This window comes from Meles meles, chromosome 15, assembly GCF_922984935.1.
Source record: "Meles meles chromosome 15, mMelMel3.1 paternal haplotype, whole genome shotgun sequence".
Taxonomy (NCBI): domain Eukaryota; kingdom Metazoa; phylum Chordata; class Mammalia; order Carnivora; family Mustelidae; genus Meles; species Meles meles.
The window spans coordinates 34317948-34550375 of NC_060080.1; the positions used below are offsets into that span (position 1 = coordinate 34317948).

A 232428-nucleotide genomic window follows, 5' to 3' on the forward strand; every position below is an offset into this window, starting at 1 on the left:
TCCCACTGCCTGCCATTCCCCCTGCTTGTGCTCTCTCTCTCTGACAAATAAATAAATAAAATTTGGGGGGGAAAAAAGCATTTTGAAACTTGTCCCACCCCATAAACCATTTCGACATTTAGGGGAAGGTAACGATGCACAGAGTCAAGATTCTACGTTTAAAGAGAATATTTTAAGCTTGTATTATTTGATATAGCTATACATAGCCTTTGCAATAATTGAACTCTTGGAAAATGGTGTATATTTTACATTTACCTGAATTAAATTGCACTTAAGGGGCTCAAGGTGAGTCTAGGGGGAGTTCTGTACTGAAGATAATCTAAAGATAAATCCTTCAAGAATCTAAATAACTACCAGTAATTGGTAATTATATAGTACATTTGGATTTTTATGTGTGTTTGATGGTAATGTACAGTTATGTTTTCATTTTGAGTGATTAATGTTCAATCTTCCACTTTATTATGGCATTATTAAATGGTTTGTCAGATCTAATTTGATAAATGTAAAACATAAAAATTAATACTGGTTACTTTAAAATAGCGGGATATTTGTTGTTGAATAATGTATTCAGATTGACTTGTTTTCAGAGTTCTTCTATGTTTGTCCAATTTAGCAAATATTTATTGACCAGCTTCTCTGTAATATACATTGAGTATACAATGGTTTAAGCAAAAACAGGCACCATATAAGCCCACTTATAATAATAACAGCCGCTAATACTTACTGAGTATTTAGAACATAATGGGCCCTGTTCTAAGGGGTTTACATTTACTATCTCATTGCATCCTCTGAGTAACTCTCAGAAGTAGAAATGGTATCACCTTCATTTTACAGAGGAAAAAACTGAGGCACAGAGACAGTGTTACAAGCCACTAAGTGGTAGCACTGGGATTTGAATCTAAGCTGTATGATCTGAGAGCCTGCAGTCTTAACCACTGGGATGTACTACCTCTTCCACATTCTAAAAGATCTCCCTGTGTATACAATACAATGGACGAGGCACTTATTGAATATTATTCAAGAAAATAAAAAATTAGAACTCTGATAAGAGCTATGAAGAGAAGTATGGCAGGAACTATTTGGCTAGTTGTCACTGAAATGTTTCTCTTTTCCTTCTGGTTACAAAGTTTGGCTGTACTTCCTAGCCTCCCCTGCAGTTGAGCGCAGTCTTGTAACTAAAATGTGGCCCATGGATTATGGATGAAAGTGATGGGTACACTTCCATGTCTGAAACGTAACAGCTTCCTAATTGATCCTCTGTGTTCTCCCATTACTACCCCTATTTGCTAGCTGGAAAGAGTGGAGTTCAAGATAGAAGCTTGGATCCTTGAATGACTTCATGGAGCAGAGTCTCCTGGTGATCTGCACTGGATACTGATAGAAGTGAAAACATTTTATTATGTTAAACTAATTGAAATTTGGGGACTGTTTGTGATAGCGTCTAGCTTATCTTGACTAACACTGAAAAAGAAACCTTTAAGTCGAATGCTGCTCTAAGGAAAAAAAGAACTAAAACATGTAATCTTGAATTCATAGTAGGTTAGAGATGGTGTGAAAACAAGTATTGGAGGTTGAATTACTCCAGAGACTTGCCATGGCATGGCAAAAGATTTGCTACAACTGTTGCTTAGGCAACCTGGAAGGTAGTACACTACGTGCCTAGTAAGCCCATCACTCTAGAGGAAGTTTTTGAAAAGAGAGTAATAATATGTGTTGGCTACTATTTGCTAACCTTAGTAAAGCATTGCAGGAAAGAGAAAAACTCAAGCAAGAATTGACTGCTTTGGAAATAGAGATAAAAGAGAATTAGAGAAGTCTAGAAATTTGGAAGCTAAAAGATTAGAAAGCTGACTACTTCTAGATAGGAAAAAAATATTAAATACCTTTGAGTAATGAAGATCCATTTAGATCCAGACTACAATGATCTAAGAGTGTGGTCTTCTCATCCAAATCCAATGGCTTGAATTAGTCCCCTATTAAATTCAGGGAGAGAGAGGAAATGGAGAAGGAAAGCAAAGACAAAAATCATGCATAAGAATTCTGTGTAGGAAAGAAGTATGGGTGTGGTTATTTGGCACATATTGCTGACTCGAACCAAATGGATCAGAAACCTACCAAGTTTTTGAGGGAATCATGTTCTCAAAGAAATTCTTTGATTATTTGAGTTGGAAATAACCTTTGATCTCATATTTGTATCAGTAAGGAGTGAGCTGAACAGGCTATAAGGAAGGTATATTTCTCAACAAGCTCTCATAGACTAGCAAAGTCAGGGGCCATGGAGTACAACGGACGAGGAAATTCCTTGGAAGAAAGATTAAGATGTAAGCAAAGAACTTTCCTTGCCTTTCATAATGCTTATTCCAGCATTTTGGTTATAGAAACATTGTGTTTATCCTAGGATTCCAGAATTGCTGTGGAGGAATAATTGCTATATTACTCCTGCTAGTTGTCTTTTTTCTGCACCAGCATTTATTTCATTTTTCCTGTCTTTGCCCTTTATATATATATATATATATATATATATATAATCATATATATATATATTTGTTTCTTTAAAGATAATTTATTGTTAAATGAAGAGGTCACAAAGGAAAATGGAATGGGACAGATGTCAAAGATAAATTTAAAAAAATAGTTTTTGTCAAGCACTGTTCTGGATTTCCTAAGGTTAGAAACAAGGGGCATCTGGGTGGCTCAGATGGTTAAGCAACCTAAGGTTAGAAACAGGAAAAGAGTCAAATGAAAAGGTAATTATTCTTTTCAAAAGGTCTGACTTTGAAAAGGAAACAACTTTTCTCTGAAAATACAAATCATCCTTCTTACATGAAAGCTATAATTTAAGAGACTGAGAAAAAAGACTTTTTAATTCATAAGTAAACTGTATCTCTCAGATATGCTTAAGAATGGTTGATTTTAAGGAATTTTAAAAATCATTGCTTCCACCTCGTAAACTCACACACAAGCCCACCAAGATCAATGTCATTTGATCCACCCTGATCCATATATCCATCCACCATGATCCATATATTAAAAAATCATATATATATGTATATGTATACATATACATATATATATGATTTTTGATGGTCCTCACTACTCAGGATGAACATGGGTTACTTAAGAAAAAAAAAAAGTAACTGAGGGATACCTAGGAGGTTCAGTGGGTTAAGCATTCAACTCTTGATTTTGGGTCAGATCTTGTCGTCGTGGGATCGAGCCACGTGTCAGGCTCCAAGCTGGGCATGGAGCCTGCTTAAGATTCTCTCTCTGTCCCTCTCCCCTCCACTTGAGCATGCTCTCTTCCTCTCTTTCTTTTTAAAAAAAAAGTAACTGAAACAGAAGCAGATAAATCATGAAGTTAATGAAACTTCCTAGAGTTTCTTCCAAGGCTCTTCTAGAGCCTCTTCCAAGACTAGAAAACTGTTATCTTTCCACTATAATCTCTCCTTTGTCACATTTTCCCTTATGTGAGGTGGTGGTGGGGTGGCTTTGGATATTTTAGGTATCTAGCTAACAGAAAGTTGAGTTGGGGATACATTTAATTTCAGGCTTAATGAGATACTTAGGAGTTACAGTCACATTTAATGAAATTATTGCTGGCTGTCTTTGTTTACTAATAGATTCCAGGAAAATTCCTATGGGCCACTGCACTGACTCACCCAGCATCCTATCATGGAAGTGGTAGGACTACGGCTCATAATATACTATGAACATATGGGTAGCACTGAAAAATTGTGTGGTCTTATGGTAGAAATAAAGTTTGAAACATAAAAAGCCAGAATCTAGACTAGGAAAAATTCTTCTAATCATTATACATATGATACATATTTGGTTGTCAATGATGTCAAACAAAATAGAAGTTCTATCAGGAATATACTCAATAATTCAGTATGCATAATTTAAAATTCACCATACTTTTTTTCTTTTTTTAAAAATGGGAATCACGTGAAATAGAATTAATCAGAATTACTGCAGCAGCACTACAAATAGCTGTACTAATATGTGCAAAGTGGCTTTTTTATGCACTCCAATTATATTCCACTAATAAAGACAAATTTGATCAAATGCTAAGGAAAAATGAAGTTGTCTTTTTATCCTCTCTATTAAAAAGTTATTTAAAAACCACTGTCATGGGGCACCTGGTTGGCTCAGGCGGTTGGGCAACTGCCTTTGCCTCAGGTCATGATCCCAGAGTCCTGGGTTCGAGTTCTACATCAGGTTCCCTGCTCAGTGGGGAGCCTGCCTCTTCCTCACCCCCCTGCTTGTGCTCTCTCTCTCTCTCTCAAATAAATAAAATATTTTTAAAAAATAACAAAAATTAAAACCACTCTCATATTCATAACACTGACCTCATAGACTTGATGTAACATTAGAATGGGGTTAGGCATAAAACACCTGGATATAAAAACCTGTCAAATAGCAGGATCCCAGTAAAAGATTATCTATTGAGAAAAAAAGAATCACTGTCATATGAAGAAATAATCAAAGAGTATGCAGCCAAGAAATTTAGTATAAAAAGTATTGGAGTTATGTTGGGCAGTTAATTGAATGTTGTATTTCTTGATTTTGTAACATTTGCAGTATTTGCAGTTTTCTTTCTTTAAAATGTGTCATCTGGGGGAGGCTGGGTGGCTCAGTGGGTTAAAGCCTCTGCCTTCAGCTCGGGTCACGATTCCAGGGTCCTGGGATGGCACCCCACATTGGGCTCTCTGCTCAGCGGTGAGCCTGCTTCCCCTTCTCTCTCTCTCTGCCTGCCACTCTGCCTACTTGTGATCTCTGTTTGTCAAATAAGTGAATAAAATCTTTAACCAAAAAAATGTGTAATCTGCTGTGATTTCTTTTCTGCATCTAAATAAATACTCCATTTAACCTAATCTTTAGAAGATTTCCACAAATAGAAAAATTTCAGGCCCCACAAAGTGTGGATCCTTCTCTGAATTTAAAAAAATGTATATACATGTATGTACATACATATATATATATATGTATCGTAGTATATCAATGGAAGTTCTTACTCTTTTAATTGGCCTAAGGCAGAGAGTGCTGTATGCAGACACAGAAGAGCAGCTGTCAGAATTAAGGCCTTCTCAAACATTAAGTGGCTAGACTTAGCAGAAACTTACAGATATAAAAATGCCCGTAGTAGGGGAAACTTGGGGTAAATAATTTAAGTTTGAAACAGGAGGAAACTCTGGACACCATTTAGTCTGTAACCTCAATTTATCTTGGCTGCCTTACAGCTTGTCTCCACATGGTATGCTATTCAGAAGACACACAGGTCTGATATCCAAAAAAGATATGAAAAGTAATTTAGATTTTTAGGGGAGATTTCTAAAGAGGCACGGGGGTGGGGGGAGAAGTTTACTGCAAGACAGCAACGAAATGTTTTACAATCCTTTTCACTATGTAATTCTAAGTCCCTCTCATTATGAAAGTTGCTAACCTCCTATTTCTCTTCCTTCTCCAGTCTATTCCTTTCTCCTGCAACTTGTCTAGAATGACTCTAATTCTTCCATAACTCAGCTCTTAATTATTGTATACATCAATTTAGTCCACAAGCACCTTACAGTTCTCCTCTTTATTACTCTGATTCATACAACCAAGTCCCAAGAAGAACTTTGGAAATCACTGGACGCCCTTTAGAAGGAGGGAGAATAGGGTTAAGTGGGCGAGGGAGGAGGACGATGAAGTTAGTGTTGATATGTAATGCTTTGGTTACAAGTCCCGTCCTTCCATCTGCAAGTGGGTAAAGTTGAGTCCCAAGTTAAGTTTAGTGACTTGACGCTCATCTCCGTAGTCACATGGAGTTGGACTGAGAACTCAGGCTTACTTCATTAAAACTTTGTTATAGTTCACTAATAGGCAATCTAATTATATGCCCTATAAGAGACTGCTTTACATTTCTGGTGGAAAGAACACCAGGGGAAGTAAAGAAGCCTGACTTCTAACTCTGCTTATACCAGGCTCCATGACCTTGGGCAGGTCAGGTCCTTTCTAAGGTTGTGTTCTCCGTGAAGAGGAGGCAAGATGAACTCCGGGGTCTTGCCCAGCACTAACATTCCTTGCTTCCAGTCTGTTTTGAGTTCTAAGGCTATGGCAGTGGTGGCCTTTAGTTAGGAAGACTCATCCCCATATATCTCCTACGAGGATAGAGGGAGGCCCAGGAAAAAGGGAGTCCTCCTCTCACTTGGTTGACTCTGTGTCCTTGTAGGACACAGTGGGTGACCATCTTCTGTCGGGGGGGGGCGGGGTAGGTTCTGGACTTGGGTTCCAATGGGTCTCCCCAGGGTCCCTAGGGGCTATGAGAGAGAATCCCTCGACGCTCCTAAGAATCTCAGGTCAGACGCCAACCCTTATCACGACCCGTTCTTTACCAGCTTCAAAAACCAAACCCCCAGGCCCTCGGCCGAACTACTGCGCAAGCGCAGCCACTAGTCCGTCTCGAGGCCGCCGGATTCCGAAGCCCAAGCAAGGTGAGAGGGAAGGGTCGACAAGCCCCCGCCTCCATGTTGTCACGTGGGAGGCGGAGTCGGAAGCTCGACGCCGTGCGCAGGGGCGGAGCTACCGCTGCGCGCGGGCGCGGGGGCGGGGCGCGGCGCGGCGTTAGCGGCTGATGCCTGGGAGGGAGGCCGGGCAGGCGGCGGAGCGGCGCGGCTCTCTACCTGACGGGGAAGTGACCCGGGCGGCTGCGGCTGACTGACCCGGGGCAGACGGACGGTCGGATCACAGAGGCGGGGGCTAGGAACCGAGCTGGGCGACTTAGAGAGCGAGCGGGTCAGGCTCAGCGTCGGCCACTCTGTCGGTCCGCTGAATGAAGTGCCCGCCCCGCTGAGCCCGGAGCCCGGCGCTTTCCCCGCAAGATGGACGGTTTCGCCGGCAGCCTCGGTGAGTACGGCTGGGGAGCCCTCCGTATTCCCCGCGGGGTGGGAGCCTTGTTCTCTCCACATACAGCCCAGGCCCTGCTCTCCACCCTGCCCCTGGGGATGGTAGTAGTTCCACTGCACATGTTCCCCTCGAGGCTGCCGCCCCTCTGCTGGCTCCAGTGGATTCAGGGCCCCTCCCCCCATGCCCAGTCCTCCTCGGCAAGACCCTCCCTTCCTCCCAGCGTCCCCTTCAGTGCAGGGCCCTCCTTCCCGCAGAGTGGAAACCCCCTCTCTCATAGAGGTCCCCCACTAGCTGGTACATCCCTTTCCATACACTCACGGCTTCCCCCACAGACCTACCTTTACTGTTGGGGTACCCGTTTCTGAAACCTTGACCCCTTCAGGGCACAACATTCCTCCCCCTTTCCACATACTGAGCTCTCTTTCAGAGTGGAGGCACCCCTTACCCACGCAGAGGGTCCCTTTATAGGGTAGGAACCCCCACTCCCTCTTCAGAAAGAGGGCACCCCCCCCCCGTCTTCACTTTAAATTTGGAGAATTCTTTTAAGTGTATCTCAACGTGTCTGACAACTTCCCTTCTCTCAACATTTTGCGGTGGTGGAGAGAACTAGAAAGACCGAAGCATCATTTGCTTAATACAGGAAAAGAAGAGGTGTATCTGTGTTGGGGGACCCTCTTTAGAAGAAGAGCGAAAGCAGAAGTATTCTCTGGCTCTTCGAGCATGCTGGGGAGAAGTAATTCTGCCCAGTGGATCCATAGGAAAGGGGGCCTCTGTCAGGGAAAGAAAGGATTCTCCATTTTTGGAGTATGTTGTCTTTGTGGAATGGAAGAGGTTATTAAGTAGGCTTCAGTATCCTTTTCAGTGTTCCTTTTCAGCAGCATAAAGGTAGTGTATTTTGTAACTGGCGAAGGGAATCAGAACTAGAGGCTGGTACTCAGCGCCCTATAATCTGTGTCTGGAATTACTATTCTTTGAGGCTATTGGAATCTGGTTACTCTAAAGGTTGAGCTCAACTGTTATGATAGTGAGAGAAACAGTTTCTGCTGTGGCTGATTCTGCAGTTATGTGATACCTGTTGCTGGATTTGTATTTTCAGTAATTTACATGGAGGTAGTTGGTATTCAGACACTTTTCTTGGTAATAAATCCCTGGTTGAGTAATGTTCATGGATCAGTGCATGATCGGGCCATAGGCCACCCATTATTCAGCCATATTGGGATTAGGTGAATTTTTTAAAATCTGAAGTCAAAAAGTTAGTTGAAGAGCAATGGACCCACTGTAGGTATTAAATAGTAAAAACTATAGTTTTGTTTCTGACCCTCTGTGGGAAGAAAAGAAAAACACACATTAGAGTGCTTTGAGAGTGGAAATCCTAAAATAGGAGACAACTGAGTGTTACTCTCTCCTCCCAAGGGCACCTGTTGTCCATTATCTAACCTTTGATGTCTTCTAATTCCTTACATAGGTTGTTTCATTCTTGGCTTCTTTTAAAGAAGCATCAGTTTTTCACTGCTTTTCTTTTTTCTTTTTCTTTCTTTTTCTTCTTCTTGCCTCATGCCTGTATTTATTTGCTAATCACAGTGGACTGAAAGACTTGGCCTATATGTTTCCACAAAGAGGTGATCATATATTAGGGCAGAAACTGAGTATACTGGGAGACACAGGACTGAGATACTACATTGTTGGCTCCTCAGCATTTAGGAATGGTGGGAGCACTACTCAAAGTAGAAATCAGCTTTTCTTTCCTGTTGATTCCACGGACTTCTGGAAGGCTTACCAAGTCTTCATTTTCTGTAAGTGTTTTGAGGGAATCTTTATTACCAACTGGTGGAACGTTAGTTTATTTTGAAATAGTAGATATACCTTATTAAATGACTTTGTCCCTTTTTATTCAATTCACGAGGCTGCTGAATAGCGATTGAAAGATGAAGATGAATTGCTGAGGGGGCTCCACTTTTCATAAAGAGTGTATAGCTGACCCTAACATTAGGGTTTTTTGTTTGTTTGTTTGTATTCATTTGATGGCATCCTTGAGTGGGTAAGACTTCCTTTAGATAAGGTAGGTGTTCATCAGCTCAAGGGAGATGTCTGTCTCTAAAGAGAGGAACCTGTGTCAGCAGAGAGGGAAAGAAATGGTTCCTGGTAGTATTTCTGGAGCTGCTCCTGATGAAGACAGTTTTCAGCAGGAGCTCTGTGCTTTCTCTTTCTGTCCCCCTTGTAAGAGTAAAACTAGGCCCCATCTTAATCGAAACCTCTAAGGGGCGGGGGAGGGGAAACGCTGGTATATTTTACTGGTAGTCTTTAAACAGTTTTACTTAGCTCTTGCCAGATTGCTTATTTCTGTTCCCTGCAGTTCATTAGAGTTAGAGTTACACTGATCTTTATTTTGTCATAAGAGAGCTATGAATGTAAAGGCAAGCACTTGTATTCTAGAAGGTGTTTAAAAAACTTTTTAACTAAACAAAGAATTTAAAATATGTGAAGTTCATCTGGGGTCACAAGTATTGAAAGCATTTATTTATTCTCAAGGAAGTATACATGTGTATCTCCTTTTGTATACCAGGTGGGTTCTTGAAAAAAAAATGTGAGGAAACTTAATTTATATAAGCAGAAAAGTTAAGTGCTTTATAAACAGAATGATTCTAGAGATGCTGATTAAGGGAATTTTATGCTGGGTCATTTTGTAAACTGGAAAACTTAAAATTCTAACTGTATCCTTGATTACTGAGTGTTGGATAAGGAAAACACTATGCATTTTATAAGATGTCTAAATTAAAGTTTCGTGTATTGGCTTTTGAAATCATTGAGAGCAATGTTAGGTGATTGGTTATGTTCTGTGGCCACATTGAAATTATATACCTGTCGTATTACTTTTGTATTACATAAAAACATCTAAAGGATGCTTTTAATCTCTGCTGCTGATTAATTTTAGGCAGGTTGGCTGGCAGGTGCTTGTACTGTGGAATTTCCCTTAGGCATAGTATCTTTTAGTTCACAGATTATGGTAATTTAAAAAGGCAGCGCTTTGGAAACAATTTTTTTAAAAAAATTTGTGGGGGAGTACCCTAAACAGCCTGCCTTCAGATCGCTACACACACACACACACTTCATCCTTAGTCTTTTTACCATCTCTTTTTCATGATAAAGGTTTTAACTTTGAGACATTTGTCTTGAAATTAGCCTAGAGGTTACTCAGTGCTTATACTTTAAAGAAAGCCTACAGTTAACAATATCAGTGTTAACTTCTGCTCCAAAGTTTATTTAAAAAACAAAACTCGAAAGTTTTTAAATAAAATTTGTAATGAATGAATTGTAGGGTTAGTATCCATAAGAAACCTAACATTTTGGTTCAGGGTATATGAACAAACAAAATGGAAGTGGTGTACTTCCATTTAGGAAATATTTTAAGAAAATAATATTTTTTAAAAGATTTATTTTAAAGGGTGGGGGTAGGGGAAGAGGGAGAAGATTTTTCAGGTTCACTTCCTGCAGAGTCCTGTACTGGTCAGGGATGTTGAGCTTGATTCCACAACCCATGAGATCCTGACTGGAGGTGAATGAAACCAAGAGTTGGACACCTAACCAACTGAGCTACCAGGCGTTCCAAGAAAACAGTCTTTTTTTTTTTTTTTTTTAAAGATTTTTCTTATTTGACAGAGAGACACAGTGAATGGGGGGGGGGACATCAGCAGGGGGTGGGAGAGGGGGAGAAGCAGGCTTCCCACCGAGCAGGGAGCCAGATCCAGGTCTCCATCCCAGGACTGTGGGATCATGACCTGAGCGAAGGCAGATGCTTAAGGACTGAGCCACCAATCCTCCCTGAGAACACTTTTTTTTTTTTTTAAGATTTTATTTACTTATTTGACAGAGATCACAAGTAGACAGAGAAGCAGGCAGAGTGAGATGGAGAAGCAGGCTTCCCGCTGAGCAGAGAGCCCGATGCAGGACTCGATCCCAGGACCCTGAGATCATGAGCAAGCCAAAGGCAGAGGCTTTTAACCCACTGAGTCACCCAGGCACCCTGAGAAACAGTCTTTTTAACATCCCAATATCAGAACTATGATTTCTTATCTCATACTCTTTTCTTCTTTCTTTCTTTAAGATTTATTCATTTGAGAGAGACAGAAAAAGCACAGAGGCTGACTCCCAGCTGAGCAGGGAGCCCTATGCGGGACTCATTCCCAGGACCCTGGGATTGTGACCTGAGCCAAAGGCAGATGCTCAACCATCTAAGCCACCCAGGCGCCCCACTCATACACTTTCTTAAAGAAACAATGCAGTATATATTTTTTAAGTATTAATCTAGTCTTAAGCATTCTTTATTCACATAAAAATGTTTCTCATACAGTAATATTTAGGGAATTTTTTCTTTTAGTTTATTAGTTGTCTCTTTGAAGGGCTTAAGATAGGCTTCAGTTATACAACCAGACATGAGCAGTAATTCTTATGTGGTTACTACAACATCTATGACATGAGTTAGAGTATTTTTTTAGCATGTATATGGGTTAGTACCTATTTTGTGACCAGTACTGTGCTTAGTTGTTCTTAAGGGAAGGACAGATATAAGACATGCTTCTTGTCCTTTCGGAATTTACTATCTGGTTTTAAATAGATATCCAGAGATGTTTAAGCATAAATGAAGTACAAGAAATGGGACTAGCGGAGAGAAACACCATTTAGAATGCTGTGCTATGTATAAAGCATGTAACTTCTGAGAGGGAACACTTGGAGATTGCTAAATTTACCTCTGAAGAGCCTGGCTTTTTAAAACAATGAAATAATTTACTTGGCAAACTTATGTTTAAGTAACATGTGGGAAAAGTACTTTCTTAACTTTATGCATATGAGTCCATTTCTATAACATGTGAAACTTCAATATTCATAAGAAATTTGGGAAAAAATTTTTGATTTTGAAATAGATTCTAAGACTTTTAATAAGTTTGTAATCTATTTCTTCAACTTACCTCAGTGTGGGAGATTCCAGGTGTATAGTATATTTCTGTGTCTGTGTGTGATCTCTTGTCCTGTAGTTTTAGCTCCCTCTAAGGCCTTAACTTGCATGCTTTATCTCATTTAATCTTTACACTAATCTTGGGAGAGAAGGAATTATTCTTCTATAGATGAACAACATCAGGTTCAGAGAGTTTGATTTTTTTTTTTAAGACTTAAGACTTTCTGAATCCAGAGTTTTCTTTCTGCTTTCTTCTTTTTTTGGTGGGATTTGTTAGATTTGTAGCCAGTGAAAAACAATACAAAAGAAGAAAGAATACAAAAGAAGAAAGAAGGAAAAATGATCTTTTCTGTAGCTCATCTGTATGCATGTTAACATGTTGATATATTTTTTAGTCTTTTTCTATGCCTAATTTTTTACATAGTTAAAATCATACTATAGTTAAAACGTTGTATTCTAGTCATTGTTTTGGATGCCAACCTTTTTTTTCCCATTTGAACTCAGATTTTTGTGATGGTGTTCAGTGTTCTTTTCTGTACCTACTACTGACTCTTCATGATCCATTCATACATCTAATGTATCTGAATCTGAACTGTTCTCTAAATCAGCTGTTTTTCCTTATTTTCCACTGTCTGTTTCATCCAGCCTTGAAACATCGGAACCATGTTTGATTCCTTCACGTTTTTGCCTATCACTTTAGCATCTCTTCTGGGACTTTTCAGTTGTTGTCACCTTTCTCGCCCCTTAATTTCCTTTTCTGCCATTATAGTTCAAATACTTATTATTTCATTTTTGGTTTATTGCATACCCTAAGGAATTTTCACCTAATTTATTTTATATGGGGGCGGGGTGGCCTTCAGGTTAATATTTCTAAAGTGGCACTTTGAGTATGCCATTCCCTCTTTCAGCTTCATTGCCTTGACTGAATTCAAACACCTTAGCCTTGTTTTCAGGGTCTCCATTATCTTCTTCTACAGTCTTTACAAGTTCTGGCCAAAATGACCTGTTTTCTTGTCCCCCAGGTGTTGTTGGCGCTTTCTCATCCTTGTACTATTCTTAGTACCCTTTAAGGCCCAACTCAAATATTGTTGCCTTTCTAAACACCCTTCCTTATTTGTTCCCTTTCATTCCCAGCCCAAAGTATTGAACTTTTAACCTAGGGCACTTAGGACAGAATCGTTCTTCTTATAAGGTAGAAATAATTATGACAGGTCTTAAAAATATTGCTAGTCTTATTTCTCCCGCCAAATTGTAAACTCATTGAAGGCTGACACTCGAATGTGTCTTTAAAATCTCACAGCACAACATTGGAGATTTTATGGTCCAGTAAAATTTGGGGACAAAAATAGGGGACGAGTATATAATCAACAACTTATAACCTTCTCTTTCACCATTGTTTCATAAAAGAAAGAGCTTTGAAGATAAATAATACTGTACACAATCTGTGAAGAGTCCTTTAAAAAATCACTCATTATGTTCTTATTTTTCTCATTTTACCTGGAATGAGTGAAAACTTTGTCCCAGACTTTGTTGGGAATGTGGTAAAGAATTCCATGCCAGGTTCTAGGGTAGTGTTTTTCAAATGTCGGCCTTATGCATGACTTATTATTATGAAGTTAGAAATTATTTGGGGTCAAGATCAACATAAAAAGGAAAAGAAGGATTATGAAGTTTCAGTGCTTCACATGATACTGCTTCGAGAAACTTTTAATTTCAGTTCCATATGTTTGCCTTAGGTTGCAGTGTAAAATTTATTTCTTACTGTGGGTTACAGTCAGGTGAAATACACAATTTTAGTGGCTGATCCCAATCAGGGATTTAGAGTCTAGGTCGGAAGGTTGACATCCACAGAAAAAGTGGATGAACAGTCAGAAGTAGTTAAATTGTGTGCTCTGTTTTTGAAGGATCTGAATATAATTATTAGAATATAGTTAATAGCAGTAAAAATATATTGATAGTTTTAGAATCAGTATAATTTAGGCGAACTCAATATGTAAGAAATATAGTTTCATAAAACTGGTAGGGTAGGGTATATTTTTTACTTTGTGAAAGAATTCACCATGTTGTGTTGGTTTTTTTTGGTTTGTTTGTTTTTGCTTTTTAGCTTTCCTGATGAAGCTGTCTGTGTCTTAACTGGTTCTTCACCTCATTAGCTATTTGAAATCTATCCAGTCTTTAAGGCATGGCTCAGTACATTTGTTTTTTCTGGAAGCTCTGCCTGATTATTCTAGTCTTATACTTAAACCATTGTATAGTGGTGCTCCTAAAGTAAAGGAGGCCGAGTGCTTGCACCTGAGGGATCTGGGAGTATAGCCAAAAGTTGGAGTCTGTTTAACTTGAAAATTCATATGATTATTTTGCAACCATTCTAGTAAGGAATGGTCCAGATAGGAATCATTGATAGATACTGAATCTAGGGATATTTTGATGAGGAACAGGTTTGTTACCATAGTCTTAAATATCTCCCCCTATATTGCTCTTCAGTTTCAAAGAGGGGGAAAAAAAGAAAGAAAGAAGCAAAGAAAGAAAGAAAAGTAACCTCATAAAGTGATGAAATCAGACAACACCTTGAGTATATGATCAAAATAAATAGCACTAGTGGACATTGTGTGCCTCTGAATGTAATGCCCTGAGAAGAACACATCATTTGTGTAGTACTCCAGCTAGGAATGGGTAACCTGAATCTAATAATGAGGTAACATTGACTTGGGGAACATCCTATTTTTTAAAATGGTGGGAAGACTATCTTTTTTTAAAAAATAAATGTTAATGTTATAAAGACACAGGCTGTGGAATATTCCAGGTTAGGGGAGAATAGAGAGACATGACAACTACTTGATGTGATTCTAGACTGGATCTTATATTAGAAAGGAAAATGCTATAGAGGGTAGCATTGGATTATTTGGCAAAATTAGAATATGGATGTAGATTAGATAAAAGTGTTGCATCAGTGTTAAATTTACCGAAGATGATAACTATCCTTAGGTTATGTGAGGGAATATTTTTCTTAGGAGAAACACACTGAAGTTTTTAGGGATAAAGGGCCATGGTATATATAAGTTACTCTCAAATGGTTCAGAAAAAATGTTGTAATATGTACGTGTACATACATATTTGTATGCATATGTACTTAGCCGTGTATATGTATATACATATAGGGAGGAGGGATATACATACAGGAGGGAGGCTGCTCATGGGCAAGTAAAGCAAATGAGTAAATTGTTAACAATAGGTGAATTTGGTAAAAGCTGTATGGGTATTTTTTGTACTATTCTTGTTGTTACAGCTTTCTGTAAGTTTGAGATTATTTTTAAAAAATCATGAACTTTGCATTAAACTCCATAATGTAGCTTTTTAAAAGTATAGAAATGGCTCCTCTCTCTGACGATTTCAGGCAAACTCATGGATAAAACTGTGGCTGTAAGAATATGTTCCATGTATACCATGTGGTTTCTTTTTTATCCCTAGGTCTCAGTTTGAGAAACATGCCTCTGAGCTTGAGCCAGCTGTGGTTCAGATTTAGCCGACAGACATGTTTTGTTTGGCCCTTCTGAGTGTTTTAAAAATTGGGAAATTTCGCATAAAAATCTGGATCTCTGGAATGATCTTTCCCCGGTGGGCTTGCATTCCAGATGATCTGTATACTCACTAGGTGTTGTGTGAGATAAGCAGTCTCAGTCCTTACCTTATACCTACCTTGTTTCAGGTATTTACTTTGCCTGACCTCTGTAGGCATATGTTTGCAGCCTTTATCTAGCCCAAGAGGTGGTGGTGGGGTGTCTGTGTTCTTTGTACTTGTACTATTTGATTTGAGAATTAAGTTGTTGAACTGATTCCCTGTCACCTTTTTTTTTTTTTTTTAAGATTTTATTTATTTATTTGACAGAGAGAGAGAGAGAGATCACAAGTAGGCAGAGCGGCAGGCAGAGAGAGAGAGGGAAGCAGGCTCCCCGCCGAGCAGAGAGCCCGATGCTGGGGCTGGATCCTGGGACCCCAAGATCATGACCTGAGCTGAAGGCAGAGGCCCAACCCACTGAGCGACCCAGGCGCCCCTCCCTGTCACCTTCTAATGTTGTAGTGTCTATGTCTGATATACACACTGTATGATCTCCAACATACGATCTCCAACATAACCATACTATAACCAAGAAAATGAGGAAATTAATATTGATACCTTATTGCCCACTGAGATTTTGTTAATTGTCTTAATAATGTCTTTTATAGAAAAAAGATCCAGCTCAGAATCAAGTGTTGGATTTAGTTGTCATGTCTCTTTAGTCTCCTTCAGTCTGGACTAGTTCCCTAGTCTTTCTTTGGGTTTTATGACTTTGATACAAGATTATAGGCCAGTTGTTTTGTAGAATGTCCCTGAATTTGATGTTTCCTCCTGATTCAGTTCATGTATCCTTAGCACAAATGCCACAGAGGTAAAGTGTGTTTTGTCTCGTTGCATCCCGTTCTGTGGTGCATAACTTTGATTTGTCCCATTACTAGTGATGTCCACTTTGATCATTTTTTCCGTTAGTTGCTTTGAAACTTTGTAAATATTTTGATCCTCATCAGACTTTCAGTTTATTGATTTATTTATATCTTTATGAACTCAAGTATCCTCTATTTTTTTCAGTGGGCTGTTATCCATTACTAATTTTGATGCTCAAATTGGCCCCATTTTGGCTAGAGGATGCCCATCCATGCTAGCTTCTGCATTCTTTTGATATATTCCCATCATTCTTTGAGGACTTTCTTGCTTTTTGATACAGTGAAATGATTTGGACATACAGTTCAGCCCATAATACATGAGTATGTATTTTATATAATTTTAAGTAGGGTTCAGATGAGAGTTTGAATTAAGTCATTTTAAGTTAACACTTTTTAATGATTCTTTACTAGTTTATAACTGCATAATACTTTATCTTACACTTAAAAATGGTGTTAAACCAGGGACTAGATCATTAATGTAAATTAGTTTGAAGACATTTTTTCAGTGGGAGGTCATTCAAGGTTATATTTGTTACTGTTCTTTTCTGTGTTTAAACAATCAGCAGTTATCTTAGGGTAAGGTACTGTTAGGTGCTGTGTGTGTTAGGGTGGTTGGGTAAAAGAAAATATATTTAAGCAGCAAAATCAACCATGTTTTTTTCCACTTTAAAAATTATGCTCATCTTTCCTTCTTAGCAAGTATAAATATAAACTTTAATGCATTGTATTCCATTATTTGGACATCTGGTTTCCTTAAGCTGTGTATATAGAACATAATTTAACTTATTCTTGATGACCGATGGTGTTTATTATGAGTGTTGGACACGGTTCTTTGCTATAACACAGTGATGCCTTCAAAAGCTTTTTGTGTAGGGCTGTTTGCTCCATACACTAAATGGCTACGTAATTATAACTGTCTTCCTTGCTGTTGCTTGTCACCTAGTGTCAGTGTGCTTTACCCTTTCCTTTCTCTCTATTTTATCATTTACAAAATCTCACCCATAACATTAGAGTTTATATCTCTTGAAAGATAAGGACTCTTCTTTCAGTATTAGACCTTAAATTTGTCCATAATTTCTTTTTTTTCAAATTTATATTTTTTTGTCCATAATTTCTTTTTTTTTCAAACTTAATTTTTTTTTTTTTTAAAGATTTATTTATTTGAGAGAGAGACAGACAGCACAAGCACGGGGGTGGGGGGGGTGAGGGAGGGAGAGGGAGAAGCAGACTCCCTGCTGAGCTGGGAGCCTAACCTGGGGCTCAGTCCCAGGACCAGAGATTATGACCTGAGCCAAAGGGAGATGTTTAACCATCTGAGCAACCCAGGCGCCCCTGTCTGTAATTTCTTTCTTTCTTTCTTTTTTTTTTTTTAGTTTTTTTTTTTTTTAAGATTTTATTTATTTATTTGACAGAGAGATGACAAGTAGAGAGGCAGGGAGAGAGAGATGGGGAAGCAATATGGGGCTCCATTCCAGGACCCTGGGATCATCTGAGCCAAAGGCAGAGGCTTTAACCCGCTGAATCACCCAGCACCCCCGTAATTTCTTAATATCAGATATTCAGTCAGATATCTTGATTGTCTTGTAAGTGTCACTTTACAGTGGTTTGTTTAAATCAGGATTTAATCAAGATCCAAACATTGCATTTAGTTGCTGTGTCTATTCTAAGTTTTTTGATATGTATATTTCCCTTCCCTTTTCTTTTTGCAGTTTGTTGAAGAAACCAGAGCTTTTGTTCTGTAGAGTTTAATACAAGTGCTAATTGTATCATTTGGTGTTTTTAAAACACGTTTGTCTTTTGTATATGCTTTAAATCAGAAGTTTTGGATTTTGTATATTTTATGTATTTCATAAGTAATGTTGCCATTACTTTTTTTATGCTCATATTTTCCTGTCATCAATCTGTGGAAGCATCTTCAGATTGACTTCTGAGTCCTGATTCTAGTGGTCTTTGCTGGCTTCCTTGCTTTCTGATGGACTTAAAAAAAATTTTTTTTAAACATTTCCTGTTGCAGTTTCCGCAGTCAGCTATTTCTCTAAACCTCATTCCTTGGGGCACGAAATGGTACTCTAAGCTCTAGACGGACCCTTTGTTACAGGATTGGTTACTGTTTCTAGTCTAGCCTTTCTTTTGATTTCCAATTTTAAATCTGTTGTGGTCTGGGAAGCCAGATGACAAAGCTGGTTTGATTTACAAGTAAGGATTGGTTTTACTTTCATAAAAAGAGAAATCCAGAGATCAAGGCCTATACCTATCTAAATTGTATGGTGTAGCATCTACAGGGACAGGATCATACCTAATAAATATCGTTAATGTTAGTGATACGTGAGTAACCGGATACCAGATGTGCCTCAGAGGGAAGATAATAGATTTCTGAATGAGGACCTTAATAAGATGTGTGAGCTTTTTAGTTCCCAAACTTGATGAGATATATATGTTTTAAATTATAGACTGCTGATACTCCTAGTATTTTCTTTTGTTAAGATTATCTTTTGGTTTTTTGGTTTAAGATAAATCTCTCTACTAGTGAGATGTTAGTATATTATGGAATCAAATTATGCTTATTTTTCATATTCCGTAAGAATGCACTTTTTCCTTAATTTTTTTTTCAGATTTTATTTATTTAACACAGAGCGAGAGAAGGAGTATAAGCGGGGGAAGTGGCAGAGGAGAGGGAGAAGCAGGCTTCCTGCTGAGCAGGCAGCTGGATGTGGGGCTTGATCCCAGGAACCTGGTATCATGAACTGAGCCCAAGGCAGTTGGGTAGTGACTGAGCCACCCAGGCACCCCACTTTTTCCTTTTTAAATTTTTTTCAGAGAATGCGCTTTTTCTGCCTTTCCAAAATTGATGACAACCTAAAGTTGAGATGACTTCCTGTTTTAAAACAAAACTAATTAGTGTTGACATCTTACATTTTTTCCTTAAACCGTCTTTTGCTCTTGCACCCTGGTCTTGAGATGACTACCTTATACTAATCTTTAAGTGACAGTAGAATGCTGTTGTTTAAGTGCCACGTCCGAGCAAATGAAAAAATTTGTTTGCAGTTTTGTTTGAGCCATTTGTTCCAGAAAAGTCTCGTAACTGAATCCTGTTGATGAGTGAGTAGGAGGTGTTTTTTTGTTGTTTTTTGTTTTTTTTTAAACTTTGAAGGATATCCTGTTTTCAGTTTAGTTGAGGCATAGCCTTTGATTTTTCTTTGACTGCTTTGAGTACCTCTTGGCATTCGTTTTGTTTCTTTAGTCTCCCCAATTATAATTAGTGTGGGTATGTTTTTGGCATGAACAATTTCTGAAATTTTATGATCTAGTGTTGTGGATTACTTGAGATAAATTATTGGGAAACAAAGTTTGGGGTAAAGGGAGATGATTGGGAAAGTAATTAGCATTTGATTTCTTGAAATTCTTATTTGTGATGAAATTTAATGATTATATGCACATTGAAACACACACTGTGAAACTCCTTATTTTGATTCATTAGTATATACTATAGTGGCTAAGGGTATGGGTTAGTGTTTCATACATATAGACCACTTATTTTTTGTTTGTTTCCTGGTTACAAACACGTTCACTAAGTTTATAGATTTTGATTAGCTTCTTTGGATCACGCTTCAGCTGAGTGTATTGGAAAATTGGTGAATGAGACATTGAAATCCCTGCTCTCATGAAGCTTTTAATTCTATGGGGGATTCAGACCATATTTATTCAGGAAATATTTATTGAATGCTTGGTATGTGCTCAGCACTCTTCCAGCTATAAACAGAGCCCTTATGGAGCTTATAATATAATGTAGGCTTTTAAAATACAGAGTAATAAGAATTGTGATTAAGTATGGGAAGCTTTGGAAACATGGAGGGCTGTCTTAAGCCTCCACCATCCAGCCTTTTTTGGGTTTTTTGTTTTTCTGTTTTGTTTTTCCAGGTGTGTGTCTTTGTTCAGGGTATAAGCAGAAAAATAGAGGTCAGGACACAGTGGCCCTCCCAGCTCTTGGAAACCACTTACAGGAATGATATTTGTTCCCTGCTCCCCCCATATTCCTGAGAAAATGACAGACTAGTAATAGAGATAACTTTGGTTGCAGTTTTCAACATATACTGCTGTTTTCAGCTCTGCTCTCCCAGTGTCATCCTAATTTAAGACAGTTGAATTCTATGACTTGTGCATGCCCTCTCTGTCACCTGTGTAAGCAGTAGTTTTCTAAGATACTTGCTTTTTCCGTATCTTTGCTGGAATGTGAGTCCTGTGATTAAGTCTATAATCTTCTGTATACTTGCTTTTAGGAAATAGTCTTTGATGGACATTTTCAAGAAATTTGGTTCATGTGAATAACTTTTTGAAAGGGGTAGCAAGGCAAAGGCACTAACATTTATTCAGCTGTGATTTCAGAAACAATGTCAGACACATTACATAAACTGTTAACTTTCTAAAGGACCCAAACACCTTAATTTCAGCTTTTAAAAATGTCCTCAAAAAGATAACCTCAAGTGTAACTCTTCAGTAGATTGAATTAAACGGAACCTGTTATTAAAACCTTTACTTGAGGATGATGATTATAGTAATATCTGTGACAGTTTTTGGTGACTGAAATTAATTACAGCTCCCAAAATGAAAATCTAATAAATCAGCAAATATTTTTTCAGCAGTGCCTACATGCCTGGAATTGTTTTCATACTGGGAATATGTCAGTGAACAAAAGAAACAAAAATCACTACTCTGTTGAAGCCTGTGTTATGGTGAGGGGAGATAGATGATAAACAGATTTCATTATTCACAGTAGGATATCAATGACTCCTGTATAAGCATTGATGTCTGCATTGTCAATTATTTTATTTTTTAAAGATTTTATTTATTTATTTGACAGAGATGACAAGCAGGCAGAGAGAGAAAGGGGGAAGCAGGCCCCCCCCCGAGCAGAGAGCCCGATGTGGGGCTCGATCCCAGGACCCCAAGATCATGACCCAAGCCGAAGGCAGAGGCTTAACCCACTGAGCCACCCAGGCGCCCCTGCATTGTCAGTTATAAGCACACTATCCTTTCTTCATAGAATAGATGGTGATCTGACTTGTGTGGGGTTTAGTTGTGCCACATAAGCTTAGAGAAAAGTAATCTTGGGGATGCAAAACAGATTGGTAAAATATTGACAACTGTGCTAATGCTACTTTCTTATCCTACATCTTAGTCACTGCGTCTGATTTTATGATAGGATTTTGGAATATATATACTTTCTTAGATGTTCATTCTCAGATTCTTAATTTATATTTTTGTTTCATCATTCATATTTAAGGTTTTATTGGTTTTTTGTTTTTTTTGTTTTTTTTAGTATTTGAACATGTATTCCTTGCAGTTTTAATATTTTTTTCTTGTGGAAGAATTTGATTGTATTTATGTAAAATTTCTTTTTTTTACCAGGTTAATTACTATACATTTATCTGTTTATCAGCCTAGATTAAGGACTCCTGTTCAATTACTAAGGAGAATTCCCAGGATGCAGCGGAGATCTCCAAACAGCTGTTTGTGGGTGGAGGTGATGGTGGAGGCAAACAGTGGGTTGTGTGATCAGCATGAGGTCATGTCTTTCACCTTGTGGCCCTCTTTCTTTCCGGACTTTAATACCTATTTTGGTACTTAGAGCATTTTGAGCTATTTGCTGTGCTCTGAACAGTTGTTTGATAGTAGCACCTATAAGATGATATTAGATGTTTTTTGGGTGAAACTCACAAAGGTATGACTCTGTCATGGCAACAACAAAGAAATTTTTCAGTAGTTTGAAAACCACTGATGTGGTTTTAAGTGTTCTGACCCACTTTAGGCAATTGTTTTAATGTCTAGAAATGAATGTTTTAGCTTTTGATCTTTTCCTACTCTTATTTAACTTCCATATGGCCACCAGATTAATTTCTGAATATATCAACATTTTGTATTTCCCAGCTCAGAACTTTTTATCATTTCCAATTTCTAGAGATAAACTAATATGGCTTGATATCCAGCCTTCCCCCCCCACCCCCATCTGGCTCCAACTTTTGGGGGATCTTCTGTGGATCCTTTCAGTGTCCCTTTTTTTGCTGTAGGATATTGACAGACTTACCATATACCCTAAGGAAAATGAGGGAATTTGAAAACGAACAGATAGATAAAGATACATTCCTGTGAGTTGTATGAGAAAGCGTCTTTAGGCACTTGAGAGTAAGGTTTTAAAAATCGTTTTCTTCCCCTGCTTATTAATAGGTTTCTACCTCTCCTACCTCTCCTCACTGACATTTTGTGTAGCCTTGGATAGCCAGTCTGCTGTTTCGTCAAGACTTTATTGGACTCCTTCAAAACTGAGTGTACTCTGTTCCTTTGGGAAATTATATGACATTTTTGTTACCAGATAAAATACATTTTTTTAAAGTAATCTCTACTTCAAACTCAAAACCTTGACATCAAGAGTTGCATGCCCTACGGACTGAGCCAACCAAGTGACTGTAAAATACACTCGATAGCAAATTCTCACAGTCATTTGTTTTAAAGCATCACAGCATACCTCATTATCATATCTTGATTTTAGTGAAAAAGAATAGTAGTTTTGTCAGGTTTGTTTTTTGTTGTTTTTTTTTTTTAAAGAGATAGAGCAAGCTGGGAGAAGAGGCAGAAGGGGAAAGAGAGAGGGGGGGAACTTCAGTCAGGCCCCACGCCCAGCGCAGAGGCTGATGGAGGCTTGATCTCATGACCCTGAGATCATGACCTGAGCCAAAATCAAGAGTCAGATGCTTAACTGTCATTCTGGTGGCTCAAGATTTGTTTTTTTTTAAATCGGCTTTATTGAACTATGCTTTATCTATAATAAAATATGCTAATTTTAAGTGTACAGTAGGCCTTGAAATTTTTATGTCGTTGGGTATCCATTGCAACAGTCAAGATATAGAACATTTCCATCACCCCAGAAAGTTTTCTCAGACCTCTTTGCAGTAGTACTTTCTACCCCCAGTTACTGGCAACCACTGATCTACTTTCTATCACTGTATTATCTTTTCTAGAATTTCATACATCTGTAACCTTACAATCTGTGGTCTTTGTGCTTTTCACTTAGCAAAATGCTTTTGAGATTCTTCCATGTTGTGTGTTTAAGTAATTTGTTCCTTTTCATTGCCAAGTAACACTTTATTGTATGAATGTATCACCAATTAGTCTATCCATTCACCAGATGATGGGCATTTCATTTTTTACCAGTTTTGGGCTATTACGAATAAAGTTGCTATGAACATTTGAGTATGTATCTCCCCATTGCCCCTGCAACCACAAATCTCCTTTCCATTAATCTGCTTTATGGATTTCCATATATGGTTCTCATTTTTTAAAAATTGGGTTGTCTTTGCAGGTATTTTTGTCCAGACTGTGGCAAAACTTGTATCTACTTAACAGTGTCTTTTGAAGAGTGAAAGGTTTTTATTTGGCGAAATCCAACTTATTATCAGTTTATTTTCATGAAGTTCAATTTATCATTTTTTTCTTTCTTATAATATATGTGCTTTTTTTGGCGGGGGGGGGGGGTCCTATTCCTAAGAAAGTTTTGTTTAATCCAGGGCCACAAAGATTCTAAAAGAAAACTTTATTTCCTCTACTCATGACACTTCTGACACCAGATGTATGGGTTCTCCATACCAGGCAATTCTGACATTAATTGCCTGGCATTAGTGCAGATCCTACAGGTTAAGGGTTTAGTCCCACAAGATTGCCTCCCATGTCAGATTCCGGTTGCAAGTTTGGGCATCAAGTACTTTTGACCAGTTATAATGGATGATTCCCATGGGTCCCCTCCTCGGGTTTAGCAGTTTGCTAGAATGATGTACAGAACTCATGAAAACACTTTACTTAGACCATTATTTTATTTTTTTTATAAAGATACAACTCGGAAATATTTAAATGGAAGAGATGCACCAGACAAGGTATGTGGGAAGAGGTGTGGAGCTTCCCTGCCGTCTCTGGGAGTGTCACCTCCCAACAATTTGATGTACTCATCAACGTGGAAGCTCTTTGAACCCCATCATTTAGAGTTCTTATATAGAACATTTGAATACAATTTAGGTTCATTACATAGGCACGATTGATTAAATCATTGACCAGTGGTGACAGGTCAACCTCCAGGCCTTCTCCCCTCCCCAGAGGTATAGAGGGAGGGGCTGAAAGTTCAGCTCTCTAATCACCTTGTTGATTCCTCTGATAATCAGTCCCCGTTCTCCAAAGTTACCCCATTAGCATAAACTCTGGTATGGCTGAAAAGTTCTCTTTTCACCCCTACCACTTAGAAAATTCTAAGAGTTTTAGGAGTTCTGTGCTAGAAACTGGAGGCAGAAATCAAACAATTTTTTTAAAAGATTTTTATATATTTATATATTTTTATATATTTAAAAAATATATATAATTTAAAATATATAAAAATATATATAAATATAAATAAATATTTATTTATTATTTATATATTATAAATATATATATTTATTTATTTGACAGAGACACAGCAGGGGGAGTGGGAGAGGGAGAAGCAGGCTTTCCACCAAGCAGAGAGCCAGATGCAGGTTTTGATCCCAGAACCTGGGATCTGGGATCTGATCATGACCTGAGTGAAGGCAGATGCTTAACAGCTAAGCCACCAAGGCTCCCCATAAATAAATATTTCTTAGTCACAGTTTCTTTCCTGTTATTTTCTTCTTTAAGTTTATTGTTTTAGCTTTTATTTTTAAGTCTGTGATCCCTCGAGAATTAATTTTTACGAATAGAATGAGGTGAGATTTGTACATTGATACTTCTTTGTTCTGGCACTGTTTATTGAAAAGATTTACCTTTGTTGGGGCACCTGGGTGGCTCAGTGGGTTAAAGCTTCTGCCTTCGGCTCAGGTCATGATCCCAGGGTCCTGGGATCGAGCCCCACATCGAGCTCTCTGCTCAGCAGGGAGTCTGCTTCCTCCTCTCTCTCTCTCTCTGCCTGCCTCTCTGCCTACTTGTGACATCACTCTCCGTCAAATAAATAAATAAAATCTTTTAAAAAAAAAGAAAAGATTTACCTTTGTTGATTGATTTGCCTTGGTGCACTTTTGCTGAAAAGCAATAGACCACTTGGTGTTGCTCTCTTCTGGACTCTGTTTTGTTCCATAGATTGCTATGTTTATCATTATTACACACTGTCTTGATTACTCTAACTGTATAGCAAATATTTCAGTAAAATTCTCGTCTACATTTGAAAAACAGTGCAGAGGAAATTAAAGCTTTGTAGACAGAAAATGATATGTTTCAATGATTGTATTTTAGTTAATATTTTATATTTCTATTTTAGAGTTTATTTTTTAAAATTACTTTCAAGAATATGATCTTTTTTTAAAAACTTTCTCTTTAAAGATTTTTTTTGGGGGGGTGACATTACAAGTAGGCAGAGAGGCAGGCAGAGAGAAAGAGGAGGAAGCAGGCTCCCTGCTGTGCAGAGAGCCCAATGCCATGCGGGGCTCCATCCCAGGACCCTGTAATCATGACCTGAGCTGAAGGCAGAGGCTTTAACCCATTGAGCTACCCAGGCACCCCAAGAATATGATCTCTGGATTCACTAACAATCTTAGGAGTTAGAGTAGGCATTAATATCTTTATTTTTATAAATGAGGAAGCTGTAAGATTTAAGAAGGTTAGTTTGAGATCATACAGTTGGTGTGGTGAAGCAAGTTTTATGCCTTCAAACATCCAGTATACCACAGTACTTCCATTTGCTCCTATTCTCTTATGTTGAGTATTAGAGAATGCGTGCTTTATGAAAAATTCAGTCAGTAAATTTCATTTAATTATAGAGGTATAAGAGAACAGTTAGTCCATTTTCTTGGTCACCAAAACCACAAGACACATTAAAAAATCAAAATTAGGCTTCAGGGGCACCTGGGTGGCTCAGTTGGTTAAGTGTTTGCCTTCAGCTCAGGTCATTATCCCTGGGTCCGGGGATTGAGCCCTGCTTCGGGCTCCCCACTCATTTCTCCCTCTGTATCTCCCCTTGCTTGTACTCTTTCTCTCTCTCTGTGTGTCAAATAAATAAATAAAATCTATTTTTAAAAATTGGGCTTTATTTTTTTCTGTGGTGTGTCTTTTTTTTTATATATATATATTTTTTAAAGGTTTTATTTATTTACTTGACAGACAGAGATCAGAAGTAGGCAGAGAGGCAGGCAGAGAGAGAGGAGGAAGCAGGCTTCCTGCCGAGCAGAGAGCCCGATGTGGGGCTCGATCCCAGGACCCTGGGATCATGACCTGAGCCGAAGGCAGAGGCTTTAACCCACTGAGCCACCCGGGCGCCCCTGTGGTGTGTCTTATAAATGGAATCAGTATTTGTGTTTCTTTTCTTTTTTTTTTTTTCTTATTTATTTATTCGACAGGGAGTGTGTGCATGAGCCAGGGGAGAGGCAGAGAGAGAGGGAGAAGCAGACTCCTCACTGAGCAGGGAGCCCAACATGGGGCTCGAACGGGGAATCTATGATCATGACCTAAGCCGAAGGCAGATGCTTAACCAACTGAAACATCTAGGCACCCCAAAATTCATAGTTTCATTTTAAATTTAGAAATACAGGAAAGGGGGCATCTGGGTGGCTCAGTGGGTTAAGCCTCTGCCTTCAGCTCAGGTCATGATCATAGGGTCCTGGGATGGAGCCCCATGTTGGGCTTTCTGCTTAGCGGGGAGTCTGCTCCCCGCCCCCCCCCCCCCCCCGCCTGCCTCTCTGCCTAATTGTGATCTCTCTTTCTCTGTCAAATAAGTAAATAAAATCTTAAAAAAGAAATACAGGAAAGAAGCAACAGGATTTGTTAAATGAAAGCTGAAAGATTCCTCTTAAAAGAACTCTTCCTGTTAGGAAATGAGTAAGTCACAGGAGTGAAAGATACAGCATAGGGAATATTATCCTAAATAAGTAAGTCAATAAATGGGGTGGGGGGAGAGTAAGAAAGAACTGCTTGGAGAATTGAGATAATCTTGCCAAAATGAGAACAAGAATAGTAAAACTTAAATTTTAGATTGTTTGGGTATGTGTGAGTTACCTATATTTTCTTCTATTGTCTAACTTTATTACCTTAAGTCTCTTCCTTCTAGACCCCTACAACCTCAGATCTTAGGGGATCCTTGAGGGAGTACTGGTGAAAGATGTTGACAACTGGGGTTTGGGTAGTAGTGGTGAAAGAAGTGGTAGCATTTGGAATGTATTTTGAAGAGCCAATGGGTCTGCTGATGGATGGGTGGTAAAGGATGAAGAGAAGGAATGAATCATGGCTAACTAACTCCTAGTTTGTTAGTGTTGGTGATCTATTTGGTGGTGGTGTTTACTTGGTGTGGGAAAATTGGATAAATAAATTGGGAAATAAATACAGATTTAAATAATTGGGATGGCTGTACAACAGAGGAAGGGAAATCAGAAGCTATTACAGCCTGTTTTCAAGTTTTGTTTTGTTTTTAAATTTAAAGTTTTGTTTTCATAGAAAGTATTATCACATCTTAGACTGGAAAGATAAAGACAAGGTGAAATTACTTAAGATCCTACCTTCTTAACACAATCTTTTGAAGTGTTTTGGTATGTATGTTTACTGTGTTGGGTAGGAGTTGGCAAACTTTCTGTAAAAGCAACTATTTCACTCTGTTGTAGCATGAAAGCAGCCATGGATGATATAACAAATGGGTGTATTCCTGTTCCAGTAAATGGACACTGCACTGAAACTTGAATTTCATTCATTCACATACTGCAGAATATGCTGTTCTTGATGTTTTCCCCCCAAACATTAAAAAACCTAAAAAACCATTCTTAGCTCACAGGTCGTACAAAAAACAGACTGGACTTGGCTGTCCAGCCATCATCTGCTAACCCCTAAACTTACGCATTTGTTTTGTGATTGCAGTCATATGTTGTGTTGAATTTTATTACCTACTTTTTCTACTTAATATATGTATAAATGTGCACAATTTGAGTTTTATTTAGGGACGCTTGGGTGGCTCAGTTGGTTGAGCATCTGCCTTGGGCTCAGGTTCTGATCCTACGGTCCTCGCTTTGAGACCCACATCGGGCCCTCTGCTCAGCAGAGAGCTTGATTCTTCCTCTCCCTCTGCCTGCTGCTCCCCTGCTTGTGCTCTCTCTCTCCCTCTTTCGCTCTGTCAAATAAATAAAATCTTTTATTGTTTTATTTAAACTTAAAGCTAAAATGATTATATTTGTTGAATCTCTGAATAAATCCTGGTAAACCAAGAGTTTACAAAGTGGCTTTCTTTACATTTATTTCTTTTTTTCTTTCTTTTTTTTTTTTTTAAAGATTTTATTTATTTATTTGACAGACAGAGATCACAGGTAGGCAGAGAGAGAGGAGGAAGCAGGCTCTCTGCTGAGCAGAGAGCCCGATGCGGGGCTCGATCCCAGGACCCTGAGATCATGACCCGAGCGGAAGGCAGAGGCTTTAACCCACTGAGCCACCAAGGCGCCCCATACTTATTATTTATAGTAACTGTATCCATAATTGAGGGCAGACACATGTAATCATTGGAATTTTCTCTTCCATTCTTTTATACATGCAGGCTTTGTTCTTTGAAATAAGCCTTTTTCATAAGCAAGGGTCATCCCTGTAGTTCTGGAACCACATTCTCAAAGTTTCTTTACCTTAGCACTAGTTTGAAAAATCCAAAGAAAAGACTTTGGTCCTGCTCACATCCAGTTTTTAATCCCACAACTACTCATTGGGTGTAGGAAGGGCAAGGCCATCATGTAGGAAGGTAACAGTTTTCAGTTGAAATCACTGTTTAGAATAATATGAGGGGAATTGAGCAGTTTCTCAAATGAGGGGAAAGTGTGGAACACACATGGCCACTTGGGGGAGTTATGAGTTGGACAAGCAATGCCAAATGGAATCTACAATCGTTTAATTTATGGATTTACTGTTAGATCTTTTCATTTACCTATTTGTATCACATTCACTTCTCTTTTCCTTCACTCTAGTTTTCGTTGCCACTTGTTTGTTTTATCACCATCTCAAATTGAATTTTGAAAGTCCCAACTGAGTGTCTCTTTTCCAAGAGTCTAGGCCTTATACCTCAGTGGAAATTACTCTGTTGTCTTAAGAAATCTGTGATTGACTTCTGACCACTTCCAATACTTCTAATACTAATAACGCTTTTAAGGCAAAGATCTTGGTCCTCTCTTTTCACTTTTATAACAACATGAAGGGTAGGATGAGAAATAAGGAAACCTCATATATTAAAATATAAGTGTATTTTGCTGGAGTAATGGGCTTCTACAAGAATTCAAAAGCCTAGAAAACGGTTGCTGTTGTCTCAGTGTTTTCAAAATAGTTGGTTCCACTATTGTTTTCAGTTTTCTTCAGTCATTATCTGAAGACCCCGAGATTCTTTTTTTTTTTTTTAGATTTTATTTATTTATTTGACAGAGAAGAGGGAAAGAAAGAGACCACATGTAGGCAGAGCAACAGGCAGAGAGAGGGGGAGAAGTAGGCTCCCCGCCAAGCAGAGAGCCCGATGCGGGGCTTGATCCCAGGACCCTGAGATCATGACCTGAGCCAAAGGCAGAGGCTCAACCCACCAAGCCACCCAGGCGCTTTGACCCTGAGATTCTTGGTACGTGTGTAAAAAAAACATTCAGGATTTTGCTAATCTAGAGAAGTGAGAGATGAAACACAATGGTAGTAAAATTGCTTTGCAGGCTTCAAGACTGTGGAGAGCATAGCTAGGAAGCTGGGAGGATTGACATGTTTGCCTCTTTGGCTTCATTATCTAAATTTTAGTCTTCATCATGAGCTACATCGCAGCATGCTTCATAGTAAATACCACGTAATGTGTACCTAATTTACTAAAGAAAAAACTAATAAAATGTTTCGGGATGAAGAATAAAAAGAGGAAAAGTATTTGAGTTATGTCTGTTGTGTAATTGTTTAGACTGAGAGTAGAAAGATTTCTTAGGAAAGAAATTGCTCTTGCAACTTATTTCTTAGGCCCAAACGTAATCTACTGCTATCATAAGCACGAAAATGATTTAATTTCTCAAGTTCTTTCATCTCTGAGATTTCTTAAAGGGTCATTGTGGATATACTTTGTTTTCATTTTTTTCACTTTTGTTATTTGTTAAGAGCCATTATATGCATTGTTCTTTTTAATGTGTTTAATGTGTTGATCTTTATTGTCAAATTTTTGTAGAATTTCCCTATTACCATTTTCAAGGCAATTCATGTGCTCATTTTAAATCATATTTATAATGCTTTATTTTTATATCCTATATAAATGCACTCACAGAGATGGTTATCATAAACTTTTCGAATGTGAATGGTTTATTTGAAACTGGAATATCCTACACTCTATGAAGAAAATCAAGTCCTTTGAAATGAGATTAGACAAAAATATATGTGTATATTTTTCACCTCACATTTTTTCAATTGGATTATTTATATTTTTATTGTTTGTTGAACTTAAGTGCAATGAATATAAATCCTTTGTAAGCTGTATATGCCCTTAATATTTTCCTTCAGGTTGCAGCTTGCCCAGTTGTTTTCTTAAGGATGTCTTTTGGTCAGTAGGAATTTTTAAAATTTTGTTGAAGTCTAATTTATCTTTTGTTTCCTGTGGCTGGTGCTTTTACTTTTACATTGTTTTAGATTGATTTCTGTATTGGGTATGAGACAAGGATTACAGTTCCTATTTTTCCTTACAAACAATAACAAACAGCACTGTTGGTTTAAGACTTTGCTTTACTTCCCAATTAAGTTTTGAGTATTACATAAAAAAATAATTAGTTCTCCAAGTATTTACATGGTTAGGTAGCTCGTTGGTTATTGAAACTGTGCTTCTGAGGTCAGACTTCTAGGTTTAGTCCTTTAGGATCCAGCTACTTAGCCTTGTTTTATGGCTGCCCTAATTTAGCCCGGTTTTCCTAACCTGCATTAGCTGTTTGGTAGATTTGTATTGTTCTGAAGTAAGAAGGTAGAGGATAACTCCATTGTGTTACTCTCTAAAATATTAGAGCATGTGCCCTACATGATAATTTACCGATTTAATTTTGTGAAAGACATACATTATTACATTTTTAAAAGGATACAGTGTTCGTAGTAATATAGTGCCTAACACATCATGCTCAGTTTTTATGACTTACTAAAATAAACAGAAATACATAAATTGTAGTAAACATTAGGAAATAATTTTCGAGAATTTTGTGGAAAGTGAGCAATGTGGATACGACACTATAAAGCCCATTTGTTAGTTTTGTGGGTAAATGATGAGAATTATAAAAATTTAAGACAGGAAGATTCTAAATGTAGTTCTACATATGTTTGTGTCAATACATAGTCATATTGCATGGACCCAGTCATTGTCTTACATTTCTGAGATACTAGCATTGAACATGAATTATCTTTCAAGAGGCTGAATTTGCATTATATTACTCTGGTAGGATTTGTGCCAGCCTTTGGTTAATCATTATCTTGTTGATTATGTTTGGTTCAAGATGATTCATTTTTCAAAGAGTTTTATTGCAACATTATACATTTACTACAGGAAGCCTGGACGGAAATGGAGCATTAGGTCATTGGAGATTTTTTTCCCTCCAATCTTTATTGCACCAAGTGTTATTAAAGTTAATTATTTTTCAGTAACTGAATTCCCTGTAGAACCTAGTATTCCATTAACCAAACTTTATAGGAGCAGTTACTCCTTTTTCATGGCAGACAAGTGTATCTTTGAAGATTGTTTAACTCTTGGTGATATTTCATGCCATATGTTGACTACATTTAGATGGAGTATTTTCATTAAGTTGAATATAGTAATTGAGAATTTCAGAATCAGAGATTTGATACTGAACCTTCTGCTCTTCCCCCCGGCTCATACTCTTTCTCTCTCAAATAAATAAAAATCGTTTTTTTAAAAAAAAGAGTAAATTATATCTTTTTAACTTACTAGAAAAATTACCAATGGTGAAGGCAACCCAAAATAGATAAACATAGGCAATAAAATCTCTAGTCCTCTTTTGCCAGCAGGTGATAACAGTTCTCTTTGCGAAGATACATTTAAGATCTCAATTTAACCAAATAATGTTTTTTAAAAAGTGAAAAGTCAGGGCATCTGGGTGGCTCAGTCAGGTAGGCATCCAACTCTTGATTTTGGCTCAGGTCATGATCTCAGTTTTGTGAGATTGAACCCTGCATCGGGCTCTGTGCTGGGCATGGAGCCTGTTGGGATTCTCTCTCCTTCAGCCCTCCCCTACTCTAAAAAATTTAAAAAAGAAATAAAATGAAAAAAACAAAAACAAAACCCAACCAGTAGACTTTAGAAAGGAAGGTGAGTAGTGTAAACTCAACATAAATTGTAGATCTTTTCAATAAATTAGTAATTTTAAATCTCTTAGATAGATACTTTTTGGGGGCCGCCTGGGTGGGTCAGTCGGTTAAGCATCTGCCTTTGGCTCAGGTCATGATCTCCAGGTCCTGGGATCGAGCCCCAAGTCTAGCTCCCTGCTCAGCGGGGAGACTGCTTCTCCCTCTCCCTCTCCCACTGCTCGTTCTCTCTCTCTCTCTCTCTCTCTCTCAATAAATAAAATCTTTATAAAAAAAATACCTGGGGGGTGCCTGGGTGGCTTGGTGGGTTAAGCCTCTGCCTTCTGCCCACGGCATGGTCTCAGGGTCCTGGAATCGAGCCCTGGGTCCTGGAATCGAGCCCTGCGTCAGGCTCTCTGCTCAGTGGAGCCTGCTTCCCCCTCTCTCTCTGCCTACCTCTCTGCGTACTTGTGATCTCTCTGTCTGTCAAATAAACAAATAAATCTTTAAAAAAATACCTGGGAAATATATTTCAGTAGTGAATATTTCATCTTAAAAAACAAAGATTTGAAAGTAATCATTTACTGACACTTCAGAAGAAACCAGTGAACATAGAATAATGACTAAATGTGAGTTAAGCCCGATTACGTGTATCATTAGCTCTTGACAGAGATTACAGTTCTGGAAATAATTCAAGATGTGCCTATCCCCCCCCCCTCCCCCCGCCCAAGCTAGGATTTGTAAAATGGAATTAAAGGAATAATATATGTGCTTATAATCTGACTATATGTAGTTATAATAGGATAGTGGTTAAGACTCTGGGCTCTAGAGAGAGTCATAGTGCCTGAGTGTAATTCCTGGCTCCCACAATTAATAGTTTCTGTCCTTGGACAGATTATTTAATGTTCTGTGCCTCATTTGTAAAATGAGGATAGAACTTACATCTAGTTCATAGGGTTGTTGTGAGGACTAAATTAGGTTATTAGTGACTTTAGTGGAACTATGGAGATCAGTTTTCTGCGGGACAGGTGGTGAGTAGAAAATGAAAATGTCAAAACAGCAACTGTAGCTTATTCCTACCAGAGTTTTCTTTAGGGAGGTAGAGGGGGATCTGACATAAAATTGAGCATGAATTTTTTGAATTGATAGAAATGTGAATGCATATATGCTCAGAACAAGTGAAACAGTGGGTAGGTGAGATGTGAGACGAGTAGGACATGTATAATGGACACAAGAACGACATAGCACTGAGAAAGGATGAGTACTTAACCAAAGAAACAACGGTTTCATGGAGTTTGGAGAAAAGGAGGCAAGGATGCCAGTTTTGAGAGGGGTAGTCTACCTGAAGTCTGCTCTTTCCTTTTTGAAAGACGAGGTGAGGACACATTCTGAAAGTATGAGAAGTGGTGGAGTTGGAAACTGGAAGAGAATTCTGAAGATTTGAAATAGCTGCTGCGGCTAATGGAAGTGGGAGTTTACTTGGGAAATGGACTCAGATGAGTTTGATGACTTGAGGATTTTGTGGTGGCCTCTGTGGTGTATATCCCCTCCATGCCTACTCTCTCTGCAGTATGCTGGTATTGGGAAGATAAAACTTTAGAGAGAGGGAGAAATGGTGTGAAAGGAACCAGGGACCAAAAATTGAAGGTAATGTAGTGAGGGGATGTATTTTGGGTGCCTGGGCTGGATGGGGAAAGAACTGAAGCCAAGACAAGGCTTATAATTAGGGAGAAGATGGAGGAGCACAATGCCAAAGTTTCCATGAGGCTAGTGAGAAAAGTATGATGGGAAAAAAAGTGAAAGAGCTGAAGGATAAGAACTGGTGGTTGTAGGTCAAAGTAATGAATTTTATTTCAGATGCATAACTGTTCTGGTTGATAAGGGCTAGAGAGGTCACACAGGTGGATTATTTGAGTGAATATTGGAGATAAAGACCATTGTAGTTGGATATCTTCTCTTTAAGGAGGAGAGCAGCTTTAGGATGTTCAGATGGATCTGAAAGTCAGACTGATGATGACCAAAATGGCAAGGAAGATAGTAAAACAGGCATTAAAATTCTGTATAAATTGGGGAGTGACTGGGAAGTTGGTTGATGATGATAATGAAGGTTAGGTAGAGCCTAATTACAAGTAAAAGAGAAAGGTTGTAACAGGAGACTTCTGGAGTACTCATATGTGTGCCATGATAAGAAGAAGATAAATTTCTGGTATCTTCTAGTCTGTTGTATGAGAGTTATAGAGAAAGATGCGTGGAGTGAAGTCCTGTTAAGGGCACTGGGGAAGTTTATAAAAGAAGCAGCATCACAAAGGACGTGGTGAAAAGCATTGGAAAGGAGGGTAACCTTTCAGGGGAGAGGATGGGTGGGACAGAGAAGGAACCAAGCTTATGGAAATCTAAGGTCTGTCATTTACTAGTCACATGGTGAATATGTTAGGGAAACAAAAGTTATCTAAGTGTATTTGTGGAAGCATGGAAGGAGACTGTTTTCTATGAGATAATGATAACAAATTACATGGAATGTCATTTGTGTCAGTCTAAAAAACAACTTTGACAGGGTGTCATTTCTTTTTTTTTTTTTTTTAAGATTTTATTTATTTATTTGACAGAGATCACAAGTAGGCAGGGAGGCAGGCAGAGAGCGGAGGAAGCAGGCTTCCCACGGAGCGGAGAGCCCGATGCGGGGCTTGATCCCAGGACTCTGGGATCATGACCTGAGCCGAAGGCAGAGGCTCCAACCCACTGAGACACCCAGGCGCCCCAGACAGGGTGTCATTTCTTAATGGGATGAAAAATGGCTGGGTAAATAAAGTTACTAATATTTAAAATAGAAATATAGTACTGTGTAGAGATGAATAAGGAGTTTTTGAAGGTCATTACTTATGGCCTTTGCTCTACACTTAGCTAGAAATAGTAATCTTTTGTGAATTCACTGTAAATGCTTATGTAGATAAATGTTAATTTGTGGCTGTCAAATTTAATTTCTTCATTCAAATATGTATTTTATTTATATTTTATTTATATGAGCGCAAGCGAGCGCAACCGAGCGCAAGCTTGGCAGGGGCAGAGGAAGAGGAAGAAGACTCCTTGCTCACCACAGGGCTTGATCCAAGGATCTGAGGTCATGACTTGAGCCTAAGGCAGATGCTTAACCTACTAGCCCCCCAGGCACCCCTCAAATATGTATTCTTATTCTTATTTACTGGTCATCAGGATCAAAACAAAAAATTTTTTTGTTTGAGTTTTCTCAGTTGAAAAGATAGTTTCAGAAATTTTGGCTCTATTTAGACTCATATTTTCTTTGTAGAGACAATAATCCTCAAATTCAGCAGGTTGGCTCTAAATATCATAACATTTCTAAATCCATACCTGAAGGATTGTTTTAAATCTTCTTTGGCATTTTTAGTGTTTTTGCAGACACTCATATAATAATATTGGCATACCTTTTGTTGAATCTTTGTTGGAGAAAATAGCATATAAGGCAAAGGACTGAAATTTTCAGTGCTTTGCAGGAAGTATAGAGGAAGCAGGCAGGAAATGATGGCCCACCCACAAACTACCACTGCATCCTTTAGTCCAGGTCTTTGTCACCTCCCCTATTCTCCATGGATTGCCTGCTGTGTTCTTCTAGGGATGGCCCAGATGAATGAAGTGAATTGCGTCCTCTAATTGTTGACTGTAATAGCAACATAGCAGTGGTATAGTATAAGTTGTCAAGTTTGGAAGACCACAGTCTTTAGAGTTACGACTTGTTTAAAATTTGAAGTCCATGTAAATTTCCTTTTAAGTGAAGGATACCTGTATTCTAATTTCCATCATTAGAGTTGAATTTCTGAAGATTTTTATGATCTATGCTAATTCAGGTCGTTTTTCTTGGCTACGTGCTAGCTAGGAATTTTAACTGAAGGCATTTCCATCAAAATGTAGAGATTTGGGGCACCTGGGTGGCTCAGTTGGTTGCACATCTGACTTTTGATTTCGGGTCTTTAGTCTTGGGGTTGTCAGTTCAAGCCCTACATTGGGCTCCATGCTGGGCATGGAGCCTACTTAAAAAAGTGTGGTGATTTAGTTAAATGAAAACGTAATTCTAGTAACTTAACATTTATTGAGCACAAGTCTGTATCAGGTTCTGTTCCCAGTCTTTACATGTATTGACTCATTTAATTCTCACAATAAGCTTTATGAAAGAGTATCATTGTCCCATTTTATAGATGAGGAAACTAAGGCTTAGGTTGAATAACGTGCTCAAGGCCACATAGCTAGGCTCAGTGTATGTCCATTTGGTTTATGAAGTTGAATTTGTGACTATTAAACCTTTAAGAACTTAAAATTAAGTTATAAGTATAACTCTTTCCATAAATATCACTTAAAAGGAAATTTATTTTTTTCTTCATAGTCCAGTAGACATAATTTTTCTTTGATAGTCCTTTTGTTTACCATAGGATCCGAAATGAAAACATTTCGAATCTGTATTATATACATTACAGTTTTTCTGAACTTGAATAAATTCGGTTTGTCATCATTAAGCAAACCAAATGTCTTAACATAGCCGTAACTAAAGTGAATATAACACGGTTCACTTGAACATTATGTAGATTTTATTTGTAGTATAAGGAATGGTATAATTTCCTATAGAAATGATTGTATGTATTATGTAGCCATAAAGTCTGGAATCACAGATTAATATTGTAAATCATTTTAATCTGTATTTTTTTCCAGAGTTTATAGCTACCCTGTGTTTTATAAAGGCCTTTTCTACATGTTTTTGTGTGACTTTTATTTCCTGGAGCTAAAGAAGGAAAAAATCAGAAAAGGAATAGGTGCTATACTTTTGTGCTGTGTATATGTACATGATAAGAAGAAGGCCTGGACCCCAGCAGTTTGATAGGGAGAGATTCCTTTGCAACTCTATGATAATGAGAATAATAAAAATATAATAACATCAGGGCACCTGGGTGACTCAGTCATTAAGCATCTGCATTTGGCTCAGGTCATGATCCCAGGATTCTGGGATCGAGCCCTGCGCCAGGCTCCCTGCTCAGCAGGGATCCTGCTTCTCCTTCTCCCTTTGCCTCTGCTTGTGTTCGCTCACTAGCGGTCTCTGTCAATAAATAAATAAAATGTTTAAAAAAATATGAAATAACATCACCTAATATTTAGTGCTTACTACTTACTAGGTGTAGTGCTGATAAACACTTTGCATGTGTTTATCCTTTTTAATCCTTGCAACAGTCTTATGAGGTAGATACTATTATTGTCTGTCTTTTAAAAATTTGGAAGTTGGAGTTTTAGAGCCATTTAATCACTAGACAAGAGTGTTACTAGAGGCGTAAACAGGTTTTGAATCTAGGTTGGGCAAATTTCACTGCCTAAGGCTTTAATCTCTTGTCTGCTGTGCTGTGTGGCAGGTATTAGCAAACTTTTTCTGTAAGTAGCTAGATAGTAAATATTTTAGGCTTTGTGGGACACATGGTCTCTGGCAGAATTACTCAACTCTGCTGATTTTATAAAGCAGCCACACAGTACCTAGAAGACTGGGTAGAGTTGTGTTCTGATAAAACTTTATTTATGGACACAGTTTTATATAATTTTTGTGGGTCCTTAAGAACTCTTCTTTGAATTTGTTTTTCAGCTATTTAAAATTATAAAAAATAATTCTTAGTTTGCTGCCCTACAAAAACAGGTGATTGGATTGGATTCAGCTTCTGGGCAGTAGTTTGCTACCCCTGCTGAATGGCTTGCTGTAATTGTTCTTTTCCCCACCAAGGATAACAGAAACAGGGAATTCTTCTAATGATTCTTCACAGTAAATTAGTATTGTTAGGTACGATTACAAGTTAGCAGTGAATCTAGGTAAATGTTTTTTTGAGCAGATATTCATGAAATGCCAAGATTATGAGAGTCTTTAATATTATAATTCTTCCCATTACCACACTATATGCTTTTAGAAATCATAAATATTCAAACAGAATGCTATTTCCTTCTGTAATCATGAAAAAAAAATCCCTTTGATTCTAGGCCTTTCTTTCTGTGTATTAGGTGCTGAGGTAATTTGATTCTCTGCCGGAGGTGTTGGAAATATAATGAAGGGTTCTCAAAAAAGGTGATTCATGTAGCATTTACAAAATTGGCATCTTAGATTGCAATTTGTCATTTATAAACTTGACCTTGTAGAATGAGTTTAGTGTAAGTTTGGCTTATGTGTAACAAAAAATACTTCCAGATGTGATCACTGATATATGATTCTGAATTAGAACGCTTAATGAAAACTTTTAGTGTTGACAAATCAACACTAACAAAATAAAGATCTATTTCACACAGTGAAGCTTACCAGCAAATGTTTACATTTTAATATTTTGTGAAGAGAAGAGATATACTAAAACTATAATAATTTGTTTGACCAATACCTATTATAGGTGTAAATGATGTTGAATTAAACAGTCCTTTATAGGGACCATATGGTTGGTGCTGAGTCTGCATCCCCAGCTTGTCTAACCCCAAATAAACATTTAATAAATGTTTGGCATTAAATTCTGTGGGGGGGGGGGGCGCCTGGGTGGCTCAGTGGGTTAAAGCCTCTGCCTTCAGCTCAGGTCATGATCCCAGGGTCCCCAGGATCCCAGGATCCCAGGTCCAGAGCCCCGCATCAGGCTCTCTGCTCAGTGGGGAGCCTGCTTCCTCCTCTCTGTCTCTCTGCCTGCCTCTCTGCCTACTTGTGATCTGTCTTGTCAAGTGAATAAATAAAATCTTTAAAAATAGGTAAATAAATAAAATAAATAATTAATTAATTCTGTGTGGTTTGCCCTGAATCAGCAGGCATTTCAAATGCAGGAAGCAAAAGATCTGTTAGCACAAAAGGGAAGGTTCTTTTTAGGAATTGTCAATTTTAGTGAATCAGTCAGATTCTAGACAGAAATGTAGAAATTATTTGTATTAATAATATGTCAGAATCATTTAGTGGTTGGCTATTGCCTGTAGTATGAAATCTGATTTTCTTTAGGGTAGGATTCAAAGCTCTCCATAATTTGGCCCCAGCCTTCCTTTCTGGCCCTGATTTTCATTCTCCATTGTTAATAGACTGTATAATCAATCTCTATTACTCATTCATTTATTTACAAATATTCTACTTTGGAATGTTCTTCTTTCTCTTTTCTGTCTAGCCAAGGCTTTACTTAGACTTCAGGACCTGAATCTAATGTCTTTTCTTTCAGTGGGACCATGCTTGTCCATCCTGATCTTTTGTCTCTTTAAATTCCTAGCACTTTTTTGCCTGTTGCTCTTTTGGTAGCTATTCTTGTCCTTCTTTATGACATTTTTTTAATAAAAAAAGTATTTGCTTTTGTCACGTCAGCTAAATGGAAAATTCCTTCAGAATAGAGACCATATCTTGTACTTGGTTTTGATATGTCTTAGAATGTGGGATAAAAGTAAAAACTTCATGAATTCTGTGTTTGTGCATATGTAATTTTCTAAAATGCATTACTTCTCCTTTCTTTTTCCCTTTAACTTTTATTTTGCAACAATTTCAAATATATAGAAAAGAACTCCTGAATATTCTTCGCTCTCATGGTTGTTAACGTTATGGCATGTATGCTCTTTTGTTCTTTCTCTACATAGATATTTTTCCTGCTGAACCATTTGAAAAGAATTTGCAAATACATCCCTAAGTACCTCATTGTGCATTTCCTAAAAATAAGGGCATTCACTTACACACCTATAGTATAGCGATCAAAATTGGGAAATAAACATTACAGTATTATATTTAAATCTGTAGACATTATTAAAATTTCACCAGTTTGTCCCATATAGCATTTTTTTCCTGTTCCAATCCAAGATCATGCACTGCATTTAAGTTTTGTTTGTTTTTTTTTTTAAGATTTTATTTATTCATTTGAGAGACAGAAACAGAGATGGGGGGGCAGGGAGAGAGGGAGAGCACAAGCCAGGGGAAAAGCAGAAGGAAAGGAGCAGCAGATCCTCACTGAGCAGGGAGCCCGACATGGGGCTCAGTCCCAGGACCTGGAGATCATGAGCTGAGCCAAAGGCAGATGCTTAACCATCTGAGCCAGCCAGGTGCCCCTAAATTTTTGTTTCTTTAGTCTTCTTGCTTTCCTTAATCTTGAACTGAACCATTCCTGAATCCTCTTGGTTTTTTTTTCTTCCTTTTATGGCATTAACATTTTTGAGGATTTATTTTTTAGGATGTCTGTCAACATGGCTTTGTCTGATTCTTCATCATGATTAGATTTAGGAAATGTATTTTTGGCGCATATACTGAGTGATTTGTCCTTAGAGTGCATGATATAAGAGGCACATGGTAGGTGTTCGTTCTATTATTTGTCATGGTTTCTCTGATCATTTGTGTAAAGTGGTTCTTTTTCTTAACAGAGCCTAAGGGCTTGCCGATGGTGGAGCTGTTTAGTATAAGAAACAGTTGAGGGTATTACCTGCGTTAACTAGAGGGATATCAACTTCTGTTTAATTTGGCAAATAATAAAATTTGAATCCTCACAGTGAATTGTAATAGTCGCTGGTGAGTTTGAATAGAACAGTGATCAAGACAGGCCTGGGCATTTATCCAAACACATACTAACAATTACTCTAAAGTTATAATAATCAAAAAAGTGTGGTGTTGGCAGTTGAATAAACACAGAAATATTTTTTAAAAGAACAGACTCAAATATATAAAGTATTTGGCTTATGATGAAGGTTACATTTCGAATTAATGGGAAAAGGATGGATTAGTTAATTATGTTTGGGAAAAATAGAACCATTATTTATCACATTTAGTTGCAGAAACCCAGGATCTTTTCTAGCTAGTTTGAGCAGAAAGAATTTATTACATGGTACTAAATGACAGAATCACTAAGATGATTTGAGGGGAAAAAAGAACTGTAGGCTGTACTCCCAGGAATTAAAAAAAAGAAAAAAGAAAAGACAGGCCTAGGTTCAAATTCCAAAGCTACCATTTATTGGTTGTGTAATCTTTGGCTTAACCTCTCTTTGGTTAATTTATACATCTGTAATATGCAGATAATTTAAATACCTTTTTTGTACGTCAAAAACAGTTGCATATTGGCAGTTTCATATGGTTTTATATAATTCTAAATTTGTGAAGATTAAATAAGACTACATGTAGCACTGAATAAATGTTCATACACATTAGCTATACATTTATTGCTATTTTTCAGTATGGTTATATAAAAATAATGTAAACATGTCAGCATGATTATTGATCACATTCTAAAAAGAAATAACTATTTTTGAGTTGGGATATATAACACTTCCTGAGAATATCACATATAATATACATGTTTTGTGAAAGTTTTATATGAGTAATATTCACACATAACCAACACTTTAAAAATATATGTACGAAATATATGTATAAACATACAACCTCAAAATATATAATAATATAAAAATATCAGGTATAACTAATTTTCACATAAGTAATTTTTAAAATACAATATCTTAAGGGTGACTGAAATGTATTAGGGTTGTTTGCTTCTGCACGGAAAGATCTTGGACCCTATGCTCTTTGCCTTTTTGTTCTTTTTAAAAGTAGTTGTTTTCTTATTGGTCAGTTTTTGTTTACTGTAGCTTCACCTGAATCACTTTTTAATTTATTGCTTTCCATTTCCTCTGAATTGGAAAAACATTACTTTGGTTTGTACACAGTTCTAATCAAGGGCTGGAGGAACCTTCCTGAAATGAAGTGATTTTTGAATTTAGTACTTTATAGTTTAAGTTTTGACTATTACAGGTTCTTTTTTGGTCATTTTCTAGTTACTGACTCAGTTCTGATTGGTTGAAGTTGAAAAATATATAAATGAGTTCTCTCAGTTTGACACAGTATATAAAACAAAGTGTAAATTCACCTTTGCTTTCCTGATGACTTGCTCATTTTCTAATTATTCTGTGTTTTAGACAATCATATATTATCTTGTTTGCAGGAAGCTTGTCGCTAACTTAAATGTTGCAATACTGATTTGTAATGGAGAGTCCTTTGGAAATGAGTATTGACAACTTCTGAAGTCAGATAGTAGTATGCAAGAGCCTGGTTCATCTCTTCAGTGGACAGATAAAAATTAATTTGCTTATCACTTTGGTTTTTGATCCATGTTTGTATTTATTCCATTATTCTTCCCACTCACCTTGGGGGGGAGATCTTATTTTATCTTCTGAATAGAAAGTTTATGATTTAAGAAGGGGCGCCTGGGTGGCTCAGTGGGTTAAGCCGCTGCCTTCGGCTCAGGTCATGATCTCAGGGTCCTGGGATCGAGTCCCACATTGGGCTCTCTGCTCGGCAGGGAGCCTGCTTCCCTTTCTCTCTCTCTCTGCCTGCCTCTCTGCCTACTTGTGATCTCTCTCTCTCTCGCTGTCAAATAAATAAATAAAATCTTAAAAAAAAAAAAAAAAAAAAAAAAAAAAAATTTAATTTAAGAATATAAAGTTAGGGGCACCTGGGTGGCTCAGTGGATTAAGCCGCTGCCTTCTGCTCGGGTCATGATCTCAGGGTCCTGGGATCGAGCCCCGCATCGGGCTCTCTGCTCAGCAGGGAGCCTGCTTCCCTCTCTCTCTCTGCCTACTTGTGATCTCGCTCTCTGTCAAATAAAATCTTTAAAACAAACAAACAAAACAAAACAAAAAAGAATATAAGGTTAGTAAATGACAGAGTGGAGATTCAGATTTTGAGGCAAACATTCATTTTCATACTTGTTTTGAAGCGTAAGTAGTTTTGTCTCACATCATTTGGAACCAAGGGTTTTTTGAGGTACTGATTTCTAGAATAAAAGAACGAAGATTTCTATTTAAGATTTTGTATTTGGATTGTTAAATGTTCTTTTTACAATATATTTGTTTGGGAAGCCTATTCCCCCGCCCCTTTTTATTATAAAGCTAAAACAGATAACAAACACACACACACACAAATATATAGCTTAGTAAATTATTATGAAGTGGGCGCCCCTGTAATCTCAATCCAGAACAAGAAATAGAACTTTGTTAGCCACTCCAGAAGCTCCTGCATAATGCCTGTCCCAGTCATAGTTTCATCCCTCCAAAATGATCCATCCTGACTTAGTAGTAGAGTAGTTCTTCTTTATCTTCAGGGGATAGGTTCCAAGACTCCCAGTGGATGCCTGAAAGCACGAATAGTACCAAACCATATATATGCTATGTTTTTTTCTTGTATACATATACCTATGATATGTGACTAATAGGCCGGTAGCATGTATACAGCCTGGATATGCTGGTTGAAGGAATGATCCTCATTCCTGGCTGGTCCAGGTGGGGCAGTCTGAGATTTCATCAGGCTACTCAGAATGGCACATAATCTAAAACTTACGAATTGTTTATTTCTGGAATTTTCCATTTAATATTTCAGATCGTGGTTGACTGCAGTAACTGAAACTGCAGAAAGCAAAACTGTGGATAAGAGGGAAACTACTGTAATCACTTCCTTTTTTTTTCCCCTATGGTTTTATCCCCTAGGTGTCTGTTCCCAGTCACTAGAGTTTAATCTTACTTCTTTTTCTTAATTACTTAAAATACTTCTTTATTATGATATGATTGTAAAAAGAGAAACTACAGTAATAAAATATCACTAATATGATATTAAAAGCAGTTATTTGGAAATTCAAGGCTCTCCATAGTGAAAAACATGAAGCAATTTTAGGCACTTACACTCACCTTTTATGTGGCTTTTTTCTTTTACACAAATACTGTAAAGCAGAATAGTACTTTAACTTTCCTTCAACACCCATCTCTCTTTTTTTTTTTTTTTAAGATTTTATTTATTTATTTGACACAGAGAGAGTGAGAGAACACAACAGGGGAAGCATCAGGCAGTGGAAAAGGAAGAGGGAGAAGCAGGCTTGCAGAGCAGGGAGCCTGATGTGGGGCTTGATCCCAGGACCATGCGATCATGACCTGAGCCAAAGGCAGACGCTTAATGACTAAGCCACCCAGGCACCCCACCCATCTTTTTTCCCAAAAGAATGTGTTATATTCCTTTTTGTGATGATTGACATTTGTACAGGGCTATATAATTCATAAAGCAGTTATTCATGATCTCATTAAATCCTCACAACACTCTTGTGATGTAGGTATATTCTTTCCATTTTAGGCGTGATGTAATGAATTGATTGGACCTTGTGAAAGTCTTGTGAGTCTTTTCCAAAATGTTTCTTTATAAGTGTTTGTTTTCTAAACTTCAGTCATTTGAGTACTACTGTCATGATTTTTCCCATTCTCCTACTATTTTATTTAATAATTTAGAATGACCTTTTTTACTAATAGGCTATTAGAACAGTTTTTAATTTACAGAAAATTGAGTAGTACAAGAGTTCCCACATTTCCTCTTCACTCCCCCAGAGCTCTTCCCATTATTAACATATTAGTATGATACACTTCTTATAATTAACAATCAATATTGGTATATTATTACTAACTGAAGTCCATAGTTTATCAGATTTCTTTAGTTTTTATCTAATGTCCTTTTTCTGTTCCAGGATCCTACTCAGTTATCATGTCTACTTAGGCTTTTCTTGGCTCTAACAGTTTCTCAGTTTTTCCTTGTTTTTGATGACCTTGACAGTTTTGAAGAGTAGTTGTTAGGTATGTCATAGGATGTCCCTATTTGGAATTTGTCCCATGATTAGACTGAGGTTATGGATTGGGAGAGGAAGACCACAAAGATAAAGTAATGTTTTTATAACATCATATGTAGTTACATATACATATATATTGGGTGCATATTATGTATATAGTAGTAACATGATAACTTGATACATTATAACTTGATATTGACCCCAATCACCTGGCTGAAGTAATACTTCTCAGACTTCTCTGCTGTGAAATTATTCCTCTCCACCCTTCCGTACTGTTTCTTTGGAAGGAAGTCATTATGCACACTTAAGGCATGGGGAGTTGTGCTCTACCTCTTTGAAGGCAGTGTGTCTGCATAATTTACTTGGAATTCTTCACAGGAGAGTTATCTGTCCCCCACCCCATTACTTAATATATTCAGTCATTTATATCAGTGTGGATTTGTGGGTATTTATCTCATAATTTGGGTTACAATACAATACTACTTAATTTTGTTGCTTAGATTGTTCCACCTTTGGCCATTGGGAGCTCTTTCAGTTGGCTTCTGTGTGCTTTTGACATAGCCCCATCACTTTTTTTGAGAACTTCTTTACTTTCTAGCACTTTTAAGATGATCTAGTTTTTAGACAAGTTTATTTTAAAACAAGATTTTATATCACTCAGTAGATAGAAAGTCATGTTAAGGAAAATTCTTAGGTTTATCTTAAAACTGAGGTATGTTTAAATATTGGGACAGTGTTAGGTATTAAAAACTGAGACTTTCTCCTTCAGGTAATTAAAAGGAGGCCATGTAAGCTTCTGTCTTTCATAACCTCATGTACTTCATACATTAGAGCATGCTGCTTTTTTCATAACTACAGTATAACTGTTTTTTAGTATCCACTTCAACATTTATTGGGATGTCTATAATGTGCTTGGTATACCTACCATAGTACATACCGAGGGAGATTGAAAAGTATGAAATATTGTCTATCATGAAGAGGCTTACAGTCATATTTGGTCAACAGTCTATAAGAACATGAAAAAAGTCATTAATATACCACTGGATATTAAGTACTGCCATGATGGAGGTAAGGCTTATGAGAGTTAAGGAAGGAAAAGGTTCAGTGTTCAATAAAAGAAAGAGCTTCTTAGAGGTGAGAGCTGTAGTGGGGTCCTAAAGGTGGGTGAAGTCGTTTCAGACCACGAAGTGAACTGAGTCAGCATTACCTGCAGAACAGTGAGGAAGTTGGCTTTGGTGGAGTCTTGCATCAATATTAACTGGAATAGTTTGAAAGTATCAGAACCAATGGATAAATGTCCTTTGACTTTTGTAATAAAGTTTCCAGTCCCTTCTTTATATATGACTTGCATAAAGGTGTTTTAATTTTGACAGGTCTAGCAAATAAGGGGTGCCTGGGTGGCTCAGTTGGTTAAGCGTCTGCCTTTGGCTCTGAGGTCATGATCCCAGGGTCCTGAGATTGAACCCTGCATCTCAGCATTGGGCTCCCTGCTCAGCAGGGAGCCTGCTTCTCCCGCAATACCACCCCCACCCTGCCCGCTTGTGCTCTCTCTCGCTATCTCTCTCTCGAATAAATAAAATCTTTTTTTAAAAATGTGCAAATAAAACTGTTATTAGGGGTATTTCCAAATGTATAACCATTCCGAGAAGGTTATATACTTTCTCGTTGGAACAATGAAATTTTAGTTACTAATAGATGCTTCAATTTAGTTAATTTAACTTACTATCTCCCTGTTCTCTTGAAACTTGCCTTGCTGCCTTTACTGGAAGAAAAGAATAGTTTGATCATTTTATTTGCATGAAAAAATTCTAGAAGCATTTTAAAAGAAAAGATGGATAAGGATGATTGATAATTTAATACTGTCTAAATTTTTAGTTTTATGACAGATGTGAGAATTGAACTTTTAATTCATATTTTACAATTAGTACTTATCCTTTTCTTTTTTTTTTTTAATTTTATTTATTTATTTAACAGAGAGAGAGATCACAAGTAGGCAGAGAGAAAGGCAGAGGGAGAGAGGGAAGAAGGCTCCCCGCTGAGCAGAGAGCCCGATGTGGGGCTCAATCCCAGAACCCTGAGATCATGACCTGAGCCAAAGGCAGAGGCTTAACCCACTAAGCCACCCAGGCGCCCCACCTTTTCTTAAAACTACTATAAAATTAAGGGTATTGATGACTTGTTTAGATACACCAACTTAAGGTTCTCTCACACAATTATAAGCTGAATATGTAGGATTTTTAATATTCTATGAACATTTATCAAGCACCTATTTTGTGTATAGTCACAGACTTTGGTGAGTTTTTGTTTGTTTTTAGTTTTGGTTTTTTAATTTTTTTAGAAGATTTTATTTATTTATTTGACATAGAGATCACAAGTAGGCAGAGAGACAGAGAGAGAGAGAGAGAGGAGGAAGCAGGCACCCTGCTGAGCAGAGAGCCCGATGCGGGGCTCAATCCCAGGACCCTGAGATCATGACCTGAGCTGAAGGCAGAGGCTTTAACCCACTGAGCCACCCAGGCGCCCTTGGTTTTGGTTTTTTTTTTTTGCCTGTATCAAGTATCGCGTTAAGTGGTAGGTAACACACAGAAGTTTGTGATCCCTGAATCTTTTCCCAATGAGTCAGTGAAAACCAAACTGTAGAGGCTTGTAACATTTTCTCTTCTTAGATTGAGTTCCTTCTCTATTACCTCTTTATTAAAACAGCAACTTGGGTGGGAGTCACAGATCATTAACAGAATGTCAAACAGTAGATTCGGTATAAACTAAATAGCAAAAATTATATCTAACACATTTACTCTTCTATAAATGTTGCCCAATGTGTAAAAAAAAATAATGGTTTAAGAAATGGTCTGCTATTTATTACTTAGTTTTTAATATATGCTGGATTTGTATATTTGAATAGCTAGGCAGAGATACTCCTATTTAGCCTTTTCCTTTATCTTTTTATTCTTGTTTGCTAAGCCTAGAGTTTAGATTGGGGAGGGGGGGGTGGTGCGGAGAGAGAGAGAATCCCAAGTAGGCTCCAGGCTCAGCAGCCCAGAGCCTGACGAGGGACTCAGTCTCAGGACCCTGAGATCATGACCTGAACTGAAGCCAAGAGTTAGATGCTTAACTGACTGGTACCCCTAGAGTTCTTTTTTATTTTCAGTTCATTGTGAATGGATCAGTTTATAAAAATGAAGGATTTGTACTAAATAGTTACTGTTCAAGATTCCTCATTAATTCTGTTTTTTAAAAAATAGCCAAAATTTAGTGGCTTAAAACAACAATCATGTTGTTCTGTCTTGCCATTACTGTGGGTCAGAAATTTGGGCAGAGCTTTAATAAGGCAGTTCTTCTCCATAATGTCACTTGGTGATATTCAACTAGAAGGTCAGACAGTTTTATTTACGTGTCTGGATGACTGACAGGCTGGGCTTAGCTGGGACTGTCAAAGTAAGCACGTATATGTGGCCTCTCCAGCATGCTGGTTTAGAGTGGTTAAACTTCTAAAATGGCAGCTCAGTAATTCTAAAGAAAGAAACCAGAGTCTTAGAATCTGCAAGACTTATTAATATCTAGTCTTGAAAGTTCTGCAACCTTTGTTTTTTAAAAGCAAGGCATGGAGCCAGACCAGATTCAAAGGAGAGAGCTACTCCAGGGCATGAATACTGCAGGGGATGGCATGGGGATGGGGTGGGCGCGCGCGTGCGGGGCGCAACTTTGGAGAATAGCCACACTACAGGATCGAAAAATCTATAACGTCACACAGTATATATAAAATTTAATTTTTTAAACAATAGTATTAAAATCATATAATTTAAGCTGATTTTTCATAAAACTCAGCTACTGTAATATTTTTATTTCCTTATAAAGCTTCCACAGTACTCTGCAATTTATCTTTTCCTCAAGAATTTTGTTTACCTCAGATAGTTTTTCTGTTTTATTAAGAAAAAGGTTTACTCTACAGAAAAGATGAAAGAACAGTGAACACCTATGTATCCATCACTTAGATTCTATAATTAACGTTTTCCTATAGTTAGGTTATCCCATCTTTATTTATCAATATGTCTTATTTTCTGATGAGTTCAAAAGTAAGTTGCAGGGACTCCTGGGTGGCTCTGTCAGTTAAGCATCTGCCTTCAGCTCAAGTCATGATCGCAGGACCCTGGGATCAAGCCCCCACATTGGGGCTCCCTGCTTAGCAGGGAATCTACTTCTCCTTCTTCCTTTGCCCCTCCCCCCTGCTCATGCTCACTCACTCTTTCTCAAATTAATTAATTAAAATCTTTTTTAAAAACTAAGTTGCAGGGGCGCCTGGGTGGCTCGGTGGGTTAAGGCCTCTGCCTTTAGCTCGGGTCGTGGTCTCAGGGTCCTGGGGTCGAGCCCCGCATCAGGCTCTCTGCTCAGCATGGAGCCTGCTTCCCTTCCTCTCTCTCTGCCTGCCTCTCTGCTTGTGGTCTCTGTCAAGTAAATGAATAAAATCTTTAAAAAAAAAAAAAAACTAAGTTGCAGATAATCAGATGCAGATTTAAATTATTTCTCCTTCTGATCCTTTCACATTGGAAGATAATCAGAAAATATAAAGAATGTCTATTACTGTATCTTCTCTCTGCAAACTTAACCTGTTGGGAACTTTCAACCCGTTTTTCACATATCCAGCCAAACTTTGGCTATAGTCTAAGATCTTCAGAGGAAAAAAGAAATCTTTTTTGTTTTTTAAATTATAAAGATTTTTTTTTAATTTATTTATTTGACATACAGAGATCACAGGTAGGCAGAGAAGCAGGCAGAGAGAGAGGGGGAAGAAGGCTCCCTGCCGAGCAGAGAACCCGATGTGGGGATCGATCCTGGACCCTGGGACCATGACCTGAGCCGAAGGCAGAGGCCTTAACCCACTGAGCCACCCAGGCGCTCCCCCCTTTTTTTTTAAATTATAAAAACAATCGTCCACAATTCCAGCAAAAGTGTAACTATTAATATGTTTCCTGTTCTTTTTCCATTTCATGTATTTTTATACTTGCTAGTATACATAGTTTGCCAAGATTTTAAAAAATGTGAAGTATTTAGATTATAATAATTAACAATTAATTGGTTTGTTTTCGGACCACTGTTTTTAGCCATGCCGTATTGGACAATTAAGTTGTTTTCCAACTAAGGAAAGCTATTGAACCCAGTGACATGTTATTACTTATGCCTGAAATTGGCCATATGTAAAGTTTATCCCATCCCTCTAATACAACCTTAAGAGTTGAAATTGATGAAACTGAAGAGAAGTTGGAAGGAATAAAAAATTGACGTTAGTTCTGCATCAGGAATAGATAGATAGAGAAAAAACTATAGTTTCAACTTTGATGAAACATTTTTGTCATGTAAATTTTCATTTTTACCACCAGCATTCTGATAGGTATTCTGTGACTTGGGTTGAGTAAATTTCTTATTTATGGTTTCCCTGCAATTTTAAGCATATTATAAACTTTTGATATCAAGTACAAGGACTAGATATGTATATTTACTCTGAATTGTATTCCTGTTTGTTGTGGAACTCCTGTGGAACTCTAAGAAGTAATAGGCAGTACATTACCACTTGCTAATACAATGTATACTTATGTATGTGGTATTTTTAAATTTTTCTCCTAGCTTGAGCATAATTAGCTAATTAGAGAAGGCTAGTTCAAACAAATTGAATTCTGTAATTGAAGGGATACAGTCTTACAGAAGATAGTTTTTTGAGTCCTCCTACAGTGATACAAGATTCTTCTGAACCTATCAAGGCAGTTGAGTGTCTTGTTTTTTTAGATTTTTTAGAGAAAGCAGTTCTTGATTGTCAAGATTCATTCTTCCTAGAATTAACCTTTTCTCTCTCTCTCTCTCTCTCTATATATATATATAAACAAACTTATGTAACTTACATTCTTCATTTAATACATTGAGTATATTTCATCTTGTTTGGCCCTCTGTGGGAGCAGATGGTTACTATTTTTCATGTAGTAACTTTAGATACTTGAAAGCTAACATTTGTCTTTTAGGCTTCACTGTGCTTGAATTAAGTTATTTACATAATACAGACCTAAATAGAGCTTTCTGCTCATGAAAAAAAAAGCTCTCTGGAGAGTCTTAAAATATACTTCTGTATGTTTGGTCATGTTTGTGTGTGCATATATGCATTGTCTTAATTAGCAGTTAGGTATTGCTTGATCTACATTGTTGGGAATATATACCCAAGTATCAGATCTGTCAACAAATATTATGGCCAAATGAAATGAGAAAAATGGTCTGCGTTTGATTTGAATTTTGAATATGTAGATTTACTTTGGGAAAGACATGGGGAATTTGATCTGGGGTCTGTTTATCCCATTTTTTGGAAAATTTCTAGAATGTTAGGTTGATCGTGGGATTACTTTATGGGTCTTAGATCTGAAGTGATCCAGATTATACCATCTTCTACATAGTGGGCTTCAGGACATCCCGTGTATTCTATACTTGAGATTACTACTTGTATCTGTCATTTATGTGGATCCTTCTCATAAATGGTTGAAGAGAATGGGTCTGAAGAGAATAGAAGGCTGGAGGAAAGGAGAATTATATTTGTCCCATCATATTTACTTTGGTGTCAGCCTTTCATACTTGGTTCCTATCCAAACAGCACAGTAAAATTCCATACTAGAAGTGCATGGGTGGTTCTTTAAATTTGGGGGATGCTTTATTTGACAGTAAGAATATTCGAGTTTTGGATTTCAGTTTACAGAATGGTAATGATTTCTCCTTTCTCTTTTCAAAGTCAATGAAAACTTTTAGTAGAGATATAATACAGTTGGGTAATGTTTGTTATATGTATTCCTAAAAATTTAACTGAGACATATTTGCCTAGTTTATCAGTGACATTTAAACAATGATGGCTCTTGGTAGTGAGGAACTTACAATGAAATTAGAAGGGTGAATTCTGAAGCCAAGAAGTTTAGTTGTAGATCTTGAATTGATTAATTGTAGTAGAAACCCCATCTGTTGAAGTGCCCCTTTTCATAAGAAAATAGATGAAAACCTTTTGGGGCACCTGGGTGGTCATTAAGCATCTGCCTTCAGCTTAGGTCATGATCCCAGGGTCCTGGGATTGAGCCTGCCCCGCACTGGGCTCCCTGCTCAGTGGGAAGCCTGCTTCTCCCGCTCCCACTCCCCCTTCTTGTGCTCCCTCTCTCGCTGTGTCTCTTTCTGTCAAATAAGTAAATTAAAAAAAAAAAAAAGATGAAAATCTTTTGAAAAGGCCTTCTTTAAAAATCTCCAAGTTCTGCAAACCTTTAACCTGCTTTAGCTTTTATATTTTATTTTACTTGTAACTTTTCACAAATTAAAAAAATGATAGATGGCATTTAACATGTAGTTTTTTAAAAAATCATATGTATGTTTATGTGTTTGGCGTTTTGTTTTGCTTTGATACAGGTGCATTTGAAACTTCTTTGTGGCCAGGGGGAGCTGCTTCAAAATTTCTATATAAGAAGGTCTTAAAAATGACAATTTGTGTGTGGTTTGGGGGTGGGTGAGGGATGTTCTGAAGCTATGTTTTGAAGCTGTTTTTCAGTGATCACAGTATTTTACCTTATGCGGTATATTATAGATCATTCATAGCAGCAAAATTGTCTAAAAATATTATTAATATATGCATTTGTCACACAGGATTGAAAAAAATCTGTTGTCCATATCAAATATATATAGTTAATTGAAAAAAAGTTGCTCTTTGGGTATCTTGAATAAAGAGGCTGATTGAGATAAGGAATGGGAGGATATAGCCATCCATTAGCTCTGCCACTGGCAGAAATATATTTTACCCCTTTACTTATGTTGCCACTGCCTTATTTAGGCTACCATTACGTCTGATCTGCACAGGTCTAACCTCTTACCTATTTCTTAGCTTCTGGTCTGATCTTTCAATGATTTTCTTTGCCTTAAGTACATCCCTCCATTTAGCCACCAGGGTATGAGCTACTTAAATTGCACATTTGATCTGGCCATTTCCCTGCTGCCCTCCAAGGGGACTTCAGAGTGCAGTGTATAAGATGATTTATTGGTGGTGCAGTGCATGAAAAAATACTAGAATTTTTGTATTTACTTTTTAAATGAAATAAAGGAAAGAAATTATGTCTTACCAATATTGAATAAAATGATTAAAATGTTCCCTCAGTCTGTCAGTCATTTATCACCTAAGGTGGATTGGGAGTTCCCACTCCAGAGGAATTTATAGTGGGGCCTCTTTCATTCATTCTGCATGTGTTGCATTATATTACCATTTACCTGTACCCTATTAAGTGTGCTTGCTTATTATATTATCTGATTCTCACAAAAAAAGTTATGTTGATAAACAAAGGAGAAGAGAAAATGGCACAGCAAATCTTTTATTTTTGGTTCAAGCTCAAACATTACAGGTTTAAAATTAGTGATCCAATCAGATCTGATAAATCATCTCCCCAAAGTCAAAATTATTTAGAAGACTTGTTTGAAATGTTTGAATCTTTCTCTAATAAAAATATATGTATTATGCTTTAAAATATTAACTAAAAATCTTTAGTTACCAAAACCAAAACCAGTTTGTCAAGTCTTAATATTCACCACTCTAGACCTGCCTAAAATTCAAATATTAATAAGCATCTTGGTGATTAAATCCCACTGGGAAAATGAGGCAATATATGGGAATGTGTGAAAGTAATAAAAAGTTATAACCACAAGATTAAAATACTTGTTTCACTTGGAAGCCATAAGTATGCTATTTTCAGTTATTTTCCAGCACACAGACACACAACAGACTAGTGAAATTATGAAGCAATTGCTGTTATTAGGAAGATATCTAAGGTATTTATTTTTATACATACTTTTCAAATTTCTATTTTTTACATAGGATTTGTAATGTTCATAACATAAGTACAACTGTGTGTGTGTGTGTGTGTGTGTGTATATATATATATATATATATATATATATATAGGCATGAGCTCTACATTTAAAAACCTTTTATGGGCACCTAGGTGATGTACTTGGTTGAGCATCTGACTCTTGGTTCCTGCTTGAGCAGTGATCTTAGGTCATGAGAACAAGCGCCCCATCAGGCTTTGCGTTCATCACAGAGTCTGATTGTCCCTCTCCCTCCCCCATGCTTGTTCTTGTTATCTCTCTCGCAAAAATAAACTAAATACAATCTTAAATTTAAAAACAAATCTTTCTTTAAGTCATTTTATTGCCATATAACCCATGTAATCATAATCCAGGTCACGAAAGAAAACATACCCAACACCCTAGAAGAGCCACTTTCCTATGCTCCCAATTATTCCCCTTCTCACATCTCCAAAAATAACTGCTATCTTGATTTTTGACAATATTGTATAGTACATGTACTATATGTACATGTACTATATGTACTATATAGTACATGTATTGTATAGTACATGTATGTACATGTTTTTGTACTGTATATAAGTAGAATCATAAAGCATATATTCTTTTGTGTCTGGTTTCTTTTGCTCAGTATTGAGATTCACCCATGTTGTATGTAGCGTAGTTGATTCAGTGTCATTGCTTGTTATATAAATATGCCACAATTTATTTCTTCTGATATTGATGGATTTGGTTTGTTTCCACTGTCTGACTGTTACAACTGCTCTGATTCCTATACATATCTTTTGGTACATGTCTGTACATATTTCTGTTGAGTGTAATCTTAAGATTGGAATTGCTGAGTTGTAGGGAATGTGTTTATCCCACTTTAATAAATAATGCCAGATAGTTTTCCATAATGGCTATATAGTATACAGTTCACAAGCAGTTCTAAGGGTTCATGTTGTTCCACATCTTTGCCAACATTAAATATTGTTAGTCTTTTTAATTTAAGCGATCCAATATGTAGTTGTATTTATTGTGTTTTCAAATTGCATTTTCTTGATTACGAATAAGATTGAGCACCTTTTCATATATTGGCCAATTGAGTATCCTCTTTTGTAGAAAGTTCCTTTTCAGATCTTTTACTCATTTTTGTATGGGACTGTCTTTTCCTAATTGATTTATAAGTATTCTTTGTATATTCAGGATATGAATTCTTTTATCCATGATGTTCCAACTACTTTCTCCTACTCTGGCTTACCTTTTCACTCTTAATGGTATCTTTTTATGAGTACACATTCTCAGTTGTAAGGTTGGTCCCACTATTAATCTTTTCCTTTATGAGTAGTGATTTCTGTATTTTAAGTATCTTCTGAAAGCTTTATTATTTTGTCTTTCACATTTACATCTGTAGTCCACCTGGAATTAATTTTTGTATATACTGTGAGGAAAGGGTCAAGTTTCATTTTCCACCCTATATGGAGATCCACTTGACTCAGCGTTATTTACTGGCATGAGTCTTGTTTCCCTGGATCTCTTAAGGACTGCCTTTGGTCTGTATATGAGTGTGTTTATTTTTTGGATTCTCTTTTCAGTTCCATGGTTCTTAATTGTCTATTTTTGTCTTAATTACTATAGTTTCATAGTAAGTCTCTTGATATGTAGTAGGGCAAGTATGCTTACCTTTTTCCTCTTGGTCAAAAGGGTTTTACTTATCCTTGACTTTTTGTTTTTCTGTATAAGTTAGAGTAAATGTACAACATTTCATGCAGTGAACACATGTATGCATACTCACACACAAAGTGTTGGAATTTTTTCCATATTGCATTCAGTTAGGGTGAAAGTGGTTTATTTTCATTGAGTCTTCAATCTGTGAACACAGTGTATTTACCTAATTATTTAGGTCCTTAATTTTTCCCAACAACATTTGCTAGTTTTACGTGCAGACATTTTGAACATTGTTTTGTCATTTTTATTACTGGTGTGTGTACATATATATATATGTAATTTAGTGCTCTTATTATGATCTTTAAAAGTCATTTTTTTTTCCCTTTTTTGTTGCTGGGGTATAGTAATATAGTTGATTTTGTGTGTTGGTCTATATCCATCAACCTAGTGCTCTCTATTCTAATCAGCTGTCTACATATTGGGATTTTTACATACATAATCATATTGTCTGTGAATTATAGTTTTATTTCTTTTTAATCTATTTATCTTGTCTTACTGAACTGAGCAGGATTGCAGTATGAAATAAAAGTTGTGAGAATAGACATCCTTGTTTATTTTGTTCCGTATCTGAAAAGGAAAGCTTTCGGTATTTCAACATTGAATATGATGGGGTAGTTTTTAAATTTTTGGTATATGCCTGTTGCACTTACTATGGCTATATAATCCATTAAAAATTTAATGGCATAAAGCAACCATTTATTATAGTCATAGTTCTGTGGATTAGGAATTTAGATAGGTCACACCATTGGAAGACTTGTCTCTGCTCTGTGTTGTCTGAAGCCTTGACTGCAAGATGCAAAGGCATAGGGAAGGAACCATCTGAAGGCTCATTTACCCATATGTCTGATTGTTGATGCTGGTTCTTTGCAGGGAGCCTCCTTTCCTGTCTATCTGAATCCTTCCAGGTGGTCTACCATATGGGCTAGTGTGAGCTGCTTCACAGCATGGTAGCTGGTTTCTCCTAAAGCAAGCATTCCCAAGGCAGAGAAAGCCAGGTAGAAGCTGTATCCTTTTTACAGCCTCATCTCAGAAGTCATAAAAGCATTTCTTTTGCCATATTTGGGTTGGAGTAGTCATAGACCCCACCCAGATACAAGAGAAGGGAATGCAGACTCTTCTTTTGGGTGAAAGGAGTATCTGTCAGTCATTGTAAGAACAACATATCTATGTTAATGTTTGTGTGTGTCTAGTTAGCAAGAGTGAGAGACGCAGAAAATATGATCTGCTACAGTGCCTTTTTAAATCGGATTAAGAATGTTCCCTTCTATTTAGTGTTTTTGTTTTGATGGGTATTAAATTTCATGAAATGCTTTCTCTCTGCTGAACTGAATGATTTTACTTTCTCTTAAGTGATACATTTCTTTGATTTCAATAAATTCAGCTTGGTTGTGATTTATCTTTCTCATATGTTAATGCTTTTGGTTTGCTTTTTTTTTGCATTTTTTAAAATTTTGCATTATTTTTTATTTTTGCGTTATTTTTTATTTTTGCATTATTTTTGCATTAACCTACTGTATACCATATGGTAGAAGCTTGGAAAATAATCTTTTTTTCTGTGTCTCAGTTCCTTATCCAATAATATCAAATCCTTTGAATACAACATGTTGCTGATTTATTAAAAAATATTCCTTATTGTGGAAATAGGAAAGGTTTTCTGAAAATGTAAACGTAACTGTCCTTGCCTAGAACTCTGACTAGTCCCTTACTTTCTCTCTGAAGTATGTTTCTATTCTTTATTGTAGATATGTATCATATCTATCAGCTTGAGAACCTTCACTATAGATAAGCAAAGATCTTGAATCAAAAAGTACCATGAGGGACGTCTGGGTGACTCAGTCGGTTAAGCTGCTGCCTTCCGCTCAGGTCATGATCCCAGGATCCTGGGATCAAGTCCTGCATCAGGCTCCTTGTCCAGCAAGGAGCCTGCTTCTCTCTCTGCCTCTGCCTGCCACTCTGCCTACTTGTGCGCTCTCACGCTCTCTGACAAATAAGTAATCTTAAAAAAAAAAAAAATCTCACACAAAAAGAAGTACCATGAAATGCTGGATTCTCCCGATTTGGCAGTAAATAAAAATTTAAAGTTATCTTCCTTATTTTCTCCTTCTTAATCTCTTTCTCTAACCATTGAGAAATAGAGTCATAAAATTAATGCACCACTGATTATGGAGAAGACTGTCTCTGCCTCATTAATAAAAATTACTTTGTCAGTAAAACTTTCCTATCCTTTATGAAGATATACCTTAATATTTAATAACTCTTGCTGGATTATTCTTTCAGGTAGTTTATTAATGTACACTTACCTTCAAAATACATACAAGTTCTGATGTCAACATTTGGTATTGCCAGAATTTATAGTTTTTGTTTATTTAAGGGATATGAAATCATAGCTTGTGATTTTAATTTGTATTTTCTTTAAAAGCATATTTATTTTGAGAGAGAGCATGTACACGTGAGTGAGGCTGGGGCAGAGGGGCAAGGGCAGAGGGAGAGAGAATTCCAAGCAGCATGGAGCCACGCAGGGCTCTATCTCACAATCCCAAGAGATCATGATCTGAGTCAAATCAAGAATTGGACATTTAACCAACTGAGTCACCCAGGTGCCCCTTAACTTGTATTTTTTTTTTTTAAGATTTTTATTTATTTATTTGACAGAGAGAGAGAGATCACAAGTAGGCAGAGAGGCAGGCAGGGGGTTGGGGTGGGGGGGAAGCAGGTTCCCTGCTGAGCAGAGAGCCCGACTCGGGCCTCAATCCCAGGACCCTGGGATCCTGACCTGAGCCAAAGGCAGAGGCTTAACCCACAGAGCCACCCAGGCGCCCTTAACTTGTATTTTTAATTGCTAGTAACGTTGATCCATCCTCCCTCATTCCCTAGAAACAGAAGCTTGCCTATTCATCATCTTTACATTTTTCAGGTCGACATCTTTTCTTATTGATATTTATATATTTCTTGTGTGTGTTGCAATATCTTTTTCCAAGTTGTGCCTTTAAAAATTTTTCCTTTTTGAAGTGAGAAGAACTAAATTGAATTTGTGTCCTTGGGATTTAACATAGTGCCTGACAAAGTAGTCAATCATTCAGTAAAAAGTGGAATGAATAAATATTTTGCAGCAAGCTAAAAATTTGGTGTTTTTAAAGTAATGATGCTACCTACTTTTAAAAATAGACTAAAAGTATCATATACTTAGAGTGTATTTAAATTTTAATATGTAGTTTACAATCATATCATTTGGGTTAATTTTATTATTTAGAAGTTATATTTTTGCCTAATGGTTTATAGGTTTATATAGCTGTCCAGTTGCATTGCTTTAGAAAAATTCTCATCGGTATTTTTTTTAAATCGCTTGTTCCGCAGACCAAACTTTCATTTTCTCCCCTCCCATTAAAAATTGACTGACTTCCTTTTTTGGGATCCCACTATTTTCTGTATAAATCTATCAGGGCAAGTGTTATATTATACTTTATTGTATTTGTTTACATTTCTTGCTCCCCCATTCTTCCATGCTTTTTAGGTTTGGAGACCATCTTATCAAATGCCAAAACGAATAGCATATAATTAGAAGTTCACTAAATGTTAGAAGTGATTATCAAATAAATTATATATATATATATTTTTTTAAGATTTTATTTATTTGACACAGAAAGAGAGAGATCACAAGTAGGCAGAGAGGCAGGCAGAGAGAGGGGGAGCAGGCTCCCCACTCAGCAGAGAGCCCGATGTGGGGCTCGATCCCAGGATCCTGAGATCACGACCTGAGCTGAAGGCAGAGACCCAACCCACTGAGCCACCCAGGCGCCCCTAAATAATATATATCTTTGTGTTGTTTTGAACATTTTCTGCTAATTATAACTTAGTCTTTTTAACTTTGTGTTGATGAAATGGAACTGGGTGAATTAGTAATTAGTGAAATAATGTAGCATCTCTTTTATTGACTTTTCAGAGACTTTCAAGTAAATCTTTACTACTTAGGTACCTGACCCTGCAAATCTTACTGATCATTAAGAATTTAGGCAATACAGTACTCACTTCGGCAGCACATATAATACTAAAATTGGAACAATACAGAAAAGATTAGCATGGCCCCTCTGCAAGGATGACATGCAAATTCGTGAAGCATTCCATAAAAAAAGAAAGGGAGAGAGAGAGAGAAAGAAAGAAAGAATTTGGGCAGTGTAGGTGTGGGTTTACCAGGCCTTTATTTTAGAATATTACTAATGATTTTAGTAATAGCTGACATTTATAAGACTCACTATTTTGCTATCATTTTTAAATGCTTTTTAATGATTTAGCTAATTAAATTCTGTATGGTTTTCTATGTTAGGTGCTCTTAGCCTCATTTTAAAGATGAAGGAACTGAGGTGTGGAGAAGTTAAGAAATTTGACCAGAGTTATACAGTTAGTAAATGGTGAAGCCAGTGTTTGAATCCAGGTAGTCTAAATCCAGTACTCTCTCTCTCTCTCTCTCTCTCTCTCTATATATATATATATATATTTTTTTTTTTTTTTTAAAGATTTTAATTTATTTGAGAGAGCACAAGCTGGGGTGGGAGTCAAAGGGAGAGGGAGAAACAGATTCCCTGCTGAGCGTGGAGCCCAATGAGGGTTTTGGTCCCAGGACCCTGAACTGAGATCATGAACTGAAATCATGACCTGAGCCACCCAGGCACCGCCAGCCCTATATTCTTAACCATTATTTGCATATTAAATAAGTTTTTAGTTACATATGAACTTCATATTCCAAGAACAATATTGTTAATGAAGATTTAGATGGAGAATTTTTTAAAAATATTTTATTTATTTATTTGACAGAGAGAGAGAGAGTGATCACAAGTAGGCAGAGGCAGGCATAGACAGAGGGGGAACCAGGCTCCCCACTGAGCAGAGAGCCCGATTCAGGGCTCAATCCCAGGACCCTGAGATCATGACCTGAGCTGAAGGCAGAGGCTTAACCACACTGAGCCACCCAGGCGCCCCAGATGGAGAATATTTTTCTATAAAGCAAGACAGATATAATATTTTCTACCAAGGGCTGATGATTTATCAGGAAGTGTAGGTGGCAGGGGGAAGAGGGAGAAAGAAAATGTGAATGAGTGAGTTTAGAACTAAATACACAAAGAAAGCATTGAGTTAGTCTAAGTATTCAGGGAGGGAAATCAAGTAGGTTTTGTTTTGTTTTATGAGAGATATAGACATTTTATCTTATTTACTCATAAAAGGAAAATTCTGGTGAAATAAGGTTGTCTGGAGTCCTGGGTTGAGGCCTTGCAGTGCAAAAATATCTAACCTCTTGATTGGGGTAAATCTCTAAAATTGTGAGAGCAGTAACAAAAATATAGTTTGTTTGGGGCATATTGTGACAAAGAGGGGAAGAAAGGCAGGGAGAGAGAGCGAGACAGAATCTCCAAAGTCAGCTACAAAAGAGGGAAAGGGGTAGTCAGAGAAAGAAGAAACCAAAAGAAGAAATATTTAGGGTAGTGAGAGGTAACCCGTCTTTTCTCTCATTTCTATCATTTTCAGTCATTGACCAAGATTGTTTCTTTCAGATCCTCTTCCCAGCCCCATGAACCTTTTCAGGTGGGGGTTCTGTTCTTCTAAAGCATCCACAATACTCTGCATGTCACTAAGGTAAAAGAGGTTTCTTTCTCACCCCTTGTTTTATCCTGTCTTCGCTGCTGATTCTACATTGTGTCAACGATAAATCAACTAGTATTTGGAGGTTTACCACTGCTTGTGGTGCTTTACAGGTGTAGAGGGAAATAAAAAAGAAATAGCTTCCCCCATAGAGGACTTTGTAGTCTAGTTAGGAATATAGAATGTAACTTTATTAAAAGATAACAATATCCTATGCTATGATGTATCAGATAGTATAAACTTTCCATACTCAGCTCTACAGCCCTTTAACCAGCTCTTTCCAGCAAGTGACCTTTTCTACTTTATTAGATTAAAACTGTAGGTATAGAGCAAACATCTGTGCCTGCTTTCATCTTCTTCCCTTCCTTCTTAGATAAAACAGTGGTCCCTTTTTAAGGCTCATTCTTTGGGCTGTATTTTCTTTTTCTTTTTTAAGGTTTTAAGGGGGTACCTGGGTGGCTCAGTGGGTTACCCACAGCCAAAGGCAGACACTAAACGACTGAGCCATCCAGGACCTTCCAAAATAAAGTAAGTAATCTCTACATCCCATGTGGGCTTGAACTTACAACCCTGAGATCAAGAGCCATGTGCTCTTCTGACTGAGCCAGCCAGGCGCCTCTGGGTTGTATTTTATATTTTAGTCCTTCACATCTTCTCTAACACTAGAGTTTTGCTGTGTGCCCTTTCATATTAGTACAGATCACTCTGTTGTTGATTCCTTCTCTAAATCTCAAAAATACACTGCCTTAATACCTTTAACAAAACCCCATCATTGGTCTTGCACAACACAGTCCCCATCTCTCATCGATTTATTCCTCCCTTTCATCTTTAACCAGAATTTGTTAAAAGCTTTACCTCCTAGTCACAGTTCAGTGCATCAGTCTTCCTTCTGTCTCATCACTCCACTGAAACTTCTCTGCTTAAAAGTCCCCTGATAATTACCAAATCCAGTGGATTATTTTCAGTCTTTGTCTTTTGATGTTTTTGCAGTCTTTGACATTATGTCCCTTTCTGTATCTGTGAATGTCTTCCCTTTTTAAAATTCTTTAAAAATTTAAATTCAGCTAATTAACATATAATGCATTATTGGTTTCTGAGGTAGAGGTCAGTAATTCATTAATCGTATATAATACCCAGTGCTCATTACATCATGCGCCATCCTTAATGTCTATTCCCCAGTTATCCAATCCCTCCAACCCCCTCCCCTCTAGCAACCCTCAGTTTGTTTCCTGTAATTGAGCATCTCTTAAGGTTTTGTCTTCCTCTCTGATTTCATCTTGTTTTATTTTTTCCTCTTTCCCTATGATCCTCTGCTTTGTTTCTTAAATTCCACATATGAGTGAGATCATATGATAATTGTCTTTCTCTGATTGGCTTATTTCGCTTAGCATAATACCCTCTAAGTTCATCTGCGTCTTTGCCAATGGCAAGATTTCCTTTTTTGATGGCTGAGTAGTATTCCACTGCATATGTATTACCACATCTTTATCCATTCATCTGTCGGTGAACATCTAGGCTCTTTCCAGTTTGGCTATTGTGGACATTGTTGCTATAAACATTCAGATCACTACTGCTTTGGGGTAAAAACCCAGTAGTGCAGTTGCTGGCTTATAGAATAGCTCTATTTTCAACTTTATGAGGAACCTCCATACTGGTTTTCCAGAGTGGCTGCACCAGCTTGCATTCCCACCAGCAGTGTAAGAGGGTTCCCCTTTCTCTGCATCCTCGCCAACATCTGTCAGTTCCTGATTTGTTAATTTTAGCCATTCTGACTGGTGTGAGATGGTATCTCGTTGTAGTTTTGATTTGTATTTCCCTGATTCCAAGTGATGTTGAGCATTTTTTCTTGTGTCTCTGGGCCATTTTTATGTCATCTTTGGAGAAATATCTGTTCTTGGATGACCACCTTCCTGACAGTTTTTATCCTGTATTCTCTGCAGGTTCCTTTTTTTCTGGTTGCACTTAAAATACCTTGGTCCTATTTTCTTATCACTCCAGATCTCAATCCTTACAACTCTAGCTAGCAATTATATTCTAATATAGTTCCCAAATGTATACCTCATAGTTTAGGCCTTTTTTTTTTTTTTTTAAATAAGATTTATTTATTTTAGAAAGAAAGCAAGGGTGAGCAGGGCGAGGGGCAAGGGGGGAGAGAGAGAATCCTCAGACTCCCCACTGAGTGCGGCACCCATGCAGTGCTTGATCCCAGGACCCTGAGATTACAACCTAAGCCGAAATCAGGGGTCGGTTGCTTAACAGACTGAGCCACCCAAGAACCCCTTGAGACCTCTATCTTAAGACCAGGACCTAGTTACACTTTTGTTACAGCGACCTCAAACTCAGACCCTGAAGTCAAACCTCCAAAACCTACTTATCATTCTACTTGCTCATTCCCCATCTTGTTGCTTTTTCTTTAATCCCTGTCTCATGGTTACCTTAAACATTCACTCTTTTGTCCAATTAGAACCATAGGGATCATCCTATTTTTATTTATTTTTTTAAAGATTTTATTTATTTATTTGATAGACAGAGATCACAAGTAGGCAGAGAGAGAGGAGGAAGCAGGCTCCCCACAGAGCAGAGAGTTCAATGTGGGGCTCAAGCCCAGGACCTTGGGATCATGACCCAAGTCGAAGGCAGAGGCTTTAACCCACTGAGCCACCCAGGTCCCTCTTTATTTTATTTTTAAAAAGATTTTTATTTATTTATTTGAGAGAGAGTGTGTGAGCCAGGTGAGGGGCAGAGAGAGAATCCCAAGCAGATTCTGTGCTGAGCCTGGAGTCAAACAGGAAAAGATACTTGACTGTAATAGTAAAGAGAGAAGATGATTCTTGAGCATAGAAACTAAATTGAGATTAGAAACTATTTTTCTGGCCACCAGTGAGATTTTGATTTGAGAAGAAAGGAATGCCCAAGATGTATAATCCACAAATTAGTAGTGATCTGCAAGTGGGAGGTGGTAAAAAGAAGCCCCATACACTGTGATGTATAAGAGGAGCCTTTTGGTTTTGTATTAGAAAGCACTTGGTTACAGAACTTCGTACAGCTCCTCTAATCTTAGGAGACTGTGAACTATCTTTTAATTGTACAACATGTATTGTAAAGAAGAGTAGTTGACAACTCGGTTATAAAACTGAAGTCTTAGGTTTGGAGATTGAAGAAAAATGTAACATATATTCTGCCTCAGAGCCTCTCAGGGGTCATTGCAAGAATTTGAACTCCTTTCTAGTTTGTGCCAGGCCTACCGCATTTCTTTTGTATCATTATATTTCTCTTGTATCATTATATTTCTCATTCTATCTGCTTTTATTCTACCGATGTGATCTGTCCTAAATGTCCTTTGCTTCCCACACATTGCACACTCCCTGGCCTACTTGACTCCTGTTAATCTTTCGCGCTGCTCCGATATTTTGATGAATCTGTACCAGTTATTATTTGAAAGAGAAGTACTTTCCCAAGCCTCACTTGAGGAAACACTCCTTTGATGGCTCCCACTTTTTTCCATAAAGACTTTTTGAAAACGTTAAATCTGGATTATTTTGCTTTGTTTTTCCATCTCTTATAAGCTTTTCTGTTTATCCTTGACTCAGTCTTTGTAGTACAGTTCATAATGTTCAATTTGGTTTAGGCTTTATCCATTTCACAGTATTTTTTTGGAGTCTGTGTTTATACCAGTCATGTTGTTTCTGTTTTACTTTGGGTTGATTTAAATTTCCTTTTCTCAATTATAAATATGTAGCTTAAAACCAACAAATTGAAGAGATAAACCTCCAGTAGCTTACCTTTTTGACACTTACCTCCATGAATTTGTTCTTTGATTAGCTTTAGAAGTAATTATCAAAAGAATAAATACATACTACATTCATTAACTTTCAGTTGGTTTTGCATGATTTTGTAAGACAGAGTAAAGATATTTATAATTTGAATTCCTTTGCACATTTACATTATTCTAAGCCTGAGCAGTTTAAAATTGGAGTATCCAACCAGTTGATTATTATAGGTTACTTTTTAGTGCAGTTCTATTATTTTGCAGTAATTTGGAAAATTAGTGAACTATGAAAAATATTTTCATTGTTAATTCATCTTAGTTAAGTGAAATGGTTATAATGAATCAGCCATGTTTTAACACTAAAGTTTCATTGAGAAGTGAAAATTCTTTTAATTTCTTTACAGTTCAAGTGGATTTTTTTTTTTTTTCCAAAACAAAAAGGAAAAAGGAAATGTGACTTGCCACTTTGCACACACATTGTTTATTTTATTTCCTAGTAGAGAAATATTCACTTTGGGGGCTTTAACTCTGGTATTTATAGAAACTCTTAGTGTGTTTTATTTCAGAAGGCAAAAACTGAGTTTTGTATTTAAACACTTGTACCTTATCCTTAATTAAAGGAAGATAAGAAAAATAGTTATCTGAGAACAATGAAACAATTGTAGTGAATATTCATGTCGTGTATTAATTCTGGAGTTTAACCACTCCCAAAGCAGCCCAAGTTTTTTGTTTGTATCTTCACCCCCTTTTGGCTGCATGCTCTCTTCTTCACTGTCTTTATCTCACTTTATAAAGAAGTAGAAAACTTTTCTCTACTTTGGAGAGCAAAGGGGCAGAAGAGCTATCTTAAGAAGTTTTTATTTGTGCCAACATAGACATGCTTTGTGTTGGGCCATCTGGACCAGGAGGATTTCCTCAGAATGTAAAGTATGTTGTGAGATTTAGAGAGCTGGGATTTGCTCTGGACCTGTCTGGGAAGGCAGCAGGAAACGTAGACAGAACTGGTTTATATTGCTTGTAACATAGCGGGCAAGAATGGAAGACAGCTTGCCTGGTCTCACTTCAGTGTATGTTTCCTCCACACTTAGGAACTTCTGCACTGGTAACGTATCTTTCCTTTCCTGGGAATTCAGACCCGTCTTATAGATTTTACTCATGACAAAAGAAGTATGAGGATTTAGGAGTGACTATAGATCAGTTCTCTTTTTTCCTGCCTCCTCTCTTTAAGTATATGTGTTAATAGTGGCATAAATATTTGCCTGCATACCTTCATAAGGTATTTAAGACTGAACCCACTGTATAAACAAATATAATCCTATTGTGAGGGCAGAGTAGGCTTTGCTCAACTTGTTCTTTCCCTGCCTCCCCCCGCCCCCGGAAAGGATGGCCATTATATTATTCTTGAGGGAAAAAAAATAAAACAGCAGCTTTTAATGGAAAATAATCCAAAAATGCCTTTCTAAAATAATAGCAAATCATAAATTGTGTAATTAAGCTTGATGTTTGCTTCTATGAGTCTAACCAAAAGATTTCATCAGAAGCAGAATTATCTGTTTTTAATTCTTTGTGTTAAATTAAGTAAAAGTTTGGAGGGAGGAGCCATTTTAATTGTGAATGAATCCTGGTGATACAGTGAAGTAAAGCCCTTCCTTGGGACCAGCTACCATGCTTAGAGTACTGCAGCAAAAATGTTTTTTATTTTTTTACTTAACACTGTTTCTCTTTTAATTTATGCTAATAGATGACTTTTTAGTAAGACTGTATTACAATGAAAAAAACACAGTTTTAAAAATGCAAAATAAGTCAACAGCATTATTTGTGTTATTTCATTGAAGGCAAAATCTTATTTTCATACAATATTGTTAACTGGAAGTAATATTGTCATTTACTAACAAAATAAATTAGCCAAGCTTTTAATAGTTGAAATGTCTTATTAAAACTTGTTGGCGAGAAAAGTGTGGTTTTTGGAAGTAGATTGTGATAAATAGCAAACTTTGTTTCCTGCATAAATGTATCTTCCTAATGGCCACTGTGTTTTTCTGAATATATTCTTTGGTTTATTTCCACCGTAGTGCATGACTTCTTGACTGTAGTCCTTAAATGTTTCTGTCTTTATACAATAATATTTGAAGACAACCAATTCTAATTGAGAACAAAACAAAAAAAATCATTTAAGTTGTTTAAATCCCTTCTGATACAAATTTACTAATGTAGCATGTCATTTGTAATTGTGTGTTGTGTTTTGAAGAAATGATGTTTAAAGACCAGGTCTTTCAAATATATTATATCAATTTTTGTCTTTTATTAGCATGAGAATATTCTTTTTGAACATCACTATATTCACACTTTTATAAAAATGCTTTCATTCACTGCATAAAAATCTACAAATTAACCAAATTCACATTGAAAATTTACAAAATTAGCTTTGCTTTTTTTTAACTGATAAAATAATTTAAATTCTATTTACACAGAATTTTGTGTATATCTGCAGAAAATTTATCTAAAAGAGTATAAGGTAGCAAAAATCCTCATAAATCCTGCTTCTCAGTGTAGTCCGTAGTCTCTTACCTGTATGTACATGTATACCTATGGATATACAGCTCTACACAGAATATACTATAATTGTTTGCCTTGTAATTTTTTTCTCTTCACAGTATGCTGTCACTCTTAGTAAACTTGTTTATGGTTACAAATATACATCATTCTTTTTAAGAGCTATGTGGTATACCATAGTGCAACCATTTATTTAAACAAAGTTGCCTATTGGTAGTCCTTTAAGCTAGTGCCAAATAATTTTTTAATTTAATGACAGTGCATGGTATTGTTACTGTTTTCTGATGTTTCTTCATTCTTACTAGCTCCTGTAATCTAATCTGCATTATCTTCCTACCCAATAAGGCCTGCCAATGTCTTAACATAAATGCTTTAGCAAAGGAGATCAGAGTTTTGTTCTTTGGAGAGTATTGTGTATTGAAAAGTATACTTTTCTGAAATGGGTTATTTTTTCCCCCAAAGATTTATAAGTAGCAGCTAAGGGTCCTACCATTAGCTCTCAAAGCTATCATAAAAACCATCTGATTTTAGTTGTTTTTAACACATAAGACCTCATTTTTTCAGAAGTACATACCTACTTTTTATCTGTTTCAGAGTTTAATTTGCAAAGATTGATTTCATTGTTTTCTAGAAAGAAAATGAAGCGAGGAACCTATGATATCCTTATCCCCAGAGTTCTTTTCAGAAGAGAAAAACAAAACAAAACAAAAGAAGAGAAAAACCACTTGACTCCCCCTACCCCCGCCAAAGTGTAACACAATATATGTTTTAATTGTTTTTATGACACAGATGTTATGTTATCTGTGGATTCCTCCTTGTACTATCCCTTGCCCTATATCATCAGAAGTAACTGTTGTCATAAATTTTTTTTACTCTATTGCTTTATAATTTTATTCTAAATGATATAATACTTACTTTTTGTCTGACTTGCTTTTGATGCTTACCAGTATATTCCTGAGATTCATACATGATGTTGCACGTGGCCATAGTTTACCACTCTAATATGCTGTCGAATGTTTGTATCACAGTTTATTTACCCATTTTGATGAACATTTAGGTTTTTCCCAGTTTGTTGATTATTTGAACTATACCGTTGTAAACATTCTTTTTTTTTTTTTTTTAAGATTTTATTTATTTATTTGAGCGAGAGAGAGAGCACATGCAAGCAGAGGGACAAGCAGACTCCCTGTGGAGCAGGGAGCCCGATGCGGGGGCTTGATCCCAGGACGGTGAGATCATGACCTGAACCGAAGGCAGATGCTTAACTGGCTATTCCATGCAGGCGCCCCTCGTTGTAAACATTCTTGAACATGTGTCTTGGTGTATGAGTGCAAGAGCAAAGATTGGAAATACCTGGCTGACAGCCTCTTTTGTAAATAAAGTTTTATTGGAACATAGCCATACCCAGTCATTTACATATTCATCTATAGCTGTTTTTGTATTTCAAAGGCAGATCTGAGTAGTTCCTGCAGAGGCTGTATGTTCTGCAAAGCCTAAAATGTTTACTGTCTAGCTCTATAGAAAACATTTGCTAGCCCTGCTGAAGGGTAGGATATATACATCGAGGAGTGGAATTGCTGGGTCATAAGATGAGTGCATCTTTAGTTTTATCAGGTGATTCCGTAGTTGGGTTTTCCCCTCAAAGTCATTGAAACAGTGTACCTACCTCCTGCCATAATGTATGAGTTCACATTACTCCGTGTCCTTGGGAACACTTGATATTGTCATGTTTTCAATGTTTTGTCAGTTTGGTGAGTATAGAACAGTATTTAATATGGTTTTAATTTTCTAAAATAAATAATGAGGTGATTGAGCCTCATTTCGTATGTTAATTGGCCATTTGTTCCTTTTCCTTTGAGATGCTTAGTCAGGGTCTTTACTGTAGGATTTTATGTCAAGGTTTTTCTGTAGGATTATATGTCTTATCAATTTTTAGGAATTATTCAGGATACTAATCTTTTACCAATTATAGATGTTAAAACTATCTTTTTCCAGTTTTTAAATTGCTTTTTCTCTTTATTGTGTCTTTTAGTAAACATATGTACTGAATTCTAATGTATATAAATATCAGTCTTTACTTTTATGGTAATCCTTTCTATGTCTCATTTAGGATCCTCCCTTCTACTTCCATGATATGAAGATATTCTCTCTCTGGAGGTTTTATAATTTTGCCTTGAATTCTTTAATCTACTTGGATTTGATTTTTGTGTATGGTGAAGATAGAGACTTCAAAATATGCTTAATTTTAGTGAATTTGTAAATTTTAGTTTAACTTGGGAAGTTGAGCAATTATTTCTTCACATTTTTTTTCAGCTAGAACCCTGTTTTCACTTTTCCTCTGGGGCTCCAATGACACTAATATTAGACCTGAGGCTGCCTTGTGTTTTTCTCTCTTGTTTAGATTGTATAAAACATACATAATGTGTATGTATGTAATATACGTATCTAGTAAAACATTTTTTTCAATAATAGAAGTCCTAATTTCATAGGTTATTTTTTCTCTCTCTCTTTTATTTTAAAGATTTTATTTATTTGACAGACTGAGATCACAGTAGGCAGAGATCCCTGCTGAGCAGAGAGCCTGATGCGGGGCTCCATCCCAGGACCCTGGGGTCATGACCTGAGCCGAAGGCAGAGAGGCTTTAGCCCACTGAGCCACCCAGGCACCCCTTTCTCTTTTTATAAACAGTTCAAAAAGCTTGATGATCCAAGAGTCCATAATGTAGGAAATTAGATTGGGAAGGAGTGTTGTTATAGACAGGCATACTTAATCCTGACTGCAAAGAGGGAAGCAGAAAAGGTAGCAAGAAAGACTAGAAATTTGAAAATGTAGTACTTTCAATTATTTAATTAGAAATATGGTAGTCTCTAGGGCATCATTCTATCACAGTGCTTGCAGCACAAAATAATTAATATTCTCAAGGAAGATTGAGTCATCTAGAAGTGGCTAAATTATGACTGTATGCCCTTGTTAGGAAAGCAAGAAAGTATTTTATTTTAGAAAGATTTACACAAAATCATTGACACTGAAAAGGTGCTAGAATTTATAGGCATGTCTTATTCTGATGTGATGCTGCATTGCCAACTTTTGGATATTTAGAATAAAATATACTTACCTCTGGAAAGGTAATATATTTAACAACTCAGAAGCCAAATTAACTAATTCATTATAGTAAAAGCATAATGAACAGTTGTCATTGTAGTTCTAAATTATAATAGGCAATATTGAAGTTTACTTAGTTATGTATAACTTTGGTTGCAGCTCTAATAAAAGAGACTTAATTATGCCGGTAAATAGAGTAAACTCATGGACCTTCTTTTTCTCTCGATTCACCTCCCTCAACCCCTGACCCCACAGTGAGTTTAACAACCCTTGAGAGTTCATTTGTAGTTCATATTTTAGCTTTCAAGGCTAGAAACTGTTTTGAGAAGAAGCAAAGACATGAGAGACTACTGTGATACAAGGAAAAAGAGCTGATATGCTTGGATTAGGAAAAGGGAGTGTAAAAAGCTCCCACAGGGGTCCCTAGGTGGCTCAGTCAATTAAGCATACTATTCTGGAGTTCGCCTCAGGTCATGATCTCAGGGTTGTGAGATCAGCTCCCTTCGGGGCGTGGCGCCTGCTTAAGATTCTCTCCCCCTTCTTCTGTCCTTCCCTCCTCTTCATCTTTTCTCCCCTCCCCCCCTTTTTCTCTCCAAGAAAAAGAAAAGGCCAAAGGCTCCCAGAAAGTAGATATATATTCTGTTTACTGAACAGATACATATTCTGAACAAGAGTGTAATGCATTAGAGATTGGGAGAGAAAAAAAACAGTTTTCAAAGTAGAACAGTGATAGATTCTATAGTCATCTGAGGGAGGAACTCTAAACCCAGTTTGCTGTGTGACCAAGAAAAACTCACTTGATTACCCAGAGTCCTAGTTTATTTATCTATAAAATGGCAGGAGTTGTTAAGTTAGTCTTTTGTTAAGTTGTTAAGTTGTTAAGATAGTCTTTTCTAGCCTTAGTAATCAATGAATGCAAATTTAAGTTAATTGCCTTATATTCTAGTTTGTTGTGTTTTTTTTTTTTTTTTTTAATAAAATTGGAACACTGTATCTGGAGGAAACTTGGTTTAAGAAATCAAGCTTCAAAAGCAATGCATTTTAACTTAAGATTAAGTAACATATAAGACAAACCATAAATGACTCTTAATCTCACAAAACAAACTGGGGGTTGCTGGGGGGAGGTGGGATTGGGAGAGGGGGAGGGGGCTATGGACATTAGGGAGGGTATGTGCTATCGTGAGTGCTGTGAAGTGTGTAAACCTGGCGATTCACAGACCTGTACCCCTGGGGATAAAAATACATTATATGTTTATTAAAAAAAAAAAATTTGGAAGGGGAGGCAAACCATAAGAGACTATGAACTCTGGAAAACAACCTGAGGGTTTTGAAGGGTCAGGGGTGGGAGGTTGGGGGAACAGGTGGTGGGTAATGGGGAGGGCACGTTTTGCATGGAGCACTGGGTGTTGTGCAAAAACAATGAATACTGTTACGCTGAAAAAATAAATAAAATGGGGAAAAAAAAAGATTAAGTAACATATAATATATTTTTATGGTGAATTTCAGATAATATGGAAATACATGAAAAGCAAAAATTACTTTTTACTCCTATCTTTCTAATCTCACTTTCTTAGAAACAATGCAATCACCGGTTTGATGTATACCCTCCTAGACTTTTTTTCTGTATGTACAGTATTTACATATTTAAATAGCTTACGGGGTTTTTTTTTTTAAGAAGTATGTTGGTGCATATATGTATTTTAATACATTATTCAGTATGTATTGTTTTGCAATTTGGTTACTTAAATTGTCTTGTAGAGCTCTCAATTTTTAGTTTATATACCTACATCATTGTTTTTAACTTTCTACGATGTGAATGTATCATAGCTTACTAACCACATCCATAGACTTTAAGTCATTTCCAGTTTTGTGGCAGTAGTAAACAGTGTAGTAAAGAACATCACTATACAAGATAGAAACTTATTGAACCTTCATTATATGGCACTACTGTGTATTATCTTATCTAACCACCTCAAGACTAAGATAAATACTAATTAGCATGAAGAAATTACACATGAGGAAACCAGTCACAGAGCTGGCAAGTAGCAAACAGATTTACTGAAGCCGTTTAACAGCAGAGTTCTTGCATTATTCTTCCATAGCTTTTGTTGGATTCCCAAAGAGATTCTTGCTCCTGAAAAGGTGAAGAGCCAAGATTTTAAATAGGAAGGGGTTATAGAATTTTGGGTTATAAGGAACTGTGGGGATCAACTGCTGTGTTCCTTTGGTCTCCACTGCTGCTGACCTGTAATAGATCATCAGAGGGGGAAGTTGAGAGTGCAAGAAGGAGCATCGTGATAATGTTTATGCTAATATAGTGGACACACTTGTCTTGGACAAACTGAGACACACAGACACCTTAATCCTATCCTAGGCCACCATTACCTTTCACATGGGTTACTACAATAGCCTCCTGCCTGGTCTTATATTTACTCTTACTCTTTTCCGGCCCATTCTCACACAGAAACGAAAATTACTTTTTCAAAACAAAAACCTGATTATGTCACTCAGTAGTTTAAACTCCTTTAGTACTTTGTGGGGAAAAAAAGTTTTTTGGTACTGCTGTGATTATTAAAGAATGCAGCATGAACTAGAGTAAAGGGCACTTAAATTTTAAGTCAAGAGTCCTCTGTTTGAGTCTCAGGTATCAATGCTGATTTGGTGACCTTGGGCAAGAAGCTATTTAACTTCTCAAGCTATTTCCTCAAATATAAAATATAGATAGTGTGAGGAGGGGGATATGGTAATAAGTATGAAAGGTACAGTATAAATGCAGGACATTGTTAATAGTTAACCTTGTATTTGTTTTGCCCTTTGAAAAATTGTCCTTGTGTCTTATCATAGTATCTAGCAGGTCATGGTAGGATTTTTATAAGCTGAACCACCTTTCATGTAACTATCCAAGTTTCACGTAATAAAAACCTCAGTCATTGGAGCACCTGGGTGGCTTAGTTGGTTAAGCATGTGGCTCTTGGTTTCAGCTCAGGTCATTATCTCTGGGTCACGAGACTGAGCTTGGCATTAGGCTCCACACTCAGCAGGGAGTCTCCCTCCCCTCTCCTTCTGCCCTCTCCACCTTTCCCCTGCTTGTGCTTGCTCTCTCTCTCTGAAATAAATAAACCTTCTGAAAAAATTTAAAAAGTAAAAAATAGGCTTAGGAAAGTGAAGTGACTTGACCAAAGTAAAAACAGTTACCATACAAGTAGTAAAATGCAGGGCTATAACCGTGGCATTATAGTCTGATAATCTTTCCACCAGGCTCTGTTACCTTCCCAAAGTAATTAAGAAGATCATGTGTTTATAAAAATCACATATATTATCTGTGATTGTAATTTTATTTTTTTAAGATTTTACTTATTTGAGATACAGCGAGCGAGAGAGAGAGCACACGCAAGGTGGAGGGGCAAAGTGAAAGGGAGAAGCAGAATCCCCGCCAAGCAGAGAGCCTAATGTGGGGCTTGGTCCCATTATCCCAAGATCATGATCCCAGCAGAAGGCAGACTTCCATGTGACTAAGCCACTCAGCTCCCTTTTGACTGTAATTTAAATATATAACTCATCCTTCAAAATTGAGAATAGTGTAGAATGGCATGCCCATATAATTTACTGACTTCATCAGGACTTTTGGGTTATTAGAAATGGTTTGCAAAAAGGTTTTGTAATTAGCTAGGAGGAATATTATTAGAGCATCTCTGAGAATTGAAGGTCCAGGACTTCAGAGATTAGAACTGGATCTCAGGGCAGTCAGAACTCTATCACTAATGGCTCTAGGTCTTTGTCCTTATAGTCAGCAAACCAGGAAGAGAGGTGGGCCACAATTTCCTTTTTGGGAAACTTGGGAGGATTCCATTTGACCTACCTAATATCTCACAACCACTCCTGTAGGTAGTTATTAGATTAAACCATATGAAATTGCTGATAGTCATATTTTTTACCAACTAAAGCCATTTTGTATGGTTCAACCTATTAATAGTGTAGAGTGGTAGAGGGGATAATGAGGCATCACGGATGGCCCTAATGGGACTTAAGAAAATGGTGGAGTTCCACAAAAAGAGAAGAGCTGCTGTTCTTCCCACTAGAAGAAGGAAAATATGAAAGCATTCTGGGCAGACAAAAATAATAGTGACATAAGAATGCCTGGGTGGCTCGGTTGGTTAAGTGTCTGACTCTTGGTTTTGGCTCAGGTCATGAGCTCAGGGTCATGAGATTGAGCTCCGTGTCAGGTTCTACACTCAGCGTAGAGTCAGCTTGGGATTCTTCCTCTCCCTTTGCCCCCCCCCATCCCTGCGCCCTTCCCTATACTCTCCCCCTCCCCAAATAAGTAAGTCTTAAAAAAGTAATAATAGTGACATAATGCAACACAACTTACAAAGAGTGTGGCTCATGTAGACTTTAGCTGGGCCACTATGGAAACGAAAAAGACCTCAAATATTAAAATTTCTAAAGTTCAAAATGGAATTTTTCTTACTTAAGCAACGGAGAGTTTGACAGAACTGTCTTTTATATAGAAAATGCACCCAAAGCTCTCAAATTAAACTTTTTTTTTTAAGGAATTTATCAAGTAAGCAACTTCATTATAATGTACAAATTTACTGGAAACTTTAACAGAAGTGTTAAAACTTCCAGCAGCAATTTTGCATTTGTCTACTTCTTTTAAATTGTAACTTTTGTACTCTTCTGTTGTATCTTAACATTTATTGGATGTCAGATGTGTCCTAGGCACCTACATCATAACCTGTTTAAAGATGAAGAAATTGAAGTTCAGAGAAGTAAAATAATTTGCCTAAGATTATACAACTAGTTGTTAAAGTCTAAATTGAAGATAATTTTTTCCATATCAATACATCTCAAAGATTGTCATGAAACAACTCTAAAGGCAGAAGAGAGTATATATGTATGCCTGAGAGAGTTGTAGGCATATATTATCTTAAATGTGAATATTGTTTACTGATCCATAATAAATGGTGATAGCTTTGTTTTTTAAATGCTGAAGGGTTTTTTTTTTCTTTTAATTCTTTTTTTTTTTTTTTTTTTTTTTTTAAAGATTTTATTTTATTTATTTGACAGTGAGAGAGAGAGATCACAAGTAGGCAGAGAGGCAGGCAGAGAGAGAGGAGGAAGCAGGCTCCCTGCAGAGCAGAGAGCCCGACGTGGGGCTCGATCCCAGGACCCTGAGATCATGACCTGAGCCGAAGGCAGCGGCTTAATCCACTGAGCCACCCAGGCGCCCCTCCTTTTAATTCTAAGTTAAATTGTCTTTTTAAGAAGATAGATAGCACATTATCTCAATATGAGAATGGCACACTGTGTCTTATTGTGTGAATGCCTGATCCAGTTTATGTCACTCTGGTCCAGACCATTCTTATGTAAGAATCTGAATTCCCCTTTGAATTTTCTTGCTTGTAGTGAATTAGCCTACAATTGAAATTTTTATATTTTTAGGTTCTGACTGACCCAACAGTGTATTCTAAAGTTAGATAGCTTTGGAAGTGGTTTGTAATTGCTGTGTTGTAGCTAAACTTTATTTAGTCTTTTTGTTGTTGTTACATACCTAAGGCAACTAAATATTAGCTGGGTACTCTACAGAAACAATTTTTTTTTCTCCGCAAGAGGTTGGCACATTAGTGGTAAGAAAGAATAGCAAGAATATATAGCAGTATTTTGTGGCACTTTGGGAGTACAGTAATAAAGACTGAAATAAAGAGTGTTTTCTGATCATTGATGCTGAAGGTGAGTGGTTCTCAATCTGATACATAAAGCAAAACTGAAGTGATTTGTACTCCTTTTTTATTTTCATAGAGAAGTAGGATAATGATGTGGTGATTAACAAGGATGTTTTGGCTGGGTGCTTGGGTGGTTCAGTTGGTTGAGCGTCTCACTCTTGGGTTCAACCCAAGTCATGTCCTTATGGGTCATGAGATCCAGCCCCGATTCGGGCTCCATGTTCAGCAAGGAGTTTGCTTGAAGATTCTCTCCCTTTGCGCTCCTCACCCCCGCTTGCTGGCGCATGCTTGCTTTCAAATAAATCTTAAAAAAATAAATAAATAAAAAGTGCTTTATATAGTTTACTGTCTTACAAGTTTCCAGAAGTCTCCAAAGTGATACATTTAGAGAATGTTTTGATGAAAAAACCAGTTAAGGTGATAGTATAATAATAGGGAAAATTTGATCATGGGGAATATTTTCATAATTTTAATTTTGTGTCAGATATATTAACTTTTACTATTTTTAATTCATTCAAATAGCTATGAAAATATTTGCAGAAGTTAATCTGTGTAAAAATGGTGGGTTCCCCCCCGATATTTATCTTTGATAAGAGTCATGTAAATAGATCTTATCTGTTGTTAAATTCTTTCTTAAACAGTTCATTCTAAAAAATCCATATTTTCTTCATTTTATAGATGATAGTATTTCTGCTGCAAGTACATCTGATGTTCAGGATCGCCTCTCAGCTCTTGAGTTACGAGTTCAGCAACAAGAAGATGAAATCACTGTGCTAAAGGCAGCTTTGGCTGATGTATTGAGGCGTCTTGCAATCTCTGAAGATCATGTAGCCTCAGTGAAAAAATCAGTTCCAAGTAAAGGTAATTGTTAAAGTAGGAAGAATCTTGCTTTTTGCAGCGCCTTCTTTGCAGTAATATATAAAACTTGTATATTTTATCAGTGACATTGAAATTGGGAGTATAAACTATATTTCTCTTTTGGATTAACTGACTGTGGTTTTTTGTTTCCTTTTTTTAATTCCTAAGAAATTCTGAAAGTTTACTATTTATTATTTTAAATGGAAGTTTTTTGGTAACACCACTGATTGTACTTGAAGGCTTTCATAGTATTTGTGTGAATTTAGTATATTCCAATAAGATAACAGATTTACTGAGGGCAGGAACTGAATCTTCTTTTTGTATCTCCCATAGTAATTAGCATTGTGTCTTGAATATAGCATGTACTTTTTGAGTCAGTCAGAAATTATAAAAATCATCCTAATTTAAATAGCCTTATTCCAGGCCTTAAGTAGTCATTAGTGAGCAGAATCCTGAAGAACTTAAGCTCTGAGACTCATTACCGATGCCAATACAGTGTTAATTTTAACTTAAAGATATTGAGGGTTTTCGCAGGTTGACAGACGGTCACTAGGATGCTGTTACTCTGAGTTTGGAGCAGATAATCCTGTGGTCTTTCCCTTCCTCCAACCACCTAGAAAGAATTTAAAATTCTTTCATGTTACTCAAGCAGTTGTTTCTATTATTTCATATGTCTTCCTGATTTTTTTTTCATAGAGTGGGTGGACATAGGCATAATTATTCCCTATTTTGGCAGTGGGAAGACTGAGGCTATTTATGAAATCTGTTTCTGAATGTGAGTTTGCGGTATATATGGTGTGGAGATAGACACATATAAATAGCTGAATTGCAGGTCTAGTGTTCACGCTAATCTTGGCTAGCAGTAAGAATTTGGGAATATTTAGCTTGTGAATAATAGTTTAAGCCATAGAAAGAGGATATAAAATGGAAAAAGGTTCCCGATTATTGTGTTGGAAGCGCTAGTATTTCAGCAAAGAAAGAGTGATTCATGTTGCCAGATGCTACAGAGAGGTTGAATAAAACAAAGACTGAGAGTTGACCATTGGATTTGACAGTTGCAAGATTACTAGAAACATCCACAAGCAATTGCAATGGAATAATATTATTGCAAATCAAATTACAGTATTTTGAGAAGCAGCAGTTGAGAATTGTGGTACTGGGAGTAGCAACTGTAGCCACACTTTCAAAAAATTTGCCTGGGAGGGGAAGATGGTAGTAGCTAGAGGAAGTTGCTAAATTGGAAGTCAGCTTTAATTTTATTTATTTATTTTTTTTAAGATGTTATAGACTCAAGTACAAAGATATGCTGAGGACAGAAAGGCAGAAAAGATTTTAGTGGGGGTGTGAGTAGGGGGTAGTAATTAATTGATGAGGCTAGTTTCCTGAGAGTTTGAGTAAGTATCCTAGAGCAGGTGAGAAACTACTGGCCTTGGAAGACTACTTCTGATATAGACAGGAAAGAGATAAAACTGAATGGGGCTACTAAATATTCACAGTTGTTAGGGCTGGAACTTTCATTCCCTATCAGTCTTCCTCAGGAGAAAGTAATGCTCTTCAGGAAGGTAAAATTGTTCCTGGGTGGTCAGAAGGATGAGTTGGAATGATGAGAGAATGGAAGACCACAGACATTAAGAAAAAGATGCTGAGTCACCTTGAATGCATTGAGGTGGTTCATTCTGCCTGGCTTTGTGGTTCCCTTTTCTTTTTTTTAACTTATTTTTAATTTTTACTATTGAAGTATATCATTGATATATAATGTTATTAGTTTCAGGTGTACATTATCAACAGTATCACGATTCAACAATTCTGGTTGGTTGTTTTTTTAAGATTTTATTTCTTTATTTGAGAGAAAGAGCACAAGCAGGGGGAGCGGCAGGCAGAGGGAAGGCAGGGTCCCTACTCAGCAGGGAGCCCAGTGTGGGACTCCATCCCAGAACCCTGGGATCATGACCTGAGCCTGAAGGCAGATGCTTAACACCCAGGAGTCCCTCAACAATTTTGTTTCTACTCAGTGCTCACCGTGATAAGTGTTGTCACTGTCACCATACATTATAACATTAGTGACTATATTCCCTGTGCTGTACTTTAAGTAAATGAATGGATAAAGAGGATGTGGTATACATACACAGCATGATTCCCTTTCTTAGATCTCCCACCCTCAAAGACACTAGGCCTAGGTAGTTAACAGTGAAGAGTTAGTAAAAGGGGATAGACTTATACAATCTGAAGAGAAACTAGGGGCACCTCTGTGGCTCAGTCGTTGAGTGTCTGCCTTTGGCTCAGGTCGTGATCTCAGCGTCCTGGGATCAAACCGCATCACGCTGCCTGCTTGGTGGGAAGCCTACTTCTCCCTCTCCCACTCCCCCTGCTTGTGTTCTCTCTCTCGCTGTGTGTCTGTCAAATAAATGAATAAAATCTTAAAAAAAAAAGAATAGTGTAGAGTTAGAGAGGTGGCTGGATTGATCTTCTCCATTAGTGGTTATTAAGATAAATGTGTCAGTGACGAGGGATGATAAGTTTGACAAAAGACTTAATAGAAACCACTTGGGCTGATAATGTTACATTGCAGTCTTTAAATTTTTTTGAGAACCGGCTTTGAGGACTGCCAAGATCAAGCCAGGCAAAACTTTATTTGGTTATAAATTGATTTTAATAAAGGATTCTGGAGTTGTTAGAGTAGAATGGGGAGCCAGATCAGTTAATTATGTGGGCTTTACAGGGAAGGTAAACTTGGAGTAGAGAAAGAACATGCTTACAATCTATAACTGATGTTATGTACCCTTAGCTTCTGATTCTGAAAGAAAAATTCTGAAAGAAAAAAAATGATGCGGTATTTGGTTGTTATCCACAATATTTTTGAAAGATTATTTTAATAGTTCATATTAGTTTTAAAAATTTAAGAATTTATTATGCTTAACAGCATGTTATAATTTTATGTTGAGAAAAATTTAAAGATTTTTGTCTGTTTGTTTTTTTTTTTAATTTACCAAGGTATTTCTGTAAAAAAATATTTATAGAGAAATTTAAAGACTGCTTTTAAAAAAATTTGGTAGGCTGGGGCTCCCGGGTGGCTCAGTCAGTTAAGCATCTGTCTTCAGGCACAGGTCATGATCCCAGGGTCCTGATACTGAGCCCCACATCAGGCTCCCTGCTCCTCTGCCTGTCGCTCCCCCCTGCTTGTACTCTCCCTGCCAAATAAATAAATAAAATCTTAAATAAATAATTTGGAGGGCGATGGTAGTTTGTATATACACCCATTACTTATCACTTGCCTATTTCAGTGTCATAAAATACAAATACAGTTAAATATCTGTAATTCCTATTCTCCAGGAACATACTTTTTGTATGTTACTCTTTCTGGTGTTTTGTTTTTTTTTTTCAGTTGTCCTTAGTCATAGTTCTTTGTCTCTGAAGTGAATTTGGGATCAGTTTTATTTAAGGCTCTTTAGTCAAGATTTACCCAGTTCTGGTGTTACAGAGCCACCTGTAGCTGCTACATTGGAATTCTTTTCCACCATACTACCAACTCTTAATTCTTTTAAATTATTAATTAGATACAGGGCTTCTTTCCATTGATTCTACTTCATAAGTTTACTATGACAGCTGTTCTTAAAATGTGCCAATATGGTTATATTCTGAAATGGGGTCCATTAGTGATTATTCTTTAAGTTACTTCATTACTTTAGGCACAGACTTTGAAAAGCTATCTATAAAATAGATTAATGGGAAAGTTGATTATACAATAATTTGGGGAAATATTATTTTAGAGATGAGCATAATTCATTGTGAAAAATTAATGCTCTAGTACCCTTTAGTGGAGAAATTTGCCTGACCAGTTATATTTTCTGAGATTGATATTTAGATATCAAGAGAAATACATTTATTTAATATATTATTTATTTAAATTTATATATTTATATATATTTAATATATATATTTAAATTTATATAAATTTTAAATATATTAAATATAATAAATATATTTAAAGTTTTCTAATTTATTAGAAATCCTATACAGCTTTATTTTAGAGTTTAAATATAGTACACAGTAGAAATAATTGGAAAAATTATTAGGTGATTCTTCATTATTGACATTTTATATATAACCTAATAGATCAACTGTCAGGTTTTTTTGTTTGTTTGTTTTTTTGTTTTTATTTTTTATTTTTTTACTTTAGAGAGCAGAGTGAGGAACAGAGGGAGAGGGAGAAGCTCAGACTCTGTGCCGAGCATAGAGGCTGACATGGGGCTCGAAACCACAACCCTGGGATCGTGGCCTGATCAAGAGTCCGAGGGTTAACTAAGTGACCCACCAAGGTGCCCCAGTCAACTGTCAGTTTTGATATTAAACAGGGTTAATATATTAATGATACAGACATTTGGAATAAACGTTTTAAGCAAAGTATTTTCCAGTGAAGTTTTTTTTTTAATAGAATACTTTTTTAAAAATGAAATTATTTTGCGGGTATTTTGTATTTTTTTCTTTATTGAAAAGGTAATTTCCAATACTGTGGAAAATTTTATGTGAGTTTTTTTGTGAAATTAGAATTTATCATACTCACTTTCATGTAAAATACTGACAGGACAATAATCACTATCATCTTCTTAAGATAGCTACATTTTCTAGAGGATTTTTCTTTAGGAGTAAGGCTAAACCCCCATGGATAATTTTAAGTTTGGGATCTTCTTACAAAACTGTGGTTAAAAGCACAGGTTAACTTCCTTATTGATGAAGTCAACTAATTTTGCAGATGGTAGTGATATGGACAGAGGGCATGGTTTGGTTTTAGATGTGACTAAAACTAAATGTTAATAGTGTTTATGCTTATGGCTTAATGACATTCTGCTGTGTTCCTTCATAGTAGTATTGCCATTCAGTAAATGCCAAAATCAGAAATACACCTAACCAGTCATGCAGTATTTTTAGTTCTCTTCTTTTAGTTCATCCTCTCCCATGTGCCAGCAGTATTAAAGCTAAACCCTATTTTTTCTTGAGTATATTATGCTAGATGCTTATCTGAGGTAGAAAGTTTTCCTAACAGTTTTTAGGTAGCCAGTCATTTAATTTTCTCATATACCTTCTTTTCTGTGGAGAATTTTTTCCTTTTGACGGCATGTGTTCATAATATATGCAGCAGTTGCCACTGAGTTCCTGCCAAAAGAAAAAAAAAATTACCTGTACTTTGGAACAAACGGGAAGGCCCAGGGAACACTTAGGCAGTATTAACTGCCAGGAAGACAAATTATGTCACAGCTGGTGCCTGGGAAACCCATTAACTCTTGGGGTGACCAAATGAATGTAATTTGAGAATACAGTGACATTATGTGAAGACAAGCTGTTAGTACACAATGGTATACAAGCAAAGGAATCAAATTTATCTGAAGGTGGGCATCAGTCATCTTAAACCAGGAAACTGTTGGTAAGCCAAAAGTATCAAGCATTGCAAATGCCACTTGAGAAATGAGAGAACCCTGAGGCAAAATTGAAATGTGGAGGATGTCAGTTTTCTAAAAGAAAACAATCCTAATTATATAGAATCTGGGATAGCAGATAGGCACTAGTTCGTATCATTGCCTCTTACTTCAAATAACATTTGGGAGAAGACAAGGTTGTCATAAGTTTGCTATAAATGCTGTTGACAAGTAAATTACACTAATCAGGTTGGAAGGTGTGAATTTCCCTTATAGGCCCTTGGGCTAAAATGACTGGTAATTGTATAAGGAGATGGGAGAGTGTTTTATCATTTGACAACAGATCAGACTTCTGAGATGTTCCTCCTGGGCTCAAACTCATAACCCTGAGCTCAAGATCAGAGCTGAGATCAAGAGTCAGACGCTTAACCGACTGAGCCACCCAGGAGTCCCCAGCTCAAAACATACTTTTAAAAAATTAGTGGTCATTAGGAGTTAAAAAGACTAAAGTGCACCTTCCTGTGAGACAAAAGGAAAGGAGCTTGAGTATGAGGAGAGTGGAAGAGGTCTGCAGTTGGAGCTATGGGCATGTGATAGAGAATCTGAGATAAATAAAAGATTTTGAGTGTCAGATAGAGTTCTTCCTCCATGGATCACCTTTACGCTTCTCCTGATCAAAAAATTTCCTTTATTTATAAAGCTCAAACTAGTTCCTGAAAATATTTCCATTTTTTGTCTCTTCTTGGAATTAGTTAAAAAGTTTTTTGTGTGTCTGTTTTGGTATGTATATTTGATGTTTCTCCTAGATTGTAAACTCTTTGAAGGCAGAACAGTTTCTTACTAACATAGCTACTATTGGGATAACTCAGTAAGTACTTGTTAAATTGAATGTGGGAAGTATGAAATTTTGGAGGCGCCTGGGTGGCTCCGATGTTTAAGCGTATGCCTTCCACTAAGGTCATGATCGCAGAGTCCTGGGATCGAGTCCTGGAATCAAGCCCCACGTCTGGCTCTGCTCAGCAGGGAGTCTGCTTCTCCCTCTGCTTCTTCCCCTTCTCTACTTGTGCTTTCCCTCTCAAGTAAAATTTTAAAAAAAGAAGAAAGCTTTAGAAGTAGGAAATGGTGGTTTAAAAAGAAAAAAACCGCTTTAGAGAGAGTTACTAGGATACTAGGATAGATGTAGGAACAAGAGGATCTTATGGTTGAGGGTAGCCAGGATCTGAGATTTTGAGATTTTATATATTTATTTGCAGGGAGGGGACCAGAGGTGGACGGAGAGGAGCAGGAAAGAATTCCAAGCAGACTCCATGCTGAACATGGAGCCCTGTGTGGGGCTCAGTCTCATGACCCTGAAATCATGAGCTGAGCCAAAACTAAGAGTCAGATACTTAACCACCTGAGCCACCCAGGTGCCCTTAGATTGTGAGATTTTGAATATGTAGTAGTTTCTAGTGATAACTTTACTGTGTGAGTCGAGAGTATAGTAAAGTTCAGAAGTATTTAGGAATTGTCAGGCTAAGTTATCAGAAAGCTCAAATTTTCATTTCACTGCCTACTTCGATAGAACGCCGAACATGTTAATAATCTCTCTAATTTCTTCAGCAGTAAAATTGGGGTGATAATAGTAAATCCCTGCTAGGATTATGCTTAAAATCAAAAGATATACTACTTGTAAAGTACCTATGACAATGCCTAGCACCTAGCAACCTTTTGGTTACTAATATTACTCCATACCATTTACTGTATTGTCAGTGTCTGTTTCCTGTCAGTACACAGCACTGTTTTAAGTGCTGGAGATTAAAGAAATAAAAAACACTACCTTGCTCCCAAAGGACCTCAGGTAAACTGAGATGACAGGTCAGTGTTACAAAATTACAAGTAATTGGTATTAAAAAGGTAAATTTAGGGTGCTGTGGGAGTACCTAGAATAAATACTTAAACTGGGTTTGAAAATTCCTTGCAGGAGATTACATCAGCACTCACCTACGTTCATGATTTTCACAGCCACTTACTTATTAGTGCCATTTCCCAAATTGTTCCCAGATCTGGACTTCAGCACTTCAAAATTATCTATCTACTTACTAGATTTCTCTGCTTGTGTGTATATCCTTCAGAATTCATAAATGTAAAATGTCCTCAAACTGAATTCCTTATTCTTTAAAGTCTTAAACATTTCTTAAAACGGATTCCTCCTCTGCGTTCATACTACCAGGCTCTTATTTCAGGTTCCCATCATCTTATGCTTGGACCACTGCCCTGAAATCTGCTCTTCACATAGCCACTGGAGGGTTTTCTCTAAAATGTAAATTGAACTAACTCCTTTTTTAAGCTCAAAACCTTTTAGTGGTCTCTATTCTCTTTAGATAGTCTCCATGATCTGACTGCTGCTTACCTCTGCCATCTGAACTCTGCTCCCTCTTGTTCTACATCCTCACCATACAAAGAGCTTTTTGTCTGCCTCCTCCCTTCCATGCACATACACACCCCACTTAGCTATTACATTCTTTCTGTTTCTTTACACATACTAGAATAAGATCCAAGTATCTTACCACCTACGTTTTACCTGGCTTAACAGTTTGTTGTGCATTTCTTTTAGGAAATCTTTCTTGAGCTCTCTGTTCTTAATCATCTTTACGGAGTTATGTGTCTTTGTACTTCTATGATATTCTGTTCATATCACTGTTACTGTACTTACCACATATTTACATTGCCAGTATGATTCTCTTGCAAGATTTTGAATGCCTGATGCCGGTAACTGCCTTTTACTCTTTTGTAAAATACTTTGTTTCATCAGGGAGTCAACTTGGATATTCTCTCTCCCTCCGCCCCTCCCCGTTTGAGCACTCTCACTCTTTTTCTCTCTTTCAAATAAATAAATTTAGGGGTCGGGGGCAGATCTAAGCAGGAGAAGAAGATCCAGCAAGTGAGAGTGAGAAAAAGTGGTCAGAGAGCTAAGGAGAAATTCAGGCAAAGGCAGTGTCCTAGTAACTAAGGACGTTGTCCTTGACTGAGTGATCAGCAGTATTTGATGCTGAAGGAACATTGAGCAAGATTAGCACTGGAAAGTAGCCATTGAATTTAGTGACAAAGAACTAAGGTCACCATCTTGGCAAGAAAAATGTCTGTGAAATGGTTAGATGATAGCCAGATTGCAGAAGGTTGAGGTGCGTTCCTACCAGAAATACACAAGGGTTCCAGTTTCTTCACATCCTTTTCAACATTTGCATTTTTGGGGTTTTTGGCTTTGATGTAATAGCAATAATATAATAGGCCTACAGCTGTGGTACCATACCCAATGGGTGTGATTGATCTCCTTTTTGAAATGAGGTTTGGGACATTGAAAGGGCATAGAAAGTGGATTGCAGACTGTATGTTTGTTTGTTTTTATGTAGTGGTTAATGGGGTTTTTTGGATGTGTAACAAAAAGTAAAAAAAAAAAAAAAATTGTATTTCAAAACCAGTTGATATAGCAAAAGCGGTGCCCAAAGGAAAATCTGTAGCTGTAAATGCCTGTGCTGAAACAGATCTCAAATCAGTAACCTGACTTTAAAGAAATAGAAAAAGAAAAGTACTAAACCCAATGCCATGCTAGCAAGAGGGAAAGAAAAATAGAGATTATAGAAAAATGAAGTAGAAAACAGATAAACAATAGAGCCAATGTAACCAAATGTTGGTTTTTTAAAAGATGAACAAACGTGACAAGCCTTTAGGTAGAATGAAAAAGAAGGTTTAAATGCTAAAATCAGAAATGAATGTGGGGACCTTTCAGGAATAAAAGGATTGTAAGAGAGCATTGTGAACAATTTCTGTCACATTGTCTTATTGAAAAATGAGCAAAGGACTTGAATGGATAATTCTCTAAAGGAAATATACGAATGGCCAACAAACTCAGTGAGATTCTCATTAGGGAAATGCAAATCGAAACTGCAGTGAAATGGCACTTAACATTATTAACTGAGCATTTTATTATATTAAGTTTAGCTATAATTTTTTAAAAAATGCAGGCAACCTGGAAGTCTCAGTCAAGTAAGCATCTGACTTTTGATTATGACTCAAGTCATGATCTCAAGATGGTAAGATAGAGCCCCATTGCAGGCTACACATTCAGTGGGGCATGTGCTTGAGATTCTTTCCCTCTTCTTTTCCCTCTGCTCTCTCTCCCAAGATAAATCTTTTTTTATAAAATGAAAATAGCAAGTGTTGGCAAGGATGTGGTGAAATAAGAATCTGTTAGACATTGCTGGTGGGATTATAAATGGTATAGCTGCTGTGTTAATGGTTCCTCATTAATACATAAAATAACCATGTGACCCAGTGGTTCTATTCCTTAGTTCTATAACCAATAGAATTGAAAACAGACGTTCGAATGAAAACTTGTAAGCAAATGTTTATGGTAGCACAATTCACGTTAGCCTAAAGATTGAAACAATCCAGGTGTCCCTTAATAGATAAGTGGATAAACAAGATGTGGTATATTCATACAATGGAATATTACTCAGCCATAAAAAGTAATAAAGTACTCATACACATACTGCCACATGGATAAACCTCGAAAACATTGTGCCAAGTAAAATAAGCCAGACACAGAAGAGCACATATTGTATGATTCCATGTGTATGAAGTATTCAGAATAGGCAGATATATAGAGGTAATGCAAATTAATGGTTGACATGGACTGGGGGGAAGAAGGAGAGAATGGGGAGTGCCTGTTCATTGCGTAGAGGGTGTCTGGGGTAATCAGAATGTTCTGCAATCCAATATGGTTTCACAACATTGTGACTATACTAAATGCCACTGAACTGTGTACCTTTTTTTTTTTTTTAATTTATTTCACACACAGAGAGAGATCACAAGTAGGCAGAGAGGCAGGCAGAGAGAGAGGAGGAAGCAGGCTTCCTGCTGAGCAGAGAGCCCAATGCGGGGCTCAATCCCAGGACCCTGGGATCATGACCTGAGCTGAAGGCAGAGGCTTTAACCCACTGAGCCACCCCGGCGCCCCAGAACTGTGTACCTTTTTAAATGCTTAAAATGGTCAACTTTGTTATAAGTATTTTACCACAATTAAAAAAAAAAAAGCTGTCAATACAACAAGGAGTCACCTGTTTGGCAGACTAGCAGTAAATCTGATGACCGGTGATATTAGCATAATTTGGAAGTTATTGTACATTCTTATAAATAAAAATTTTCCTGGGAAATTTAAGAAGTAAATACAGTAGGTATCTCCATCTTCCTTTCTTCTGAGTTACTTGGTCAGAGGTTAGGTCTAGGAATCTCTATATTAAGGAAACATTATAGGTGATCGTAATACAAGTTGGCCCCCAGCAGCTTGTTCTTGTCAAAAATGCAGTGTTACACCATCATATATGGTACAGTCTAGGGTGCCAAATATTTTAGGCTTCATACAGAAAAGTTTTTTACTCTTTGTGCTTTTATTGTGAGAAGCAAGGAAACAAAGGTGAGATGGCCAAATTAGATTTTGTGTGTATGTGAGAAAACAGTCTAGAAGTTCAAAACTGTTCTCTATTCTCAAAATTTTTTTTTTATTTTAAAGATTTTATTTATTTATTTATTTATTTGACAGCGAGCGAGAGAGGGAGAGATCACAAGCAGGCAGAGAGGCAGGCAGAGAGAAAGAGAGAGGGAAGCAGTCTCCCTGCCGAGCAGAGAGCAGAGAGCCCAATGTGGGACTCGATCCCAGGACCCTGAGATCATGACCTGAGCCGAAGGCAGCGGTTTAACCCACTGAGCCACCCAGGCGCCTCTCTATTCTCAAATTTTTAAGTGAATTTGCCTTTAGTAGATAAAGGTTGTTTTATCTTGTAACTTTGAATTTTCCTAACCACACCAGCATACCTATCACATATTTATTCCAGTGCTTCTACAATGTAAATTAAGAAGGCAGAGGTTGCTTTATTTATGTATGCTTTATTTATGTGAAATAATTATCAGATTTAACATTTGTGGTTCTCAAATTTCTAAATAATTTGATTTCAGTAGAACTGAAATTTCTGAAAATCAGTGATGTAGAAATTTGAGATTTACTTTGCATCATGTGCTGCTATGTTTATGTTGCATTTATGTTTATGTTGCATCATAAAGCTGCTGTGTTTAGAGGGCAAACCATTTCACTAGAGAGTAAGTCCAGCTGCAGTGTAGTAATTTAGCATGGCCTTTTTATAGGTCTGTTTTGATGAGATTAAGTTTAGAGACCTTAATATTGAATGCTGCATACCAGAGGGAGCACTTTGCTTACTTAGTTCTAAGGCTAATGGACTTAATTTTTTAAACTTCCAATTTTTGAGGAGTACTTTAAAGTTTGATATAAAATTTTTTTCTTAACCATTTTTAGGCCCTCCAGGCCTTCGAGAAGCTATTTCTATGTCCTGTATAACCAACGGGAGTGGTGCAAGCAGAAAGCCAAGCCACACCAGCTCTGTTGCAATTGCAAGAAAAGAAACTCTTTCATCTGCTGCTAAAAGGTATCCATTTATAAGGGAAAGAAAAGCTAACTTAAAATTGTCTGGAAGTGATAATTCATTCTACTTTTGAAAAACAAATGAAATAGAGCTGTATGGAATTAAAGTGAGCATGTCCTTTGAATTCTTTAACTATGAATGTAGACACCCAGCCTATTCTTGGTTTACATTCATGTATTTATCAAGTTGTGTGAAGAAACTTTGCATTCTTATTAAATGTATTTTTGTTTCCTGGTTTGGTTTTGTTTTGATAAACATTTGTTGATGAGATATGCGTCACTGTATTTAATTATATAAGCAAATTTTCTGTAGCAGGCAGTGCATTTGTGATACAGCAATTTTTAAAGGAGAAATAGAATCTTTGGTATCTAAGTAGGAGGCTCAACACTATTATAACTTTTATTCCTTAACCATGACTATAAAATTACAGCATAATTCAAAATATTATAATACTGTGTGGTGTGTTAGGGGATGGTAGATAGGCAGGCAGTAGAAATACTGCAGGAAAAAAGTTTCAGTAAACTACAGATTTACATTCTATATGTTCTTTTCATCAATAAGTTAATCTGTTGTTTCAGTAAAATTGCTTACAGAATTTTTCCACTTTTATGTAATTCCTAGCAAATTATCCCATATAGAATTTGGAGAGACCATAAGAGATCAGCTACATAATCTTACAACTGTTTTCTTCAAAGAGTAACTGAGGAAATACCTCAGTTAAATGAAATAATATTTAAAATATACTGATAGAAAGTGGTTGCCTTAATTAATGTCAGTGACTAAATTATTCATCAGTGTGGATTTAATAGTTGTTAACCAAACATTGGCTATAGGAATGGTAAGGAAACAACAAGATCTTTAGGCATTTTATTTTATTTTTATTATTATTTTTAAGATCTTTTCTTTTTAAGTGATTTCTACACCCACCATGGGGCTCAAACTTACAACCTTGAGACCAAGGCTCCACGACTGAACTAGCCAGGCGCCCTGATCCTTAGGCCTTTTAAAGACCTTGTCCAAACTATGCCAAAATGTATTGCATAAGCTTCCCTTTTAGGAGAAAAGGACAAATTATAAGAAAACAAATGCATTGTGGAAATCTTTTAATAAACTCCTCATATTTAATAATACTTTGCGTTCAGCCCATTTTCTTATGTAACTGTAGTTCTCTACATTTATCAGTTTATGTATAGTAGTAACTCAGTAATCTTAAGACCAGCTGGCTTTTTACTTTATGATGCAGAGGCTCTGTACTTTGCTTTTAACCCCTACGAGGAAAATCTCTTAGGTTGTACCAGGCCCACATAAGACTGGTGGCCTGTGCATTCAGGATAGTTTGAAGACCAACAAGAAAGAATTTCTAACTCTGTTTTAAACTTCAAAGTTAGTTTGATATTTTTGAAGTAGAACTACATTTCTCAGCACATACTTTGAAAAACTGAATAATAAATAGGCAGTTGGGGGCTAGTCTGAATTCAAGGTATCAGAACTGAACCAGACTAAATGTCATTTTAAAAACTATATTTTAGGGGCGCCTGGTGACTCAGTAGGTTAAGCGTCTGACTTGGTTTCAGCTCAGGTCATGATCTTATGGGATAAGGGATGGAGCCCCTTGTTGGGGACTCTCCTGAGCTCAGCGGGGAATCTGCTTGAGCTTCTCTCTTTCTGCCCCTCTCTGCCCCCCACCATGTACATGTGTGCACTCTCTCTCTCAATTTAAAAATTATATTTTAGTATTTTTAACTTTTACTATGTGATTGTATTTACTATGTATATTTGTTTAAAATGTTCTTAAACATACTTCCTTGTAGATTATGCACCTTATAGTCAAATTATAAAATGTCCTTTGGTTAAGAACTATAGACAGTTGATAGTTTTCTGCCTTTTCAACCATGGAATTCAGATCTTGATTCCATCTGGTTTATAATATTGTCAAAAATGTGCAATATAAGGACTCTTATCCAGTGATTGGGAATGGCAAGGGCTTCGTAAATTAAGAGTCAGAAGTGCAGAATCACAAGAATTTGTACGTAAATATCTTGACTATTTTAACTCCAAATATATTCACATAGATTTGTCAATTTTTTAATGAAAGGCCGAGATTCCCACCCTCTTTCTGATTGTGTGTCTGATACGATTCCTTGTTGACTATCTTGCATAAATACAGCCATCAAATATTTTTTATAATGGTTACTTTCAATTTTAAGACTGAGTAAGAAATTTAAAACTCTGGCAGAGCAAGAGTTTTTAGAACCCATTTCTTTCTCTTACTTTTTTCCCCTTAACTTTGCATAATTGTCTCACTTACATAAAATTTAATGGCATTTTTTTTTTAGTAATTCTATTTTATGGCGTCTTCCAGAGCATTCAACTTAGTTTTCATGGAAATTACAGTTCTCTTTTCTACACGTATTTTGTAAATTTTCTTTGTACTTAATTAATTTATGTAATTAAAATAATCAGTGCAATGGCATAAACAGGTTCTGAATTGGTGGGAGGATACCTACAATTCCTGGTAAATTTAAAACTCAACTGGCCAGAGGAGAAATACACAGAAGAAATGGGAACCAGAATAATCTACTAAACATAGGGTTTTGTATGTCTTGCTTATAATACAGTATGTTTTACAGAGGTAATGGGAAGTGTCACTGATGCTCTGATTTGGGTAAGTTGAAGTCAGTTAAGAGAGCTGCTGTTGTTCCCCAAAATATGCCAAGATGGCAAAATGCATTGGGCCATTTTGGTCCCAAAACAGTCTTCATAGGATATATTGCCATAAAATTCTTATAAATTCTTTACTGAAGATTTTAATAGCTTCCAGAATTTTTAAAGAAATAGTTTCATCATTAAATGAAAGCAATGTAAATTATATTAGTTGTATGATTTAGTATTTTGAATTCCATCGTTTGAAATATCTTTTTTTTTGTTTAAATATGTGTTGTTCCATGTTATACTTTATTTTACAGTGGTACAGAAAAAAAGAAAGAAAAACCACAAGGACAGAGAGAAAAAAAAGAGGAATCTCATTCTAATGATCAAAGTCCACAAATTCGAGCATCACCTTCTCCCCAGCCCTCTTCACAGCCTCTCCAAATACACAGACAAACTCAAGAAAGCAAGAATTCTGCTCCCACCAAAAGGTTTTAACTGTCCCTGAGTACAGAGCTAGGGAATGGTTGTAATGATACCTAAATTCTGTGACTTGAGAAAAGCTGTCTATCCATGGATTCCAAGAGAAAAGCCTAGTGGCTTCCCCCTCACCACCACTTCTTTGTTGCTAAAATCTGTATTTTAGCACTTTGGAAAAGAAAGATTTAAGGTCAAAATTTCTCAGTTAAAACTGGAAAAAAGAAAACCTCAGTTACAAACAGTGAATGGAAAGCCATTATTAATAACCTACTTTAATATCAAACAACATTTTTATAATAAAATTACAAAATTTAAGGTATGCATAAATTTATAACCATGGACAGAAAATTGCCATTTGTAATTATCCTCATCATATTTTGGCATCATTACAACCTTGAACTTTTAAGGGCCCTTCACAAATGGCTCTTCATTGTGACTGCATCACAGTTTCAGTTTTGGGTTTTGGGAGGATAAGTTCTTGCTTAAGTAGAGAAATAAATCCATTTCACCGGTCTTTCCTATGCTAAAGGCTTGCTTGAGGGCTTCTCTCTGTGTCTGTAATAATTAATATTTTAAAGCTATGAGAGGGGGAGAAGGGAGAAACATTCTAACATTGTGTGTGAACCTAAATTAGGGATCTAAACCTGCATGCTGGGAGTTCAGTGCTACACCTGTCTTGTAATCAGATATTTAGACCAACTGAAAATGAAATTTGCCTGCTATAGAAATGCTGACTCAGGCTTTATGATTAGGTATAGATATATTTTATTCATCATACTTCTGCTTGGAAATCTCAGGAAAGTTTAAACCATTCCCCCAGAACTAACTAGGATTTTAGTAAAATGACAGCCATTCCTCAAAAATTTATAATATATTTTTATTTGCTCAATTTAATATTCTGCCTCAAATCCCTAATAGAAATTTGGGAAAACAAACATTCTCCATTTGATTGATGCATGGTTAACTTCTAAAAAATGATTTGTCTGTGTGTCTCACGCAGATTCTTATGCTGTCTGAATGGTTTGTAATTTTTTTTGCCTGGTCTCATGTTGAGTTTTTCTTGGATATAATTTATTAATGTTATGTAACTTTGGATTGTGTGTGGTTAAAGGTGGCTTTTTAATAATCAATCTCTTTAAGATTCTGATTTGACTTGGTATCTTCTTTGTCCCAGATCTTTTTTTTCAGCTTCTTAAGGTCTCCTGGAAATGCGCTTGCCATTCTAAATTGCTCTTTGGATATACTTTTGCAAGAAGTATTGGAGACTGGATGAGTGGTAGGATAGTTAGCAATGCAGCTGAAAAATCATTTAGTAGTCAATAATTTCATTTATACATATATAGAATCATTGTTGATAATACAACCCTCTTGTGTTAAGTCATGTTTATTTCTGATCATGGGGAGAAATTATCTTTAAAGGATGTCACAAGAGTTTTACCTTTAATCCCACATTTTACTTTGTGTCATTTGTACCATATATAATCTAATTACACGAGAATATAAAAGATGAAAATAGCAGCTTTGTAATAACTCTGAAAAAGTACAGGTTTTTTCACAATCTCACAGTTTCACAAATTATGAGAAGTATTTTACTCTAGGATTTAAGCATCTGTGTTTTTTTCTATCAACAAAAAGTACAGATTTATTTTTTAATCAAATAATATTTCTTCTAGTGAATCTTCTGAATAATAGTGAACATTATAAACAGATTTGGTCATTGCCTTAACTCCTTCACTCATCCAGGCAGAGCCTTTCAACTAATCCTTCCTTCTCTTTTCTGGATTAGCTTTAAGGAAATGTTTTGCTGTTTTATGTTGTGTTTAAGCTGTCAGTTACATGTCATTGCTACTCATAGAATCTTTCTCTAAGAAATTAATATGTTTCTTCCAGCATAAAACGACCACCGACAGCTGAAAAGTCACATAATTCATGGGAAAATTCAGATGAGAGTCGTAATAAATTATTGAGAGCAGTTTCAACATCAAAATTAATATCAAAAGTCATAAAAAATACAGACAAGTAGGTATTACACTTTCTTAGTTATATCTGAAAATTAATATTTCTGTGACTGTCATGCTTGCATGGATAATTATATGCCTGCTTTGGATCATTTTTTAAAATCTATATTATAATTTATATTTTTTTTGTTCTAAGTCTCCTTTTTCTTTTAAGTGTCCCAAAAAAAAGAAAGAAAGCTATCTTCCTGTTAATGTTCCCCACTCAAACAATAAATCTCTATATTCCCCTAAGATTTCAGTGATTTTTTTTTTGTAAGTTCTTTCTCTGCTTTCACTATTCAGGTATCTTACGGAATATTCATTGTTTTCTAAAACAGTATATGTTGGGGGGCGTCTGGGTGACTCTGTCAGCTAAACGTCTGTCTTCAGCTCAGGTCATGATCCCAGGTCTCCAGGATCAAGCCCTGCATCGGGCTCCCTACTCAATTGGGAGTGTGTTTCTTCCTCTCCCTCTGCCCTTCCTCCCCACTCATGCTCTGTCGCTTTCTCGATAAATAAAATTTTTTAAAAAAAGATGTATATATCAAGAGCTGAGACCAGTGACAAACTTAAAAATACCGATGTCTGAATTTCACTTCTAAAGATTTATCTTGGGTGTGGCCTAGACATTGAAGCTTTTACAATTTCTTGAGGTGATTCTTAATGATAAGCAAGATAAAATTATAACATAAATATCTTTGAATTTTTTTTGTAGGCATAAAGATGTCATCATCAACCAAGGTATTTTTTTATAATCTTTTTCTACACCAGTTAAATTTTTGCTAATTTTTAAGCATATTGTCTTGTTTTATTCACTGTACTTTATTAGCTCATAATAATCAAAGAGAAGTTCATTTATTATAGTCATTTAAGAAAATGCCCAGTTTTTATTGTAAGATTTGTCATTTTTGTCTCAACCAGCAAAAATGTCAACCCGTGAAAAAAACAACCAAGGTAAGAATAAGCTACACAGTTGGTCGCCTTCTAAGTTAATTTCTTACTGGATCTCTTATTTGGCTTTTCATTATTTATACTATCTGACTTCCTTTTAATATAAGAAATAGGATAATTTGGACTACTGAATCCAACTATTTTTCTAAAAATCCATTTTATTTCTGTGAGCTCTGAAGTTTCATGGTCAGCAGTAGAGATAAATATGTCTTTATGAAGAGGTATAAAATAGTAAAGAGAATTTCCCCCTTTTTAAAAAACAATAAAAGTTGCACTGAGAAAAGCCATTTAAAAGATTGATAAATTTTAACTTAATTTCCTGTCTTGCCAACTTCATTGCAAATAATCACTCATTTCTTGAAACTAAGACTGAATATATAATGAGTCTAGCAAACCCATTTCCTCTTGAATTTTTCTTTTATATTAATTGTAATTTCTGGCCACTTGCTGTTGTTGGCTTGTTCTGACCAAAAAAGGAGAACAAACTTTATATAAATGTGTACTTAATTTAATTGCAAAGTAGGTAAGTTCTATTTCATCAGTTTTACATTCTCCTTAGATTGCCTGCAAATTTAATTGAAGCATGCTGTTCTAAATGAAAGCATGTCCTTTCTGTGCATGCTTTTTATAGCTCATTTCTATGTGTCATAGTTATCTTTATTTTCTGGGTTATTAGATACAGTGTGGTTAAAATTTTTGTTAGAGATTAACTTGATTGCTATGGATTTTTACTTTTTTAAATTCTAATAAGAAAAATATTTGTAATCTTTGGATCATTTGTTTTTACATAGGAATTCTAAATGAAGTTAATTTTTGCTGTCATTCTTCTATAGTTATGTCATACCGTCTCCCTTTTTTTATAGTTAAGCATATAGCTTACATAATGGTTGAAAGGGAAAATGAAATTTTATTTATAAAGACAATTATTAGATATCAAAACATTTTTTAAAAATAGAGGTAACGATAAATAGTGGAAAAAGCTGTGGATAGAGAGTCTCTGTCTAGAATTTGGTCCTGACTTTTCTGCATAATAGCCTTGGGGCCTAGGCAAAATGATAGTGTCTCTGAGATAGTTTTCTAATCTGAGAATAGTACGTGTAAAGCTTAGTTCACATGACTGCTGAAGAATGAAGTAATGTATATGAAAGCACTTTAGGGTGCCTGGGTGGCTCAGTCAGTTAAGTGTCTGCCTTCAACTCAGGTCATAATCCCACACTTTGGGCTCTATGCTAAGTGGGGAGACTGCTTCTCTCTCTCCCTCTGCCCCTCCCCCTCCACTCATGCTCACTTTCTTTCAAATAAATAAATAAATAATTTTTTTAAGATTTTATTTATTTATTTGAGAGAGAGCATAGGTGTGAGGAGGGGCAGAAGGAGAGGGAGAAGCAGTCTCCCCTCTGAGCAGAGATCCTGACTTGGACCTCAATTGCAGGACCCAGGGATCATGATCCTAGCCAAAGGCAGATGCTTAAACAACTGAGCCACCCAAGTACTCCATAAATAAAATCTTTTTTTTTTTTTTTAAGAAAAGCACTTTAAAAATAGGAAACACTGTAAAACTATAAAATGGTGCTATTATTATTATTATTATTATATAATTTGAGCTAAAGCTCAAATTTTGTAAGATCCTTGTACAGCTGCCTGCCACTTTCTCATGTTGTGGTATGTTCTTTGGAAGGAAAAAGGAACATAAGATTAGTAGATAGTAAGTGAGTGTTTTGTATTGGTGACAGTTTTCAAAGTCATTTAGGTAAGCAGACAAAATATTTAAGAGGGAAGGATTTTGCTACAGAAGCATCACTAAAGCAGGGTTTTAGCCAGTATCTAGGAGGAAGGATTGAATGAAAAGCTGGAAAAGGTTATAGGAAAATAAATACTGTTAAAAGAATTTTAACTCAAAAAGGTTGTCCCACATGTTAGAATTTAATAATATCAAGTGTTGTTTGCATGAAGCCTTATTTTTGGAATAAGAGTCCATTATTTTTCCAGTTTAACCTGCTATATTCTGTCTGGATATAGACTCTGTCACTAGATTGTACGCTCATAGAAAACTTTTTTGTGTTTCAGCTTGTGAGGTAGTTGAGGCCTGGTAGATGGATTCTAGATGGTTTAAGAGATGAGATAGGTAGAGTATGGGAGGTAAGGAACAATGAGATCTATCTATGAAGAGTAATGGGGAATGGGGAACATTTGAGGTGGAGGAGATGTGTGGAAAAGAGTAAGAATTTTGGATTTCAGCTTCTATAAGACTTAATCTACTTGTAGAGAAGTGTAGCACACAACGTAGTATCAGTGTTTAAACATGTATTTTGGAGTCCGGAGACCAGTTCCACCATTTACTTAGCTGTGTAACCTCGAGCAGGTTATTTTACCATAAGTCTTCGTTTTCTTATTATTGAGACAATCATAAATCCTCATAGAGTTAATATAAAAGTTAAAGATAAAATATAGTACCTGGGGGCCACCTGGGTGGGTCAGTGGATTAAAGCCTCTGCCTTCAGCTCAGATCATGATCCCAGGGTCCTGGGATCGAGCCCCACCATCTGGCTGTGCACTCAGCAGGGAGCCTGCTTCCTCTTCTCTCTCTGCCTGCTTCTCTGCCTACTTGTGATCTCTCTCTGTCAAATAAATAAATAAAATCTTTTTTAAAAATGTAGTACCTGGGACATAGTACCAAATAAAATTTAATTATTGATATATGTGAATCTGACAGTAAAATTTTGCACTCAGATGTGTGGATTAAGATGAAAAGATAACCGTTAAGTAGATTATCTTTATTTAATATAAATTGTAGATATATTTTTAAAGTTTGTATTCATTTTGCATGGCATATTTTACACCACATTTTCTTATAGTTATTAATCCAAAATACCATTTTTGGACAATCTTTTAAAAATATGATTTATTAATTTCTTTAGCTCTTTTTTGACAATGACCAGTATGACTTGCTCCAAGCCATCTGCTTTGATTTGGGAAGAAGACTATTTACATTTGGTACATTTAGGTGAGTGGTAGCAGAAAAAGCTTGACCTGAAGGACCTGTATCCTTCAGCCACAGCAGAGTACAAGAAGAGCTATAAAACTGCGTATTTTGATCAGTACTTAGGTAGAAGGAGAGAACTGTAGTTGAAAGCAAGAGGAGGTGGAGTGGAATGGGATGTACACAGGACAGTCTGAGGCTAGGTGCGGAAGGAAGGACAGCTTATATCACCAAAAAGAGACTCTTACTGAGTTCAGTCTTTACCTACACTCAGATACTGAAACATGAATCTCATTTCATCACTTTTCACCCTAGTTCTGTTGGATTCTTCTCCAACTGTAAGAAAGACTTAGCACATCAGGTTAAACTGTGAATAAGTTTTCTTATAGGGTTATTCATTATTAGATGTAGTATTTAGGATCTAATATAGTACTATTCATTTGATAAGTTACTGATAAAGTTTTTTGAGCTAACTTTGGGGACTATAAGCACCTTTTGTAAAATTATCTATTGTGGAAAATAGGTAACTATCTGACACATTTTATAATAAAATTAGTATACAGTCTATAAACTCATCCTTATGGTAATCAAGTAGATTACATCTTTTTAATATGAAAAATAAGTGTCATATGTCCTCCTTTCTAGAGGAGAACCTGAATGTCTTCAAATTATTGCATGTTACTGGGTTTTTTCCAAACTTAAATAATCTTAAATCCTTTTTCTCTGGTAGCATCTTGTAGCATTGTTTAGAATTAGTACATAGTTAATTAGTCTGGTCATGTTGAGAGCCTGAATAACTCAGACCCCCACTGGAAAGAAATATGCTTAATTGAGGAAAAATCATTAATCCTCAAATAGCTCTCTTAGTTCCTTTCACAGTGTTGCCTCACAGCTCTAATCTTAGATGCATTCATGCTTAACTACTAGATCAATGCAAGAACTATAGGTGTGTTTAGATGAGAGAGCAGTTATTATAATATCTTAAAGAATTGAGAAGTGTCTCATGCTAGCTATCTAAAAATGACTGTAGGTGAAAAATACTTTAAAAGTCACTAAAAGTCATTTTGAAATATATGCTATGTAAAACACAGAAGTAATTTGGTGTAGCCAAAACATTGTTAAAATAATCTGAAAATACTAAACTCGTTTACAAAATTGGAGAAAGGGGGAAAAAAACCTGACTAATCTTATTATTTTGACAGCCATTATTGTTCTGATACGCTTATTGTTCTTTATCAGATACACATTTTGAACATTCACTCTTTTAACAAATATTTATTGAGTGCTTATTTTGTCAGGCCCTGCTCTTAAGCACTTGGGGATAAGCACTTGACAGTCTCTGCACTCTGTGGAACTTATATTCTACATAATAATAAAAAAATAATATTTAATGTGTCAGGAGGTAATACATATTAAGAAATAATGAGAAGAGTAGAGAATTGCTATTTTACATAGAGTGGTTAGGGAAGACATTTCTGATAAAATGACATTGAACCACCTGCAGGACATGAGTGAAATATATGGATATCTGGAGAAAAGAACTTCATAAGCAGAGAAAACTGAAAGTACACAAGCCCTGAGGTGAGAGCTTTCTTGCTGTGTTAAGGGACAGCAAAGAGGTCATTGATTATAGTGTACATACAATTTTCTATTTGTTAATCATTACATTTATTAAATACAGATTTATTCTAAGTAACAGAAGCTTCATTAGGCACCTCACTTGGGAAGGGGAAGTAAAGTGTTATGGCAGAGTCCAAGAATAAGATGTTGAGACATAGTTAGGGGTGAAATGACCTGCCCATACAAAGTTTAAAGAATCAGAATCCTCAATAACTGAAATTATGAGCATGAGTTAGGAATTTGCCAAAGGAAATTATGGGGAAAAAAATGAAGTATTGTTCATCTGGGAATAAAGTTTTCCCTATGACTCTGAGACCTTGGACCTCAGTTTCCTCACATACATAAGGCTTAGACTAGATGTCACTAAGAGTCTCTCTTAATAACTTTTTAAAGCCCTTTCTTGCAGCAAATAGAAAATGGAAGACAGCTCCCCATAGCTTAACTAACTTGCTTTTAATTTATGTCTTTTGTTCATGCCATGTATTGTTTTCTGTCCTGTTGGCTGCAGGCATGTTTTGTCCTAAAACCTGATCACACCTCTGTAAACTGAGCATTGTATCTGAAAGAACAGCTAAAATTTGTCTATAAGAGGATAAAGGATAGCAGTGATCTAATGACACTGTCTCTGTTGTGTTACCTACTGGGAGGGAGTATAGACCTGCTAAGATGGTATGCAGTTTGAAACAAACTAAAAAAGCCAAAAGCCCTTAACTGAGCTACAGATAGAATTTATCCCTGTTGTTACTAAGATGGTATCCAAAACTTTGCAGTTCCCGAATTTAGGAAGAAGTATGCTAGCTTTAAGTCTGTTCTAGTGTGAATGGGCAGAAAAGGCAGGAAACCGGGTATTATACTTCCAAAAAATATACTCACTTCAGAAATTTAGATATTGAATCATTTTAAATGTGCAACATAAACATTACTTGTATCCCTAGGAGTCTGGGCTTTGTCCATGTATTCTCTGTATTTTAAAACAAAACTGATAGGGTTTCTCTTTGGGAAATGTCCTTTTGGTTTTTGGTTTTTGGTTTTTGTTTGTTTTTGTTTTTTGTAAGTCCTATGAAGCAGAGATTCTTATTTCTTGATGTTTGATGTTGTTGTTAGCAGTCTTCTAGATTAAAATATGTTTAAAGGCTATCCCATTATTATTATTATTTTAATGTAAACAATCCCAACTTTTAAGAATATGTGTTCCTGGGGCACCTGGGTGGCTCAGTGGGTTAAGCCTCTGCTTTCAGCTCAGGTCATGATCTCAGGGTCCTCCGATTGAGCCTCACATGGGGCTCTCTGCTCAGCAGGGGGCCTGCTTTTCCCTCTCTCTCGCCTACCTCTCTGCCTACTTGTGATCTCTGTCAAGTAAATAAAGAAAATCTTAAAAAAAAAAAAAAAATGAGTTCCTGGCATCCTCTTTTTCTTATTTTCAGTTAAAAAAGAAGTCCAACCTGTCCCCTTTGGACATGGAGAATATGACATTTCATAACAGAACATCCTTATCTTGTGCATATTTATTTTATTCTGGTTAAAGACTTCATCCATACTGTATTTTCACAAGCCACAGGCACAAGCTTTTTTAAAAATCTAAACTGGAAAAATGCAATTATCCAGAAAAATCTCCATTCCTCAAGCTTGTCAGTTAAATCCACTCTGTCCAGAAATGGCAGGCAATTAGACTCCATATGTGTTTCTTACTCTGTCATTTGTTACCGTTTTCCTGAAGCACTTAGAAAAGAATTCTGAAACTTGTGATTAGGCTTAGCAGAAAAGAGGTACAGTTGGTCAGTGATATATACTATGGCTGCAGAAAGAACCATAGCAAATCACATGCCATGTTCCTAAACTGTGCAATTGGTTTTCCAAGGAACAGTTTTACCAAAAATATTCTGTTGATTATTTACTTTAATAAAGCTTTTAATTTTTAAAAGACTGAAATATTTTAATATTTCTAAAAATATGTACAAATAATATAGCAAGCACATGTGTACTAAAGACCAGGATTTATTTAATCTTTACATTTTGCTTTAACTCAGGTTGTTTTTAAATAAAACATAGGGCACCTGGGTGGTGCAGTTGGTTAAGTGTCCAACTTGTAGTTTTGACTCTTAGTTTGGGCTCAAGTCATGTTCTCAGGATCCTGAGATTGAGCCCTGCATCGGACTCCACAGCTCCACACCAAGTCTGCTCGGGATTCTCTTTCTCCCTCTGCCCCTCCCCCTTGTGCTTATTCTCTCTCTCAGATAAATCTTTAATTAATTAATAAAACATTAAAAGTAAAGGTGAAGCCTCTATTTAATTAGAATTTCATATATAGGTTTTTATTGCTCCCTTGTGACCTGCTGGTTCTCTTTCTATTACAGTTAATTGAAAAAGAGAGGTGCCTGGTGGCTCAGTCGGTCCATCTTGATTTCAGCTCCAGTCATGACACCATCCCTGTTTCTGGCACTTAGCTCAGCATAGAGTCTGTCCCTCTTCCTCTGCTCCTCCCCTCACATGCTCTCACGCGCACTCTCTTGTCTTTCTCTCTGAAATAAATAAAATCTTTTAAAGAAGTGAAAAAGAAAAAGAGCTGGAGGCAGGGCATCTGGGTGGCTCAGATGATTGAACTTTGGACTCTTGGTTCGGCTTACCCCCTGATCTCATGGGTCATGAGGTCTAGCCCCCTCTCCCCCACCTTAGGCCCCATCTTGGCCTCCATGCTCAGTGAGAAGTCTGTTTGAAGAATTGCTCCCTTTGCCCCTCCCACCACTTGTGCTCCTGCTCTCCCTCTCTAAAATAAATAACTCTTGGGGCACCTGGGTGACTCAGTGGGTTGGGGCCTCTGCTTTCCACTCAGGTCATGATCCCAGGGTCCTGGGAGTGAGCCCCGCATCGGGCTCTCTGCTCAGCAGGAAGCCTGCTTCCTTCTCTCTCTCTCTCTCTCTCTCTCTCTCTGCCTGCCTCTTTATTTTTAAAAAATTAAATCTGACTTGATATATTCAGATAAAATTTTTTTTAAAACTTTAGTGCTTAAAATAACTTTTCCTGGGAATATAAGTGAGTCATTTGAGACAATTTTTAAAATACAACCATAACAGCCGTATTTTACGTAATTCAGAAAAGTTTTCAGCAATATTACAACAAGTCTTTTGGAAGTTATATGTGTCTCATTGTTGGGCTAGACTTCTTTCCCACCTTTTCCCAAAGAAAGCCTTTTTTAGGATGAGTAAAAATAATCCAAAATGCTTAAGCAAATACCCATATCTGATTATCTTGAAGTGATTTGATGGCAGAGTTGTAAACAAAATAACAAAGAGAAATTTGATTAAATGAGATTTAGATTCAGGAAAGTAACTTCAGGTGGGCTTTTTACTGTCATTAGTGTAAGCGTTGATTAGCAGTTACCTAAGACTTGGTTATGTCTCTGTTGTAAGCTCCTAAGGGGCTAGGTTTACTTCATGTATACCTTGTTTGTGTACCCTCACCCCCACACCCCCAGCCCTGCCCTTATGTAATTAAGAATTCAGTAAAATTTACCAGCCAGTAGAAGTCTTCCTATAGAATAAAGAAAATTAAGGTAGCATTTACTATTCGGTCATATTTTTCAGACCTGGGTTCTTGTCCTAGCAAGTAAATCTACGTACTATTTGGCAAGCACTCCACCTAAGAATTTTTTAATCTGCAAAATAGGGTTAGATTATATCCTTCTAAATTCGCACCCCCTTTTTTATTTGGGGATCTACATTTTATCTATTTTTATAGCTAGACCCTTGGAAAGGGGTGAAATTTAGACTTTATTGTACAAATCAAGTTACTTATTCAAAGTCCAAAGATTCTTACAGATTACATTGTTTCATTGGATTTTGAAATATTAAATTATTATTACAATATAATTGGATCATTAGGACTTGAAATCTTTTGAGAATTTCTTTTTATGAAAAGATTTTAGCCTACCTAAAATGCTCTTTGTCACTTTGTACTACAAAATTATAGTCAGTATTTCTAACCTTTTGTTTCATCACCTGTTCTTGGGCTCCATGGTTTTAGAGAATGGAACTGGTAAAAGCTCAAATTAAAGTAAGATTCTCCAATTTCCGGTTTGATGGAACTAGATAGCATCACACTCCACTACATTATTGTTACATATAAAATTTAAATTCCAATTTTCAGCAAGTGGCGGGGGGGCTCTTTAGTTGTAAAGATTATAAAATACAAATAAAAGTAGATATCTAAAGTGGAAACTTTTGGGGAGAAAGATGTGTTAAAATGTAAGGATTCTAGAAGTTTAGAAGGTTTTCTATAGGCAGTACCTATTATACAAATTAGTCATAATCCAAAACCCTAAAGCTCTGCTGTTGCCTTTGAAAGCCTTTAGGTTGTTTGTTTGTTTACTCTCCAAAAGGGAGAAAGCTGTGGGGAAAAAAGCACTAGAGGAACTGATCTTAGAGCAGAGTATGCCGGGTACTAACTTCTTTCTCCAGTTTACCTTTCTTTGGGATACCTGGCTGTCTAAGTTGGTAGAGCATGTAGCTCTTGATCTTGGGGTCCTGAGTTCAAGGCCCGTGTTGGGGATAGAGTTTACTTATTTTTTTTTTTTAAGATTTTATTTATTTATTTGACAGCGAGATCACAAGTAGGCAGGCGGGGGTGGGGTGGGGAGCAGGCTTCCCGCTGAGCAGAGAGCCTGACGCGGGGCTCAATCCCAGGACCCTGAGATCATGACCTGAGCTGAAGGCAGAGGCCTAACCCACTGAGCCACCCAGGCGCCCCTAGAGTTTACTTAAATAAGTAACTTTAGTAACTAGTTATTTATATCTATTGGAATAATTTCTGCAATAGTGCTTTTCTCAGAGCACCTTAGACAACTGTCCCAAAAAGTTGGGATTAAGGAATATGAATGTCATTTTGCAGTTTAGAGCACTTTGCAGGATAGGGCAGCCTAGGGGAGATGCTAAAGTAGAAGATTGAATTAACAAGAGTAGACCAAAGGAGAAGTAACAGCAGTGAGAAGGACAAAGGAAGGAAAGTATTAACATGAAGTGTTCCAAATTTCTGCCTAGGGACATCGGGGTGGCTCAGCCTGTTAAGCATCTGACTCTTGTGGTTCAGGTCCTGAGCTCAGTCATGAGCTCGGTGGGTGGTGGGATCAAGCCCTGCTTCGGGCTCCGTGCTCAGTGTGGAGTCTGCTTGAGCTTTTCTCTCCCTCGCCCTCTGCTCCTCCTGCTTGCACAAGCTCCCCTCTCTCTCTCAAAAAAAAAGGGGGGGATCTGGGTGGCTCGTGGGCTAAAGCCTCTGCCTTTGGCTCAGGTCATGATCTCAGGGTCCTGGGATCGAGCCCCACATCGGGCTCTCTGCTCAGCAGAGGCCTGCTCCCCCGCCGCCTCTGTCTGCCTCTCTGCCTACCTGTGATCTCTGTCAAACAAATAAATCTTAAAAAAGAAAAAAAGAAAAAAATTAAATATTTCTGCCTAGCATTCACTCTTCCCAAAGTTAATAGAACAGAAATATCTTCTTTGCCTTTTGTACTCTCTGATTTTCTACTCTTAGGGTACAAAGCACAAGCTTCTGTTTGGATTATAAGTAAGCTGTATTGTCTAGTAATTGGACTTTTGAGGACCTTAGTAGTGTCTGAATAGTACTATCCAATAGAAATATAATATATAATACATATGTCATTTAAATGTTCTAGTAGCCACATTTTTTTTTTAAAGATTTTATTTATTTATTTGACAGAGATCACAAGTAGGCAGAGAGGCAGGCAGAGAGAGAGGGAGAAGCAGGCTCCCCACTGAGCAGAGAGCCCAATGCGGGGCTCGATCCCAGGATCCTGGGATCATGACCTGAGCCAAAGGCAGAGGCTTTAACCCACTGAGCCACCCAGGTGCCCCTAGTAGCCACATTTTAAAAAGTAAAAAGACACAGGTAAGAGTAAGCTTAATATATTTAGCCCAGTATATCCAGAATATCATTTTAGTGTGTGATCAGTACAAAAAAGTCATTGACGTATTTTCCTTTTTTTTCATACTAAGACTTAAAAATCTGTATTGTACAATTATAGCATATCTCAATTCAGACTAGCCACATTCTAAGTGTTCAGAACCAGTGGCTATTGTTTTGAATGCTGCAGATCTAAAACATAGTTTTAGAATAAAAATGTTTCACAAGTTCTAAATCATAAACAGAATTTTGGAACGCAGTCTAAAAACTCAGTTGACCTCTCTGAGCCTTGGTTTCCCCTTCTCTAAAAGTAGAGGGTTGGACTAGGTGAACTCAAATTTCTATGAGTTCCAACATTATATGTGTCTAGAGAAACAAACTAATAGTATTTTGGTATTGATTGTAGTATTTTTATCAATACCCTCTCACAGAATTTCTTCTTTTATAATTAAGCTGTCATTGATCAGATTTATTTAGGGGCACTTGGGTGACTCAGTTGATTAAGTGTTCAAACTCTTGATTTTGGCCCAGGTCATGATCTCAGGGTTATAACCATGCTGGGCATGGAGCCTGCTTGAGATTCTCCTTCTCTTTCCACCCCTCCTCCCTCCCTCCCTCTCTTAAAAAAAATTTTTTTTTATTGGCATAAACTTGTAAGTGGTAAAGCTGGAGTTCAAACCAAGGTCTGACTTGATCACAAATCTTGTATTCTCTCCATTATACTGTATAGCCTCCCACTCAGTCCAAGGAATTTTTACAGTGCCAAGTAAGAAATAAAATGTTGAGATTAATTACATTTCACTAAAAAGCAGCTTCATTATTGAATAATGAAAAGCTCTATGCTGTGTTTACTAATTATCATGGTAGTTTAGTAATTTCTTTTCCTCTGCTTGTTGTTCTGGAACACCAGAAGAATATAACTGATCTCATAATCTTCCTTGGTCCTATGGCCAATCCCTTCTAGACTTTCGTGGTACTGTAGTTTTACAGTGAGAAAGGCTAGAAGGTAGCATTGGGGTAAAACAGGTAAATGGACTGTAAAATCCTTTATAAGGTCAAGAAGTCTGACAGTCTCAAGAACAAGTTTGCAGTGAGAATCTATACTCAACAGTGGTTGAGGAGAAAAGAGACTCTTCTTTGACTGTATTTTACCTGATTCCCAAGGTAAAAACTGTATTCTTTATTAAAAACAAAACACAACAGTTCACAGACTGCGGTATGCAGGCCAAAGGTATGTTTTCACATGGTATTTCCTCCTTTTTTCCCCACAGGGATTAAATATTTAAGAATCGGGAGATATAACAATAAACTATAGATTTCCCATTTCTCTTAAAAAAAAAAAAAAGGGAATATCTAGCAACACTAGGCCCACATATTTCATGGACTTAAAGTAGCTACTGCCTCCCTGATGAGCATGGGGTGTGCTAGTGGTCCCAGAGTCCCAGTCAGTCATCCTGTATTCTTTTACTGCTCTCATTTGCATTTTCTGTGTGGGCCAGTAGGTAAGTCAATTTGTGACCCCTGTTTTATTTTTATTTTTTTTTAAAGATTTTATTTATTTATTTGTCAGAGAGCGAGAGCAAGCACGTGCAGACAGAGTGGCAGGCAGAGACAGGGAGAGAAACAGGCTCCCTGCCAAGCAAGGAGCCCAATGTGGGACTCAATTCCAGGACTCTGGGATCATGACCTGAGCCGAAGGCAGCCGCTTAACCAACTGAGCCACCCAGGTGTCCCGTGACCCCTGTTTTAAAGTGTACATGATGGGAGCATCTGGATGGCTCAGTCAGTGAAGCACCTGCCTTAGGCTCTGATCATATAGGGTCCCCTGCTGAGTGGGAAGCCTGCTTCTCCCTCTCCCTTCCCCTTTCTCCTACCCCCCAACCATGTGCTCTCCTTCTCTCTCTGCTCTTTCTCTCTCTCAAGTAAAATCTTTTTTAAAAAGTGTACATGATAGAATGAGAATTCTAGCTTATATGCCTATACATACTATTCTGTGGTCGGTCAATTTAAAGATTATGAAGAGGTATTATAGTGTGTTAAATCACATATGGTAAGCAGTTGCTAGACAAGGTTCAGAATGGTACAAATCATTCTCAAAGGGAAGGGAATAAATACTTGTTGAGGACCTCATATGAGCCCTTATAGTGTGATGTCTTATTTAGTGAATCATAATTGCAGGTGGTAAATAGTTAGTATCATTTTGTGTATTAGGAAAACTAGGCCAGAGTCACACAGCTAGTCATTAGTAAAGTTGGAATTTATATCTTGATCAGTCTTTTCCCAAAGCTCATGGTCTTTCCACTATAATGGATTGCCTCCCTCAATCTCAGGAATTATTCATGGTTCCTAGATTATGTATTTGGCCTTCAACATATGTACTGCCAGCTTCCAGGCAGAGAAAACATTTTCATCCTGACATGCTTTGCCATTTTTATATTAGAAAAGTTGACAAGCACTAGGTGGTTTCTTTAAAAAGCACTAGATAGTTGCTTTTACTTAGTTGCTTGTGCTGCTAAGGGTAAAGAATAATTGACAGAGGAAGCAATATGTATTCTGAGCTGTCTATTAGCAAAGGAGGACTTTTGTTTTCTTTGATGATGCTGTTCCTAAATCCATCCCTTTGCCTGGACATCTAATCTCATCTAAGTGGTAGAAACATCTGCTAATAGTTTTATTTTTTTCAATCCAGAAAACATTTATGACACATGCCTTTGATCAAAGATCCTGCGGGAAATTCCAAAGGATAGGATATCTGCCTCTAAGAATTTATATAATACATTTTTTAAGATTTTATTATCAAGTAGTCTCTATACCAGTGTGGGGCTCAAATTTACAACCCCAAGATTGAGAGTCACATGTTCTACTGATTAAGCCAGCCAAGGACCCCAAGAATTTATATTCTTTAAAAAAAAAAAGAAAGAAAGAATGAGGGAAATTATATAACAAACTGATAATGATAAGAAAGTAAACTATACAAAAAAAGGACAAGAAGATGCCAATAAAGATGACTGCAGAAAAGAAATAGTTGCAGTTGGTGATTATTTAGTTCTCATCAAGTCCAGCAATGCTAAATATCATCAGGAAGCAGAGCCCACTCTTAGGTTCAGAAGTAATAAAGACCTGCATCATGTGGTGTGAAAACTGTGGCGTGGGAGGTCTTAGCCTGTTCTTAGATCTAACCATGAGGCCAAACACAAGTGAGTAATAATAATAAAAATAACTTGAACTTCTCACCCATAATAAGCACAAACACTTGTAGACATTCATCAAGTAATTCTTCCATGGTTCTCATTATATAAACTATTGAATTATTATATATTCTTATTCTTGGTAGCTTAGGTCATTATTAGAGGCCTTAGAGTTTTATCAGCCTATGGTTGATGACCACATTTTCAGTCTCTTTCTGCTGTTTTTTCATATCCTGCCAAACAAGTTCATAATTGCTGGACACTTACTATCATTTTGTACTCAGGTCCCTTACTTTCTCCTTCCTGGTTATTTCACCATCACTGTCACCATCTACTAAACTTAGCTATATGTTGGTCGTTGGGATGCTGGGATGGAGGATGGGTGCTGTTTTTTGGTTTTTGTTTTCAAGAAACAGTCTCTTCTCTTCAGGGAAGTTTTGTTTCGTTTTATAAAAGGTACACAATAAATACTGATTTTAGACTTTAACATCTTTAGTTTTAGATTGTTGCAGATCTTATAAACAACTATTGCTTTATGTAAATCAGAGCTATCGTGGAACCTATACTGCTAATTAAAAAAATATTTCCTAGCACTCTTTAAAACTGTTAGTGTATTGTAATTGAATTAAATTGTTTAGACCTGGGGCACCTGGATGGTTCAGTCAGTTAAGCATCTGCCTTTGGCTCAGGTCATGATCCCTGCTTGGCGGGAAGCCTGCTTCTCTGTCTTCCCCTACCCCTGCTTGTGTTTCCTTTCTCACTGTGTCTCTGTCAAATAAATAAATAAAATATTTTAAAAAATAGTTTAGACCCAACCCCGATTGTTGGCACAGTTGTGAAGTGAGGGAAGTTGGTCTTCTTTCCCTTCTAGCTGTACTCAGTATATGTGGCAGAGCTCTTGTTCTCTCTCCACATCCTGACTTATGATGCTGTATGACTCCTTTCCTCATGGTGTAGTCTCAGGCCATGTTTTTTATATGTCTCATTAAACATCAGTAGGTTGGTGCGCTTGGGTGGCTCAGTCGGTTAAGCATTTGCCTTCAGCTCAGTTCATGATCCTGATGTTCCAGGATCAAGTCCTGCACTGGGCTCTCTGCTCAGCAGGGAACATACTTCTCTCTCTGCCCCTCCCTGCACTCGTGCTTGCTTGTGTGCTTGTTTGCGCTCGCTCGCTCTCTCTCTCAAAAATAAAATCTTTTTTAAAAAATCAGTAGATTGATGAAGTAATGTGGTAGACATGATTGTTGTCTGCCCTGATAATCTGTTTCTTATATTCAACTGTTAGGAAAACTTTCATTGTGATTTTTTTTTCCATTTTTCTACCTCAGCTTTCCTGGCCTTCTTGTTTAGTTTAGTTTAGTTTAATTGTGAAAATAGTTATTCTCATTTAAGGAAATGATCAGTAGTTTTTCCTGCAATGTTTAGACAAGGTCTTTATATAAAAATAATTATATAAAAATAATTAGACAAGGTCTTTCTAAGAAAAATTATATAAAAATAGAACTATGAACTAGCTTTTTTTTTGTCTTGTTCTTACTATATCACCATAGTAATCCACTTTTCTATGATTATTCAGAAAATTGACTTAACTTTTGTCTTGTGTTTCAACAGAAGGAGAATATGTTAAAATGTTTATGCGAGGTCGGCCAATTACAATGTTCATTCCTTCTGATGTTGAAAACTATGATGACATCAGAACAGAACTGCCTCCTGAGAAGCTGAAACTGGAGTGGGTGTATCCTTCTCTACTGTGACAGCAACTTTGTTTGCTTTGTCTTTAGTTTTAAGAAAAATTCATTTACCTAACCTCTATCAAAATTACCTTTATACAAAAAAATAATAAATGTAATAATATCACAACCACTTGGGAAAGTAAGATGTTACTTCTCATCTTTCACATATTATATGTATTTTGCTCTTAGCAATTTAAAACCACCCAAATTCATATCTTTGGATAGGGCAAGCGGTATTGTATGAACATCGTGGCAGCTACTTGTAGTGTGGTAGAGAAGGCATTGGACTGGAATGGGAAGACTAGTGTTTGAGTCTCAGCTCTGCCACCCCCGATGAACCTTCCCTTATAAAAAGAGGTTAATAACTCCTACTTTACCGAGCTGTTGTAAGAATTAAATAAGGAGGGCGCCTGGGTGGCTCAGTGGATTAAGCCGCTGCCTTCAGCTCAGGTCATGATCTCAGGGTCCTGGGATCGAGGCCCGCATCGGGCTCTCTGCTCCGCAGGGAGCCTGCTTCCTCCTCTCTCTCTGCCTGCCTCTCTGCCTACTTGTGATCTCTCTCTCTGTCAAATAAATAAATAAAATTAAAAAAAAAAAAAAAGAATTAAATAAGGAAACATCAGTTAAGCATTTTATAACTTGTGAAATAATGTAAATTATTTTATTAAGAGCTCAAATTAATATGATTGATTCTAATTCTGGAATTAACTTCTCAGCCAGACTTTGTAAAAAATGACTATATAAAAGAGCTCCCTTAATTTCACTTAGAAATTTTTCTCTTAGAATCTTTGAGAAACTCCATGAAGCAGAATGGAGCAAGTAGTTTCAACTCTGTTTTCTGCCTCCATTCTCCTCTACACTCTTTTCCCTACCCTTTCATTCATTCCCTCATTTCTGTAGAAATTAGCTTGGGAAAACTCACCAATCCTATAATTCTGTACAACTTTTAAATAAACACTCTGCCTGCCAAACTGTGCCTGGCTGTCTTACTCATTATTTAGGTCAAGCACAAATGTCATTTTCTCAGTGCTTCTTTTGATCCCTCTCCTCACTTTCTCTCCATTTAAATTAGGTGTTCCTTCTATGCTTTCTTCTGGGATACTGTTTCTTTTCTTTCCACAATTTCTAATGATATATTTGGTCTTTGTTTTTGTCATCTTTGAGAGAGCATAATTTTCAGGGACACGGGCCTCTGTTTTGTTCAGAACTGTATATTCAGCCTGTGCCTGCCACATGTTAGGAACTCAATATGTATTTGTCTGGGGAATGAGGAAACTAAGATTTATGCACGTTAAAAACTCGGAATTGCACCTTGGATAGTGGCAGGACTTGAGTTTCCTAGCTCTGATGCATTCCTGTTTTCTTTATACCTTTCTCATGCCCCTCGGTATCCATGAAAAGCTTGTTAGTTTATGCCTTAAAAATTGTGTTTATTAAAAACCTTGACTTTTGTGTTTAAGATACGGTTATCGAGGAAAGGACTGTCGCGCTAATGTTTACCTTCTTCCTACCGGAGAAATAGTGTATTTCATAGCATCAGTAGTAGTACTGTTTAATTATGAGGAGAGAACTCAGCGACACTACCTGGGTCACACAGACTGTGTGAAATGGTTGGTATCATTGAACACTTGTCTTTTTTTTCTTTGTCATTTTTGCATTTCTTTTTAATTTGGGTTTTTTCAGAAATGGTTTCTTGTGGAGAGCTCAGATGTTAAGACATCTAAAGGCATTCTGTACGATATATTTGAAAAAGTGGCATTTTAATATGGGGAAGTTGTAGTGGAACTTTTAAAGCACTTTTGTTTCTTACGATAATTTAAATTGATACTCTTCTGGAAAGTAATGAGCAATACACACTAAGATCAAAAAATTTACATTCTCAATGAGCTTACCCCCTTGGTTTCAAGATGTATAGAGTCTAGATATAGACAGGAAGACATCTTTTTAAAAATTTTGCTAGTCTCGTGTTTATCATGAAAAATGTGGGCATGTATGCTGCACTATTTTCAGTTTGTTCTTAAGAGTTTCTTGCTCCATATTTGACTTACAAGAGTTCAGCATTAAGAACTCTCAATTTTAAAAGTTTGGAGGTACTATGTTTACTGTGTTCCTTCATAGAAAAGTAGAAATGATAGAAGAACTATTCAGTCAATAATAATGCATAAGGATACAGCAAACGGGGAAAATGCTGTCGTGGTAATAGGTTACATTTGTACTGTGCAGTACCGCATCTTCACTACGATAAAACCATCTGACTGCAGCACGTGTGCAAGATTAGAAAGGAACTTGAACAGATGAAGACAGTTTAAGTTATCCTGCCACAGATGTGAATTTACTGTTCCGTTAATTTGTCTGTTTTAGTTGACCAAAGGAAGAAAAAGTATGGTCAAAACTTAGGTGGTTGATTTGCTAAAGAAAATCAGATAAGTCACGATGAGAATTTTTTAATGATTAAAAACTGAAAAATGTTTGACAGATGTTGTTACTAAGGCATATTTCAGCTGTTTCACATTTCCCATGTTTAAAATCGTTGTTAATAATGCTGTTTTAGCCTTGCTGTACATCCTGACAAAATTAGGATCGCAACTGGACAGATAGCTGGAGTGGATAAAGATGGAAGGGTGAGTGGCATAGTGTTCTGCATGCTGTAATGTAATTCCATTAGAATGGAATTGATTGTAATTTTAACCATGGCTTGCTTATTTCATTCTTTTAAATGCTACTAAGGGATCTCTAGTATAAGAGGGAAAAAATAGGAGAATGTAAGAACATCCCAAAAAACAAAAGAGAATCATACTACTTAAATATTTCTCTAAAAGGAAATAGTCTCCCTAAGGACACTATTTGCTTGTAAAATTGGGAGGACTCAGAAGCTTCTAATTTTTTTTTTTTAACTTAGCTTAATTTATCAGTGTTTGCCAGAAGATAGTAAAATTTCACTACATTGATGGACTTGATTTTATATGTGACTGGAACTGATAACATTTTAAAAATTTCAGTTCCTACTCAATATTATTAAGTTGGTTTACGTAATAAATCCCTTACTTGTAAGGATCAACAGAGAGTATTATCAATGACTGATTAACATGTGTCTGACTGTACCCATCACATTCTCTGGCTTGAGTTTATTTAAAGAAAAGGAGTTGGAATGATTATATTGGATGAGTCTAAGGCCCCTTCTGGTTTCAAATTCTATTTAAGAACTGTTTGTTTAGCAATTTATTGGACACTGGTTAGGAAAAAAAAGTATTATTTTCCAGGAATTAAGGTAATGTTAAAAACAGAGTATCCAGAGCAAATTTGCCTGGGTTAGAATTCTAACTCTGCCTTTTAATAACTGTATAACTTTGGGGGCCCCTGGGTGGCTCAGTGGGTTAAAGCCTCTGCTTTCAGCTCAGGTCATGATCCCAGGGTCCTGGGATCGAGCCCCACATCGGGCTCTCTGCTCAGCGGGGAGCCTGCTTCCCTTCCTCTCTCTCTGCCTGCCTCTCTGCCTACTTATGATCTCTGTCAAATAAATAAATAAAATCTTAAAAAAAAAAACAACTGTATAACTTTGGCAAGTTATTCAAATCTCTTTATCTCCATTTCCTAATCTGTGTTAAATCGTGATTACTATAGTACGTAGTTCATGGGACTGTGAGGATTAAATGAATTAATACATGTACTTAGAATAGTATACGGCATAGTAAATACTAAACCATTTTCTGCCACTATTATTATCACTGTTGTTATTTTCTTGTGTTCATAGTATGAGAAAAAAATACCTCCTCAAGATTCTTTGGGGTCATGTCTCATATAGTAGCTGGTTTATATTAGATGTGTATCCATCCCTACTGCTTCTTAGAGATGGCAGACAGTTCTGTTTGGTAGCAGTATTTATTTGCACCCACTGAATACCAGAGAGTCTTGCTATCTTGTGTTTTTCCCCTTGTCTTTGCAGCCTCTGCAACCCCATGTCAGAGTGTGGGATTCAGTTAGTTTATCCACACTGCAAATTATTGGACTTGGGACCTTTGAGCGGGGAGTAGGATGCCTGGATTTTTCAAAAGCAGTAAGTAACAATTTTTAAAGAAGTAAGCAAACAGTGCAAAGAAGCAGAAAAGAAAAGAAGTTCAGTATGTGTGTGTGTTCACAGAAAGTGCTAACTCTGAATTGTTAGCTGTTGCTCAGCAATGGCCAGCATTTTAACCTAGGTACTAACGTATTTGGTTTAAATGGGATACAGGTTAAATGGGATATAGGTTGTTATACCTAATGATACTTTTGTTCTGAAATAGGATTCCTGTAGTAACAGGAAATGGTTAGAGGAATATATACATAGCATGGTATAATTGAAATAAGCAGTAGGATGTACTTTTGCTTCAGCTTGAATCATGAAAATATATTTTATTTAGAAAATTCAGACATGAAAGTTGGCTAATTCCACACAAATACTGGCTTTTCTTGAGGTCGTGTTGGAGCAAATGAAATAATCAGACCTTTGTGGGGCCATGATCCTGGAGTCCGAGGATCAAGTCCCACATTGGGCTCCCTGCTCGGTCGGGAATCTGTGTTTCTCACTCTAACTTTCCCCCCTCCCATGCTCTCTCTCATTCTCTTTCAAATAAATAAATAAAATCTTTTTAAAAAATCAGACCTTTTGGGGCACCTGGGTGGCTCAGTAGGTTAAGCCGCTGCCTTCAGCTCAGGTCATGATCTCGGGATCCTGGGATCGAGTCCCGCATCAGGCTCTCTGCTCAGTAGAGCAGGGAGCCTGCTTCCCTCTCTCTCTCTCTCTGCCTGCCTCTCTATCTATTTGTGATCTCTCTGTCAAATAAATAAATAAAATCTTTAAAAAAGATTTCTACTCAATAAAATCGTGAATTATCTTGGTTCTGAATTGATGACAACTTGAGTTTAAAATTCAGTATCTAGCAGTCCTATCTAAACCTTGAGGCTTTATCCTGAGGGGAAAATAAAAGAGGGATATTACCCATTGAAACTTTCTATTTATTCTTGAATTATATACAATTGTTATAGAGTATACAGGAGATCTACACTTTAGGATCCATTATTTTAAGTTTCAAATACAGACACCCCTTCAGATTTTATTGGCCCTCACTCATACTTTAGGATATATGTATGTATTCATATTACCTCTTCAGTTCCTAGCTTTTAGCAGGTTTATTATGGATTCTGGGATTTTTGTGGGACATGGAAGCAGAAGGGACATTTTTAGAACAGAAAGATAAATTTGGGTGGACATAGGAACTTCGCTAGCTTTGAGGGTACTGAAGGTCCAGAGGTCCTATGAAACAAGAATTGTGGGAAAGGTGATAAATGGACTGAAGGACTTTTACTACCTTTTTTACCCCTAAATTTCTGTAGCAGGAACTGTTGTCATCTTGTTGATACCATTATTACAGTGTTAAGACTATCTTGGATTGTCTCATACTCTTAACTTTTCCTAGTTTAGGTAATTGTTCTAATACAGGCTAAAAGAAAGATAAAAAGAGAGCAGGCTCTGTCCTTCATCATTACCTCTTACTTTTCTCCACAGTATTTCTTTCTCCCATATATGTCATTAGGCATATATTGCAAATGCTACTGGAAAACATAGTTTTTTAATATCTGTGGGTTGTTTTTTTTTTTACTTAAACTGGGAGACTTAAATTATGTGGATGAAAATGGTTTCAGAAAGATAGAAAAGAGAGACGCCTGAATGGCTCAGTCGGTTAAGTGTTTGACTCTTGATTCAGCTCAGGTCATAATCTCAGGTGTTGGGCTCCACATCTGAGTGGTGAATCTGCTTGAGATTGTCTCGTCCATTTCCCTTGGCCCCTCCCTATCCATGTTCTCTCTCTCAAATAAATAAATAAATCTTTAAAAAAAACTTTTTAAAGAATAATAAAAAAATAATTTGTTTTATTTCATTTATTCATGTTAATGTAAGTCAGATATATGATGGAAAACTAAATTGCTATCTCTGAATAACAGAAGTAACTAGATCGCAAGTAGAAACTAACCTGGGGGAAAAAATTAAAAGTAGAAAATATTTTTTAAGGAGTCTTCATTATATTTCTGAAAAAAATACAGTCAGGAAAGAGTATAATCATTTTCTTTGTGTGTGTGTTTAAGGAGCTGTGTGTTTAAGGATTTTGGATTATATAATGTTAGCTGTTTTAATAAAATGATATTTCTTCTTAGAAAGTCAAACTTAACTGAAAATTTTAAATGCCTTTATTTGGCTTTTCTTTAGGATTCAGGTGTTCATTTATGTGTTATCGATGACTCCAATGAGCATATGCTTACTGTATGGGATTGGCAGAAAAAATCAAAAGGAGCAGAAATAAAGGTAAATCAAAAGAAGTTTTAATTATTATTTTTTTAGAATACATTATTTGTTTTGCAGATCCTTGGAAGTATATTGCATATCCTTAAGCTGTAAAAGCATACCAACTGGCCATATCCATTAGATTTATTGATTGCCATCATTCTAATGATACTAAGAATACCATTCTTAATCTATTTTTTAAACAACACCTATTTATGTTCTGTATTTCTGTGATAGTATCTATAAATCCTGAGGTCAGTTCTTAAACTATTCTCAAGATAAAATAGTCAAGTACCTTCAACCAAATTCCAATGATATTTCAGGCACATTGTGCTACTGAAATGCCAAAGTAGATGGTTATCTCATCTCAGAATTAACTCTGAATACTCAACCTGGTTTCCTTAACAAAATTTGTTACTTCATTCAGTCTTTAAAGTTTTAAAACCCTAAGGAGAAAATTCATCCTAGGAATATGACCCACGTAACTAAAAAGCATATGTAACAGTAAGTTCTTTTGGTCTTAATTACATGTATGGGATTATTACATAAAATGCTACAGCATATATAATTGTTGTAGAATAGGATTGATCCCTTTGTGTGGATCAGTCTATAACTAGTAAGAGAAGAATATAAGCTTAACATTGCAGTTATGTTCATATGGGTGGAAATGGCCTCCCTCTCACAGGCTTTCAGAGGGATTCAGAGTGACAGGATGACTATAAAAAGCCCATGACATATTTGCTGTACTCTTAAATAACATCACATTCCTCTTTAGTTGTGCACTCTCTCTCTCTCTTAACAGTTTTGTTTGGTATAAGCTTCAGGCTTTCAGCTTGTTGGTCAAAGAGATTCTTTTAAATAGTGTAAGTTAATCTTTTGAAAGAAATGGTAGATGGATTGTACTTGAAAAGAATATGACATGTCATGAAACCTCAAACCTTGAAAAATACAAATGAGGATGTAGATTGTCTTTCAGCCATAAAAGTAATTTAACATTGAAACATGGGGATGTTATACTGAAGTGAAATGGGTGTAATCCTTTGTAGTAAAGGCTACCAAATGAAGTCTTGTGGTTTTCCTCCTGCTGGTCACTCGTTGATCTCCTTTCCAGGACCTTAAATGTTGGTATTCTTCAGAGTTATATCCCATGTCCTCCATTGGTATCATGTATGCTCTTATGGCCTTAATTACTGTCATGCTGTGTCCCATATCAATTAACTCTAACCCAGATCTCTGTCACACACTTAAACCTATATTTCTTGTTGCCTGCTAGGCATCTTTATTTGAATGTCCTATCCTGTAAATCAGAATCAACATTTCCCATTCTGCACTAGTCATCTTCCTTAGCCCTCAGCCTGTTTTCACCTCCCACCACACTTCACCTACTTGTGAAAGCTAGAAATTCTTTTCCCCTTGCTTGTCACACCAAAGTTCCTTGTATCCCAGATGTCTGTATTAGAGCTCTTTCCAGTTCAAGTGACTGCAAAACAACTTAAAGATGAAGAGAATTTATTGATTCATAGTTAAGGAGAAAAAAACACATCTAGAAAAGGTCAGAGGGGAATTTTGTCTCAGGAATGACTTGATTCAGGGACTGCATCACTGATTCTCTTCTCTCCTCCTTTTCCTTTGTGATGACCTTACTCTCTTCCACTGTAGATGAGCTCTATTTTTGCTTAAGTCACAGAAATTTGGAGAGTTGGTACATACATAGTTAATTTTTATATAAGTTTAAAATTCAGCAAGGCAACTTCGAGACCTTATTGACAGGAGTTAAAGAAGACGTATTACATGAAGGAATATACAATAATCATGGATAGAAGAAAATATAAGGATATTACTTCTCTGCATATTATTCTATACTTTCAACATAGTCAGAATCCCAGCATGATTTTCACGAAAGTTGACAAGCTGAGTATGTGTGGAAATATGAAGCGATAAGAGTAAACAAAAATAACAAGTTTGATGTGTGAAATAACTAGAACTCTAATACACTGTTGTATGTTGAACACAGAATTCAGCACAGCCATTTTTGGAAAATGGCATTACCTTTTAAAGTTGAACATATACACGTGTATAACCTCTACCCTCCTATTCTGCTCTGCATAAACCCGACAGAAGTATATCCATGTGTTGACCAAAAGACAGCTAATCAAAAATAATGGTAGCCCCACAAAAGGAAGTTACCCAAATGCCAATCAGTAGGAGAATGGATAAATCAATAATGGGATCTTTACATACAAAGGAATACAGTACAGCAATGAGAATGAACAAATTACAATATATGCACCAATATGAACTGAATCTCACAAATGTAGATCAAATGGGGTCAGATACAAAGGAGTACATTCTGTATGATTCTATTTAAATAAAACAAAGTAATCTATGCTGCTGTAAATCAGGATCTTATTTACTTGGGCAGACATAGGGGATAGTGTCTAGAAAAGGTATCTAAGTTGTTAGGTATCTCGTATGTTAGAAATTGTTCTTTTTCTTGTTCTAGATGCTGTACAGAAGTGTGTTCAGTTTGTGAAAATTTTCAAGCTATGTACTTAGGATTTGAGTACTTTTCTGTACATATAATATAAATTGATAAAATTAATGTAATTGATAAAATTGATAAAAATTAATGTAAAATATCCTGGGGTCAGAGTAAATTTTAAGGATGATGTTAATAACAAAACAAAAATTAGTCATCTCTAGAAGAGATTAATTCACTGACATGAAGTTCTTAAAGTTAAAAATGGACATTAAGGGGGCACCTGGGTAGCTCAGTTGGATAAGTATCCAACTCCTGGTTTTGGCTCAGGTGATGATCTCATGTGTCATCATGGGTCTCATGGGTCACAGGATGGAGCCCTGTATTGGAGTCTGCTTGAAGGGTTGTCCACCTGCCCCTTCTCCCACCTTTGTGTGTACTCATGTGCTTTGTCTCTCTAAAATAAATCTGGGGTGTCTGGGTGGCTCAACTGGCCTTAACGCTCAGGTCATGATCCTGGAGTGCCAGGATCGAGTCCCGAATAAGGCAGCCTGCTCAGCAGGGAGTCTGCTTCTCCCTCTGACCTGCCCCCTTCTCATGTTCTCTCTCCCTCTCTCATTCTCTCAAATAAATAAAATATTTTTAAAAAATAATAAATCTTTCTTAAAAATGGATATTAATATTTACCCTGCAAGTAAGCAACAGCTAACAATAAATAGCTATACAAGCATGTATATTTTACCTGTTAAGTTTGAATAGGTGCTTTTGCCATAAAACATTTGATAATTCAGTAATTTCAGTGAAAAAATTGTATTTGTAATTCCTTTATGGCTCTCATGCCTGTTTACTTCTACTGTCTCGTTCTTGTTCTTTTAAACTTAACTCCTATCCTTTCTAGGTTTTTTTGAGGAAAGAGCATAAAACTTCGTAGTTTTTTGTTTCTTCATTACTCTATAGGTATCATTAGTGACCATTCTGCATCTACTTTTTAAGCCCTCAGCTTGATGATGAATCTCTAAATCAGTAATATTTTCTTGGTCAATAGTAATAGTACCAAGAAAGAGAAGACTTTTTTTTTCCCCGTCAAAATGACAGTCTGTCTTTATTATAGAATGTACATGGCTCTTGTATTTGCTAGTTTTAGTGTACTTTTACCTGAATGTATAAAAAATTAAAAGAATCTTAAACTAATTCATATGCCTTTTTAGTGCAGTTATTATATATAAATAACATAAAAGATGATACAGTAGTATGAGGACATCAAATTCAAATCGTTCAAAAAATCTATTAAAATTTTTCAGGAAAGTTGGTCTTCGAAGAAAAGGTGTTTTCTCAAAATGTTTCCCAGTCTTTGGTTGTCAGTATCTGTAATTGGTATTTGATAGAGATAAATATATACATTCATCTAAAGCTTTATTTCTCTATCCACAGACAACAAATGAAGTTGTTTTGGCTGTGGAGTTCCATCCAACAGATGCAAATACCATAATAACCTGTGGTAAATCTCATATCTTTTTCTGGACCTGGAGTGGCAATTCACTAACAAGAAAACAGGGAATTTTTGGGGTAAGGATCAGAATGTTGCAAGTTCATTTTAAAACTTTGATTTTTTTTTAATTGTTGAGTAAACAAACATTATGCCAAAGGAAAACTGAATATTCTCGTTGTTTCATTGTAGAAATATGAAAAGCCAAAATTTGTGCAGTGTTTAGCATTCTTGGGGAATGGAGATGTTCTTACTGGCGACTCAGGTGGAGTCATACTTATATGGAGCAAAACTACTGTAGAACCCACCCCCGGGAAAGGGCCTAAAGGTATAGTATTCTCACATCAAAGTCCTCACTCTAAATGCACATGTCTTGCTGTTGCCAGCTGGCGCTTACTCCTCCCAATGCCTTTTGTTTTTAAGGTTTTTCATGATGATCTATTTTTAAAAATTAAATTCTTTACAGTTATTCACTGAACATATATAACCTACATTTGACTATACCCGGACTTTCCTTTTAGGAGGTTAATACAAAGTAGAGATGATATAGATATATGTTAAATTAAGCAGTATAAAGATGAGAAGAGAAATCATCCTGATCATTAGTGTTTTGTGAAACCATCACAGAAGAAATGATATTTAAGCTACACCATAATGAATGTACAGGACTTAAAAAAGATATGGAACCTTGATCCCAGTTTAGGGAAACGGTGCAAGTGAAGGCAGAAGGGTGGATATGAATGTGAGGCATCCAGGATATGAATCAGTTTGTAAAAGTTAACAGAGACAAGAGCTAGCCAATTTGAAGGAAATTCTATTTTATTTTACTTTATTTATTTATTTTATTTTATCTCTAAGATTTTATTTATTTTACAGAGAGCACAAGCAGGGCAAGCATGAGAGGGAGAAGCAGGCTCCCCAGTGAGTAAGGAGCCCAATGTGGGGTTTGATCCCAGGACCCTGGCATCATGACTTGAGCCAAAGGTAGCCTCTTAACTGACTGAGCCACCCAGGTACCACAGAAAATGTGTTTTAAAAAGTTGTAGTGTTTTGTAATTCCTACTGTCAGTTTAATATATACTAAGTAATGGATAATTTAAGTAGGGATTAAGATACAGATTTTTTTTAGTTGTACACAAGAATCCTTAAAACTGGTTGTTGAGCTTACCACAGAACAAGGGTTAAGAGGCCAGGGGTCCTTTATCCCCTAGTTAGATAATCAAAAAAGACCCTCCAAGGATTACAGAAGTGAAATTTAAAAAGAAAAAAGTTAACTCCCTCCCTGAAGAAGGGAGGAGAGAGTTTCCAGGATTATCAGTGTTGTAGAGAAGTCAAGAATAAAAACCAAGAATCAACCATTAGTAATTTGCAACATCAGTAGAACAATAAAGCCCCAAAACACCTAAGTATAGAGCAGCCAGTCTCAAAATGGAGAATTTTGAGAATCCAAGATGAAAATGGAATGGGAAATAGAGAGTTACTAGTGTCAGTAGTCTCTTTAAAGTTGCCTACAACCTGAAAGTAAAATGGGAATTGCCGGTAAAGAAGAGGAGGCTAAAAAGAGAGATGAGAATACCTGGATTGGGCATATGAGGAAGAATTGTCCTTGAAGAAGAGCAAGAGCCTCCATCTTATTCTGAGACCAGAGCCTTAGGAGCTGAGATATCTTACGTGGGTAAATGGGGAGTAGGGGCAGGGTCTTGCAGGATGACATTGATTTCTGTTAAAGACTTGAAGTTTTGGGGGCGCCTGGGTGGGTCAGTGGGTTAAAGGCTCTGCCTTCGGCTCGGATCGTGATCCCAGAGTCCTAGGATCGAGCCCCGCATAGGGCTCTCTGCTCAGCGGGGAGCCTGCTTCCCTTCCTCTCTCTCTCTGCCTGCCTCTCTGCCTACTTGTGATCTCTGTCTGTCAAATAAGTAAATAAAATCTTTAAAAAAAAAAAAAAAAAGACTTGTTTTTATTTTTAATGTATTGAAGAATAGTAATGTAATAAAACATCACATATCAGACTGTTACTTTAGAGTTCTACTTGTTGGAATTGGGATCCTCCTGAAACTTTTGTCTTATCTGTGGATATTGGACTTATAATAAATGAATAATAAAACCAAAACCTTATAAACTTAGAGGTATTATTTTCTAAATAATTAGAGATTAAAACTATCCTTACTGATTCTCAAGCCTGTTTCCAAAGATCTTAACAGCTGATGATTAGTAGTTATTTATAGTATAGTAAAAAAGAATGATAATCCTAATTGCTACATTTGTGGCACATTTCCTACCTTTCTCACCTTTCTCCTCTCCTTTTCCCAACATAGCAACAGACTAGAGGGTTCAGTCTCCCTTGGGCTGGGTCTGAGAGTTTCTGTGAGGGCAATGTGTATGTCCACGGTATAAAAATGGGAGAGAGGAGGGAAAAAGAATAAACTCATAGTTTGGTCCCCTTTTTCTTTTCCTTACTATAGCCCATCTTCCCAGTCCTTGTAGTGGGCCTTGGCATTTCTTTATCTTTACCTCAAATTGATTGTCCTCAGAAATATACTTTTTTTTTTTTTTTTAAAGAATTTATTTGAGAGAAAGAGTGCTTATGAGAGACCACAAGCAGGGAGAGCTGCAGAAGGGCAGGGAGAGGGAGAAGCAGGCTCCCTTCTGAGCAGGGAGGCCAGTGCAGGGGCTCCATCCCAGGACCCTGGGATCATGACCTCAGCCAAAGGCACATGCTTAACCAACTGAGCCATCCAGGTGCTACAGTACGTATATATATTTTTAAGTCCCATTTGCACCCAAACGCACAATCCACTTTGCCCTTTTCTTTCTTTCTTGTTTTTGGGGTTTTTTTTTAAGATTTTTTATTTATTTATTTGACACAGAGAGACATATCACAAGTAGGCAGAGAGGCAGGCGGTGGGGAGGGGGGGAAGTAGGCTCCCCGCTGAGCAGAAAGCCTGATGCGGGGCTCAATCCCAGGACCCTAAGATCATGACCTCAGCCAAAGGCACATGCTTAACCCACTGAGCCACCCAGGTGCCCCCACTTTGCCCTTTCCAATGGTAGATGAAAAACTTAGAGAAACGGCACTGAAAATAGCCTTTTTTTAACCCAGTTTTTCTTTACTGTTTAAGAAAAATAAAGCTGAAAGAATATCTAGAGTACCATGCTTCCTTCAAAGTAGAAGGTTATGAGAGAAGAATTAGAGACCTTGTTCTAAAGTCAGTAGGCTGGTTACAGAAAGGGATTCTTTATTAGCAGCAACAGGTTGTAGCAGCAGAAAGAATACTAGCTAAACCAATCAGACTCTTGAGAATCCACAAGAAAAGTGGTGGAGGTTGACAGGGAACCAATGTACTGTTCCTGAGACATTCTCCCTGGGGAGTGGCAGAGCAGCACATACATCCTGGTTTCTCTAATTCATCCACCTCACCTTAAACACACTGAAACAACTTCCCTTTGTCTCCCTGGAGTCTCTGCATCAGACCGTGGAAATCACCACAAATAACTTGTGAATAAGGGAATCCTTGTTTTTCTGCTGAGAAAGAAAGCCGTAATTTACATGTCTGTCTTCCCTGATAGACTTTCCCCGGGACTAACACAGTATCTGGCATTTGGTACTAGCTATTTGAAGATTATTTGTTAAACATTTTGTTAAGGGAATGACTTTAATCTTAACTTTGGGTGTTAGTGTAGGAATAAAAGTTGAGTGGTCCTGATGAAAACACTGTTTTCACGAAAATGTGGAATTTGTATCCTTGTAGATTTCTTACAATTGTGCAGATTTTTATACTGTATTTTGGGGATATATTCTACAGCAGTGTTTTCTATATCCATTCAGCTGAATTCCCAAGTTTGGTGGGTGAATTGGATAGAAGTTAATTCTTAAGTTGTATTACCAATGATCCTGATCTCAATCCCTGGCCATGCATTCTTTAGCTTTTTTTGTCTTGTTTAGGTTCAAAATTTGTAAGAAGGATGGCAGTGGATTGAGGATTCTTCTTTTTTTTTTTTAACATTTTATTTATTTATTTATTTATTTATTTATTTGATAGAGATTATAAGTAGTCAGAGAGGCAGGCAGAGAGAGAGGAGGAAGCAGGCTCCCCGCTGAGCAGAGAGCCTGATGTGGGGCTCAATCCCAGGACCCTGAGACCATGACCTGAGCTGAAGACAGAGGCTTAACCCACTCAGCCACCCAGGCGCCCCTGGATTAAGGATTCTTTTCTTTCTTTTTTTTTTTTTTTTAATTTGACAGATCACAAGTAGGCAGAGAGGCAGGCAAAGAGAGAGAGGGGAGGAAGCAGGCTCCCTGCTGAGCAGAGAACTGGATGTGGGACTCAATCCCAGGACCCCGAGATCATGACCTGAGCTGAAGGCAGAGGCTTAACCCACTGAGCAACCTAGGCGCCCTGGATTGAGGATTCTTAAGAAAAAAGAACAGTGATACCATCAACTACCTTTCCCACTTCTTCTCTATTTTCTTTTTCCTGGGCTCATTTGCTCAGTATTAGAAATACGAGGAACAGCGTTGTCTACCAAAACAGTGACTTAAATTGTTGACATGTTATCCTCCAACACTAAGCAGAATTGGGGTGTAAATGTACCCTTCATTATCCTTAATGCATGTTGAGATGGGAGGCAGGGAGAGGTTTTTATTTAATTTTTTTGTCTAAAAAACTTGTGGCTTTGCCTTTGTGCCAAGAAAATCTACATGTGAACATACAGGAAATAGGAAATCTAATCTTCGTGAACTGCTGAGTACATGATATGGACTGTGTTGTACTCTGCTATGATCCTGTTATGGGCAAACTTCCTAAGAATTTTGTTTCTTTCGGTACATTTGAGTGTTTCCGTTGTATAAGTATGGCTAGGGGAAGGGTTTGATGGTGCAGTGAAATAAATGTATAAGTTTAGATCAGAACACTCAAAGTTTCCATTTTTAAATTCTTGCCCAAAATTTCAATAGATTGACCTGTTTTGCATATTCCCTAATGTGTATTTCTGCATCCGTGGCTGGAAGCCTTTTCAACCAAAAATACAGTGATAAAATGTCTGATAAAGGGACATTTTTAGATGGCAAAAGTATTATTTCATAAGTGATTCATAAAGAATACAACATATTGATTTGATATATGTATATTTGCCAAATGATTACCACAAATTCTTAGGATTTACTCTCAGGATCTTTCAATATACAGTGTAGTATTGTTAATTACAGTTACTGTGTTGTACATTATTACATCCCCAGAACTTGTTTATCTTATAACTGGATATTTCTACCTTTTGACCATTGTCACCTATTTCCCCCACCACCACCTCTGACAACCACCAGTCTGTTCTGTTTGTTAGTTCATTTTTTTTAGATTTTACTTGTAAGATTATATGGCATTTGTTTTTCTGTGTCTGACTTATTTCACTTAGGATAATACCCTCAAGGTTCATCCATGTTGTTACAAATGACAGGATTTCCTTCTTTTTTTATTCCATTGTTTATATGTGTGTATTATCACATTTTCTTTATCAGTTCATCTGCCAGTCAACACTTAGGTTGTTCCAGCATTTTCTGTTTATCCTGTGAGTACAAGGTACTTGTTTCCTACCTATATGAGAAAGTTCAGATTTTTCTTTTATGAAATAATTCATAAGTTTTAAGTGGGGGGATTAGAAGTTGAGAATATTACAAGATCATTAAATTTCCATTATTCTTTTTTTTTTTTTTTAAGATTTTATTTATTTATTTGACAGAGAGAGATCACAAGTAGGCAGAGAGGCAGGCAGAGAGAGTGAGAGGGAAGCAGGCTCCCTTCAGAGCAGAGAGCCAGACGTGGGACTCGATCCCAGGACCCTGAGATCATGACCTGAGCCGAAGGCAGCAGCTTAAACCACTGAGCCACCCAGGCGCCCCTCCATTATTCTTAACTCTGCCAAATTCCTTTAAGGAACTAAGAAACACCATTTTAAATTCAAGGATAATTGTTTTTCTTGGTAGGTATTTCAAACATGACTTAAATTGGAATGTCAGAAATACAGGCTCATGAGAAAGAAATCTTTGACTGATGATTTGTTTTGTTGGTAAATACTATCTAAAGGAACTTTGTTTAAATTTGAACATGTTTAAATTTGAAACACAGACATTTTATCTCAATAGTAGGTCCTCAGGAAATAAAAGTCATAGGGTAGGAGGTTTGAGAGTGGAAATGTCATGCAGCTGATACTACTTAGATATTTTTATTCTTTTTTTTTTTTTTTTTTAAACATTTATTTGACAGAGACAGATCACAAGTAGATAGAGAGGCAGGCAGAGAGAGAGAGAGAGAGAGGGAAGCAGGCTCCCTGCTGAGCAGAGAGCCCCATGTGGGACTCGATCCCAGGACCCCGAGATCATGACCTGAGCCGAAGGCAGCGGCTTAACCCACTGAGCCACCCAGGCGCCCGATATTTTTATTCTTGATGGAGCATTTGTTTCTCAGGTTTATTTTCTGCTTTCTAACATTCCATCATTCTAGGAAGATCTTAAGTGTTTAATGAGGTTGTCTTATCTGGAATATGGAAGACTGAATTTAAAACAAAAAAACTATTGCACTTTTCTGCTTTTGTCTTATGGAGATCTATGAAAGTCCACATTTCTGCTTTTTGTAATTTCTTGGTACCATGGTACTTTCAGACTCTCTTGTTGACTATGCATTAGAAAGTAAGCCCTTTGCTCCCCCGACCCGGCCAGCAATACTCTTTAAAAAGTTCATACCTCAGGGTGTCTGGGTGACTCCGTTGGTTAAGCATCCAACTCTTGATCTCAGCTTAGGTCTTCATCTCAGGGTCATGAGTTCGAGCCCTACACTGGGCTCCACTCTGGGAGTGGAGCCTACCTAAGAGAAAAAAATTCACATCTCATATCTTTTCTCTCTTGATTGATAATTGGCTGGCTGTAGTACTGGACAGAGTTGTGGTATTCAGTGTTTAAAGTATTTTTAGGTGATAAATGTTGTACATGAGCTGAGGCTGTTGATGTGAATAGCAAGTTTGTTGGAGTTCTGCTCCCAGCTCTGCACATTCAAGCAAGATCTACTCCAAATCAGGCAAGCCCTTTCTTTTCTCTCTACTGAATATACCCATCCCTTAAATATCTGTAGCACTAGCTCCCTCACACTGAGTAATTTTTAGAGTCTGCTGTAGTATTCTTTTTTCAAGGATACCAGAGCCCTACAAATTTCAGTTAATTTTTAAAATATAATGGTAGCTCAAATAAATAAGTAAAAGTGAACAGTCCCAGTGACAGCTTTATTGAGATGCAGTTCACAGACCAAAAATTCACCCTTTTAAAATATACAATAAAGTGATTTTTTAGTACATTCACAGAGTTACATACCTATCACCACTGCCTAATTTTTAAACATTTTATCACCCCCAAAATAAACCCTGGGCCCCTTAGCAATTTCCCGTTTCTCCCTCCCTTCAGCCTCTAGCAACCGTTTGTCTACTTTTGATCTCTGTGGATTTGCCTACTTTGGACATTTCGTGTAAACTGAATCATATAATATATGGTCCTTTATGACTGGCTTCTTTTATTGGAACCTTAGTGTTTTCAAGGTTCATCCATGTTGTGGCATGTATCAGTATCTCAATTCCTTTTTATGGCTAAATAATACTACATATTATGAACATACTGTATTTTGTTTATCCATTCTTCCATTGATGAACAATTTAGAAAGTGAATAGTTTTTCTTTTTTTCAGTTTTATTGAGATAAAACTGGCATATAATTTTTGTATACACTTAAGGTTTATAACATAATAATTTGATTTGATATATGTTTATATTGCAAAATGATGACCACAGTAAGTTTTGTTTATATCCATCACCTCATATAGTTACAGATATTTTTTTCCAAAGATTTTATTTATTTATTTGACAGAGATCACAAGTAGGCAGGAGGCAGGCTGCGAGAGAGGGAACCAGGCTCTCCGCTGAACAGAGAGCCTGATGTGGGGCTCGATCCCAGGACGCTGAGATCATGACCTGAGCCAAAGGCAGAGGCTTAACCCACTGAGCCACTCAGGAGCCCCCAGACTTTTCTTTTGATGAGAACTTTTAAGACCTACTCTCTTAGCAGCTTAATTTTCAGATATATAATACAGAATTGTTAACTGTAGTCACCATGCTCTGCATTAAATTCCAAGAACTTACTTATCTAATAACTAGAAGTCTGTACCTTTTAACCCCCTTCACCCATTTCTCTCAGTGAGTAAATTTTAAACCTATAATTTTTTTTTTATTATTATTCCAAGTGATTTAAGATCTACTTATTTACTTACTTTGGCCATTTTTTTTTTAAAGATTTATTTATTTATTTGACAACGAGAGAGGGAACACAGCAGGGGGAGAGGGAGAAGCAGGCTTCCCTGCCAAGCAAGGAGACCAATGGAGGGCTCAATCCCAGGACTCTGGGATCGTGACCTGAGCTGAAGGCTGATGCTTAGCGACTGAGCCACCCAGGCACCCCACTTTGGCCATATTTAAACAAGGTGCTACCTTCCCATTTTTACCTAGTAACTGATTCTGCAAGGTGTCTTCCAAAGAGCTTTTACTCTTGCTCTTCTAGCCTCACTAGCCAGATAAAGAGGTTCATTGAGGTAAGGTATCATGAATACCAAAGAAGGAGTTCTCAGGAAATGAAGTGGTTATAGTTTTAGTACTAAAATCTTACCTCGTCCTTAAGAAAGAGGGTCTGATGGGTGCCTGGCTGCCTCTGTCAGAGCATGAAACACCTGATCTCGGGGTCATGCATCTAAGCCCATGTTGGATGTGGAGCCTACTAAATAAATAATATAATATAAAGGAAAAAAGAGTATCTGATTACATATAAAATATACACACATATATACATACATAGCTGACCCTTGAACAAGATGGGTTCGGATTGCATGTGTCCACTCATATGCAGATTTTTTACAGTATTGTAAATGTATTTTTTTTTAAAGATTTTATGTATTTGAGAGAGAAAAAGCACAAGGGCAGGGGATGGGGGGGAGTGGCAGAAGGAGGAGAGGTGAACTCCCCGCTAAGCAGGGAGCCTATTGTGGGGCTCGACCCCAGGACCAAGACTGAAGCTTAGCCAACTGAGCTATCTGGGTGCCCCTCTTATAATTTTAATAGTATTTTCTCTAGGGATGCCTGGGTGGCTCAGTCCATTGAGGAACTGCGTTTGGCTCAGATCATGATCTTGGGAGTCCTGGAATCGAGTCCCACATCAGGGCTCCTTAGTTAGCACAGAGTCTGCTTCTCCTTCTGCCTGCTGCTCTTCCTGCTTGTGCTTTCTCTCTCTCTCTGTGACAAGTAAATAAATAGAATCTCTAAAAAATAATAATATTTTATCCTCTAGCTTTATTGGAAGAATATATATTTAATACATACAGCATACAAAATATGTTAATCAACTATTGTTATTATCAGTAAGGCTTCCTGTCAATAGTAGGCTATTAGTAGTTAAGTTTAGGGGGAGTCAAAAGCTATACACAGGTTTTTGACTGCACAAGGGGTTGGTACACCTAACCCCTGTATTGTTCAGTGGTCAGTTGTGCGTGTGTGTGTGTATGCACGCGTGTGCGTGTGCATGTGTATGTGTTTTGTTTCTTAATGTCTACATGGACTTTACTTAAAATATATTTTTATGGACCTGCCTTGTCCCTCCCTGGGTAAAGTGCTATGGACATAGAAGAAACCTGGGCTGTCATTCAGCCATCACATTGGTTCAGCCGGACCAGTTTTTAATACTTCTCTAGTTGTTCAAAAGCCACTGCTCTAGGCTACTAGTGCCCATTTCCACCCCAGTACCTTTCCCAGTCCTCCATTTCTTAGCAAGTAAAGAGGGCAGTCATTGGCAGAGCATAGGGCCTCTACATGAACAATGTTTTTTTTTTTTTTTTAATATTTTATTTATTTATTTGCCAGAGAGAGATAGAGCACAAGCAGGGGGAGAAGCAGGGAGCCTGACTAGGGGATCAATCCCAGGACCCTGGGATGACCTGAGCCGAAGGCAGATGCTTAACTGACTGAGCCATCCAGGTGTCCCAGCAGTGGTTATTAAATGTTAAATATTATGGCTGTTACCTCAGTAGGAAATGAAAACTTTTGGGGAAGCTTCAGGGAACATCGAAGACTTGTGTCCTCAGCTCTAAAATAGAAGAGTAATACCTACCCTACCGACCATGTAGGATGATTATAAGGGATAGTAAGTTCTGAAGCTAATGTATCCTCTGTTGTCTGTGGAATTACATCTTTTTGTAAGAATTATCTTGAAATGTTTTCAGAGTAACTAAATATTGACATAAATGCAAAAGGAGGAACTTGTGATTCTTCAGTCTGTAGTTAAAGTTTTCTTCCAAAAAGACACTAAAGTGATGGAAAATATCACTAGTGTTTTTATTTTTTCTCTCATCTTATTAGGTGTTTATCAGATCAGCAAACAAATCAAAGCTCATGATGGCAGTGTGTTTACACTTTGTCAGATGAGAAATGGGATGTTATTAACTGGAGGTGGGAAAGACAGAAAAATAATTCTGTGGGATCATGATCTGAATTCTGAAAGAGAAATAGAGGTAAGGATGAAAATGAAACATAAAAATTTTAAAATATTAAGTTTTCTAAGTGCTTGTCTTCGTCCCATAATAACTTAACACACTTTCCTGGGAAACTGGTGCACACTTTCTTTTTTCTCAAAATTTTTTTGAATTTTTTAATAAACAGATAATGTATTATTAGCCCCAGGGGTATAGGTCTGTGAATCGCCAGGTTTACACACTGCACAGCACTCACCATAGCACACGCCCTCCCCAATGTCCATAACCCCACCACCCTCTCCCTACTCCTCTCCCCCCACCACCCTCAGTTTGTTTTGTGAGATAAGAGTCTCTTATGGTTTGTCTCCCTCCCGATCCCATCTTGTTTCATTTATTCTTTTCCTAACTGGTGCACATTTTTATCATTTCATTCTCTCATAAAAAGAAAAAGAAAGGAAAAAGGACCATTTTATTAAACAAAATAATTGGAAAGAGTAAATATACATATATATGTTATATATATTGGGCAGACTAAGTAGTTTTTGTTTATTTCTGAGACTATCTTTTACTTATCCAAAAATATAATCATGCAGACTTAAAATTCAGCAAACATTCATCAGATACAGTATCCACCTCTAAGGTATAAAAATAACCAGTTTGATTTTAAAACTTGAAAATAATCTTTTAAACAGTGGGCTTAATGATAATCACTCTCTGTGTATATGTCTGCTTCATATCCTGCACCAAGTGTATGCACAACACCTGACAAGTATTCTGCACTCAGGGGAAGTTTGCTGCTTGCATTGAGTTCTCTGGAAGTGAAGTGGTTAATAATAGCATTCTAAAGGTCTTTGATTCTCAAAGCAAGGGCAAATTTCACAGAGTTTAGTATTGCTTCTTTTTTTTTTTTTTTTTTTTGGTTTGGTGACTTAAATTTTGAAATTATGCTGTTTTCAACACATAATGTGTTTTCCAGACAAAATCTTTTCTTTAAAAAGAGGGTCCCAATAGTATACTGCTCCTGGGTTTTATTTCCAAGAAGACAGACAAGAAGTTGAAAGAGTCACTTTATCACAACCTTAGGTTCATAATGAAAATTCCACTTCCTTTACTATTTCTTTTTTTCATAGATAACTTTTATATCCTTTGTAATCAAAAGATGCACCATCTGTTCATCCCTTTTGCCATTTCTAACATCAGTTTGGATTGCCTTTGGAATTTAATTATTTGTGCTTTGAGAAGTCACTTTGGGTCCTCCTTCATAAAGAAGAATTGCATTATTTCAGAGTCATTGCTTGGGCTTATTAGCTTATTAATACACTATTCACTGAGAGTATACCGTGTAGTGCATTAAATGAGATTGATCTCCCAAGGAGTCCTATGAAAGATAGTTATAACGCTTTGCAATATATTGCCTTTTAGTTAACAAATCTCCCTTGTGTTATTCTTACATTTTTATCCTTACAACAATCAAGAATAGGTAGGGTATATATAATTATTTCCCCATATTATAGATAAATTTGTCTTCAGCTATATGATGTAACCCAAATAACAACCAGTAAATAAAACCAGACCACATTTTTATGTGGTCTAATAGAACTTTTTCCCCTACACCTAACTGAACTCTTGAAATCATATAAAATATAAATTAAATTGACTAAAGCAAAGAATGTTGATAATGCACTATAACTTCTGTGTAATAAAATGTAATTGAGTAAATAAACTTCCTGGTATAATATTACCATGTGACTTTCAGATTTAGAGTTCTGTCATTTATTATCCCATAGTTGCTTACAGCTATAAATGCAGCCTTTAGGTAGTAATTAATACATGTTGTTATGTGTAGGGTGACTTTATAAATTTATTTTTTAGGTTCCTGATCATTATGGAACAATCAGAGCTGTAGCGGAAGGAAAGGCAGATCAATTTTTGGTAGGCACATCACGAAATTTCATTTTGCGGGGAACATTTAATGATGGCTTCCAAATAGAAGTACAGGTAAGATGTATGATTTTAACCATTAACTGAATATTTTTTATGATGCCCTCTGTTTCTTATAACAATGGGTCTGTTTCATTTTCAGGGTCATACAGATGAACTTTGGGGTCTTGCCACACATCCCTTCAAAGATTTGCTCTTGACATGTGCTCAGGACAGACAGGTGTGCATGTGGAACTCAGTGGAACACAGGCTAGAATGGACCAGGCTTGTAGATGTGAGTAAAGCAAAATGTGATCATAATCTCCCCACGAAAACTCCCTAAACTGGCAGCTGGGAGCAGCAAAGGAAAAAGGACTCAGCATTGGTTAAAACCAAGTGTGTAGTTTAGTAAAGGGGATGAGGTAAGGGGAGAATGTTTAGTCACAAAGTGTACATGTATCCGCTTTAAAGAAGCAAATTAGGGCAAAAGCTCAATTTTTCTGTTTCAGTAGGAAAAAAAAAAGATTTGACATATTTGTGGAGGATTAATTGTTACAGAAATATTTGGGCCTCTGGTGGTGTTGCAGTTGGATTCAGTAAGCGCTGCTCACTAACAGACTCTACTATCTTCTTTTGGAGTTGATCTCTTACTGTATTTTCTCCCTACCCAACCCAGACATCAGCCTTTTCTAGCCCAAAGGTGTATACACGTTCTTTGCAGACTAAAGAACTGTATACATGTTTGTTGTTATTATCCTTATTGTTCCACTGCCTAGCCACAAGCTGGCTGTCCTTTTCCCTCGCCACTTTGCCAACATACCCCTTCCTGCTCTGAAATTCTTTTTCCTCTCATATCAATGTGGTATTTTTCATTGGCTACAAGAAAGTTGATCGGAATTCCATGTTTATATGAAACCAATTATTTTCAAATGTTTTTGCCACTATTCCCATAGATCTAGGGAGACTTTCACATGTACTCCCCAACAGCTGTCTGTCTCTCTTCTAGGAACCAGGACACTGTGCAGATTTTCATCCAAGTGGCACAGTGGTGGCCATAGGAACGCACTCAGGCAGGTAGGGTCTTGAAGGGAAATGTGAGCTGAGTAATCTGAAGTGGTGGGATGTTTAATCTATTCAAGAATGTTCTCAGTCTGATCTAGAGGACTAATCTTTTTAAGTGGCACACGAATATGCTTGTTGCTCTCATCTGTTATGTAGCCTCATTCATTTGTTCAGTAATTATTTCTTGAGCACCTGCCATTTGTTAGACCCTACTGTGGGCATTCAGGCTACATCAGCGTGCAGAACAAAAATCCCTGCCCTTGGGGAGCCCACATTTTTAGTGTGTGGGTGGAAACAGGATAACAAATAAATATTATAACTAAGTTAGAAAATGTTTAAAGCCATGAGGGTGGTGGGGATGGGACACTGAGCCAGAGGGTTTGGGAGGGGGTGCAGTTGCAGAAGATAAGAGTGGTTAGGATAGGCTTCATTCAAAAGGTGATAGTTCGGCCAACTTGACCCTCCTTTGTAGAATTTTCTATGGTGTCAGAAAGTTTCTCTCCTCCTTTTCTTTTAGGGAAGGGAACTGAAACTGAAATAACCCAGTCGAGCTTTTATAAATCATTTGTTCTTTAGCTTTTGTCATCCTGTCTTTTTTTTTTAATGTTACACAGATAGGTTATAAAGGTGTATTTCCTGAAATTGTCACTAATTACTTGTCTTTACAGACCTTATACAGTACCTTTCTAAGGTTATTAAGTAACACATATTTATTATCTATGTATTTTTAATAGAGTTCTTTTTATTGCCTCTTCTAGGAAGTAGGCTTCATCCATAAATAATTTATTAAAGAGGCAGAAGGAAAATATGAAGTAAATTTCCAAAAGTTAAACCTGTAGAAAATGTGGAATGCTGATTTCTGATGTGAAACTATTGTGAACACAATAGAAACGCTTTTGTTTATATGACAGATATTTCAAATCAGTTCATTTAAATCTAAATTTAGTCATTAGGAGTTTTTTAATAGCAAGTATTTCCTTTTGGTTGTTGGATACAAGTGAACTCCTCTAGAAAATCGAAACACTCAAATTCCTTCTATATAGCACTACAAAATCTAGAATCATGAAGGGATGCCTGGGGTCTCAGTCAGTTAAGCATCCGACTCTTGATCTCAGCTCAGCTCTTGATCTCAGGGTTGAGTTCCAGCCCTGTGTTGGACTCCACATTGGGTGTGGAGCATACTTTTTTAAAAAAATGATGAAAAAACAGGTCTCTAGTGATAAACTTTGAAACATGGATGCTATTTGGTTGAATCTGAAAGAACTGAATTTTAGAATTAGACTGCTAGGGAGGGAGAGTAATTGGTGAAAACTTGCAAATATTGACAGTGTTACTATCTCAGATTTCTCCAAAATGCATGTTGTTATTAGATTATTACTTCAACTTGGTGTATGTCAGGTCACTTTGTAGGATTTGAAGGGAGCTATTTTCTATTTTACAAAAAAGTGTTAAGCACATTAAAAGCAACCTGAACTAAAGTATTAAACTTGTTTCCAGAAAGCCACAAGTGAGTTCACTTTAGTCTGTTTTGGGTAGATGAACAAATACCACAAATACTGAGGTCAAGACTAATTATTTTTATTTCTTTCTTTATATATATATTTATAAATATGTATTTATTATATATTTTTATTTATATATCTTATTATTTATTTTTATGTATTTCTTTAAACTTTCACAAGAGTGCAACAAAATATTCATTGGTCTCTCCATTGCACAGACAGAAAACCAAGACCCATAGAGCTTACCACTTGTGATCGAGCTAGGATTTGAACTCAGGTTCTATATGGGTCCAAAGCTGATCACTTTCCACTACTCCATTAATAGTCTTTGACATGTGCTTGTGGTGTTGGTAGCATTACTTAGAAATATTGTAAGGAAAGTTTACCTTTGAAGGTTAAATCACTGCTGACATACTTTAGAAACATTTACTGTATATACAAAGGAATTAAACACTGAATAGAGTGCAAGGGCTAGAGGGATTTGAATCATTAAGACACACCACTTCATTCAATGAAGCTGGAGTGTGTGTGTGTGTGTGTTTGCTTGCTCATGCAAACACGTGTGCACAATACATACAGAGCCTTAATTTTTAAGGAGAAACTAGCCTGATTTAAATTTAGTGAAGTTACTTTCTAAAATTTATGTAGCTGCAAAATCATAATGAACAAACTTAGAATGAAATGTCACTCACTCAGTTAACATGACTTAAAGCCAGTCGTTTCCTCTTGGAGTTGTGAGTAGGAAACACCTTATAAGTGAGAGTGATGTGATAACTAAATAAAAGGTGATGGACATTATTTAGAACCTGGGGGAGGGGAGGTGTAGTTATCCATGTTCATTCTATCCATTACTCCTGTCTTTGGTTTCGCATCTGGTTAGATTCTATTGATTCTTGGAGAACTTTCTCATTTATTTTTATTTTTTACATGGGTTTGTGAATACCTGGCTTGTAGTGTCTGAAACTGAAAATTCCTCAGTGTAGCCATTCAGATATATTATCATTGACGCCTCATTGTAAAAAAAAGTCACACTTAGGACAAGGAAATTTTTTTTTTTAAGTATAGTGCAACACATGTCCAAATTGTGCATGATCCAGAAAAGGTGACTAGCAAAATGCTTAAGGATCTTTTCATGTCCAAATCTAGAAATGTATTTCTTGGAATCAAGAAGTAAGCACAAGTATAAATTATCACAGTGATAAATAAAATTGTCATTTAAAATAATGTATTACTACTATAATTTCTAAGGGAAAAAAACATACAGCCCTAAGTGGATGTAGTTCTTTCTTAACATGCTAATCCTCACATAATAAAGGATTCTTTTTAACAGCTTTATTGAGATATATACCAGAAATTACTCATTTAAAGTATACAATTAAGTAGTTTTTAGTAAGTTCACAAGCTTTATCACAAGCTAATTTCAGAATATTTTCATTAACACACACAAAAAACTCTCTACGCATTGGTAGTCACTCTTCATTACCCTCACCCATTTTCCCAAACCCTGGGCAACTGGTCTTTCTGTTTCTGTAGATTTGCCTATTCTAGAAATTTCATATAAATAGACTCTTATAATAAGTAATCTTCTGTGACTAACTTCTTTGGCCTAACATTCATATACAAGTTTTTGCGTGGACATGTTTTCAACTCTTCTTGAGCATATACCAAGGAAAAGACTTGCTGATCTCTGGATAATCAAATTGTTTTCCACAATAGCTACATTTTACAATTCCACAGCAAAGTATAAGGGATCCAACTCCCTCACATGCTCACCAACTCTTGTCATTGTCTGTATTTTGAGTAAAGCCATCCTAGTGGGTGTGAAATGCTTTTTCATTGTGGTTTTGACTTGCATTTCTTTGATGGTGAATGATGTTATCTTTTTATGTACTTATTGGCCACTTGGATAGCCTTTTTAGGAAATGTCTGTTCTATCCTGTGCCCATCTTTGAACTGGTTTGTCTTTTTATTGTTGAGTTGTAAGGATTCTTCATGGATTCTGGATGTCGTACCTTATCAGATATGATTTGCACAGTATCACAACCTTGATTATTGTAGCTTTGTGGTAAATTTTGAAATTGGGAAATGTGAGTCCTCCAAACTCCAACTTTGCTCTTTTTGAGGTTGTTTTGAATATCCGGGATCCTTTGAATTTCCACATGAGTTTAAAGATTAATTTTGGCAGTTTCTACGAAGAAGCCAGCTGGCATTTTGATAGGGATTTTTTTTTTTTTTAAGTTAAATCAATTTGGGGAATGTCAGTATCTTAACGGTATTAAGTCTTTCAATTTATGAACAGGAAATGTTTTTTCCGTTTATTTACATCTTCAGTTTCTTTCAAAAATGTTTCTAGTTTTTACATTTTTATTTAAGTTCCAGTTAGTTAACATACAGTGTAATAATTGTTTCAGGCTTATAGTTCAGTGATTCAGCACTTCCGTACAACACCCAGCACTCAATACAAGTGTACTCCGTAATTAATCCCCCATCTACCTCCCCCTTGTAAAGCAGTTTGTTCTCTAGAGTTTATTGGTTTGACCCCTCTCTCTTTTTTCCCTTTGTTCATTTGTTTTGCCTTTTATTTTTAAAGATTTATTTATTTACTTGAGAGAGAGAGAGAGAGAGAGAGAGTGGCATGCACTCACATGCACGAACCAGGGGAGGAGCAAAGGAAAGGGAGAATCCCAGGCTACCTCCCCACGTGGGACTGATCCCGCAACCCCAAAATCATAACCTCAGTGGAGATCAAGAGTCAGAATTTTATTTTTTAAAGATTTTACTTATTTATTTATTTATTTGAGAGAGAGACTATGAGATGCAGGAGGGTCAGAGAGAGAAGCAGACTTTCCACTGAGCAGGGAGCCAGACGTGGGACTTGATCATGGGACTTGATCATGGGACTGTGGGATCATGCCCTGCGATGAAGGCAGTCTCTTAACCGACTGAGCCACCCAAGAGCCCTGCTGTTTTGTTTCTTTCTTTTTTTTTTTTTTTAAAGATTTTATTTATTTATTTGACAGAGAGAGAGATCACAAGTAGGCAGAGAGAGAGGAGGAAGCAGGCTCCCTGCGGAGCAGAGAACCCGATGCGGGGCTCGATCCCAGGATCCTGAAATCTTGACCTGAGCCGAAGGCAGCGGCTTAATCCACTGAGCCACCCAGGCGCCCCTGTTTTGTTTCTTAAATTGACATGTGACTGGGCGCCTGGGTGGCTCAGTGGGTTAAAGCCTCTGCCTTCGGCTCAGGTCATGATCCTGGGATCAAGCCCTGCATCAGGCTCTGTGCTCGGCGGGGGAGCCTGCTTCCCCTTCTCTGTCTGCCTGCCTCTCTGCCTACTTGTGATCTCTGTCTGTCAAATAAATAAATAAAATCTTTAAAAAAAATAAATTGAGGGGCGCCTGGGTGGCTCAGTGGGTTAAAGCCTCTGCCTTCGGCTCAGGTCATGATCTCAGGGTCCTGGGATCGAGCCCCACATCTGGCTTTCTGCTCCTCCTCTCTCTGTCTGCCTCCCTGCCTACCTGTGATCTGTCTCTCTCTCTGTCAAATAAATAAATAAAATCTTTTTTTTTAAATAAATAAATTGACATGTGAGTTAAATCATATGGTATTTATCTTACCTGATTGATATATTTCACCTAGCATAATACTCCCTAGCTCCACCCATGTTGTTGAAAAACGAGATTTCCGTCTTTTTTATGGCTAAGTAATATTTCTCTGTGTGTATCGTATCTTCTTTACCCATCATTCATCAATCAGTGGACACTTGGGCTGTTTCCATAATTTGGCTATTGTAGATAATGCTGCTGTAAACATTGGAGTGCATGTGTCCTTTTGACTTAGTATTTTTGTATTCTTTGGATAAATACCTAGTAGTGAAATTGCTGGATCATAGGATAGTTCTTACTAAATTTTTGAGGAATCTCCATACCGTTTCCCAGAGTGTCTGTCCCAGTTTGCAGTCCCAGTAACAGTTTAAAGAATTTCCCTTTCTCCATACTTTACCACCTGTTCTTACACTGTTGATTTTAGCCATCTGACAGGTATAAAGTGATAATTCATTATGGTTTTACTTTGTATTTCCCCAATGATCTGTGATGTTGAGCATCTTTTCATGCATCTGTTGACCATATATAATGTCAGTCTTTGGAAAAATTTATACCCATTTTTTAAGTGGATTATTCATTTTTTTTTATCAGATATGTCATTTGCAGGTATCTTCTCCATTTCAAAGGCTGTCTTTTAGTTTTGTTGATTGTTTCCTTTGCTGTGCAGAAGCTTTTTATTTTTATGAAGTCCCACTAGTTTATTTTTGCTTTTGTTTCTCTTGGCCTCAGGAGACACATCTAGAAAGAAATTGCTATGGCTTATGTCAGAGGTTACTGCCCGTGTTCTCTAGGATTTTTATGATTTCAGGTCTAATATTTCGGTCTTCAACCCATTTTGAATTAATTTTTGTGTTTGGAGTAAGAAAGTGGTCCAGTTTCTTTCTTCTGCATGCAGCTGTCCAGGTTTCTCACCATTTGTTGAAGAGACTTACCCATTGGATAGCCTTTCCTGCTTTGTCAAGGATTAAGTGACCATTGTGTTGTAGGTTCATTTCTGAGTTTTCTGTTCTATCCCATTAATCTGTATGTCTGATTTTGTGCCAGTACCATACCGTTTTGATCACTACTACTTTGTAATTTAATTTGAAGTCGGGAATTGTGACGCCTCCAGCTTTCCTTTTCAAGCTGTTTTTTACTTTTTAAAAAGGATACAAATTTTCACATCTGTTAAATTTGTACCTAAGTATTTCATTCTCCTGATACCATTTTAAATGAAATTGAGAAAACAGTTTCATTTTCAGAATATTTATTGTTGGTGTATATAAATAGAACTGCTGCTCCTCTGATCTTGTATCCTGCAACTTTGCTAATCTCATTTCTCCTAATAGTTTTTTAGTGGACTCCTTAGGATTTTCTGTAGGCAGGAAGACTGTGTAATCTACAAATTGTTTTCTTTCCAATCGGAATGATTTTTTTTTCTTGTCTAAGTAGAAGAACACCCAGTACAGTAGTTAATAGTGGCAAGAGTGGTCATCCTTATCTTGTTTTCTATCTTAGAAGGAAAGCCTTTCACTACTAAGTATAATGTTATTTGTAGGTTTTTCATAGATGCTGCTTATGTTGAAGAATTTTCCTTCTGAGTTTGTTCAGAATTTTTAATCTTGAAAGGGTTTTAGATTTTGTCAAATCCAATCCTTTTTTGGTCTATTGAGACAACATGTTTTGTCCTTTATTAATACAGAATAGTGTGTTGTTTTTAAGATGTTAACCTTGTGTTCTTGAGGTAAATCCTACTTGGTCGTGGTATATATGTTTTATATGTTGCCAAATTCAGTTTGTTCATATTTTGTTGAAGATTTTTGCACCCCTGGGCCTCCAGTGGCTCAGTCGTTGTCTGCCTTCGGCTCAGGTCAGGATCCTGGGATCGAGCCCCACATCGGGCTCCCTGCTCTTCAGGAAGCCTACTTCTCCCTCTCCCACTCCCCCTGCTTGTGTTCCCTCTCTCTCTGTGTCTCTGTCAAATAAATAATAAAAATAAAATCCTTTAAAAAATGATTTTTGCATCTATATTCATAAAGGATATTGGTCTGTAATTTTCATATGATGCCTTTGCCTGGTGTTGGAATCAGGTAATAAGCATATAAATGGATAAAAGTTAATATGTACTAGTATTGTTAATCATTAGTTACCAAAATCTTAGATCTAACAAACCAGTAACTGTAAACCATTTAATTAATAAATTACACTTAGGCACCATACCTCACATGTGATTTTCAAATATAACATTCTCTTTTTTTTTAATTGAAATACAATTAACATACAGTATTATCAGTTTTTTATGTGTACAACACAATGATTCAGTAATTCTGTATATTACTTGGTGCTCATCAAGAAAACTGTACTCTTCATCCTCTTTATCCTTTTCACCCCACCCCTCTGGAAACCACCAGTCCTCTGTATTTAAGAGTCTGTTTGTTTGTGGTTTTTTTTCTTTGTTTTTTAAATTCTCCATGAGTGAACTCATGGTATTTGTCTTTCTCTGATTGACTTATTTCACTTAGCATTATGTCCTCTAGGTCCATCCATGTTGTTGCAAATAGCAAGATCTCATTCTTTTTTATGGCAGATTAATATTCCATTGTATATTTACCACATCATCTTGTTTTTTAAAATTTGGGCTTCTTGGTGGGATTTGAAGTTTTTCATAAAGAATATGTGTAAACCTGAACTGCTATGAATTTGAAAATTTATAATCTCTGAATTGTTAAAAATACATTCTGCTTGATTTTTCCAAAACCCCAATTGATCATCCTTCCCCTTCAAATTTCTTGAAACCAGTTTCCCTAAAGGCACTTAATCTATATAGCACCCCCAGACCTCGGAGGAACCACAGACATATTTACCATCCCATCAGGATACCAGGTCTATATCATCTCAGAATTATCCAAGCACCTTACACAGAACTTTACTCTGGTCTTGTTTGGACCCAGTTCTGTTTCCAAGCCAACAGAGTTGCCATTTTATAGGCTGGTAAATGGAGGTTAGACACCTGAAATTAGAGAAATCAGTGGGCTGGAAGTGATGATAAGGAGAATAAAAAGCAGGATTAATGTTGGAAATTGTTTCAAAGAAAGAAATCCATAAAATCGAGTCAGTATATGGAACATACTATATATAATATATATATGGATAGAAAGGGGAGTGGACAGACTGAGAGAGGTGACTTCAAAAAAGATCCCAAAGTTTCTGGTCTGCAGAAATGGTGACAGCTTTGACAAGGAAGCAGGCTGGGGAAGTGAGCCTGGTGAGTAAGTAAAGAATTTAGTTGTTGACATGAAATCACAAAATCCTAGACCTGGAGAGAGTTAAGTGATAAGGCTCAAATCCACAATTTTGAGGGTGACTGTCACTTAAGCAAGCCAATAGTGTAGCTAAAGAACTATTGACTCTCAAATTCTGAGTCTAAGAAATGCTCCTGCTGTTCAAAAGAGGCAGTAATCAAAGACATATTAGCGTTAGCTAAGACTTTTCTTTGACATAATTAGAAGAGAAAGCTTCTAATTAGAAAAGAATAGCTTTTTCTCTCTAATTCGGTGTTAACTTGGCCCATGGGTACTTCTGAGTTCATTTCCCATTGTGCACAATGTCTTTGAACTCCATCAGCATGAATCTCCCTGAGTTCTATCTTGTTATAAGTCCAGTTCTGAGTCACTCTTCAGATGCTGATTGAGTTCCAGCAACTTGTAAAGCTCTGAACTAGATGCAGTGGGTAGCACAAAGAAATATGAGACTTGGTCCCAACCCTAAGTAGATTGTAACCTAATTAGGTACTACATAAAGGGTAAAGAACATATCCTATTATAGTGTAATAGTACTTGAATGAACAGACACTAATGCTTAAAGATCAACAGAAAAATTACAGTGAGTGTGAGGTAATTACAGTGAGTGTGAGGTCAGAGAATGCTTCACAGGGGAGGGATTGGTCCTGCCTTGAAGTTCTTGGATCTTAAAGAAGCAGTGAAGAGTCAGGAGTTCATAATAAGCAGGAGGAATAGATTGAGCAAATGTGGGAAGCTGTGAGCTAACTGGATTAGCACATTACTAAATTCTTCTTGATACCTAAACAGTGGAATCCAGACTTGTTAGCCTGGCCTTTAAAAGCTCATTAAAAATCTTTCCCTCACCACTCCAGCTAGAATGGTCAAGTCGCTATCCTTCATATATATGCCAACGCTTTTTGTAGTTTCTTGTCTACTGCTCACTACCTGTTTTATTTCTTACCACATTTGATGTGACGAAATCCTAGACCACCCATCTCCTCTGTGATTACTCCCTGCTCTGAGACTTCATAATCCTTATAACTTGTATAATTCATACTTTGATCTGTTTACCACTTTATGAGCTCACTCCTTCTCCCCAGTTAGATTATAAATTCTTCTACCTCCTTGGCTAACTCCTTTTTTCTCTTTGGATCCCTAAATGTTAATGTATCTCAAAGAGCTAGGAAGAGTACTTTCTATGGAATCATACCCTTCCCTTGTGTGATACTAGTGAAAAGCACAAGGGCCAGAAGCTCTCTGAACTAACGACGTGGTTGATGACTGGTCAGATATTTTGGAATCAGAGCATTTTGTTGTTTTTATTTGTAAAATAAGAGGGGCTTATTAGGCTTCTCTTTCCCCTGTTTTGACTTTACATTTTTCTGATATAAATTATTCCTGTTCTTATAAGTAGAAGATCATAAGGAAGTGGGGAATGGCACAGGGCAGGTGGTGGGGGGGTTACAAACCAGCCACCCAGAGGACACACTTTATATTATGATGACTATTTTTTAACTCATTATAAAAGTCTATATATTCACTTAGGGACTTTAAAATATCATACTTTCCATTTCTAAAATCTTGATTCTTTTCTTGTGACCAAAGAAACCAATATAGTATCTTTTTAGAAAGTCAAGAGAAATGATAGTACTAGGCTTTGGTACTTGACCCACAAGTCAGAGTCATTTAAATATATCACCAAACATTTCCCCTCTGTGTTACTGAGCAGTTACATTTAGAAGGATGCATTAGGTCCTTTAGGCCTATAGGCCTTAGGTCCTTTAGGCCTGATAATGATCCAGATTATCTTAAAGCAGAAGCTTGATTCCAATATATATACTCTGGACTGAAATAAGAACATACTTCAACACCATGATGAAACTTAAATACTTATTTCTCGAAAATTCCCTTTGCTAGAGGATTTGTTGTCTTCTCCAGGCATTTGTTAGCGACAGTGGTCCTGAGCCCAAAAGTCTTTTCTGAAGCTAGAACTTAATTCTTGCAATGGAAAAAGTGGAAACTTCAGAATTATTGCTGGAGTCCCTATGGAAGTTAGGTACTTCTTATAACAAAGTTATTGAATTATTACTAAAAATTCTTTTTTTTTTTCCATTTTATTTATTTTTTCAGCGTAACAGTATTCATTCTTTTTGCACAACACCCAGTGCTCCATGCAAAACGTGCCCTCCCCATTACCCACCACCTGTTCCCCCAACCTCCCACCCCTGACCCTTCATAACCCTCAGGTTGTTTTTCAGAGTCCATAGTCTCTTATGGTTCGCCTTACTAAAAATTCTTGATTAAAATAGGATTAACCTCTGATATATAATTAAAGAACTAGAAAAAGTAGGCAGGTTTGTTTTTTAAAGGGTTTTTTTTTTTTAATAGCTACCATTTATTATCAGTCAACAATTCAGAGTCTTAGGTTTCTACATATTACACCAACAGACATTCTAGAGTTTGTTGTGGGTTTTGTTTTGTTTACGACTTTTTAAGGGAATTTCCAAAAAGAGAAAAGTATTTGTCATTTTCCTAGGAAGATTAAATTGACTTGGAAACAGTCTTAAAACAGTAGTTTGGGGTCGGGGGAACAGTAGTTGGGGCTCTCCTGATAAAAAATGGTAATTTTTCAAATGCCTAAGATAATAAAGTTTCCATAAATTCATTAAAAACTTGACATCTGATACCTACAGAGTGGCACTATATCTCGTTGTTCTTTAGGTCTGTCTGATCATTCTGGGTTGGATTCTCTTGTACCCTTATTCTGAAAAGGCAGTTCATTTGGTATCAGCTTTGGTATTTCTTCCCTCAGAGGAGTTTAACAATGTTAGCCATAAAAATTGATTAATAAATTACATTCTCAGAAGAAATGTATAATCTATGGGTACTATCCAGTTGTAGTAAAGTAACACACCTTGTGAAATGGAAATGATCGCTAAACATGCAGCACTGAGCTTCAGAGTGCCAGCTTCCTGCTGTTGTTGGCCTTAACTCAGGTATTCACATAGAAGCCCTTTCTCTTACCAACATAGAACACAGAATTTATGAATTAGGCTAGCCACCTAGAAGTTTCAATCCATAGCTCACAAGTTACTAAAATTCATTCATGAATATTTTTAACTAGAGAGGGATTTCACTGCTAGGTAGTAAGAGTCAGCATCTTTTAGTCTTTCATCTTCTACCTTGCATGCACTCAGGCATGTTAAGCGACATCACTAAACTTTTTAAATTCTTGCGTGCCCTTTTCTCTCTCCTAAATAATATTTCTTTTAATCTGAAGGGGAAATGGTCTCTTTCCAGGTATTAGTTTTAAAGCTTCAAAATTATAAGGAACTGTCATTATGATTTCTTCATTGACTTATTTTAGTGGTTGATTTTTTCCCATCTTAAAAACAAAACTTGCTAGTCTTGTCCTGTTCTCATCACATTAGACAATTCTTCCTGAGGGTGCCTGGGTGGTTCAGTCGTTAAGCATCTGCCTTCGACTCAGGTCATGATCCCAGGGTCCTGGGATCAAGCCCTGCATCGGGCTCCCTGCTCAGTGGGGAGCCTCCTTCTCCCTCTCCATCTCCCTTGGCTTCTGTTCCCTCTCTCGCTGTGTCTCTCTCTGTGAAATAAATAAAATCTTTTAAAAATAATAATTCTTCCTAAAACTTGGCTTTTGTCATGTTCAAGACTTACCTTGTATTTGTTTATTCATTCTCCAAATACTTATTTATAGTGACTGATCCGAGCTAGGCCATGCCTAACTCTAAAGTCCTCTAAGCAGCGATATATATGCTCTTTATAACCTGCCTTCCTCTCACTTATCCAGTCTCTAGTTATCTTCAGTTGCCATTCTTTGCTTTATACCTCATATTTTGCCATGCTTTTTCTGAAGCACCATCCTTCTCTTCAAGTGCCCTTTACAAGAAAAAAGGATTTATTTATTTTAGAGCAAATGAGCATGGCGGGGTGAGGGGCAGTGGGCAAAGGGAGAGAATGTTAAGCAAACTCCACACTGAGCAGGGAACCCAATGCGGGGGCTCCATCTCTTAACCCTGAGATCAGGACCTGAGCCGAAACCAGGAGTCCAAGGCTTAACCAACTGCACCACCCAGGCACTTCTTCAAGTGCTCTTATTAAAAAGATTGGATAAGGGGCGCCTGGGTGGCTCAGTGGGTTAAAGCCTCTGCCTTTGGCTCCGGTCATGATCCCAGGGTCCTGGGATCGAGCCCCACATCGGGCTCTCTGCTCAGCAGGGAGCCTGCTTCCTCCTCTCTGCCTGCCTCTCTGCCTAGTTGTGATTTCTCTCTGTCAAAAAAAAAAAAAAAAAAAAAAAATGGATAAGTCATTTATTATGTAAATTTAACCATTATTTTACCTCTCAAAAGGCTGTTCACATTTTGACCTTTCCCGTAAATGTGAACAAGAAACGATCTTGGAAAGAATTCAGAGCAGTGTGTACATGTGGAGGTATTGGAGAGGCAGAGCGCCCCCTGCTGGTTCCTTTGAAATCACACTAAATAAAAAGCCCTCTGCTTTTCCCCTCTGACCTTCATACTGTCTGTTCTCCTTCCCATCTCCATAGCTGTGCAGCTGTCCCTCCTCCTGCTACTGAACCGCCTGTTCCCTCAGTGTTCAGCTCAACCTATCCTACATCCTTACTAAACGTTTTTCTGTGTCTTCTATTGTTCATTTCCCTTTTATGACCTTCTCTATTGTATATGGTCACTATCAGTGAAATTGGCTCTTAATTGTCCTTTGTTTCAATTGCCTCATTTCTTTTTCCCCATCTCTGGTTTAGTCTTCAAAAACACTGATCCTGTCATCTTAACTTTCTGTTTAGATGCTACCTAGCAAAGAGACCCAGTTGACATTGAGTGATTACCTAAATAGAAATGAGAATGTGCCTAGGTCCATAGATATACATTGTATTTAGCAACATTTTGCAAAATTTATCCTTCAGTGGATGATGGAAACGTGATATTTAAAGGCATTATTAAAATTCATTGAAATTTTTTAAAAGGGAGAAAAAGTCAGCAATCTTTTTTTTTCTTTAAGTGCTAATATCTGAAGAAAATTTTTATTTTTACTTCTTAACAGGTGGTTTGTTCTAGATGCAGAAACCAGAGATCTAGTTTCTATCCACACAGATGGGAATGAACAGCTCTCTGTGGTGCGCTACTCAGTAGGTAGGCGGATTTACCCCCATCCTGGCACTCAAAGCATTTCTCTGTCAGTGCATATTTTCACTTCCACTAAAACTGACTACTTTTTTCTTTACTCTCTAAACTTGTTAACTATTGAATATGTTTTCCCCAACATCAGATTAAATTCTGTTGCAGGAAACTGCAAAAGATCTTCTAAAGTTAAACAACATTCTAAATCATCAAGCAAATTTAGAATGAACTGTTACAACTGCATTTGCAGTTGAAAGCAGAATACAGTCAAATCCCATTTTGGGGGAATGATACATACTTGGGATTTTTAATAGGTATTAGGCTGAATGTTACATCTATTTAGCAATCTTTTTTGTATGTAAGAAGATATAAATTGTAGTAATATTCAAAATATACACTATTAGAGGTTGTTCAAGTTCTTTAAAATCTAGTTGTATTACTGGCTACATAGTCATAATTTTGTTATTTAGGTAAAATACTCAACAACTCTTAAGAATTTGATAAATTCATTTAGCCTTGTTTGAATAATTCTTTATACTTTATTCAGTATGTTAATTATGTTTCCATAATATTCCCATTCCCTTTTCCTGTTATTAATATGGTTTCCATTCATGTTATTCTTTCATGGAGTTAGTGTGAGTGACATTTGCTTATATTTGAAAATATATTCCAGTCCTTAGATCAGTGTGGGATTCAGAGGCTCTTTTTGATTGCTTCTAAGTTGTTTAAAAGGAAGTGCAGAATATTGTTCTCTGAGTTAAACATGGAAGAAAGAATATTTGCTCAGGCTATAAGCCTGACAAGTTATCTTAAAGCAGAAAAGGTTTTCTGTTTGGCTTGGCTTTTTTAGTGCTGTCCTAGCAAATTGCTACAAACGTAGCAATTAAAATCCAAAGATCAGTTGGACTTTATTGACCGTCTGTTCTTTGGAAAGAACAATAGAAGAGACCATAAAAGAAGAGAACATAGTCCCTTCCCAAGTTGGAGAGTCATGTGTGCTCAGCTGAAATGAGCAGTTGAACACTCAGCTCCATGAATGCTATGTACTTAGACCCATAAGAGCTCTTTAACTTTCCTGGAGCCAGTGTGTAACTAACTAGGAGGAGATGACCCCGGAGTCCACAACCTTTGAGTATCTCCAAGAAATGACTGGACGAGATAGCCATGTTTTTCAAGTGTGCTTAGTGATGGAAGGATTCATTCATCAAATACCAAATAAGAAAAGACAAATATCATATGATCTCACTGATACAAGGAATTTGAGAAACAAGACAGAGGATCATAGGGGAAGGAAGGGAAAAATGAAACAAGACGAAACCAGAGAGGGAGACAAACCATAAGAGACTCTTAATCTCAGGAAACATACTGGAGGAGAGGAGAGTGGGAGGGATAGGGTGGCTGGGAGATGGACACTGGGGAGGGCATGTGCTATGGTGAGTGCTGTGAATTGTGTAAGACTAATGAATCACAGACCTGTACCCCTGAAACACATAATACATTATATGTTAAGAAATCTTTAAAAAGTAAGTCTTTTTTGGTTTGCCTCAAAAAAAAAAGCAAAATAACAGTTAAATTGGTGAGATTTAACGTTTGTAAAATATGATTCATTTAGTACAGGTCCAATAAAATAGCAGCTCAATACATTTCTTTAGTTAACATTTTTTCCTGTCTCATTCTAGATGGCACCCTCCTGGCTGTAGGATCTCATGACAACTTTATTTACCTCTATGTAGTCTCAGAAAATGGAAGAAAATATAGCAGACATGGAAAGTGCACTGTAAGTATTGAAGTAAAATAAATTAAGCTGTAAAATTGTTGGAAAATTTTACTTGTGATAAGAAGTTAGATTTTTACATTGATGTATCCATTGTTTTACTATCCTTAACGGCTTTAAACTTTAATCTCTTTGAAAGCAGATTTACTTTAACAGCAGAATATTGCAGTTCCCTGTGTGATTTAGAAGTGTTTCTTCTTTTTTTTTTTTTTTAAGTATTTCTTCTTTTGATGGGAGTTTAATATCTGTCTGTTTCTGACTAGTTTTAAGACAGTGTCTTAAATCAAAGTTATTTCCATAGGAAACCCTTAGAATAACACTTTTTGAAAATTGATGTGAGTCAGAAATGAAAGGGTATCTCACTTTTAATCCCAGTGTCCCACATTCCTGTCCACTGCCTACACCCTGCAATTTCCTGTATCATCTCTTTTACCACTAAAGTAAAATAATTTATATGGAGATCTGTCTGCATTAAGAGAGTTAACAGAAGCATATTTCCTTGAATTTGTTCTGATTGACTTCGTTATCATTGTAAGGTAAACTTGATTCAGTTCTGTAGACATACTGAGTACACCTTATGGCAAGCATTCTGCTAACTTAAGAAATATTCTAGACACCAGGAATATATGTAAGATTTATTCCTTGTCCCCAAAAAGTATACATTTGAGGTGAGCGCAGGACAAGAAAGGCAGTGGTTAAGAGCCACCGACTTGGGATCAGATTACCTGGGTTTGAATTCTTATTTCACCAATTACAAGCTAGTGTGACCTTGGGAAGTTACTTACATCTCTGTTTCAGTTTTTTCATCTATAAAATGAGGATAAGAGCAGTTTCTACTTCACTGAATTAAAATAAATTAATGCATATAAAATACTTTGAATAGTGCTTGGCAAATAATAGGTACTCAATATGTGTTAACTATTATTTTTATAAAAAATGAAGTAGCTTGGTGTGTATGTTAGGAAAGGTTTAGAAAATTACTTGATGAAGTAGTGGTTAGTGGTGGCACACATCATTTTAGGGGGATAAATAAAAGACTTAATTTTTAGAAACATATACATAAGTGAAACCCAGGCCATTTACTATTCAAAGAAGAGACTTGTTTATATACTTGGTGCACACACATGTGTACATGCACACACATATTTTGTACCATAGGCTAAAACCAGCCTAGAAAATGATCTACAAGCAACATCAAAGTTTTAGAATTTATCCAGAATATTTTTTTGCCTTGATAACAGTTATGAATCACTACCCATTAATTTATTGAAATGTCTTTTAATTATCACGATATTTGTGATACAAAATAGTACAGTAATGCTTCATTGTAACCACATGAGCAAATGAAATGTTCCACTGAAAGAAATTTTCAGGTTACTGTAGTTTACCCTACCAGGCACCAAGTTTTTCTTAATTTTTCACTTCAACCTTCTAAAAAAAAGTTCGTATCTTAATAAATAAGAGTATCAATTAAAGTATAATCTTGTAACAAAATTTCACAGGTAGCTCTGTAGCACACACTTGGCTCAGCTCTTACTTTACTGATGTAGAGACTGATTTTCAGACAAGATAACGGACTTGTCTTTGGTCGCATCTTGATGTAGCAAATCCAGGGCTGACCCTCTTCTTTTAGTAGAGCAGACTTTCCAGTGTAATGTTAATGCCTCAGATTTTTCTGTGTGTATCTCATTGTCTTGTGCTCTGATGGTACAACTGATCCAGAAAGGAAACAGCAGTGAATGACACTAGATAATGAGAATGACCTTGGAAGTGTTGAGAAATGGCAAGCTTATCAATTGCATGAGACTTGGCCTTCTCCAATTAAGCAGCTTTTATCTTTAAAGCATTTGAAAGTATTATTTTGAGATATCCTTAGGAACTGTTAAAGTTGATAGTACTGTTGGAGGCTATAATGCAAGCCTCAGCTACTCTGCTTTTCTAATTATCGAATGTTCTGCGCTTTGCTTCCTGCTGTCACTTTTTGCTGTCTGCTTCCACCAGCTGGTCTTACAGTTTCATGTTAACTGCTTTTATCTCTTGTCTGCTGGGGTATAGGACAGACAGAACAGAGCTAATGCTGGTTTTGCCGCTTACTAGATTGAGACTTTAGGCAAGTTAATTAACTTCTTTGAGTTTTAATTATCTTAAAATTGGGCATTGTAACAGTTCCTACTCTATAGGATTGTTGTGAAGATGGGGAACTACTCTCAGAGTTGCAAATACAAATGCTATTTCTATTTTATTTCTAGTACTAGTACTAGTCAGTATTTAAGTAACCACCATAGTTTAGAACTTTAGAGAATCTCCCTTTAATAAGTTAACCAAGGAGTTGGAGCCTGTCCCTCTTTGTGGCATCATTTTATGTGCAAATACCAGTTGAGAAGATGACTGGTACTCAAGAAAACCTGAACAAGCAAGGCATGCTTGACAACTACAGGCCAAGGCCTCGCTCATTGTCATAAGCTAAGAAACAAAACAAGATCCATTTTAGAGAAATGGACTCACATCATGCAAGTTTTCCAAAACTGTCTTATAAAATACCAATTTCTAAAAGCTAACTGATAAGGGACTGAATCCTAGTTTCTTCTGGCCAATCAGGTTTTCTCTCTATAAGCAACCCTCAGGAAACCAACTCAGAATCAGAATGCTAGTTTATTCATTTAAAATAAGATATATAAATGCCTTCAGGCATTTTCCCTTCAGGCAAAAATATGCATGTGAAACCAGAGTATAATCAGGAAGTGGGCAGCCTTGGCACCTACATCCCCAGTAGTCAGTAGCTGCCCCTGGAACTGGTCTTCAGGTCCCTCTATCCTAGACATTAGGTGGGTACTGTCCACATTTGCCTCTGTGACTCCTTGGTGACCACCCACCTGAATAACACTTTTTTGGACAGATTCATACATGCAGTCAGGTTGTACCCTATCCTTGCTGGCCTTGGACCTGTGATGACCCTTACTTCTTGGTCTTTTTCTGCTCTGACTTACACTATGTTGATTGTAAAGTTAATTCTCGGAGGTTCCTGGGGGACCGCTACTGCAGTTTCTGTAAATGCATAAAACTTGCTCTTCCAGTCATTGAATTTACTTGCTATTATGTAGCAACCTCAAACACCTCAAGTTTGTTTACTACACATGGTCCCAGACCTTCTCTTGGAAGAAACCCCAGTGATCTTCCAAGAAGTAATCTGCTCCTCATGAACCTGACCTCTCTGGGCAGGCTGAGAGATGGAGAGGAAGAGAGAATGGAGTCATCCCTCTATACTGTTTGTCTGTGGCAGCCTTTCATTTTCTCTTCTGTGACCTGTCTCTGTCCTCTGACTTCTGGGTTTGCCCCTGGGAGCACTGCTTACGGGCTCCCCCTAGGTGCTCTGCACTCCCTCCAGCACACACCCCAAGCCTGCTCTACCAGATCTGTGGCATTTTCTGCCTGGTAATTAGACCATATAATTTAAAATAACCTTTTTCCTTCTTTTCTTTTCCATGAAAACATCCATCTTCTTAGTGTTTAGTACATATTAGAAAAAGTCGTTTGATTAAACTGTAGGATTCAGGGGTTCATGGCTGTATCACATATTGACTGTGTAGCAGTTTGATTTAGTTCTTTTTGAGAGCATGTGTGCACTTGCACGAGTGCTCCCACGAGCTATAGTCAGTGGGGGCAGGGGCAGAGGGAGAGCGAATCTCAAGCAGACTCCATGCTGAGCATAGAGCCGGGCTTGATCACATGACTATGAGATCATGAACTGAGCTAAAACCAGGACCCTGACATCTAAGTGACTGAGCCACCCAGGCACCCCTAAGCGGTTTGATACTGTAACTGCTTCTATAGAAAAGTTTATTTAAAAAAAGGCTTTGGGTTCTGGAGCTCTTTTTAACCTGTCTCCTGCAAAGCCCTGAGGTTGGGAGTAGGGCTAAGCTGGGCTGGTATGGATATGATTTTCTTTGCTCTGCATATTGGGCATTTCTTATAATATTTAATGTGTAAGAAAGATCTTATAGCTAAAAAGAATTTGAAGACCGCTGGTTGGTTATCTGAAATTCCTTGAGGAAGGTGAGTTGAGGATTGTGAAGTTTTACAATCTTGTTGCTTTCCGCACAGTTTCTTTATCTCAGCTGTGCTATTTTGAAATGTACTGGAAAAAGTCCTTAGTTATTTGTAAATTCCTTTTCTTAAAATGCTACTTTGAAATTACTTTCTGCTCATCTTCAGTGTTAGAGAAATGAGCAAAAGATAAGCATGAATTAAACGCTGTGCTCTCTGACATGGGCTTAAACTCTGGCCCCACCATATTTTTATGAAGTTACGAAACCTCTCTCTGCCCCTGGACTTGTTCTCTGCTAAGTGGGCGCCCTCATGCAGGCTGCTGGGAGACCCAGAGTTGACCATGGATACACTGTGCCGAGAATGTTCTCTGCTCGGTGTTGGATGCCAGCAGCCCCAACAGCATTGTACTCGGTAACTAGAGGAGCCCCGGGTTGTACTTAGGGTTGTTTTTCAGCATTTAATATGAATCTATGAAAGTTCAAGAAGAGTTTTCTAATTATGGATAATTGTGTATTTTCCTTGAAAGAGTTTAAGTCTTCTGATTAACCTAAAGTTTCTACTCTACTTGCAGTAGGAATAAGATGATTTTATTCTACACCCGATTGCCAACATACTGGCTTTCTGCTTGACTCGAATTCCTATATTCCTTTTAACACCGCTGCTCTGAGATGGTGACATAGGAAATGAAGTATATTGAAGTTGCAGTGATGCACTGTTTCATAGAGTCTGTTAGGATAGGAAAGACGTGCTGGTAAAAGTAAGTGTCCTTTTTGCCAGGAGTTTGATAATTGAAAATATACATTTTTTTTTAGAAAAAAGTCTAAAACTGCTTAGAAATCTCTAAAAAACTAATCCATAAAACTTAACAGTATTTCAGTAAGGCATTAGAATTCATTGTTACTGCAACAGGATATATGCAGTACCTGGTGACTTAAAAAAAATGAGGAATGTGTTCTCATTTAAGCAGAAGTCATTAGAGACTCAAAATCTTTCTTTATATTCTGTCATTCTCCAAGTTATCAGATCCTCATTCCAGGAGGAAAGGGTTAGACCGGGGAAAGATACTTCTCCTCCTAAGTCCATTCTCTAAAAGTTTCCCTGGAAGCCCCACTCAGTGATTTCTGGCACCCTAGCTGCAGAAGGGGTTGGGAAATCAGTGTTGCAGCTCCATCCTTCAGGGAAGGGGGCGGAATGTGGATTGACTAGACAGCTGTTCAGGACACTGAAGAATAACTTTCCGTGGGGGCACCTGGCTGGCTCATTTGGAAGAGAATGCAGCTCTTGACCTCGGGGTTGTTGAGTTAGAGCTCCACATGGCCTGTAGAGATTACTTAAATAAAAAAATATATATCTATTAAAAAAAAGAAAGAACAGCTTTCCCTTGAACCAGCAAAAGAGCATCAGAAACATGATGGGGCGGGGGGCTCCTGGATAGCTCAGTCGGGTAAGTGGTTAAGTGTCTATTAAGCATCTGCCTTCTGGCTTGGGTCATGATCTGGGGGTCCTGGGATGAGCCCCAAGTCAGGCTCCCTGCTCAGCGGGAAACCTGCTTCTCCCTCTGCCTCTCCCTCCCCCTGCTTCTGCGATGCTCTCCCTCTCTCTCTCTTAAATAAATCAATAAATTTTTTAAAAAAGAAATGCAATTGTGGGGGGGGAGGAATCCTGTTCTCAAAAGCAACAAAAACTGTAGATGTTTTGAGAATAAATCTAGCAAGTAAAGCACAGGAAACATGGTTGAAAAAAAGAACTGAAAAAATAGAGACACAATGTGTGTTTAGATTAAAAGACTTGATAAAAATATCCGTTCTCTACAAATTCCTCTCTAAATTTGATGCCATCTTACTTAAGTTTTCAGCATTGATAAAATGGTTCTAAAGTTCATCTGAAATTTTCCACATCCCACAAAACTATTACAGTTGACTAGAAATAGGCAGATAGACTAATTGAACAGAAAAGAGAGAACAGAAACAGATGTCTGTTTATATGGAAATCTAGACAACCAAAGAGGTATTTCAAATCCGTAGAGTACAAATGGGCTGTTCTCTACATGCATTTTCCAGCATCACAGCTACTAACCAGAACTTTATGTTCATGAAACTAAGTACAATCCAGTTCCATTTCAAGTACTCAGAAGCCACAGGTGGTTAGTTGCTGCTGCACTGGACTGTGTACATACACAACACTTCAATTACTACAGAAAGTCTACTGGACAGCACTGCTCTAGATGGTGGGGGGAGTCACCTGAATACCTCCTTAGGGAAAAGGCTAGATCCCTAACTCTAGACCTTGCTACTTTAAAAAAAACTCTTCATGTAATTTTAATATACAACTGGGGTTGCCACTCACTGATTTAGATGATCCTCTCGGTGACAAAGATTTAGCTAAAATATTTCCCATTTTTTTCAGAGTAGTATTTTTGGGCTTCATCTATTACTATGATTATTTATTAATAATAATTATTATTAATAATATTAATATATAATAATATGTTAATATAATATATTAATATATTATATATAATATATATTAATATATAAATATATAATAATTAATCATTATTAATAATAATGAAAGTGCCAGTTTAGAGTACTTTACTGTTTCTTTTCAAGGAAGTATACTAGATTTTGCTCCCAACTGTGTCTCATGCCCTTGGGGTAGAATGTGAGGCTACCTTCCCTCACGCAGTGCATGTACCTTCCATGGCCTGTGAGTTGGGCAGGGCAAGGACTCTCCAGGGTGCTGTCTGGGAAGGTAACACTATAGACCGCAGTCACATTTAATCTTCTCTTTGCTTATATATTGGAATCCATACCAGGGAAAAAGTACTCAGTTCGTTTTTCCAGTACAAATTGGTAACTTCCCCAAAGTCTTTTCTGTATTGGGTACTTTTTCTACTCATGCCCCCCACCTTTTTTAAAAGATTTATTTATTTGTTTGACAGAGAGAAATTACAAGTAGGTGGGGGGGGGGGAAGCGGGCTCCCTGCTGAGCAGAGAGCCCGATGCGGGGCTCAATCCCAGGACCCTGAGATCATGACCTGAGCCAAAGGCGGAGGCTTTCTCCGACTGAGCCACTCAGGCATCCCTCAGAGACCATTTTTGAGAATACTTTATACTCATTTATCTTCTAAATATGTTGTGTGTCCAATACAGATGGAACTACATGAATATTATGTATACAGTGCTTCTGATGCTCCTCTAAATAATGTTATTAAAGCCTTTTCACAGACTCCCAGATGATATTTTTAAATATTTCTACATTAGTGTGAATGCTTCTTGGAGGACGGCACTTTGCCTGGTTAATCTGTTAATATCCTTCGTGCCTGTAGCCAGCAGTTTTCTTATCTGAGAGGCATGGCTTCTAATGCCAGAGCCAGGCATCATGCGTACCATGAAAAGGATTTGTGTGAACCTTATCCTCCTGCCAGATTCAGAAAATATCCAGTAACCATATGTGTCCTTCTGGCTTTGAAACTTGATTTCTTGTGAAGTTGGTAGGTCTCCATTTTGCTTAGCAAGTGATTCCCAACCTTTTTTCCAGTATACCTCCTAAACTCGGGATTTTAGGCACTTCACAGTTCTCAAATTCACGGCATTTAAATGTATTTAAATGTATAAATATATTTGTCATATAGCACTGTGAGGGGGATCATATCTCCGGAGAAGTGTCGTTAGACTTCAGAAGGGTAATGGAGTAATTAGAATAATATGTGAATCATTAGAAACTGCATCTAATGTACTTTGAATTTTTTAATTTAAAAAAATGCGTGCAGAAAGCTAGTAATTCAAAAAGTACAATAGAAAGTAAATATGCTTTACCACAGACTATAGGAAGTAAAAGTTCTTTTGAGTCTCACTTTGCCACCATTAAAACTTGTGTGTGATTTATCTTAGAAATCCTCAAATGCTTACATAGAAAGGCAACAAAACACAGCATTTAATAGTTTTTTTGGTCTTAATTCCCAGTGTTAGTAAAAACTAGACCAGAAAAAGATCATGTCTCCTGTTTAAGGAATGTTTTAATGAGTCAGATGGTCATATTGGATCCAGCTGTTCTGAAGGAGTAAATATTGGGTGACTTTTCCCCAGAAATATTCTTTGGAGATATTTTTTGGAGAGTTTTTCTAGGAGACCTCCCCATGCCATGTATCTGTGCCACATTCCCCAGCTTTGGGGCTGTACCATGGGTGCTAAGCAGCAGCCCAGGAAAACTGTACTCTCTGTGACCAACCTGGAACCCTACTTCATACTTGAAAACTAAGTCCTTCTAAAGGGGACACCAGTGACTTGAAAAAAGGCCCAAGGGTAGGTGATGTGTGAAGTGTCCTTTAAGGCACAAACCTGTGAGATTTCCTCTTGGAAGTCTGACACAGGTCGTAGGTGCTTGTTGCTGCTGTCTGGGTGGAAAGGCCAGCAAGATACTCCCAAGTTCCAGGTGCTCAGTGTGTCCCACTATAGTGATGTCCCTTTTTCGTTCCAAAGTTGTTTTTTGTTAAGATGTTATTTATTTATTTTAGAGAGAGAACACCAAAGCAAGGGGAGGAACAGAGGGAGAGGGACAAGCAGACTCCACACTGAGCACAGAGCCCAACGAGGGCTTGATCCCATGACTCTGATGTTGTGACCTGAGCACAATCAAGAGTCGGATGCTCCACCAGCTGAGCCACCTTTCACCCCCATTCCAAAGTTCTCCTAGAACTCTTCGTGTATCACTTGGTATCTTCGCATACCTGCACCTTCAGTTCCCAGCAAGATAGGGTGAAAAAGAACTAGAGACCTTCTGTGAGCTCAAGTCAGTTCTAAACGCTGTGATACTCCTCTGTACACATCAGGAATTTCAGATGAATGGCTTCTCAGAAAACCTGTTGACTACTAAACTCTCGATTGTTCAGAACGCTAAATGCTTCCTAATAGTTAATCTTTTATTCCCTAGGGACATTCCAGCTATATCACACACCTTGACTGGTCCCCAGACAACAAGTATATAATGTCCAACTCAGGAGACTATGAGATACTGTACTGTAAGTACAAATGATTACATTCAGCTGAGACAGGTCTGTCCAGGGCGCAAATGAACCGGCTGTGCAGAATGTGAATTGTACAGAGAGTGCGTGCTGGCTCTCTGACTTGACAGTATGTTACTCTGAGCTAAAGAGTGAAAATCTCAAATGTAGTTCACTTCTCCAAGAAAGTAATGAATTAATTTACATATGTAGACATGTAGTCCTAAGAAATTACGCAGGGAGATTACTGCTCTAACCCACTGAGCCACCCAGGTGCTCCGAGATTGCTGCTCTAATATGGCTTTGTATTTAACTTTTCCTGGAGAGAGGAAAGAATGTAATACATGGGCACTTATGCTTTTTAAAGAAAGAACAATTTCAGTGGGGAACAATTTTATAATTTTTAAACCCTGTTAAAGAGACCACTTTATTTTTCCTTTTTAAATGTATCTTAGTGTTTTTCAATGTATGGATTTCAGTGTATGAATTACAAATAAACACATCTAGTTTTGAATCAAGATACACTTTCAAATACATTTATAAGGCACTATGACTATATTTCCTGTTTCTGAATTTAAAGGGGACATTACAAATGGCTGCAAACTAATCAGGAACCGATCAGATTGTAAGGACACCGATTGGACAACCTATACCTGCGTACTAGGCTTTCAAGTCTTTGGTAAGAACATGACACCTGATGGGAAAAGATGGTTTCTGGGTGTTCTTGTACATAGTAATTACTTGCTTAAATTTCTAAATGAAAAAGAGTGTGTGTGTGTTCTTCAGTGTTATCACTAGTAATGTCAGATTCGAGAAATCAGGTATATTAGGATCAAACCAATATGAAGTTCTCTGCAAAATCCAGGAGACTTTTGGTCCTGAATACAAAAGACACTTGAAAGAAGTATACATAACAGCACAGATTGCCTTCCCATTTTTTTCCTCCATGTGAAAACTGAAGTATTTTAATTTGTAAAAAGCATTTTTAAAATAGCTTAATTGAGCATAACACATAATTTCACCTTCTTAAAGAGAACAGCACAGTGGCTTTAGAACTGTAGTGTGGCCATCATCACTGTCTAATTTGGGAACATTTTCATCACCCCAGTAAGAAACCTTCTACCCATAAGCAGTCACTCCCTACTCCTCCCCACCTCTGTACCCACCAGCCACTAATCTACTTTCTTTCTCTAATAACTTGCTTATTCTGGACTTCCATGTAGAATGTTCTCAAGACCCATCCACACTGCAGCACGTGTCAGCACTTTCTTTTATGGCTGAGTGAGAGCCCTTGTACGCATATTGTACGCATACACATTTTGTTTATCCGCCATCAGGTGACGAGACACTTGGGTTGTTTCTACTTTTCAGCTAATACAAATAATGCTGTTTTGAACAAGCATGTTCAAAGTTTTCTATAGACATGTTTTCATTTCCCTTGAAATATACCTAGGAGTGGTATACAGAGTCCAGTGGTAACCTTGTGTTTAACCTTTTTTTTTTTTTAAGTTTTTTTTTTATTTATTTATTTGACAGAGAGAGATCACAAGTAGACAGAGAAGCAGGCAGAGAGAGCCCAGAGAGGGAAGCAGGCTCCCCGCCGAGCAGAGAGCCCGATGCGGGACTTGATCCCAGGACCCTGAGATCATGACCCGAGCCGAAGGCAGCGGCTTAACCCACTGAGCCACCCAGGCGCCCCGTGTTTAACCTTTTGAAGAACTGCCAGACTGTTTGCCAAAGTGGCTGCTCTATTTACATTCCGACTAGCGTGACTTCCCAGGGTTCTATTTCCCCATGTCCTTGTCAGCAGTTCTTAACTCTCCTGCATGTGAATGACCAGGTGTCCCAGCACCATTTGTCAAAATATAAAGGCATTTTTCGGAGACGTTATTTAAAGATAAAATTTGGAAATCATTCCTGATCTCATATTTTTGATATTTCTCAAAATCTTTTCCTGTGACCGTTTTCTAAGCCCTTCCCAACCTGGGGGTCCCCTTCTGAAGACATTACAAGACAAATGGAAAAGTTAAGATAATAAAGCCTTGTCTGCAAAGTACAAAAAAGAGATGTTCTACTCAGTAGTTAGAGTACTGGATATGAAGGGGACATCAATACCTAAAGCAATGTTCAGAATATTAATACTTTTCCCTTTAACAACATCTCTGCCTTCTGACAGTTGTGCTCTCTCTCCCAGCCTGATCGTAGATCAGAACAGTTCTTTATGCTGTGTACATGAGAAAAATAATCCATTACAGGTCCCTGTGCTAAACGCAACTGCTGTAGAGACAGAGGAGAGTACTGGGCCGACAAGAAATTAAAAACTAACTCTAACTCGTCCATATACAATTTCATATTTCTGGGTGAAGCTGAAACAGTAGCCAATAGCTGGCAATATTTATTTAAGAGATGTCAGTTAAGAAGTGTTTCGATGTGTTTTAGCGAATTTACCAAAAACTTGTTCTCTAGAAGAGCACGGAACCACAGGAGGCCAGCATCTCAGCCCTTCTGTATTCCATGATTTCCATCTTGTCTTAATAGGGTTTTGTGCTAATTATGTTGAACATGATCACCAGTGCCTCATGATTCAGAATAATCAAATTTTTTATATCTCTGGATATAAATAATAGTTGCATGAAAATTCTGTGGGATAGCATGGTAGACTGGTGAGTGGCCTATGCATTCCCATTAAGATACAGAATTTCGGAGGTTTTCTTTGAAGTGCCTGCCTACAGAGAACAGCAAAGAAAGAGTGTGTACATTTCACATGGCTTCCCCAGAGTCTGCTGGGAAGAACTAGAGCTGTACCTTTGTGTTCCTGCACTTTGCTGTACGAGTAAACAGAATTTCCCCTCCGACTAGAAACTTTAAAAAGGAAGAGCTTATTTGCAGAGAGGAGTTCAGCTAAAACTATTTGTTAGCACCACCTGCTGGTTACTAGTGAGTATTTTTGTGTCTTTAAATTTTTCATCTTTTTTTTTTTAAGTTTTTTTTTTATTTTTATTTATTTATTTGACAGACAGAGATCACAGTTAGGCAGAGAGGCAGCCAGAGAGAGAGGAAGGGAAGCAGGCTCCCTGCTGAGCAGAGAGCCCGATGCGGGGCTCGATCCCAGGACCCCGAGATCATGACCTGAGCTGAAGGCAGAGGCTTTAACCCACTGAGCCACCCAGGCGCCCATTAAATTTTTCATCTTGAGGCTGTTTTCACTGAATTTTGTTAGATTTTTAGGTAAAACTTCATCCTTTGACGCATTGAACCACTAAGAAATTTGTAAGGGAAACATTAGCAGCTAAGTTTAAGATTCTAAAATTAAATAAACCCACGTGGCATCGCAGTTATATTTTAGACTTATTTTTGCACACCCCCGTGTCTCCGTATCAAAGGTGTCTGGCCAGAAGGATCCGATGGGACCGATATCAATGCACTGGTGCGATCCCACAACAGGAAGGTGATCGCTGTTGCTGATGACTTCTGCAAAGTTCATCTGTTTCAGTATCCCTGTTCCAAAGCAAAGGTAAAATCAATTTATTAAAAACAATTTGTTTGGGGATATTTTTGTGTTGCTGGTGAGAAGAGATGCGCAGTTACTCCTCACTGTGATGCCGAGGGGCCCGGGGCAGGGGGGGCAGCGTCCAGACCAGCGCTGCTTGTTTACTCCTTCACCATTAAGGTCCAGAAGACCTTTAGAGAAGACAGCAGATGTTTTATTATTTTTCATTTATCAGTAATTTTTTAGTAGATATTTAAATGTCTCCTAAACCTACTAAAATATTTTGTTACACATACAGTCAACATTATAAAGCTCCTGGAGCCATTTCCTAAATCACCTTCCATCCTCCCACCTAGTAAATTCTCCCCTAGCCATCTCAGCAGAAAGTAGTTAACCTAACAGATTATTACGTTATTTTTTGAAATAATATGGTCTGACTATATGGATATATGTTACTCTGTTTCTCCCATAGAAATAAGTATTAAAAGGAAATGACTGCTAGCTCCATTCTTCAGACGTGCTGACTCTGGCTGTGATCTGAATTACCTCCCTTACCTGGTGGCTTCCATTGCTGTAAACAGGCATGTAAAGAATGAGTTTAATTTTCCTGTCTGTTTCTTCCAGGCTCCCAGTCACAAGTACAGTGCCCACAGCAGCCATGTCACCAATGTGAGTTTTACTCATAATGATAGTCACCTGATTTCAACTGGTGGAAAAGACATGAGCATCATTCAGTGGAAACTTGTAGAAAAGTTATCTTTGCCTCAAAATGAGATTGTAGCCGATGGTACTCTAACCAAAGCCCCCATCTCTTCCATTGAAAGTGTCCCACAGTCTGATACTCCCACACCACCTCCTTCCCAACCCTTAAATGAGACAGCTGAGGAAGAAAGTAGAATAAGCAATTCTCCCACACTTCTGGAGAACAGCCTGGAACAGACTATGGCGCCCAGTGAGGACCACGTCGAGGAGCAGAGTGAAGGGGGCAGTGAAGACCTCGGTGAGCCTTTGTATGAGGAGCCATCCACGGAGAACGGCAAGGAGCAAAGTGAGGCCACTCTTCCCGAGCACCAGCAAGACCCCTCAGCCCTGTCCTAACCGCAGGGCTTCAGTGCGACTCTCTCTGCTCCTTCAGCTGCGTGTGATCTTGTGACAGTTCAGGTAACAGGCCGGGAGTGAGGGACATCACTCTCGCAGCTCTGCGTTTCCACATGATCTGTTTTCAGTAGTCTTAGCTGCAGTCTCTCAAGAGCCGCCAACTGGCCCAGCTGAAGGTTGGGTTTGGTGTGTGTTGAGAATTAACCAAACTTAATAGCAGGAAAGACTGAAACATTGTCTCAGAAATTACCCGTAAGTAAGTGGTATGATGTAAATACTGGAAACAAAGACAGCAGTTGTATGGATTTAAAATAAACCCCTTGTTATCTGAACAAGTTTCCTTCAGGAACAACCAGAGGCATCACAAACACTGTTACTCATCTGCTGGCTCAGACTGCTATGTTTTTCCCCGGATACAGAAAAATCAGAAGAAAAAAAAAATGCTCTCTTACTGAGATATCCTCCCACCCCAAATGTCTAGTGGAAATTTTTTAGTTAAAAACTTCAGTATTGCCCCGTGTAGTGGGGTTGCCTTGAGTCCCAGCGCCATTTCCTCACATGAGCACTAGCTGTCCAGATGCGCTTGCCTCATCTGCCGTCTGGTGCTGCCCTTTTCTAAGTTGTCGCGAGGAACAGTCCCTTCATTTCTTGCGTGCAAATCTTATCTTAGAACCAAGAAAGCAGTGGTTTGTTAAAGAGCTTTTAATGTATATTAAACCATTAATACTCAGAAATAATGGATTCCTCCAAGGATTCCTTTACTGGCCGAAACATTTTTCAGTGTTTGGCATTCAAGTGAATGGAAGAAGAAAAACCGCATGCCTATAAAACTCAACTGTAAGAATTACTTGGCTAATTTTAGCTTAGCCTTCCTCATAATTTGTTCCTTTGATAATAGGAGAAATATAAATACAGTAAGTTTGAATTGGTGCTTGAAATTCATCAGTTTAGTTGTAGTTTTTATACAGATTATATTGAGGGGTAAGACTGAAAATTACAAATTCTTTTTTATGGAAGTATGAATAACAGTCACAGTAATTTTTTATAAATTGCATACTTAACAGACTTGCTATATATGGTAATTTTTCTCTGGTAGAGTTGCTGTAAGCCTTGCCGTTCTGATGTGGCTGTCCTCTGCTATTTGGGGCAATGCATGTCTTATGCATAGGATAGTTTTGTTTCTTGTCAAAAGACTGTTTTTCTTAAGTACATGTTTCCTACTATAATTACTGACAATTATGCATTTCCTATATATTTGTTTATACATTGATTATAAAAAAACTTTGGATTTATTTTTTAACTTGCTGAATTTTTGTTGTTGTTAGATCATGTTTAGAAACTTTGAATGAGTTCAGAAGTCTTAAGTATGCAAGTGTTTACGTGATTGTGCCATTCCAAAGTGCATCAGAACTGTCATTCCCTTCTAGTACCTTCTCAGGAGTAATACAAATCAGGTATCTCATCATCATTTGGTAATTAATATACAAACTCCAGTGAACTCCCAAGGACACTCACATTTATATTCACATGCTGTATGTAAGGGTGCGGGTATGTGTGAAGGGGTGAGTGTAGGCACTCTGTGTATCTATATAGGAAGATATACGCCACGCCACATTGAAAATACTCAGTGTATATCTCTATGTGTATAGGTCTGTGTCCATGTATATCTCTTTCCTTTTGTTTACAGTTTTTCAAAAAAAAAAAAAAACCTCAAAGTAGTTCTCTTCAGAAGGGGAGAGAGAGAGAGATTCCAAGCAATCCATCTTTTTTCAGTATGTTCTATACATAATTTTCAGAGAGCATCAATATCAGGCCAGCACGTGTTACTCCCTGCGAGAAGAATACTGAGAAGAACAAGTAGTCCTAGAAGAAAAAGCATTTCTTTAAGCACCTGGGCGATACAGCTCTCCGTGATCAGCAGGGAGTTTATTGAGGGACACCGGTCACCTCTGGGGTTGCTGTGTACAATGAGATTTATACTCGTGATACTCTTGGGTGGAAGTTTCACAAGACACTACTAACGCGCAGAAAGCGTCCCAGCTCTCTATTGCTGGCAACTACTGTTTAATGGTCAATTAAATCTGTGATAATGGTTGCAAGTGGGTGGGATTATGAAATTGTAGATGTTTTTAGGAAAACTTGTGAATGAAAATGAATCCAAGTGTTTCATGTGAAGATGTTGAGCCATTTCTATCATGCATTCCTGTCTCATGGCAGAAAATTTTGAAGATTATAAAATAAAATGATCAAAATGTTTCAGGTGTCTTGACTCTTCGTTTATACAGCTCATTTCCGTGACTGTCCAGTTATCAAAAGACACGGCAGTTAAGCAGCTGACGCTGGGGATACCCCTATTCTGGTCAGAACGAGCCCCACCTCATAATGTTAGAGGAAATGACTTCTGATTATGCTTCCACTTACTGGGGGAGTAGCTTCATTTTAATTTCTTTCATGTCTACACTTTCTCTAATGTTTAACATGGGATAATCCTGGTGATCCTGGTTACCTGCTTGCCCGCCTCCTGTCGCTGCCTCCCCGCAGGCCACCTCTGTGAAGTCCTGGTGCTCGGCAGGGCCCTGCACTGCCAGCGGCCTCCCTCTCCCCCGTGCTGCTTCGGGACCCAGCCTCCGCCTCAGCCAGAAATTGGCCGCTACAAATTTCTTTCTGAAAAATCAGGTTGGGAGCATCCCATACCTTAGTTTTTAAAAGCATGGAAATGATGAGGTTTTCTTCATTACCTGATTCATCCTTGGTAGACTATATGTTCCCAGCCACTCCAACACACTAGCCCCTGAGAGGCTGCCTTGGGGCAGGAATTAATCTTCTGCTAATTTGGAGACAAAATGGCTTGACGGGCATCAGAACAAACCCACTGAACTATGTGATTTTTCCCCTCAACACAAAGAAGAGGGAGATCCACAAAGGGGAAATGATGAAATTGATTTTAAACACACCGATGTGTTGGTATAACTTCTGGAAGGAACTGGGTTTCCAGCTTAAAGCCGGAACTGAAATGAAGGGATTGAGTTTACAAACATGTTTTTAGGACAGAAACGACAGGCTTGACGAGCAGTTAGGTGAGACTTGGGTCAAGAAGAGCAACCACCTGTGTGAGCACCTGCATGGCCAAGCGTGCCTCTCCCACCCCGGGCCTTCATGTGGTGCTGGGGGAGTGCTACCCTGTAGGCAAGGACATGGAAATTTTAGCAAGTGGCCCATGTTCCTTTACTTAGATAATGGCCATGCCAGAATGTTATATTTTGTAACCTCAAAGCTTGCTTCTGCCACTCATACTAGGAGAAAGACTTGAGTGCGCACAGGGGAAAAAGGGAGAGAGAGAATCTCAAGCAGGCTTCACCTCAGTGCAGAGCCCAACACAGAGCCCGATCTCAGGACCCTGACATCACGCCTGAGCCGAAATTAAGGGTTGGATGCTTAACCGACTGAGCCATGTAGGTGCCCGGAGAAACACATCCTTTAGAAATGGAGGAAGGAGGGGAAAATGAGGGTAGAGAATCTGGAAAGGAAATAGGGAAGCAAGAAGGCCTGTGTCCTCCATCTTTGCTCCAGGAGGGCTGGGGGAAGCTGCCGCCCAGTGATGCTGCACATCGGCCCCCAGCAGGGAAGCCAGGCCTTGCTGGAAAAGCCTCCTCTGCCTGGGCTACAGTCCTCAAGGACCACAGAAAGGTCCAGACCTTTCTACCAAAATATAGATGTGCCCTTTTGTAAAGAGGTGCTCTTGGCTGTCCTCACAGGGTCTTGGGTCATGTTAAATGTTCTGTGCTAATTAGTTTACCATCTCCAAAGAAAACCTGAATTTCTATTTGACACTCATTAGTAAGTCCCTACAATAACCCTGAATGCTCTAATATAAAGAAGGCAAAGAAATAAAGAGAAATAATCCCGAACGGGGAAAAAAAAAATTCACTGACTCCTCTGGAGATGTCAGCCTGTTTCATTTCTGCGCCCATGGGTGACATCCTCAGGAGACCATGGCTTCCTGAACTCAATACATTTCTGTTGGGCCAATCCAGAAATCTGGCAGAGAAACTTACCGGTAGCACTTCCACACATGGACAAAAATATGAAGAGATGGGTGAAAACAAAACCCGAGGGCTCATGTCCAGCTGCTGTTCAACGGGAACAGTGTGAACTGCGCTCACTCAGTTCTTCCATTCCAGCAACCCTACCTGTGAGGCTCTCCACTGAGCGCACAGGGCAACTCAAGGAACAGAGAAGTCGGGTCCCACTCCCAGCAGCTGAGCCAAGACTGGAAGCCACATCCTTCTGCCCGCCGAGTCCTTGTGGCTGCCGCACGCCCCACTGCTGGCGCGCCACAGAGGAGTCACTTAGTGGTTCCTAATACAAAGAATGAGCTTGGTTAAATGAACCGCAAGCACTGAAGAGCAGCGTAAGGAAAAGCTACAAAGCGATTCGACTTAGAAAAGGCGGCGTTGGGCTCTGGACGGAGGCACAAAGCTGAAGGGACCCTCCTCACACACAAGTCCTCTCTCCTGCCTCCCCCAAAACCAGAGCACAGGGCCGAGAAGCTTCCAGGCTCTCAACGCCATCCTGTGGCACCCGCTGGCAGCAATGGCCCGCTCTCCTGCCTTCTTTAGCCACGTCAGTACCTGGCGTTCAGTTTAAACCCGCTGGTGTGGAGATGCTGCTCCCTTGTTTTCCAACCTTTGGGCAATTTCCATTACACTGAAAATGAACGTAGCAACTTCTTCCTGTCCTTAGCCGAGTGCATTCTCCACTTTGTCCTCGTTCCCCATCCCACACTTCTCACAAGCCTGGAGGCTCTGCCGGCCCTGTGCCCAGCCAGAGGGCTTTGATCTTGTACCTCCTCTCCCTTGGCAAGGTGAACACGTGGCCCTGAAAATAGATTTTCCTCGGCAGCCACCCATCCACGGAGATGAAGACAGAATTACCGGGCTGATGGCTAAACAACTGCAGCGGGGTTACACAAAACGGGCTCCAGAGGCAGGTTTCAACTCCTGGCAGAGTTTACTTTCACCAGGTCTCACTAAAGGAACAGAAAACAAAGGAGAGTGGGGGCAGAAGAAATGGCCTCAGGGAGGAAAAACAACTTTTTCAGTAAAAAGCAAAGCCTTCATACCTGGTCATCCTGTTTCATTCTTGATGTTCACGCAGCCACCAAGCCGGAGTGCGTCCCGGGAAAGGGCTTTGAGGCTGCCTCTGCGCAGCGATGCCCATGCAGCCCCAGCTCGGTGGGGCTGACTTGGAAACCTGGTTGGAAGCGGGGACACTAGAAGATGGCATTCTCTTACCGAGTCACCTGCAGAACACTCGTTCTGTTTACAGAACTGTAAGGCAGGGATCCCGAGAAGGCAGGTCCTCTTCTTCCTTCCACAGACTTCAGTCTCTCTACAACTATGTGCTGTGCTGCCAGCAGCTTCCAGCCACTGTGACTCCTGGGGCACGTGTACAGGACTAGGTCCAAAGGAGCCATCCACAGCAGCTGTACGTCACCAGGCTGCCTCGTGCATGGAGCTGTGCTGGGCTCAGTGGGGAACCCCAGGACGAGACAAACACAGCCCTGCCCTCAACGGTGCATGTGACCTAGGAAGGTTGTGAAGACAGGCCTTGTATGCTTTAGAACTGGTATATGGCAAAGTCAGGTTCCCCCTGAAATTAGAGAACGAACCGCATGCTCTAAGTAGCATATGATTTGAAAGGTGAGAAGTAAATATCCTTACTAAAGAATCTCAGATTGGTCATCTATGGAAACCACCCAACCAATGCTTAAATTCTATAATAACATGCAAAAGGTTAAAATTTGATGTTTAATAAATAATGATGTAGAACCCCTATGACAGAACACTGAATACAAGAGAACTATTGACACATGAAAATTTGAGGGAGCATAAGGGCATTCATTATACACAGGGAAAAAAGAGCTAATCTTGAATGCTTACCATATTTCCATTTATGTAACATTCTTGAAACGACCAAACTACAGAGTACAGATTAGCTACTGCCGGGGGGACAGAAGGGGGAAGCTCTGCAGCGATAAAGAGTCTGCAGGCATACTGGTGGGGACGGTGATCACACATGGGATTCAATGCACAGAATGACACACTCACACAAACGTGAGCACGTGCAGCAGTGGTGCCGACTGCACAAGGCCAGCAGTGTGGGTCACTGCAGCAGACCCTTTCCTCCTCTTGGGGGTATACATTATCTCAGACCTCACCATCAGGGGAAACCGAGGGAAGGGCTCAATGGACTCTGTACTATGCTGGAAACCTCCTGTGGGTCTATTTCAAAATACAAAGTTTAAAATTATGATGTAGGAACATGACCTTCCCTTTATGCTTTTGAAGGGAATGTGGAAAAGGAAATGGGTCTTAATACAACAATCTTTTTTCATAAAATTTCTGTCCTTGTGCACTTGAGGTACCCCACCTACGGGTCAAGTAGAACCTTGTTGCTTACCAAACCGCTGCTCCCACAGCCCGCGAGGCCCCCAGCTTTGCAGGTCTGTGGGAGAATTCAAGTTCCAGGGTGGGCGTGAAGGGACCCCAGGCGAGGTAGAGATGCCGCCAGAGGTGCGACTGTAACACTCAGCATCTGGGACAGCAGGGAAAAAAGCCAACCTGGGAGCCCTGAGGCTTCACCAGCTGGAGTGTCCCCCCCCAACACCCACCAGGGCGAGATGGCCCTTGGGGTTCCACCCCCCCTTGGATGGGCCATTTTGCACGCACACACAGGCACACACACACACACACACACACACACACACACACCCCACCCCACCCTTGTTTCTGGCTGGCTTTGCTTCTAACTGGTTTGGAAACTCCCTTTCTTGGACACCCTCTCCGGAAGCGGCCGCTGCAGCCTCCCCTCCAGCGCTGGGGCTGAAACCGTCCCTATTCGGAAGTAATAAAATGACAAGAGAAAGAATTCCACTCCTTAGCCAGGCCCTGCTGCAGAACGGAGATTAGGTTATCAGACCTGCTCCCAGGAGACTGACAGACCCCGGCCTCCTTGGCAAAATCCATTTTCACGTGGCCCACTATTTGCTGCCCACGAATACCTCATCCCTCGAATCATTAGCAGGAATGTTTGCCAGGCTTTGACATTTCCATTTAGAAGATGAATTCATTCTGAGCTGAGCCAAGAGCCCCCCCTCCTTCCTGGAATAATGTGTTAAGACTCAGCGCTCGCGGGACCCTGGGAGCACCGAGATCAGTCCCGTTCCCTTGGCGCACTGGGGCAGCCCTTCCTTGGGGGCAAGGGAGGAATTTGAAAAAGAAAAAACTAACCTGGGCCAAGAAAGCCATTTTCCACTGGGGTCTCGGGTAAGTGTAGGTACTCTCGTGCTGCCCCCAGGCCCCGCCCCCCGGCCTTGCCCCCTAGAGCGGAGGAGCAGAGCGGGGGAGTCGGGGGACGTGCACCCCGCCTAGCTGGGCTCTGCCCCTACCTGCTGGGGAAGGCCCGGCACTCCCAGAGCTGGAGCGTGAGCAAGAGCCGCTCAGTCAGCGCCAGCGCGGGAAGGCCGTCTCTCCGGAGGGCTGGCTGGAGCCGCCAGCACAACCAACGGTGTCGGCCCTGGAAGCGAAGAGCAGCGCGACAGCTTGTCTGGGAAGCTAGGTGAGCCCGCAGATGGCTCTGGTAATGAAGCTGCCACCGAGGGCTGCCGCAGCTCAAGTGGTTTCTATGGGAAACCCACACATTAAAATAGAAGAAAGTCCTTTTAAATTACGGTCATTCATCACCTTTTTAAATTAAGCATTATCAAACTTAAACACAGGGATTTGTCGGGGAGGGCAGTCGGGAAAGCACGGACGCCGCCAGGCCCAGGCAGGAGCTGCGAACCGGGCACAGGACGTTTCTCAGGAAGGGCTTTGACCTGAGGATCTTCACTCCTCCCTGTTGGGAGTCTCTGTCGGGCTCTGTTCTGCGGGCAGCGCTAGGGACACACACAGGTAGACCCAGGAGGACAGACAGGTCAGCCTCCAAGGACATGGCCACAGCCGTGCGCCGTGGCGGAGCCAGCCCGTGGAGTGAGTGACTCGGACATCATTCTCCCCGGGATATCCGCCCTCTGCTTACACCCCCCGCTCCAGTCTTCCTGCTTCCCTCCGGCCTCCCTCCCTCCTTCCCGCCACCTTCCCTCGCAGGTGTGGCAGAACACGCCAGCCCAACACATGCCACTTTGGTACAGTGAGGCCTTGGAGCTGGAGGCCCTGAAAAGCAGCAGATGCAGGGAGAGCTTCTGGGAAGCCCCGATCTGCCTACAGCGCCCCTCCCTGCGAGAGGCTTCAGCCAGGGGAACCTGATCCTTGTCACGAGAGACCAGAAATGGACGCCACATCCTGACAGACTTTGTCACCAACTGTCGTAAATCCCATCTGTTCTTCTAAAGGCCCCTTCATCTTCCCTAGAAGTCATTTACTCTCCCCAAGAGGCTTTCGCTTCTCTCCCCTTTCCCTACTGAGAGGTAATGAAGCCTGAACTCCAAGCTACCTTGGGGGGGACTCCCTGCCCCCTGGGCATCTTCCGTGTATCCAGGAGGTAAACACTTTGTTCTAATCTCTTTTATTTCAGGAGTCTCAGCCACGATGTCCGAAGAATGGAAAAAATTACTTTTCCTCCCGTCATCATCCACCTGCCTTCCTTTTTTTAAAGCGTGTTTAGGTGGGGCACCTGGCTGATGGGGTAGGTTAAGCTCTTGATTTCAGCTCAGGTCATGATCCCCGGGTTGTGAGATCGAGCCCCACATTGGACTCCATGCTGGGCAAGGAGCCCGCTTAAGATTTTCTCCCTCTGCCCCTGCCCACCCACCCCCCTCACTCGCTAGCGCATGTGCTCGCTCGCGCTCACTCTCTCTCTCTCTCTCTCTCTCTCGGAAGGAAAAAAAGATTGTTGTATCTGTATAACTTACAGTACAGAACACAAACCTCAGTGTATCGGTATCCATGCACACATATGTACAACCACTCAGATGAAGATCTGGAACATTCTCAACACTCAGGAGTCAACCTTGTGACCCCTCCTCCTCCTGTCAGGACTCCCTGACAAGGGTAACCTCTACTCTGGCCCCTGTCACCATGGATTAGTTTTGCCAGGTTGTGTTTTTCACACACGTGGAACGATATGGTATGTTCTGTTGTGTCTGGCTTCTTCCACAGAACGTCGTGTCCCCCCTGCTCTTACGCCCCTAAGAGCTATCACAGGCTCCTGCCCTCCCCACCCACTCTGGAAACAGGGATGGTTCCCTCAGTCTGTCTGCTTGAGCACTTACACTCCCTAGCGTCGGAGCAGACACTACACTTTCCGCTGCTCCCGAAGCCGGCTCACTCTCCCATTTCTATCTCTAGACCCAACTGCCTACCAGAATTTCTGCCCAGGGGCCTCACCAACAACCCATTTCTCCCCAGCAAAACATGCCCTGCTGTGTACCCGCAGTCTCGTCCCTTCAGTCACCCTGAGTCATCAGGAATCACACACACACAGGCTCTTCGTTACCTGGCCTGAGCCTCCCTCTTCAGTCCTGAGTCCTGCCATTCCTCTCCCCACCTCTTCCCGCACATCCGGGATACTGTCCATCTGCACATGCTCTTCCCTCAGGCCACACTCCTTCCCCACCATGTTCTCCTGGAAGCATCTAGGCGTGCACTATGAATTTATTTTTTTTTAATATTTTATTTATTTGACAGAGAGAAATCACAACTAGGCAGAGAGGCAGGCAGAGAGAGGAGGAAGCAGGCGTGCACTATGGATTTCAACAGTGCTCCCTTCTCTTACCCACCTGGGCCCTGGCTCTGCCTCTAGATGGTTCTGTCCCATTTTGGTGAGCTCATCATTCTGTGAGCCCTGGAGGAGAGAAAATGCCCCCTCTGGTCTCTACTGCCCAACAAACACAGCATCTGGCACAGAGCTATTAGAGAACAGTCTGTGCTGAGGGTCACTGTGGGTGAAGACGGGACAAGTCCCCAGTCTGACAGGGAAACAGAGCGCCTATCCTCAACCCCAGATCTGCTCACCGAAAAGCCGTGTGGGAAAGGACAAGACACCGGATGGGCCATAAGGTTAAGAACATAAAACTCAGGGACACCTGGGTGGCTCAGTCAGTTAAGCATCTGCCTTCGGCTCAGGTCATGATCCCAGGGTCCTGGGATCGAGTCCCAAGTTGGGCTCCCTGCTCAGTGGGGAGTCTGCTTCTCCCTCTGCCTGCCCCTCCCCCGCTTGTACGCTCTCTCTCTCTCTAAAAATAAAATCTTGAAAACAAAACAGACAAAAACCACACACACATAAAACTCATGAGGAGCCAGACGCAGCCCAGGGAGCAAGGGACTCAAGAAAGAAAGGAAGCCACAAGACTTCCAGAGCCAGCTCAGCAGCGGTGGTGGGGTCGGCTGGCAGCACCAAGAAACCCCAGGCCTGAGCAGCTGTTGGCTACGAAGCCTAAGACACGACTGTCCTCACAAGTAGAGTCGGGCTGTCGCTCCAGTCTTTAATGGCACATCCTCCCCTCCTAACCCACAAGCCCTCCTGGGCCTGCCCAAGCTGGCCCAGGCAGGACAGGCTACCTCACCGTTCCTTAACTTCGGCTCCCACCGTCCAGGGACACGTTACTAGTTACACCCCCCACCCAGACTTACCCCAGCCCTCGGCCGAGTCCTTCCTGATGTTCACTCAGCAGGTCCTGACTGAAGGAGGGATGGGCAGACACAAAGTTACAAACCCATTTTCCAAATGACCGTTTCTTCAAGAGGACATAATTCCAGAGGAGAAAAGCGAACAGACACCAAGTATAAACAAAGGCTCTTCTGTGTGACTCTACTTTAATTAGGATGACAACTAATTGAAAGCAATTTAATGTTGGTTCATGAAAGGTTAATGGAATTCATGTTTTGGAGATGCCGAATGCAACACAGACTTAGCCGGAAACACAAATCTAACCTTTATTCTCTTTAATTATTCGGTCAGAATAATTTCCTGGGAGCAGGTTCAGTCTCTGGATGGCTTTAATTAAACACCAGTGAACTTTGAAGTTGACATCAACTCATCCAGCTGCAACTCAATTTTCAAATTAATCTGCAGTCTAACACAGAGGTTTTGTGGCCTAAGCAGGGGAGAGCTGGGGGCAAGCAGAAGATGGGCTTGGAGCCTGACAGGTATTAACCGATTCTGGAACTTCCTCCACCTTTCCCCCACCCTCTCTGGTGGCAAGGCAATTCCATAACCTAAGGAAAGCGGCTCAGGCTGAGCTGAGCAACCAAGCCGAGACCTCCTTCCTTGGCTTTTCCCACCAATGCTGGGGGCAGCAGACCCCTGTCCAAGGTGCGCCCTGCCCCCCACCTCTGCCTCCTGCCCTCTGCCCACATCTCCCCACTCCAGAGAGATGCTGAGACAGTTAGGAGCCCTGGCATGGCCCTCCTGTGGGGAGGTGCCCTCAGGAAACGCTCCTACCGCCTACGTGGCTGCCTGCACTTCAGCCTGGCGCCAGCCTCAACCTCCCCAGTCTGCCTTCCAAAACCCAGCTCCGGGATTCTTTCAGTTGTACCCGATAGCCAGGCCCTGGCGCTTTTCTGCTGCTGGCTGGGAGGCGACCAGAGCACTTGCCACAGCCTGGGGCAGCATCAGCGGACTTCCACCAGACTGTGATATTTACACTTGGCTGATCTGGCTCGTGCTTATTGAGCAGCATAAAGGGCCAGGGCCTTGAGGTACACTCGTGACTATGACAAAGCTCAAGGTCACAGACAAGGTCACAGGCAAGGAAAGGCATGATGTCCCAGGAGGGCTTTGTCAGAACTTGAGGGGGGGAAAAATTCTCTAAAGAATGCCATTCCCAGCCACTCTCCTTGCCCTGTTTCCATTAGTATTTGCAGCAACTCCCTTGGAAATCGGTTCTAACCCATTCCAGACCCTGAGCAGAAGCAGCATCTACCCAGCCAACATGTCCTGGGGCAGCACGGCACCCCCTGCATCCTGGAACCACACAAAGGTCGGTCCCCGATTCAAGCTCATGCAAGTGACAGCTGACAGTTGCCAATCCCAGAAAAGGCAAATGACCCATCCCACTCCTGTCTGCACCTTGGGAGGTGGCTGAGCCACCCCAGCTGCTCTTGTGTAAGAAGAGCAAGGCTCAGCTGATGCCTTCACAACAGCAGGGGCAACCTAGAGCCAAGGTACCAGAATCTTCCCAGAACAGAAGCCACAGCCAGGGGAAGTCTGTCCTACAGCACCAGACCCCCTCTGACCACATGGAGCACGCAGATTGGGACAGGTGAGGGATAACGACAGAATTCCTCCATAACAAAAGAGTTTCTCGGTCATATGGTTTATCAACTCTAAGCCACTGAGAGAGACCCTGAAAAGGACCTAAAAAATTTTAAGGTGTTTCCTTAAATTTAATCACAGTGCTTGGTACAAAGACATCTGATTCATCTTTGGGTCCCTCGCACCTAAGAGCATGTGCGTTTGCACCCTAATGATACAGCTGGTAGAAGTAAGAGGATTAGTAGAATTCCTTGATAACCCTGGGTCAGAGGAGCCTTAGACAACCAAAGACGGCCAATGACCTTGACAAGAAGAGGATTGAGGACAGGATCCCACTTTCCAACCACACCCAACTTGGGCAATTTGGGGGCTAAATTAAAGTCTGATGCAACCCAGGGGCACCTGGGTGGCTCAGTCGTTAAGTGTCCACCTTTGGCTCAGGTCATGATCCCCAGGTCCTGGGACTGAGTCCCGCATCCAGCTCCCTGCTCAGCGGGAAGCCTGCTTCTCCCTCTCCTTCTGCCTGCCGCTCCCCTGCTTGTACTCTCTCACTTTCTCTGCAAATTTAAATAAATAATAAATCTTTAAAAAAAAAAAAAAGATGCAACCCAGAATACGGGCAAAATGTCAAATAAGTGTATTAATTGCTGAGAGCAGGTAGTATCCCAATTTCTAAACAATGAATCATTGCCCCTGGTGTAACCTCTACTAATGAAGGGCAACAGGTCAGAAAATAAGAGGTTTGCACAATCTGCAATTGTAAGAAAAGTCTGGAAGACTTGGGGAATGGAAACCTCAACACCAAACAAGCCCAGGGAGCCTGCCTAGAGCTCCACACACAAAGGGAAGGAAAAGTATACAAATCAAAGTCAGCCGGTGTTTAAAGCCACCACTTCCTTCACCAGGTCCCTGATGGCCTCACATCAGAGCCACACCAGACAAGAGCCCAAGCAGCAGAAGGAAAGCTAGTCAGACCCTGAAAGGGAATCGGGGTGACAGAACAAAGGAGGGGCACTTCTTTGAAAGAAGATGTATAAAGGAGCAATTTGCAACCTTTCTTGCTCTTGCGCACCTGAAAAGAATTCTGACAATCTACGTGCACCCCTTTGTATATATAAGCTTACAATGAAAAATTTCAGATGTTATGTTTAAGTAGTTGCAAAGAGTATAGTTTTGGGTGTCTGATAGGTATTGGTATAAACTACTACATCACTATTATAAATGTATTCAGTGGCACATAAATAGCACTGCAATTAGACACCTACCTCCATCTCGTTAAAAACACAAATGTCTATGTAACAGAAATTTCTCCAACTTTGATTGATTTCCACTTCTTTTACCCGCCCCCCCAAATTTTATCTTTTTAAGATTTTATTTATTTGTCAGAGAGAGAGAGAGAGACAGCACAAGCAGGGAGAGCTGCAGACAGAGCAGGCAGATGGAAAAGCAGGCTCCCTGTGGAGCAAGGAACCTGATATGGGACTCGATCCCAGAACCCTGGGAACATGACCTGAGCCGAAGGCAGATGGTTAACTGAATGAACCACCCAGGTGCCCCTAGAAAAACAACTGAACCCAGAGAAATGTTACCACTTACCAGAATGGCAAAGATAAAAAGACTGATAGAGCATTCTGCTGGCAAAAGGGAGGAGGAACCGGCACCCTCACCACAGCTAAGCAGGAATGCACACCAGCACCGTCTCTATCAGTGAGGACCAGCTATCAAAACGAGAAACACACATTCCCTTTGCCTTGTAAGTCTCACTTCTGGAAATTACCCTACAAACACATTCAACATTTAAGATGGCACGGAAAGATCACACATTAGCGCAGTGTTTGTAAAAGCAAGAAACTGACGACTAAATACCCATCAAAAGGAGACTAGTTAAATAAATTCTGGTGTATTCATAAGGTGGGATAATTCAGAAAAATGAGGCAGAGACTCACTTGACGGGGCGCGTCGACATGACACAGAAGCCAAATCTAGGGTGCACTGAAGCACGGGAATGAATGTTGACAGAGACAGTGATCATTCCAGTGTGAGGAAATCACACTAGAACTCTGGAAGAGGAGAGGAGAGCTCATCTTCACAGGGAAATGTCAACAATGCAGAAAGAATGATAGAACGGAGAATCACATTTTTACAACTACCTTAGTATTAAATGCTTCAGGCAAGAATCACTAATGACTACTACATGGCGTGTAAACTAACGATGGGGCTTTCCCAGTCTCAAATACTACCCCACAGATTACTTATTAATTACAAAGGGGAAAGGGTATCTTATAAGGGAGAAATCCGGCAAACAACGGCTGAATAAATCTATCCTACCTTCAAATTGCTAATAGGACAATCTGGTATCAAGGTGAGAATACCACATCACATATGAAGAATTTCTGACAAATATATTTAACCTCAATCCAATCATAAGGAGACAGTAAGACAAATCCAAGTTGAAGATGTTCTGCAAAACTCTGCCCTGAACTCTTCAAACTCTTCAATGAATGACAGTGGGACTATTCTGGATTTTAAAAAGCTAACGGGGCATGGGAATTAAATACAACATTTGATCCTCGAGTGGCTTCTGGACCTATAACAAAAACAAAAGTCAGTTAGCATGGGGCACCTGGGTGGCTCAGGCGTTAAGTGTCTGCCTTCAGCTCAGGTCGTGATCCCAGGGTCCTGAGATTAAGCCCTACATCGAGCTCCCTGCTCAGCAGGAAGCCTGCTTCTCCCTCCCCCACTCCCCCTGCTTGTGTTCCCTCTCTTGCTGTCTCTCTGTCAAATAAATAAATAAAATCTTAAAAAAAAAAAAAAAAAGTCTGTTAGCACTGCTGGCAGGAATATAAAATGGTAAAGCTGATTTGGAAAGTCTGGCAATTCCTCCAGATATTAAACAAGGAGTCACTACATGACCCAGCAATTCCACTCGTGGGTATATCCTAGGTACATACCCAAGAGAAATGAAAACACAGGCCCATTCAAAAACCTGTACACCAATGTCCATTGAAGCATTAATAGCATATTCATAGTAGTCAAAAAGTGGAAATAACCCACATGTCCATCAACTGATGAAAGGATAAACAAAATGTGGCCTATCGATACAATGGAGCAGCATTCAGCCATAAAAAGGAGTGAAGCACTGATGCATGACACGTGCTACAACATGGCTGAACCTCCAACTCATTAGGGAGAAACCAGTCACAGAAGATCACGTGTCAAATGATTATATGATTATATGATTATATTCACAGGAAACGCCCAGAGAAGCCAAATCTAGAGAAAGAGAAAACAGATCCGTGGTTGCTAAGGCTGAGAGGTAGGGGTGGGGAAGGGGAAATGACTTAACAGGACAGAATCTTCTCTTAGGGTAAGGAGATGTTTTAAAATTGATTGTGGTGATGCTTGCACAACTCTGTATACAGTAAAAACCACTGAATTATACACTTTAAATAGGTGAATTGTAGGGGCACCTGGGGGGGCTCAGTCAGTTGAACGTCTGACTTTCAATTTCAGCTTGGGTCAACATCTCAGGGTGGTGAGATCGAGCTGTTATTTTAAAAAACACGACTATAAAGGACACATTATTGGGATGCCTGGGAAATTTAAATATAGAATATATATTAAATAGTATTGTTATCAATGTTAAATGGAGTGTGACAACTGTATTATGGTTACAAAGGAAAATGTCCTTATTCTTAAAGGTACTGCCTACAGTTTTTATGGCTGAATTATCATAATTCCATAGCTTAATCTTAATTGATTCAGCAAAGAACAAATGTGAGTTTACATACATTCATTATGTGTGTCTGCATTTGTAAGAGAACAAGAAAACGCAAATATATTGCTAAGTGAAGGTTATACAGGTGTATACCACACTACTCTTAAAGTCCTTCTGTAGTCAGAAGTTTTTCAAAATAAAAACTTGGAGGAAATACAGAGAAGAATGAAGTTTAGATTTGTACAGACAAGTAAGGGCCTGCTAGCCTGTGAGGATGCTGCTGGGTGTTTATTTTACCCTCAGTAAAAGGTCACTGTTCCTTGCTACAGCAAGACGCAGACTACCACTTTATTGATAATAAAATCCCACCTTTTCTCAGCATTCATAGAACATACGTATGTGAAGCCTACCGATTGTGACAGCACAGGAAATTAATGTCTAAATGAACTGTGTATTACAGGCACATTTCACTAAGGGGCGAGCTGCTTTCTTATAAGGAACAACATGGTAATCATCAATATGCCATTAGCCTATTACATGACTTTGAGGAATCATTCTGTAAAGATCATCTGGTGCCTAATTAAAAAGAAAGAAATGAGACTCGGGTTTAAGATGCCTCTGGCATCCTGAAAGTATTCTGAAAGGTCATTCAAAAGGACTTCAAAATTGAGATTTTTCATTCATGTATTTATTCCACAATCAAAATAAATCATAATTTAAAGCCATAACATTTTGAAAAGGTAAAGGAGACTTTGTGTCACAGCTGCATTAATAAAACACACCGGTCTAAAGTGCAACACTGAACAGGTGTCTTCTGTTCCCGAGGTGGAATAAATACAAACAATTACACATAAAATTTCACTAAAGATCTGAAGTGAGGCAAATAACCCTTGGAAACAAACTGTCCAATGAACAGAGTCAGGCTGCAAATAATTTTCAACATTTTACTGCAAGAATGAAAAAACCCCAAGGTGTCTACTAGCGTAAACCTCCATTTCATACTCCTGGCCTTGCTTTCTCTCTTCCTTCTTCAACCACATCCAAATCCAGAAAGGCCTCTGTACCCCATGCTCAAAAACACCACTCTGAGTCCCTAAGGACCTCAGCACAGACTGCTGTCAATGAGCCTGTGTGCAACCTTCCTCTAGAACCTCCAGGGAAATCAGGAGCCCAAGGAGCAGCAGCATTTCTTTAAGCAATAGTTTTAACTGTCCAATGAGCTCTGACGGACCATGTGCATTTCATAAAACAAAATACTGCCTTAATATCTTCCTATTTATCTGGGAAAATGTTAAGTAAACCATTCAAGTAAAAAAAGAAAATGTTTACAGAGCAGTGAAAAATGAAAATTCAAAGGGTTTATGCCAAAAAGCAAACCAGTCCTCCGCAGCCTAAGTCATTTGTTTCTGGGCTGCGAAGCCATGTAGAGAGCAATCAGGCAGTAGATGGTCCCCCCCAGCGTCAGCGCCATGGTGGTCCGGTAAAGCATTTGGTCAGGCAGGCCTCGTTTCAGGTGGATGGGCACACCATCGGATTTCTGGAAAGCAAGAATTACCAAGGACATGGTTAATAATAAAAAGATTTTACAGTTTAGGCTAATGAAGAACAAATGTCACTACTTTAGAAGTAATCCATCGACACACTGCAGTGGAAAAAGCCCTAATCCATTAGAACGCGGACAGAAAGAGTGGGATACGTTTTCTTCTAAATGCAGCCACAGCCTGTAAGGCCAAAGCTGTTCCCCAAAATGGAGCCTCAGGAACATGCATGCAACAAATTCCACGTTTCAAAATAATTTACCGTATCTTGCTCAATTAGGAAAGCAGCATTGGTGGATTTCTTTTAAAGGCAAAGGTAATCCACAGTTAAACGACCACAGGCACAAGAAATGCCCTACATTTAGTGACCTCCGATCATTAGCCAGTGATGGCTGAGCACACCAGGTCAATTAATACGCTCTAGTCCATTTTGTATGCAGCTTCTTTCCAGTAAGCTGTTAAACCCTTGTTTAAAAAAGAAACTCCATAAAATTCTGAATCCATTATTTTGCAGTCTCCAAACTCCCTCCCCCACAGTAACTCAAGACCCCAATTGCCCCATCAAGTCTTACTTATTGGATAAAAAGGGATTCAACTGACCAAAGTCCCCAAACCGGTCCTGAATCTGCATACATTTCTGAGGCTGCAACAGGAGGAGCACACAGTGCCGCTCCCACCGCACCTGAGATGCCGAGTCACTGACCTCTCAGTTATCTGCATGTAGATTACCGTTAATAACATTCTAAAATGCAATTCTGGCTTCTCTCTGTTGATCAGCAAACCCAAGAGAGCCTCCCCTACTTCTAATAGCTCAGTGAATTTTAATATCAAGCAAGCAAAAAAAATAACTAGAAGAAAACTCATGGCAGAAATAACAACTTATTCTCTAGTGTCTGTTTAGTGTCTTCTCTCACCTGGAAAAACTTCTGCAGCTCGGGCACTTTGTTTTTCCCAGCATAATCATATACAGGAAAATCAGAACTCAGTTTGGTTGGTGTGGCAAATATGATAGGTGGTGCTTCTGTGGAAACCAAAGGCCTTAATCCCTGTAGGAAAAAGGAAAATGTCAAGTTGAAAGCATGCCTGGGCTTATGAACAACCTTTCAACAAGCAGGCTGTCTGAAATCCTGGAGGCAGTAATTCAACCACACAAGAAGGAAGGAAAGGCTCTCTGAGTCTGCATTACAAGGCCTTTAATTTTAAGATTTAAAGTCCTTAAACTTTCAGCAAAATACCTTAGTCCACTTTCCCACAGCAAACCCCATCAAGAAGAATTCCCTGCCGTGCTCGCTTCGGCAGCACATATACTAAAATTGGAACGATACAGAGAAGATTAGCATGGCCCCTGCGCAAGGAAGAAGAATTCCCTGCCATTAAAATGGGGGTGGGGGAGGAGGGGAAGCAGACAACCACAAAAACCCAATCTGGGCTTCCAGAAATAACTCTTATGCCTATCTTCCTATCAAATCAGTAAATCGTTTAAAATCTTTATGAACTTTTGGTTAGATTTCCAAAGAGACCCAGCTGTCCCTTTTCTCCTCTGGGTGAGCTAATGTACTAACATGTTCTAACTCCAGAGAAGACAGCAGAAAGTGTGCAGACACACAGTAAAAAAAAAAAATCTCTCAATTTGGAGGAGCCTGTAATGGTAAGAGACCTGTCTTTCAGGACCAGAAAACAAAACAATTAGAGTAACTGAACCTTCTGGCATTAATAAGCCTGTAGGTTAAATAGACAGTGTAAAAGGAAATTCAGTGTTCTCATCAGTGACATGTTATCTAAAAGCACTGGGATCTAGCCCTGGAAAGACGGCCGGAGACACCGTGTGCCGAAAGCAGCGTGCCTGCCACAGGCAACCAGCACACAGTCAGCGATATCCACTGAATGACACTGGGAGTCAACACAAGTCTGCGATTAGCAGCTCCCTGGGCCACACAGACAGGAACACAGGCTTAAAAAGAACCTAAAGGGGGAGATAAATGAAGTACTGTCACAGGCTACAATAAGGATAACCCTTAAAAACATGCCAAGTAAGAGAAGCTAGTCAAAAAGACCACATCTTCTATGAGCCCATTCATATGCAAGTCCAGAATAGGAAAATCTACACAGACAGAAAGTAGATCAGCAGCTGCCTAGGGCTGGGAGGTGAGCAATAGGGGGTGGCAATAACTGCAGGGTATAGGTTTCTTCTGGAAGTGACAAAAATGCTCTAAAATTAATGTGGTAATGGTTGCACAATATCCATTAATACACTAAAAACTACTGAGTTATGCCCTTTAAATGACTGAATGTATGGGACGTGAACTGTATCTCGATAAAGCTATTAAAACAAGACGTAGTACCGCAGGGGAACTCTGGTTTTCTATCGATAGAGTAAAGCCACAGTGGCAGGTTTATAGATGGGTCTCCAAAATAACCCGGAGATTAAGACAGGAGCTAAGAGTTACAAACCAATAAAATCGCATCCTTTTATATTAAATTCAAAAAGATAGGAGCTAAGAGTTACAAACCAATAAAACTGCATCCTTTTATATTAAATTCTATCTAAAAAAATAAAATTTAAAGTTAGGAAGTAGAGTTCAAGCTCAGTCTCTTTCATTTTACAGATGAAAGAGAAAATCCTTTGTTCAAATTAACAGAGTTGTCAGACCCCTGGTCCTTAATCTCCTCAAAGACATAAAAACTTACTTATAACTGACAAGACCTAGTTTAAAGATCATATATTGAAAGCTTCAATGATACTCCCACCAGGCAAGCATTAAGATCAACGGGGCAACTAAAAGGCATTAAAGCAAACTTGTTCTGGTCCAAGATGGCAGCACAGAAAGACCCCGAACTCACTTCCTCCAGGAACACACAAAATCTACACCTACACACAGAGAGTGATTCCGCCTGAAGAGCTTCTGCATAGCAAAGGATAGAGGGACCACACAGAGAATGGCAGGAAACAGAGACCTGGTAACAACAGGAACCGCACCTGATACTAGAACTGCAGTGGGGAGGGACAGCACTGGGAGGCCCACACACAGATTCACCCAACCTGGGGGCAGGGCAAAAAAAAAACCAATCAGTTTAAAAGGCAAATAGAGGGCACGTGGGTAGTTCAATTGGCTTAAGCGACTGCCTTTGGCTCAGGTCATAATCCTAGAGTTCCAGGATCCAGTCCCTGGTGGGGCTCCCTGCTCAGCGAGGAGTCAGCTTCTCCCTCTGACCCTCCTCCCTGTCGTGCTCTCTCACTCTCTTTCTCTCAAGTAAATAAAATCTTAAAAAAGTAAAATAAAATAAAAGGCAAACAGACTATAAGTAAAGAAAACCTCATATACTGATGCTAGAACAACTATTAAATGGTGGGAGAACTGCTGGAACTCTCTCTGTTTACGTTCGCCCTCTGCCTTGACAGTGCAGATGGGAGCAGGCATGCTAGCCAGCCTGCAGCCTCCAGCCCCAGCCCACACCAGCTGCAGCTCTCCCCCAGGAATCCTCCACCACACGCACCTGCCTCAGCTCCAAACATCCCACTGAGGCTGCCCCAGCACAACACGAATTAGAAGAAATGTTAAAGGGACTTTAAGCCCAAAAGAAAAGGCTGTAACTAGAAGAAAATTACAAAACAAAAAACCTCACTGTAAAACCAAACATATAATAAGGGTAATAAGTCAATCACTTATAAAACTAGTATGAAAATTAAAAGATGAGTAAAATCAATTACCTATAAAATTTGTTGAGATTCACAAGATAAAGATGTAAAATATGACATCATATACATATACATACATGGGGAGGATTTAATACATAGTGGTTTTAGAATGTGTTCGAACTTAAGCAACCATAAGCTTAATACAGACTGCTATATCCTTAAGATGCTACATATGAAACCTGAGCTAACCAGAAACCAAAAACTTACAATAAATCCACAAGAAAATAAAAAGAAAGGAATCCTAGCAAAACACAAGTCACCAATTACAAGGGAAGAGAGGAGAAAAAAATGACAAAAACCACTAGAAAACAATTAACAAAATGTCACTTGTACATTACTTTAAATCGTCTTTAAAAAAAAATGGGCACTTGAGTGGCTCAGTGAGTTAAGTGTTCAACTCTTGATCTCAGCTCAGGTTTTTTTGTTTTTTGGTTTTTTTTTTTTAAAGATTTTATTTATTATTTATTTGACAGACAGAGATCACAAGTAGGCAGAGAGGCAGGCAGAGAGAGAGAGAGGAGGAAGCAGGCTCCCCGCTGAGCAGAAAGCCCGATCAATCGGGGCTCGATCCCAGGACCCTGAGATCATGACCTGAGCCGAAAGCAGAGGCTTTAACCCACTGAGCCACCCAGGCGCCCCCTCAGCTCAGGTCTTGATCTTAGGGTCATGAGTTTGAGGCCCACACTGGGCTCCTGGCTAGGTGTGGACCCTATTTAATTAATTAAGTAAGTAAGTAAATGGTCAAAATGCTCCAGTCAAAAGACAAGGGTAATTCAGGGACGCCTAGATGGCTCAGTCATTGGGTGTCTGCCTTTGGCTCGGGTCATGATCCCAGGGTAATGGATCGGTCCCACATCAGGCTCCCTGTTCAGTGGGTAGCCGGCTTCTCCCTCTGCCTGTGACTCCCCTGTTTGTACACTCTTGCACGCTGACAAAGAAATAAAAATTTTAAAAATCTTAAAAAAAAAAAAAAAAAGAAGGCAAGGGTGATTCGAAGAATAAAAAACAAGGGCCATCTATATGTTGTCTATTGAGAGGCTCTCTTCAGACCTAAAGACAAGTACAGACTGAAAGTGAAGGGATATAAAGAAAAATATTCCACACAAATGGAAGTAAAAAGAAAGTTGGAATAGTAAAAACTTTTATCAGACAAATTGGTCTTTAAAACAAAGACTGTAACAAGAAACAAAGAAGGCACTATATAAAGGGAATAATCCAACAAGAGGTTACAACAACTGTAAATATCTATGCACCCAACACAGGAGCACCTAAATATCCAAAGCAAATATTAACAGACACAAAGGGAGAAACTGACAGTAATACAATAATAGTAGGAGGCTTTAACACCCCACTTATATCAATGGATAGAGAATCCAGACATAAAATCAATAAGGTAACATCAGACCAGACAGACCTAGCAGATATATACAGAACAGTCCATCCATGAGCAGCAGAATATATATACTTTTCAAGTGCATCTGGAACATTCTCCAGGACAGATTACATGTTGGGCCACAAAACAAGTCTCAATAAATTTAAGATGCAGCATCTTCTCCATTCACAGCACTACGAACCCAGAACTCAATAATAGCCAAAAAACAAACAAAAAAAAAAAAAACCCAAAAAACAACAACAAAAAAAAACCCCACAAACACATGGGAGGCTAAACAACCTGCTCTTAAACAATCCATGGATCAAGGAAGAACTCAAAGAGGGAATTTTATTTTTTTTTTAAAGATTTCATTTATTTATTTGACAGAGATCACAAGTAGGCAGAGAGGCAGGCAGAGAGGAGGAAGCAGGCTCCCCAATGAGCAGAGAGCCTCATGCGGGGCTCTATCCCAAGACCCTGGGATCATAACCTGAGCCGAAGGCAGAGGCTTTAACCCACTGAGCCACCGAGACGCCCCACAAAGAGGAAATTTTAAAGATACACGGAGAAATGAAAATGGAAACAATGGTTCAAAATCTTTGGGATGCAACAAAAGCAGTCGTAAGAGGAAGTTTAAAGTAATACAGGCCTACCTCAAGAAATAAGAACAATCTCAACAACCTTAACTTTACACCTATAGGAACAAGAAAAAGAATGGAGAGCAAAGTTAGTAGAAAGAAGGAAATAACAAAGATTATGTAGAAATCAATTAAATGGAGACTAAAAAAAAAAATGAAACTAAGAACTGGTTCTTCAAAAAGATAAAAATTGATAAACCTTTAGCAGACTTATTAAGAAAAAAGAGCTCAAACAAAATCCCAAATGAAAGAGAAGTTGTAACTAACACCACAGAAATACAAAGGATTGTAAGAGACTACTATGAAAACTTTATGCCAACAGGTTGAACAACATAGAAGAAATGCATAAATTTCTAGAAACATGCAATCTTCAAAGACTGAATCAGGAAGAAATAGCGAATCTGAGCAGACCAATTACTAATAGAGAAAGTGCATCTGTAATCAAAAAACTCCCAACAGGGGCACCTGGGTGGCTCAGTTGTGAAGCGTCTTCCTTCGGCATGGGCCATGATCCTGGAGTCCTGGGATCGAGACCCGCACCAGGCTCTCTGCTCAGCAAGAAGCCTGCCTCTCCCTCTCCCAATGCCCATTTGTGTTCCCTCTCTGCCTGTCAGATAAATAAATAAAATCTTTAAAAAAAAAAAAAACACAAAAAACCCAAAACCTCCCAACAAATAAATATCCAGGTCTACATGACTTCATAGGTAATACCTCCTATCAAACATTTAAAGAAGAGTTAGTACCTGTCATTCTCAAAGGATTCCAGAAACTAGAAGAGGAAGAAATTCTTCCAAATTCATTCTACAAGACCAGCATTACCCTGATACTAAACCAAATAAAAAAAAGAAAATGACAGCTTGGTATCTCGGATGAACACAGATGCAAAAAAGACTCAACAATCAGCAATACTCAATCAATTTAGCAAACTGAATTCAACAATACATTAAAAAGATCAAACCACAATCAAGCGGGACTTAATCCAGGATGCAAGAATGGTTCAATATCCACAAATCAATCAACAGGATATACAACATTAACAAAATGAGGATAAAAAAAATCACAAGATCATCTCAACAAATGCAGAAAAAACACTTCACAAAATTCAACATCCATTTATGATAAAAAGTCTCAACAAAGTGGGTTTAGAAGGAACATATCTCAATATAATAAAGACCATATATGATAAATCCACCAGCTAACATACTCAATGGCGAAAAGTGAAAGCTTTTTCTCTAAGATCAAAAGGAACAAAACAAGGATGTCCCTTCTCCCCACTCTTATTCAACACAGTACTGGAAGTCCTAGCCACAGCAATCAGACTAAAAAAAAGAAATAAAGGGCATCCTAGATAATAAGAAGTAAAACTTTCAGTATTTCCAGCCGACATGATACCACATATAAAAAAAAACCCGAGACTCCACCAAAAAATTAATGAATTCAGTAAAGTCGCAGGATACAAAATATACAAAAAACTGTTGCATTTCGATATGCTAATAGTGAAGTACCAGAAGGAGAAATTAAGAAAACAACCCCATTTACAACTACAAAAAGAATGAAATACCTAAGGAATAAATTTAACCAAGGAGGTGAAAAACCTGTACTCTGAAAACTATTAAGACAATAATGAAAGAAACTGAAGACACAAATAAATGGAAAGATACACCATGCTCATTAACTGGAAGAATTAATATTGTTTAAATGTTCACTACCCAAAGCAGCCTACAGATTCAATACAATCCCTATCAAATACCAACAGCATTTTTCACAGAATAAGAAAAAATAATCCTAAAATTTGTATGGAACCAAAGGTCCCAAAGAGCCAAAGCAATCTTGAAAAAGAACAAGGCTGAGGGTACCACAATCCCAGATTTCAAGATATACCAAAAACTTTAATAATCAAAACAGTACGGTACTAGCACAAAAACAGGGATCAATGGAACAGAGAGCCCAGAAATAAAACCATTATTTTTATGGTCAATTAATCTACAACAAGGAAACAAAAATACACAATGGGGAAAAGACAATCGCCTCAATAAATGGTGCTGGTAGAACTGGACAACTACATGCAGAAGAATGAAACTGGAAGTGCTGGGTGGCTCAGTCGCTGAGCATCCAACTCCTTAGTTTTGGCTCAGGTCAGGAATTTACAGTCATGGGATCCAGTCCCAGATCAGGCTCTGTGTTCAGTGTGGAGTCTCCTCTAGATTCCCTCTCCTTCCCCTCCCACCCACTGCTTTCTCTCTAAATTAATTAATTAATTAATTAGTTAAAATAAAACATTAAAAAAAAAAAAAGAAACGAAACGAAATGCAGAGCACCTGACTGGCTGAGTCAGCAGAGCATGACTTTTGATCTGAGGGTTCTGAGTTCAAGCCCCATGTTGAGTACAGAGATTACTTTTTTAAAAAATTTTTTTAAAAAGGAGCTTTGGGCTTTGGACTAGGAGGAGACAAAGGTGCAACTGTCTTGGGTCGCCCTGAATCAGGGTTCATCCAACACCAGCCACCTCCACCATGCCACTTAAGTTTGACCCTAACAAGATCAAAGCTGTACTGTATACTTGAGGAGCACCGGTGGGGACGTTGGTGCCGCATCGGTCCCTGGCCTCAAAGACTGGCCCCCTGGGTCTGTCTCCAAAAAAGGCTGGTGACATCGCCAAGGCAACTGGTTGACTGGAAGGTTCTGGGGATTACAGTGAAAGTGACCATTCAAATTAGGCCCAGAATGAAATAGTACCTTCTGCCTCTGCCCTGATTATCAAAGCCCTCAAGGAACAGCCAAGAGACAGAAGCAGAAAAACTTTAAGCACAGGGGAAATGAGACTTTTGATGAGATTGTCAACATTGCCTGACAGATGTGGCACCAATCTTTAGCCACCGAACCCTCTGGAACCATTAAAGAGATCGTGGGTACTGCCCAATCTTTGGGCTGCAATGTTGATGGCCACCACCCTCATGACATCATAGATGGCATTAACAGTGGTGCAGTGGAACACCCAGCTAGTTAAGAACTACAAAGGAGGGCGCCTGGGTGGCTCAGTCAGTTGAGTGTCTGCCTTCAGCTCAGGTTGTGATCCCAAGGTCCTGGGATTGAGCCCCGCATCAGGCTACCTGCTTGGCGGGAACCCTTCTCTCTCCCCCACTACCCCTGCTTGTGTTCCCTCTCTCTGTGTGTCTCTGTCAAATGAATAAATAAAATCTTTAAAAAAAAAAAAAAAAAAAAAAAGAGAGAGAGGCGCCTAGGTGGCTCAGTGGGTTAAAGCCTCTGCCTTCGGCTCGGGTGGTGATCCCAGAGTCCTGGGATCGAGCTCCACGTCGGACTCTCTGCTCAGCAGGGAGCCTGCTTCCCTTCCTCTCTCTCTGCCTGCCTCTCTGCCTACCTGTGATCTCCGTCTGTCAAATAAATGAATAAAATCTTTAAAAAAAAAACCTACAAAGGAAAATACTTCAATAAAGGATCATTTGAAAACAAAAAAAACAAAAACCCCACAAAAGTAAATTCCAAATGAATTAAAACCCAAATGTAAGACCTGAAATCATAAACTCCTAAAAACATATGTAATCTCTTAGATATCAGCCTTAACAACATTTTTATGAATCGGTCTCTTCAGCTAAAGGAAACGAAAGCAAAAATAAACAACTGGGACTACAGTAAACTAAAAATCTTTTGCACAGGGGCGCCTGGGTGGCTCAGTGGGTTAAACCCTCTGCCTTCGGCTCAGGTCATGATCCCAGGGTCCTGGGATCGAGCCCCGCATCGGGTTCTCTGCTCCGAAGGGAACCTGCTCTTCCCCTCTCCGCCGCCCCCCGCCTGTCTCTCTGACTACTTGTGATCTCTGTCAAATAAGTAAATAAAATCTTAAAAAAAAAACAAAAACAAAAACAAAAACAATTAAAAAAAAATCTTCTGCACAGTGAAGGAAACCAACGAAACAAAAAGGCAACCAACTGACTAGGAGAAGATTATGTGCAAATTATATATCTAATAATGGGTTAATATACAAAATATATAAAGAACTTACACAACTCAATAATAAAAAAAAAAAATGTGCAGAGGATATGAACACTTATTTTCCAAAGCAGACTTACAGATGGCCAACAGACACATGAAAAGATGTTCAACATCACTAAGTATCAGGGAAATGCAAATCAAAACCACAACAAGGATAGTTAGTGTCAAAAAGTGAAGAAATAACAAGGGTGTAGAGGATAGAGAGAAAAGGCAACTCTCATCCATTGTTCATGGGAATATAAACTGGTGCAGCTATTATGGAAAACAGTATGGAGGTTCCTCAAAAAATTAAAAATACAAATACCATACAAACCAGTAATTCTAAACAAACAAACAAACAAACCAGTAATTCTGCTTCTGGGTATTTACCCAAAGAAAACAAAAATATCAATGCAAAAAAATGTGCACCCTTATGTTTATTGCAGAATTATTTACAATAGCCAAGATATGGAAGCAATATTAAGTGTACATTGATAGAATGGAGAAAGAAGATGTGGTGTGTGTGTACACACACACACACACACACATAATGGAGTAAAACTCAGCCACGAAAATAAGATATTGCCACTGGCAACAACTTACATGGACCTAGAGGATATTATGCTAAGTGAAATAAGACAGAAAAAACAAATACCATTAATATCTCACATATGTGTGGAATCTATAAAATAAAACAAAAAATAGAAATAGACCCATAAATACAGAGAACTGGTGGCCCACAGGGGAGAGGGTGGGAGGATAAGGGAAAGAGGTAAAGGAAATTAAAAGATACAACTTCCAGTTGTAAAATAAGTAAGTCAGGAGGATAAAAAGTACACCATACAGAATATAGTCAATAATGCTGTAAGATGACAGATGATTAAGTACACTTACAGTGGTGAGCATTCTGTAATGTATATAATTATAGAATCACTATGTTATATGCCTGAAATATAATAAAATACTGTAAATCAACTATATTTCAATTAACCTCCTCCCCCCCCAAGTAAACATCGTTTCTATTTCTTTGGCACAGTCCCATGAATGGGCATGAACTGTGGACTTTTCTGCACTGCATCCCCTCACTCAGCATATATGACTGAGCACTTACTCTATACTGAAAATGCACAATGACTAGGACAGACACAATCCCTGCCATTATGGATATTAATGTTCTGAAATAAGAGCCACTAATTATATACTCAGACTTTGTCCTATGCCCGGCATCCTGTCAAGTATTTGACAAACATCTCATTTATCCTGCCAGCAACCCTACCAAGATGTTACTATACCCATTTTACAGAGGAGAAAACTAGATCAGAGAGGGCAACTTGCCTAAGATCGAATAGCAAAAAGAATGGTGTCTAGTGTCGAAACTCAGGCCCCTCTAAAGTCCAGGGCCTTGCGTTTTTAAATATTCTACCACCTGCCCCCACTACCCTTTTTCAACTGTTGCTTAAAGGCAACAACTGATTTATAAAGAAAGTTTTGTGAGTAACCTGCTTGTCTAAATATAATACACTCAGATTCAGAAGGAGTTAGAGATGGGATAGGAGGCCCTAACTACTGAGATAGGAACATCAGAAAGTACTGCTCTCTGAACTGAAGAATTTAAAACACTCCTTTATTCTGTGAGCTTTGTATTTCCTCTAGGAGGATCATTTCCCTTTGAATGCAAAAATTTAAAAACTTTTTCTACTAAGCAGCTCTGAAAATGGTTTGAAGTCAAATTCTTGTTTTGACAGAACTAATGTGAGAGCATTTTTAGAAAGGATTATACCTAATCGCTCAGTGTTTGTTCACCTATCAAGTGATTGAAAACTACAGCAGTTTTTGAACAGTATCATACGAAGAAAGGAGTATCAACCATCCTAGTGGTTTGAAATAACTCCGCATTTCCATTTATAATACTGTCAAAGTTTAGAATATGGAATTTTAAAGTTACCAATAATCCAAGTATCTTATCCCATTAACTATTATAAGTTGTATATTCTCCTCTAATCTTTTTTTCATATTTTAACATCTTTACAGTCAGGTATAAAATTCTACATTCTAAGGTCACCTGGGTGGCTCAGTTAGTTAAGCATCAGGCTCCCTGCTCAGTGGGGAGGCTGCTTCTCCCTATGCCTGCCACTCCCCTTGCTTATGCTGTCAAATAAATGGATAAAATCTTTAAAAAAAAAAAAATTCTACATTCTGCTTTCATTTATAATAAGCATTTCTTTTCAGGACCCTACATAATCTTCATAAATAAATTTACTCTTCACATTAACCCTGTAAATGAGGTATTATCATCCCATGTTACAGATGATTTTTTTTTGGGGGGGGGAAGACTATTTGAGAGAGAGAGAGAGAAAGCATGAGGGGGGACAGTCATAGGAAGCAGCCTCCTCACTGAGTGGGGGAGACTGATGCAGGGTCTCGATCCTGGATCATGACCCAAGGCAAAGGCAGACACTTAACCAACTAGGCCACCCAGGTGCCCCCCGCTCAATTACAGACGATTAAAACAAAGCTGAAATTCCATGAGAAAGATGGGATTCAAACCCACCCACTTTTGTTATACCATACAATCAATAACTCAGCTGTCCTGGCCCCACAAGTAAAACGAATGGATATTAACCAATCTGTCCCCTATGCCCTTTCCAGGGTTGCAGATGTCCCAATATAGAAGAATTACGGGCCTCCCCCATCTCAATAACTGACAATAGCATCCTTCCAGGTTCTCAGGCCCAAATCCTTGGAATCTTTTTTTTTTTTTTTAAAGATTTTGAGAGAGAGTGAGAGAGCACGTGCGTGCGCACATGAGTGTGGGGAGACAGAGGGAGAAAATCTCATTCACTGTATGCGAAGCCCTATACGGCTCAATCTCACAACTCTGAGATCATGACCTGAGCTGAAATCAAGAGTCAGATGCTTAAAGGACTGAGCCACCCATGTGCCCAGAATCATTTTTAATACAGCTTACAAACTGCAAATCCTTTTGGCTCTACCTTCAAAGTACACTCAGCATCTGACCACTTCTCACCCATCTCCACCAATCCACACTCTGGTCCAAACCCCTGGATTTTTACAAGAGCCTCCCAACTGATCACCCTCCACTTCCACACCTACTGCCATGCAGCAACCGGTGACTACAGATTTCACTATTCAGCTCAAACCTCTCCAAAGCCTCCTATCTCACTGAGCAAAACCCAAAGTTCTTACAGGGACTTCTAGGGCCATGAGATGCACCCCTCAAACCCCACCACCCTACCACTTACATCATCCCCTTTCTCTACCCCAGTCCCCTAGAGGAGCCCCTTAAACCTCCCAGGCACCAGGCACTGTTCCCTCTACCTAGAATGCTCTTCTCTGGGTATCCACGTGGCTGCACCCTCACCTCCTTCAGGTTTTTGCCCCCGTGTCACCTTCTCAGCAAGACATTTCCTTACCATCCTTTTAAACTGCATGTCCTCCCCCTTACCCTTCTAACAACGCATCACCCATTCCTGGTCTTTTTTTTTTTCTCCACAGCACTTATAAGCACCTAACATACTGAATTTTACGTTGTTTACTGTGTCTCCCCCTACTGCAATGGAAGCCTCACGAAGGCAGGATTTTGGCATGTTTTGTTCACTGCTCTTACTTCCCAAGACTTAAAAAAAGCGAAGAGCACATTTAAATATCTGTTGAATGTATAAATAAACTACAGCTTCACCACAACGTAGACTTAAATATTTCGGAACTAAAGTCATGTAAATCAAATCAGCAGTTGATGGCAGAGCCTCCCACACCTCCCACAAATGAGAAAACCAGTGAATGCTGTTCTTAAAATAGTGGACTAGAGACCAAGTGGAAATCACAAGTTTTGCTTTTTAATACAAATCTCCGAGCTATTTACACAATCACTACCTCTACAATTAAGAGCCATTCAACAGCAACAATATTTAGCAGTTGAGTTCTTCCCATTATAAATTAGTTGCTCCAAAAAATTTTTTTTAAGATTTTATTTTTAAGGGGCACCTGGATGGCTCAGATGGTAGAGTCTGCCTCCGGCTCGGGTCATGATTCTGGGGTCCTAGGATCTAGCCTATATTGGGCTCCCCACTCAGTGGGGAGTCTACTTCTCCTTCTGTCCCTTTCCCCCCACTTGTGTTCTCTCCTCTGAAATAAAATCCTAAAAAAAAAAAATTGTTTTTTTTTTTTACAAAAAAATTGTAACCTCTACACCCAATGCAGGGCTCAAATTCAGAACCCTAAGATCAAAGAGTCGCATGCTTCACCAAATAAGCCAGCCAGGTGCCCCTAGTTGCTCCAAAAATTTTTTTTTAATATTTTATTTATTTGACAGAGAGAAATCACAACTAGGCAGAGAGAGAGGAGGAAGCAGGCTCCCTGCGGAGCAGAGAGCCCAACGCGGGGCTTGATCCCAGGACCCTGGGATCATGACCTGAGCCGAAGGCAGAGGCTTTAACCCACTGAGCCACCCAGGCGCCCCTAGTTGCTCCAAATTTTTAAAGACAAAAGTCAACTTGATTTCTTTCCCTTCAAAGTTGACTGGCCCAAGTTTCCCTCTTGTGAGGGAAGAGTGGAGAAATAAGAGAAACACAATTTTTTTAAAAAATTTTAAATTACAGAATTTTTCAGTGCACAGATCTGAATTCACTCCGATTTAGGACTAGAAAAAAGTTTCAGTCTGCAGCAACTCAAGTTAGTTTTTTCTACCTGCCAGCAAGATATCACCACCTCCATGTTTCCAGGACACATCACACTCCGAAGGTCCAAAATCCACCCAGTTTCTCACAAACCTATTCAGGAGTTCCCTGTTTATTATAAGGAAAGCACCACCATCCTCTCATTACCCAGTCATCCTGGAGTCCTCCTTTCTCATCCCCCACAATCTCCCTCACTAGTCGCTAAATCCTTATTCCCCAGACTCGTTTCCCACTTGGAAGACCCTGGACTATTGCATGGGTTTAACACACATCCCTGGTCCGGCTTCTCCCAATCATATTATCTTTCCAAGCATAGCTCTGTCATGATACTTGCTCCTCCATCACAAACCTTCCATGAAACTGAAGGTGAAAAGTGTGCCCTTGTTTCAACCTCTGGACAAGACTCTACCACAACTTTCTCCATCAAGATGCTTTGTAAATTCCTGTTTTCTGATAAAAGTAAGCCCTACCATCCTGGACCCTTCATGATCTATCTCCACCTACCACAGCGAAACTTACTACTCAGTGATCCTCCTGCAGCCCCCTCCCCTCCTTCATTCTCACAGTTTCCTTTACCTAGGTCATCCTGCCATCTTAACTAGAATTGTTGAGTCATAAGGTAGAAATGTTTCCCTTTTTAAGAAACTGCCAGACTATTTCTAAAGGGGCTGCACCATTTTCCACTCCTACCAGCAATACAGTAGGGTTCCAGTGTCTCCACATTCTCACTAACACCTGTTGTCTCCCTTTTGATTTTAGCAGGTGTGAAGTGGTACCTCACTGTAGTTTTGATTTGCATTTCCCTAATGACTAATGATGTTGCCTCTTTTCATGTGTTTATTAGGCGCAGTTTACTTTGACATAGGACACAAAAATAAAGAAAATGCTTTTCAATCAACCACTGGAAAATACAATTACTTGCCATCAACTTGATTTATAAATATCTATCTGTACCATTGTTAGAAAACTAGTTTTTCCATATCAAGTTATTCAATGCATGTTAGGTTATTTACTTTACATAATACTGGAAATTATAAACATCTAAATTTTACAGGGTGCTAATGTTTCCAAGAAAGGAAAAACTGAAATAATCCTAACTGCCAAAGCCAGAACACCTGATTCGGGGGATGCTTGTTATAAGCACTCCGAAATCTACATATAAAACCTACACATCACTTCTTTCAACACAAAGTTAGAATCTTAAGTAACTAAGAAGATTACATTCTCAAGAGAAACACCATTTAAGAGGCACTAGAAATCTGAACGCCCTACCTGTACCACACGCATCTGAGGATAATCTCTGCTCTGGGAGCCAATTTAATTTCAATATATGTTAGTTTCAGTCAAAAATTTTACTTCCTTACTAAGTAGCAAAACCTAGATTATGCTAAAACCCTATTTAAAAAACATCTACAGGCCACCTGGGTGGCTTAGTCAGTTAAGTGTCTGCCTTCGGCTCAGGTCAGGGGATCAAGTTTGGCATCGAGCTCCTTGCTCAGCAGGGAGCCCGTTTCTCCCTTTGCCTACCACTCCCGCTTGTGCTGGCAAATATGTAAAAAATAAAAGAACGTCTACAACCACAAACAAATCAGTTGTGATATAGTCACACAATGAAATCCTACACAGCAATAAAAGGAGCTACTAATACATGTAACATGAATGAACCTCAAAAATACTGATGGGGGAAAAAAGGCCCTACACAAAAAAAGAGTACTGTGTGGTTCCATTTACATGAAATTCAAAAACAGCAAAAACGGTTTATTTATAAGAGTCACAATAGGAAGGTGGACAGGGATAGGGAAGGGAACTTCCTAGGCGTGATGGAATACTCCTATATGTTAACAGGGGTATGGGTTACAGTGTATGCATTGGTCAAAGCTCATTAAACTGAAACATTTATGATCAATGCACTGAAAATTACGCTTCTTCTATAGAAATAAATATGACAGAAATAGCTATTCCCCTGTAATCTGCAAAAGAAATAAATCATTGCTGACAACAACTTCTTTAGACCTCATTACCAACTTGGCTTCAGTGACACCACACTGGTTTCCCCTCTAATCCTGGTTTGTTCTTTTGATAAATGTTCCTCCTCTATCCTCCCCTCCATGTTTCTGTAGTCTAATCACATTCCCGCCTTTCTTCCCTATGCGCTCCCTGGGTGATCTCCCCACCACAGCTTTTACTACCAACTATAGGCTGAAGACACCCAAACCTATTAAATTCCACACTCCTAAATCCAGCTACTACCAGACATGACATCACGACAAGTTCAACATTTATAAACCTGGAACCTTCCTCCCGAATCCCCAAAACCTGCCCTATCTTAATCCTTTTAAGAGATTTTATTTATTTGACAGACAGAGAGAGAAAGCACAAGCCGGGGGAACAGCAGGCAGAGGGGGAGGGAGAAGCCATCACCCTACTGAGCAGAGAGCAGGGCTGGATGGCTGGATCCCAGGGTCCTGAGATTATGACCTGAGCTGAAGCCAGACACTCAACCGACTGAGCCACCCAGACACGCTTATTTTAGTTAATATTAACAGCACATCTAATCTTAGACTAAAATCACTTTTTAAAAAGATTTTATTTATTTGAGGAAGAGAGCAAGCGCATGAGTGGGAAGGGTGCGGTTGGGAGAGGGAGAAGACTCCCCACTGAGCAGGGAACCCAACTCGGGACTCGATCCCAGGACCCCGAGACCATGACCTGAGCTGAAGTCAGACACTTAACCTAATGAGCCACCAAGGCGACCCTGAAATCTCTTAAAAAATCATCCCCACTTGGGCAAGTTGCTGTGTCCCCCAGAAAGAGAAGGAGGTAACAACAGAGCATCCCACCTGGGATCCTTACTATTCGATTCCAGCTTGAATATTTCACCAACTGCATATTTCACCAACCGTTCCCACACTTCTCTATGAGAACAGGAACGAACACGATGGTATCTCACACTCAACTTCTGAAAAATTAGCTACCTATCACCTGCCAGTACCAACCACCTGCCAAAGACTACTACAGACATGACAAGACACTTCATTTAACCTGTACTAAAGCTGCCCTAGATGAAACTAAGCTCACAAAAAATTAAGTAACCTGATAAAGGTCGTAAAAATAAAACGGCAAAGCCAGGATGTTAGCTCTTACTAAGAGTCTACAACTGAGACCGAAATTCCCAACCAACAAAATTAGTGAAATCAGATTACTTTTTAGACTCAAATAGCTGCAGTCAACCATTTTACAACTGAGAAGGTCGTTGCACGTAATTGCCCAGATTCAATTGGATATTTGAAGGATCCCATTAAGTCCCCCAATTCTGATCATACAGCCTCTCCGGCCCCTATGACTTCCCTCGGTGCTCATCCAAGCCCTCCAACTTCGTGCTTTGATGCGGCGTTTTGGGCTAGGAAGGGGGGATAACAACAGAGCACTGCGGGGACCAAAAGCGGAACCTCCTTAAATAGGACAAAGCCGAACTTCAGACTCTTGCCAGGTCGCATTCTAGGCCACGCCGACCCCATAAGCCACCCCACGACCCAGAAGCAACGACCTCGGAGGTCACCTTGACCCCAGCCAAGTGCCAGGCCCAGCTTCCGTGCCGGACCAGCCCGGCTGGGGAAGCAGCTACAGAATGAGCGGCCCTACGGCCGCTGCAAGCAGACGTGGAGAGGGGCCAGGACGTGCGGGGCGAGCCAAACCGAACCCCAGGCAAAAATCCCAGCCGCCTCCGGCCTCAAGACTTCCAAGCACAGAGGATCGGGCGGCCGCTTCTGTCCGAGACGGCCCGGCGCTACCGGTACCTGCGGGCTATAGGCGTCGGAAGCCCACGTTCCGGTCAACTTCTGCGTGAAGCCACTAAACTTGTAATACATGACGCCCGGTGTCCGGCTTCCCGCAGCCGCTACCTGCGCGACTGCCCCAGAGAAGGACCCTGCCTTCCCTGCCGTCGCCTTAAGTCGCAGCCCAAGGACCCTGCGCCAGGAGACGGGTGCCCAGAGAGCGCCTAATTTATAACGTGCCCTCTTCAGCAATCTATCAGGGAGCAAGAAGCCGGAGTGCCAGGACCAAGAAGGAAAAAAAAAACAGCTCTAGGAGAGCGCAGAAAGCCACCGTAGCGGGGTCTGTAGAAAGCACGAAGTTCCCACCCCTGCCTCGAACACATTTTTTGATTCGGGCAATGCCGAGACGCCGCAAGAAATGCGCAAGCTCCCTGCGAATCAGGCCAGAGGCGAAAGGACTTGTCAGGACCGAGTGGGGCGGACCTGGGGCGGGACTTGGGGCGGGGCCTGGGGCGGAGGTCTGAGGAGGGGCGTGGAGAGCTAGAGTTGAGGGGTCACCCAGTGGGGCCTTGGGTGGAAGGCTTCTCTTCATTGAGCAAACTTGCACAGAGTCTGGTTTCTTTCCTCCCTTCCATAGGTCGCCTGGTGAAGCGCCTCGCTCTCACTCAGTCGGGAGTATGGATCCATGGGCCAGGCTTCTCCAGCAACCTGGGAGTGGGGGAGCAAATAAGAAAATGTGGAATCTTCTGCGGAGAGCTTTTTAGTACAGAGGGTTGTTGGCGGTTTCGCCCCAATTATATAAAGATAATTTCTTGGGTTTGTGCAAAAGAAATATATTGTGACTTAAACTTCAGACAGCAGGATGTAAATTTTGCAGTTTCTCAGAACTGGTTTTTACTCTTACCTGAGTTTTATGGGAATTGGTTGGTTACTCATTCTTTTCCAGACCTCTGCCCTTTGAGATAAAGGAGGGAACATAGAGGAGGTAGACTAGAAACACCTGAAAAACTTGGACCTTGGGCCTGGAAGAGCCAGGACTACCACTTTAAGTTCCAGTAGTACTCACTTTAGTTTAATATAAAGATGCTCTTTAATTAAAAATAGAAATACAGGGCTCTGGGGTGGCTCAGTGGTTAAGCCTCTGCCTTCAGCCGAGGTCATGATCCCAGGGCCCTGGAATTGATGCTGGCATCAGGGTCCCTGCTCAGGGGAAGTTTCTCCAGTCTGTTTCTCCCTCTCCTTCTCCCCCTGCCCCCCACTCAGGTGCACGCTCGCTTGCTCTCTCACAAATAAATAAAATCTTTTAAAAATTATAAATATCACATGAATAAATAATTCCATTAGTATTACCCAAAGAAAACAAAAACACTAATTCATAAAGATATGTGTGCACCCCTGTTTATTGCAGCATTATTTACAATATGCAAGATATGGAAGCAAGTGTCCACCAATAGACAAATAAGTAAGATGGTGGTGTGTATGTGTGTGTGTAGATAAATAAATATAATGGAATATTATAGAACCATAAAAAAGAATGAGATCTTGCTTTTTGTGACCTCATGGATGGATCCAGAAGGTATTATGCTAAGTGAAACAAATCAGACTGAGAGAGACAAATACCACATGATTTCATTCATAAGTGGTATCTAAAAAAAATTGAGGGTTCCTGTGTGGCTCAGTTGGTTAAGTGTCTGCCTTCAGCTCAGGTCATGATCCCAGGGTCCTGGGATCAAGCCCCGCATCTGGCTCCCTGCTCAGCGGGGAGTCTGCTTCTCCCTCTGCCTGCCTGCTCCCCCTGTTCATGCTCTTTCTCTCTCTCTTTCTCTCTCTAACAAATGAATAAAATCTTTTTAAAAAATTAAATAAATAAAATCTTAAAAATTGAATAAGCAAACAAAAAGCAGAATCAGACCTATAAAGACAAAGAACAAACTGGTGGTTGCCAGAGAGAAGGCGGGGGCGGGGAGGGCTAAATAGGTAAAGAGGAGTGGAAGATACAGGCTTCCAGTTACAGAATGCATAAGTCACAGGAATAAAAGGCACAGCATAAGGAAAATAGCAATGATGTTACAATAGTGATCTTTTGGAACAGACAGTAGCTACACTTGCAGTAAACATAGCATAATATACTTCTTCAATTGTTATGTTGTGCACGTGAAACTCATATAATATTGTGTGTCAACTATACTCAAATAAAAAATAATAATAATGAAGGTGTTTTTAAAGTACCTTTTTTTTTTAAGTACAGTACCTCTATTATGTGCAAGGTACTGTATGAAAGGAGTAAACCAGTTTCCTACCTCCAGGGATGGAGCACAGCTTTTCTTAGCTTTATCATCAAACTAAAGGTTTTCACAAGCATGTTTTGATGAATTTATGAAAGCAGGTGGAAAACCAATAGATAAATACTAACTTTTACATAGTATTTCCCACAAATAAACTCCTTTAATCTTTACAACAAGCCTATGGGGCAAGTGCTATTATTATTTTCATCTTTATTATCTTTATCTTCATAACCTTCATCAAAGGCCCAGAAAAGTCCCTTGCCCAGGCCAGCTCTTAGCAGCAGAGCTAGTCATCTGGCTCAAAATCTGTACTCTTAAGGACTACATTATAGAGAAATAGACATAAATTCATTCTGAAGAGGCTGAAGGCTGAGTGTTCCAGATCTAGGGTTCACACCAGCATCCTGACTTTGCCAGGTGTAAGCCCAAGAGCCCCAAGTGTTCAGCACTGCCACTACTCAGAGGAGCAAAAGTTTCAGGCATATTCGTATGATCAGCCCAGCCAAAGTCACTGCTTTTACAAAGCAACATTGCCCTATAATAGAAAAAAAGATACAATATGGGTTTGAGTTGCAGTTTCTTCAAGGCTGAGCGATCTGCAACTTGTCATTTCCATTTTCGGAGCTTCATTTGCCTCTTCTGTAAAATAGGAATCATCATCATCATCTTTCCCTCCCTAGTGTTCTGAGAATCAACAGCTCAGTAATTTATAAAGCTTACACAAGTGTTAACTTGCTGATCTTACCTTTTAGTCACTTGACTTTTCTTTTTTTCTTTTTTTTTTTATAAGATTTTATTTATTTATTTGACAGACAGAGATCACAAGTAGGCAGAGAGGCAGGCAGAAAGAGAGGGGGAAGCAGGCTCCCTGCCGAGCAGAGAGCCCGATGTGGGGGTCGATCCCAGGACCCCAGGATCGTGACCTGAGCCGAAGGCAGAGGCTTAACCCACTGAGCCACCCCGGTGCCCCATCATTTTACTTTTCCATAGCTCTTGATGATATGTAGAAGTCTTTTCTTGATTAATTTAAGTTCATCAATCAATCAATTAACAGTTTAATTAATTAATTTTAAAATGCTGGAATCACTCCTACCAAGAAAGAGATATAAGCTTGCTAACAGATACTAGGTGAAAGGAAAGGGTTTTAATAGAGTTTAGATTGAAAAGAGGAATTAAATGATTTAGGACAGTTCTTCGCTTCCATTCTACTGTCGTCTGGACATATATTGGAAAACGAAAGCAGAGAACATTCCCCAACTTTTAGCAGCACTGAGGTGTACCAGCTTCTTGAAGTATAAAGGTGCCTGTCAACATTGGTTATTTTCCTAAAGTTCCTGCCATCTGATTTTAGATCCTGCAAGACATAAATTAAGAATCCTGAAAATGTTACAACAGCCGGGCTGTTCAGTGGGAGGTAAAATGTCAGTAGCAGAGTGTGGGTTGGGATGTCACATGGAGTGGCTGATCATAGGAAGATTTTGTCTCATTTCTCAAATAAAACCCAGCGCTCTGACAGCCCTGAACCAGCTATTCTCATTCTTATTTGCATATCCCACCCAACATCAAAGCATGGTCTTTCTTTATATCATGATCCCTTCAGGTTGTTCCCTGTCCTCTTCGGAGGGAAAGTGACCACAGTTCCCAGGGCAGAGAAGCTTGTCAATTGCCAAGTGATTGCGAGTGAGCGCAAACGCTGGTCTGGCTCTGGATGAATCAGACTGCAGGGCCGTGTCTCCATTTGGGAGGACTGTGTGCTAATGGGGTCTGGCAGGCGGCAGGCAATCTGAGAGCACTCTGGAGTGGATGGAAGACCAATATAAATTTTAAATTGCTTTGTACTGAATATAAATAGGAACTGCCTGTATGTGAAATATTTCTTATTTTTTTTTAAATTCTCCAATTTTCCGAGAATTGGCTATTTAAAAATTGACGTGCGGTGGGTCTGGACGAGTTAAAGCATGTAGGCATTGCAGTCATTGAGGTCATTGTGGGCTCCTCTCCCTGATTTCTTCCATCCTTCCCTGTGTTCAGAAGGGCTCGTATGTCACCTGGCTTTGGTGTTGCCGGTGGGAAGCAGAAATATAAGTAATGAGCATTTGTTCTGGGCTGCTTTACCATCGGGAGGGTGTCTCCACAATTCAGGCCTCCAGGAAGCCCTGCTTTCCTCCACTTTACTGTTTGTTCCTTTGCTGCCAAATCTGCAAACTAGAGAACGTTTCTCCCCTGGGGAAACATGTTTGTGCTTGTGGATTTTGCCCATTCTAAGGTAGTTTGCCTGGTGGAAAATGGACTATAATAGTGTCATGTGTTTTTTATTGTGGCTTTTCTCTATTCTCTCTTTGGCAAAAAGGAAGGCAGAGGAGAAACATTTTCCCAGCATTTAAAACTGCTAGTGATAGCCCCCAAGACAAGCACCCCTCCCCCCCCCCCCCGGTAAAATACTGGAAAATAAAATGGAGAGCTACACACATGTTATGATTTTTCAGAACGATGACACCTGTCGTGCAATTATTTGGTAATTTTCATGGAGCAGACTAGAAATCTCAGCTGTCATCTCTTAGCCTTTGTGTCCAATAAAGCCCGATCTGGTGTGCAACTTTGTCTTTGAAACCTGAAATCTAGCTAGTATTGATATTATTGAAAAACAATTAAAGCTTTGTTCAGGCATGGTGTTTTCACAGAAGGAGTCGAGGGTCAGGATGACACATTCCTCACCCCAAGGAAGGGAAACGGCAGCTGAGGCTTGTAGGTGCTCGGACAGCTTTACTGCAGGACAGGCTGACCATACTGACATCAGCTCCCTGCTCTGACCTTCTCGATGGTGAATGTCAATATGGCGCCTGAAGCCGCCTCACTTCTGCCCGCCTGCTCTTCCTTATGTGCAAGTCAAAAGCACATCCACAGAGATTATGGATTTAACTCAATTTTGACACATCCCGTTTCATCTCACTGGTGAAGAAAGGCTGAGGTGTGACTCATAATTTATTTTAAAGCATTTTAAATACACTTAATTATGCATAGGATAAAAGTTGAAATCCAAAACAAGATTCCTGCAACTTTCCATTCACATCATCTATACCCATTTAGCATGGATGAACGTGATGTTCCCGTCCATGCAATGGGAGGATTCGCCTTCTCCAGCGTGGGTCAGAGGGTCTTTCCTAACTACTGGAGATTCTCACTCTCTGGTTCATGTGTATCTGCAGTGTTGCAATATTTTACAATGAGCATGCATGACCTTTTGTAAGTCCATATAGACACAGACAAATAATATGAAGCCCCCAAAAGTCATAAATATTAAAATTTTTTTTAAAGATTTATTTATTAGAGAGAGAGGGAGTGAGCACTCAGAGGGAGAGGGAGAAGCAGAACCCCCAGTGAGCAGGGAACCCAATGTGGCACTTGATTCTAGGACGCTGGGATCATGACCTACACTGAAGGCAGACGCTTAACTGACTGAGCCACCCAGGTGCCTCCAAAATTAGAATTTTAAAATGTTTCCGTGCACTCTTACCCCAAACTTCCAATTAATTTAGAGTATTCTTTAATCAGCCCTTGCATAGGTGTGAGGAGGCTAGTTGAGTGGTGGTCTCCAAGTATTAAGCCACAGGAGGGGGTCACTTGAGGACCTTTCTGTCCATTCGGGTTAACACTGTGGTGGTTACTTTTCACAGGGCTATTGGAGAAATGAGTGAATGAGTGAAAGAATGAATGACAGACAAATGAACAAAAGGACAAACATCATCTCCACACATTGCTGTGAGAAACAAGTGACCATCCTGGGTAGTTATTTACATGAGCACTCTGGTGGCCATGGAAACTGGTAATCAAGATTTAAAAAAGATGAAAACCCTGGGTCTCAAGAAGGCTAATGTTGGGCGCTTGGGTGGCTCAGTGGGTTAAGCCTCTGCCTTCAGCTCAGGTCATGGTCTCAGGGTCCTGGGATTGAGTCCCACATAGGGTTCTTTGCTCAGCAGAGAGCCTGCTTCCCCCTCTCTCTCTGCCTACTTGTGATTTCTCTCTCTCTGTGTCAAATAAATAAATACAATCTTTTAAAAAAAGAGAAGAAGAAGGCTAATGTTGATGGATCATTTCCTTTTCAGGTAGGAGAACATTTTGTCTTTAGAAAAATCTTTGTGACTCTAACTAATATCAAAACAATGGGTGCTCCATCATGCCATTCAAAGTTAGTATGTCCAGATCCCAGCTCTGCATGAGACTCGTGACCTAGGCTAATTCCTTGAGCTCTCTGGGTCACAAAATAAAAATTTCAACTTAACAGGGTGATGGCAAGAATTAAATAAGATTAGAGGCACCTGGTTGGCTCAGTTAAGCATCTGACTCTTAATTTTGGCTCAGAAGTTATGAACTTAGGGTTGTGAGATCGAGCCTCAGGTCAGTTTCCACACTGGGCACAGAGCCTGCTTAAGATTCTCTCTCTCTCCCTCTGTCTTTGCCCCTGCCCTTGGCTCTCTCGCACGCTCAAATAAATAAATAAATAAATTGAAAAAAGAACTGAAAAAATTAGATTACATGTGCTGGAAAAAATTAGAAGAAAGTATGTAAATATATGGATGTCTATATGGAAAATAATATTGAGCAAAAACTATAAAACTGGATCTAGTCACTGACATGAACCAAAAATTAATTTAGCGTGACATAAAGCCTTAGAATTTTAAGTCCACTAGATTTTGTGTTCGTATAAAGTTAGCTAGTTACAATAAAACTTGTAACCTAAAAATCTTTCCATTTCTTCAAACCATACACTTGTATCCTTTTTGCTTTTCCCTCTTCCTTTCTCCTTTCCCCAAGAATGGTAGATATTAGTTAAGACCATGGGACAACAGACCAGAGCTGTCAGGTAGAACCCAGTATGAAAACAGCCCCCAAGGATGTGGACTCTATCTTGAAAGCTTGAAGGCCTAAGAGACAAGTATTGTACTAAAACAATAGCCAATCCTTTAGCTTCAGCGTGAAAATAAAAAAATCACATCATTTTCAAATACCAAATCTATAATGTCACCTGCCTCTCCTTGTACCTCAGACTCTTAAACAGTGGAGATCTGGCATTTCTAGAATCTCTGTTACACAGAAACACAAAATCAAGGGTCTAACTTCACATCACCTCTGGAAGGGAGTGGCAGGTACTTGGCTAGAACATCAGACCAGCCTGGGTGTGGATCGCAGCCCTCCCTACTGACAAGTTCAGTTCCCTTGGGAAAGTGACTTCTCTACTCTTGAGTCTCAGAGGTGAAATGAAGGGTTTAAACCACAGGACTGTGTGATCAGTTAGCAAAGGTACCAGTCTGTGTTCACTAGTACCTGGGCTCAGCCTGCCTGGTGGTTCTAGATGGCCGACCTGGGGTGGAGAGACAGGGAGGGCGGCCTGGAGGTCTTCTTCCAAGAAACAGTCATGCTTCTGATGATCACCGTGGCAGTCTGGGAAGCAAAGCCGTGGAAGAAAAGGGTTGGAGGAAGTTATAAATCTAGGAAAAGTGTCTAATGGAAGACAAATCTCCCCCTTGAAAGAAAGGGGACTGGCAAGAGTATGACATTCCCAAATCCCATAACTGAGGAACTCGGGAAGCCCAAATCAAGCACCATTTGCCCTGGGCCTGAAACCCCAGCCCCTACCCTGCCCTCCACTGACTCGGACCCAGAAGGAGCCTTTGCTAAAGCACCGATCCCAACAACCCAAAGATTTCCAGCAAGAGACTTCTGTTGAGGCCTGGCTTTCTAACAGTGAAAAGAGATGGAGGAGACATTTTTTTTTTTTAGCACGTGATTGCGTGATCGACACATCTCATTCAACCCCCAGACTCCAAGGCTACCCTGTCCTCTTCCCTGGCACTTACCCTAACAGCCCATGGCTGCATATGGGGAAATAACTGCATCTGTTTTCATTTAAATCATGGTAAAGGTAAAATTCAAATCAAGGTTTCTGTACTTTCTGCCCCCCAACAGAAGCATGCGCTCTGTGAACACACACACACACACACACACACACACACACACACACACAGCCTTGTTTCAGCACAGATGTCAGGAACGCAGAGCCTGTAAATCTGCCCAGGCAGTTCTGTTCTTGAATCATTAAGAACAACCGAGTGGGTGGAACGAGAACATGAAATTGCTGTGTGCACTCATGTTTTGTTTATGGGGCAATCATTTCTAGACGTGTTTTCTTTTTTTATGAAGAATCTTTTCTATGTTTGCCTTTTAACACCCCACCTTCCTTCCTGTCCCCAGCTCTCCCACACCCACTAAAAAGAAACATTGAGAGCGTTACAAAAATCTCCACGAATCTGAAGAAGAGATTACATGAAGTGTCTCTCTAAACCAATTCCTTTACTCAGTCAAAATAAATGATTTAGTAATACGAATAACACAGGTAACGGTCGAACGTGGTACATCGTTCAAAAAGCTCATAACAACCGCTCCCAAATCATAAAAATCACCTTCCTTGTTCCACCATGTGCAATGAGGACCTTATGAACTCAGTGGTTTTAGTTAGTGGTTTATGCACCTGCTGCAGGATGTTTCACTTAACTTCGCTGTCCCTCAGTTTCTTTATCTATAAAATGGGCATAATATCTGCCTTGTGCAGACTAAGCGCCTAGAACATAATACACCCTCAGGAAACTGTAGTCGCTGCTACTGTTGCTAATAATGGCAATAACTGGGCAGATAGGATGGCTTTTGCCAGATCCTATGAACCCTTTGCTCTGACCCACCCATCCCCCCACCTTGGCCAAAGCAGACATCCAACAAACAGGGGGCTCCCAGATGTACCATGACGATAACAACCCCGGTTAGTGCCCAGTCTTCTCAGACCCCCAGCAGTTTCAGTTCATCTCTAGACTGACCTGGTGGCTGCTATCCCCAGGCTCCCTTACTGCGGGTGGGGCCTGTGTGTGTGTTTGTTGAGGCCTGACGCTGTGTTTACCATCTGGGGGGAATCTCACTTCATTTTTTTCCCCTCTCGTTGTTTTTGGCTTCTTGGCATTGTCCTGCCTGGCACCCACCCCGGCCATGTTCTCATCACAGCAACATCCCCTTGTCTTCGGTCGCCAGCTTGCTGCTAGAGGCAGCCTGGTGGCGTCAGGTACTTTAAAAGAGAGAGCGATTGCATTAAATTTTCTCTCGGAAAATGAGCTTGGTTTTTAAAAAACGTTCCACAGAACGGATCTAATAACTTAGCTCTAATGTAATAATTTCTCCTCTGCCTCTTCTAATTGCAAGGATTCTTTCAGCAACAATGGAGTATTACTGCTTTTCAATAGGCGGCTGAGAGCATCTGCAGAGGGCCTTCCAACCACAGGAGGGCCTTTCAAGCTTTACACACAACACGAACAGGTCCAGGGAAGACTCCCCAGTCCAGATATGGCTAAAGGGGAGCAGCAATCCCAAGGCCGGTCCTGGAGAAGGTCTACAAGGCTGGTTGGGTGCCATGGGCCTCTGAATCATTTTGGATCGGAACGCCTGTCCAGCCAACAACATTCAATGTCCAGAATGAGGTTTAACCACAGGAATGCTAACCAACCAGCGGCCCGACTTCCTGCAAATTCTGGGAGGGCTGGGGGCTGATCAAATTCAAGAACAGAGAGCGGTGACCACAGACTTTTCCAAGAGAGCTGTAATGCTGCCCGTCAAATGGCACTTAATTTCCGGTGGGTTGTAAAAGTGCCATTTATCCTGCAAGCTTCGGGGCGAGCAGCGCGGTAGGATTCTAAGTTAAATGAAGCAAGAGTAACTGCTCTCGGTAAGGATTTTGTGCTTCAGAATTAAAAACAAAGCAAAAAAGACCAAACCTACTTTTACACTGATTGCAAATATTGTAGCGAAGAAGTCACCTTCCATTAAATTCCCTTGAGAAAGCCATGTGTAACCTGAGCTGCCAGCCACCGGACACCCACAGCCATTGACCAGCACCCTGCGGGCACAAGGGAGTTTTGTCCTTATGACCTCAGGTGACCTTTTTGCCACACTAACACTGTCCCTCTGATAAGAAGATGCTCCCTGGGGGAAACAGGTGGAGTTAGGCCAGTTAGGATCTGAGGTGGCTTCTGAGGCAGTTGGAAGGGGGGAAGCAGCAGTGGGCCTGACACAGTGAGGTCATTGGCTGAGTCTGCTGCTTATCAAATATTTATACCCTCTCCTGGGCCTGCAGGCCTATGATTTGGAAAATACTGGAGAACTTTTCATTTCTAAGAACCCCGTAAGAAGCAACTTCATGTGGCCATGTAGCTGGGGCATGGAGGCAGGGGGTTCTTTGGGCGTGGTGGGGTCCAGGCAAGAAGAGATTTAGGGGGAGAAACTATTAAGTGTTTCAGTGACTTGTTATCTGAATTACATATAGGATCCAAAAATGCTGTTTAATAAATACTACCCCAGGGGCGCCTCGGTAGATTAGCCAGTTGGGTGGCTGACTTGGTTTTGGCCCAGGTCATGATGTCAGGGTCAGGAGATGGAGCCCTGCATCAGGCTCTGTGCTCAGCGGGGAGTCTTCTTCAGATTCTCTCTCCCTCTCCCTCCACCCCTCCCCGCCCTTACTCTCAAATTAAGAAATAAAATCTTTAAAAATAAACAAATACTACCTCAAAACACAGTTAACTTTGATAATAAAGATAGACTAGCAGTACCACAGAATATTCTGGGGGCGCTTGGATGTCTGAGTCAGTAAAGCACAGGACTCTTGATCTCAAGGTTGTGAGTTCAAGCCCCATGTTGGGTGTAGAAATTACTTAAATAAACTAAAAAAAAAATAGGACATCCTGTGAGGGTGGTAATGTTCTATGTCTGTGCCAACCACACATGGCTGTTGAGCACTTGAAATGTGGCTGGCACAAATGAAGGATTTAAATAGTAATTTTATAGTATTTTAATTTTTCTTTGGATACCCCCCTACAGCTGATGGCTACAGTACTGGGCAGCACGGATTTCGGGGGATCAAAGTGGGAAAGAGAAAGGAGACACTAGATTCAAACTTCCAAATCCTGGAAGTAGAAAATTCAACTCATTTGCTAATGAATTCAGGCCCTTGGAGTAAAAATAAATAATAATAATAATAATAATTTCAATTTGTATCAAAAGTGCTTTAATGCCTGTCTAAATGTTGAACCATAATAGTTTCTCCTTTTCACAATATCTATGGGGAAAAAATACCATTTTATGCTTCTGGAAAATGGAAGTGTCATTCTCAGCATGTGCCCTCCATTAATCTCTCCATCTCTGAGGCATGTAGAGCTTTGCCTCTGTAGGCTTCTCCTGTCAGGTAATGATTTTTACAGCCAGAAGCATAAACAAGTTCTCTTGCTAATGACAGGTAAGGTTTCCTACTCCGATTGAGACAACCACTCCATGCGATCATTCAGTGCACAGTGACATTCCTGCTTATGAAGTGGCAGCTAATTCCTCTGAGAAACGTGTCATGTGCTGCTGATTGTTCAGCACCCAGCTCACGTCCCCGGATCTGGGTGGCCTTGGGCCCCAACGAGTCTCCTGAGGACAAGTGGCCTCTGGCCATGGTCAACAGGAATCAGGGAAGAGGCAGTACAAAGGCCTTCCTGCTGCCCAACCACACACAAGACCCCAGCAACCCCTGCAGGCCTGGAACTCCTGACCCCACTTCCTGCAAGGGGCAGAAGTCAGGCAGAGTGGGCACAAGAAGGCGAACAGAGGCTTCTCAAGCAGGGCCCAGGCTGGGAAGCAGGGGAGGAAGAGAGGGGTGAGGTTCTTCTGGTGAAAAACAGAAAAATTAACAATGTCCACAATAGCCAAACTAAGGAAGGAGCCTAGATGTCCATTACACCATACACAAAGATAAATTCGAAATGGGTAAAGGACCTTATTGTGAGGCAGGAATCCATCAGAATCCTAGAGGAGAACAGAGGCAGTAACCTCTTCGACACTGGCCACAGCAACTTCTTTCAAGACATGTCTCCAAAGGCAAAGGAAACAAAAGCAAAAATGAACTTTTGGGACTTCTTCAAGATCAAAAGCTTCTGCACAGCAAAGTAAACAGTCAACAAAACAAAGAGGCAACCCACAGAATGAGAGAAGATATTTGCAAATGACACTATATACAAAGGACTGATATCCAAGATCTATAAAGAACTCCTCAAACTCAAAAGAGATAATCATGTCAAAAAATGGGCAGAAGACATGAGCAGACACTTCTCCAAAGAAGACATACAAATGGCTAACAGACGCATGAAAAAATGTTCATCATCACCAGCCATCAGGGAGATTCAAATCAAAACCACATTGAGATACCACCTTACACCAGTTAGAATGGCAAAAATCAACAAGAGAGTAACAAGTGTTGGAGGGTATGTGGAGAAAAGAGAACCCTGTTACACTGTTGGTTGGAATGCAAGTTGGTGCAGCCACTTTGGAATACAGTGTGGAGATTCCTTAAGAAATTAAAAATAGAGCTCCCTATGACCCTGCAATTGCACTACTGGGTATTTACCCCAAAGATACAGATGTAGTGAAAAGAAGGGCCATCTGTATCCCAATGTTCATACCAGCAATGGTCAGAGTCACCAAACTGTGGAAAGAACCAGATGTCCTTCAACAGACAAACAGCTAAAGAAGATATGGTTCATATACACAGTGGAGTATTATGCCTCCATCAGAAAGGATGAATACCCAACTTTCATATCAACATGGATGGGACTGGAAGAGATAATGCTGAGTGAAATAAGTCAAGCAGAGAGAGTCAATTATCATATGGTTTCACTTACTTGTGGAGCATAAGGAATAACACAGAGGACATGGGGAAATGGAGAGGAGAAGTGAGTTGGGGGAAATCGGAGGGGGAGACGAACCATGAGAGACTGTGGACTCTGAGAAACAAGCTGAGGGTTTTGGAGGGGAGGGGGGTGCGGGATTTGGTGAGCCTGGTCTTGGGTATTATGGAGGGCACGTATTGCACGGAGTACTAGGTGTGGTGCCTGAATAATGAATTCTGGAACACTGAAAAGAAATTTAAAAAATTTTTTTAAAGATGTGGTATGTGTGTGTATATATATATATATATATATATATACACACACACATACACACATATGTGTACGCACACACACGAAATATTATACAGCCATCAAAAATGAAATCTTGCCATTTGCAATGATGTGGATGGAACTAGAGGGTATTATGCTAAGAAAAATAAGTCAGTCAGAGAAAGATGAGTATCATATGATCTCACCGATATGAGGAATTTGAGAAACAAAACAGAGGATCATAGGGGAAGTGAGGAAAAAATGAAACAAGATAAAACCAGAGAGGGAGACAAACCATAAGAGACTCTTTTTTTTTTAATTTTTTTAAAAAGATTTTATTTATTTATTTGACAGAGAGAGATCACAAGTAGGCAGAGAGAGTGAGAGGGAAGCAGGCTCCCTGTCGAGCAGAGAGCCCGATGCGGGACTCGATCCCAGGACTCTGAGATCATGACCTGAGCCGAAGGCAGAGGCTTAATCCACTGAGCCACCCAGGTGCCCCCCATAAGAAACTCTTAATCTCAGAAAATATACTGAGGGTTGGTTGCTGGTGTGGAAGGGGTTGGGAGAGATGGGGTGGCTGGGTGATGGAAAGTGGGGAGGCTATGTGCTATGGTGAGTGCTATGACTTGTGTAAGACTGATGAATCACAGACCTGTACCCCTGAAACAATTAGTACATTATATGTTAATTAAAAAAAACTAAACAGTGCAGGGTACAGCATCTTGGAAGTTGTGAGTCTGTGTGCCAGACAACATGATTTTATTTTTATTTTTTTAAGATTTTATTTATTTGAGAGCATGAGAGAAACAGAGCACAAGTGGGGGAGGGGCAGAGAGAGAGGAAGAAGCAGGGAGCCCCATGTGGGAACTCCATCCCGGGACCCTGGGATCAGGACCTGAGCCAAGGCAGGAGCTGAACCAACTAAGCCACCCAGGCGCCCCTACAACACACTTTTAAAAAGCCATGAAGGGCAAGCATCCCACGAGGATGCTCTCTGATGTCAGAGCTCTGTCCTGGTCTTGTGGACAGCACCAGGGCCCCTAAGTGGTGGGGAGGGGCGGGGGGTGTCACAGCGGGCTGGAGCTGCAGAGAACACAGACAGGCCAGCCCACGAGGGGCAGGCCTGGACAAGCAGCTCAGCCAAGCCTGCTTAACTGACACAGGCTCCTAATGAGCAGGATAAACACCATTTGGGGCCATTGGCTGTGAAATGGACCAGCGTATGTGAGAAGTCGGCCTCGCAGGGGCAGAAAACATCCACGTTGGCAGGAAATAATGTGCTGAAAAAGTTTTACATTAAAGACGTGCTGTTCTGGGTGTGCAGAGGCGTGAATGCTTATGTAATTAATCATTTCATATTTGAAGATTGGGATTTTTTTCCCTCTTAATTAATTAGCCAGTAGACTCGTTATAGTCCATTTTTCATGTCAAAAAGGCAGCGGATTCTGAGAGAAGGGGTGTGGGCCGCGCAGGGAGAAGGGACGGCAGCTGCAGTGGGGTAGCGTGCTCTGCAAAGTACACAGAACCTCTGTCATTGCTGCTGGGAAACTCCCTTCGAAGGACCTAGGAACACAGAATCGGTCAGAACGCCGGGCACTGATCCACATCCAGGGAATGCAAAGCTCCACATGTGCTCGCTTGGGCAGAACCTGCATTCAGCCCCTTCCCAACAGTGGCACCTGCTGGGTCACTGGATTTGTCTTTTCCGAGAAAGAGGGTACAGCACGAGGGCTGAAGGTTGTTGGGCTCTGAAGTCAACCACCATGACTTCCAGTCCTGATGGTTCCTCCTCAGCCAGAGAATGGGCAAGTCACCAGAACCTCTCCCCCACCCCGTTTTCTGCTCTGGACGATGAAGACAGAAGTAGTACCGACCTCAGGGTGACTGAGAGAAGAAAACAGAACCATTGACTTGGTGCCAGGAACCTTCCGAAGACTCAAAACCAGTAGGCTTTATTTCTAGAAGAGTACACTTCTTCATGGGATGGAACACCGCCCTGGACTCCTTCACAACGCTATTTTGTGTGTGTGTGTGGTAGAGTGTACATAACAGGAAATCTACTGTTTTGACCATTTTTTAAGTGCATGGGGCTCTGGCATTAAGGACTTCCATCGTTGTCCAACCATCACTGGGACCTTTCCATCTTCCCAACTGAAATTCTATAGTCATTAAATACTAACTCCCCATCCCCCCACTCCACCCCCCAGACCTTGGCCACCATCATTCTACTTTTGTTTCTGAACTTGACTACTCTAGGAACCTTGTCCAAGAGGGATCATGCAATATTTGTCCTTTGCTACTGGCTTCCTTCACTCAGCATTGTCTTCAAGGCTCATCCGTGTTGTAACATGTGTCCAAAGGTCCTCTCTTTTGAAGGCTTAAGGATATTCTGTCATACGTATGTACCATACTTAGTTTATCCATTTACTGGTCCTTAGGTTGCTGCCGTCTTTTGACTACTGTGAATAACGCCACTGTGAACAGGAGGGTATGAATATTTGTCCCAGTTCCTGTTTTCACCTCTTTGGGGTATTTACCTGGAAGTGGACTTGCTGGATCACATGTCACCCTGTTTCATTTACTGAAGAGCCATCGTACCACTTTCCACAGGGACTGCTCTCTTCTATATTCCCGCCAGCAGTGTACAAGGATTCCATTCTTCACAACCCCACGCAACACTCGTGGTTTTTAATAGCCATCCTAATCAGAATGAAGTGGTAGCTCATGGTTGCCATTTGCATTCCTCTAATGACCAGGGATGCTGAATCTCTCTCCGTGGAGTGCTTTTTGAGAGCAGATACAGAAGGGAGAGTGGTAGAAACTCCTGGGGTTCTGGACACGAGAACTGCTGAGAGTACAGGAATATAAGCTTCTGTTTCTATCAAGATGATAAACAGTGATAGAAAGATAGACAGATGGATAATAGATACAGAAGAATATGGAAAGATATTACATTTAATATACACATAGAAACAAAAGTCTAACTTGGTTTGTGCCTAATCATTAACTCACAGGATTTAACTCTGGGTTAGCGAGAGAATCTTTTCTATTCCTATTTTACTTTACGTGTTTTATGAAAAGGGAGAATAAGGGAATAGAATTATAGGTGTTTTAGGGGTGCTTGGGTGGTACAGTCAGTTGAACATCTGACTCTTGTTTTCAGCGAGGGCTATGCTCTGGGGGGGGTGGTCCTGGGATCAAGCCCTGTGTCAGGCTCAGTGTTCAGTCTGCTTGGGACTCTCCATCCCCCCTTCCATCCCCCTCTAAAATAAATAAATAAATATTTAAAATAAATAAATAGGGGCACCTGGGTGACTCAGTCAGTTACGCATCTGCCTTCGGCTCAGGTCCAGATCTCAGGGTCCTGGGATTGAGACTTGCATCAGGCGAACTGCTCAGTGGGGGGAGTCTGCTTCTCCCTCTCCCTCTGCCCACCTCCACGTGTGTGCTCTCTCTCCCTCCCTCTCTCTCAAAGAAATAAAATATTTAAAAAGTGAAATTAAATAAATAACATCCTTGGTAACATGTGCAATTATCTTTAACTTCAGAAGTCAATAGATTCAAGGAACGCAGACCAAGAGATGCAAACCATCAATGTTCACAGGGAAACCTTTCTACCGCTCTGCAGCATCCTGTCTGGTGAGGGCACAGTAGAGGTGACTCTTGACTATGGCTCTGCCTCTCTGTTCGGCAACAGTCAGCTCCTGCCTTGGGGCTTGCTAGGAGGCGGAAGGGGAGACCACAGGAGTGTGAGATCTACATCTGCTGTCAAGACATTTACAATCTGTTGATGCTTACCCAAGACATGGTGAAGGTACCACAGAGTGCTTCGCAAAAGTGCAAAATTGTGCATGTGGATGTGATCGGCTTCTGAGACAAGACTGTCCAGAATCTGCTAGTTTGGGAACCTCTCCTCTCCCTACAGGGAGCCTGCTTCTCCTTCTCCACCCTGCTCTTCTCTCTTGCTATCTCTCTCTCTCAAATAAGTAAGTGAAGCCTTTTTAAAAAAAGAAGGAAGAAAAGGTGTGTTGGGTGGGAACGTGATTCCGTGAGAAGAGAGATGATGAACTCTGGACCAGAGAGCTGAGCAGCAAAAGGAACACAGAGATGAGGACCAGAAAGGCTTGGGTACAAGAGAAAAGAATGAAGTAAAAAGGCAAGGATACCTCCAAGTCATGACCCTTCCCTGATTCTGGGTGCAGACAGTGTAAATCGAGGAGATGGTTAGAAAGCAGTAGGGCTCCCCAAACACACCATGAGGCAAGCATTTGGGTGCACCCACTTTATCTGAGTGATGACCTTGGGAACCACAGAAAGAGTAATGAGACTAGGAGGGACAGAGCCAACCAAGGGTGGGTTGATGGGTGCTGTGGGCCCCCCTGGGACTCCACGTCCTGAGAGCCCTCAGAATACCCCACACGGATGAATCTATGAGGACATGCACTGCCCCTTGCCTGGGCTGTACATATGAGACCTGTTTTCAGGTGACCTTAGGGGAGCCCCACAGGGATATGGCAGGACCAGTGTCCTCTCAATGTGGTCATTACTACAAGGTAAGATTACATGGAAATATGCCTTTGATTTTATTTGCTTTTGTAATATTTTAAAATTGTATAAGGTTTTATATAAAAAAGAGGAATATTTCCATTTTGTAAAAAATATAAATAATTGTAGGAAATATACATACATTCTCCTCCCCACAAGGTCCACATTGGACCCCCGGAGAATGACTGGTTTTCAGCCCAAGGCTAATATATATACAGGAAACATCCCACTGGCATTTCTGTCTTTAGCTAATAATTCTCCTCTTTCTCCCACCCCCTGGCTTCACCACAGTCACTATGCAGTTATCACTTTCCAGCGTTGGTTCATCAAAGTTCATCTCTGATAAGTGTTTCTTCTCAAAGGAAAATAAATCTCAGTAATTATAAATTCATCGAGTTCATTCTGGCAGAATGAACTCCTTTTTTAAAATTTTTTTGCTATAATTAATTTTGTTTTATCTGACTGTTTTCAGACAGGGACGACCCCACACTGGGGCTGGCCTGTGTGAGTATCTGTATTCATTCCTTAGTTCTCGAGTGTGAGCTACAAAGAAAAATGCCACCAAATTCGTCGTCATAAGTAAAAGGACCCTTCTGAGTATGAAGAAGCTAAGTGAATTGCCAGGCCCTGTGGCAGTGGGTGCCAATCCTTGGTCCACGACATTTAGACAGTCACTCCCAAGTGCAAGTGAAGAAGGATAACCTTCCTGGAGTTGCCCCAGTTTGGGTGAATAATGTTTTTGTGGATCAAATCATCACCATGACAACTCAAAGGCATTGGAGTCACCCCTGTGGTCTAGTTCCTTGAGAAAAAGACAAACCTACAACAGGTTTTGTTTGTTTGTTTTTCCCACTTATTCATCCCCCAAATTCTTGTTGAGTATCTAGGACGGGCCAAGTACTGTGCTAAGTCCTCAGTCAGAGATGAAATGTGAATTATTTTTCCCAGGAGGAAAATGTGCGATAGCATCCCAGGCCAGCTCTGAAATAGAACAGATAAGGGTGGGAAGGAAGGAGAGACAAAAGGGAAGAGGGAACAAAGAATCTACACCCAAGAGAAACGCAAGCAAAACAGCCAACTACTGACTGCCAGTGACAAAGTTTAGAAATATGTGGTATCACATCCTATCCAAAGCCTCAAGGACCAGGTTTTCCATAAATAAGGACAGGATGTGCACATACACACGCATATTACAGACGTTCTACTAGCTGTCACACACAGTGGAGAGGGAGAGCTGCATTTTTGTTTACTTTGGTCTGTCTAAATTTGGATCTTGAGTTGCATCACAGAGCCTGCCTCACAGACCCTGGTCCCCGTCACAAGTGCATCCCTAGGCACCAAGCCCTGGCAATCGGGAGAGCAGGCCAACCCACTAAAAGGGGCTAAAGGCCAGGCCCGGAGTCCCCTGAGGGCTGTTCCTTGACTGCCCACCATTCCGTCCTTCGACGGAACAATCTGTCTTTCAAAAACAATTGGCGCTCAGTTTGTAGGAGAAGAGCACCAAATGCAAAATATTTACCATTCAGAAGTTAAGCTTCGGCACAAAATTGGTTGCCTCCTCAGTGAATTAAATTCAATTAGCTGCCTCCTTATCTCAGCTGTGCGTTGTAATATCAGTGATGCCCGCCTCTGCCCACACTGAAGCACGGGAGTTCGGGGAGCAGGGGGGAACGGGATGGGCGTTTGGTAGGATACGCCATCCACAGAATATTGCTGCCTGACGATCATCTCCTTAGCAGCGAAGGGATTGCTGGGCTCTCCCTCCACATTTATTCGCACTAAGGATTCTGCTCCCCCTGCCGTCCCCACAGCCACACTCAGCACTCAGAGAGTGGCGGGAGACCACTCGAATCTGACAACTTTCTCTGCCACTGACATTATCTCCTAATTATCTTCTCAGCAGTGATGGCCGGGTACCAGCCCTCAACTTGTGCAAAATGATTCTAATACCCGATCTGATCAGGAGGGAAGGAAATGCTGTCATCCTTTGAGCTTCATGGGGCTGTTGTTACCACTTTTCCAAAGGCGCCTGAATAATATTCATGACGATCATAAGGGAAACACACACACACACACGCACACACACTACTTCAAATGACCATTACTCAGAAAACAATAACATGTTTTCAGCCAGATGAATATGTTTATGTAACAGGGTAACTCTTGTCCTCAGCAGAGCTTCCAAGCACCAGAGCCATTAAGTTAATGGCTTGAAACCAAGCCCAAAAACCCTTGTTTGTTCTATGACACTCGCTCTGGGTGGTGGGAGGCTCTGCAGTCTTCAAAAAGGGATTTTTAAATTTTTATTATTATTTTTTAAGAACAGACGATGTTTTCCAACAGCCTTGAGGTATGCAGCTGCGGTCCATGGCAAGTGTTCCGAGGGAAGAAGCCAGTTTGGCTGGGAAATCAGAGGGTGCTGTTTAAAGGTCAACTTCAACAGGTTTGTCCTTAGAGAAACAAGGCTGGAAGTCCCACCCCACGCCCCTACCCAGACCTCCAGCTCCTTCTCTGACCTCGAGGCACCTCTTGGTGACCTCTGCCAGTTTCTGATGACCTAAGAACATTTCTTTTCCCCACTACCAGTGAGAAGCCCATTGGTCAGATAAAGGGAGCCTAAGCCAGCTGAGCCTTGAGTCACTTCCCTTGGTTTCATAAACCCAGAATTCTGGCCAGCCACGCTGGTGGTCTCAGGAGAGTCACTGAAGGGCTGTGGCTGGAAATGCCACCTAGAGTGTTTGCAGGCCTGACACCCTGGGTAAGGACCACTGCTGGGGTTCCACTGTTGCTCAGTCAGCCACTCTCTTAACCCATCCTCCTTAGGCACGCTCTGGGGACAGCCTCAGAGAAGAAGGGCAAAGGCCTGAGAAGATGGCCCAAGGCATGCCATGGTGTGTTTTTTTTTTTTTTTAAAGATTTTATTTATTTATTTGACAGAGATCACAAGTAGGCAGAGAGGCAGGCAGAGAGAGAGGAGGAAGCAGGCTCCCTGCTGAGCAGAGAGCCCGACGAGAGGCTCGATCCCAGGACCCTGTGATCATGACCTGAGCCCAAGGTCCGAGGCTTTAACCCACTGAGCCACCCAGGCGCCCCGCCATGGTGTTCTTGAAGATAGCTTCAGTAACTAGCTTTTAGACCAGCAAACAGGAGTACCTGAGCCGGTTGGCTTTAACTAGGAGCTGGGGTTGGATCTCCAGCTCTGCTCTGACTCTTAACCTACCACGCAATTGTCTAAAAACCACCTAAAGAGGCTTCTGGATGGCTCAGTCGGTTAAGTGGCCGACTCTTGGTCTGGGCGCAAGTCATGGTCTCAGGGTCCTGGGATCTCGCCCTGCGTTGGATTCCCAGCTCAGGCCGGAGTCTGCTTGAGGATTCTCTCTCTCCCTGTCCCTCTGCTACTCCCTGCCACCCCCTGCTCATGCTCTCTCATTCTCTCCCCAATAAATAAATAAATCTTTTTAAAAAAGAAAGAAAAGAATAACCACCTAATGGTTTAACAACAACAACAACAGGGCCATTTTCTTTCATTTTGCGAAAATAAAGTTATTAGAGCAACCTCCTAAGCCATCAGCTCACTGGTCATCAAACCTCAGAATTGCTCAGGTGAAATTTAAAAAGCGGTGTTAATGATTCTATCATTGGCTTTAGGAGAGAAAATGTTGGAAGGGCGTGTTGTGAAGTTCAAGCCGAAATGTCAGCTTCCCTCCAAAAATACGGCAGCTTGTGCTTCTCCAAGCCTTCCTTCCCTCTCCTGCCTATCTGGCCCCCTGCCCCAGCTCCGCAAGGTCCCAGCCTGGCCAGCCTCTGAGTGTGGCTGTCAGCAAGACCACCACTGCCACCCCGGGAAGCTGGGACACACGAGCCATCAGCTGTGCTCCCAGTATATAGTTTATAACTTCAGGCCCCTGTAATTTCTTATAAATAATTGGGGGAACAAATGCCTCCCTGATGCTAGACTTCCTTCATTCAGTCCTCAAATCAAGTCAACAAAGATTTTTCGGCCAGTTACTAAGCGCCAAACAGCAGGGGAGAGAAATATTTCATCCTGGTGAAGAGTATTTATCATCGCCGAGGATCTGCAAGGCACTGAGGTGGGCCCTGAAAGTGTCAGACTGAATCAAAGCACTACCTTTGAGATGCTGACCTCACCTTTGAGGAACATACAGCTCCAGAGACGAATGGCAGGTGCCAGTCAACCCACGGCAACACAAGGCAGGACAGGTCGGGTCGGGGCCAAGTGTTCCAAGGCAGCAGAGGGAGCCCTTCCCAAAGCGGGGACAGGGGAAGTCTTCCTGGAGGCTGGGGCAGCTGAGATGGACAGAGAAAGAGGCATAGGATTTCGGTCAGGAGAGAAAATGATGCGGGAACAGGAGGCAGAATGTCCCACTGTCGGCAAAGCACAGGAAGGTTTCAAGGAAAGCCAGCTGGAGTGTGCAGGGGAGCAGAGAGACGGGCTGTGTGGGCAGGACAGGCTGCTGGGGGCTCGGAGGCCATGCTGGAGATTCTGAACCTGAGTCTGCACGGCAGCACATACTGGGTGGCCATGGAGAGGGTTAGAAGAGAGGGCCTCTGCCAGATGTCCTTGCTCCCTCTGAGTGAGGTGTACCCCTCCTCCTACTGAGGTCTTCTCACCTGCCAGACATAGGAGTAAGGCATGGAGAGGGCCAGTGGCTGGCCAACAGCTCCCTCTCCCAGGGACAGAGCAAGGGAGGCAAGGGCTGGGGGTCCTGACATGTGGATCAGTCCCAGCTCTGATCACGCTGCCCAGCTGCGTGATGCCAGGCCAGTCCCGCCCTGGTCTGAATTTCACTCAGAGGTGCAAGTTGACATCTGAGGTCCTGAACAGTTGACTTCAAGACCTCCTTTGTGATTTAGGGACAGTCCATCTGGGGACAGCGACATGGTATGGGCTGCAGTTGTGCTTCCTCTATTTCTCTAGCAGAAAGGAAGTTCAAGGGGGAAAGACCAGAACCATCCCTCTTGCCAGTGGCTAACAAACCTTTGTACCAAGACACACCAATCTGCACATCTGTGGTCAGCTTCCTGGGCCAGCAGCTGGGAGTGGTAGCAGCAGGAACCAATAAGCCTGGAGCCACAAACAAAAATGGTTACTGTTCCCGCTGTGTGCCATGCAATGCATTCTGGGTGCTTTGCATAATGTCTCATTTAAACCTGTGCGCTAGCTATTTCGTAGATGAGAAATCCGAGGCTAAGAGAGGTGAAGTAAAGTAGATCACAGACCCCAGAAGTGGGGGAGCAGCTATCTCTGCCCCGTTCCACACACTGTGCCCATCATCATCCTTCCTAAGCAATTTGGCTCTTGTTCCTTGTCTTGCGTAAGAACTTCCTTCCAGGGGCACCTGGGTGGCTCAGTGGGTTAAGCCTCTGCCTTCGGCTCAGGTCATGATCTCAGGATCCTAGGATCGAGCCCTGCATTGGGCTCTCTGCTCCACAGGGAGCCTGCCTCCCCTCTTTCTCTGCCTGACTCTCTGCCTACTTGTGATCCCTCTCTCTCTGTCAAATAAATAAATAAAATCTTAAAAGAAAAAAAAAAAAAAGACCTTCGTTCCGGGAAGATCTTCTAGGAAAATAGAATTCAAATGTCTTAGCATGGCACTTCAAGACCTATTTTATGTTTCCAGTCTTATCTCCAGTCCCCAAACCATGAATTGCGTGTCATTCTAAGACTTTCTCACTTCTGTGTGTTCTCACTTCTGGGATTAGCTCACCTTGGCCCCTCCACTAAAATATCTTTGTGACCTTTTCTGCCTATTAGCACACCCCACACACACCTGTCGGCATCAGCTCAGTGTCCTCTCTCTGGAAGCTTTAGCCTCTCCACCCAGGGTTTTTGCTGCACAGGATCCTCCCTTGAGACACTCAGCATTTTGAGCCAGAAAAGTTTTTGTCGTATGGAACACTTCCCAAGATTGCAGGGTGTTTGGCATCCCTGGACCTGCCCAGATGACAGCGATAATCCCCAGCAATTATGACAGTTAAAATAATTTCCCTCCCATTTCCAATCACCATCCCGAATTGAAATCTGACTGCCTTGGGTAAAAAAATGTGGGTACATGTCTATCTCCCCCAGTGGACTACTCACATCTTGAGAGTAGGTATTCTTTTTGAGTTCAGCTTTGCATCTCTTATAAGCCTAGCACAATGCCTTCTACATTTCAACCACTGATAGGTCCATTGCATATAGAGGATGGTGTTGTTGTTTTTTAAATTTTCCTACTTTATAAGTAAGCTGATTTTTCAACTTCCATACTCGAAGAAGGCAGTACCAATCCCCATACCAATACAAACTATTCCTGCTTCTTCATTTTTTTCCCCTAAATTTTTTTTTAAATATTTTATTTATGTATTTGACAGACAGAGATCACAAGTAGGCAGAGAGGCAGGCAGAGAAAGAGGAAGGGAAGCAGGCTCGCTGCTTCGCAGAGAGCCCGAAGCGGGGCTCGATCCCAGGACCCCGGGATCGTGACCTGAGCTGAAGGCAGAGGCTTTAACCCACTGAGCCACCCAGGCGCCCCATTCCTATAAATTTTTATTTAACTCTATGAACATGAGGAATCTGGAAAATACAGGTGCCTGGGTGGCTCAGTTGGTTGAGCATCTGATTCTTGGTTTCGGCTCAGGTGGTGATCTCATGGGTCATGGAATCAAACCTCATGTATGTACTCTGTGCTCAGTGAGAGTCGTTTGGATATTCTCCCCTACTGCTCCTTCCCCTGTTTACTCTCTTTCTCTCTCTCTCTAAATAAATAAAATCTTAAAAAAAAAAAAAAAAAAGAATCTAGAAAACAGTGCCTATGTTTGCAACTGCTCATTCACTACTGCAAAAATGCAAAATCCCTAAGAGGATTTCAGTTATCCACGCTCATACTTGCCAATATAGAACAAATACATAAACAGATCTGAAGCTAGATCCCAACACTGACAGATCCTGACTTTTCCAGCTCCAGCAGAGCCATTTCAGACCATGCCACCTTGCTTCTGGAGCCCAGTATCCAGGCTTCACCTCTGCGGCCAGGTAGAGCACAGGAGAGGTCAAGGCTGCCTGCTTGAGCTTCCATCAAAGCTTGCACAAACTCAAGTTTCCAGGAAACACAAGACCCAGAAATAGGTCATGGATGGCATGGAAGTGGAAGAAAGTAACAACCTTCTGTCTCCAGTATGAAATTTATGATGACCAGAATTTGCCTGGGGTGGGACTCTGGAGGACTGAGTCAGCTCTCCAAATCTTACTCCTGAGATGGCTCAGGACTGCTGCAAAAGAAAGAGCTGGACAGGCAGTAAAGAGGTCAAGACGTCTGGGTCCGGACTTCACCTCCACTGGGCACATGACCTTGGCAAGTCCCATAGCCTCCCCAAACCTCACCCATGAGGTATATTACCTGCTTGCTTATTTCTACGGTAGTCAGCTGAGTTAATATACACAGATGTGTGTTGTTGTTGTTGTTTAAGATTTTATTTTTAGGGGTGCCTGGGTGGCTCAGTGGGATAAGCCTCTGCCTTTGGCTCAGGTCATGATCCCAGGGTCCTGGGATCGAGCCCTGCATTGGGTTCTCTGCTCAGCGGGGATCCTCCTTCCCTTCCTCTCTCTCTGCCTGCCTCTCTGCCTACTTGTGATCTCTGTCTGTCAAATACATAAATAAATAAAATCTTAAAAAAATTTTTTTTAGGGGCGTCTGGGTGGCTCAGTGGGTTAAAGCCTCTGCCTTCAGCTCGGGTCATGATCCCGCGGTCCTGGGATCGAGCCCCACATCGGTCTCTCTGCTCATCAGGGAACCTGCTTCCTCCTCTCTCTCTGCCTGCCTCTCTGCCTCCTTGTGCTCTCTGTCTGTCAAATACATAAAAAATAAAAAATCTTTAAAAAAAAAATTTTTTTTTATTTTTAAGTAACCTCTACTCCCAACATGAGACTCGAACTCACAACCCCAAGATCAAGAGTGAAACATAAAGAGCCCCACTGCAGGTTGACTCCGTGAGGGAATGATCGCCAACACTATTCCTGAAGGAGACCTGGGGAGTTGTTTCCTTCTGTCAGTGGTAAAGTGAAACTCTAAGAATACAATTGTCACATTCTTTGTTCTCCAAAGAATAAAGCAATTCCTATTCACTACAGAAAAGCAAGAGAGCAAAACAAGAAAACTCAGGATACCCACTGTCTTAGTCAGCTCAGGCTGCCATAACAACATACCACAGACTGGATGCTGGAAACAACAGATACTTTCTCACAGTTCTGGAGGCTGGAAGTCGGAGACAGGGGTGCCAGCGTGGTTGGGCTCCGGTGAGAGCTCACTGCTTGGCCTGCAAACAGCTGCCTTCCAGCTCTGTGCTCACGTGATGCACGTGCATGTGCCCGGAAGGAGAGACCGCTCTTCTTAGAAGACCTGATTCCAGAGGTAGAATCAGGACCTCACCCTTAGGACTTCATTTAACCCTAGTTGCTTCCCCAAGGGCCCTATCTCCAAATGCAGTCAGTCACATCGGGAGCTCATCGCTTTAAGGGTTGCCAAGGGGGCTCAGTCAGTTAAACATGTGAATTTAAAGGGGACACAATCCAGGGGTGCCTGGGTAGCTCAGTGGTTTAAGCCTTCAGCTCGGGTCGTGGTCTCAGGGTCCTGGGATTAAGCCCCGCATCGGGCTCTCTGCTCAGCGGGTAGCCTGCTTCCCTGTCTCTCTCTGCCTGCTTGTGCTCTCTCTGTCAAATAAACAAATAAAATCTTAAAAAAAAAAAAAAAAAACTATTTAAAGGGGACACAATCCAGACCATAGCACCCACAATCTCATCTGCCTAGAGAAAACCACTCTTGATGTGTTGGTCAATCTCCTACCATTCTCCTAAGCGGGCATAGATTAAAAGAGAGAGACACCTGATAAGCCTGAAAAAGAGAGAGACACCTGAAAAAGCCACCTGTGGCTGGCTTTTTCCACTCCATGATATATGGTGACAGTCTTCCCTCATCAAATTTACTTCTTCACCTTGCTTTTGGGACCTTGGCATATTCCTGGTGTAGCTACATCATCATTGTTCCTGGGGTCCCGATTTTAGCCTCTTAGCTTGAGGCTAACTGTCCCCATTACAGAGACTGCTGGGATGAATACCCCGGACTCTTTCCTCAGGACGGATTCCTGGGAATGAAGGTCGAGGTCAGTGGGCCGGCGCGCGCTTCTAAAGCCTTTAAAAGCAGGTGTCAGAACACCTGCCCTCATTGACGCTCCCACCAGTAGCCAGTGAAAATGTGGCCTTAAAAAAAAAAAAATTATTTATTTATTTTAGAGAGGAAGAGAGAGGGGGGCACACTCGAGCAGGGGGAGGGGCAGAGGGGGAAGGGGAGGGATAAGCCAACTCTGTGCTGAGCACTGAGCCCCGTGGGGCTCGATCTCACAACCCTGAGATCGTGACCTGAGCCAGTATCAAGAGTCCAACGCTTAATTGACTGAGCTACCCGGGCACCCCCTCACTTTTTTTTTTAACACAAACTTTAAAAAAAAAAAAGAATTTATGTATTTATTGAGAGAACACACTTGAGAGAGAGGGAGACAGCATGAGCTGGAGAGGTGGAGGGAGGGAGGAAGAGGAAGAAGCAGCAGATCCCCCACTGAGCAGGGAGCACCCATGAGGCTCAATCCCAGGACCCCCGGATCATGACCTGAGCCAAAGGCAGACGCTTAACAGATTGAGCCACCCAGGCACCCCTAACATAAGCTTTATATTTTGGAATAAACTTGTATCTACAGAAAAGTTGCAATGAAGTACAGAGAACAGAGTTCCATATGCCTGTCCCCCCGTTTCCCCTAAGGCTAACTAACGTATTACCAAACCAGGGTGCATCTGTCAAATCTAAGACATTAACATTGGTACATTACTATTCACTTACCTGCAGACTTGATTCCCATTTCATCCATCTTTCTGGTAAGGTCCCCTTCCTATTCCGGGTTTTAATCCAGGATACCCCATTATGGAAGCAGCCCAAGTGCCCATCGACAGATAAATGGACAAAGAAGATATGGCTTATATACACTTTCTAACTCTTGCTTTTTATCAGTCATAGGAAAATCCCCTGGTGTTCTGGGGGCTTGCTGTCTCTCCTGCTAACTCGTGGTTATCATCCATTGCTTCGGGGATGTCTTGTTCCATCAGCAAAGTCACTGCTATCCAGGGCAGTGAGAATGATTTAGAGAAATTGATCGTTATGGCTCCTCTCTCCAAACTCTCTAACCAGCCAAGGGGAAGGCCCGTTGTGTGGGAAAGGTCCTGTATGTGTTCCCACAGAGTCTCTCGTGTCACTGTTAGGGAGGAATCATAAACAACAGGCCCACAATTGGATTTTGCTCTATATTTGGAAAATTTGGCCCCTCATTACAAGGCAAGCTGATGCTATCCTATTTAGTTCATTCTTTTGCTCATCTCCTGTAATCATTAAATTACAGAGCCATACTTCCAAAGCTCTAGGGAGAAAAATGGATTAGGAATAAAATCTTTTAAAATCCTGTAGAAAAGCACTGGATTCATTCACGGAGGATGGGTGCAGAGCCTGGGGAATGATCTATTCCGAGCCGTCCTAGGTGAATGATTTGCTTCATTTTCCGTGGCTCTATGATGTTCTTTCTTTAACGCAGAACAAGGATGGCGCCTTTAATATTCTGTTCCTGAATGTATCCCTGATTGCTCCATGACCCTATCCTCGGGGGTAAAAGTGAATGAAGGAACTAAAAGTCATGAAATACGGGAATGATCAGAAGGGAGAAAATGAAAGCTGAGAAGAAATGGCTGCTGGGTTGTTTATCAAACTCCCCTGAATAAGGCCGGTTAGATTCTGTGGAGCAGGTCTGTGACTTTCTCAGAATTGTCTGTTCCAAAGTCTTTGTTCCTTCCTCAGAAAGCCTGTTGCTCTTAGGTGATTCAAAAACTTAACAAATACTTGGTGAGCTATTAGAACAATTCTCAGACCAGCATTCATAGGACTTCTTTCCCAGGCTCCAAAACTATCCGAAACCATGATTGATTTCGCCTATATTATCATTTTCTTGCATTTTCTCTGACAGTCCAATTTGGACGCTTTTCAGCAAGTGTTCATGGGGACACCAATTTGTTTCTTCAGGCAGTCTGGCTTTGGCTTAGGATCTCCCCCAGGCCATCACCGCCCACCCCTATTTAAAAGGAAAGTGCTGTGGGCACAGATTCTCCTGGGGAATCTTCTAGAAGGACTCTTCTGGCGAGAGCTGCTGCAACTGTTTCCTCCCAGGCAGCTCAGCCAGGATGTGGCTCTGCAGGCAGATTTGCATTCCAAATGCAGGACGCATGTGCTTCATTATCTTGTGTCTTTATTAAGAAGAGGGAAGGGGCGCCTGGGTGACTCAGCTGGGTGAGCATCTGACTCTTGGTTTCGGCTCAGACGGTGATCACAGAGTTGTGGGATCCAGCCACATGTCAGGCTCCATGCTCAGCTGGGGTCTGCTTGAGATTCTCTCTCTCCCTCTCTTTCTGCACCTCTCCCTGTATGCTCTCTCTCTCTTCTCCCTAAAACAAATAAATCTTAAAAAGGTGGGTGGGTAGGGAGCGTGTAGGTGGTTCAGTCTTTAAGCATCTGCCTTCAGCTCAGGTCATGATCTCAGCATCTCGGGATCGAGCCCCACATTGGGCTCCCTGCTCAGCAGGAGGCCTGCTTCTCCCTTTCACACTCCTCCTGTTTGTGTTCCTTCTCTTGCTGTCTCTCTTGCTGTCAAATAAATAAATGAAATCTTTTTTTTTAAGATTTTATTTATTTGACAGACAGAGATCACAAGTAGGCAGAGAGGCAGGCAGAGAGAGAGGAGGAAGCAGGCTCCCCGCCTAGCAGAGAGCCTGATGTGGGGCTCGATCCCAGGACCCTGGGACCATGACCTGAGCCGAAGGCAGAGGCTTTAACCCACTGAGCCACCCAGGCGTTCCAAATAAATGAAATCTTAAAAAAAAAAAAAAAAAGCATCCAACTTTGGGTTTTGGCTCAGGTCATGATCTCAGTCAGGGTTGTGGGATCGAGCCCCCCATCGGGCTCTGCATTCAGCTCAGAGTCTGCTTCAGATTCTCTCTCCCTCTCTCTCCCATGTACTCTCTCTCTCCCTCTCAAATAAATAAATAAAATCTTAAAAAAAAAAAAAGAAAAGAAGAAGAAGTACATGTCTAAAATGGTGTTTTTGATCCATACCGTACTCCTGGGTACTCCACCACTCTCCTTACTTCTGTGACCAGGAGGCAAGCCCATGAAAGCTGCGTCAGGACCCAGGGCGAACTGGCTCACAGGCCCCACAAATCACAGCTAATTACATGAACTCACACTCTGCCTGGAGCACTTTCTAGCTTGCAAAGTTGTCCTTGAGGTTGGCTTATTTACAGTCAGCGTGGGGACCAAGGACTGGAATTTATATCCCCAAGTATTGCAAGTTTCAGAGAGATCAGGCACTAACAGGAACAGCCCAAATGTCTCACTGCAGCTTCCTGAGAATGTTGCATTCCCAGGCCTCCTCACTCATCAAGAGTTAACGTCTAGCATGCACTCATCTCCCTTTTCAATACTTTATATCTATTGTCTTTGATTAATTCAATCAATAAAGACAGTTTTATGGCACCAAGCACTCTTATTAATTTCTTAAAACTTGGTCCCTAATTTTATCTACTGGGGACTTAGCAGAATCTAGGCCGCTCTCTTTATTCATAACTAGTAAAGCCTCTGAAATTGGCTAAAGAATTTTTTTTAAGATTTTATTTATTTATTTGACACACAGAGAGAGATCACAAGTAGGCAGAGAGGCAGGCAGAGAGAGAGGGGGGAAGCAGGCTCCCCGCTGAGCAGAGAGCCCAATGTGGGGCTCGACCCCAGAACCCTGAGCCCACAACCCGAGCCAAAGGCTGAGGCTCAACCCACTGAGCCACCCAGGCAGCCCTTGGCCAAAGAATTCTTTCACCAGTTCAATTCAAAGGAAGTCAAGAGATGTCCAAAGCCCACACTAGGGAATCTGTCCTGAAGAAATGATGCTAAATGATTGAAATGCTTTGTAGACATGAGCACCAGGTCTCTCTCTGTCACCTTCCTCTCATTCATTTGGGGAAAGGGGCCAGGTGTGCTGTGGGCTCTTTGCCCATGCTGCAGTCCATACCTCCCAGCCCTGCAAGGTCACTGGGCTCCTTCCTGCAGCCTCTGCTTCTCCTTCAGCCTTTGCTTGCACCATAGATGGTCACACCCGGAAGCTCTGAAACCTCCTTCACTCACTTCACTGTCAGGGGACAGATGACGTGGGGGGTCCAGGGGCGGGCCTCCTATCTTAGAAATCATTCACCAATACTGGCTGACTGTGGTGGGTGGCAGAGTTCGGGACATCAGTGAGGACTGGGTTTGGCCATGCTTCGATAACAGAGCACAGTGCTTACAAGCCCAGACTGCCTTGTTTTCTAGGCTTTACTGACTATATGGCCTTAGGCCGGTTAGTTCATCTCTTTGTGCTTCATTGCTCAGGCGTCAACCAGGGACAGTAATAGTACTGGCTTCATAGGGTTCGTGGTATAAAAATTAAAGTAGTATATAAGACAAGCACTTAGAAAAGTATTTGCCAGGGCGCCGGGGGGCTCAGTCGTTAAGCGTCTGCCTTTGGCTCAGGTCATGATCCTGGGGTCCTAGGATGAAGCCCCACATCGGGCTCCCTGCCGAGCTTCTCCTCCCACTCTCCCTGTTTATGTTCCCTCTCTCTCGCTGGCTCTCTGTTAAATAAATAAATAAAATCTTTTTTTAAAAAAAAGAGTATTTGCCATGTGATAAGTGATTATTATGTTAAAATAGCGGGGGAAAAACAAAAAAATTTCTTATGTACATTAAAAAAGAAAAAAAAAGTTCAGAGATAAATAGTGCAGAACTGATATGGGAGCATCACAGTGTTATTAGACCCAGACTCCTCACTTTCTGTGCCCTCTTCAAGGTTACTTCAAAACACAAGATAAGGGGCTCCTGGATGGCTCAGTGGATTAAGCTGCTGCCTTCGGCTCAGGTCGTGATCTCAGGGTCCTGGGATCGAGTCCCGCATCGGGCTCTCTGCTCCGCGGGGAGCCTGCTTCCTCCTCTCTCTGCCTGCCTCTCTGCCTACTTGTGATCTCCCTGTCAGATAAATAAAATCTTAAAAAAAAAAAACAAAAAAAAAAACACAAGATAACTGCTGGAGCTCCAGTCATCACAGAATTCCTTCAAAACTCTCTTCAGTGCAATCCTGGTCAATTTCTCTTCCTGTTACCCTCACACATATCTGAATACCCAGGAGCCCTGCTCTGGCTGGGGGCAAGTCTTCCACAACCAAAATGCTCATCAGACTGACCAAGCATTTTTCTAAATCAAATACTGGATAAAGCTGGCGGAGAGATACATGTATCACTCCTGTTTCCTCCTTCCATACCTCTAAAGCATCAGTAAAGGGATTTGGAAAGGATGAAAACCCACAAGGGCCAAGAGGAGACAGAAGAGGAAATGGCAGCGACAATATTTTGGAAGCCAGAAAGCAGACAGAGAAGTGCTGAGCAATTTAGGCAGCTCCGCGAAAGCCAAAATTAAGCCAACAAGTTGAAAAAACCCCCAAATAAATGGGAATCCCCTTTATAGTACACCCCAAAGGCCCAGGGATTGGCAGCAATAGGTACTGTGGGTAATAACGGTGAAAGCAGAGCCAAAAACAGGATTGGTGAAAAAGTTGTTTAAGAAGCAGTCGGAGGGAGGCGCTGGGGTGGCTCAGTCAGTTGGGCATCTAACTTAGGCCCGTCATGATCCTGGGGTTCTGGGATCGAGCCTCACGTTGGGTTCTCTGCTCAGCAGGGTCTGCTTCTCCCTCTCTCTCTGACTCTCTTTCTCTCAGGCAAATAAATAAAATCTTAAAAAAAGAAGTAGCAGCTGCAGAAGCAGCAGCAGCAATTGGAGGGGCTCCTGGCTGGCTCAGTTCATAGAGCCTATGACTCTTGATCTCAGGATCATAAGTTCCAGAGCGATGTTGGGTGCAGAGATTACTTTAAAAAAAAAAAAAAAAAAAAAGGCATTTAGACCCCCAGGTTCCCTCTCCTGGGTGGTAGTCTTCCCACTACCTACCCCAGCTGAACGCTAGAGGTCTATTATCTGGAGAGAATAGAGGGCCTCTGGCCGGAGAAACAAGACCCAGGCTTTCAGTTGGAACAGAGGGCAACTGAAGGATGTTTAAGTGTTGAATGCTGAAAGCCCAAAGTCCTTCCTCCCATTGGCTCTCAGGTGTACACCCTCCAGGCAGGAAATCAGATGCATCTTCTTAGGGAATGAGATTTACTGACATCAGGGGACATGTAAGGATA

At 39.5% G+C, this 232428-nt stretch overlaps 2 protein-coding genes, 2 long non-coding RNA genes, 1 other non-coding gene and 2 pseudogenes across 9 annotated transcripts; 5 read left to right on the plus strand and 2 right to left on the minus strand.

Moving 5' to 3' along the window:
- Positions 1–2543: 2543 nt before the first annotated feature.
- LOC123926117 lies at positions 2544–2777 on the plus strand. Its single transcript, XR_006815157.1, has 2 exons — positions 2544–2667; positions 2717–2777. It is a non-coding gene; the product is annotated as an uncharacterized LOC123926117 (long non-coding RNA).
- Positions 2778–6590: 3813 nt separating this feature from the next.
- On the plus strand, positions 6591–165814 carry EML4 (EMAP like 4). 5 transcript variants are annotated; one of them, XM_045979110.1, is made up of 25 exons: positions 6591–6885; positions 24194–24237; positions 77240–77422; positions 89180–89309; positions 92273–92446; positions 94326–94454; positions 95148–95173; positions 95354–95386; positions 110693–110816; positions 112275–112424; positions 113366–113435; positions 114758–114868; positions 117056–117151; positions 121041–121175; positions 121288–121423; positions 131526–131677; positions 133511–133636; positions 133722–133853; positions 134565–134632; positions 148072–148160; positions 149828–149925; positions 158902–158989; positions 159552–159650; positions 162355–162485; positions 163086–165814. In XM_045979110.1, the coding sequence occupies exons 4-25, from the start codon at positions 89209–89211 to the stop codon at positions 163557–163559; spliced, it is 2742 nt and encodes a 913-aa protein (XP_045835066.1). In that variant the 5' UTR covers positions 6591–6885; positions 24194–24237; positions 77240–77422; positions 89180–89208; the 3' UTR covers positions 163560–165814. The 5 variants fall into 5 exon arrangements, with proteins under 5 accessions (XP_045835066.1, XP_045835061.1, XP_045835062.1 ...); XM_045979105.1 differs by lacking the exon at positions 24194–24237; XM_045979106.1 differs by lacking the exons at positions 24194–24237; positions 95354–95386.
- On the plus strand, positions 59801–59910 carry LOC123926255. Its single transcript, XR_006815188.1, has one exon. It is a non-coding gene; the product is annotated as a U6 spliceosomal RNA (small nuclear RNA).
- A 14387-nt stretch (positions 165815–180201) lies between the features above and the next one.
- On the minus strand, positions 180202–199419 carry LOC123925863 (cytochrome c oxidase subunit 7A-related protein, mitochondrial). Its single transcript, XM_045979432.1, has 3 exons — positions 199265–199419; positions 181988–182119; positions 180202–181072 (listed from the first exon to the last, which is right to left on the minus strand). Exons 1-3 carry the CDS (start codon positions 199334–199336, stop codon positions 180932–180934), a joined length of 345 nt encoding a protein of 114 aa, XP_045835388.1. The 5' UTR covers positions 199337–199419; the 3' UTR covers positions 180202–180931.
- On the plus strand, positions 182357–182432 carry LOC123926254 (annotated as a pseudogene).
- Positions 189279–189801, plus strand: LOC123925864 (annotated as a pseudogene).
- A 21938-nt stretch (positions 199420–221357) lies between the features above and the next one.
- LOC123925865 lies at positions 221358–227873 on the minus strand. Its single transcript, XR_006815096.1, has 3 exons — positions 226973–227873; positions 222082–222168; positions 221358–221390 (listed from the first exon to the last, which is right to left on the minus strand). It is a non-coding gene; the product is annotated as an uncharacterized LOC123925865 (long non-coding RNA).
- Between the last annotated feature and the right edge of the window lie 4555 nt (positions 227874–232428).

Bases quoted from the DNA above. Each gene is read 5' to 3' on its own strand.
- LOC123925863 (XM_045979432.1), bottom strand. From the start codon at position 199,336: ATGTATTACAAGTTTAGTGGCTTCACGCAGAAGTTGACCGGAACGTGG. The intron at 182,120-199,264 runs GTACCGGTAGCG...TTTTTCCTACAG, and splicing joins CCGACGCCTATAGCCCGCAG to GGATTAAGGCCTTTGGTTTC. The intron at 181,073-181,987 runs GTGAGAGAAGAC...CTTGCTTTCCAG, and splicing joins AGCTGCAGAAGTTTTTCCAG to AAATCCGATGGTGTGCCCAT.
- EML4 (XM_045979105.1), top strand. From the start codon at position 6,861: ATGGACGGTTTCGCCGGCAGCCTCG. The intron at 133,854-134,564 runs GTGAGTAAAGCA...TCTCTCTTCTAG, and splicing joins AATGGACCAGGCTTGTAGAT to GAACCAGGACACTGTGCAGA. The intron at 159,651-162,354 runs GTAAGAACATGA...TCCGTATCAAAG, and splicing joins ACTAGGCTTTCAAGTCTTTG to GTGTCTGGCCAGAAGGATCC.